The sequence below is a fragment of the Coturnix japonica genome, chromosome 12 (genome assembly GCF_054131305.1).
Source record: "Coturnix japonica strain WE chromosome 12, WE-NBRP24, whole genome shotgun sequence".
Taxonomy (NCBI): domain Eukaryota; kingdom Metazoa; phylum Chordata; class Aves; order Galliformes; family Phasianidae; genus Coturnix; species Coturnix japonica.
The window spans coordinates 11,746,295-11,989,632 of record NC_140674.1 but is presented as its reverse complement, the minus strand read 5'-3'; the positions used below and the strand labels follow the sequence as shown (position 1 = coordinate 11,989,632).

The 243,338-nt window shown below is 37.9% G+C and overlaps 1 protein-coding gene across 2 annotated transcripts; it reads left to right on the top strand.

Moving 5' to 3' along the window:
* Positions 1-9,490: 9,490 nt before the first annotated feature.
* On the top strand, positions 9,491-172,915 carry LOC107318292 (uncharacterized). 2 transcript variants are annotated; one of them, XM_085513561.1, is made up of 21 exons: positions 9,491-10,994; positions 15,848-22,542; positions 27,638-27,783; positions 35,899-36,025; positions 38,653-38,837; positions 39,945-59,153; positions 66,239-66,288; positions 66,949-67,113; positions 72,797-72,978; positions 74,723-74,806; positions 104,290-104,406; positions 108,539-108,692; positions 110,418-110,556; positions 117,115-117,210; positions 124,563-124,733; positions 134,106-134,269; positions 136,044-136,113; positions 138,974-139,101; positions 141,112-141,207; positions 143,468-143,624; positions 168,874-172,915. In XM_085513561.1, the coding sequence occupies exons 10-13, from the start codon at positions 74,752-74,754 to the stop codon at positions 110,536-110,538; spliced, it is 447 nt and encodes a 148-aa protein (XP_085369687.1). In that variant the 5' UTR covers positions 9,491-10,994; positions 15,848-22,542; positions 27,638-27,783; positions 35,899-36,025; positions 38,653-38,837; positions 39,945-59,153; positions 66,239-66,288; positions 66,949-67,113; positions 72,797-72,978; positions 74,723-74,751; the 3' UTR covers positions 110,539-110,556; positions 117,115-117,210; positions 124,563-124,733; positions 134,106-134,269; positions 136,044-136,113; positions 138,974-139,101; positions 141,112-141,207; positions 143,468-143,624; positions 168,874-172,915. The 2 variants fall into 2 exon arrangements, 1 of the variants encoding a protein (XP_085369687.1); XR_014933551.1 differs by lacking the exons at positions 9,491-10,994; positions 15,848-22,542; positions 27,638-27,783; ... (8 more) ...; positions 108,539-108,692; positions 110,418-110,556 and adding an exon at positions 111,166-111,259 and having other exon boundaries at positions 136,044-139,101.
* The last annotated feature ends 70,423 nt before the right edge of the window (positions 172,916-243,338 follow it).

The following is a 243,338-nucleotide window of genomic DNA, read 5'->3' as shown; positions in this document are numbered from 1 at the left end:
GAAGAATTGCAGTGCTAGTTGAGAGGCTGCAATAATACGTACATTGAAAGTCAGTGCTAAATATCTTCTTAAACAACCACGCAGAAAACCAAAACCTAGAGAATGTGTTTAGAGTGAAGGTATATTTAACTTAGCAGTGGCTAACATAAAACCCTAGTGTGCTTTCCATCATCAATTCGTTACATCTTTGAAACACGGTTTGGAATTAGAAGCATGTAATAATTAATGCGTGTGTAACAATGAACTTGTGCTTGTTTAGAAGAGGACTATCTGATCAGTCATCTTATTGAGAGGAAGTACCAAGATGTTTATGAAGGTAGTGAAATAGAGGAATATAACTGGCAAAAAATATGAATGCCTCTGTGTTCTGACAACTTCTAAAAGCAGAACCTAATCTGTAAGGTATTACAGCTGGGTCTGAGGAGCCAACATACATCACGTGGATGTAGGGGAATCTGCTACATCTAACTCTCTTCTGGTCCTATTAGTAGTAGATGATGCACTGTTGATGTGCTGAGAGCTCATTTTCTAGCACAGTTGCATCCAATAGGAATCCATTTTGTGCAGTCTGAGAATTCAGGATAAATGTGGAGAATGGCTATGTCTAGGAAGCAAAACACATTCTTGATTTGAAATGAAATGCTAATGTAGACATACTCTGTGACATTCTTGAACACTGGTAGTGATTTTGAAGTGATATAATGTTTAGGTAAGGTTTACATAGTTGCCATTGAAGTTCATAATGGAGTTTTACTTTTACTAATGCTTCTGAGAAAGGGGATCGGATGTTAGATTTTGTCGACAAAGTAAATTCTGGCTTACATCTGTGTAGACTTACATGTCAGCACATGGCTGTGATTGCCAAAGTGGATTCTGAATGTGCAGCCACCAGAAGTAATTAAAACCATATGAAATAGATCTGTAAAGTAAATAGCCTCCCATGTTCCACCCAGAAATGAGATAAAGCAGTTGTATATGTAGTGTAGGAAGTGCTATAGTTTATAAATCACAATAGTAACATAGGAACAGAATCCAAGTGCTCTTCTCCTGTTTTGAGATGCAGATCTCAGCAAGCAGTTATTGTGGTATTAGTTGCAACCATGGATTCTATTTAGTAAAGGATAATGATGGAGCAGTAATGTGGTCCAGGGAATTTACAGTCAGAGAGATAACCCTGCATGGAGTTGTATCTTACATGAATACCTAACTTCACATGTGAAGCCACTTCATTGGGAGTCTGGGGTATGCTGCAGTTGATGTGGCATACAAGCTATAGTTTCCCAGAATGAAACTTAAATCTTCATGCTGCAAAGGTCAATTTTAATATACCCTGAAAGCCTACATGTGCGGCTTTTTCCTGTTTGCCTTATGGGTGATTAATGCCATTTTTAGTGTAGTGGCAGTTTTGGCAGAACTAGAAGAAGTTTAAGAAGGGGTTTAAAGCCCTGCTCCTGACCCATCTCCTGCCAAAAATATCTACTCCACTACTCAGTTTCTTTAGATTACCCAACTTGTCTTGCTGTGCTTGTGAGAAATTGTGCCCAGCACCAGGCTGTACACCAGGACTTACCTGCAGCAATTCCTTTTCCGGCACTTGCCGCAGCAGCTGCCATCACTGACATACAGCACAGAATGCAGAAGGAATTAAAAAAAAAAAAACCAACAAACCCTTCAGCTTTATCTCAGTGCTCAGTTTCTCAGCACCACAGTTCAGTATATGAATGTGCTGATGTCTTACAGGATGTCTGAGGTAAGCAGAATTGTATTATAAGGTCCAATTAAACTCTACTAATGATTACTTAATCCTTTGGAAGCAAAAAGCCTGATCCTACTTCTGTGAGTCCTGCCACTGAGTAGTTCGATGGTAACAGAATCAGGCCCTAAGTCACTAAATAACATTTTCCATGGTAATAATTAATAACAGCAGTTTTGAAGCTAAGGAAATTCATAATTTTATTTGTAATGCAAGTTTCCGAAATTGCTGGTGGATTTAGGGAGAGAATCATACAATTATCTGAAATACATTCAGGGTTGACAAGCTCTAAAATCAGGACACATCCAGAGCTGCAGGCTGAGTGAGATACTGCAGGATGGATTAAGAACTATCAAGTACTGTAAGAGAAAGGTAAGTATTATTGATTGGGGGTGGGCTAGGAAAATAATATGCTAATAAGGAGCATTGCAGAGATCTTAAATCCTCGCAGATGTGTTTTTCTGGTGGAATGTTTGTTGTGCGAAGGGTTGAAGATATGTCTGAAAGGAGACCCAAGGGGAAGTTTAGTCAATCTCGGATGCTTTCTAAAAATGTTGTCTTGCCTTGTGGTTAAGTAATGAATGCAAATCTCCTTTCATGGATTTAAAGCTCTGATTGCTGACATGGGAAAACCAGAAACTTTTTTTTTTTCTTTTGTAAAAAAACACCAAATGACATGCATATCTCTTTGTTCTCGCACATGAATTTATCTTTGTTTTAGGATAAAAGGAGCACCATATGTGACTGGGTCTGCATTAGCAGAAAAGAGCTGTGCTAAGCGCTGTGGTTTTCGTATGTTAAGGTTGCTGCAACCATTTTCCTGAGTGTCATTCACTGGACAACAGTTTAACTTTGAGTTTAGTGTTGAGGAAAATTGAAAATATAATTAAGCCTTTCAGATCTAGAGACTGAGCTATGCTGGGTACGAAACTGCATCCTGGCTACTACTTGAGTTTCAATAACTTCAGTAGTTCTTCTGCATGCTAGCATATAACACCACATGAAGTCTATCGTATATGAGATAGTTTCATCGTGTTCTGTTGCAAATATTTCACACAGTTCAGAAGTGAATTCCACCTTAATCATATGTGATTCTCTACTCACTTGGTAGTAGTTTTTCTTTTCCCATTCCTAGAATGATGTTTCTGGCCTTCCTGAAGTTCCATAGAGCCAATGTATCTCTAGCAGATTTTGGATAATTTTTTTCCCCAGTACTGTATTCATTTTGAACACACACAGTATAAACTTATAAACAAGAGATGGGGGATGAGCATTTCTGTGCTTACTACCTATTTGGATAGAGTATATCTGAGACAACTTACCCCTCTCATTTCAGGAAATAAATTACATCATAGTATATATTATACCCCACAGAAGGGGTTAGAGGCAGGGAGGCTGCAACTTACCTCCATCAGCTGGCCATTAGTAATTGCTCTGTGTATTCCCAAACCAGTAGTAACTGTGAGGTAATTTAGGTGACAGCCTCCGTTGATGAAGATGACCAAGTAACCTTGGTTTCTGCCAGAGGAAATACTATCTCCCTAAGGAACTTGAAAACGTAGTATAATAATACTTCACCTGATTAAAATAAGTAACTGACTAGGGCATAACTTATATTACATGAGTTAAAGAGTCTGTCTATTAGCTGCTCTGTTATATTTCAGCCCTCATTAGCAAGGTAATTCGTTGTACTAGAATGTGTTCTATAAATTTGTATAATAATATTCTGCACTTGATAGATATTAATTTTAGATCAGTCTGATTTATCATAATATTAAACTATTCCATGTTTGAAGAGACAAACAGAAGTTCATTTTCATGTTGTTCTGAGATACGGTATGTAGAATGTTCCAGGATAATAATTAGATGTTGGATGCTACTATATTTTCTGAGGCAGAGCTAGTGATTGCTTGGAAATGATATTTAAATGACCCTGTTCTGCTTAGAAGCTATATAACCTAAATTGTGCCATCCATTGCTGCTGGATGAAACTCTACAAGAACATTCCTTTCAATGAGAAATGACACTATTTCAGCGCTGACAGTTTCTGTGTAATAATAGTGTTAGGTTTTGCCAATGAGACACAATTGTTGCTAATATGACAGTTTGTTGAATTGTTGAATTTTGAATGGAGAGTAATTGAAAATGTACATTACTGAGGAGTTTGCTGAGTGAGGCGAGGGAGGGTGGAATTCGAGTCAGCTTCTGGCTTTATTCTTGTTTAAAATGTACATGATGCAATTGTGACTGTGTGGACAATTTATTAAACCAGTCTTAGAATGCAGCCATTTACCAGCAGTGAGCAGGAAGATTGTGTTACAAAAGAAATATTTATATTGACTTAAATTGAAATAGATTGCTTTAGCTTATTCCACATGCTATTTTTAATAATATTGAATGTTGGTAATCATTTCCCTCTGCAAAACTTAGAATTCTTTGAATTCTTTTATAAGCACTTAATGAACGTTTGTAAAGCAAAACATGATGTGGTGTTGCAAGTGCAGGAGCAAATAATCAAGTCAGTGTTAGAGATGGAAAGGAGTCTGGGTGTGCTAATTCTTTCAGCTTCTCTGCTGGGACATATTCAGGCTGTGACAGTCAAGTAAAGGTCTGATCTGCAGATATTGGAATATCTATTAAAACAATAACACTTCCAGATGAAATGGCAAAATTAAGTATGAATGTATTATGCGGTAGAAAGAACTGAAGTGATGCAAATGGATTCCTACTGTTAGGGTCTAGAGGCAAATTCGCTACTCAGTTGCACCAGATTTCTCATAGACATACACCTGTTGATTTTAGTGGCCTTGGTCATTATGAACACCCAGAGACAAGAGAAGGGAAGGAAACACTGTGGTTTCTTGCTTGTCTATAGCACAGAAAATACAATTATTTCATAGTCTCTCCTGATTACTGTAGTACTTCACGTACAAGCACTCTTTCCATGTTGTGTAGTGTCTGTGCTTTTTGTTCATGCTATTTCCATTCTGTTTAAAGCTGCTTTCTGCAGCCAACTATGTATTTTGATCAGGTTTGTGCTAAGGACTATAAGAGAGCAGCAGATCAGGATATTATATTTGACATTTATCCGGGGATTTCTTTCTTCCTTTGTTTCAGAATATCACGTCAATTTTGTGAGTTATAGTTTGAAAAATATTTTTCAGGAATTATTTCTGTGACTGCATTGCTAAGTCTTGTCAGCTACATAGGAAGTGGTCTCTCATACTAAGTTCATTCACGGTTCATATCATGTAATCTTTCATTCATTTAAGAATTTGTTTTTAAACATAAATACAGATCGTTTTGTTCTCAGTCGAATTTGGAACAGGGTTTTCTGTCTATGTGTATTGCATTGTTTAAAGGGTAATCACTTGTACACACTGGAAATACATAGTTTTTGATTGTATTTCAGATGATTCTGAGATTAGAGCGAATATAAGAATCTTCATAAACGGTCTGAGCTAGAGCTGTGAGAAGAATGGATTTTCAATTTGCAGAACAAAATGAACTACCAAACCACTTTAGGTCAAGTGAAATGTTTTCCAACCTGAAATGGATTTTTAACATCTTTTCAGTGATTAATTTTTGTCCATTTAAAACATTTTGTATGAAATATTTGTTATGCTTCCAAAAACACTCAACAAAACGTTTCAGAATTGCATGTGTTCTGTATTTTATTTTGTTGAGCAGTGCAGCCTTGTGGGGCGGTCTGAGTTTAGAGATAGTAATGTCAGGCTTCTGACTGCACTTCTATGGGAATAATTTTTCTGAAAACTTTTAGCTTGTTGCACTTCTGGCAGAAACTTTCCTTGGTGGCTGCTTTCTTTCTTTCAATTAGGATCCAGGAGTGAAAGATTGTTTTTTGTGTGGCTTTTTTTCTTCAGTATTTATTGACTGCACGCATTCCCCTCTTCAGCTGGTCTAAATCAGCACAGCTCTGGTGGATTTATACCCGCTGAGGAGATGTCCCTTTCTGTTCATTACTAATTCCTTAAAGTCGTTCTGGCTTGATTTTCACTTAGTTCACCTTGACTTATTGTCCTTCATTATTTTAATATTCATTTATGTTTTTGATCACCTGCTGACTCAATCATTTTTGAGTCCTTGTATTTCATTGCAATAACTAATTTCTATCATTAATAGTCTTGACTTTTCATTGTTTACATTCTCTTTTTTCCCCTTTTTCCTTTGCTGTCCTCATTAATTTTGGCTCACCAAAAATCTTTTTTGACATTTAAACTTTATCATTATTATGATTATCAATTTACATTTTACTTATTTAAACTCATTCCATTTCTCCCCCTTACACAGTGAAAATTGCTGTAGAGTCCATTGAAATCCCTCAGCTAATTCCTGATGGGTTCAGGCAGTCTGTGCAAGTTGTCATTACTAGAGCAGCATTTCTTGAGGATAAACAGTCCTCATCAACTTTCTTTGTTCTAAAACTGGCAGCATCCATCTACCAGTAGAACACAGTTAACATTTTCTTCCAACTGGAATTTAAAATGAAAAAATAGTTTTATTATCCATGTTAATTTTAGTAGTTTGATACTGCTCTATTCCTCCAGAGATATACTTGGCTTCAAACCAGTGATTTCCTGGAGACTGGTAGGGAGATATTGAATCCAAGCTAGTCCTACATGTAGGATGAATCTTTACTGTACAGCTTTACACTGTATTTTTCTGCACATGGATGCTCCGAAGAAGAGGAAAAGCTGTTACTTCGAGTTAACAGTTGACTGAAAAAATTAGAAATGCCATTTTTCTTCTAGTTTTGTGAATATTTTATGATAAACCTTGTGACAAACTGTAACTTCAAGAGTAAGATCAGTGTGACAAATGGCTTCCACTTAGACTTCTCCGTGATTATATACTTATATTTTGTAGATGCAGTCTTAATTATCTCAATCCTGTGATGCAGTCAGTAAGAAATTAAGAACCAGTGTAGTCACTGCAATATAGATTTTGGTAGGAGCACCACTTCCTGAGAGTTAGTAACAGCAGCTTGAATGACATCTTGATAATTTTGGTCAAGTAATTTAACTTCCAGTTATTTTAATTTATCTGTGACAAAGTGGTGTGAGGGAGAAAAACTGAGGTGAAAGCTTTTGTAATTCTTCACCTGAGAAAGTTATTGCATTTAAATGGTGGCACTTGTCTTAAACAGCTCTGCCACAAAGATCAAACTGTTTCCTAAATTATTGATCTCATTTTCCTTTTGCAAGAGCCAGTTGTTGATACTTCAAATGTATCTGCAGCTTATAAATGCTTGAGAACGCAAAACCCAGCGTGCTGAGAATCTGACTTCAGTGTCTTTATTGGCTAATATTTTACTCTGTGTCTAATTTCTCACTGTGGATCTTTCCAATGTAAAGCTGAATCAAATCCCTCACTGTGTGCTGCTTTGGAAATAAAACGGTGCACTGACAGAGGTATGTGAAAAGGTAGCAGTCTCTGGTTGAGCAAACTTGAACTACTGCTGGCATTCACCTGCTTGAATGGTGATACACTGTGCTTTTTTACTAAGGGGTACACTTAGAGAAAAAGCAGCCCCTTCCAAGCATTTGCTGAATGGCTTTTTTTGTTCAGTATATTTCTGTTATGAAATAACTTGAAATGATGAACCTCTCCTTGGAGTGAGAAGGGAAAAATCAGTTCTGGATTGGAATTCAGCAGGGGCCAGAAGTTTCTGCTGGTAGAGGCAGCATCCTGCTTTTGGTGAGAAATGGGATGTGGGGGAGTCCCAGCTTGTGATGTTAGCTTGTCTTACATGTCATTACTGCTTGGGTTGCAGCAGCCCCACTGAAGCTTACAGAGAGGTGATTGCAAGCTGCTATGGGAGACAAGATTTGTTTTCTATGGAGCTTCTGGCCCTAATTGGAAATGAGCTCACATGGGGACATTGGTATCCAGCAGGCTGGATCCTGCGCCACCTCTCTGCTGGCTGCTGGTATCCATTTCCAGCTGGACAGCCTGGCCTCCACACTGGGGAGTTTGGGCTTGTGGCCAGCAGTAGTTTTGTAGGGTCCACAGGGACCAAGATTCCCTTCTTCCCCAAGCAGCTGGTTGATTTGTTTGGATTTGTGAGGGGCGACAGCTCTGGTCAGGCCACTCTGCTTAGCTTTCAGAATCCTGCAGAGAGCAGTTCTCTCCCTAGGGAACTGCGGCTACAGCTTTTTCCACAGGACTGTCAACCTGCCTGTCTTCCAGCTAAGGCAGAGGTAGAACAGCAGTCATGTGCTGTGTGCCACATCCCTCAGAGGATAGCAGTAGTGAAAATATAGCTTTCTAATAAGTTGACTGTCTTTAGCAGTGCTTAGTTTCAAGGTCTGATGTTGTGTAGCAGCTTATGTAGTACTTGAGCTTATTCCAATAACGGTGAAAAGGGAAAACAAATAAAAACAACCTAAAGATATTGGTGTGTGCCCATATGATGTGATGGACTGAAATAAAACTGCAAGGAATATCGAGTGTGCCTTGAGTGTGTAGGTTTGAGTGTTTCTGTTTGTTAGCATTGAAAAATCAATTTACTGTAAGGTTTTTTTTCTTTGGGGGGGGTAGTAATAAATTTGTCCTCGTATGTCAATGCAGAAGCCACTTGGTTGGGACATGCTGCTTTGTAGTTGAAATTGCTACCAACAATATTCAAATATCTTTCTGACAACTACATGAAATCTAAAGGCTTGGTCAGAAGCATCTCCTTGGTCAGGTAAGTAGCTGGGTGTGATTAAATGCTAATAAAGATTCACTAGCTTTCAGCAAAGACTTGCACTGCCTGCCCTGAGAGTGATTGTAACTTTAAGCAATGTTTGAAAGGACCAAAGTGGGAGCACAGGAGTGATTTTTGCTTTGCTGATCCAGTAACAGGAGAAGCTGTTTTAGGGAAGACAAAGCACCACCAATGTCTGAACATAGTGAAGGCCAGATACAGTATCTCTATTTGAGTACCATTTACTCACCTGCAGGAATCCCAATTAACTGGAATTACCACCCCAATTAAGCAGCAGTCCTTGCCATTAAGTATCATTAGGTTTAATTTGGTTCCCTGGGAAATGTCCCGATTAAGAGAATTTCATGATTAAGCACCTGTAATAAATGTTTTAGCTTACATCTAAAATTATTTATTATTTCATATCTGATCTGGTCACTAACCTGAATAACAACAAATACACCAGCTACCACTTTTGTTATTTTATTTTATTAACTGCCTTGCGTACACTAACTTTTGTTCATGGCTTTGCAGTTTTGACAAGGAAATCTTTGTCTTAGCATGGTGATTTTTTTATTTTTAAAGATGCAGATCTATTTCTGTATGTATCAGTGCTGTTTCTGCCTGTCTGACAGCCTGACTAATATTTTGTTAGTACTTCAGCAAACCCCATGTGAACATCAATCACGTTTTGAGGAAACGTCCCATTGGCTGTATTCTAGAGGAAGCTTACTTGGCCAGCCTTAAGTTTCTGCTTGGAGGCTGAATAAAATTGCATGACCTGAAATAGGTACTGAAAACACCTCTAGTGCCAAACTGTATGTGTTGGTGGATCCCAGGATTTATTTATTTAGAAAACATCTCTCCTTCATTGACCTTCCACTGAATATGAATCTTTTTTTCAAAGAGTATCTCAGTGGGGTTTTTTGTCGTTATGATCAAGAGCAGTTCTATGATGACTTCATAGTGATAATTATTGGATGGTCACAAAAGCACCTTGCTTCTCTAAAGGAAGAGCTTAAATTTCCTTTTTTTTTTTTTTTGCTGTTTTTAAATTTACTCACATAAAAGAGAATATGTATGGGGAAAATCCATTAAAGATAGTCAAGGGAAAGAAGTAAGGGAAAGGAAATTATTTCTCTGAGAGATTAAGCTGGAAAGGAATAGAACTGAATAAGGGACTACTTTAATCAGCTCTCTAATGGGACTGTATGACCAAAGAATCCTTTTTCACATATGTGAAAGATCAAGGGTTTTTAATCAGAAAATAATGGTGGGAACATACATTAATTTGTAGGTTTTGAAGATACTGAAAAGAACGGAAGCTAGTACGTGTATTTCATGGCATTATGTACACAAGGCTTAAACATCTTGAACTTGAGCCGTGTACAAGTGGTTCCTTAAGTGAACAGAAAGCAATAACGTCTTTTAGGAAGGCTAACGTACTTGGATATAGTTGTAAATACAAACAAATATGGATTTGGTCCCCAAAATGGTAAGGAAAACATACAAAAAACAAAAGATTATAAATAGCCTTGAAATTGGGGTAGGGAGAGGTATTCCTCTATGCCCCTTCGTCCCCTTTCTCCCCTTCTATTTGTCTCCCACCCCCTTTCATTCTCACTTTTTCTCTTTATTCTATTTCTCCCTCTCTGTATTTTTTTCCCTCAGACATATTAAAAAGCAGAAATAATATGACAAATTTTGGCGCTTTGGCACTTTCTGATAGATAATCCTGCATTTGCATTGGTCAGAGAGATTCAGATTCATAAATTGCTTAAACTAGTTTTTTCTTTTGATGTGTGCATAACTGCCATAAATGTTAATGCTAGGTCTGGGCTTCAAAAGAAGAGTATGCCCCTTGCTGGAGTTGAGACATTAGAAATTTTAGAAACTGAAAAAGCCCATCTAGCTCAGCACTTCTGCTATTTATTTGGTTTTGGAGTTGTGAAGAGAGAATTAGATTCCTCCCATCTCTATTGTTTGGCCTGTGTATTAAAAGGCAAGTAAGTATGTGGACTTATTTTTGTTATCTCCGCTTGTTTTCACTAACTTTGGTATCAGTTTCTCTTTCTTCTCTCATCAATTATGTAAAATAGGTCAATTCTTCTCCAGTTGAATTGTTTTTCTTGCTCTCTTAACAGCCTTTCAGGATAGATTACCTCAATTACCTTTTATCTTCTAGTGCATTGTGTGCTTGTAGTGTGCTGATGTAAAATTAAGAAGAATTAATTGTGAAGTTTGGTAATGGTTTAAGTTTTATGAGCATGTGTATCAATAAATACAGCCTAAATATGAACTTGGAAATTATTAGATCCCAAACCTCTCATGAGTTTTCAGAAAACAAAACCTTTAAACTAAATAATGTGTGACTTCTTCATTTTACTCTGCAGATACACAAGTATTGATTGGGATGATCTGGTTGTGCTGCCAAAGTGCAAAGGAAAATGGGTAGATGGGTGTTTTCTTCTGGTCTTCACCTTTATGAAAAGCGGAGGCTGACAAACATCTGCAGGCTGCACGTTAAAAGAGGTATCACAAAGAGTGCTTTTATAACCATAGGTGGATAGGGATTGCTGAACTAGTTTTGAGAAGCAATGTTAAAACCTCAGCAACTGCAAGCACGTAGGCACCACTCAGTCCCGTGTAAAACAAAATGGAGAAAAAACTCCTCCATTCTCATTGTTACAAATCATAGACTGGTTTTGCATTTGTGTATGTCTCCTACAGGGATGCATGTTTTCTAGACCTGAGACAATTAGGTAATAAGCTGCTTCCAAAGAGTAATTTGCTAGTTGTTTCTAACTGCTTTGAGCTTTCATAGGTTTTATCAGCAGCAACTTCAAGTTATGTAAATGAACTTGTAACACTTTCGCAGAAGACGTTTGTTTTGTCATCTGATATGTACAGATACTTCCTTCTTAGTGAACTCCTTAAGATTTGTTTTCATGATAACAAAAGGTTAAGCATTTGCTAAGTTTAAGTTTTCTTAGCTGGAGCCATTGTCTTCTTCTGATGCAGGAGATGTTCCATCTGCACAAGTAAATGCGAAGACTTGACATTTAAATGGGACGTTTCAGACTTTTAAAGACAATGCTTAACAGATGGGGCTTTGAGTGGAAGATATCCCTGCCTGTATCAGGGGGGCTGGAACTAGATGATCTTAGAGATACTTCCAATGCAAAACATTTTATGATTCTATGCTGTCAAGTTGTATAAGCCCACTGAAAACACGTAAAATATTTTACCTGGTGTTATCTGGTATTTCAGTCTGCAATGTATTCTAACATTTCTCGTGAAAATCACTTATAGGGGGAACTTCATATATCCTTAGGAGATCTATTAAACAGGAGATTTGGCAGAATTCTGCATTCAGATATCAAGTCAGGCTGATTTCTGTGACCTCTGCTTGCACTCCAATTGTGAATTTACACATTTGCCATTAACCAAAAGAGAGAGAGAAGATGATCATTTCACTCGTAAATAGGCTTTGTGATCAAAAGAAACATACCCAGGTTACAAATATTTTTGCTAAATGTTACATATTAATGTACTCTTTGTTCTCTGTTTTATTCTAACTGGTGTAGTTTAATGGTCTGAGCAGCATGATGTTAAAATGCTTGCATGCATCTTTTCCCTCGCTGATGAACTGATCTCAAACAGTCATTTGAATTATGAACAAGAAGTTCCTTTATTATTATTTCTGTTCTTTCACGTGATCAGAAATACTTTTGAGGAGAGAGCTGGTATCTGTGGAAAGCATCTGACTTCTTAACAGATTGTGGGTTAAAGGAGTTGCTTGGACAATACAAATAAGTAGTCATTTATTATATGCAAATATAACAGGTTGACATAAAACCCACGACTTCAGTCAACTAGAAAATAATACTCTAACAGAGATATGTTTTTGAAGTTCCTGTTTAGCTTCCTATAAGGGGAGAAAATCTCCTGTAGCTCAGATGGGCTTATTTGAAACCAAAGCTTTTGATGTTATAATGTGCAGTCTAAATTCATTAATCCCTCTGTTTAAAAAAAAAAAAAAAAGAAAAAAGAAAAAACGTCTCTTAAATGAGTAATAAACATAATAATGAAAATAACTGCCAGGAAGAACATGAGTTACATCACACTTAGTGTTCCAGCTAAAGATGAAAATGAACTTTGGAAACACAGGTTACGCTAAATGAATTTAATTTGTGTTTTGATACAGAATGTTTAAACATGTTGTTATTTCTGGCACCAGGGCTGATAGCTATTAAATGAGAACATCTAAGAACATCAAAGGAACTGGACCTTTTATACTCTTCAGCACCCCCTTGGAGATGTTTATCTGGGCTGTTATCTGGATCCCATACAAGCATCGAACAATGTGCCAGTCTCACCAAGTTACTCTCTTTTCCCAAAAGTTCTGACGCATGCATTTCCTGTGCAAATGTTCCATATTTTAGAGTTCACTACAAGTGCACAAATAAAAGTAGTTTGTACTAACAGGGCTGACTGTAGATACATGAAGATTTTCTTCTATAAAGCATTTGAAATAGAAAAGAAAACTTCCTTCTGTTTGACTCAAACTAAGTTTCCAGATGTCAGGGTCAAAGGTTGGAGATAAAAGTATCAGGTTTTGGCCTACTCTAACTAGACTCAAGGTCCAAATGTGTGAGATCTTCCCTAGAGGGGGTTTCCTTTTGTACTGGTTTGGTTTTCTTCTTTAGCCTCTCCCAGTAAGAGGTCCCATTCCAAGCTGCTGAATTATGATACTTCATCTCAATCGTTAAATAGTAAATACAAGTTTTAAGTGTCTTAGCATTGGCTGTGAGTCAAAGCCTTTTAAAATATCTCTTTTTAAAACTTTTCCATTTTTTAAGGCTGTTAATTCTTTTCTTCCTGGGGTTGTGGTGACTGTGCGTGGGTCCTCTCAGCTGACATTGAGATTCCTGCTCCAACTAATGCCAACAGTGTGTGATAAAATGAGGGGCCTTTTACACAGAGCTTCAGAAGATATAAAATGCTAAAAGGTATTGCCCTTCTCTTCCCTTAGCATTTTTTTTATTGTAGCAGGAAAATCTTTGAATGTCTGAGGAAAAAAAAAAACAAACGACTGGTACACAAATGAACAGAGAATCTTAGAAAGTGGTTGAGTCTGCTACTTATTGATACCAATATTAAGGTTTAAAGAGAAAAAAAAAAAAGGAAGGCTGTGAGGAATAATTGCATGTATTCATGTCTAACTCACCGGTGGTCACAAGGTCGGTTCTTTGACTAAATGCTGAATATCTATGGTTGGGAAGAAAGCATCCCTGTGTTCATGGCGGGACTACGAAGACAAGTGACCATGGAAGCATTCTTACTTTGCTTGTTCTCCATTGTGAAAAAGGTGCTGCTTGATCACGAATCATGACCTCCATAGTTATTCTTCTCTGTGCTTCCCTAGGCATCTGCATTCCCATGTGGTACACAAATGTGTGTGCTCCCCATGCCTTTCCGAGCAGTGCTCTCCTGTTTCTATACCTGGAAACATGCCAGTTCATCTGCATTTTGGCAAAGGCAGAACAGAATTTGAGAAGTGACCAGCATCATGTAGTTTGGAGAGGTCAGGTTCTTAAAGAAATTAAGGCTTGAAGTGGCTGCAGAGCAGTCATTTTGCTCTCATGACCTGTGTTGAATTCCTCCATTATACAAAGCAGGAAACAAAAGCAGATCCTTCCCAGGTATTAAAGGAATAACTAATAAAACCACTAAGGATACCTCAACTGACACTTGCCAATGGGATAACTATGGTAAGGTAATAAAGGCACATGATGAGTTGTTCACATTGGAAGAAATGTGCCTACTTCTTGTGGTAAAGCTCTTCAGAATATCACAAAATGCAGAGACAAAAAACATTATATAAGCTGCTGGGTTTTGTCCCCTGCCAATAATGGGTTTTCACCATGTGTGTTATAAGATACTTATTAAGCAATTCAGACAATAGGACAGTTGCAACTACAAGCAGTCTGAAAGTTGCTTAATTATCTACAACAGCACAATTAGGGATGCCAGTGGCACTATGTTTGTAAATTCCCAGAGGAAAGAGGCATCAGGCTAGTTTGTGTATTATTGCTCTGTAAAAAAATAGGCTTCTTTTTGTAAGCTGTCAAGAAGGACCTTGTATGAGGGCTGTGGGCACAGCAAGGCAAATGAACAATGAAATCAGTGGTGGAAACAGCTGCTGACAGAACGTTTTGGGAATCTTTAGAAATGGTAGATCTGCTTGTAGGCTCAGGGCAGCAATAATTAACAACTTGGTGTACTTGTAGGACTTCCTGAGGATAGGGACTGCCACAGTGGGACTATGATAAAGACAAGCTCAAAGAGGCACGAAAAGGCCAGACATATAGGAATGAGAAAAATCTCCATAGTAAAATCCTGGGGTCAGGATGTGCTGGAGTCTTGCTGGTAGTAAAGCAGCAGTAGTTGTGGGCTGGGGCAGAGAAGAAAGTCTGGGATGGATGAGACACAGACAAAAAAGAAGGCAGGCAGCTTTACAGTGAGGCTTAGCAATACTTGACATCCTGTACTCACATTAAGATCTGTAAACAGTATTATTCTAAGTTATTTTGATACTGTTGGAGCAGAAAGAAGAGAGTTCTTGTCTGTTTTGCTCTGTTGCAAATGTGCTAATCATTCTTGTGTTACATATATAATAATGTTATTATTAGAATGTTAATTTTGATGAAGTAGCACACAATAATTTTTGCAGCTGTTATTTTATATTTTGCTTCTTTACTTTTTATTCAGGTATTTCTTTGCTTTGGATTTCTTTTCTGCTGGTTCATTTTGGTTTGGTTTCAAGTGAGCCCACCATATGATAAATGGTCTCATTTGTGTACCTGTGATGCATTCACTGGATTTTATTTCTCTTCATTTATTTCATTTATTCTGACTTACTTTATCCCTGTTTCTTCTGAAATTAAATAACTTACTACTAATTAATTATGCCTTTCAACTACTGATTGACTAACTCTTTAGGATAAAATGTTGTCTTGACCTTTCAAGCCCCAGAATTTTCCCCCTGGTGGAAAATTTGTGAAGTAAAATAACTTGCAATGGAAAACTATGTGGTTTCCTTCATACGTTCAACATTACACTTACAAGGGTTTAATGCACAAATCAGAGAACTCAGAAGTTTGCGAATTAAGGCACAGTCTTCCTGGATCTCAGTTAAGAGAGCAGTTCAGTGTAGTGCTGCTTGCTGTTCACTCAAGTTAAACCAAACTTTATACCCTTCTAGCTGATGAGGTCTCGATTCCTTCTGAGGTCTATGTGACTTAAATTATTTTAAAAGGCAATGCCTATTTTTCTATTAGTTTTAATAAACTCTGTCCCTTTTCATATTTTTCTGTTCTCAGGTCTGCTTTTAGTCTATTACTAAACACCACAGCTAATATTCTCCTAATGTGATGCTGTTGAGGCAGAGATTTCAAAGCAAGCAGCCTCTGGTAACTACCTGGCAATGCAGAACGAATAGAAGACACTGGGGAAACTCAAAACATCTGAAACCTTTGGGACTCCACAGTGAAAAAGGCAAATTGTGTGTTAGGTAAGAGTGTACTTCCCTTACACATATGGACAGTTGGACAGGACTTGTCTGTAGCTGGGCCAGGGGCAGCAAGGGAACAAGATGAAAGGCCAAAGCATTATGCAGAGAGACACTGCTAATGTTGCTCGGGGACATAGCAAAAGCAGAAAGAGCAAAAAAAGCAAGTGTGAGTTGAGTTGAGTGCTGGTAATGAATAGCTCAATCTGTGAACAAAGAAAACATTTGCTGTTAGACTCCTGTTCTGCTTGCTCTCTGTGTCACGGGCTGGAGGTGATGGGATTTACCTGACAGTCTTAGTTTTGTATTTGGTGTTTGGCACTGCTACATTTTGAATGCTTGAAGTGCAGTATTGTGCTGGTTTTCTTTCTAATGAAATTTACATGTTGCAGAGAAAACGTGGTATTGGTTTTCCTTTTGTCTCTCCCTTATTGCATCCTTTATTTCTAATTGGATTGGTGAAACATTTAAAAAACTGGGTTAGGGTCATATGCTGGCAAAAAGGCAGACTACACTTGGTAACTGATATGACTAAATTAATAGGGGAAAAGAACGATTTAGCTCAGAATGTGCATATATGTATAAAATTGTGCTAGTAACTTGTTATTTTATTTAAGGATTATTTCTGTCCTTTTATTTCCTCTGTCTCACCTTTTGTGTGTAGCTTTAAAGTATGTTAAATGTAATTGAATACGGTGGGTATAAGAGAGCCATTGAATAAAAGAAAGACTACTGTTTGATCATCTCGAATAGAATAAGGGAGAAATACATCTAGCAAAGTCTTTCTGCAGATGTGTTTTTGCCTTTAAAGTCACATATTTCCCTAGTTTGTTTTTAAAAGAAAGGCACTGACTGTTCCAGATTTGGAAATAAATCATCAGGTCACCTGAAACAACAAAAAACGAAAAGCAAAAAACTGTCTCAGCTCTTGCTTCTTTTCACAAACTGGACCAAATTAATTGCACTTGCAGGATCATGACCATTATGACTAAATGTTTTAATAGCACTATGACTGTGCAGGAGTATGTTCAGTTATATTTGAAGAGTCTTCATACAGTCTAACTGGAGATCTGAAGGATATTAATCACAGTAATTTGTCATTTATATCTGAATTCAGGTTGTAGTTTTACTGTTCCAACTTTGAAATCCTGGACAATGAGCTACTTAAGATTTTTACCTTCTTATTGACTTGTAGCAGCTGGGGCTTGTAATGTTTTGGTAACTCACTGTAGTTATGTAAGGACTGTAGTAGTGGCCAGAGAGGTTGTCACTGACAGCAAATGTCATTTGTGATCATCTTGGTGCATGGTACATGCAGGAGCTGTTTACCTCATGCAGTATGTCTACACTGGACCAAGTCTGTTAAAACCTCCAAGAGTTATGGTGTCCAAGTTCTTTTCTGCCAACTTCAATTCTTCCGCACTTGTCAGTATCAAGTATCAATCAAGTGTAATGTCAGTGTCAGGACTGTTCAGGACGTGAGGCAAACAGGGAAAAAATACCGCCAGGAAACTTCTCAGGATTTAAAATTTGACAGTCAGTGAACCACAGTGAATACCTATTTAGGAATTAATTACCAGCATTGAATTCTATATCTTAGAGAAATGACTGAAACAATTTGCTCCAGCATTCTCAAAACCATGGCATAGAATTTGGCCTGCTGTCTCCATTTGAATCACTTTTTCTTTTGTTCTAAATACACAAGCTTAGCAAAGACACCTGAATTTTAATGACAAACTTCTAATGGCAGGGAAATCGTGCAGGTGTATGACAAATAAGGTTTTTGTGGCTTCAGATATGCAATGACTCCTATAAAATAACTTCTCCTACCACTGTCTACAAACTTTTCTTCTTAAGGTCCCACAAATTGTGGGTGAAATCCCGATTCCAGTGAAGATCTGTGAAGACAGACATGGATTTGAGATGTCACCTTGTGATCCCAATTTGTATTAATAATCTCAGCTGTTTCAGTCTCTCACTGGTAGCAGATTTTCAAGCCCCTTCTTAGAGTTTAACCATCTGCCGTCCTCCTTTTAGAGCATGATAACAAAATATTTGCTAGGTTTTATACGTTTTGTTGACAAATATTGCTGATGTTTGAACAGAAAACTTTGTGAATCTGAGGTGGTTGTATTTGCTTTGTAAGTGTACATATGGGGAGTGGATGGATGCCCAGGGAGGTGGTAAAGTCACCCTCCTTGGAGGTTTTCAATAACCATGTAGATATGGCACTGAGGGACACAGGTTAGTGGTATGGTGGTGATTAGGTGACTAGGTAATCGTATTAGTTTTTCAAATCTTTCTGACTCTGATATAAGTGTGCAATATTTGATGGACAGGAGCTCAAATAACCCAGCAGCAATTCAGCCTTTTCTATGTGCTGCTGTCACCCCCTCATGACTCCACTGTGTCCTCAGTTAATCTGTGCTGTAGATACGTGTATAAGAGTATGTATTTCAGAAAATTGAATTAATTCAAAACTATTTATCATGAAAATCAGATGGAGCTAATTCAAGGAAAACAGTAAAAATATATTTGTATCTTTATTTGTGTTTTAGCTGTATTTACAAGTAAATGGAACCAAGTCATTTCACTTAATAATTTTCTATTCGATAATATAGTCTATCAATGCAAATAAACTCAATGGGTGATTTTAGGCTTGTGTAAATGGGTACTTTCCAGAAAGAGCTCTGTAATAATTATTTTCATAATTTATATATATTTTCCCTTGACATTAAGTAATTTTATACATTGCCTTTAACTGAATTTTTAAATTAGTATGGGTTACACTTTAATTTCATTAATGATCCTGATAGTTTCTGAGTGATCCCATTATATTAGTCCTCTATAACATGGAGTTATTTACTCTTTATATCTGTAATTTTCTCTGAATATTATTTATTATTATTCCTTACTCATTCACAGCATCTGATTCTGCCGATACATTAAAGAAACAAAAAGAAAATTAAATTGCTGCCCATTTCAGACAAAGAAAATGCTCTCACAAATGGGTCTGTAGCTAAAAGAGATGTTGAGCAAAAAAAGTTGTGAAAACAAAACCCTTTTTATGCTGAGTAAAATCTACAAGCTATATATGTGAAAATAAAATGCTGTAGTTACAGTTTTACAGCTCCCAAATGCTGAAGTAAATTAACAACCCATTGGCTTAAATCTGAAATGACTTTTTAAACTCTTTATAAAAAGATCTCTGCAGGTTTTAGCAGTGTTTACAATTTACCACCAGCTACTTGAGTGTATAAAATAACAGAGAAAATTTGAAGGAAACATTGTACATGGAGTTTTTACATCTAAATGTGGGCCAGCTTCAATGACTCTGGAAATGTAGCTGTAGTTTAAAACCCTTGTGGTTCATCATGTGTATTCCTCTCCAAAATAATTTATGTGAGATGTTCCTAAATGCTGGATGTTCTTAGAACAGAAAAAAAAAAAAGCTAAATGCACTGAAGACAGCACAAGATTGGATGAATTTACTTTATTTTTCCTAACAGAAAGAATGACCTCCTCAGTGTGTGATGCTGCTTGCAGTAACATGTGTAACTTTATAATATAAAAAATATTTGTAATATATGCCCATAGATTGCTGAGAATAGCAAGCCTTTCTGTGATGGTTAAAAGGGCAGGGAAGATTTACATGGGGAAGATTCATTAAAAACTGGAATGGGAAACGATTGATCCTATGGATGTTTTGGTGTTTGTCTTGCATTGCAAATACAGTCTGGCTCACAGCTTTGCCAACTCAGGCATTAGGTGTCCTTCAAGGACTTGTTTCCCAAGGAGGTGTTTTTTCTCTCCCCTTCAGCAGTGGCCATGTATGTGTTACAGTCCTTTTTCAAACTAGATGTTTGCTCTCTGATTGTCGTCTGCACTCTGCATGGTTTTTACATGGGAAATGAAGTTCCAGAAAGCAGGCAATAACTGCAGTCCAGTGTTGCTGTGGCAAGTATTGGCTTTTTGGTGATAACAGCAAAGTGACTCAAATTAAGTAGGCTGTCTTATCCTTCATAGTCAAATTACTGCAGTCCTACACAAAGTATTGGACCATATTCTTCAAGGTTATGCTATACGTAGAGGTGATACTGTCTTACATGATTGTCTAAAGATAATGTACAGCTCACTGTAAAATCTAGCTGCAAAGCAGCCTCCAGGAGTACACTGCTGGCTTGTTGGCTCTTTTCACTTGCACTGAGTTTTGAAGTTTTTTAATGATAATAAAAGTGAAAATGACTCCATCTGTTAAGAGGAATGTTTACTTTTCTGTACTAGGAAGCTTGCATCTCTCTGCTGCTTATTGTCAGTTTTACTTTGTCAGTTTTACATCAAGCAGCAGGAAAAAGGAAGCATAAAAATCAAAATGAGCTGAAAAATACCTTTCAAGCTGATTTACGGAATACAATATATTACTGAAAAGGATCTGCTTCCTTTGATGTTATCCAACCTTCCATACAGTGCATAGTTTATGGGTATGAGTGGTTGGTGATTCTCAGAAAAATGCATGCTTTCCAAACAATAACAATTTGAATAGATTAATTCTGAATGCTCTAATAGTCCCTCTATATATTGTATTATAATATTGGTAAGGAAATCAAAAAGAAAGTTGAACAGTCTCGGAGGCATCTGATTTTTGTGCTTTGCATTTTAGGCTGATGCTGTCACAAAATTTGAGATAACACAGTTTGCAAAACAACTTAGAAAAATGCCCTTGAAAATCAGACAAGGTCGACGATCTATGCAGTCCAGGCCTTGATTTCTGCAGGAGGGCTCCTGCTAGTTGTTCGGTTTTCCTGCAACATAACAATTCCTGTTGTTTGCAAAGAACCTAGACCATATAGAAGTAAGGACAATCTTCTACTGCCTTGTTTCTTTCCTTTTTTTTCCCTGTAGCTTTTGGACCATGTGGTTTCCCTTTACAAAAAAATAGTGGAGGTGGGACTCTGAGCAGCTGTCCTTTCTTTACGATAAGGTTCACCTCTTCCCCTCCTGTTCTGTGTCCTGCTATCCTTCAAAGTGAAGAAGGATAGACTCTGAAGTCTTTGTCATTTAGCAGCTGTGGGAATTGAATTCATTTTGCCTTGAGTCACAGAGAACCCTTCTCACCCCAGTAGCTAACACAGTCTAATTGTTAGGGTCTGTGCCCACCCCAACATGCCCAAGGAAGGGCAGTTGACACTAACACACAGAATGAGCACAAGAAGCTCTCTGAGCTGCAGGACATCAGTGTGTGCCTGGCTGTGATTTGACTCATGCATGATGTAGGATTCAGGCTTTCATTATGTGATGGCCGCACTCTGATTTTGGAGGGAGCTGTAGCCACATGCCTACAGCACAGAAAGTTGAACATCCTGGTTCCTATGTATCCTGTACCTTTGGTGCCACCTCCATGTGGTGAGATACCCTGGGGACATAGAGCCATCTTTAGCCCTGGAACTGAGCCCTCAGTAACACTGAAGATGCGTGCAAAAATCCGCATATTGGAGACGTGCTTCAAATCTATTCTAGTTTTTATAAAGTCTAGCGTAGCACGTACCTCAACCACTAGTCAGATTGTGTTTTGTCTCTTGTCTAGTTCCTTCTGTGGGTGTGAGGCTTTTATTTGCTGCATTTTCACTACTGAATAAACCAAGTATCCATTTCCTAGGTGTTGCATAGAAAGACCAGGATGTCTTGAAGCTGTGATCTTTAGTCTTACCCTTTCCCTTGGCTTTTGCTTTGAATTAACACAATTTCCTTTCACAAAGGACATTCAGAATGTAACCAACCCAGAAACAGTGAAAGTTTATTTCAGCTGTATTGATTAGCATTTTCTGTTCTGTGTTTACTTCTGTTCTTTTCTTTGTGTTAGGTTTCATGTATCAGGCCAATTTTAGTAAACTATTAGTCAAAAGTAGATTTAGTCTACTTAGATTTAGGTATTGATAAAAATTAGTTTCATAATTAGTGACACATGCATCACTTCTTGCAGGATAAGGCTATTGTATAGTGCACTAGTTGGAGCGGTGGGTTGCCTCCTTTTTACTGTCTGCTGCATGAAGAATGTTAGAGGTCTGACCTTTGCCCTTAGTATTTATTAAAAAAAAAATTAAAAACAAACAAAACCAAAACTTTATGGGAACTGCGTATAAATGTTACCAGACAGAACAGAAGTGAATACAATTCCTGAATCTGTTTTGAAGAAGTTTCAGAGTGCTTGTAGGGTTTTTTGTTTGGTTGATTGTTGTGTTGGGTTTGTTGGTTTGTTTTTATAGGTTTGTGCTGTCAGCTGCTAATACAACATTTGAAGTTATCGTTATGCACAGCACAGTTTGGGAAAGGCTACTTAATGAAGTAAGCAATCTGTTGATGGATATTTGAAAAGAAAGTAAAAGTCTTTTCTTTGTGTGTCTTTGAGCTATATCTAGGATCTGAAAGGCATTTGGGAGCTCGAAAGGTACCTGATATCCAATGGGTATAAGAAGAATTACTGAGTTCTCAGCATTGGTCCTGTCTCAGGTTAGTTTATTATATTTGAAGTTTAGAATTTAAACAATACATTATCATATTTTGATGATTCCCACAGAAGAATGAAAATAAAAAGTGCTTAAAAACAAACATATACTTACATTTTGGCAGGTAAGTCCTTCTTAGTTAACACTTCACAGAAATTACTTGTATGTACTTGACAACAGCATACATTTTTCATAAATCTGTTTCTTGTGTTCTCAGGCAAAATATAAGGAAAGAACAGCAAAAAGGAATATGACAAAGATGACATCTTGGCAAACTCACTGAACTTATTATCATTTACATTCGGGGGGGGGGGGGGGGGGGAGGGGAAGAGTATATCAACTAAATATAACTTTTGGTCATTCTTTTTTCTTCTTTCTCCTAACTCTGAGGCCACGGCTAAATCTGATTTATTTATTTATTTTTCCTTTCAATGCTTGGAAAAGGTATATTGTCCTATCTGCTACCTTACTGTCTCTTTTCTAAGTACCTTACTGTCTCTTTTCTAAGTTCCTTTTATCTCTAAGATAAGTGATAGCAGTCACTCACCTTAATGCCTTTCTATAGCCAGAAATATTTGTAATGTGTATTTCAACCTCCCCATCATAAATCATACTACTGCTTGTGTTTTATTTTATACTTACTATAGGTTCTTTTATGGATATTCATGTAGATCCTTTTTCTTTTTTCTTTTTTTACCATGCTACAAGGATAATCATGTGGGTGTAATTAGTGCATTAACATGAAAATGAAAGTTAATTTTGTTTTACTTTAGTCTCATTTGTAAGTAAAGCATTACCAAAAGTGCTGTGCAATGACTTCTGCTGTTGTCCAAGAAGCGGTGCTACAATTCAAACCCTCAGCATGGAGCTCATCCTCACTTTACTTTGGAGGGGGAAAGCATCTGCTCTTAGAAGTCTAGGATCTAGGCTGTGAGAATGAGCAACAACTACTAAGGGATCTCAGTGACAGGAAAGAAAAAGAGAAAAGACAGATAACAATATGAGCAGATCTTTGCACATAATTTCACATGCTAGAACACGGTGAATGTGGTGTTGCAAAGTATGCAGGATTATCATGCAGCTGCCGTGAGGAAGATCTCCTTGCTTCTCAGTTTGGAAAGGCCTTTACATTTCCAACCTCCTTCTGTAATGATGTCCAGCTGTGAGTTTAAGTTGCATATTTTATGAAAGTATTGACTTTAAACAGACAGTATAAACAGTGCTGTGTACCCAAACTTCAGTTGTTCAAATCTTACCAGTGCATATTATGCAACTAGTGAGCACTGCACTTCAGAAAACAATTTCCACTGTATATACAGTTTTTGTTGAGTTCATCCTGTCTGCAGTCTAAATTTCTGTAGCACCAAATTTACATAGTGTACAGATACTTCAAAAATAACAACTGAATTTGTTTTGATTTTGTTTTATTTAAGAGCTCTTTCAAATTGCCCAGGCATAGATTTGTCCCATATCACCAGCAGGACTCTTAAGCTTAGAATATATTATTGGTTTCTTGATGTGTTATGTGTTATCTGACATCTGCTTTCTTTGTCATGCCAAATCCTCCAAGCAATATCTTGAAAGACCTGGAAGATATTTTAAGTAGTAAACATCTTCTGGCAACAATACTTAATTTCATCACTACTCTTAAAATTTTTGTCTGCATGTTAATTGCCTTCTGAGTTTCCATACGGTCTCTCCATTGGTATTTAGTACTTTTTTTTCTCTTTTTACTAGGCAAATTGTGTAGCTGATGCCATAACTTTTAGAAAGATAGTTATAAAAAGATAATAATCTTTGTGATTTCCTCTCTCTTATTTCCTTCAGGCCAACCTCCTGAATAGAAGAAAAACTAAATTGATGATGCATGAGAAAACAAATACAGTGCTTTTATATGTTCTATAGTTTACATTTTTCTCCATAGCGCTTTCTTAAAACTGTTATTGCATTTAGTTATCCTAATTGCATAGTTGCTGTCTGACCAGCAAAAAAAAAAAAGAAAAAAAAAGAAAAAAGGATCAAAAGAGTTCAACAAAAATAACCTTCAGCAATTCTCTAAAGACTGTGTTGGACTGTGATATTATTTTATCTAGTTCTGACCTTAACCTGAGACTGAAGGTCTCCCTGTCTACCCTGAATTTCCAGCAGCACTAAACTTTGGTATCTCTGCTAAGGTTTTAAGATTTTTCTATAGAGCCTGCCTGAATGTCAGTCCAGGATCTCAGTTTTCCCAGTAATAAACTGTGTTAGTCACTGGATTTGAGATCTGCAGATGCCATGAACCTGTAAAAGTTACCAAGCATCCAGGTCCTTGTGTTCATTTCAGTGCTAAAAGGATCTCTACCACCCTTTGTTTATGAGTACTCAAGTATACAAGCCTGCAGGGAAGCACAAAGATAAAGAAACCATTTTTTCCTTCTCAATAGCACAATTTTTTTCCTGCCTATATGGACTTAAGGCTCACAGGCACAGCTATAGGATATGGCTCTGGAGTCCTTCTCACACCAGGGCAGGAAAGTATAGATGCCTTGAATGGAGGACCTCTTTCAGCCCTCTGTAAGCAGTCCTTCTGCCTGATAGTGGGCCAGCTGTACAAGAAAGACTGAGTTAATGAAAATGAGGTGGCTGATTTGTTTGCTTGCCTTTTGTTTCAGCTTTCTGGAAGGTCCTGGTTTGCATCAGACACCAGCATTTTCCTACAATGGATTTACTTTTAGCATGTCACAGAAAAGGAAAGGGTTAAAAATAAATACGTAGATAGAGCTATGTGATCTTTGAGGAAGAACCAAGAGAACTGGACCTGTGCTTTAGACAGCCAGAGGCTGTGGAGATAGGAAGAATAGGAACAACCACGACATGTTTTTACTCTGTTTACTGGACCCACTACTGAGCTCGATGCCATGCTAAAATGACTGGTTTTCAGCCTGCACTTGGCATAACATGGGCTACTCCAAAAATACCTTACAGTTTGAGAAGAAGCCAAAAATCCATTCCTATGAATTTCACTTTGATATTTTCCCTTTCAAGTTGCCAAAAATTCAAACACCTCCAGAATCCATGTGTAAGTTTCTTCCAGAATATCATTTTTAATTTCTCTGTATTTCTACATTGTTTTATCAGAAAGTAGGGAAAGGGGTAAGTAGGAATTTCGGAAAGGAGTGATACCCACATTGAAAACCATAGAGGAAAAATATTGGTAAATCTGAATACCCAACTTCATAGTGCAAGCTGGTTTCCAAGCTAATGGGCAAAATGAGCCCAGCTGTCCCCTTGGGGGAATTATAAGCTGCAAAGCAAAAGCGGGTTGTGTGCTGATGTTTATGCTGGAATCTGGGGTGGTGAGAAAAGAGAGAGATGCCTTGTTTAATCAACAAATGTTGGAAGTGTGAAACCTGCATTAATGTTGTGTCTTAAGTCCTGCCCACCTCTCCATTTCACAAATTGTCTCTTTCATATGGATATAGAGTTGACCTTGCAGGCTTTTAGGCTTCGGGTGGACAGGGTCACTCAGGGCCCAAGCCACCGCTCAACCTCCCCCACACAGACCCCAGTTATATCTTTTTACTATCTCTGCTGGACACCGCACCTTTCTGTAATTATAAATGTCTGCTTTCTGTCACTTCAAAGGTTTCCCAGCACTGGGAGTCCTTCTTCAAAGACTTTACATCGCTGAAGAACCTCTGTCATTGACAGGAGGTCCGTCTTTGAAGTTTTTCATGCCATTTATTGATTTCCCCTTTTTAGGATGTTCATATTAGAAAATATTTCACTGTGTTTGAAAATCTGTATATTTTTATGTTGTTGAGGGGCTGCTTCTTTGAAGAAACAACACTGTTGCTGCAGTGCTTCCGTATGAAGAAATCTGATAGTGTGTCTGCTGTATGCCTTGTGATCCTTCAAGATCTCATTTTTAGAAAATTCCTCTTTGTTTCTTTTCTACTTGTAGGTGCTGTCTAGGTACTTAGGTATTCGAGCTTGACAGAGATTCGTGTGAATAGACTTAATTTATGTTCTATATATGCACTTCAGAAATTTTGTATGCTTAATAACCTATTGAATTAGCAAAGAAGAAGTGAAAATAATAACTGCAGTTTGAGCAAATGAAAACAGTGTATGCATAATTAAGTGGCATCACTGGAAATGCCTCCAAAAATTAAGCAAGTTTGAACGTTTCAAAGGCGAGACATCCCAAACCAGTCGCAACTTTGTTCATTTCAACCTTTGACACTGTGAATGTTTCCAAGGACTTGTCTTCTGAGCATGTTTACCTTGTGAGGTAGCTTCCTGGGTAAGTTCACATTGCCCATATACTCTTAAGAGGAAACTTTTGACCTTGGTTTACTTCAAAGATCTAATAATTTCTCTTGCTTTCCTTCCACACCCCTTCCCCCATTTTGTCATCTCCCCTTTCTTTGCACTTAAGGTTAATACAGGCCTTTTGTTCTTCAGGCTCGAAAGCTGTGGAGTATTGTCTTATTCTTTGTATACCTTAAAATGTAATTGTCTGTTCTGATCCATTGCAAAACAATGAAAAGTTCTGCTTGGAGTAGGTATGTGACTGTATGGAATGTTCTTGAATAGATATAATGTGTTTTAGAACAGCAAAACATTTTACCCTAGTGATGTATTTGACTTCAGGCACACTTAAATGATGTCTTCTGCTCTGTCACTGGAAACTACTGCAGTTGTCAATTGTATTTGATAAGAGCTTTACTTGAAAAAGCATAATTCATATAACACCTGGGCAAACAGCCAATTTTTATCCCCACAAAGTTTTAACTAATTCATTTAAAACTTGAATAGGGCAAAACCTCTGAGAAAAGTGACTGATATGGCAGGTAGTTTGGTGCCCACATACAGGCATTCCATGAAGATAGTAGAAAATAAAAAAAGAGCCTAAATAAATCCTTGAAGTTAATGTATTTAAACTGTGGCAAATATGAACCTAGGCTACATTCTGCAGCTGTGGAATCCAGTTCTTCTACTGGATACTGCAATCTACAGAGGAAAGTGAATGTCATTATGTTATTAGGATAAGAACATTCTGCTTAAGCTAATGTTGATTACGCTAAAATAAAAAGAATAAATCTCTTTTATAGGTGTCACACCAAAGGAATGACATGACGTTCTGCTCAGGGACAGTGATGTGAAAGACAAATCATGTTCTGGATGGCCACGCACAGCTGTCACACCACACAATGAAGAGCATCTCCATCAGCTTGTCCACACGATTCAGCTACTAATGGTGACTATGTTGAAAAATAGTATTTTTGTAGCTGAGAATTGGGTCTATCAAATAGTGTTATTGTGCTCTTTGTATCTGTTTAATTTCTGTGGAAATAAATAGGAGACATTATTTTGGAGGATCCCACGTATATGATGAGATCTTTGGTCCTTTCATGTCTCCATCTGCAACAAAAGGGACTGTTTCAGCTTGTATTCATTATCTGGGCTTGTATAGAGTATTTGTCTCTGCTGGATGAAAAAGAAACGACCGTTTCTCTGTCATCAGTCTTCTTAAAAAAGCCTTGACACTAGTTTTTAAGAAAGAGATTTATAAAAATGAGATTAATATATTTTGTTCTTTCTGGTGAGTTGTCATTGGTATTCCTATAAAATTAAGGAAAAAGGAAAGTACAAAAGTTTGAGGTATATATTTATCCCATAAGTTTATAGACTGCACAGAATAATTATATAATGGATGGCTGCTTGTAGTGTTTTCCTCTGTGAATCATTAATGTGATACTTCTTTCCTTGTCACTAGATTTAAACTGTAGCATTGTAAGACAAACATCCTCCTTCAGCTACTTCCATTATACTGCATACTATTATGAAATGAAAGGGATGTGTTGTACTTTATCTCTTTATATATTATAAAAATAATGAAGAGGATAATTATCAAGGCTGTAGTGCAATTTCATGGCATTGCTGTCAGTTACAAACTGCTTGAGCTGCATTCCTTTGGTAGAAAATGTCAAGAAAACCCCATGATTGAAATAGTCATCTAATTAATTTCACTCTATTATTAGTTTCATGGGTTGCGTCTGTGCAGAACGCTCACTGATGGTTAATAGAGAATGAAATGTAGACAGTCCAGTTCTAGCTTTTAAGTTCTAAATATCTTTTCATGCCCAACCTTTCATTGTGCCAACAAACGCAAATTAGCAGACTTTCAAAAAGCTGAAACTTTAAGTCTGGTATTCCCTACACAGCCTTTGCTGAGTGTCTGTTTTATCAGATCTCTCTCTCCTAATTCAGTTCAAAGCTGAGCCATTTAGATTTGAAGACTTACTGGTATTGCCAGTTTCTTGGTGTGCATCATTTCTACCACAGTCGTAGGGTACCATGCTCTCTGAACCTCTGCCTTCTTGCACTGCTGGACCTTAACATTTGTTTCCTTCTATAATCCCTGCAGATTATACATTGCATTTTTATACAACAATAGCAATCTTGCTGTTTATAGGATAAGCTTATTTTCAGTTCTGGAAATTGCATTAGTAAAAATGCCAAGAGAGATCTACATCCAAATTTATAGTGTTAAAATTTTATAATGTTAAATTGAAGCCATTTATATGGTATTATATGGTAGTGGGTGGTAGCTAAATTGTCTGAGAGTGGTCAAAGAACTAAGAGCAGGGAAACAGCACATGCAGGGGCTGAAAGAAGGCCCAGACTTATGAGGTGTGGAAAAATCTGGAAGAGAATATAGCCCTGTAACTACCCCACGACTGCCATTTGCAGCCAGTCTCTGAGTTAGAATTCAGATGTGCTGCATGGAGATTTGAAAGATCCCACTGAATCCTGTAAGCAGAGTGACTCACCAAAGCTCACTTCTTTTGGTACTGGTATTCAAATTTACACATCTTCTTTAAGATATGCTAAACTTCACCTTTCCACAAATAATGGAGATTGTTGTAAATTTTAACAAAAAGCTGTAAATCTTTCTTCTTTTTTTTTTTTTTTTTTTTTTTGTTCTCTTCCTCAGTCAAGCTGGGTGCTATGACACAAGAGTTTTCATAGCAAGAGCATTATGTTATCTTGTATTGTCTCAGACTCAAGCATCTTGTGTTATCCTTTGGGAGAGGCGTGTTCATACAGTGGAGATCTGTTTTACCTGATGATATCTGAGCTGCAGAGGAATTAGATTATTATTACTTGCCCAAAACATGGAAGAAGGTTGAGACAAAACAGTGTCCTTAGCTCTTAGATCACAAGACAGAGCTCTAACACTGTCATGGTCCTGTCCGCTGACATATTGGCACTTCAAATCCCAGAACATCTGGAGTGAAATCATGGTCCATTTGGACCTTGTGGTTGTTTCTAGAGAAACTTAGAGGAGGCCAGGATTTCATGATTGGTGATTTGGGTATTTACTGTAACAGTGCTGTTTAATGCAGTGTATTCAACAGGAAAATTGTCTGGCCTCCGGCTTTCACCTTTTGTCTTAACTAATGCTAACAAAATGCTCTAGCAAAACCTTTCTTTTCATAGAGGGGTAAAGGTCCCACTATACTAAGTGGAAATCTTCTGCATAAAAGTTCATGTTTAAATTGTATGGCACCCTTCCTCAGTTTTATCCAGGACCAGAAGTTCTTACTAAACTTCTTGCCGTTCTGCTTTTCTTTTTTTTTCTTTTTAAGGGAAATGATAGTTTTTCAAAATTCTCTGCAAATATTCATTAGTGTTGACAAGTTCTGTTTTCTGCACATGACACTGCCTCCTGCAGGCTAAGATATAAGTGCTCAATATAATTATGGCAGACCATAAATAATGAATATACCTATCAAGGCTTTGCAGGATTGCTTGTGACGTGAACATAAAGCATTCTGAGAATAGGAGAGGCAATTGCTTGGTATCAGCTGTTTAATTCTCTAATATATCAAGAGAGAGTTAAGCTTTGGTTTGGGCCATTGAGGACAGTTGTTAACACTGCAGGTTTGTGCCTTTGTGGGCTTCCCTCCACTTTGGGACAGGCATTTGTGCAAAGAAATCAAATGTTTTTGTTCATCCATAGCTACTGCTGCTGTGCTGTGAATCCTCTGAGTTCTCCTGAAATCACTGGGTTTAGCCGGCTGTGTACCTAGAATGGTTGGCAGCATGGCAGGGAGCTGCTGCCAGGTATTCCTGGTATATTTGGCAGCTCAAATGAGGAATGAGTTAATATCTTTTTCCAGAACTCAGTGTTGCATTTAAGCAGAACCCTGCACTGGAGGGAGCCACATCCCTTCAGTCATATTGCCTTGAGGAATCATGCCTCAAAATTCAAAAGCCCTCCTAGGGGTCCTGGCAGCCCAGAGAAGTCTTCCCTTTGCTGCACCACTTCAGGGGATGAAAAATCTTTCTGTCTGTATAGGCAGCCAGCTCTGGTGGCCAAAAACTTTGGGTAAATTTCAGCCACGGTCCTGCTCACCTCATCTGTCCTTCTGAACTTGTGTGCTGTAGAAGAAGGGCATAGCAAAAAACCTTGTTGCTTCCTTACTCTCTGGTAGTAACAAATCTGTGGGACATCTGGACATAGCTGATCTTCAATTTGGACTGTTCACATAATTATATGCAGTATTAGGTGTCAAAGAGAAGAATGTAATTTTACAAGGTATTTGCTTCTTAGATCTATAATCAAACAAAGTGTGTACAATAATCCATTTTATTTTGCAAGTCCATTTAGTTTGATAACTGGAACCAGAAATAGCTGCTACAACCAACCTCTACAATCACTGGCTACAGAGTATCCAGAGAGAATATTTTTCCTCTAACATTTCAGAGACAAAACCTGGATTCCTCTATGAACCTCTGAAGGCTTATCTCTTTCTCAGACTTCATACTGACACAATCTAGATGTTTCTTTAAGTTGCATCTGTTAATTTCAGTAACCGCTTCAAAACAGATGTGTGTGTGGCTAGGACCACATGATTTTCCAAAGACTGAATATTTTGGTTAAACAAGCGAATGTCTGGAGTCATGCTACTGAAATTGCTGTTTTTCAAAGGCATAGTTTACCTTTGAGTGATGAAAAGGAAAATCCCATTATTACAACAGAGAAGTCTCAAAACCTTCTAAATCTTAGGCAAGAAGCTGGGTTTAAGGAAGAAACCCAAAGAGTAAAGGAGCCTAACTTGTAAGCAGAGGTTGTGTTAGGGTCTGTGCACTTGGAAATTCATTGTGAGTCTACCATAAAACAAATCCGGAATCTGTGAGGTTATATGGAATAGTTCCCTGATTCGAGCATGGTGTGATGTTTGCAAATGACTGTTTTGTGTATTGTGCTTTGCCAAGCTCATTTTGTACAATCTTCAGTGTGTTGCAGGCTGGAAGTGCTTGGTCATTATTTTTATCTCAGGGAGTCTGTTGATTTTATGATCTGCATTCCCCTTATGAACTCTCCAAGTCTAATTTCTTTGCTTACCTTCAACTGAGGCATTTCATAGTTATACAAATATGTGTTTATCTCTTTCTCTGCTTGAGGCTGTTCTAAACTGCCAGGATCTCATGAAGGGCTAATTTCAGTAATGCGTAACACTGTGAATGCATCTGCAAAGGTGGCAAGGGATGGAATGTAGAAAGCTTTCTATAATGCTTTGGAAATGGAGCATCGGTGAAGAACAGTGGCAATAATGTCAAAAACAAACAAACAAATAAATATTGTCATAGCAAAAATATCTCCGACAGATTCAGTATAAATTTTATACACAAAGCTCACTGTTCCCCTGGCATGAAAAGCTGCCTATTTTCAGGACTCGCTCTGCATATGTAATTTATAACAAAATTCACAGCCTAAATTGCTTTCCTGGGCCTTTTTCTTCTGATCTCAGCTTGCACAGTGATCACCTTTGTGGATCCTCTTTGCAGTTGTCCATTTCATTGATTTTGTTTTACTGTTTTCCAGAAGTCAAGGACTTTTAATTTCAGGTGCTGTTAAATGTGTTTGCTTGAGCTCACCATCTGGCAGTTGGTTTGCCTGCCATTGTCTTCATGAAAAAACAGTTTGTCAAGAATGAAAATAAAAAGAGAGAATTTGGTGCGTTCCAGATAGTTTTTCTCCTTGTGAACAACTGGTGAGACAGACAATTTGGTGTTGTTTAGGTTGTTTTGGAACTATCTCCAAGTACCATTTTAGGTGTCTTACTTATTTTTTGCAACCAGTTTTAACCAGTAAATAATCCTCTAACCTCAATCAGGCAATTATAATGAGTGGGTAGTTTTTGACTTCAGGTTACTAGATGGTGGCTTAGATTAAAAAGAAAGTGCTTCCAGCTAGTTTTCTCTCTTCCATGCCTACTTTGTAAGAGTGCTTAACAAATAGCAAAGAATTAAATAGTAGTAATGCTGTAACTTAGCCTTGATGCACCAGAAGGAGCTCTGGACTTATTTATTAAGTAAAACCAAAGTTGGTACCTTTCTTCACCCTAGAACCTTTACTACTTTATATTTTTGTTATATTTTGTTATCTGTGAAGCAGTGGTGAATAGAACTGCTATAGTCTGTAATGTTTGTAATCTAGAATTTTGATGTGCATTTTAAATGGGTATATGCACGTAAATGTGTATGGGAGGGCGGAGAGAGGAGGCAATTTAAAACAAAGTATTCTAAATTTGTGGCACAGTTTGAGCACAGAGATTTGTATGTACATAAGGAAAGAGGTGGGTTGTCACATATCTTTCATTTTAAAATTCTTTGTCTGTCCAAAAAGAAATAAGAATGATCCCATGCTAAAGCAATAGGATAGTAAAATTATGTGAACATTTGAAACTTCAGCATGCTTTCATGCAACAGTAAATGCTCACTAAAATGATTATGAAAGTAAGATCAATAAATTTGATGTGAAGTCTCCTGATAAGAATAACTGTAAGAGCACACCTCTAGCTGTAGGATAGCTGCTGTTGGGGAAGAATGTCTCCCCATGTACAGCTTATGATGGCCTTAATAAATACAGATATAATAAAATTAGGTCCTTTAAAATCAGGGATAAGTGCAAAACTGAAATGTCACTGTGTGGCTTTTAGCCAACCTATTAGAAATGTGAAAGGGACATTTTAAAATTTCATCTTGGCATTTCCACTCTGATTCCAATCAAAAACTTGAAGATAGAAGAATGTTGGTTTTGGTTTTCATCCCAGATGGTTTGAAATATTAAAAAAAAAAACAAAAACAACTACAAGTCGGCAGTCTGGGATTGCTGTAGTCCAGGTAAAACAGCAGGAGCTATTGTAATACAGTGAGAACGTTTCAATAAATCTGAAACTGTTACAGCAGCAGTGGGGTACTTTCAACGTAATTCCTATTTCTTCTGGAACAATTTTGTAATTTGAAGTATTTATTTATAAAGTAATGGGCAGCAAAAGAAGTAAAAGTGGCACTGTTTTCAGTTCTTAACTCATAATTTAGTTCAATTCAGGGTTGAACTGCTACATGAGAAGCACAGGATAATAACAGACTTAGCGAAGAGTACAGAATATCTTGTGTTTCTAATTGCATCCATCTTGTAAATGAACAGAATCTCTAATTGAGAAAAAACTTATTATGGGAATCGGTAGCAACTAAAAGCCATCTTATGAGCATTAAATAGAATAGATGATATTTTTCACAAATCAAATTTGCTCTCTCATTTTGGTAATCCATCAGCAGAGCTTTTTGGAGCTACAGATGTATTGTATTTTCTTCGACTAAGGATCTCTTCTATAACATTTTTTTCTATGCAGAACTCTTGGCATACAGTATGGTAAAAGTCAGTGTAATTTAGTCAGTTTCCAACAGATTGCATAACGGTTTGTTACAATAAATTTGGGACAGGTAATGGCAAAGATTGTATCTTGGAGTAAATACAATTCTAGATCAAACTCTGATGAATGAATTGCAAAATAATACTGTGAGAAGGGTTGAAAGCTTCGAGGTGATGAATCTCTTTTGAGAAATATCAGACAACAGCTTGGAGCTTAGACAGTGTAGAGTTCAGGAAAACCCTAACAGATAACATCTTGTAACTACTGAAAATATGTGCTGAACAATAATGCCATTTATTTTGAAATTCATCCTAAACAGCATTTGTTTTTATTTTGGTGAGACAAAGGTAGGGGATGGATGTTGAGACAATGCAAACTATACAAAACACAGAATCAGAATATTATTTACTGCATGCAAATATCTTGTGTCAAATTTCACCAAGTAGAAAGAGAATTTAAAAGAAAAGGTTGCAAATTTGAATCTGCCTTTGGTTGTACTCTGTGATGTTGAAAGGCTTAGAGGAGAGTAGGCCAAGGCATTGGGATTCTCCTCCCAGTTTAGTAAAACCTAACACCAGCATTTCCTTCCTGTATTTAAAAGTATTTGAAATGCTTTGTGGGGTCACTCTCAGGGCATATTGGTCTTCAATTTAATTGCCTTGTGTCATGAATAATGGCTCTACCAGTGGTGTTTCTTGATAGGTAGACTGGATAAATCTACCCCATCAAGTTAGCTAATTATACAATATGCTTATCCAGTTTCAGCACTTTGCAAAAGAACGGAACTGTCTTATCTGCCCTGTCACCCTTCTGTATGCTACAGCCATTAAATAAATTTGGATTCAAATGTGACTGAAAAGTTTTTATAATGGAAAAGCTTGTGAAAGAGGAGCTCATTGACTGCCATACACAGCTGAATTCTGCTTTCACAACAACCCCATATATTCACTTCCTTCAGCAAATCAGCACGAATTCTGAGAGAGTCAAAACTTGCCTGTAATTTGCTTTGCTCCTACAGTCCAAGGATGCAGTTATTCTGGCAGCACAGAGCACGTCCTTACACATGGAAATGGAGCAGTGAGCACAGCTACTTCACAATAGCTCCCCTTGTGGACAAAGTGTTTTGGAATAAAGGATACTTTAGTCTGGAATAATTAGTGCACTGATTATTCTAGAGCAGAATAAGTGTGCTAATTATTCCTACAGTGTCCACACAGGGACAAACAGAAGGCTATTGAAGAATAGCTTATTCTGCAACAGCTATTTTGGTCCATTTCCTCGTATGGGCAAATCCTACTGCTGTTGTCAGCAGGTAATGAGCATATAGATGGAGAATGTGGATGGATTGCATTAATGATCTCTTCCCATTAGTGCCTCTTTGTGCTTCACTTTTGTTCACTTGTGGAGCTAATTGCTTAAAACCCTCTCTTAAGTCAGACGCATTTCTAATCCTAACTTCCCAGTTCTTAGAGAGACCCTCCAAACTCCTCTGCAGGTGACCCACCCCCAGCCAGCTGAGCAAAGCATTGAACATACCTTACCATATCAGTAAAATAGTTGATTTTCAATTGAACATGTTTGTTTTCTTCTCCTAGGTGTGAAATTTTATACAGCACTAAAACCTTTTTATACATTTTCCTCAGGATAACTTTGGAAAAATAATTTTGTGCTGGCTTGAAAAGTTCCTGGAAAATTCACTTGTGTGATTGTTGTTTTGAGAAGACTGAAGATCCATCTATACAGAGAGATGCAGGAACTACTGGATGAAGGGTAAGAGCAGGTTTTGTTAAGCACTAGGCTATATTTCTTCCTTATAATAAAGTAATTCTTTGATATTCAGGAGGCACTTCGTATTTTTAGTTCTAAGCTCAGTATATTTTCACCAAGATCACAAAACCATCAGTACTGACACTAATATCACCTATTTACTTGGCTCCAGCCTGGTGAAACTTAGTTCTGCATGTGTGCCACAAGTTGATACAACGTGGCAACACAAAGGCTTTAATGTAGCAGCAGTCAAATTTTTTTATGGAGAAAGAGTTTAACTATTTAAAAGTATGGAAGTTGTAGCTCAAGAGATGGTTCAGAAACAGAGAGGGTTGTGCTATAGTGACTGAGGTCTGTTTGTAATCTACCCTAAATGGGGTAATGTTTATTTCATTGCAAAAAGCTGCTAGTTACCTACTGACTACTATTAAGGCCTGTGATAGAATTGTCTAAAAGATAGTGCGCTATCTGTTCCTTTAGACAGTGTGACTTTTAAAAGCAAGTTTTCCTCAGTGAATAAATTTCCTATCTAGCCTGACTACTACATTCCCAATTAAAATCAAGTTTCACTGTGCATAACCTTCATTTCCTAAGAGCACGTCATAGAACTGTAATTTAGGTGATACTGGCTTGCAAACGTGAATTAGAAATGTGCTCAAACTATGATTCCACCAGTGCTTTCTCATCACAAGTGAAGAGCAGCCTCTCAAACAAGATTATATTTAGAAATCTGTTTTCATAAATGAGAGATGGAAATACTAAGAGTATGGGGTTTTGTCTGCTTGTCCTTCTTCTGTTACTGTGCAGTTTCGTTTCTCTTTCCTTTTTGCAGTACCGGTGGAATGGGATACAGATGGGACCATAACTAGAATAATTCTAAAAAATACTATTTTGGTGCCAAATGCTGGAAAAATACCTTGTTTTTCTTCATGTAGAGGCAGAGAAATGAGCTCTTTCATTCAACAGGAATTCAGACAATAGAAAACTATTATTTTCTTACTCTGATCATCTGTATATAACACAGAAATACCACCTCAATATAATGTCTCAAGGATACATTGCCACTTTGTCATTAAAAACCTGATGTATTATACACGTTTGCAGCTGCAGAACTGCTCAAAGTTTGTCCATTGAGTCTCCAGCTGAAATAACATTCTGAAACATAGTGAACCAATGGATTCTCCGGTGAACTGTCTCCTTTGATTTGCAAGGGTAAACAGAGATCCAAACAACTGGGAGTTGGCCTGGATTTTATCCAGGCAACCTAGGAAACTGCCTTGATCTTTTGTACTGTTTCCCTCCAAAGAATGATCACTTTCTATATTTTTGGCCACAACACTCACTGAAAACCACTCTAGTCATGTGTTTAGGTTTAGACTTTCTCTGCAAAACCTGACTGAGTTATGTGAACAAGTTTTGCATTTCCCAATGCAGTCGCTTTTATCAAATTTTAAAGGGTAGGAATCATCCCTGTGTTTAGGGCAGCACAGACAGTAAAGGGAGATAGTTGTACTCTTTCTTTGTTGGTGTTTGCCATGTGATGTTTCATCTCTTAAAGCCTACTAGATGATATATCCAAGTATTTAAATTTGTTTAAAACCACTGCAATTAAAGTGCAGAAATATTTATACTTTTTTCCCCATCTGGAATATTAATTAAGATCACAGAACAGAATATCTGACTATGCAGTATTCATAGATCTGAAGCTACCTTCATACACGCCAAGTAGTGTTGTAACCCTGCCAAGCCATCATGGGAATGTTTCCCTGCCCCACTCTCTTGGTAACATTATTATACTGTCAGGCCTTAGGGTGCCACACTCCTACTCCATTGTGCCACAGAGCTCAGCAGCACTATTTTGTTTTTCATGAGTTTTAACTTGGAGAGAGGAAAGCTGAAGAAAAGAAACAAAAGTGACTTAGAGCATCATTAGCCTTGTGGGAAACATCTTACCAAGGAGCTGTTAATGATTCAAATATCTTTACCTAACTAATGATCTGCTGAGTCTAGACCTACAGATGAGAGAGGGTTTTGGTTAGTATTTTTTTGCAAAACTGATTTTTTTTTGTTTGAAGTGTGAAAGTCCTCAGTCTGCTGCTTTCCTGTGGGCATTCCAGTGGTGTCTTTCTTTCTAATTTATGATTTACATGGAAATATGTTGTTGACAGAGTTAAACAGCTCTTCTTCCTGATGAAGGGAAAATCTATTCTGGATTGAGCAGAGAAAAATGACATTACATGGCTCAGGTAGTATGGACCCGACCTTCTAATCTAGCTTGGGTAACAGTCCCAGAGTTGCTTGGGTCTACAAATGTAAAGCTTAGAAGGGGCAGGCATTCATAAATGATTAGCATCATATCTTCACATAGATTCTCGAGACCTTTGTGAACAAAAGGTCATAAAATGTGTGTGTACATTGGTGACTGTCATCATTCTACTTGAACAAATGCAGACATATTTGAGTTGGCAGTTTTGTTTGTTGGTTTTTCTTTTTCTAAATGGTCTTAGTAGATGTCATTACCTACCTGAGCCCAGAATTTAGACAAATTTTTTCATGACTATAATATTTTGTGTTAAATAATGAGAGTAGATTGAACCCTTCCAGCCTTTGAAATTTGTTGCATCTTTCAGGAAATGGATATGCCCTGTGGAAGCATGAGTGGCATGAGGGTGACTTAGACTCTGTGCAAGTCTGACAGTGCTGTAGGGGGGAGGAACTGGGGCTCCCAGCTCTCCCCCCTGCACCCTACTGGTTGAATTGCAAATGGAGTACAGCCAGGAGGACCACCTGCAAACATAGAGTTCAAAGAGTACAGGTGAGCGAGGGTCACCAACACAAACTCCTCTGGACACAGGCATGGGATTTTACACACTTGGAGAGTGTTTGTGTGGATTCTATTGGAATTTCCCATTAAGCAAGGTGAGGCAGGAAGGCTGAAAAAATCTCATCCCTCACAAAACAGTGTGAATCACTGAGCTGTTCTTAATTTCCCTGGTTTAAAATATCTAAGTTTTGGAGTGAGATTTGGGTTGTTTAAATTCATAGATGTGGATCAGATCTGTGAATGATGCTCTCTGTGTTTAGTCGCTTTTTGCCGGTACTTTTAAGGGTGGCACATTTTGCTTATTATCTGAAGGGCCAAATCCTGCTTCAAATTGCACAGGCTTAGACTTAGAAATATTCTACTGAAGTCAACATACTTCCTTCAGATTTATATGGGTGCAGACAAGCTGAAGTCAGCTTGTAAATAACCTGTGATATATTCTGAGGATTTCAATGGTATCAGTAGTCTACATTTACACTAAGAACCCAGGAGCTTGTCCTTGGCCAGGTCCCAGCTCCTCACTGGAGCAAGACCTTGGCATCCACTGGTCTTTCTCCCCTCCTTTTCCTTGGAAGGGAAAGCTGGGGAATGTGTGCTGGACAGAGCTGAGGCACATTTTGACAGCTGCTTGGTTTGATGAAGGAACAGTGAAGACCTCAGGGCACACAATGGCACATGCTCAGGAGTGCAGTCATAAAATGAAAGTTTGTGATAAAACTGTGTGTAGTATAAGGCCTGTGGAGCACAGAGAAGCTATGTTTTCTTTCAGGCCTCTACAGCACACGCAGTATGGACATCAGGTCCACAAAACTGAAGGTGGAAGGGCTTTAGCCACCCAGACTCTGCCCTTCCCTTCTGAGCTTCACAGGGCAACAACAACTTCATGATGATTGGTTGTTTTCTGCAGAAGATTCCACATCCCTCACCTGCTGTCTCTTTACTTAGAGTATGAGCAGTGCCTTTTGATATAACTGAGTCAGGATGTGTAGCCTGTGTATAATTATGGACAAAAGTTAGTGAATAGACATTTATAAAGTAATGAATTTGTTTAACTCATTGTGGAGTTCTCAGTGTATAAGCATTAAAGTATGTTTCTAGGTTACCTAAATGGCCCTGGAGTGAGCTGACTTATTGTACAGGATCACAAAACTTGCAGGAATGTGAAGAGATCTTGCCAAGTTGTGTAAAGAGAGAAATGGATAAGTAATGATGAAATACACGGAAATAGTTTGGCTGTGATGCCGCATGAGGATGCTCCATCTTGCCTGGAAAATAAAGGTGACACAATGCCCATTTTTTTCTTCGGTGTTTGGAAAATGGCTGTCTGTAATTTCAAGTGATCATCCTAGTGATGTCATGTCTTGATTTCTTTCCCTACCTCTTACATTCTCCCTAAAGTATCATCTGTGTAACTACTTTAATGTGTTTCAGTTGCTCAGTGTTAAATAGCCTTCCAATGATAAGACTTTTAGCATTGTTACTCATGTACATCATTTCCCCTGATTTAAGATGTTCACTGACTCCTCAGTGATGCAGGGCAAGCGGAGATCTGACTGGGCTTCACACTTTCCTAAGTGAAAATTCTTCTCATTGAGTGTGATGTCCGAAATTTTGAGATTGGGATTCTGACATTATATTCTGTAGATGTGATTGAAAATTTCCTGATTTTTTTGGCAAACTATCTGCTAGTTACAATATAGGGCAATTCTGTTTTTGAAAGTGAACACAATGCTGCACTAACTTGGGGAAGTAGCTTGCTCTCTCGCTTTCATGCTCTTTAGGGAACTGGCATGTTTGTAGTGTGACTGTAAATAACCTGTCTTCAGATGACAGGTTCTGGTTCTTATTCTTCTGAAGTTCACGTTTTCTTGTCTCTGAGGGGTCACCTGAAATACCTGGGAGATGTGGTTGCTTCACTGGAAAGGGAGACTTCCATAAATGTTAGAAAAGAGAAGACGTTTATTGTATTTATCTAATAAATAGTTCTCTCTTGTGCGTAAGATAAAGCTTTGTAAATGTAGGGAATGCATAATTCCCATAACAAAATGTCCCAATTATTTTGGCATGGTCAAGGTGTATTTTATGAAGGTGGGTGTTGTTCCAGTTCTTACTCTGTTTGGTTTAATTCCAGGAGACACACAGTCTGTGTCTTTTTGAATTTCAGTGTTACTCTTTCCTTTTCATAGCCAACTTTTTTTCCCTTTCTGAAATGTGTAGCTTGGAAACGAGGTCCTTTTAATGAAGCTTTTGAGTCTCACAAAATATGATTAATCTGATTAGTGGTTCAGACTCTTTTTATGCTTACATTAACTAACACAAAGAGCCCCCCTACAGGTTAAAGTTTAAATGTGGATTACCAGATAAAGCTAGTCCTGACGAGGTTTCTATGGTGCAAGGAAAAATTGAATTTGCCTTTCACCTCATTTCAGCCTTTGTCATCCTGGTTTTTGCCCTTCTCTCTCATTCACCGTGAGGATATTAATTTTGCAGTAAAATCTTTAAGCAATTATGCAGATAGCTTGGAAAAAGCAACACACAAACACAATAAGAAAAGCTTAACTGAAAAATGGACCCCAGATATTCATTAAAACCAGATGGCAACATTCCTAGCAGCATAACTTTAGATGTTTGGACTAAATTTGTATTAGTGTGCCAAAATCAGATGACAAAAATGAACCACTGTCATATGATTGTACGTATATACCATGTGTTATATTTATGAAGTAGTGAAGTATATAGTAACTAGTTCATGACTGTCTTTTTGATACACAGCTAAGAAAGGCTATCCTTTCACACACAAACACATCCATCTTTAGATAGCATTCCTCTGTGGGAGGCTTGCCTTCAATTTAACAGATAATGAACTTCTTCAGATGAATCAGAAAATTGATAGTGAAATGAAGTTTAGTATTTTTCAGCATCTACTCATACAAGGATGTTTACAGTTTTAAAATGTAGTTTATTAAAATTGCTCATTTTTTAATTTCTCATCAGTCTAGAAACTAGCTAATTTTTATCCCTAATCACTTAATTTTTTAGATTATTTTTTGTTACTGCTCTTTTTGAAATGGCTATAGGAAATTGGAGAGAAATAGCACCTGCAAATAGCACTTAATTAAAAGCATGATTGTGTTCAGGGGCTTCCTATATATTTCTCTCTCTGAACAATGAAGATGGAAAAGATTTTTTTATTATTTTTTTTTCATGCTCCATATGATCCAATAAAACACAGCTAGCACAGCACACCAACTAGGGTAGACTACAGTCTCCCCTCAGTGAACACACATAATTCCCATTACTGCTAATGGGAGATGCAGGTCCCTACACAGAGGCAAAAGGGATCTTATGTATATGCCATAAATATGAAAATATCTGTCAAGGAAAGAGATGTTTAGTTGTGACAAATTGCCACAACTAAAGGAGGTATATATATATTTTTTAATTATTTTTTTTCACCTGTTAATTAAGGTAATTATTTATCTCACATTAGAATAGTCCCCTACATTTGCAGGGCACTGTGTGCAACATAAATAACCTATATTGACTGCTGAAAGGAACATACTATGTAAAGATGACAAAGAAGCACAATGTGAGGCACTGGTGCATCAACTGGAGGAATAAGTTGTGATTCAAGGAAGTGAAGGGTGAGAGACCTGGCTGGGGACAGGGGGCAGTGTGAGCCCAGATGAAGAGCCCTGACCTGGTAGAAGTGAGGTGAGGGGCTTGGGGAGAGTCAAGGGGGAACTGAAAGCAGGGGCGGGGGGGTCTGCCTGCCCTGCTGGAGTTACGGTGTGGGCTGTGAATGCCATCACTAATGAGAATTAGCAGAGGGATCAGAATAAGCAATGTGTCTGCAGTGCAGGGAGAAGGTGAGCTCTTTAGCAGCTGAAAGAGAGAAAGCAACAGTACACAAGGTGACAGATGAAAGAGCTTTAGCTAAAGCAGATGGAAAATCAAGCAACTATTATAGAGGGCAGCTTATCTAGGAGCTGGAGGAAAGTCACTTTTCTGTGGCAGACAGGGACACCAGTGTTCACCACCAAGCCATATATATGTGTTCACATACTTTGGCCCTCCCCTTTTGTTGACTTTCACCATACCCAAGAGAACATAATTTTTACCCTATTTTGGAAACGGGCTTTTAATGATCATGCATCTCTGCATGATTTTTATCTGTGTCAGGCTATGCTCTATTGTGGATCCACTGGCCAAGTTGTTCTGTTGAAACTGGTAGCAATGGAAGATGTGCTGCTGTTCTCACTGTAGGAAAGGCTCCTTAGGTACTAGCAGTCTTTTCAGAACAGAGAATATCCCACCTAGGGCATCAGGTTCAGCTGGGGCTTTGTACCTCCTTAGATCCCAGGGAATCTTGACTGCAAGTGCAAAGCCAGAGGAGAGCAGGTATCTTTCATTCTTCTGCTCATGGAAGTGCTCACATTGTAATTGAAATTTAATCTCAGTTCATTAAATGTTTATGAACCTGAAGCAATTGCAGAAAGTTTCAGCCAGTTGCACTGCAATTTCGTTTGCATGGTTATTTTGAGAAAAGAACACTGAATATTGCAAAAAAATACTTTATTATTATTTGTATTTTTTTGAATTTTGAGTTGGTCTCCAGTAGGTTACTGGAGTCTTTTAGGTAATCTCCAGGATTTAAGAGCAACTCTTAGGACTTTGAGAAAACTGTTTTCTGAAAAGGAGTAGCTACAAGCATTCAGCCCTTGTGTTATCGCACACTGTTGATTCACTTGAAAAATAACTGATGGCAATAACCAGTGGCAGACCTCCCAGATTGTCAGCTGAGGGCTTCGTTATGTATTCTTTCCCCCAGAAGAATTACCCAAGAGAAAGCAAGGGGGAGCGCAATTGCCTAAGTGCTGCTCTAGAGGCAGTGGAATGTGTTTAATTCAGCAGAAGCTGAAGGCAGTTAGAAAGCTACATGTTCATTTCCATAAGGGAAAAAAAAACAGCAGACTGAGATATTATCAGGGGACTTCAGGTTATGTGGCTTCATGAGCTATTCCAGAGATGTAGGTAGTTTAGAAAAATCTCTTGACCTTCTTGGGTTTCCTCCACCATGATGGTTCTGTGTAGCCATGTAAAACGATAGGTAGTTTACAGCTGGCCTTCCCTGGGGTGAAGCTGATTTACAACTCGCTTTGTGCATAATTTGGCTACAGAGGTGCAGTTTTACACCCAGCTTTTTCTTTTTGGCTATCATGAGGACTGTAAAAGTGCTGCGGTCCTGGAATGTGCATGTTCTTAATTTGTTCCTTCTTGGAGATGCAGGATTTATGGAGACTGGTGATCAGCTGAGGTAATCCACTGACCTAATACCTAGACTTAGACTGATTAGATAATCTTTCTGAATGAATGTATATTTATTTTCCTGAGTCAATGGAGTTATTGTTTCTGGGCCAGTCTTGACTTCCATTCAGTGGAAAGATTGGGCAGCTGCTTCCCTTCCTCCTTCTCTTTCCTTGAGGTCACTAATGCTTCAGCTAAATCATGCATTGAGAGATCTTGAAGTAGCAGACCTTTTGGCAGAGATTTTAATTATTTTCTGGAAAGTGGACAGGTATGCATCCATACTACCATGTCTCATCTGTGCAGCAAATCTATACATCTTAACTTTCTCTTTTTCTTACAATCAGCACTAAATGGAATTCACTTCTGCAGCAAAGCCCTGAGGCCTAAGTGCCTTGGTCTGGCGGGATTATTCAGGTTTCCTTGAAAGTCCTGAATTGGTCTCTGCTGAGGCTGGGACTCAAAGAAGGAAATGCTCTAAGTTCACACCTTCCAAGATGGGATTTGCCCTTCCCAGCATGAGCTCGAAGCCTGCCCTTTCTGACTGTGGACTCTCCCTTGCTGCACCCACTTGTATGTCAGATGCAACAGCATCAGCCCTGGGCTATCTCTGCTTGGCCTCTGCCAGGCGCTTTTGACCTCTTGCAATGCAGCCCTCAGCTGAAAGTTTTTATGTCTCTGACAGCTGTTTACATCACTATATCAATACTGCCATACTGCTGTAGCTCCTTGCAGCCTCCTGCAATCAATATCTGTTATCCTCTTACATTGGAGGGTACAGTGCTGGTGCTGAGCTGACCACTCATAGTTTGAACGTCTCATCAGTATAGAAAACATAGGAGATAATGTTCCACATCCCATTAGCCCAAGGTAGTAGGTTTTGTACTTGGCACGAGCTGAGTATACAACAGCTTGATTTGTAGGAAGGCTTGAGATGGGATCACTGTCCACTGGGGACCAAGAAGGACATAAAGCAGGTTGAATTGCTTCTCTTTCCCCACATATGCCTTTCCTGAATCAAAACTTCTGAGCTTCTGCCCAGGGTTCTGATGTGATGGATACCTCGTGGGCTATCCCCAAGAATCCCACAAGGCAACTGTAATGACAGCATGTGTTACCATGCTTACGTTTTAATAATCTATTCTAAAATATGAATGAAAAGTCTTATTAACAGGTATGGTCACACAGTTAAAAGGAAATGTGTTGATTTTGAAAAATAGCTCTAGCACAGCAGTGATACCAGTGTGAGTATAGTTAGAAAATCCAATGCCCACTGTCCTAAATATGCCTCAAATTATTGTATCAATTAATAATAGACATTTGAAAAGTGATTTATACTTTTTGAAATAGAACAGAAACTACCACAGCAACTTAGTTTCCTTCCAGCTTATATTTGTGTATTTGTGTGTATGAGGTGTGTGAGTGCATATATATATGTTTATACAGGCACATGCAAATATTTTGAATATAAAAAGACAAAGAAGTGTGTGTATGTATATATACATAAGGAGAGTGTGAGAGTCCACCCACCTGTTCCAGAGGAGAAAACTGTTGGTAGATTCATTCATCCACTTCTGGTCATTAATTTCAAAGAAATGTTAATCTGGCCCTTACAAAAATAATGTGCAATATAATTGTTTTTAGACAGGATTTTTTTAGATGACTTTGAAAGCAAACTGTTAAATCCTGTTTGAATCTATCATATGCTGTCAAGATAATTGATGTTGATTCTTACAATGATTTCAGATACTTACAATGATTTCAGCTACAACTTAGTGCGATGGGCACGTGTTTTTTATTTGTTATAGTTAAAGTAGAGAGCAGGATTTAAACTGTGTGATTGGGTTTTGGTATTAAAAGCGTAAGAAAATATTTGTGTGTGGGAAAGCTTGTCTAAACAAGCTTCATTTAGCCAGCAAGTTAGCAGTGTATCTTTTCTGGCCCTCCCCCAAAAGTGTTGATTGCTTTTTGTGTTGGCTTTTTTTTTTTTTTTTTCCCCTCTTGGTCAGTTTGATATACGTGCTGGTGCCTTGCTTGATGTTTCCTATTAAATTATAGGCACATACTGAATAGCATTGTTAAATCTCACAAGTTGGAGCCCAGTTTTCTTACATAAGGAAAATCTCTTTAGATCCTTCAGGACAAAAAGCATCATATATTTGGGCTCTTGCAAAGCGTTTAATAAACCATGAAAAGATATGACATCAATCCCACTAAAACACAAGGGCAAATGAATGATGTTACTGTAAATCTTTACATCAATCATGCCCTGGACTTTCGAAACAATGTAGTTTTGTTTGCATTTCAGAAGTGACAAACAACTTTTCTGACTGGCTTAACATAGTCCCTTTCCATTAGTCAAGACCAGAAACAAGTCAGAATTAAAATGTGGCCCTTGGTTGCCAGGCAGCCGAGTTGTCTTGACATGGTGGTTAGTTTCCTTTTCATCGAGTGACAACAGTGAAATGAAAGAAGTTTTGAAAAACTTGATAATGGTTTTCAAAGGAGGAGGATAATTGGTGGGGCTAGCTTGTACGGCTCTGTGTGGAAACTTTCGTCTGTGGTAAGGGAAGACTGTCACTAAAAATTTAAACTCTTGTACACAAACTTGACCTGGAATCTTCTCCAGGTTTTCACTGGTTCATTTGTAGAACACTTCTCTCAGCTCAAGGGGTGCTGGGATGAAAGCGTTAGGACAGATGGGTAAAGCCCCAAAGGAAGAAAAGAATCAATAGTTGTGATTTAATCCATCAGTGAAAGGGAGGAATTAAGTAAAAACTTTAAAATGGGGAATTTGTAAAAGATCTTTTGATAGTATCTATGGCTGAAAATAATTTTTTATCTGACCGCTGTTGAAAATTGATGGTGTTTGGACTAAGAAAAGCATATTTTTAACACATTTTGCCAGATACAAGCAATTTTCCTGCTGTTATTTTTGATATTCTCTAGACAATAGATAATTTAATTCAAACAAATTTCCCCGAGATGACAAAAACCTAACACATAACAAGATGATAGCAAGGTAAGCTTTTGCTGCTGAAGTTAATAATGCAAAAACTAATGAGACATTAATATTAATAACGATATATGTTGATATGGAGTAATATTTGCGTTAAACTGTTATAAAAGTCAGATGTATGCAGAGCTGTCCATATCATTCATTTGTTAAAAGGGGGGCGGGGGGGAGGGTTTGAAAGCTCAGCAAAATGTACCCATAATGAAAGAAGGGACCAATTAGGGTTGGATTAACATTCATGGTTATTTACAGTTGTTTTTGTACTTGTTCTTGTGCTCTGACTTCCTAAAATTTCACAACCCAAAGATTTAGAAAAATGGGGTTGTTTAGACGCGAGGTGCAATGAAGTGGCTGCAGCCATTGTGCAGACACCACCTCTCTCATTATACCCTCTCAATCAACACTCGGCACACAGGAAACCGCAATAAAGCCCATCTGCCACGGTTAATCTGCAGGCAAACCCACACCCATGTCTGTGCCCGTTACTCTCCAGCCTTATTATTCTCAGATCCAAAGCTTCATAAGGGATCAGCCAAAGTCCATTAAAGTAAATAATAGCTAGAAATGACAGGCTTAGCAAGGATTGGGAGGAAGTTGAAGACCAATCTGAGCTGTGAGCTCTGATTAATAGAGAAAAGCATTAGGAGAAAAGGGGAGAAAAATGACCTCAGCCTGCTCCAAAGAATTCCTGAACCTTGGTTGTTAGGGCAAGTGCTACCATCTGAGACGTTAGTGATCCTTGAATTTCCTTCACTTTGATGCAGCTCAAATGGGAAAATTTTGAAGGTTCAGCAAGGCCCCAGACCTCAGCTGGGAAGCCGTCTGGAGTCAACCCTGTCAAAATTCTCTTGTGGAAAAGAAAGCCTTTATTAGCTAGATTGCAACAAAAAAACCCACGGCCTCTAATAAGAAGAGAATGCATGCTGTAGATTGAATATACATTAATTATTAGAGGGTATTTAATTGTTCTTGTCTGTATCCAAATGTGCGCTAGAGATCTTTTCAAATAACAGCCTGAGTGTTAATTAAAAAAAAAAAAAGAAAAAAAAAAGCATAAGAAACCAACCCTAACTTCCTACTCTTTGCTTATCATTCTGTTTTCTTTGTCCAGCTTCATTTTTAACAGAGAATTTAGTTCATTGAGAAATGACGGAATGCCCTGCTTGGGAAGGCCAGTGGATAGCATCAGTGTTTGCAGGGATGTTACATCTGATGTTGTCTCTGCTTTTGTTGTACATGAACAGATTGTAAAGAAAACCACTTCGAGCCTACCCTGTGCAAGGATTTCTTTTTCTAGTGTTAAAGAAAATTACTTCCATAAAACCAGAAACATGGGCAGTTTGAAAATATTTTGTTGTTTCTCCGCCCACGGTACACACCGTCTTGTCCAAAGATGTGATTGGAATATGATTTATTTAAATTATCAGCAGCCTGAACAGTCATGATTAATGCTAGTATTTATTTCTTTTTTTAAAAAATCAATTGTACAATTAGATTGATGCGTGTTCCACAGCACCTTTGCAACTTCAGCTGAGCAAAGCCTGACAAGAAGGCTGTAAGTGATTTCAGCCCTAGCTAAGGAATCAGCACCAAACTGGTTCATCTCAGACAGCAACCCAAGCAAAACTATTCACAAACACCTGGTGCAGATGTACAGGCGTTTCTCTGTCTCTGATGATTTAGTGGGGTAGATATTAATGACCGTAGTGAGAACTTTCTGTCAAGGCAGCTCATGTGATGATGCATTCCCGCTAAAAGTTTATGGTGCACTATGTAGTTTTCATACACAAGATGGAGAAGATGGAGGTTAAAATGATGATGCTGCCATGATATTGCTGATAGCTTAGCTGATGCTCTGCTCATGTTCACGTGATGTAATTTTCATATTTTAATCTTAAGTAGAACTAGAAATGACAATTATGAAAAGACAAAATAGATACCACCAACAGCTGTAATTGCTGTCTGCACTGCTCAAGGATGGGCAAAAGACATAGTAAATCAATATTAAGATCTCTGCATATGCAGGTATCACAACAAGGACATCATATAACATCATTATAAGAAAATCCTAATACAATTTGGACAGTTATTCCAAAGAATACAGGATGAACATGGAGTGTGTGTGCAGCTAACTAGTTCACTGTACTTTCAGCTTGTGTCTTACAAGAAAAGAAATGCTTGCCTGTATAAAAGCATAACTGTCTATCCATAGGGGGAAAAAAAATCATAGGAAATAGAATTCTTCTTTTCTTAGGTGAATATGTATTGCTTGCTTTGCTAGTAAAAATTTCAATATATATTTTTGTGGTCATGTAGAAACTATTATACATGAAAAAGCACTAATTTTCTTCTAAAATAAGTAAAATAAAATGCTTCTCTTTGTTCTGAAATGTAGGTGTCAAATTTTATTTGGAACATTTGGCCAAACTGCTTAAACGGTGTGCACCTTCTTGAACAATTCTATATTAACGATTAAAAGTGTTCCTGTGTCCATAAAAATGTACGTGATTTTCAGACAAGCAGAAGCAAATAACATTAAATCGCAGCTTCTACAAGGGGTTTTGTAGTAATGAAAATAGAATGAAACAAGAAAATGTGGAATGTAAACAAGATATGCATGCCACTAAATACTGAAGAAAATTTGAGATAACTGAAAAGAGAAAGACAATTAATATGGACAGAAAAACCAAGCAAGCAAAATATTCTGCTATTAAAATGTATGCTTTTGTTTCCTTCCAATTTTAAGAACAGCACTACATTACTGCAAGATAATATGTAGAAAATCTGCATATAAAGTCTGACGTCAGCTGTAACCTTTTAGTGTGTCTTCATATAAATCTTAACTTTTTTGCTTTACATAAAGGAGAATGCATCTCTTGGCACACACATGAGGTTGCCCAAGGTATGTTTCATTTTGACCATGCTCAGAGCGATCAATCTTCTGTACTCATCTTTCCCAGGCACTTAAAGCACGCAGGCGCATGACAGGTACCTCCACTAGTTTTTTGGGCTTTTAGTCACTGAAAACAATGCATTTTCACATATACTTCTTGTCTTTCTTCCAAGTACAAGGATGCTTAATGCCAATTATGTGTACAGTACGTTCTCCTAAAAGTTCAGCCCCATATGGTGGAGTTTTGGCTTTGAAAGTAGACTGTGCCCAATGAATCAGGTGGAGCCAGAGCGCTTCAATAGTAATTTTTCTCATTTGTTTAATGAAGGTATAAATAATGCTATGAATTTGAATGGATTTGGGAAGCCAATAGTTTGTGCAGAAATAGAAATAATGATCTCTCAGCAATATTCAGTCAAATAGTCAATTAATCAAAAGAGTCCATTGCTGGAATCAAATACTTTTCTGTCTGTGGGAATTTAAAAAGCAAGCAAACAAAACCAGATTGTGATATTGATTCCATATTGCTCTGTTTATTATACAGGAGCTACAGCTTACAATTTCTTCATGTTATTGATAGTCTCCTTTGGATATTTTCTTGCTGGTTATATTCTTAAATATATTTGCAACCTGCAGGTATTCCTATAAATTTTGTTTATTTTTCTCTGAGCTCCTTATTCCTTACCAGAAATAATGTTTTTAATGAAAGATTTAGTGTAGCTCTCTGCTTATAAACATGAATTTGTGCATGCAGAGATGGAGATTTGCCCGATTTCAAAAGGTATACAGGAAATATATGTATAACATCTTGCATTCTTGAACTGTTTTATATGTGGTTCACCAAAAAGCAGTGTGGTTTTTTTTGCCTTGTAAATCACCGGGGGACTGTATTTTCTAGAACACAATCCACAGAATGATGTCAGCTCATGTTTTGTTTAACACCTGGCGTGTTGCAGAATCCCGTATGTGTTACACATAACTGGACAGTTTTAATGAGTGGCTGTTTAGGTCTGTTTCAGTGTGGTGCTAATGTTATTCTTGCTAAAGTTTACTTCTTTTATTGACTTTCTGCAGGAAAGAAAGCAGTCTATGCTGTTGAGAGGATGATGGTGTATATTTTTAATAGAAACTGTTTTCCCCCTTCAGTGAACAGATGCTGCATGAAAATGGAAACCTATCAATTTGGACCGAAAGCTAATGACTGTAAAATTTTCTGTGCAACCCTGAGCATAATTTGGGGAAATTCAGGCCAATTCACTATCCAGAATGCAGCTCTGGCCTTTCATTCCCTAGCATTTTTGACACCCATCACCTTAGAGAGCAGTTCTCACTTTGCCCTATTTACTTGTTGCAAAAACCCTATTTCTCCTTCTATTGTACTGCAAAGTGCCAAGCCAGACTCTTCCTTTTCCCTCCTCTCTCCTCCTTCCTTCCCAGTATTTTTTTCCTAGGACTGTCAGGAACTGTTCCATCTGCTCCCTTCCAGAAATAGAAGAAAAACATAAATATTTGGCCTTGAGATGGTTTTATTTTGTATGGAAACAGAAATTGGTTTTAGAGCATCCTTGTCAAGGAGTCCCTTGAGCCTTTTACGCACCCCAGAATAACCTCCAAGAGAGCAGGGACTTCATTCCTGCTGTAAACATGCCTGCAGTTCACCACCAACATGTCAATAATGGTAACAAATAGCCCCACTACATCTCATACTTTGGGAGCTGAGGGAAGTGTACAAAAGCTATTTTTAGAGAGGAAGCAGGAAGGTTTGTTTTACTTCATGAGTAACACAGGACTAAAAAATGCATACATGAAAATATGTTTCGAATAGGTACACAGAAGTTGGGGGGGGGGTTCAAAAATTTGCAGGAGTAAGGGGAGAGAAAACAAGTACTGTTCATTCTGCCATTATCTTACCAGTCTGTGTTCCTTTGGACAGTAATCATGGGACCCAGATGTTAAGGGTAAGTGATATTTTCCCACAAGCAGTTTCTGGCTCGTTGGCAGCTTTTGTCGGCAGTTGTGTTGGCAGCCCTGGAGCTGCCTCTGGCTCTGTTCTGTGCCTTTGCTCTTGATGGGCTGCTGGGGCTGCCCTGTGCCGGCTGGATGCCATCTCCCTCCGCCAGCCCCTGGGCTTTCTGGAGCTTTACACGGCTCAAATCCCCCGCGAATGGATAAATGGGCTCTTCAAAGGCAGAAAGGGAATCTCTTTCCTGGCTGTTGTAGACATTAGGTGAATTACTGCTCCAGATACCTGGGAAAACTTAGTCCATTTTGCGATTTCTGGTTTCCCTAAGCTTTAATACTGGTCTCAAATGCACAGTGAGGTACCAGGCCAGGTGTAAGTCTTAGCATCTGCTTTTTTTTTTTTTTTCTTTTTTTTTCCCCTCTGTTGTTTTTTCCCCATTGTTACTGTATCCTGCAGTGTTTTGCAAACTCTTTTCTTTTTTTTTTAATTGTACCCAATTTATCCTGAATTGACATCACGCTGTCAGTAAGAAAATCATTATTTCTAATACAACTAAAAAAACGTTCTGCAGAAATAGGGGATTGTTTTTCACTACAACTTATGTGTAACTCAGTAATGCCCTAAAAATTGAGGTATGTACAATAATTGTATAATTCTATAATAAATTTAAGGGACTTAGCATGCTCTGCATTGAAAGTGTGAATACAACTCTTACAGTGTCCTTAAAAAATTGGTTCATACATTAAATGTGGATGTTGCTGTGTCACCAATATACAATATTTCTTTGATATCTTTATTTTATTGAAGAAAGTCAGAAGAGATATGTTTACAAAAGAGATTCATAGATATGGTGCTTAGCCTTTTTGGTAAACCAAGGAATAACAATGTAAATGTTTTTACACTTTCCTCATGTTGTTTTTTTGTTTTTGTTGTTTTTTTTTAACCCACTGTGTTCTTCCTTTATGGCTGAATTGAAAAGATACATTCTTGGAATGGTGATTAGCTTCTCCTTTGTGGCTTTCTAACTTCCAGTTTATTAATTCCGGATTTTTCATTATAACCAGTAAGTTGCGTATTTATCAAACTATTACAGTAAAACAGCAGAAAATTCTATTGTGGCTTCACCTGCAAAAGTGAATCTCAGGGTTTGTTTGATTTTCTTTTCATTCCAAGTGCTCGGTGTGCTTCCCAATGACCACAATTCGAGGAGATCACTTCTTAGATTTCATTGGTATTGTGCATCATTTTGTGTTTACTTTTGTTCACAAAATAATTTCCTGGAAATTCATTTACTTAAAATGTTTGTTAATTGGCTTTTCATACACTGTTTGTTTGGATTTTGAAATAGAAATAATGAACTCACTGGAAACAAGAAAACAAAAACCTTCTCAACCAATTTGTGAGAGATCTTTTGCACTTTGATGTCATCAAATCTGTGTAATTCTATCTCTGCCAGGAAATTACCACATGCCAGAGATTCCTCTAGGAAATGCTGATAGTCCATATTGCTGAAAATGCCTGATTCTTAAAATTTATCTTTACAAGGCCGACATCAAAGCCCCCTGTGTATCTTCTGGCCTTTGTGAACTGCTTGGTACTATTTATATTCACCATTAGTGTTGTAAGAATCTAAAGGAAGAAAGGGCTTTTGCAAAGAGGTGGTCTTGTTTGTTTGTTTGTTTATTTGCATCTCTTTTTATTGTTGTTGGGTTTGTTGTTGTTTGGGGGTTGGGTTGTTTGTTTTTTGTTTGTTGTTTGTTTGTCTTAAATAGAACACACTAAGAATGACCAGTAAAGGCTGTGCTAAGTCTAAGCATATTCAGAGTAATTTTGTCCTCCAGTTCTTTTCCATCAGTTTCCTTTCAGGACATCGTGACTTGCTCTTACACAGCCTGACCCAGTCCTCACTGGGTTCCTGTTGTTCAAAGATATATGCCCATTATGCAGGGCTTGTGAGGCTGCACCTGTAGATTTTGAGCTGTCTGGCCTATTGTTTTTTAACACCCAGTATGAAATGGTGTGTATAGAAATTGTCATGTTAAGTGTATCCAGGGTGTACTACAAAATCATAAGCCAAAAATAAAGGGAAAAAAAAGAAGGCACAGCAGCTCATGTTTGCTGTGAGTGCAGTTTCTGGGCATACTGTTACAGTATTTCTGGAACATCGTTTCCAAAACTGCTTCCCCCCTTTTTTAATGAACTACCTGAAGGTTAACATGAGCGTGTCATATTGCCCGTCCACATGGCTGCCGGCTCCTTGTGCTTTCCTCACTAAACTGATTTAATTAAGCAGAATTGTTCCCTCGCCTCCCCTGCAGCGCTTCAGTCCCACAAAGTTTCTTCAAAGAAACCCCCAGCCTGGAACTGGTGCGGCTCTGCAGAGGGAAACGCCGCACTGTACTTCAAAGCGGAGAAAATCTGCAGCTGCCGGGAGCCCGCCTGCCCCAGGAGGTGTCACTGTTGGGACTGGCAGGGTGAGCTCCGGAGCTGCTGTTTGTTTTCTAAAGCCTGCTTTGACCGTGAGGTAGGAGTTGACCTGTGCTAAACCTCCCCTCCCCACCCCAGCCAGCCTGAGGAAAGGGGATCACAGGTAAAACAAGCTGGTGGCTTCTGTGGAGGTATGGGCATGTATGTAAGCAAGATAAAATACTCAGCATTTAATTTTTTTTTATTTTAAGTGATACCAGTTAGTCTAGGCTGGTTACAATAGTCGCTTTCCGTGTTCTCAAAGTGCTGGTAAATCACACCAAATCACGGAGAATATACCAGGATATAACTTTTAGTTTCTTCCTTTTAATACTCTTTGAGTTGAAATGAATTTGTGATGTGACATTTGCTGAGTAAATGTTTTACTAAATAATGCTCTCTCTCTTTACATATACTAAATCATATGCTCTAGGAAAAAAAAGTGCATTCTTTTAGAGCAACTCAAGGATTGAAAGTCTTCTAACTATTATGCAAAATAATCTGCAATGCAGATATAAATACATATGCACACGCACATCACACACATACAGAACGCAGACATACATATATATATACACACATAGAGTAACTTTAAGATTAGGAATTATGATGATGATTATTCTATTTCATGGCAAAAAGAAAAGCAAAAAATCTTTGAAAGTTAAACTTTTTGGACTAGTCTACAGCAGCCTGAGGTAAGTTGCTTCCATGGTTAGTTATATTCACCATCGATGTTTTGCATTTTATTTCTAGTATCAGTGCCTTTTTTTTTAGCCTTCAGCCTGGGGATTTGATTCACCAGATCTCTCAGTTTGCCCATTTTCTGTGGGTTTATGTGTCAAGAAGTTATGTATCTCCACAGCAGTAAGGGAAGGTCTAGCAAGTTACATCTGCCTGGCACTTATTCTGATGGTCTGTGGTCAATATCTGGACATAAGCTTTCTAGAAATTAAAAAATAAAAAATTAAAAGAAAAATAAAAAGTCAATTTAGTCTTAAATATCTTCAAACTCTCTTCATATTTTTGAGTTAAGCATAAAGCAGAAACTTTTATTTTCTCCCAGCCAAAATGCTGATGTTTTCACAGAGCACACTGACCATTGCTTAAACTATTTTACTTTCAAGAACACAGGGGGAGGGGGGATTTTAAAGTTCTTTGTCTTTGTGTTGTCACTCTGGAAAGCCCAGAGAAGCAGGGTTCCTCTATCACTCAGTAACTTCTTTTTCTTGTGCTCTTGATTTAATTTCTCTGAGCTTTGATGTATGTTTTACTCTAGTTGGGAGAAATGCATGTATAAAATGTCACATACATACAAGAATTTAAAATTTAAATGGCCTTAAATCCTGACTTTAAGGGGAACCCTGTGCACAAAGAAAAATGATTACCCATTAATTTTTAGACCTATAATCTTAAAATGTCTCGAAATGTCATGGAAGCAAATACATCACAGCCGGGATAAATCTTTATAGTCTTCTTACTTTTCTTTAAAAAAAGCAAAGTTACAGTGTACATGGTAGCTTCAAAAAAGCACAATTATCCTATGTTTTGCACAATATATTTATCAGTAATCCGTTCTGTGTGCGACTTTAAGATAAAAGCTTGCAGTTACTTCACTGCTTGCTTTTCCATGTCACTGACAAATGGAAAAGTTGCACATTGAGAGAGTGGCCAGTAGAGGCCTCTCTAGATTTGCCTAATGATTAAGGACTCTCAGACTGGAATCACATGCAGTTAGCAAAAGTACTTGAAAAGATTCTGCTGCGTGGAGCCGGGGGGAAAGATCACTTTTTAATGCCCTTTTAAGTTGCAAGATGTTGATTAATGTTGCCCTTTACATTAATGATGTTTCAAGTAAAAGAAAACAAATTTAAAATGGATAAATTCTATTGAGGATACATTAATTAAACAGAGACTTTACCATATGCTGTGGCTGGAGTGCTTGCTGGCCTTTCTGTTGTTGTTACCTGTGTAAAATCCACCCCATCCTCTACATGAATGCCCAAGCTGAATAGCCATTTGAATGAAGGCTTTAGTTTGATTCGCCATACAAGGGGTACTGTGTCACTGTGTTTTCTTTCTAGGAGTCACTAAGTGATTTCTATATCTGTTGTCATGGTGATATAGCAAAGCAGGGGAAAATGGGGGCAACTCCAGGCTTTCTCTACACCCTCTGCACTAAGAACTAAGATGTTGTTAGCAGGCCTATAAAACATTGGGCTTTATCTGGGCCTTCTTTTTGTTCTCTGATTGTCAATAAAACTCATTTTAAGGGTAACAAGGACATCTAAATGTCATCTGTCACAGTGTTAGAGAGATTAAGTTTGTTTAGGAACTTGTGCTGGACAAAAGGCCACTATTTGTTCGGCAGATACAAAGCAATGTTGGCCATCAGCAATCTTGATTTAGAAGGAGGCCGCATGGAGCATCCAGGAAAGATCAGCTCAGTTGCAGGTGATAGTAAGAGGCTCCTTGACATCACAGCATTTAAAATAGAACCAAAACAAATATGGTTTTGAGTTAGGAGTGGTTTCATCAGGGTTTTGTTCCCTTGTGGGTTTTTTTGTTACTGTCTGCATTGTAGGCAGCATATTACTGGAGAAGCTGCATAGACCTGAGGTAAGCAAACAGCCATTGACAGCAGACGACCTGTTTAAAAACATGACACACACACCTGATAGTCCTTGAATAAATAAATAAATAAAGAAGTGGGAAAGGAGGTTTTTCGTGGAAAATCCAACAATAGTAAGTGCTGCATTAACTCAGCATTTACTCAATAATGAGGCTAAATGGAAAGTACAGATTAATGAAGACATTGGTGTTATTAAAATCAAATCCTGTGGTTCATATGCTTTTCTTAATAATGAACATTGTGGCTATTGGAGAGGAAGAACAGGATTTTTTCTATTAATTTGGCACACATCCCAGATCTCATTCAACCAGAACCTATCCTGTGCAAAATGCAACCCATGGCCTTTATGTTCCAGTCTTTCCGTTTTATATTTGTGTTAATCCTGAAAAAAAGGCTTTTCTTTTTTCAAATTAAAGAAAAGCAAAGGGTGATCTTTGAGCCTAGATATTAATTAAATAACATAGACCAGCTATGTTGAGTTTAGTACAAAGGTTGCTTGAAAAATGTCTTTAGAAGGGACATTTGATGGTGTTTATTGCATTGCCACCATTTTTACTCCTGATGTTTATGTTTGGATAGAAACACGATGTATAATGCTGACTGAAATGTCAAATGGCTTGTTATCTGTTTAATGAGATTTATAGTAGAATATCCAGATCTCATATCTTGTGAGGTAAAAAATAATGTAGTCTCATTTGCAAAGATTGCTATAGTTCCAACACCAAACAGCAGGATTTGAGATGCAGCTGAACAATGGAGTTGGCAAAGCTGAGGTTCGTTTCACAATACACACAAAGAGAGCTGCTGGTTTGACATGTGGAAGGAAACTGCACATCTTACTTGGTTGTAGGTTGTATGCATTGCGGCAGCACCAACTCCTTGCAAAATATTTCCCATTATCATTGACCTAGCTGTTTTCTCCAGAGGTCTGCAGGGTGAACATATGTAGAACATGTGGTGTGGCATGGGAGAGAGATGTGGCCCATAGGAATGGAGTCCTTGTCCTTTTGGGTCACTCAGAAGTGAAAAGCATAAGGGACTGCTGCTTCTTGGTGGATTAGACGTTTACCTGTAACAAGCTCTCCAAAATCAACCTTTCAATTTGGTTCTGCATGTGGATGAAAGCAACCCTGGCTGAGGAAGTAAGAGCTCCTGTAGCATGTTCTGTAAGTTTCCATTCTCCCCATACTGCCAAACTGCACTCATCAGTGGAACTAATAGTATACACTACAGTAAAGCTCTCAGATGGTAGCCTTCTCCAGTACTGGAAGGTGTCTGTTTCATCCCCACTCTGGGATAGTGTCAGAAGAACTTATATATGTGTAACTGTGAGTACAGTAAAGCTCACTGTAACATATTCAGCACTAGGACCCTGCTACAAAAATTTGCTTTCACAGTAACAGAAAAGTTGTGTTGAAGTTGTTGCTCTAAAGGGTAGAAACCATCCTCAAATTTTACTATTTTCAGTGCATCCAGAGGCTGGGGCTCCATCCCTGCCACAGAGGGCAGCCAAAGGGTGCCCGATGGGAGAAGACAGTGTTGCTGTCTTGTCTCTTTCTATATCACTATGTCCAGGGAATGCAAAATTGTGACAGGGAGCCTCTCTACCACCTACTGCTTCCTCCTGTGAAAGCGGCTTTCCCATCCAAGCAATTTACATGGTTTTCTGACCTCTCCGTGACCAGGCTCTTGCAAATTACTTATTACCAGGAGGCCAGAACCCAGGCTTTAGTGTTCAGTATTGGAATCAGTTGGCAGGGGAAAAAAACATACTGCAAAGATGCTGTGAGGGAAAAAAAATATTCTTTGCAGAATTCTTTATGTTTATGGCCTGCCACTCTCCTGTTTTCTATTGTTTTTCAGGTATGTAGTTCAGCCATGCCAAAGACTCCACAGTCTGCACTGAGCTACAAAACCAGGTCCTGATGCAGAAGCTAGTAGGTCTTGCTCATCTTCTTTTTGTGCTGATGGCGCTATGATTCTGCCACAGAATCACAGGTGTTGGATGGGACCTCCAGAGATCATCAAGTTGAGTAGGTATTACCTCAGTTTCTCTGTCTAGAGCAGGAGTTTTAGAATTTATGAAACATTCATGACACTTTTTGGGACTCCTGTGCAAAGGGCAAATTTGGTGATGTGAAATGCTTTCTTTCTGTGGAGGAAGCTTAAATGGAAGAAAGAGTGAGTGATGTTAATATCCAGCCAGTTTTATGTGTAAATTTTATTTTTATGTTTCCTCCTTCTGTCTCTACAGTGGTAATTCTGAGCAAGTTGTCACCTTGACATCACTGGGACAGTTAAGTGCTACTCAATGTGAGAAAGGGATGTAGAATTAGGCCTCGGTTAGGAAATGTTTTAGGGCCATCAAAAGCCTGACCCCTTCTTTGCCTTCAAAGGACATGTTGCTAAGTATTATTAGACTGTTCAAACTGGGACACTCATAATAGTGCTGGGAGCAGAAAGTGCTCAGCTTCAATAGACATTTTGCATTGGTAAGGTCTCCAGGAGCAAGTGAGCATCCTTTGAGCTTCCCACGTGCTGTTGGGAATAAGTGGGCAAAGGTGCCTGCGAGTCTTTAGGTGCACAGAACTGTTCATCAAGGCCTGGATGCCAATACCCTTCCTTGCACTGAGAAGCAGCTGTGTTACATAAGGTGTTTTTTTTTTAATGTGAAGTAAAGCCTGAAAGTGTCAGTCCCGTCAGTTGGTGGGTGCCTTCAGCATCCATTAAAGTGAGTAGGAACAGAGGGCACTTGCCCCTGGTTGGCAAGTGTAGACCTTTAATGTTAAACAGAGAAATTATCTGGTTGTACACCAGAGACTTGAAAGTTGTCTGAAAATTCTACCTGTTATTAGAGCAGCTGCTCAGAAAGGAAAAGAGGAATAATAAAATTACTTCCTCAATTTCTTATCTGCTGCAGATACTAGATGTGGTTATATTTGGTAAGATGATTTCTTTGGTAACACTTGTTTCAATATGATTTCTGATTGTGATTTAAATAATAAAACAGCAATTAAATAGCTATGCTATAAGGAGAAAAGCATTGTCATTTATTTGAATATAATGGAGCTAGAAAATATTTTAGTGTTGGTATTATGATTTATGAATGTCTGGGATACACGACTGTAATACGTTTAATGTTACATTTAAAAAAAAACAGCCCAGTTAAAGAAGTTATTGCTATTATGAAGTTAATTCTTACTAATAATGAGAAAAAATTAGCAAGACAGCAAAAAAGAGTTTTATAATTATTATTTTTTTTTATAACTGTTCAGTTACTGTGAATTGTTAAGATTTGTAAAGATCTTTGAAGATGAAAAGCTCTGTGTAATATTATTATACCGGCTTGGAGAAAGTAAAAGGAAAAACCCAATTCATCCTGCTATAATCCTTTTAGAAATTTTAACAAATTCAATGGCTTTCAAGTAGTGGAAATATTTCAGAAAGTGCCACCACCACTACTGCTGTTGCTTCAGGCTATATTATCATATACCATAGCGTGCATGGCTTAACTAAGGTCATTCTAATGAATTTTGAACAGTTACAACATGGACCTAATTTGACTTTCTGTCCTGTATGAAAGGCAACCTCTTCATCCTGCAGCACCCAACAGAAAACCCTGAGTTATCAACCTTGTCTGCATTTTCATCATCTGAAAGAGCTGTACGTGATGCTCAGTTGTGCACATGGGCTTTTCCCATCTCCACTGTATGAAATAAACAGTGTTCTGGGTGTTTTGTTTTTTTCAGCCTAAAAGAAGCAGAAAATTTGCTATCCCCACTTTCTGGCTTCATTCTTTCTTTTTTGTTACCAGATTTGATTTGCCAGCTATGACAGGATAGCTTTTTTTATCCAAATTCCTTTGATATCCATTCACAGAATCATGGAATCATAGTGGTTGGAAGGCACCTCCAGAGATCAATGAGTTCAACCCCCTTGCCAAAGCAGGTTCCCTACACCAGGTCACACAGGTAGGTGTCCAGGTGGGTCTTGAATTTCTCCAGAGAAGGAGACTCTACAACCCCCCTGGGCAGCCTGTTCCCGTGCTCTGTCACCCTCACCATAAAGAAGTTCTTGCGTACATTCATGCAGAACTTCCTATGCTCCAGTTTCTGTCCATTTCCCCTTGTCCTGTCTTCACACACTGCTGAAAAAAATCTGGCCTTGACACTTTGCCCCCCACACCTTAGATATTTATAGACCTGGATCAGATCCTCTCTCTGTCTTTTCTCAAGACTAAACAGACCCAGTTCACTTAGCCTTTCTTCACAGGGGAGATGCTCCAGGCCCTTCAGCATAGGATGTCATGGGAGACAGTATCAAATGCCTTGATGAAATCAAGGTAGACTACGTCCACATCTCTCCCCCCATTCACCCAGGCAGTGACAACATCATAAAAGGCTACCAGGTTGGTTGAGCATAACCGCCCCTTGGTGAACCCATGCTGACTACTCCTGATAACCTCCTTTTCTTCCAATTGTCTGGAGATGGCATCTAGCACAAGCTGTTCCATCACCTTTCCAGGGACGTAGGTGAGGCTGACTGGCCTGTAATTACCTGGATCTTCCTTCCTGCCCTTTTTGAAGACTGGAGTGACATTGGCTATCCTCCAGTCTTCAGGCACCTCCTCCATTTTCCAAGACTTCTCAAAGACAATAGATGTTGGTTCAGCATTCACCTCTACCAGCTCCCTCAGCACCAGTCAGTACTGATTATAGCAGGATGAATTTTTCCACATTTCTTGGACCTTCTTCTTCCCTTTGAGTTTGTGCATGAGCTCCTTGCTCATCTGCGCAGGTCTCCTGTCACCCTTTTCTGATATCTTGCTCACAGGGGCACACTGATCCTGAGCTTGGAAGAAGAGCTGTTTAAATGCGGACCATCTCTTCTTCATGCCCCCTTACCTTCTAACACCCTAGCCCACGGGATGGCTCCAAGTTGGTCACGGAAGAGATGAAAGCTGTCTTTCCTAACATCCTTTCCAGATACTAATTCTTTCTATTTAATATGAGTATTCTTAACTTAAAGAGAGTTTAATTGTGGCAAATTGTTACTCTCAAAGAAATCCAGCATTGGTGAGCTCCAGTTAGTCAGAAATGAGAACTTCTGTTCTTTATGAAACGAAATATAAAAGTGAAGTTATCATAGAATTATAGATTCCTTAGAGTCAGAAGGGACCTTTGAAGGTCATCTAGTCCAACTCCATTGCAATGAATGGGGATGTTGAAACATTCCTGAGGTTTTTTTGTTTGTTTGTTTTCGTTTTTGTGGAATATGTTAATTCATGATAATTAAAACTCTTTATTTTGATAGTATTTGAGTGTTTCTTATCTAATATCTGATATACACAGCCAAGGAACTTGAATTGACACTAGAAGGTTTAAATTAAGTATTTTCCTTTCTCTGAAAAATTTGTTGGATTTATACATGTGTAAATGTTATAAAAACTTTGTTTCCATTTTGACTGCATGGCATTGTGGTGGAAAACTGAAAATATGCTTTCATCCCTCTACCGTAGTTTAATTATGAAACCAAAATAATAAGTTTCTCTTTATCACTGTTGCATTTGCCATCTTTTCATTTCAGTAAATCCCTTGTTCTTGGTTGAAGCTCCTAACCTTTCCCAGCTATTCAGTTTTCATTCTTGGATCATGCCCTTCTTATGTGTCTCCTTTCTAATGTAAATAACCCTGTGCTTTCAACTTCTCTTCAGGTGAGGATTTTTTTCTAGGTTCTTGGCTACGCTTAATTATCTTTTTTATCAGCTCCCCTTTATCTCTGTATTATCCCTTTCGAAAGGAAGTGATCAGAAATGTTACTGCATTCTTGAAATGATTTTAATGTTGTAAAGTCATTTCATAATTTTATATTCACCATCAAGTTTTTGCATCATATTTGCTGGTTTTTCACTGCAATTCAATGATATTATTATTGATGTCTGTGTCATCTGTCTCCCTGAAGGGACTTGAAGTAAAAACAATCTAAGGTTCACTAGTGGGGGAAAAATATTAGAGCACGAGTAAAGTAAAAAAAAAATACAAAAAACAACCACATCACAGATATATTTGTTATAGTGGTGCATCATCACACATCTAGCTTACATTTCTCCAAAGGTGAGCAATAGCCATCCTTGATTGCTGGAAGTGTTTAGTGGCTTCTGCTATTGTTTTAAATTCCAAAGCTTTTCCCTGTTTTGCAGTCAGGTTTCTAAACCTTTTGACAAACCTATGCCAAGGTTTGCATAACGAATCCAGGTGCACTCTGCATTGCTTTTGATTCTACAGTAAGAACGGCGTGTAGCTGTAATTTTATTCAAGTCCCCAGCACCATTTTGTTTAAATTGCTCTGCATTTGTGTGCTAGCTTTTTGCAGTTCACCTGTCTGCACATTCTTCAGGGCATACTGAATATTGCCAGGCTGCTAGGATGCTTAATGAATTCTTATCAAAATGTGATTGTCTTCCACTGTTTCATAGGAAATTGCAGCAAGACTGAAAGCAGAATGTGTTAAGGCACCTGTATGCGAGACGTGCAAGAGTTTTGCTTAGTTTTAAACATCCATTTCTGTTAGAAGTCTGGGGAGAAAAAAGGCTATGAACAATACACTGCTCTGTCCATTTGGTCCCCACAAATCTTCCTAGGCCTTTGAGATATTTGAGGTGTCTTATGATTTGCACAACAGAACCACCAGCACCTGCCTTTGAATCAATACAGCCAGCCGTTAAAATAACCCTCATTCTACGCATCATAGTATCCCTAAATGAATAGGATAATAGATTCTTCAGTATTGTTTACGATCTGGTACACTGGATCTTTGAGGACATCTGCTGTAGACATGTGACGTACCCTTTGGTAGTAATGATGTATCTGAATTTGGTATTTATTACACCTTTTTGTCTGTTCAGTGCTCAGGTTCACAGACAGCATCCAGTGAAGTTAGTTTGCAGAGAGACAATATTATAAATTCTTGGGAATAAATTTCTCTGTTACAGATATGACCAATCTGAAATTAATCCTCTGGATTCACTTCATTAAGCAGTAACTTCAGCAGACTTTAGCTCAATATGTACAACGAATCATTAAGTTTGGAAATCACCTCTAAGGTCATCTAGTCCAATACTGCCTTCTAACCACATCCCTGAGTACCACATCTCCACAGTTCTTGAACACCTCCAGGGATGGTGACTCCACCACCTCCCTGGGCAGCCTGTGCCACTGCACCACCACTCTTCCTGAGAGTAACTTTTTTCTAGTATAAAACCTGAACTTTCAATGGCAATGTTGCATAGTGTTTTGGCTTCCTTCTGTGGATTGATGAAAGAGAGTTGCAAGACCAACACGGACATTCATCAGTGGACACTTCTCATTTCCAGATACTGAACATAAATAGCTCTAGGTATGGATACTTGGATTATTTTTGTTCTCAGAGCCCTTTGCTACTTTCTGTTTGCATTCAGGTTATTCACTGAGACAGGTTTTTGTTTCTTATCAGCACTGCTAAGGCACAGCCACCCTGATTCTTTCCTAAATATTCTGTGGCTTTTTGAATGACCTCTTTCCTTTAAATACTGAATACTTCCCCCACTCAAGCAGGGACTTGTTTGAGATTAAACACAGTGTCAGACCTGCACCTAAAATGTCTACTGTTAACTATTAAGTCCTCAGAGCTGTCCAAAGAATTACATGGCAGCACATACCCCCCACTTTTAAACAGCAACAAATGTTGAGTAAGAAAGATTTGAGAGAGCTAAATTATCTTGTTAAATTAACTGGAACATTTTAATTTTTACTAGAGTTGAGTGAGCTTGAGTAAATATGACGAATTGGAAGCTCACTTCATTTAGCAGACATCAAACACGCAGAATGTTGCCCAGTTTAATTTAGCCCTGCCAAGCCAGGAAAATGCTTGTGTAACATCAGTGAACAAGAAAAGGGCTAAAATTTACTCTCAGTTGAGAATGCCCGCATAAATTCTCTTGACATAAGCTGGGGTTGTGTATGTACGTATGTATATATATCACAAAGCTTCCCTTAGGGAAAATCCTCCAAACACCTGCAACCAGGGAGAGCTTGTGCTCCTATGAGTTATTCCCAATGAAGTCAATAATAGCATTCCCTATTGTTCTAAATGGAATATGTAAACTCCTGTCTGATGCCCTGAGGTTTATCTCCTTTTCCTCTACTGTCTCTTATCAAATGCATACCAGCACAGTCACTTGTTCAGTCATGCTCAGTGGAGTGGCTGTTTCTTTCTTTTTTTTCTGTCTTTTTTTTTTTTTTTTTTGGCTTTATACCCTGAGCTTAATGGGCACATTTTGTGAAGAGTGAGCCAACCAGGTAAATAGCTGCTACTATGGAGCTTAAAAGCTACAGTTCTCAAATTAGGAGATGCTTTTTGTCAAATAGGCCTCTGTAGCTCTAATATTAGTAACAAAACAAGGGCTTTTCAGACAAGAAAAAAATCTTTAGTCTGACTCTGTATCACACTTAACTCTGTTGCCTTGTCAAATATGTCAATGTTCATATTATACAGCGGCATTCATCTGTGGATGCAAAATTGCTTTACAAATATTACCTCTTGAATAGTTTTAATTTATACTTAACAACCAGTTCTACGAGATACTACTCAAAAAGAATCATGGTGAACTATTTTAAAAGTCTGTATAAATAAATTATAGTGATTTATTTGCTTTCCTGTTGCTCCTTAGAAGGGTGAGCTCCAGAACAATGCTATCAAATCATACTTCGAACAGCTTCTTTTCTGTTCTAATGTCATGTCCACACATATTTACATGCTTGTTCTGTTCCAGTTTCAGCTTCTCTGCTGCTGTACTTGGTAAGTGTCCTCCAGTAGAGCAAGAGGAATGAAGTGTGCAGGAGCTGGATAATGCCCAAGTCAGGGCATTATGGTCTTGTGTGCATACAGTAGGCAAAAAAAAAAGTCATCCCTTTTCTCCGACTTGTTTATGAAGTGTTGTTACTTTTTCTACACTTCAAAAACATTAGCTAAAAACATTACTGAAAGAGTTTCTTGCCTTGGGGCTATGCAACTTCTGCCTGTGTTTTAAGGCACTTTTATTGAATTTTTAAGCAAATTCTTTTATTTTATGTTTTCTCAGGACAATGCTGTAATCCTGCAAGGAGGAGGGAGATGTCACAGACATATATTGTAAGTTTTGAAGTGCTCTGGGATGGCTCATACTGTTACCTGTCTGAAACCAAATAATAGCAAATTCTTTACCTGCTGGCTGATAATAACTACCTTAGTCATTTGTTATCTTAGTTTATCAGGTAGCTTATTAATTATCAACTGTTAGATTTTTGTGAGCATCCCTTTTGCTCACTGTGCTTGTAAGAAAAGTTATTGTGTTAATAGGAGAAAACATTAAGTCAAAGAGAAATGAAGATTAAAGGAAGCTGTCTTTGGTGCTTCTGTTCTTGGGTTCCTGATGGAAGTGTTGTAGGTCTTGAATATTAGAGTGGGCGTGTGCTCACCAAGCTGCTCTGATGTATCTGAAAACTGGTGATACTTTTTCACTTTGAAAAATCTGGATTTTGGAGTCTGAAGCTGGGTTCCCAAACTGAAACATTTAAATCAGAGGCCCTTGTGTTGGTCAGGGAGTTGCACAGAGGCAGCAAATGGGAAGAAATTTGGACTGTTCACCAAGGAGCAGTTGAACAGCATTGTGTTGGAACGCTATTGATCTTGCTGGCGATTTGGTGACAGTGAGTGGTTTAAGAAAGCTCCTACTCGAATACTTAAGCCAGAATAGTCAGATGTGTTTCCAGAGCAATGTTTAAACACTGGGATTCTGTGTTTTGAAAGCAGATGATCCAGACCCACCCCAATACTCGATGTTACGTCCTGTCTCATGGACTCCTACAGAAGCACTAAAACCATGGCACACAAAGGCACCACAGGACTCCCACCATCATCAGAGCTTTCCGCCTGCCTCTGGCTCTAGCTGTCAGAACCGCTTCAGCTGAAATCAAGGTAAGGAATCAGCAGCATTAAATACTACAGGACAAAGGCATAAACTAGCTTAGTAACCCTGGGCAACATGGATGTTTGCTGACTGACAGTGTGAATGACAGCCCAGTTGTCAGTCTAAAATATCATCCTCTAATCATTCCAGATGTCACCCGACAAGATGATGGCTACTAAAAAGGGGAATAATTTGGGAAAACTCATAAAGCCCATTATCTCCTGCTGAAACCATTTCTCTTTGCCATTTCTGAAGTCTCTACAAAATAGATCCAGAATCCCATATGTAGCACGCGACTGCTTTATTAAGAGAGCACTTAGAACTGCACAGTGCTGCATTGCATTCCTGGGGAAACCTGGCTGCGAGATATGTCACTTCTTCACAAGGTGATTGTGGTCTTGACAGGTGATTCCAATCTGCCCATGCAGCAAAGGAGAAATATTTCACCTGTTCCAAAATACAACAGGAAGCAAAAGGCTATTGATGCAGTTGCTCACGCACAGCCTGGGAAATCAGAGAGAGAGGCATCAAAGTGCTGTTTCTGGCTAGGATTCTTATTAATATTTTTTCCCCTTAATAAAGAAAGAAACATCTGAAGGCGTTGTTAAGACATTTCAATTCTTGCTTCATTTATTCAATTGCATTTTAATTTCAAAATGAAAGCTATATTCTAAAGTTCTGTCTGAAGGGAAGGATATACATAAAGGGAAAATAACAAATAAAATGAGAGAATCTCTTTCCAAAAGGGGGGCAAAACATAGCAGAGATGTGGAAGAGGGGAAGGCAGGAAAGAAAGGGAGAAAATTACGTCTGGGTCTCAGTCTGATGTTTTGCAGGGATAGCTTGAAATACTGAAGTCAGAATATGGTTTGTTAAGAGAAAACTGTAATGAACTCTGAACTACTTCATTGTAATTGTCTATATTAATGAAATAAATTAGATCTGACGGACTTTTATTGATCAGTATCTAGAAGGAGATTCCAGCCAGAAAATTTTCTGTCTCATTCATGTCAACTATCTCAAAGAAATGCAATGAAATAGAACTGCCAAAGTCTGGCAAAGAGAGGAAAAGCAATTTTAGAGCAACTGTTAAACATCTATGTTGAGTGGCTGTATTGGGCCCAGTTCTGCCATTTGCACTCATACTGGCTAATAACTGTCTCTGATTAATTGCAATTAATGCAGTGGAATCACTTATATAGTAATAAAAATTGGGAATAATAAAGGCACAAGGATGTAGTAATTTGTTGTAGTAATTTCAGATTGCTTGCTACCTACCTGAGCAGTTCTGACATAGGCATTGTTATTATGTGGAGGCATGGAAGAATTCAACCTAGAAAATGCAGATTTTCTTTTTTTCAGTTGTATTTCTATTAGTATACCCTGAAAATAGTTTGTTTCTGAGCTGATGTACATAAAATCATTTGAAACTCTGAGCATTGTCCAGCTCTATCATGATGAGAAATCTGAAACATCAGGCTGATGAGAAATAAAAATAAACAACAAATGTTGAAAAAAATATCTGCAAGGGACTGAAAAGCCATTTTAGACAGTTGATTATTAAATTTATTGCTAGACACTGCTAAAAAAGATTGTGGAAATAATGCTGTTATATTTCTTCTTGGAAGGTCATGCCCTTAACTATGAGTTTGTTTCTGTTAATCTGTCTCTGTGTGTTGTGCATTGAACAGGTTGATGTGCATACCACTAGGTATATAAATTACATCTGCCTGTGCTTCTGCAGGATCAATGCTCAGCCTTCTACATATGAAGAGATAAGATGTAAATAATAATAATTTTAAAAATCACAACTGAAATAATGATGACTAAAAGTACATTGCAGTTAGTTATGCCTTGGGGCTGTGCAGCTAAACCTATGTAATCTTTAGATCAACCCTTGGTGGCTGAGCAGTCGCATGGGGCTTTGTGGTTCCTTCTCTGGAGTTGGAAACTTCTCTCTGGCCCTAGAGCAAGCACAGTGCAGTGAATGCTACTCTGAAGCATTTCCTCATCCTCTTTCTTCTCACTCATAACCATCTCCATTTTTGTCCCCTGCTATACTGGTGACAGGTTTGTAAGCATAAAGAGAGGGTCATGAGTGATTTACTGGCCTGACAGCAACCTCTGCTGAAGGAAGACTCAAACATGATGCATAGTGGTGTCTGGGAAAGATACAGCCAGGCAAAGAGATCTCCAAGTATAAGCTGGGTTCCTCTGCTTTTCCCATATTCCTGCCCCTGGCCAGTGCTGGAGGCAGTACTCTGCTTGAGAGACCTTTAGTCTCATCCAGCCTGGTTGTTCTTATGCTAAAACTTTCATGTGCTTTGATTTTTCTTCTGTTTTCTCTTGATAAGTTGATTTCTAAAGGATAAAAGGGCCGGAAGAAAGTTTCTGATCTCTTTTTACACTTCTGTAGTTCTTATTCTACAGTCTGTTCACTGCCTAGAAGGAAGAAAGAAAATGTAGATGATGAGAACAAATATTGTGGCATCCCTACTTGCCTGAAGCTGGTAATCTAGCCAGACACCATCTCAGACTTACACCCCAGTTTTCCCAGTAATTTCAGCAGCATTTCCTGTAACTTTGGCTCATGGATGTCAGAACTAATGAAGAGCTGTGAGAAATGAGTTGGCAACCTGCGGTCTGTCTTCATTTTTCCAGAACCTTGGAAATTTTATCCAAGTTTCCCATAAAATGAGGTTTCTGTAGAACAAGTTGGAGAGAAAATGTTTTGCAGGTTCTCTGCTAAAAATCTATTTTAGAGAGTTCCTTTCTGACCCTGAAAAGAAATTTGCCAATGCTTTCTTATGTTGTATTTTTTGTAGGAATTCTCAGATATGCCAGGAAAGAATTATTGCAGCATTGTACATATTCCCCACAGTTGTGTGCTTAGAACTTCCTAGTTTGGGCCCTGTGGAGGCATATTCATTTCTATTCACTTATTGACTCTGTGAAGCTGAAATTAATCTAATCCTTACTATCTATTTGAATAAAATTAAGTTCAGATCTGACAAAATAATTGCATTTATTTTTATGTATCTTAATTTCCACCTATTTGTTTAAGTACAGTGCTCCTCTGTGAAGTTTGGACAGGAACGTACTTAAATGAGTTACTAACTTAAGTCTGAAGCATGGATCAATTTCTATACTCTAAGGGTTATTTTTAAAAGCATTAATTGTTTGTTGTTTTTTTTTTCAGTATTACATCATTGCAATCCTCATTTTAAGAATAAGCAAGTGCTTTGACTACTTGATAGCTCCTTTTGTATTATATTTTATATTTAAAGGTTAAAGTATGTCTTGATGAAAAAGTATTTGCCTTTATCTGTCCATTGCCATACTCTCAATTGCTTCAGATAAGAAAAACCTTTCTTTTTTGGCTGCATTTTTTCATTTCTCAGAACTAAACTTTGCTGTAGTTTGCACCATATGTCACTTTTGAATTACGTATTAAAGTCAGGTTTAAGTTTTGGCCTATCTTTATATTATTTTACAAGGAGAGGGATTTTACGTGCTAAAATTCATTCTGTTAGAACACAGCTTTTAGAAAAAAAAAGACTAAAGTAGCCGAGTCTATACTTTATGTCTCCTTGAAACGTATTCTGTTTTATAAGGGTTTATGTAATTTTACATAATTCTTTTGGCAGGAATGTTTATTACCCAGCTGTGTGAAATTATTAACGTACCTCTCAGGCTGCATTTTCAAAGAACAGTAATATATATATATATATATATATAAATATCCTTGAGGATCTACTGTATATTCTATTTTTATTAGAGACCCTCATTCCACATCAATAAAAGGATGACTCAATATGTTTACTTAAGAAGTCTTTGACATCCTCCTGAGAATGTTTTGATAGAATGGCATACATTTGGTTACAATTAGTAAGCCAAACAATTTGCCATTGTTATCTCACTGTGTTTGTCTAAAGCCTGTAAGGAGCTTTCAAAAAATATCCATCTCCATGTTTCAGTTAATTGACTGCATGTTCAGCAGCATTATTCTGTTTTATGAAACTCCCTGTCCTTTTAGTTTAATCATAGAGATTTGAAACTAAGGCATGTGCTAGAAAGCAAAAGGGAATACTGGCACGGCTGAGCATAAGGATATATTGTACTTCTATAAAGGTTAATATTCCCACGTGTGGGAAAAAAATACTGATGTGTTCCTGCTACTTCTGAGTGCAAGATGTTGTACCCGAGGGCTGAAAATAATAGTTGCTGGTATGAAAGTATTCACCAATATCAACAACAGATGAATGCTCTTGGAGCCCACTGAAAGCTGAGTTAATCATATTTTAGCTTATTATTTGAACTTGACCTCTGTTTGGTATAATAAATAGTAGTGACTTAAGTTTATTCAAACTTTGTTTGCAATGTAATTAAAGGATTCAAATCTCAATCAGATACCTCTGCTATGTTGTAACTTGTTTGTTTTTTGCCATTTTATGTGTAATTTATGATTTCACTTTTTTTTTTTTTTAATGTATATTAGTTAAAATACATCTTTCTCTGCTGAATATTTTACCTGTTAAACAGGTACTGAAAAGTCTTGCCTAAGATAATTATATGGATTTTTTGACAGAAGACATATCTTGATAAGTACATCCCATGTTGCCACCAATTGTTTGGTAGTTACTTGATTAAGGTGGCTGTAATGTGAATTAGTGATCGTGTTGCAGAAGTTCTCTGTGTAATTATCACTCACTGGAATCACTGCAGTGCTGATTTTAGGCCTGATAATAAGACCTGGTGGGTTGTGTTTGTTTTCTTTCACTTTATTGGGCAAACTGCTGATCACAATTCCTGTAACTGTAGCTTAAAGTTTTCTTTGGTGGCAAACAAATGCAAAACTTGTAGTGCAGTTCCACTTGATAAGCCTGTGTCCTTGTGTGCCTCCTGCATCCCTTCCTTGGCAGGCTGGTAGAGTCATGCTACTTTTGGTAGGATTGGTCAGTATTGAACTGAATAGTTGCCTTTTGAATTATATCTTAAATAAAGCAATCCTTGAAAAGGCCTGCTAGGTTTTGGATGGGTGCACAGGAAGAAAAGGGTAAGAAATAAATTCCTCCTGCAGTGTGCATCTGGAGAAGGGGCAGTACATAGAGTGGTCTCCGCAGATGACAACTCCGCTCCCTCAGTAGGGTGGTAACTGGTGGACTTGAACAGAATTGTCCCCTGTTACTTCCCTGCTCCTCTCTGCCCTGCAAAGTGTTGCAGCAGTACAGGAGACACTCAGTGTCATGGGTCTCTCCGCCACTGGCACAACTTACCCCTTAGCCAACTGGGCACATACACTTCTGTGTGATAAAACCACACTGCCCAGTGCCTCCAAAATAGGAACTGAAAGTTTGGTTCCTTCAGTATACGTCAATGACAAATTCACTCCTTTTCATTTCCTTGTCTTCATAGCTGACCTATGTCAGTTTGTATTCTCAAAGTGAAATTTAAATTCAATTTAGCTCACTACTGAGTTACTGTGGAGTGAACTGGAAGCCAGTTGGAATGTTTGTTCAAGGGGTTAACTTAACCTTCTCCAAGGTTGTAACTAACAATGGAAGATCAAAAGCTTTTCCAAACTCTCACAGCTTTTACAGTTTTTAGTCAATGTCTTCCCTCTGTAAAGAAAGCCTGTTTAATGTACTTAAACTCATGGTACAAATGATTCTTTTTTGTCTCTAATCGTAGGCATAATTTGTCTGGTGTTTCAGTTCTTTAGATTTATGCAGTAGCTATGTTTGTCAAAGTATTTGGCACCGGTGACGTCATCTTTGTTGAAATGCTGGATGGCGTGATGAGTCCCAGATGTTAATGCACACTGAGAGATGAGAAAGGATAAAATCCAAAGAGCAACACTAACAGCTATGGAGGTAATGAAAGGTGATTTTATTTTCTTCTAGTGTTCAAATATAATTATTTGTATTTGTTTGATATTTGTTTGTATAAATAATCAGTTAGGGACTGAAAACTCTGCATGTGCAGACTAAGATGAGAATTTGGGTGAATGCTGAATGAAGGATTTGACTTCATGATTGCACTATTTCCTTTGTGTTGTTTTCTCGATCTCTTACATTTTGCATGAGTAGATTATAATATATGCAGAATATGTGTACTGAGAATGAAATGTGCCTCTAACTGAACTGCCAGGATTTAATGTGTCTTTTGGATAATGGTCATGCATGGTTATGTCAGCACATCATGTTTTCTAACGTACTATAACATGACATGCCCACAAAACCAAGAGTTACGTTTCCTAATGACATATCATTTCTGCAAAATGCAAAAAGGATGTGACTTGTGAAGAATCAGGCTCGGAAATGAAAAAAAAAAAAAACAAACAAAACCAAACAACAAAAAAAGTATTTTATAATGCAATTACTCTGTGCGCAATTTTTCTGCCTCCAAAAGTAGTTTTCATGAATGTATGCTTTAGGTGCTTTGAGGCGAAAAACAATCATAACAGTACGTAAGCATTGTTTCCTGTTAACTGCATGTATACCCAAGTGTTTCATGTTGCATGCTTATGGTAAAGTAAGCATTAACAAATAATGTTCACCTTGAACATCCTCAGCAGTGCGTAAGATTCACCCGATCAATATTTTCAAGGAATATCAGGATTTACTTTCATACACACAGTGAATGCTTCCTTATGAGCATTTTGGTTTCTGGGTACTAGTCTGCGTCACAGCAGATTCCCATAGCCACAGTTAAAAATTTGGCTTGGAAAATGATTGTCTGGTTTTAGAAGCTGTTTTCTTAATTTACTGAGTAGTCCTTCAGGTCTCACAGATGTTAAGACAAATGGTATTAAGGCCACAGAGAGAGAAAGAAACATTATAGCTTTCATATTGGAGGACTGTATCCTATGAACATGAACAATCAGTTGGATGTATACAATGCACGCCACTGCCTTCTCTTAAAGGACTTCACATTAAAAAAATAATAATAATAATAATACAGAAATGCATCAAAATATGTGTCATTGTTACAGCTCTTCTTAAGAGACCATTCTTCATTTGTTGAGTTGGGTTGAAATTTTTGAATGTATGACATTAGTGCCGGTATAATTCCATTAAAACAGACTGAGATTTTATCAACTGAAATCAAGGGGAAAAACATTAAACTACAGTTATGTATGCAAAAGTTCCTAGGGCTGTGTGTACACAGTGTAGTGTGAACACATTTCTAAGTCAGGACTATTTGGGCCTCGGAGATGTTTGATCTGATTCCAAAACAAAGCAATGATACAAATCTCTGGCTTGCTTGTGTTTATTACAAGCAGCCATCATGCTTTTACACCATTGGGATTTGCAGAGTAGCTCAAAGAGGGTGTGGGAAGCTGTCCATCTTCCACTGAGGAAGTGGTGGAAAACTCTAAAAGAATGCATGTTTCTAAAACATGAAAGTGAGAGAATTAATAAGTGAGGTTTGTGGTGTTGGTGGTGCAGTTGATGCTGTGCCATTCATCTGCAGTCAGATGGCACTGATGCTACTAAGTACATGGGGTTTATTTTGGAAGTATTTCAGTTTCTCTCGCATTTGCTTTCAGATTGCTTGGTAATTTGGTAATAAATACTAAAAACGATCAATTTACATTTTCTTTTCTGTTTACAGGAGTGCACTCGCTTTACATTCTGGAGCTGATGGATGAATACGTAGTTTTTTTCCAAGGCATCCCTAAGCTGTTAAACCTTCCAGGTAAGTCTTTCAGATACCCTTAACAAAATCAGCCTATCTACAAGATTTTGCTAGATTTCATTTTCGAAATGCTTATGTCATTTCAGACTCTAATTCACAGTTCTGAAAGAAGCTTGGATGCTCAGATATTAGATCTCCCTGACCTTCAAAGGGACATCTAAGCATTTATGGTCAGACACTGAATGTAACAGGAGCCCAGTAGGATTTTTTTTTATTTTTTTTTTTTGTAGTGCTTCATCACCTCAGTCCCTTTGAAATCACTTTAAACATTTTCCTTCAATTTAAAAAATGGGGCATGGAGTTCTAAATCACATGTGTACTTATGAAAATATTACCTGTAATTTATTTATACCTTGTAACTACCCCAGGAAAAATGTGTGTTGTGGATGGAGTGCTTTAGTAGAAAGTGTGTTCTATGAGTTTGGGGACAAATCTTATTTTTTTGTCACTAATGTGCCATTTTAGTCGTTATTTGCTGAGCTGTATCATTAGAAATCTAGGTCACGTAGGCCGTGCTTGAATTACATATCAGATGACCCAAATGTTTAAGGCAAGCTGGTGTAATTCAGCATCATTTTAAGCAATTTATGCCACTGAAGATCAACTCCCTCAAAGTCCTGCATCTTTCTGAGTGGAATTACTTCACCTTCTCAAGTCTTTTCTTACATCTTCTCATATTAGTCAGGACCCCCTGCCATCCCGTCCCTGGCTTATCTGACTGGCTGGAGCTACTGATGCAATTACTGTCTCCACATACAGTCTTTTATTAGTTTTAAAACCTGAAACACAAACATACCTGTTATAGATAACGTGTGGAAATACTGAAGGAGAAAATTGCAGGGGAAAAAAAGCAAAGAAAACTTTGCTGAAGGGCGAGCCAAAGGTACCTGTTTGTTGTATATATTTGGGATAATACAGTGCCTTGTCATGTAATAAAATACCACACAGCATAATACGTTTTTGCATGATTAGTGTTATTTGTTGAACAATTAAAATGCATGCAGAGTAGCCGGCTTTGACAGATGTGCTTTCCATTTTTCTTTTTTATTTTCCATCCAGTGCCTAGAAGACACTCACTTTCCTTTCTATTCTTAATGCCTGAAAGCTGTTCTGGTACAAACCAACAAATGTGTACTAGAGTGATTAAAAGTCATCTTCAGATCTATTGATCACACCCCCAACAAGGTCATGCAGGGCCATTGCATTATGTGCCAAAACCATGTTATCAAACTCTCCACTAGTGCAGCCTTAGTGCAGTGGCTTTTCTTTGGTTTTGTTTAAAGTACATAGAAAATCATTTGCTAGAAGCCCTGCATGTGATGTTGAGCACAGGTTTTGCAGCTGTCTGTGTAATTCTGAGAGAGGTGGAAAAAGTGATGACTTGTGCTCTATACTACCCGAGTCTGATTTATTTATTTATTTATTTTCTGGTCTAAGGTCACCTTACGTTTGTAGATCTTGAAGAACTGTCATGAATATTTATGATGGCATAAAAAAAAAAAAATCAAGCGGCTGCAAATTGTTTACAACATTTTTAAGTATATGAAACCAGCTTCTACTGCAAAGCAAATACATCTGTTAGAATTGGACTAAAACTGACAGCTCTGGTTCTGCCTTTTCTTCAGTGGACCTGAAAATTGGGAAATCACAATTTTTAAATCACTAATGAGTGCCATCAAGATGAAAGGTAAAAGCTCGATAAAGGTACCAAATTAATCATTCTAAAGATTGTACGGGGAGATACTTTAATCACAAATTAATTTGAAATAGACAAAACTTTGTGGATAATTCCCTATTACAGAATTGTAGTCCCATATAAAATGTTATCAGTTTCTGCTTTTCCTTGCCTTTGGAAAAACAAATTCTTCCATAGCACAGCTGCTCAGTTAAGCATATTTGAAAAAGTGTACATTAGAACTCTACTGCACAGTCATGATTTACAGTCTGCCACTGACTTAGTAGCTAGCTGGAAAAGTACACCGAGAGAAATAGCAGTATCTTTAGGCAGAAGTAATCAATTCTAAATTTTGGCACTGGTGGTAATATGGTACTTAGGTTGCATTTATAGCGTAAGGACCCCAAAACATTTGGGTCTGTTCAAACTGGAGGAATAATGTGTGTGCTTCAGATGAGACACTTTGCCTGAAATAAATATCTTGCATGAAAGGGAAAACTGTTCATCTGTTAAGACTATGATGATTTTTGAACTTTCCCTTGCCAAACATTGCAATCAGCAACAGTGGTGACAGCAGCCTCAGCCTGCAGCTCTATGAGGGGTCACAAGTCACATTGCAGACACTTGCGTACCACTTGTGGTATGTGGACTGCAACTCGGGAATGCCTGTGTTGGAGCTCTTAATCCATTTAGATATAACTGCGCTAATAAATAAAGGATCCGATTTAGAGACTACAGTTTCATTTTACCCCTCTTTAGGAGGTTTCATATTTTCTGTATTTGGTTTCTCCAGTTCTTCCTACCAGTTGAATGCTACTTGCACTGTCATTCAGTATTTCATTGAAATCCATTCGACTCAGGAAGCATATAGGATTTCAGGGTATTCCTGAGTTGTGTTTTAAATATAATTCAAAGATCTGTATGGTAAGAAGGCTCACTCTGCTTTGTAGGAGTATCTTTCCCAAATGCCATGTAGTTTACTGTGCTTAATTAGCTGAACAATAAACTCCCTATGTTTTCATTCATCCTTCTCTCTCTCCTTTTTATTTTTTTTTCTTTTTTTCCTTCTTCCCTATTTTTTTTTTAATTTTTCTTGCTTTCTTTCTTTCCTTTTTCTTTTCCTTTATTTCTTTTCTTTTTCTGCTGTCCAGCATTATACACTGTCACAGACTATCAGTCTCTGTACAGCACAGCATTACAATTCAGTGAGGCTCCTACAACCAGCATGCAGGACTTCATCAGAAGGCAAAATGCTATTCTGAGAGGATAATAACGATGAGAAATTCTTTTAATAAGGACCATTTTTAAATGTTAAGGATGACTTGTTTTAATTGAAGGAGAGGAAAGGAGCTCCTACCAAGAGTCAAAGAGATCCCCTAGAGCTCTCTGAAGTCTTCAAATTGTCTAGCATAGAAAAGCCCAAGAATAAGCCATGAACAGTGGCTGTGAACAACATCCAACCATCTTACTATAAATTTCATCTGGCAAGGTTATTCTCATCTGCAGTTGAAAATCAGGCCTTAGCTTAAATAAGATACGTGACTATCCTAGTAACTGCAGACAAATCAGGAGAGACTAATTTGATGGACCCAACTTGTCCTGGATTTGTGTAAGCAGGGATGCAGAACAATTGCCATTCAAACCATTCTTTTCAATCTACTATACAATATCCACCTGTTCTGACAGACAGCAGGAACTTATGCCACAAATACAGGCTACTACCGTGTCAGCAGCAGGTGTATGGCAGCAACAACTAATCAAATCAGCTGAATCGGAGGTGTGAATCACATTGCACTTCTGTGCAATGAAAATGAGCAGAAGTGGAAGAGCTAAATGGCTGAGATTTTTTTGTTTTGTTTTGCTTTTAAGAACTTGTTTTTTAAAAAGGAAAAAAGTAATGAGGAATTCAAATTTAAATGACACATCATCCTTGTTGCAAAAGGGAGAGATAGGTGCAGGAGACTCATTTTTAATCATTTCAAAAAAGCAAAGTACAGGTTTTGATTTTACTAAAGAAGTAAATGCAAAAGAACTCTTGTCTGTACCATATGACTCATGATGCTTCTTTACCAGGCTTAAAGAGAATTGAACTTGAGTAATAGCACCATTAGAGCTCTTTACCAGGAGGCAATTCCTGTGGTTTCACTGGGTCCAGCTGCTGATGACTCACAGAGGAAGTGGTGGAGATTAGGTGCACAGGGAAAAAATCAGAACAGCTCAGAAATAAAGCAAATCAACCAAGCATTACCTTTTGTGCACAACAGAACAATGGCTTAACAACTAAGGTTCAAAATGATCCGTCTTATTCCCCTCATTTGTGCTATTCCTGTTGGAAAGACCACCAGGAAACATGTGATCCACTGTGGAATACACACTGTAATCCATGGAACATCTCAATTAATATTCCCTCTTGACTACAGATAGAACAATACATAGCATCAAGCAGTTTAATCTCCGGCAATAATGCCTTTTGTAAGATCAAGATGTCTTTCCCTTGAATTAAGTTTTAAGCAAGGGTTTTGAAAATTAGTTAGGTATTCTGCATAATGTATAGTGGTGGCTGGAGGTTCCATAAGTGGTAGCTAGGTAAAATTGCATAGAAATGAGCTGCTTGTCATTAATAATGTTGCCATCAGTCATTTCTCCTTTTGCAAACTGACGTTGGGTTCCCTTTAGAAGAGAGTTAATCCTCCAACAGGCTTTGCTACGAGATAAAGTATCTCAGATTGTATGAAATTTAAAATGCTGCCTCTAATATTCACCTCTGCGCTACAGAGAAAATATGTCCCAGCAGCAAAACATTAAAATAGCTAATTTGAAAGGGTAGATGAAGAGGAAGACGTTCTGGATCTTGATTAAATTACTGAAGTACAGTAGTAGTGCTGCTGTTGTCTTACATCACTACAGACTCAGTTGCAGAGCTCAGGGAATGTCTGCTTCAAGGAAATTGCAATTTTGGGGGACTATAAACATTTTGGGGAGGAATCCTATCTGAGTTGCTATAGATCGATTAAGTAACTTACTGCAAAATCCTGAGACTATTTTGATCACATTAGACTATTTCTTTTAAAAATATTTGAAAAGAATGATGTTCAGACAGCACTGTGGGAGAAGATTATTGCAAATTTTGCCAGATCAGCAATTTATCCTTGTTTTTAAGAAGGAATTGGCATAGAATTTAATTTATGTTCCACTTTTTATTTCCTGTAAGAATTGCAGAGGTAAGATCAGCTGGTGATTATATACAGAGATGCATTTTATAAATATTCGCTTTAGTAATTAATGTAAAATGATGCACAATCCTCTCTTCAGAATATTAAGTAATGCACTGTACCTCACATGTTTACCACCAGCTGGCATTTTGAACTGTACAAGGTGACTGCATGGCACTGGTACATGGCCTCTTCAACCACACTGCCCTCAGCCTCACTTGTGCTTCAGTGTTAGAAATAAACACTTAACAATATTGGCAAGGAGAAAGTTGCTCATGCTGGTATTTTCCTGCATGGAAATTCAGTTCATGTCCTGTGAGTTCCCTAGATGGTACAGCTCTGCTACATGCATGAAACAATGAAGATTGCTTAATCACAGAACTGTAGAATTGTTGAGGTTGGAAAAGACTATTAGGATCATCATTTGGTCCAACCATCAACGTATCCCTACAATGCCCACTAAACTATGTCCCTCATTTGAGTCAGGAGCACACTACATACATGCCTGGGGTATAGCTAGTAAGGGGCTCAGGTGTGGCACAGCAGGCAACAACACGATGGGTAGCCAGGATGAGCACAGAGGGCTGCCAAGGCTGTCCCAGGTGGTAAACTAGAGTACTGTGAGCTTTGGAGCGAGGTATCAAATTCCTCATCCCTGCACAGACCCACATGGTCTTCATGCTCACAGAAACACATAGATGGAGCAGGTCCGTTACTTTACTTTCCTCTATTCAAAGTCAGCTATTTTATGATGAAATATTTCCATTCATTTACTCTAGCATAATTCTTTGGCACATATGTGAAGATGAAAAGGATAAGACTTTATTCCTAGCAGTATGTTAATTATGGATTCTGAATGGGGAAAAAAGGGGTAAAATGAAGTTAATATGGATTAGAAATTGTTTATTTGATACCGTTGTACTATCCCTTTAAGATATGTTAATATGAACTGGCTGTCAATACAACATCACTTAGTTGGTTTTCATCTGGACCTTAGAGCACAACAAAATTATTAGTACATAAATCTCTACTAATTTACTCTAGATTATGATTCTTTCATCAACATGCACATATAAATTATACCATTAATCATAATGATTTCTTTCAGTATTCATGTGGATGAAATATGTAATTTCATGGGAATCCCACTGTAATTTAGCGTGAATTAATGTCCACTTATTGAAAAGCACTACCTACATTGATATTTCTAGAAGAAAGAAACAACAGTCATGATGCATTTTAAACTACAGCCTAAATGACCAGCGTGATGGTAAACAACCACCAAAGGAACATCACTGCAGGTAAAAGAAAGTTATCTTAAAGGCAGTTTGTTTCAAAGTTCATTAGAACAGATGGCAGCCTGGCTTCTATGAGCATGGAAAGCACATGTGAGTGAGTGAGGGAACTTCTCTTTCCTCCCTGCCCTAGGGGAAGAATGGTGTGAATATGCAGTGAGGGGAGAACAGAAGCAGAGGTGCATTCCTACAAGCTCAAGAAAGCAGTGCAAAGCCATCTGCTGCTTCTTTTTGATGGAGTGTCTGAATGGACAACACTTTCTAATTGGCCTCAACGGTAACTTTCACTGAGAGAAGCAGCACTGTCTATCCACTTTTCTCTAGGCAGTATTTTAGCAATGGATTGCGTGTTTGGAGATAGTTGACCCAAAGATTCAGCAGGTGGAGAACCTGTGGATGGGATGAGTTGGCCTTAGTTTTCCTGACCTAATAAATGCAGCTTTCTCCTTAAGAAGTGCTGTGCCCTTTCTGGAGGTGAAGTAGGATATCACTTAATCTAGCTATCAAATATATAAATGGAACATACATATATACATATGCATGCTTCATAAGTGAGACAGTGAGGGGGAAAAAAGGAACTTCTGACTATAACAAAAGATTCATTAGGAAAAATGAACTAATCAGTGCTCTCCAAGGAGAAATTCATTCTGTTTAGGAGGCTGTACCCTCTGCTGCTGCACATACTTAATATAATTTATATTATTATTTAAATCACTGTGTAAATTTTAGATACTTTTAAAAATCAAGTTAATGGACCATACTTTACTGCTTAACATCATTTATATCAAGAATTAGTGGCTGTGGAGATAATATATGTGAACACAGTGGAGAAAATACAAACAAGCAAATATCATAAAACTCATGTGTAGCGTGGATTTGAAATACAAGCACAAAACTGAGCCCTTGGGAAAGTTCAGTGTTGTGTGGTACAGACTTGAAGCAGTGTGCACTCTGTGTTTTAATATAAGGTGTTCTTAAAATGGCTTTTAAGGTCAGGGGATTCATCCTCACACTGACCTCCCAGGGCAAAGCATTTCTTCCACTAGGAAGTGTCTCCCTCTCCTTGCTTTGGATACAAAGACAGTCAAGAATACAGCGGAGCCTTCTCATAGCCTTGAGTGAAAGTAAAGAAGGCAAATTAGGGAATTCTTGGGAGAGCACAGGCACCTGTAAGGACTTCTTAGGAGCTGAAGAAAGGAGATGAGGTGCTTTAAACAGGCACAGACTAGAAACAAAGAGAAAAAGAAGCAGAGAAAGATAAGAACCTGAAAGAGTGAGAGAATTCTGGTGGCTGAGATAAATTCAGGGCCTTCTGCTGTGGGCTCATTAAAAGACAGAAAATATTCCCTAAAAATGCCTTACCCGTACCAGGCAATAAAACAGCTGTGCAATATTGCATCCTTCGGGTTAGCTGTGCTGTATTTCATTCCTCTGTGCGCTTGTAGCTGAGAAATGTTGACAGGAAGCTCAGTTTGTGAAGCTTTGACACACAGTCTTTCACAGCCCCAAATTCCTGTCAATGTCACATTGCAGCCTGTGTCACCGGAGGGAGCATGGTGCAGACAGGACAGCATGGTGTCACAGCACAGTGCCACAGCAGCCTCAGGGGAGGTGAGCATCAGGTGGGCAGCATGCAGGACCACAGTTAGCACTCACTTCTAAGTAAGTTATTAACTGTACTTGTCTAAATTATTTTATGACTTTTCTGATAGAGCACAGGCTCAAATCTAAGGAATCTGGGTAGAGTGAGTGCATTATAGCCCATGGAGTATGTTATGGTACAAAAGACTGGGAGGGGAGGAGTGCCCCAATAGCACTGATCACAGATCCCAAAGCTGAGCAGTGAGCCTTGTGAAGAGAAGGTGGGAAGGTTTCTTCAGGTTTGTGCATTACTTTCTGATCAGTTTCTGCATGCTATTCCATAGTGTGGTCTTTAGTGAGAAAAACAGTTTGGAGCTGAGAACTCTTGTTTTGGCATCTGGTGACTCAGGCCTAAACTCATCTGTCTTTCATATTCCCTCATTTGCAGTCTGTTTTCTTTCTGCCTGGCGAGTGAACTTTCTGCTCTGCGAAAGAAGTTGTGAGTTATTTTCCTCTGGTAAATGAAGCTCCAGGCGTGGATCCCTTGCTGCTGCCACAGTGCAAAGGATAAAAAAGTAAGCTTCTATTAGCAAAGACAAACTTGGGCCTCTGACATCTTACAGCAAGCCCTGACAAAGTAGCTACGGTGAAAGCCCAATTTTAAATAAAGCAGAATTCATGGGCCACATATTGCCATCTCCTCTTTGCATTCACTAAACTTATGTTCTGCCAGAGGAAGAAAGCTATTTTACCTGTGTACAGGCCAAATAATTTCCCATCGTTTTCTTTTCTTCTCTTTGGCAAAAGCAAATCATATTTTGTGAGGCAGTTTGTAACCTACAAAGCTACTTCATTCTTGAATATGATGTTGGATAAAACCGTTTTCCTTTCAAAAGAAAAACTAAAAATGATGTTTTGATCTGTTCATTTCAGGTAACAGTAATTATCTAAATGATTACTGTGCCCAAATTATTAGTTGCTGCCTAAATGGCTGCTTGTATTGTTAGGTCACCTGGCACTTCTGTATGAGTATTTTTATATTTTTGTTGCCTAGACATAAATGATTGTCATTCCTGATGAATTCACAAACTGCTGCCTCAGATGCTCTCTATGCATCATCTGTGTATTACTCAGGCTCTGAAGCTAAGCAGGTAGATTGCTCACAGCAACACATTTCATCCATGTCCTTTGGTTTTGGATGCAGCACGTACATCCAGCTGTCCAGGAGCACCTCCATTACCCAGTGTTGTGGTACAGCAAATAGCATTCTGGCCTCGATGTTCAAGCAGTAGATTAGTGACAGCAGTAGGCAGACAACTTTTGTCCCCAGGGAATGTTAGAAATCTAGAGCTAGAAATAGATGGATTAACTGAAATGCAGCCCAACCTCTGATCTGCATTATTGCCTCTCTTCTTTATCTCACAAGGGAAGCAGAGATAAAGAGTGATAGACACTGATAATGATGGAAGTCCGTGATAATACACCGAAGTGATAAACTTCTTTGTGGCCCTCATTGTGCCCAGTTGTCTTCAGCTGGTTATGAGCTCTAGCCTCAAGCTATTTACACCATGATCAGGCTAGTAATTAGCAAAATGTTTAATATAATATAGAAGCAATTAGGAGGTGATAACATGCAATTAAGATGTGTTTTCAGATTAAAGATTTTATAGTGCTCTCTTTCTTGAAAAGATAAAGTGCCTATCTCAAAATGTCAAACTGCAGTGATTTAATCTGAGTTATTTTCAATTAATATGCATGTATTCTTGCGATGTGTTCACCGTTGTTATTGACATTGATAAATTAAGCTCATCCCAGCAGAATTTATCCTTGAGTCGCTCTATATTTCCTGAATGTCAGTTCTTTATTCGTATTTTTTTATGCCTACAAGCTGTGCATGATCTAACTCTAAGTCCCTTGATTCATCCCTGGGATTACAGTAATGTGTCAGTCTGAGTGGAACAATAATCTGAAAGGGCATTGTTATAAATAGTGTGTTAGAATATAATTGTTTGTCATGTCGTTTCTCCCCTTTAAATCCCTCAGAGTCCTGTTTAAGTAATTTAGACAGCTAGAATGACAAGAGTCTTGAGACTTCACTTATAGAGTTGTCCAACCAGTCTTCAGCCTACTCTGTCTTTTGAGACTGTCTCATCTGCGAAGTAGGAAGTGCAAACAACAGATGAGTTCTGACTACACTGTGGATTTGTTATTAGATTTTACTCAGGCCAATTATAGAACAATGTAAAAGCTCCTGATTCTAATTTTGTCCTGGCTAGTCAATAGAAGTGTGTAAACAATAGGTACGAGGGTATTTCCTGTCATTACTGTGGAAGTTACAATCGCCAAGCATTGCAGTTCATATACTGGTGTTCAGCATCTGAAGGAGAGGATGTATTTTTAATTAATTATTTTTTTATATAAATTTTCTAATCATATGGAAAACAGCATCTGAGGCAGGAAAGACAGATAATTCTCTGAATGGAGTCAGCTTTTTACCAGTCATTTCCAAGGAAAAATTACTAGAAATGACATTTTCCCATTAGATCATCCAGTACAGATTCTGGATAATACAAAACTTTAATTTGTGACACGTTTTTCTGGTCATCAGTCTGGCCTTTCAGATCTTTTAAACTGTTCCAAGCAATGAGGTGTCCAGACATCAAAGAAATTGCATACAGCGCGTTTCAGATGGTTTTTTTCAATGTAACTGTACTTTCTTTTTCAGCTAGATATTGTCCCCCATATGATAATGCTAATACTTTTTAAATATTTGTATTTATCTTTTCTTTTGCTCTTTCTTGCACTCATTTAGAGATATTGTTTGTATATGGTTGCAAAAAGGTAAGTTAGCTGACAGTCATTGCTCAGCAAGACAGACTGTATTTGGTTTTGTGCCATCCAACCATGATTAAACTCTGTTGAGACCGTGGTTCTAGTAAAGTAAGATGATACAGCTCTTCACTTCAGCTTATGCTGACTGCTCAATGGCTGTTAGTGTGCAGTCAGCCACCCCAGTTCTTTTCAGGACTGTTAGAGCACAATGAAATATTGTCATTTGACAGTCCATGAGTCATTCTTGGTCAAACTGTGCATACTTGATTCTTGCCTATGAATAAATATAGCGTCTCTCAAGTATGTCACTAATGACAGGATGAAATGATGCTCTTGAATGTTATCTGTAAATGTTTCACTGTCCTGTCTTCCACCTTTATTTAAAAGATGAGCAGGCCATTTAAAAGATGAGCAAGAACAAACAATGTGATTAAAGGGAGCTACCAAAAGCTGTACAAGTGTCACCTGCCACCACTGCTCATTACACAGATTAAGCTGTCAACTTTTAATTTCTGGACAATTTGAGAGGGGGTACGTGAAGACCTGAAAAGAAGGGTTTATTTTGCTAAAAGGAAAAAGAGAATTGTTGTTAAGAACCTCTGCTGAAATGCACTGGTAAGTAGGTAAATATCTCACTGTCACTGTCCCAACAGGAAATCACACTCTAGGAGTGAGATTTGTTTTATTTATATTTATGACTCGACCCATCAGTACTGAGATCAGATAGAAAGCATTATATTGAAGCTGGCAATTCCTAATAGCCTGGCTTGGATCAGTATCAGGGATGTGATGAGTTATGTCCTGTATTTGGAAAAAGTCTTGAATGATAAGCAATTATGATATTTCCTTCTTCTGTCTGATGAGGTAATTCAGTGAGAACAGCTTTGCTTGGTGGAACACAGGTATGGGTGCAGCGCTCAGGGGTATGGTTTTGTCCTCATTGCCCTCAGGCTGGAACTGGCTGTGGAGGATTCTGCAGAGAGGAGAGCAGATGGGATGGATATCCCAGCCTGATACAGCCTAGGTGCTCCAGCCAGCCTCCTGGTGGAGTTGGTCATCTGGACTCTGGCAGGTGAGGCTTTGGGTGGGATTCCTTGTATACTGGGACAGTGGTGGGAATGCCAGAATCTGTTTTTTGGCAAAGAACACTTCATGTCTTGCTGAAGCTCAGAAAAGCCTCTGACTTACTGTTTCCTTTCCCAAATAATTAATGTGGGAGTCCAGAAGTGCTAAAGGAGGTAGTAAGTGAGGGTGGAAAAATACAGGATAGGATTGAAAAATAAAAGCAATATAAAATATAACGAAATACATCAGAAACACAAATGTACTAATGCAACTGGGATATCAACTAAGAGAGGTACTTCTACACTGGATTTGCCTCTAGCTACAATTATAGTACCATTTGTGCTGTATATTTTTGTTTAATATTTTTCTTTTGCAGGCACTCCATCAGTGTCATATACAGAGCTTACTGAATTATGCTACTCACATATTTAATAACAAATAATCCTTCCAGGAACTATTATGGATTTAAGTGTGATTATAGTAAGGATATCCGATAGCTAGTTTAACTTATACAAATACCAATTTTGCAGGGCTGCAGACTTAATTATACTGTAGCATAGATATGTATCAGTTTTAGTTGTGCTTCCAACAACTTAACTTGGTTTAGTGGTTTGTTGTAGCTACAGTAATGGGAGGATGGTTGGACTAGATGATCTTGTAGGCCATTTCCAACCTTGTGATTCTATGATTCTATGAACTTCTTTTACTTTCGACCAGAAATGATGTGCATTACAGAATTTTTTCAAATGCTGTGTGTGATTATTACTACATTACCCCTGCACAACTGAGATAGGAAATAATGTTAAGAGTGTACCAAAGTGAGCTGCTGCTTCTCTGGGTTAACTTCTACCTTAGTGAAATTAGAATCATGTTCAATACTTTATGCAAAGTTTCTTTCTTTTGTGACATAGCAGGAAAATTTTAAATTTCCACTTGATCAGCAGTGTCTGCTGGTAAAAGAAGAGATGGCGTTCTTTTCCTCTTCTGTTTGTTTCTCTGTTTCTGCATTTATGTAATGCACATTTAAGGAAAGAGGAAAACAGATTTTTGCAGTGCTACCTTTGAACCTTAGAGTTGCTTTACAACACTTACTGCATTACTAACAAGCCACAGGTGTACACTACAGGAGCGGGTGAAAATGTAATTGAGGGGTATGATGACAGTTAATTGTCCATAATGTATTTATCCCAAGATGCACTTACGCATCTGTTATATATTTAGGTATTTGTTACTAGTAGCTTTGGTGATACTTAAGCAGAGGGGCATCTATATCTAAAAGACAATAAAAAAGGAAAATGCTATCAAGGGGCTCTAAAGTGGCAAGACAAAGAAAGTTCGTCTCTTTTTCGCTGTCTCTGAAATGAATAGGTCTATTTACTTCAATGGGATTTTTTTTTTCTACATATGCCATATTAAGGTTTGAGTACAAAACACTTGACACTGTTTCTGGGTGTACTATGTGGCTGAATTACATGACTACCTGCAAATATTTCAGTAGAGAGGTATTTTGATATTTGCCCTTCTAGTACGGTTTCTTCTCTGCTTCAGCTAATTGTTGTTCTACAACGGTTATGCACAATAGATTTAAGTAGTGTCTATTCACCCACTGACACACAGAGGATTTCTGTGTGGGAGTAACTCACAGACTTCCCCTCCTCTTTACTGCCTCCCTCCATGCATGCCTTAGGAATAGATGTGATAATTAGTCATCTACTTTTATCTATATTTGTATGCCATCCAGAAATTTAAGAGAAGTGCGTCAAGTCGCTGTGTCAAAGAAGTGTCCTGAATCCAAAGCATGGTGGCACAGCTCAGATGACTTAGGGAGATTAACCATTTTCTGGGCCTGCTTCTACTCTCTGTGAAGGCAACAACAAAATTCCCATGAGGGTCAGCTGGGAGAAGAACCAAGCCTCAAAAAATGAGGTTATTTCTTTTTGAGTTCACTCAGCGGGAGTCACGCAATTGAAACTAAACTGTGTATCTTTAAAATCCAGCATAGATCAGGTTAGTAACAACATAATTTCAGGGCAGCGGTGGGTTCTGAGCAAACACTCGGTGATAGCTCATGCATTCCAAAGCTGATGATGTAGACAGACAGACAAGCTTTATGAGACACCATAGCAGAGACGGGATCCTAGCCTCGTTCTGTAGTGCATTATGTTACTTAAAAATTTAACTTTGCCATCACAGCTCATCTTGCCATGGAACTGGTGCTGCATTCTGATTTGCTCGACTCCCACGAAGCATTACCAGCATCTTGTAAGGGGGACATCAGTCCAACTTTATATAAGATCAGGGCCTCTGTAACCACATTATCTTAAAAGCGCAGAGCTCAGTTCATATCAGAAACTGTTTGCTACATTTGAAACTGGCTAAACATTAGCATCTTAGAAATATTATCTGAAGTTGCTGAACACTGATATTAACCTACTGCATGCTTGGAGTGCTATGATAAAAATTCAGTTGCTGTGGTAATTGTTATATTATGTTCAGAAAAGTGCCAAGAATATAATTGCTTGCAAAATGACTGCAGTTCAGCTTTAATCTACATGGCAAAATTGTTTACTAAAATTAAAAATAAAAAATAATAATCTGAATTTTTGCATAAACAAATATACTTAAAAGTAGACTCTTTATTCAAATTTAAACATCAAAACTATGCCTATACTTTATTAACCAGACACTATTTGTAACACCTACTGCTGGTTAAAAGCAAAAAGCACGTAATACCCAAGAAACCCCAACAAAAAACAAAACCCCAAAACACAACAAACCCAAAACCACCAGAGGATGATTTCCTTAAGAATGTTCTCTCAGGTATGTTCAGAATATTAATGAGGGCCATCTATTTCTGTAGGATAATAACAATGTCCAAGAACTGAATAGAATCTGTGACCTGTGAAAGGGCCATTCACATGCTTTAGTCTGCCTTAGCGCATTCCTTAACAAGTGAACATAGACCTTTTTCATAGTCATCCTAAATGTTTCAACTGTGTGTTTCATGGTTTGGTTCTTGTGTCTCCAAAACACATAGCTTTTTTTTCTTTCTTTTCTTTCTTTCTTCTTTTTTTTTTTTTTCTTTTTTCTTTGGTCTAGTGGGAAGTATTCCATGCTCTCCTCATTTAAATGCTTATGTCTTTATGGTTATTTTTACTGCCATACCTATGGGGCTTCTTACTATATTGCCTGTAGCTGAAAGAGATTTTAAAGGAATGAAATTTATTCTGTTTAAATCTTCAGGGGCATACAACAATATCTTAAACAATTAGCAATAATTAAAAAGCATCCATTCAAACTGTGTGAAAAGCAAATAGATTTAATTTAAATACAGTAGTCAGGAGTAAAGATTTTTTTCATCAAAACCAGGACAGGTCTTCCCCTCTCCCCCCACTGCTTTTATTTTAGGAACTTTTCAGCCAGTACTTTTCTGAAGTGTTCCATCTGTAGTTTGGCAGCTTCCAACATGTGAGATGAGTTTGTTGGTGCAGGGTATTTCCCAGGGAGTTTGTGCCAGGGATTACCAAAGCGTCCACAGAGCTGATGCAGATACATTTACTGGTTGCTGGAGCTGAGGCCAAAGGTGGACAGACTTAGAAAACTAAGAGTCTGATCTGTTAAATGTGACTTAGTCTGTGTTAGGATGGTGGCTGCAGCACAGTAGTTTAATGGATAGACAGTAAAATATATTCCTGTAATAATAATTATTATAACAAGCAGTACAGTGTCCTTAGAAATATTCTAAGGTCTTGCAAACAGTTTTCTTATCAGTCTGTGATTGTTAATGATTGCTGTAGCAATTCTGCTTTGACACAGGGCTGTTTGTGGGCTCAGTGATCCTTGCTCATGATATGTGTCAGGAGCAGTTTCTATGGCTACTGGTCACCAGCAATGGTGGAAAGTACCTTTAGGTGGGATACCAGAAACTTGCTGTGGTCTGGTCTCAGCCAATGTTCCTTCCTGAGGCAGATCTAATCTGTCTCTCATTTGTTCTAATGCGCAATTAGAAATGTGAAGTCACATGTCAGATGTAGTTGGGACCTTTTATTTTGTACTCTTAGGACCGACGTAGGGTATTTGTGCAGTCCTTTGCTTTCCTGCACACTTCCCTTTCTTTCTCTGTTCAAAATCATGTCTAAATTCCTGTGCTGTAATCACCATAACACAGACTTTTAGATACAAACTGCAGAGGTCTTACTTGCATATCATAGCAAGGTTCTTATAAACAGTTGGATTTGGGTATTCTTTGTTTGTTTGTTTTTTAATTCAGCTGAAAATGTCTTTATTTGATTAATGTGGCATTTTTTTTTCCAACTTGGAAGCTGAGAGTATTTTCATAAAAGGATGAAAGGGGAAGGGATGAATTCTAGACAGTTTGTTGTAAGTGCCAAATAAAGTGGCATCTATCTACACGACCAAAATTTCTAACAGTGCCTTGCGTCCACTAGAAAATGCTTAAGAGCCCACAAATAGAAAAAGGTTAAAAACTAGTGACCTAAATAATTGGTTCAGTTTTCAAGAGTGCTGAGCACCCAACTGTTCTCATTGATTATAAACAGATGATGATAACGAGTAACAGCATCCGTAGTTGATGAAAGGCGTCTTTTCTGGGGAACTTGTCCACAGATGCTTAGAAGAAGGATGCATCTAATACAAGTCTTTGATAAGGAGGAACATTTCTCCCTTGGTTGTCTATTTTGTATGCATAGCGTACATAAATATTTTTGCTTTTACACTATCTTATTTTTCCTTAGAACTCACTTCAGAATTGAACTGCAGCAGATATGAGAAAGCATAAGACGAGATCTTAGTTTCATTTGTTGGTTGTATGCTGCTTCATGCTTCAGTCCTTAAACTGCTTTCATATTCACTGTTGCTGTTTGACCACCTCTTTTAAACACAGTAAATTCAACATCCTATGATACAGAGGAGTTAGAAAAATATGTGAGTGATCTGCTAAATTTCATACCAGCTTTAGATCTTTTTTGGTTTCTACATCTAACACTTTGTGTTTTGATTCTGTGTTATTGTGGTAAACATATAAGAATTGTGTAGTTTACTGGGAGAAAAATTGTGCAAAGTGTTACAGAAGAAAATTCAATCCTGCATTTTAATTGGTAATTCTGGGCAGGCTTCTTAAAGTTTTTGTCTTTGATGTTGTCATTCATATACTTTGAATCTCTGAGTTTTTAGAACTTTGTCTTAATTAATCTTTTGACAGTTTCTAGAAGATTGATATTGGCAGTGAATTTTATTGGCCTTGTTATGAAATACTTGTAATTGACAATAATCTAAGCTGAAAATATATGAAAACCTCTAGATTGAAAGGCTCATCATTCTATTCAAAATATTTGTGTTCTACAAAATAATAGCCTTGGTCCATTTTGTCAAATTCAATACTGCTCTGATCTGTGGGTATTCTGGGTAGCCGTATCATACCACTTGTCAACCATCATCCGATCTTCTTCCCAAAGGATGTTTTTCAACACTTTTCATTCTGAGTGAGCGCATTATGCTGTAATAACAACATTAGCTGAGACCAGTTTTGGTCACAGAGAAATGAAACCATCTGATCAGTACCCTACCAGTAGAGGATTTATCCAAGAATTTGATTAAAGCAGTAATCTGCTGTCAGGCGGATTTAAAGGCATTGAACTAAACCCCTTCCTCTGAAATTTGCCAGACCGCAGCTTAAAAACAGATATCCTAGTCTTAATATTTTGGGAGATTTATAGTCATTATACTAGTACTCTACCGGATGCTAAGTGTGTCTACAAGAGCAACGCTGAGCATAGCCCATAGCTCTCTTACTTGCTCTCTACACCCTGTACACAATGACTGGTGAAGGGGAATAGGGTCTTGAAAAAATAGATGCTCAGTTAGTGAGGAGTCCTCGTGTCTATCAAGTGAATGAAGCCATGCTATGGGTGGGGGCAGCAGCCATCATTCAGGTACTGCATTGACTCACCTCACCTTCTGCTCACTCTAATGACACTCACATGCACTTAAAGCTATCAGTTTCACATTGTAACTTCATTGTAAAGAGCAATTGTTTAATAAATACATACGATCATCCTCTCCTCTCAGAAGAGGGAGCCAGAAAGCCAAACTCAGGGAATCCTGAGGGCTATAGAAATAAGAAGGCTGCTGAGAACACACACATGCAAATGGCAAATTTGATTACAACGATGGGCTGTCTGCTTTGCAGCTCCTGGAAGCCCACCCTCAGCCATAAAAATGCAAAAATAGTGCAACAGGCAATGTGGCAGAACAGGGCGCTCTGTATTCATTCACAATTAGGTGTTCTATTCTGTTGTCACCAGATGCTGCCACGCACATTACACAACAGAAATGGGATTAGCAGGAATAACAAAAACCTGTCAAAGCACAAAACCATGGCCTAGTAGTCCTGACAAATTAAACAGTCTACAATGAGTGCGAGAGCATGAAAATCACTCACCCTTCCTCTTCTATCTCTCAGAAGTAGGCAGTAAATGCTTTCTTAAAGGCAGGCCACCATGTAGCCAATGCTAGAAAGAAGGGGGGAAAAAGGCATTTTTCATTTCTCACTGAGTGTAGAATAAGGACAAACCACCTGACTAACACATATCTGAAAGTTAATGTTTCATTCTGTTTATTACAGAATAATTGACATGCTCCTGGTATGTCCCAAGTAACTCTTGTTACAATGCTGTTATACCTAGCTACGTATTTCTGAACTTAGAAGCTTCCATGTAGTGCCATTAGCTTAATTTGTGTCCATGTGATACAAGATAAAATAGGTCCAATAACTCTGTGAAACGCATGTTTTGATCATTATGTTCTTTCTGGTCGGTCATCAACACAGGATTCTGGAAGATTCAGAGGGTGAGAGAAGACTGTTTGTACAGAAACTCGCTCCAAGGCTGGAAACCAGATGAGTTTTTTGTATAGTGCTCTGTGACAGCTGCAGTGTTTCCAAGTTTTTAAGATAACATTAGGATCAAGTCTGCTATGGCCTGTTTTATTTACATTGATTGAGTTTAATAATGATGTCATTAAGCTGGGCAGCCAACTGTGCTTTGCAATTTCTCTAGGGCACTGCGACAAGTTGTTCTTCATAACTCACTTGTCCATTCTGCATCAGACTTATGTCAGATGTTACAGTGACATGTAACAAGCTTTTTCAAGTCCTTTTTTGAAGGTATCTTTTGGTCTCATTAGCTACCTACCGGTGAATTGTCTTATCTTAGCATTCTCTGTAGATGTTGCTCATTGGCCATTCTTCTTGCATCTATTTAGCTCGTTAGCTTGAAAGTTTTTCTCCTGTCCACTTTCATTCATTATTTGCTGGTCCTAAACTTGATGCACTCATATCCTTGCTATAAGTTAAACTGTATGGTTATTCACTTTTGCTGTAGGATTTTTAATAATAGAAGTGAAAGAACATCAACTGTGGGAAAAACAGGATATAAGTAGCCAGAGGAACAAAATCTTTAGGTTTCCAGTCGACTGGGAAACATTCAGAGGGCTCTTTTTTCCCCATATACTTCTGCATTCTCACTTTTCTTCTTGCCTAAGGAGTGGCAGATAAGTCACTGGTGCTACTCTAAGTTTAGATGATCAATTCAGTAAGGGTGACAAATGTTATTTTCTTACCTATTTCCTGACCCCATAAGATTTCCAAGATTTCTTCTGGGAATTACTTACAGAAGATGTATTTCTTCATCTGTGGCACAAAAACCATTTTTCCCTTTTATTTCCACCCTCTGAAAAAGTCCTTGGAGTAATAGATAAAATGTCAGAAATAATTAAGAAAAATACTGATATACACTGTGGCAGAGAATTATACCTTTTGAGATGGTTGTTTTCATCATCTGTAGTCAGTCCCCTGATAGATATAAATACCAACTTTATCACCTTGTTTTAGATGACGATTTCTTGAATTGATGTTGATGAAGACTATATTTTGGAAACTTCAATTAGAGTCTAAGAATGTTTCCAGTCCGAAGCAGAGGATGTGAGATCAAAATAGAGCGAGTAATCATCACAGAATGCAGTCATTCCTGTGTGTGCTACTTACTTGATCCTGTTTGTGAAAATCCTTTTTTCTATTTTTGATTCTTAATTTTTCTTTGACTTATTTTTATCCTAAACACCACTATGTATGGAAAGTAAACATCTCTCTCTACATGCTCTTAGTGCTTAGACTGCAGCTTGTGTTAATATGTTCAGTATATTTAACAGTCAAAACAACGGTAGACAGGTGATGATGGCTAAACTCAAAGTGTGTTTGTGCTGGTTACAATTTAAGGAATTTCCTGTGATGAGGTGGCTTCATAGTATATATACTATGTAGTATATATACTGTAGCATCCATGTGCATATACAAAAAATAAAAAGAAAAAGGAAAAAAAGAAAGCCAATGGGACCAGAGACTTTTCCTGTGGCATATATAAGAGAAGGATGGTTTACCTTGGGGTTTTCTACAGAAGACTACAATCAAATTTGCCTGCAATCAATACAAAAGTAACAGGTAAAGCTTGCATGGCACAGTGAGCTGACAATAGATCAACTCTGTCTCACAGACTTTCCTGCCCAAAAACTTTTATTCTGAAAAGCACGTATCTACTTAGTACGCAATTTTTACTTCTGGGCTAAATGGCTGTTCACATTATAAGGTGTTTATGCGCTAAGAAAGAACTTTTTTGCCCTGGATTTTTTATAAAAAAATTCATATTTGTTTTTAAGGGAAATGGATTGTGACTAGATTTATTGTACCATGTACTCAAAGATCAAATTGCATGACCAAAAGCATTTATATTTTTATTTATAGGAAATAATATAAAGGAACAAGAAGCTTATGTGCAGCTTAAGTGTTGCGCATTTATCTTTTTCAAAATGCATTAGAAAGGCAAATGGACTTGGAATGCCAGTTAAAAAGCAAGGATAACTTGCTATAATTTATTACTTTTTGTATTTAGTTAGATTTGAAGTTCAAGTTATAGTGCCTGCAGATCAACTCGAATTCTCTACTATATTTTATTAGGTACATGGTAGCAATTGGTTGCATAAGGGACTAAAAATTGGTCCTAAATCCTCTTCAACTGTTAAGTGATGCTTCTATATTCTTTGATTTTTAAAAAGCCTCAATAGCTAAATCTACAGAGTATTGGGTTCCTTAACCTGCTTTGGAAAGGAGCTCTGTATAAAAAGCCCCATGTGCACATGCAAACCTCTGAAAGTTGTTCATTATCATTTCTGCAGACTTTCAAATTCTGGGCTATTTGGACAGTGTTGAGGGATAGATTTCTCATGGTCTATATTAGACTTAAACATCGACTGGGCCACAGTCCTCAGCAGGGGAATGTCTCAGGTGTGCTTTGTTCACATGATTTGTCAACAATCCCTCAAGTCAAAACAGTGTAAACTATGCCTCCTATTTTTTTATATGTTGACCCATGACATCAGAAGTGGATACTGGTGGTGTGGCAGTAGAGGCTAAACCTTCCCGCTAATGTCCTTGTACGTGTTGTTGCCATGTGCCAGATGGCAGCAGAACAGTATCTGACAAAGAAGTGTGAATGGACCAAAGGTGCGTTCTTGAATTTCTCCATGTGGGGGAAAAAAAAAAAAAAAAAAAAAGGCATTCATCCATGTGTATGTTTGGTGGCCCTGCCAGGCAGGGGGTTTGGAACTACATGATCCTTGAGGTCCCTTCCAACCCGGGTCATTCTGTGTGATTCTGTGATTCTGTGTGATGTGCTTGCTGAATGTTTATGGAGAACAAACAGTGGTCTGAGCACAGTGAGGTGGTAAGTGGTGCTTTTCAGCAGTGGTGAAAGTGAGTCACCTCCACTGTTATGAGTGCACCATGCAGGCTCTTGTTATCTGCTGGTAAAAATGCATAGCTAATGGTGATGACTACGCTGATAAATAGTGTTTTGTAGCTGAGAATGTATCAAATAGTGTCACTGTGCTCTTTGTAGCTATTGTAGTTTTCATGGAAATAAATAGGAGGCATTACTTTCGGGGCAACCTGTGAGTATATGTGTGAGCGTGTGCATACTGTATCTTCCAATGCTCATAATGCAGGTTTCTGACCATCGGTGTCAACTATATTTCTTTGTAGTATTATGTCTGCTGGTCTGTCCATCAATTAGATTTTTCTGGTTGTGTCAGAAGATGTTCAGTCTCTCTGTGGTTCAGATTCTTAGTGAAGTAGGGAGAACAGAACTTGACCATCTTTATCTAACAGTATGCATCTCAGATGAAAGTCTGAGTAAATCCAAGGCACAGTAATAAATATTGTAACTCTTAATATGGCACTAGATTTCTCATGCAGTTTTTTCTACCATGTGCAGATATTTAAAGGGTCTGAACTGTAAAACAAACAACAGTTAATGGCAGAGCAAATACTGAAATCCTCATAATACATGCTCTGCTTTGTATCCCAAATGACTTCTGCTGCCTGGCAATTGTTTATGGACCAGTTTCCCCTGCAGTGCTGACTATATATGTATATATAAAAAGAAAGGAGAACCACAGTATTGTGCTGTAGCAGACAGCTGCTAAATAAATCTGTACCAAGCAGTGTCACCCTCAATGAGGCATAAATCATAAATCAAATTTGAGAAATAATGATATCAACCAGAGCAGTGTGGCATTGTGAATCTTTTGGAGAGAAGAAAAACTCTTTTTGCTGTGTTTTGTTTCATCAGTTTTAATAACGCTCAGATTTTTTCACTGATGAATTCATGCCATGTGGATTTTTTTCCCCACTGAAATATGAAAGCAATGTACCTACATCCAAGTGAAATTAAATTTAGAGCTTTTCCCCCCCTCTTCTTGAAAAATAAATATAGTTAATACACAACATAAATATTGATTCTGACGCTGGGTTATCAAGACATTTTTGTGGAACTGCATGACAACATTATAAAACACAATTGTTTGCTATTAGTCCTGTTAGCATTGCTTTAAACAGGTGAAAGGGATACTGTCCTTGTTATTCAGATGTATTTTGCTATGTTAATGTATGATAAACACACAATCGCTTCTACATGTCCTTTATAGATATGGTACCTTAATATTTTAAAGTAAAATTTGATCCATCTTGAGTTTCAGCATGAGTTCTCATTGGCAGCACGATGTTAATAAATCATCAGAGCACCATTGATCAACTGGCTTATTTAGCACTGCACAAACAGCAAGAATTTATACCAGGCCACAAACTCCACACCATGCCTTTGCCATTAAGAGAGTTAATAACTTCACACTGATGGGTTATTAGATTCTGTGTAGCCCCGAATGAAAAATATTTAGAAGGAACCTGTGGGCAAAGCACGAGCCAGGTCTATTTAAAATCTCCAAGCTGTTGCAAGTGAGACATTCAATGCTATGCCTGTTATAGCCTCAGCTTCTACTAGAGAGATGATTCTGGTTCTTATAACATGATTATAGATTGACTGGGTCTTGTTCTTTTCAGTCTATTTTCTACTTCTGTTGTAGGATACCAGTTCCCAAGTGCTGTAATCCTTAACCAATTATCTTGGACGTTACTCTGACTAGGCTCATTACATGTTTCTCTGCACTCTGTTCCCCGCTCATCTTTCTTTGATGTTGCATTTTCATTCATTTCATTTCTCACATATACTTGTAGGATTCAGCCTACATTTCCCTTATTAAAACTTCCACTATTTTTGTAATGAACTGGCTCTCATTTTTCTCATTTCGTGTACTGAAAAGAAACTACTGTCAAATTGGAGCCATTAATAGCATAACTTTTTCTCTATTGCTAAACAAAAACACCCCAGTCTTCACCTGATAAATTTAGTAAGATTTGATATAATTCTGTCATCTTTAAAACACCAACCTGGCATCTAAATTAGGTCTTAAAAGAAGAAGAATCATAAAGGCTCACTCTTTTCTCTAGAAGAAAGAAAGAAAGCCACCGGAAATAATCTGAGAATGATTCAACCTGTAGCAGGTGATTCCTTAAATATGAGGTGAAGACGTGTGAACCTCCTCCTCCCATCCCTTCCATGGAAAATCAGCAGGAGAGCAATCCTGGATGTGTGGAGTTCTGATTTCACATCGGTTACACAAAGAATGGCTGCACAGGCCAAAAAGCCAAATTCTTCAGCCTAGGAAATAGGGATTGGAAGATATGCAGCAAAGATACAAGAAACATTTCAAGGACTGTGACTACAATGGAGAGCGTGGAGTGCCTACTGTTTTTTCTGGTATCAAAGGCATGTGTTTAATGAAGGCAGTGTTTGCAGGCTCAGAGTAGACCACAGTGCACCACAAACTCCACACCATGCCCTTACTGTAGGAGAGTTAATAATTTCCCACTGACAGGTTATTACTTTGTGATTTCCTCACATGCTGTGGTGTACTGGCTGTTAATGGGAGAAGTTCATGGAAGAGAAATCTACCAAAAACTGCCAATTGGAAGTCTCTACACTGCAGATCTTTGGAAGACGGAAGAGTTTCCTGGGGAAAAGTCACCAAATGTTTGTTTCTTTCCTGCACTAATACCCAAGCATCCACTATTGGGCACTGTAAGTGGCAAACTGGACATCTTTCATGAACTGGTAAGACTCTTACAGCCTTCATAACCTCAGCAACCTGCCTAAAGATAAGGGGGTGACTCCATGCTTCTGCTTTCAGCATGGGATTTTGGGTTCCACATAGAGGGACCTTATAATGGGCCTGCTTCTCCAAGCCAGCTTGCACATACACATTGGTGTTTGATAAGGGGAAATTGCTAACGCAGCATTAAGTTGAGTTTTAAATGAAAGAACTGATAGAAATACCATCTGAATGATCACATCTGTGTTCAGCGAGACTGGATTTCTTTCTATTTAAGGGAACTGTGATCTAATTTTGTGTCTTCCCAGTGGATTTTTATTTTTCCCTGTTGGCAGGGTAATAGGTTACTTTCTGGTAAAACACACAAATATTTTCTAACTGCAAACCATCATGTTTCAGTGGTTTCAGCTTTTCAGATTGTTATCTACAACTGTTATTACTATGCTATTGTAACCACCACTTTTTTCCAGATTGAATGTACTGCTATTTGAACTCTGATCTTACAGACAGAGCGTGAACAGCACCTTTAGTAGGACAGTGAATCCTAAGTGTTAAACCATGGCCATTTTAATTGATTGTAGTCTCTATGTATATACTGAATTTGTATATACTGAATACTTGGGGGGGTAGGGGGAGTAAACTCTTTTATTAAAGGGTAAATTCTTAAATTGGAATTTTTAACCATACTACTAACCATGTAGTTATGTATATACTGAGTTTGTGGGACTGAATTTCTGATTGTTTTTCTAATTAGAGGCTGAATTTGGGTCCAAATGGGCAGGCAGATCTTAATGACTGTGTAGACCACCAATCACATCACTCATCAAATCTTGATGTGTCTTCAATATTTAATTCAGTCAGAAATCCTTAAATAATTCAGTAATTTTTAATTAACGAAAATAGGGCAGTTAGTTGATTTTACTTATGTTTTTTGGGCAGGGAGTATTTATCAACACTATTCCATGCTTTTACTCTTCTCTAATATATATTTTTATCTATATATATTTTTTCTTTCTTGGTATTTTATGGGTCTTAGATGCTTACTTAGTTATATATTTTTCTAAAAAAACCTGTGACTTTGATTTGTAAATGTGAATGTGATCAATACAATCCTATGGCTTCAAAGTGTTCTTATTTATATTTAAATCCTTCCTTTCACCTGCTGTTTGTTGCTTTTTAGTTATGTCACCAGTCCCACTGGAGCTCAGGAAATCTAGCTGGTCCTTCACTAAGCTGCCAGACATATTCTTTTCCCATGTACTCCCATGTCCCTGCAGCTTCTGATGTAAAACAGATTTAAGTTTGCGTAGAGCAGAGGTCAACATGAAAGCTTAAAACAAAACAAAACAAAAAAAAAAATAGCTGGCATTCAACTTTTAGCTCTGGTTTCTATTATAACTCAAGGCTCTATTTTTGTCATTTAAAAATGGTACTATTGTTTTGCATCCATCCCTTACCTCTCACTTTCATTGATTTTTTTTTAATGACTGTGATGTCCAGTTTAGATAAACTTCTAGTCATGTTGATGATCATTTGGCTGAACTGCAGCTCTTTATGCCACAGTTGTAAAATTGACATGTATTTTGCAAACTGAGCTCTATTAAGTTTTCATTTATTTTGCAACGTACAAAGCTTTGAAGGCATTCCTCTTGTATTCATGTAGTTATTTGCAGCCATGACTTCAAGTCTTTGCTGTGAGTAATGGGAGTAGTGGCTTAATGCAGTCTCTTTAGCAACAGATTTCTGAAAAGTTAATCTCAAAGTAGTTCAATTTATATTTGTTCTGTAGCTTTGTAGCAAAACATCCCATTCTGAATACCTCAGTAAATAAGCATGAGTTGTGTTGAGTGAGGGTTAAAAACTACGTGCTATGGCTCACTGCGCTGGTCCACTTACCAGTGCTGTGTATATGTATTCAGCCTTTTGCATTTTTGGTCCTTTATCAGATGAAAATTACAAGTGGAGGTGTAATTTCAGTGCGTGGCTTAATGTCATTAAGCCCTGTTGCAGTGGCTAAAATCCAGACCCCGTTGTGGTCTTACAAGACAATTTGGCAAAGAAACTTGTGTTGTTTTACTGAGATGATGAGATTTGGACAAGAACTGTGCTCCCATTAAGGAATGAAGCCTTATGAATGAATCTGCTGCATTTTAGCTTACATGGAACATCTCTACATTAACAAGGATGTATGCGGACTGCCTGCTAGCTTGTGAAACATCCAGCCTCTCCTGGTCTTGTAGGGAAAGGTATGTACCCTGAGCAGCCCTGGAGCTGCTCCTTGCTGCAATCCAGGGTATTTGCATTTCTGCTGTTCTGTGCAGCACAAACTGGTCAGTACTCAAGCATGAGTATAAGCTGCTATGGAAAAAGGTGTACTTTTTTCCCCTGGAACTTCATTCAAACTGCAGTAATTAATTACAAACTAGAATTAAGTTCCTTATATTATAAAGACTTAGGCCTTAGTCTGTAGTGGGTTGGGAATTGAACCAAGATCAAATGGATAATAAAAGTATCTTTAACTTCATGGAAGCTCATAAAAGATTGTATTAATTAGGATGAGTAAATAACGAGTAAGGATGAGCCCATTGCAAAGGCTGAGGAAGAACTTTCAACTGTGCATTTGGTGTTAATTTAGCACCTCATTCATTTCTGGATAAATGCGATAACTCTTCCACCATTTGTCATTTATTGCTCTTCTGGTAGTGATGGTTTCTTCATCCACGTGGAAAATGTGATGGAAGGTAGAAAGCAGATAAAAAGGCATGGCTGAAATGGAGCCCTCTGAAAAATTAGGAGTTTTTTTAATGCATGATTTAGCATGTTATGCTAAAAAATTTTCATGGTCCTAGGGCCTTCAAATGGTTTTGATTCCTCTTTTTGAGGAATTTGTGCAGTTTGAGCATTTTGGGGTTGGTTACGTGGTTAATTTTGAAGTTGCTTGCTATAGCTGTGTAAATCTGAGAGGGCACTCTGAGACCTTGTACACTTAGTATAAAATCAGGAAATATGCAATGGACATTATAAGAAGCAGTATTTTATCACAAGAGAAATGTTGCCAGTAAGGAAGAGTCATTTAGTGATAATACTGAGGAAGGAGACAAAGCATCTGACGTGAGACTTGGATCTAGGATGCCATAGAGCATTCAAATAAGAGAATCCACTGGAGATTTTACTCCTCATTCCTTGCACAAAAGCTCTACAAAAGCTTGCCAAAGTAGAGCAAATTTTAGAATTTTCAACAAATGCTGCTTTTAACACAAGTGCTTAAAATCACAACTTTGATTTTGGAAAAAGCTTTAAATAATAAAAACATCAAAGTTCAGTGCTTATATAAAAGCTGGTGTCTGGTTTTCTCAAGCATCGTTTTGATATCAGGGTTTATGAACACTGGCTTTTTGTTGTTAGACTTAATATCCTCTGTATATCCTCTGTTGTTGAAAACAAAAACTAAATAACAGACTTGCAAATAATCTTGAGCTGGCAATATTGTCCAGATGGCACTCTTTCCTCCAAACTGTGGCAATCTATCTTCACCCTTGTTTCCATATTAATTACTCATACACATTATTGTATGCTGATTAAAGCTAAAAAAATAGAATTTCCAGGTCCTGTTCCTAACCCTCTAGCACTACAACTTCGAAACACTCTTGTTTGTAATCTTGACTATTAATTTTTGTGTGCATGATAAAATTGCCACAAAGGTACACTGCACATTCTGGTTAAAATTAACAGTAGGAACATTCTGCACAACTCCAGAAGTTCAGCTTTGTATTTCAATGAACTTGCAGTTCTTCCTCTGATAATACAAATTAGAACCCCAAAACTACTACAGATTTTCATCTACTAGATCAAGTGCCAGTTTAATGAAACACTGTCTGAGAAAGGTTGTCTGGAGGCAAAATTTCCATCAATACCAAGGCATTAGGTAAGAGTTCATGTGCTAGTGAAAGCATTAGAACTAATTTTATTCAGGATGTTATTGCATAGAAGTATTGTGGTGCTGCATCTTGTTTGCCAGTCACTCAGACTCTATCCCCTGTATTGTCCTACCATAACTACTTAGAGTGGTTCATGAAAATAGACTGTTTTTTACAGAGCATTGGTTACTTCCAACAGCATTCAGAACCAGTAAGACCTTATTGTTTACATGAACTTTCTTTTAATGTTTAAAGTTATAATATTATTACTTAAACCTCTTTTTTTCTTGGTACCATCAGAGGTAAGTAGATGAAATTCTGTTTTTGAGTTTCAAAAGAAACATGACTCTCTGGATTTTGGACTGCCTAACTTTCTTTCCCAGTGTGTCAGGTCCTGTATCTCAGGATGAAACACTGATGTGACAGACTGCCATAATGCAATGTGTTCAACCACCTCAATGGTGCATCAACTGGAAGGAGTTCCCAAAGATTCAGTTCACACATGCACACACACAAAAAAAATCATGAGGGAGAAACAGTTTGGGGAAGCGGAACATTAATCTTTTTCACATAGTTTGGCACAAATTTAATTATGAAGTATTTGTAAATGTTCAATCAATTAGACCACTCGATTGTCAAACTTATAACTTTGAAAGCAGATAATCTTTTGCAGAAGAAAAGCTTCTCTTAAGCGAGATCTTTTATGTTAACTGCTCCAGAAAGAAAGTGCTACGTTTTCCATAGAATGTGAAGAAAGTGCAGGAAAAAAGTGCGTAATCTTTGGCCAAATTTCAGGGTTTTCATGTAAATGGACTTGTTAAACCTTTAAAGTCCCAGGTTTGGGGGAAAAAAATCACTTTTCTCTTTCGGTTAATGATTATATTTAATAGAAATAGTCATCTAGTAACTCTAGAATATTTAATTTTTATAAGGGAAACTCAAAACTAATTGGAGGTGGATTCATAAGCTGAAGAAACTGCATGAAAGCTATTAATTTTTCCCTATTTTTTCAAATACTTCTCCAAAGACTCACTTTCATGTCTCTTTTACGTGTAATATTTAAGTTCAAAATTTGGCAGTTCCAGTGTAAGGTAGCACAGTCTTTATCAATTATGAACAATGAAGTCCTGTGAAACTAAATTGACCAAATGGAATCTGTTTCTTTGTACATAACACTGCCACTCTGGAAAAAATTCAAGTTATAAACCTGCAACTAAAGATGTTAACATCCATATTCTGTATCTTTTCTGTCAGGTTCTTTATTTTTCTACCTGGATAACCAGTTTCTTTGCTCCTTGTGTTGTAACTACTGTGTCTCATTTTCTCATAGCACTGTCTTCTTGGGCTTCACTGACTGCAAAAATAGAAGATATTCTCCTGAGTGATGACTGGTTTTCATCCCATCATGTCCTGAGCTTCCACATCCCTCTGCTCAAAGAAATGCCAGGTAAGGCACAGCTCTGCCACAACCAAACCTCATCATAAAACTACGAAAAACTGAAGACCTATCCCTGCACAGAGGAGAATGGAATAATTATATGCCTGTGTGGAGTGTCATAACATTGTATGGTAGCCAAAAAGCTTGCAGACATGTCTTAAGTGTTTAGGGTGATATTTCCGGATTGTCATATTCTGTCACAAATGTCTCAATGGGGTCATGCCGTAAGACATTGAACGACATGACACTGAATTGTTTTGATGTCTGCTGGTCATGGTGGCACAAGCAAGAGGTTTTCCAGCTGATGTTAGGTGGGCAGAAGATAGGTGACACATTTTAGGAAAGTAATTGTATTTATTAAGGTAAATCATGTTGTGAGCTAATGTCACGTGACCCTTCCCAATCACACTGAATTGACAGAAAGCTTCTAGCTCCATGGAGGGTATTTGGAGCAGAAAATCTGTCATATTTAATGGGATGAATGGAGTATGTCTTTATCAGCCACAAAATAGCTTTATGACAGTACGCTTTTCTACGTGATGATAAATTTGTGTTACTTATACATATTGTACACCTTAATGAACGCAGTCAGTACTGTAGTTTAATATGGCATAGACTGAATTCTGATGCAATAAGACTATCCAGTGCTCTGTCAAAGCTTGTGCTGACAAAATCAGTGAAAGAAAGTTCACTGATACACAGTGATGGAGAGGAGGCGAGTATGTGTAAAGGTGAGTGACTCCATGAACACTGAGAACTGAGATGGGTGATCTGGATGGTGTCTGGGTGCCACGGGGGGAAGGTTTGTAAATATAGAGAGAAAAAAAACTGAGGGAAAAGGAATACTGGTGGGATTGGCAGCCCCGTGATGGCACCAGAGACAGCATTGAGCTAGATGGAGCGTCCCCTCTGAGGAAGAGAAACTTGCAGGGCAAAGGCAGTGCATATATTTTATATGGACAATGTGTTTATATTCTGGGAGCAAATCAGAGCAGAATGTGAGTGGCCGTGCTCCACTGATAAAATGACAACCCAAATGTTGTTCAAACAGAAAATTGATTGCAGTTGCTCTCTCTTGTGTTGAGGGCAGTCCCTGTGTTGGCTGCAGAAGGGCTTAGAGTTTGCAGACCAAGACTAAATCATAACCAGAGTCTGTCTGAAACCTTGTCTGCCAGTAAGAACAGCAGAAATACTGTCTGTCCAAGTGCTGCTGCAGCTGAGTTAAGATGTATCACAGCAGTGAGCTGCCTCACTAATGCTGACTGAACAAGGAGTCTTGGCTGCCTGCTTTTGACTTCACGTAACCTTTTCAAAAACAGGCAAATATCTTAGGAGCTTGATTCTCATTGCAAGTTGGATGGCTGAAGGGTGACTAACATAAACAACAGTCTATCTGCAATCAGATAGTCTGAAATAGTTTCATAAATCTCAAAACACTCCTTCTACCCAAGTTTCATCTGTTTGTGCTCTGTGAAAGTTGTATAGTGGCTGGACAAGTGTTAAAGCAGTGTTTTGTTAACCAAATATGACTGACTTTTGGAACTACCAGTGGTTCATTTTTTTTCAATCCCTTTCTCACCCATGCCTGTTGATTTTCTCTGGGACACTGCACTGAGCACTGATGTTGATGTGTAGGTGCTGGGAGCTGGGCATATGTGTCATGCTACCTGAGATAGTAGAGAGTGTGGAGTACTCCCACAAAGCATGCGGCATGCCAGCTCTCTGTATCGCAGTGAGGACTAGAGGGTTGTTTTTCATTTGTTTTTTTCCCTGTGGATCTTTTACATGCAAGTCAGGCTTCGCATCGCCCACAGTCAAAAAAAGAAAAGAAAGAAATCCTCCTCTACAGAGACAAATAGCAACATGTGGCTGAAAGATAACAGAAACGTACATGCAAGTGCAGAAATTAAATATGGAAATATGAAAATGAGGTGGATTTTTTTTTTAAGCAAAATAACTGATTCACTTGTCATTTCTGCAATTAGATGGGAACCTTACTTCCTTAGCATCCCATCTCAGAAGAACAAAATAGAAAACAAAAGGTCTGTAGATAAGAAGCACCATCTCAACACCCAGTTGCATTGGTTGGCTTTGGCAGTGGAAGTCTTTTGCAAAACTTTGCAGACAGCATGAAAAAAGCAACAGGGAAAAAAAAAAAAAAAGACAAAAGCAAAAGAGCACGTTAGAACAATATGTGCAAGATGTAGATGTGTGTTCCTCCTCCCTTCTTAGACTTGTGTCCAGTGTTGCTGCAATGTCACACCTTGACCTATGAGGTGCTTGATTACTTTTCAGTGGCTTTTTCTTCCACTGTCATTTCTTGCATCTCCTCCTTCCCCCCATGTCCCTTCTTCCTGCCCATAGCCAACATCTTTTCCAGATATTTAACGTAAAAGTGATTACCTCTGCTCCCTTCAGGCTTTGCCCCTGCTTCTGTGATGGTTTGAACAAGCTGTAAAAAAATCACTGTGCTCGGCAACAGGGCTGGTTGTTTCTGAGCCACATCCCTTTGGAGTCTGCAGTGAAGAGCTGCCTCAAGGAGCAGTGCAGTGATGGACATACAGACCCTGATGTTAAGGACTGCTGGGATCACTCTGTTCCTTCTCCTGTTAATTTGTCAGTCTGTGTTTACAAAAGGATAGAGTGAAATATCCATGATCCTGTAATTTTCATTCGGCCCCAAGAAATCTAGTTATTGAAGTACTCTTCAGTAGGCAAGAAAATGAGTTATATCTTCCTCTCTTTATACAAAGACTTTGTATGAATCTTGCCCATGTAACATATTAAAGTGGATCAGACTGTCTCTTAACAGGAGCCTTTGCTGCGTCAGGTAAAACTAGAAGCTAAGGCTAACTGCAGCCTATATTCCATCATATGTAGCACAGTCATATGGAAATTAGTATTCATTTTAAGCTAACTTGCCTGGGACAAGCCCAGCCCTATTTTGACACTAATGTGTTAGGGTGTAGAAATGAGCAGTGACTGATCAGATTTACTCTAATATACATCCTGAATTGTACAGGTGCTTCAAGGCAGAGCCTGAGCTGCATCTTTTGTCCATTAGAATGTGCACAAAATGTTTGGGGTTTATTTATTTATTTATTAAACAATCAATAAATAATCTAAAATTGGGATGATTTATCAGTCCTGTGCAGTACAGTGGGAGCCTTGTAGCAGCCCAGGTTTATGAACAGAGGAGGGTTGTGTGGTGCACCAGGAAAGAAATGGGTATGCCATTCATTCTTTAGCCACTGGCAAGAATTCAGAAATCCTGTGTCCTTCCCACCTGACTAGTAACAAGCTGAGTTGCAGAGCTCATTGTTATGAAGATGGAGAAGACGGAACTGCAGTTCAGCCTCATGTATGCTAGTTATGCTCAGGTCTACAGAGCACAAAAAAATGAACCTGTCCCTTCCATGTTTGAGCTGCAATATCCAGACTCCTAGCAAAGCAGCAGATATGGCAGCCTAACATCCTCATTGGGGTCCTCCTGTTGCATTGGCTGTTGTCTCTGTTATTCTCCACTTTTTCTGTTTTGGTGAAATTCTGAACAGTTTCATCTTGAAGGTTTGTGAGGTAGCAACAGGATGCACCCAGAAGAGGCTTGTGTTGAACAGGTCAGCCTGACAAGTATATCCTGGTTAACAGGGTGCTTGTGCACCTCAGCAGTATGAACACAGAAGGGGGTAATCAGAGGCAGAGGATTACTTACTTTTTTATATTTCACATCAGTGTAAAGAAAATAGGTTTTCCTCTCTCTTAATAGAGTAATATCGTTCTCCAAATGAGATGATAGGCATCCTCTTTCTGCACCTTGTTCTCATCAGTGTCACCTATGCACACTGCTCCAAAAACTTTGTGCAAATATTTACTCTTTTCTGTTTTCTCTATTTTGATACCTTATTTTCTCTGCTTCCTTTGTGCTTATTTTTTTCTTATAATGCTTCTCTTATTAAAGCTTTTTTTCCTCCTGGCCAGCTCCTTTCCAATGGCTCCTATTTTCTAGAGAGTGCCTGTAATTGTATTTATTTTATTCACAAACCTCCAAATGACTATTCCTTAGATTTAAAATGTGTCCTTTACTATCTCAGTGATGCAGATGGTCAACACTAATTTATCTTCATTCTATTCCGACACGCAGTTCCTCCAACCACTTGTGTTTTGCTGGATACCTGTCAACTCTTCACATTCAGAGACCTTGGAAAAGTAACCAACTTTGAAGATTTTGTAGCCGGCTTTTTGTCTGAATGGGAAACTGCTGAGTTTCATCTCATCCCTGTTGTGACTAATTCCAGGTATTTATTAAGCATTCAATATTGTATGAGCCAAAGGAGATTATGAGATAGGCTGTTTCTTGTCTTTAAAGAACACACAAAATGTGATTGCTTCTCATTTTGCCCATTCTTGATTGGGTCCAGAGAGGTGGGAAAGTGCAGGCACAGACACCTCCATGACCACCTTCTTGGAAGATTTTGGTGAGAGGATTAGTGTGGTCTGAGCTACACCTTCCCATGATGCTGAGTGCATGAGTCACTGTGAATGCTGGAATAGATTACCCTTACTGGGCTGGCAAAGAGTTGAGGGAGACCTAGGCAATGTAAGTACCATGCACACTATGAAACCAAGGACAAATCAGAATCCTTTAATATGCTGAACATTTATCACCACATTTCAGATCACGTCTGTCTTGGAATGATTGCTTTAAAAAGGCACAGACAGGAAATATAGGAGTCCAGTTCAGGTGCATAATGTACTCTTTGTATAAGGCTCCTCTTGTGGAATATGGGAAAGTTTTAAAAAAAACTGCACAGAATTAATGTGCAATAAGTTCCTACCTCGTGTATTAAATAAGCAGCAGCTCTGATAGAGAAATACATAAACACAGTAAATGTTAATGTTCCAAAAATATACAGATAGGAGGCAGCCTTATGTGCCTGTGAAGACATTATTGTCAGTAGACCTATGGAATGATATCTGCCATTCTAGAAAAGAGAACAAGGATCAAAAATGTTTTCACAGTTGCAAAAGAAAGAAAGAAAAGCCTGCAATCTCTGCCTGATTGCAGTGGTTGCTCCTGGCACCTGCTCTTCCTTTTAATGAAGAGAGATGAGTGTTGCTGGGTGGAGAAGAGTGTTTTAAATCTCCATAATACAGCCTTTGATAACTTATGGGAAGTCTTCAGTATAGAAGTTTTCTGTGGACGCTCTGACTGGAAGAGCTTTACCTGCTTTTATGATAGCAAGTCAGGCTTTGTAATGTTCACTTGTTTTTGGAAGGAAAATTAAAAAAAAAAAACAACTTAGAATTATCCATCATTTAAAACCCAACCAAAAATCCTCCTGTTTTCTTGTGTTTCTTGCAACTTTGATTAAAAAAATAAATAAAGAAAAATAAAGAAGACCTGTGAATCACTGATAATTAAAGGTGAGGGATATTGTGGGAATGCAGCAAAGTATGAATTGTCATACTGTACCAGGCCAGTAATTTAGATATCATAGCACCGTATCTCAGGCAGCAACTAGGATCTGAGGATTCTGCTGAAGACAGGATCTTGTTATACCAGGTGAGGACTTACATCTTAACTGCAGGTCCCTTCTTATTCAGCAGTAATTCAAGTTAACTATAGTGATTTTGGAGATTCTCGTATTATACAAATATCTGATTTCTCTTTGTAATTTGTTGGATTTAATTTGACTTTGGTGAAATATTATGATATTGCCTATCAACAGCCTTATTATCCAAAATGAGGAGGGGAAAAAAAAAAAAAAAAAAAAAAAGGCTTTCCTTTGATTGGTTTTGAATTTGCATCTCTTTGTTATCACTGCTTGTCCTTGCGTTACACAACAAGGAGAACAGAAGCACTAGATCTATATTCCCTAAACCAGACAGGGTTTCACATACTTTTAACGTGTTCCAGAAGAAGCTGTGCTATTGTTTTATATAATGACAGTAGTACCACGGTACTTCAAACAGCTCTCAGAAATGCAGTTCTTTCTGTTCCCGCTGTTATCATTTCCTAGGACACTGGGAAAGACCCCGAGCTCTAAAAGTTGGATTAAGATCTTTACTTCAGCAGCTGAGGTCAGTGGCTCCTGTCGTTTGGTCTGCACTTCTCCTCACTCAGAGACTGGTCCCAAATAGAGACCCTCAGACTAAGAAGTGAGTAGAACTTCCAGGCAACTGTTCTGCTGTTGTGACCCTTAAGAGTAATTTCTTTTCTCTTAATCCGTTATGTAGCATCAAGACCTGAATTCAAAACTTTCTGTGGTTTAAAGGGATCTTCCCCATTGCTAGTTTTGGGTTAGAGGGTTTTTTGAAAACTATGCACCTGATATGGCTCAGACCATAATTACTGTAAGTCGAGCACTTACTGTTTTTGCACAAAGTTCTTTTGCATTATTAAAGTACAGAAACATCTAACTGGCTGACTTCCATATAAAGGGGGAGGGGAAGAGAGGAGTCGCACATAACTTGAGTTACTCGAGCATAAGGTATTTTTATTCAGTTGAGCCCTTTAGTTCAGATTAGGATCATGGCTTCTTTTGAATGTACTAGTTTCTTTGAGTTCTTAGTTCAGTGCTGAAAAACTAACACTTCTAGACATCTCTGACAAGTTCAAATAAAAAGCCATTAGGATCTTCTAAATTTAAATCTCACTGGAAAGTTGAGTTTACAAAAATGCCTGTCTATGGCGTGTATGGATCTATATAGGAAAACAACAGCACAGGTTAAGTTAGCATTGGGAAAGTCTTATTTTTATTTTCTATCTAAATACTGGGAGATGAAGAGTCGTATATGAAAATAAACAACTTTGTAAAGGATTCTGAGGATATAGTAGAGAGACTGTGCTCATGATGATTTGGTAAGGACATTTTTTTTCATATCTGTGTAATAAGAGATAGTTGGACTGGTGGCAGACTCTTGATTGTTTTGAAGATTATATTGATCTGTTAATTTATCTGTACATTTATGACATGAGAAATATAATTATATATCTTTGATTTAATAATTATATAATAATAAATGGCACCATTTTTACACTTTTAGTTCGCTGGCTTTACAAAGAAGGCCTGTGTTTTAACAGATGGATAACTCAGAAGTGACCAGGAAAGAAAAAAGAAAAAAGCCCTTAAAACGAAGGAGGCTGTAATTATTTCCTTCTTTGTGACTTACAGCAACATACTGAAAGTTAATAAAGATAAATGTAACATTTACAGGGTAATAAGAGATTGTGGAAGGAAATAAACAAACCTAGGATATAGTGCATCTAAGTAAACACAAAAGTTGTAAAACCTTCAAACTCAAATATCAAGAGCACTGCAAATTAATGCTGCACACAATAGACCCTTTGGAAGCTAACTTAATCCACCCCCATGTATCTACATGAGGGCCATGCATAACAATGCATGAGCTGGATTTCCATTAGAGTTTCCTCTGCAGGCTGTCAGTTGTTTGAAGAAATAACAATTTCCTAGGCATGAAAGCTTTTTCAGAATGTTCCCACTGATGTGTAATAAAAGTGACTTTACTTTTTTCTCCACCCCCCCCCCCGACGGCCCCCCCTTCCTCAGCCCCTCCCCCTGAGATGTAACTTTGTAGGGGGAAGAGGATGGACTTAGACCCCCGGCCCCCTACCATTTTACCTTGCCTGGATTATCAGTGCAGGTGTTAAAATAATTGAAGGTGTGGTAGGAGATACAACCCCTAATAGCCTTTCCAATATGGAGATTACCTAGGTAGAGAATGCCAGAGTACCTGAAGAATAGGCATGTGAGTACCTTATTAACATAGCACCATTCAGCGGCAGCTGCATATCTGGAAAAAAAAACCTTTAAAGAGCCTATTCATCTATGTTAATGGGCCCATTGCACAGTACATTGTGTGGGAAATTAAGTCTCTGGCTGTGAACTTCCTGTGCTGTGCAAGCTGCCTTGACTCTTTTTTATTGCTTCAGTGTTATTATCTCCTCCTGGAAATAAAAACAATCATGTTCTCACATTTGAGAAGCCAAAACATTCCCAGATAACAAACTGGTTGAAAGTTTCTTTTGTTTCCCTTATTAAGTGAAAAAATATGTTTTGAAATTAAAGTAAACCCTAAATTAACATCAAAGCCCATCAAATTAGCTGAGCTGTCATATGCATGATAATGTTGGGTTTTCTTTATTTTTTTCCTCCCCTGTAAAATACACAATTTAAATTGCTTTCCTATTTATTGTTCCTTCCTTGGAATTAATTTTTTTTGTCACAAAGTATGTTAATTTATTCAAATGAGACATGATTTTTGAATGTTTAACTGGCAAAAGAACTGCTTTCCTGCTGAAAGACTGAGATAGAAAATAACACTTCTTTAAACGTTCCCCTAAAATATAACGCCTCTCCATTTTAGTGCTGAGTGGACAGATTCTTTAAACATAGATCTGGAAAACTGTACCAAAAAGAGCAAACCTTACTTGTTCAAGCTATTTTCAAGCTCTGTGATCAGCTTGTGGGTACTATGTGATATTTTACAGTCTTTCACCAAGAATACAGTTATAGTCAAATATTTAACCAACTTTCATTCTTAATTTGAGGTCTAAATTCTACGTGTAGCATCATCATCAACTTCATTGTGCTGCCAAAAGGAAGGATTAATTATCAATACTATCTGTTTAAAACTCAATTAAAGAGGATCTTTTTTAAAATATTATTATTATTTTTAATCTTGCCTCTTTCAGTCCTTCCTCAGTTTCAACTTAATTTGTTCAAATATTTGACACGTTTAATGAGCATACTGGAATAGAAATAAGATACTCATTGAATCTGTTGTACTCCTTCCATAGTGTACACACAACTTCAATTGGACAACAGTAAGAACAACCAAAAAAAATCCTAACTTCTGCTGTTATTTGATTTATTGATATAAGTTGCAATAGAATTCCATTCTTCAGGTAAAAGAACTATTTAGAAGCACTGTCAAGGCAGCTCACTCCATACCAGTTATCAAGAAGTATCAGTAGAGGAAAGAAGGGAGTAAGGAATGAATCTTGTAATGCAAACCATCACTTTACCCAGTCTATCTGCACAGACCTTCCATGCACTCATACTATAATTTTTCTTCAAAGTTTTAAATGTGATATCTCGGGAGCAGAGCTGGTATGGTATGCACATACCTCGCTGTTTTCTGTGCTTTATAGTTCTTGACAGTATTATCATAATAAAAATCATTATTGCTGCTGGTAGACACAGCACCAAGTGCTCTTTGAGTGTGTACAAGTCTAACAAGTGATGGTACACTAATATCAGGGAGGAAATCAATATTTCATCTGAGTTAATGATTCAATTATGGAAATTCTCCCTTAATGCCATTTGTTAACTTAAGTCTCCATAAACTGTAGTCCATTCAGTTCATCTTTCAGTGGCACTCTGAACTTCCTGACATTTAGATATTGGAATATTAGACAGATTTCTCTTTTCAGTCCAGTCCAGCACTTTGTTCACAGCACAAGCCATTTGGGAACATGTACCCTTTAGTGCTCTGGAAGGCGCTGTTAACAGTTTGTGTATTTTAAAAAGTTGGAGAAAATTAGAGCTGCAGAAAGACGGGACTCTTTTACATCAGTAGATTTGGCTATTACATCATTGTTATAACATTTTTTTCAGTGCTTTCACAGAATCATATTTTTTTCTTTGTCTTATATAATCTATTTAATTTCTAAAATGACTTGCAAGTTTGTTTGTTTGATGACTGGTGTTTTGCAGGTTTTATCATATGTTTTAAGAGTTTAAAAATATACATTGGACTTCCAGACCAGCCATTTCCATTCAGCCCCTTTTCCACAGCAATACCTTTTTTTACCGCACGTGTGCTGATGGCATTTCATGAATAACAGGGAGGCTGGTAATCTGGATGCAAGGAAAATTTTTTCAAACAGTTGCTGTAAAGATAATTCAGATTAATGGGCCATTTACAGTCTTGCTAACTTACTAACTGGCTCTGTGCTCTAGGTAATCAGGGTGACATTACTGCCGGCACAAAAATGACATCTCGTCATCAGAAATTTTCTTCATTGGCACAGAAAATGCCAGGCACATCACCTCTGACTGTGTGGCCACCACATCTATTAACCTTATTGATTTGGAGTCATGCTGTGCCACACTGGAAAACTACTCCCTGCTGAAAGACTCAAGTGGATCAATCCTGAACCATGAACAAAACTCAATAACAAAATGTAGTAGGCACCTTTCTCTATTAAGTATTCCTCAAAGTAAATCACATTAGAGGACGTCACCTTGAGGAGCTTCCCTAAGGATTCTGTGATCTCCCAGAAACTGATAGAGAAAAATGTCAAAATTGAAGGAAAAGATATTTATATTGTCAACTGTATTTCATAGCAGTGTTCACAAATATCTTACTATAACTAATTTTCCCTTTCTAAATGTGAAAAATCTAAACTTGCTGTTTGTTTTTAATGATGATTATCCCTGCTATGTCATCCAGTGATGGATGAGTCTGGAAAACAAACTTTTCTCCTTTTATCAACCTTTCAGCATTTTCATGTATTTATCGCTATTTGAGACCCTGAATGTGATGGGTCTTGAAAATGAAACAAGGCATCTAACTTCTTTCAGCCTCATACATTTAACAAAGAAGGCAACAAAAGGAGTTCCAGAGCTTCATATTTCCTGACAAAAGATAGAGGATTGCAGCAAGCCCCATTCATATTTAAATGTTCATGGCTTTGGAATTAAAAGTCCATCTTTCTTGTTACTATTTCCGTTCCTTACTTTTTTTGTTGCTGTTTGCCAGCAATGAAAATGATGTCCCAAACATTAGTGTGACTCTTCAGACTACAGAACTTCTGTTCTTAGAGAATATTCCGTTACAGCCAACTGAAGCTTTTATTTCTTTGCTTTTTACTTTTTTGCTTTTTTTTCCTAATAGGAGTTGCACTTCGTTCATAGTTTTTAACTGTCTTAGAAAACTTACTTAGGACAAGAAAAGTGTGGATGTAACTGGCCTGTGTGAATGTGAGTAATTATAGCTGAGTAAGTTTTATTAAAGCTAGCAGGACCCCCAACCTCAGGGAAAATTACTCACATGAGTAAGGGGCACAGGACAGGATCATTTCTGTTGCTCTGTACTGTGACAACAGTATTTTTTCCCAAGGGTCTGATCTGAAAAATTGACAGCTAAAACCTAAGGGCATATTGTTGAATTTTGCACTGGTTCTGATGTTGGTGAAAAGAATAAATTTCCTTAAAAATACTCCTTGTATGATGTTAAACCACACTTAACATCTGTATTTTTATCTATATTAAATATTTTGATGTTTTTATTTCAAAGAAATTTCTAGATTATAAAAAGAAAGGAAAAACAAATGAAATGACATTAGAAAATATTATCAGTTGCTTGGAAGAAAAAAAAAATAGTGATTTCTCAAAGCCACATTGAAGTCTGGAAAATATTATTTTATTCCTTAGGAAATAACCCAGGGTTTCTAATTAATGTCATGAAATTAAGGCCATTTATCTGAAAAACTGAAAGAAGATCTACATATGCTCCAAAGTTCAGTGTTTGTCCCTGAGCTCTAACGTGGGATATACTGTTTGAAAGTCTAACATGGGATACGCCATATATCATCTCTATTTAGAGCCCCTAGGCAGGAAGTATGGATAAAAAAAATAATCAAAATTACTGTTTTTCTTTACTGAAAGCCCTCCAAGGAATTCATTGGAATGAGTTCTGTCTGCCCATCTAATTGATAATTATTTAATTAGCAATTTATAATGATAATGGGATTTTACCCCCCACCAGTCCATCTTGTCGGTAAGAAAAATATAAGTAGACAACCTTATGTATTACTTTACCACTTTTGGCAGTTGGCACAAGATACTGTGGGCCAGCGTTGTGATTCCCCACAGTTAAACCATAAAAGCAGTGTATTCATATATTTCCTTTGCCCACAGTGTTTCCTTTTCTCATTACTGTGGGTGACTGGCATTCTCACAATGTGTGTGGGTGCACAGGCTTGTTGTGTCACCATGGACAGTTCTAAGAGCAGCTTCATTAGTTCTTTTTACAACAAAAGCTAGGTTTTTTTTCCTGCCTTCTCTTTCTTTCCCTTAGTTGGCATGCGGGTTGAATTTTTCTTGGACCCCCTGCTTGACTTTTTTTTTAGAGCTCCTTTTGAACAGTGCAGCAGTGTGAACACTAGGAATTGTAACTGATAGACTGTTTGCAGGAGAACTCATGAAAGTTCTCTTTGTTCACTTCACATCAACCAGGTTTATGCGGACCCTCCCCCATCTCAGCCAAACAGGGAAAAGGAAATCCACTTTTAATTATACATTGATGGGAATCACTGTATAGTGAAATTGCATCAAGTGGAGAATGCCCACTTTATACTCCTTTATCTAAGAGTCCAAAAGAAGTACTGGTGTAAAAAAAAAAAAAAAAAAAAAAAAAAAAAGGATATGTAAGCATAGACTCTCCAGTATATAGCCAGGCCTAACTAATTGAAATTGGTTTAACAACTCTGCATCCAGTCCTGGTAAAAAAAAATTTAGAAGTGAAAGAGTGAATTATCCCTTAGTCCTTGATCTTGTAATGTCTTATTTTTGAAACCTTACCAAAAATATTTCCAAAGGATGGGGCAGGGGGAAGGATTTGCAAGTGTAAGCTATTTTCAAAACTTGAACTGATGATACTGATGTCTTTCCTGTTTCCTCCCCTCAGACAGTCACACTCGGGAAACTGGGAAAAAGAGTCCTGAGGGCAGAAAGAAAGGAGATCTACCTGGTGGAGGCAGAACAAAAAGATTATACCACCTGTGTAAGTAAACAAGAGCAGCACTTTGTGTCATTTTATGCTTTTGCCTATTGAAAGGAAAAAAAAGTACTGCAGACACTTCTGAAATTATAAATCATTTGAGTAATATGCTAATAAATACATAATGCTAATTTTCTTGGACTTCTTAAAATCAGTATTAGAAGATATCATTAATAGTGATGACAGTGCAGGATATTCAGTGTTATTATGTACTGTTAAAGTTTACTTCTGTTCTATTTGCCTTTTGAATCTTTTAGTACAGGAAGGAAATTTTAGTGGTTTTCTCAAATATTTGGTCAGGAAATGAATTTATTTTATTTTTTATTATTTTTATTTTATTTTTTAATTTTTCTTAAAGTTCACTTTTTACTTTCATTGGCTTAGTTGTCCCAATATATTATAGGTTGCTCTGAAAGTAATGCCTCTTTTTTTTATTTCCATGGAAACTAAAATGGCTACAAAGGGCACAATAACACTATTTGATAGAGTAAATTCTCAGCTACAAAACACTATTTTTCAACACAGTCAGCACTACTAGCTGTGCATTTCTGCAAGCAATGAAACAGAGCCTGCATGCTGTGCTCATAAAATTCTTCATGGTCATCTGGAACGTAGCTTGTCTTTCACATCTCAGTTGCCAGTCAATGCCAACCATCACACTGCACTCATATCTGCTGTTTGGTCTCCATAAATGTTCAGCAAGTGTTGATGAATATCAGTGAGCACCATTTTTCCCACATGGATGTTGGTGAGAAGGTTCAACCTTTACTGCCATACTGCCAATATCCAACTCTGATGCGGTAGGAATGTAAAATTCATGATAAAAACAATTGTTAGCACCTGTGAAAGAATGGCTGTGAAGGCCAAAGAAAGACCAGTCTACCTGCAAATAGTTTATGATACAACCTGTACAAGTAGTTAACAATATTGCTAACTATTTACATAATTAAGCAAGTGACATCTAAGTGGGATAGGGTCGGAGAAGCATCTCCATAGAATTAAGAGTTATTGTGATATAGGAAATAAAATAAGCTAAATGATGTTGACAAATGCCACTTCAAATACAAAATATCGATTGCATCAAGGTCAAAGGCAACAGTGCAGTTGTGTCTTGCAGAAACAAGGATGTGTTTTGCGCTGTTGATAGGCCTGTTTGTTAGGAACCCCATCCTATGCATTATTCCTATGTAGAACCTGAGAGAACTCAGCCACCTTCTGTTGCCAGTCCTGATATACAGTCCTCTGCTGCACAATCAAGTCAAGAATGTGTGACTGTGTAGACCTTTTACAGATTCAAGTTGTATCCACTTCTAACCCTCTCCTATCTCACTGCTGTCCCAGATTTTATTCCAAGATTCTATTAAAAAAAATAGGTTTATTTCTTCCTAAGCAAAAGAAGGAAAGTATGTGAGTTGCACATCCAGAAAAGATGAGGAGCTGAATGCAGCAAAGATGAAAAATAATGCTGGCTTAAAGTAACTGAAATGAAATGGGTCTGTAGGGAGGATCTAGGGTATGTGGTAAACTACAAAACACCCTCATATCTGTTAAGACATTCACTGAACTTCATTGCTTTCCTCACCTGCAGTTCTACCGAGTTGTTTGCAGAAGTATGTAGCAACAAGTAAAGGTTTCAAAAGACCTGGGATGCTTCTTTTTTCTTTTCACTTATTTATTTACCAGAGCCAAAAGGTTTAGTGAGTTTTCAATTTGAACATCTAGTCCAAATTCAAATGTGTAAACACTGTATAAGTCAGTCCATCAAGGCTTTGTTATACCAGAATGGGAAGGGTGTGACTTCCTGGAGATTCCTTGAAAAAACTAAGGCACCTTGTGATACATTACATGAGGCAATTTGAAAAGATTCATTAGTTCCCATGGAAAGAATATATCTTAAAACACAAGATCCCATTCAGAATTCAGGACTGAATCTGAAATGATTCAGGATAGGCAGCATGTCACCTTCCAACAAAATGAGTTTTCACTGTGGCCAACTACTAAATGTCACAGAAGCATGGAAATTATTAAGGCTAAAGCAACTATGACAGGAATGAATGTTTTTTACATCTGGGTAGGCTAAGCCATGCAAAGGAGCCTCAAGAAATAGCCTACATGGGAGCAACTGATGCACAGCAGGAGTTGCTTGAAAGTGGTACCTCTCTGCCTGCTGTGAAGGAAACATCCAGGGAGAAAAAGACAGGCATAAAACTGGCTTGGGAAGAGGGTGAAGGAGATTGTGAGGAGTGGTCTGGGAATGAGAGGCTAGAATTATGTTTAAAAAGTAAACCTCGGATTTGATTGTTCTGGTCCGTTTCCTTTATACGTCCATAGTAGATGTTATTTAAGAGAGTCCTCAAAGGCCAGTCTAAGGATTGCTGCTGAGAATAAAGTATCTGAGATGGATAATGTTCCTATAACAAAAGAGTTTAAAATAAAAGGTAGGAACATTTTCTTGTAATGACTGCGTTGTCTGGATTCTCTACCTGCTTTCAGTGAAGTTACTCATTCATTTACTCCCAACATTCAGCTTAGAACCAGGACTTTCTTTAAAGTTCAGAAAGATGTAGTTCAGCAAGTTTCCTTCTGTGGAGAACTTAGGAGCACTGTTTGAGAGAAAAGCCCTTGGGGCTTACATGCTTTAGTTGGAGTTCTGCTGAACTGAATTTGCACATTAAATACTGTACCCTGCTCTTGCTTGCTAAAGCAGCCCTTGTTTAAGAATATATGTATCTGTAAATAAGGGAGAGTGAGATACAGCGTCAGGATTTATGGTGTGTCATCTGTGAACAGGCTCTTTGGGCTGCTTATGGATGCCAGGAATTGCTGGGCTGTGGATCTGCAAGCCCTATCACCATTTCTCAGCAGTATGTTCCTGCAGCTGATTGGGAAGGCAGACTCATAATACTAGAAAACTCACCAAGCCACGCTTCCCATGGCTGGATTTTCCTACTTCAAGCTTACTCTGGACCCAGGGCTAATATAAAACAGATTTAACATATGAAAGATATAAACCCACAAGTTCTTCAGTAATCTTAGATCTCCCTTCAAGAGCATTCTATTCCAAATAATGGAATATTATTATTAATAGAGGGGACAGATTTCCACTGATTAGTCAAGTTGATGAAGTATTGCCCAAACGTGTGATCCTCACAAAGGTAAGGATGTGTATTTGGACATTAGACTGATAAATAAAAGTAATGATGAAATGCTTGGTTAATGTCTATAGGAGCTTAAATAGATAGCCTGGGTACAATCACTCCAGTTTTTACTGAAGTGTGTCCAGATTTGTAGACATGTGTAAAGGGGATCAGAATTTGTCCATTCCTGCTTCAGTACTCTGCTTGGTTGCAAACATCTATTAGTGAAAAAGCCTTTGATAATGACGTGTCTGTTTTCTCAGGAATCTGAATATCAGTCACAGATCAGGAACCCTGTTTTGAATCTAACTGTATATTTTTCTTTTCTCCTCAGTTCAGCTGTACTCATTTCATTAGGTTGGGTCTGTTAGGTCAGATAGCTTTATAATTATCTCCTAGGACCAAAGCTCTAGCTGAACTTTTAGTTTAGAACATTGTATCTTTGCCTGGGACCTGGTGGTATTATCATCTATTTCACATCAAAATTATGAGGACCAATTCTTCAGTGCTTATGTGTACTTTGTGTACCTGCCAAGTCCTCTCCTTCCATTCCTTCAGGTAGTCTCAGAAGTGACTGATTATAAATGCTGATCTGACTCTGTGAGCTTTCAGCAGCACACCTGAGGTTCCCGTTTGCTTTCATGGTGAACAGTTTTTCTTTCTTTCTTTGACTTTTTTGAGGAACTGATTCCAAAGATTTTATTCACAGTAGTTAACAGGTGTGAATTGGTGTTTTCTAGCATAAGTGTCATGCTGGGTAGCCTTTGTTCACTTCCTGCTGCTTCCCTGCTCTATTATGGCAAAACTTACTTTAATAGAAGTTTTTTTAATGGTTTGTACAGTGTGTATTTTTAAAGCATATTATGGAATAAAAGTGAATACCTATCAGAACAATGTGTTCCTATGAACCTTTAACAATTGGGCAGATCCCTTGATTTCAATGGACACAGTCCAGAACAAGGGACTTGTACCGCCTGAGCAGGAGTGCTAGAATCTGGCCCTCAACAGATGCAGTTTTGTTTCCACCAGCATGTGCCAATTAAAATGATTCTGCTGTAATAAAATATCAGGAGACAGAAAAAGAACCACCATGAACTGAGGCAATACTGAAGAGTTAGACGCCTTTTCAGCTAACACAGATCCCCTGCTCCATTGGCGATCAATGGCAATAATGTCATCCACTTTCCAAGGTAGTGCTGGGCTGCTGAGGGCTGATTCTGAAGCCAGTGGCTGGTGTGAGTTGTTGAGGGATATTCAAAGACCATGTTGGATGGGCGGCAGGAAGATCTGAAGCCTCCAGAGATGTAGAACAGAAATAATAGGAGGTGGGATAAGAATGGCACCATTTCCAGAATGTCTGAATTAAGAAGGAAGGCAGGAAATGTTGAGCTATGTTTGAAATACTTTGTCTGCTCAGTGCAAAGTAATTGTACAGCATATCAGTTATTAATGCCTCAAAAATGAATATGAAGAGCTCAGAAAGTTAGCTCAGTGGTTCATAATGGGAATTGTTTTAGATGGTGAAAAACAGAGGTCTGACAAACGCTTTCAGATTTCTCTTCGAACAGGAATATATAACTGCTGAGTTAGGCCTCTCAGTCTTTACACCTCTTTCAGGCTTCTTGACATGACCCACCATAGGAATTTCCATAATTAAATGCAGACTGAAACAGTTACTCATACTTTTAAAAAAATTCTTATCTGTGAAAATTTAGGGAGAAGAATGCCTGTGCACTTTGGACACTTTTATCTATTTCTCTTTACTATGGCTAATATTGCTTGTTTAAACAAGAATCACAATGCTTGTATTTGCTGACTCCATTTCTGTGCTGGTTCCTGTGGCACAATTTCAAGCTGCTTTCAGTGTTACAGTATTTTCAAGATTTTACTGCTGTAATTATGACATTTGCTCCTCACTGTTCAGTTTATGTCTCCATTTTCTGCTTGAGAGTTGTCTGGGGTTAGATTTTTCCATACGTGTCCATATAAAAACAGATAGGGATGGAACGAATTCAGGATCAAATAGTACAAGAGAAAAGAAAAAGAAAAAAAGAAAAAAAAGGTTTCGCCAGAGCAAAGAAAAACTACACACAGAAGATGAGAAAGCTCTTTGCTGCATCACCTATGTGCCACAATACAGCACTTCTGTAGTCTTCAACTATCTTCCCTTTTCTCTCCCAAACTTCCACCTCTGTTAGAAGCTCTCAGGCTTATTTTTTCCCATAGACTTTGTAAAAAACTTGGCAAAACACCTGATGCTGGCAGAGGCCGGAATGAGACCCTGGTAAAGAAAGAGAAGATTTCTTCTTTTGAAGTAGAGAGCTCTTGAAAACTGAAGCTCTTTGTGAACCTGCAGAGGTTCACTCCCAATAAAAGAGAATCAAATCTAGAAGTGACTTTCTGTGAAGTTAGGCACTGGAATTTATCTGGTGACCAGTGGGATGGAGAGACTTGTAGAAATAATTTGCAGAAATATTTGTAACAAAAAAAAGCAGTCTTTCTTGAAAGTGAAATATTTTGCAACAAAATCTTTCATTTTTACAGATCGGCTCGTTTATTTCTCTAATTTTCAGTGTGGATGCACTGAGGAAGAATCCAGTCTTGCATCCCCTCCCCACATACAAGCTCAAACATGAATGTGCAGAATCTTTTTGCCTGGAAACAGACACTAAGCATTCTCTTAAAAATAGTCATATGGTTGTTTTCAAATAGAAGAAAAATCAACATTTTGAAAGTTGATGCAAAGTAACTTGTGTCTTCCAGATAGCTCTATTCATGTATTCTTTAGCTGCCACAAGCAGAACTGTAATTCAGCAATTACCTGCGTTACATTCACATCTTCCTTTCTCTGTTAAATCATGCACACACGTTTTCAATTTATTAGCATTGGATAAGTGGCCAACTATGTCTACAAGCCTTGTAATGTGTAAATTACCCTAGCCAGTTCTGAGAAGGGATATGTGTCCATGAAAGTGAATTACTCACAGATCACAAAGGAAACTGCCTTTTCAAAATTATTTCAGAAGGTCTAATTATCTGAAAAATGTAGGATTGGTTTTGTGCTGTTGAAATTTGTTAATATCCCCCAAAATGCTTTTGGCGTTTTCGTATGCACAGCAGGAAAATCAGTATGGAATAGGAACTAGTTTTTAATAAAACTTGAAAAGCACAGCTTAAGGTCTTTGCTGAGCTATAAGTGCTGCTGAACTATAAACGTGAAGTTGTAGGCCTCTCAAGCCTACATACTGACTTAGAGTAAGAATATATGGAAAAGGCACGTGAAAAAGCAATTACAGGGAAAATTGAGTTTAGACTATTGATATTATTAATTAGAAGTGAATAATGCTGATTTAAAAATTTGACGCTTCAAAAATGGCAAAGCAAAGCAATCACTAACATGTCTGGAATTCATATTACCTGTCCAAGCAATTTTCTTTCTTCTGTAAGTGCACAGTATTGTTCATTTCAATGAGATATTACAGACAGACACTAGACATTCAATTCCCCTTTCTTCAGACAACTGGGATTTAAATATCCATTCAGTTCAGTAAATGATACGTCTATCAGAAAACTCCTTTTTGACTCTATGTCTACAGTTGAAAACATATGGCTGATATATAATTAATAGACATTTTACATCCTTCTGAAGAGCAGAAATGTGTACTTATTTTTTTTTAATTTGTGATACAGACGGTGGATGACTGGCACTGAATATATGTAAAAATGATAGCACTACACGAGGAAGGAAAAAAGATCTTTTACAGAGGGTTGGATCAAAGACAGTAAAGTTGGTGACATACTGAATATTATTATCTACTTCTGTCTTATATTAAGACTGAGTAGGTTTCTCCATCAATAAAAAATGTTTCTGTGTTATCCCCATACCTGGTTTGATTTCATTTTTCTTGAACTGTGAACTGTATTCAGTACCAACACTAGGTGTGTGCTGGGAGTAGTTTGTAAAGAAGAAATATCAGTCTGGAGGGTTGTGACTTGCATGTTGTATTGGGCAGGTTTGTTAAACCCAGCTGATGTTTTTGATCATCTCCAGTATCTGTACAAGGGGTTCAGCAGTCTGCTGAATGTCTTGAATGGAATTCCTGAAGTTCAACATTGAAAATATAAATGGAGATTTTAAGTAGCATAAATTCACAGCAGAAAAGTTAGTCTTAAATCAGTATTTAGTATTAACTGTATCAGGATATCCTTTTCTTCCAGGTTCATTCTTGCAAGATGTGAATATAAGGAGCTATTTTCAACTGAAAAGTCTGTAGAAGAGATTTTGGAACAAACAGGAGTAAATCAACAGGATCTAATTGTGAGGAGCAGATGATACTTCTCCAGATGGAACTCAAATGTGAAATTGCAGAAGTTTAACTTTGGTTCCAGGTAAGTAAGTAAACATTAATACAGTTTTGATGAGAGTAAATACAATGTTTTAGGAGCTCAAACAACAATGTGAATTAAGATTGTGTGATCAATGTTTTATATCTGCATTTCCAAAAAGCCATATTGAGCATCCCTCATCTGAAATAGTCTTTAAGTGATTAACTTATAAAGGGTGGAGGATGATTCAGATGGTGTCACTGTTTGCAGATGGTATAAAAGTATTCAAGTTTGATAGATCTATGAGTGGCTGTCAAGGATTTCTATCTGGGTGAGTGACAAAGTAGTACAGGACATTCAGGATATGTTTCTGTTACTTGCAAATAGGTATCTAGAGTCATTAACTTTAATCCTATGAAAAAGACATTATTTTATAATATAAACTTAATTATACATATTATCTCAATATATCTTCTACCAATAGAGAATATACATGGAGTTCTATATATATACATAGCTCTATTTTGAAAAAAAGTCTTTCTGATATTTCTTTCATATATTCTCATATAGAACTTATGTGTTTTTTTTCTTATTTTGCCTGGCCTGAGCAAGGGAAACATGAGTCAAAGACGTAACTGATATCCTTGTGATTGTGTTTGAATCCCCAGAGCAGTAAAGTTTGACATCCCTCCCTAACAGATGCATGCTACTGCATCAACCTTGTCTGCTGACAGTCATTTTTGGCACTCAGGTTTTGGTGTCTTACTGTGTGAAAGCTAGGAGGAAAGAAAGATATAATGGCTAGTAATATGCAACAAGTGTGCAGGTGAGAATGGATGGTTTGGTATCACAAGGATGGCAGAGGAGTCCCTATTAGAAAACTGATAAGGAGCACCAGTGATGCACTTAAGTAGGCAGAGAAGTCTTTACAATGTATGCTAAAATCTAATATCTGTTTCCCTTTCATGAAAGACTTCTTTGCTTATCCTAAATAAGAAAATGAATGCTGCTAACAGGAAGGCCCAGTTATTTCTCACTCAAGTTATATCCTTATCAGGGAACTACTAAACCAACAAGGTGATCTACCTCCAGCCAGGAGGACTAATGTGTGGGACTGTACATCTTAGCAGGTAAATTACTGCCTCATACATTTTACAAGAAATAATAAAAGCTCAATAAGGAATGGCGGTAGGGGGAAGAAGGCCAGCAATAAAAAGGTACACCTTGGTACTTCATAAAGATTAACGATTCAGTAAACTGGAAAAAGTCAAGCACAGTTAGGTACAGCAAACCAAATTAAACTGATAACAGAAGCTTTTTCAGTCATATCAGGAAGGGAATGCACAAGAGAATCACTGTGCACTAAGGGTAGAGTAAAAATTAAAGGTAATGTAGGTGTGACTCAAAAAAAATCAAATGAAGACTTTAAGAATAAAATAAAATAAAAAAAAAGCTCAAAATGGGAAAAATGAGATTGAGTGGAACACAAATTTATTTTTAAAAAATCATAAAGATAAACTTGTTATCTTAATCCTTTGTTTCAGTGACAACTTGATTTTTGAAATAAAGCAAATGCATTAGTTTCAACCTATCTGCGTTTTAGTCAAGTGTTGGGTACATTACTACATGGGGAATTATTAGTTAAATTGGAAAAGATAAGGACAAGTATCAGGACTGTAATATAAGTAAGGAAGTGTCTGGAAAGGAGATGAGAGTGTGTTAAGTTGAAAGGATTTTTTTCTCTCTCTGGAGAAAAGTTACTAGTGGAGTTCCTTTAGGATTGGTCTGGGGATTAATTTTATTTAATATTTTCCTTAATGACCTAGGCAGAAAAAGTAGGAGTGTACTAATTAATTTGCTGATGATACAAAACTGGGAGATGTCACGAATACAGAGGAGGATTGGGTATTACACAGGAAGAACTGAATGACCTTGAAGTCTGGGGTAATAGAAATGGGATGGAATTTAAGGTCATGCTCTGCAAGGTCATGCACTTCAGGACTAATGAAAAGTATCTGCTATGAACTGTAGACTCATCAGTGGGAAATGACAGAGGAAAACCACCTAGTTCTAATAGTCAATCATAGAATTACTATGAACTAACAGCGCACTTAGACCACGGAAAGGGAAAATGCAATTTAAAGATATATCGAGGAAAATGTTTTTAATGGAGCAAATGGAGTATTCAGACCATTGATCAAGATGCTTTTCAGACATAACCTTAAATTCTGAATATCTGTGACTGCAGTACAAATATATATATATTTGTTTTATTTTTTAAAACTGGCGCAAAAAGTGAGTAATGTAGTGATCAGAGGAAAGGCTGACTGTCTGAAAAGAAGCTGGGCCCAGTAAAACAGGGGTTGAGAAGGGACACAATTGCTGTCTATAAATATATGATGAGGTAAACCCATGGGAGAAACAAAGGCTCATGAAATTAAATGATAATTTTGACATGAGAACAAATGGACATAAATTGTCTGTGAATACATTTGGAGAAGAAGTGTACAGGATGTTTCTTGACACCAGAGCCATCAGTACAGGAGTGTAGGAGTAAACACAGAGCTGGAAAGTTTTATTAGCTGGGTTTATGCCATGTAATTCATGTGCTGGCAAGTTCTTGAACTTAACTTCTGGTCAGCCTTGTGCCCTTTTTTTCAGGCAGTTTGCTCCATAGACCTTTCCTTGGTTTATTATAATTTCTAGCACATTTTTCATTGTACTTGTGGATATATTTTATAACATTAACTCCTTAATGCAATACCAATACTACATAATACATTTAGTCTATCTGTTGTCAAACAGCAACAGTAGCCCATGTCTTGCAGTGACCAGAACAATGGGATGAAAAAGAAATAAAACTACCATGTTTCTTTATAACAAATGTGTTATATAACAGCAAAAATTCTTAATTAATCATTAGGTAATATGCAACATCTTCAGTCAGATCCATTCAGAAAACACATCCAGAGGTAAAAACAAGTCCATTGAAAGACAGACTCTGAATTAATCTGCAATAATGACGGGATTATTTATTTTTTTGTTTATTTACTTATTTTGTGTAGATTACAAACTTTGATATTTTATAACACAAAGCTCTTCTTTTTTCCCCCTCCAAATATAAATATTCTCTTGTCTTAAGCAGGCCACAATTGTTAGGTCATAAATCTGCAGTTTTATGGCATTGCTTTCAACAAGAACAATGTGAGGCGGAGGAGGGGGGCAAGAACACAGTTTTCTCTCTGTTGAATGACATGGCTTAATCATAATGAATGGAAATAGTCCCAAGGTTATGTACTGTATTTGTTCCGTAAAATCAAAACAGTCATATTGTGCCTTTAATGCTGTCTCAAATGGATATTCTCATTATTGCGTTCTGAGAAATTCTCTACCCTAGTATGTCTCAAATCTCATTCTAATCATTACAAATTAACAATACAGAGGTTGAAAAGCAGTGGCAGCATACTCTGATACCAAGTAAATAACGACAACCTTGTGTTTCCCAGGAGAGGGGCCTCGCTTTCCAATAAATCAGTAATTTGAGCAGGTTTCTCACTATCTGATTGAGGTGTTACAACTATTAAAAGTTCAAGATTATCTGCATCTAACTACTACTGCATCTAACAGATATTGAATAACAATACTTGCTCTGTATAACCAACAGCTTATTCCTTTTTGTCATGTGCTGCTGTGTTGTGTTTCATCAACTTCAGAGACAATGATGCAAAATAATGCAATGTGACACCATGAAATACAATAAGATGTGACATAACACATTAGAAATTTAAAGAATGAAAAGCTTCAGTCAATTCAGGAAACAGGAACCCTGTCCAAATTTATTGTGACAAGTAAGAACAGTGCAAACACTAAACACTGTTTTCAAACCAGAGGGCACCATTGTTTTCTGACCACCCAAATTGCTCGCAGATACTGCCGTCATCTTTATTTTTAGTTTGATTTAATATGCACGGGGCTGGGAGCTTTCTCAGTTTGGGTTGTGATTTTGTTGTTTTGGGGTTTTCCTCTCCTCTTTGCCCAGCCTGGCATTAGTATTTAAATATCTAAATTGGCATCCAAATGACTTGGAGTGACTGTCGGCAACTTTCCATTCCAAACAAACCCCTTTCTTGACATTTCACAAGGATGCATTGCTAACATGCTTCCAAGGATTTTGTCAAAATCCAATTCTATGAACACAGGTTCTAAATAGGCGAACAAAAAAGCATCTGTGTTAGCAGAAAAGAAGCATTTTCAGTCCATATCTAGGGTATGCTAATTGAAAATGTAGAAACAGGCTGCTTTCCTGTAGAGTACTAAAATGAATCGGAATATGAAACAAGTCTCTTACATCTGACTACTCCAGACTTTTCTTCCTCACATTTTCACTGTCTTCTATTCATATCTGTCGGGTGATATTTAGGTCTGCATTAATGGATAAAAGGCCACATTGATCTCAGTTGGAAAATATGAGTTGCTGTTGCTGATCACCCTATGCTATTGCCAAAGCCTTCTCCTTTGCTAGTAAAGTCGAATTCTATTGAAGTCTATCCCAAATAGTCATCTGTATAAACAATGATATGTGATTCTAAACTTCAAGCACATTTTCTGACCAGCTGTACTAACCGTTTTTATGTATGTTTCATTTAAGGGCAGCAATACCATGCCGTGAAGTCAGACAATGAAGAGATTAAAACTATTTTTGTAAAGCCAATTTAGGGCCTGGATGGCTCATTTGATCGGACACTGGCCTTTCATCACAGGGAAAAGCAGTTCATATCTAGCCTTGGCTGTTGTGTTCATAAGTAATCTTTATGGGATGCTTATAAAATGAGTACAGAGATTCTTGGTTTACTTGTCAGCATATTGAAGAAGAATAGGGTGCTGCCAGCTGGTATATATGCAGGTGAAAATTAAGTCTCCTGAAAATAATTTTAAGAAGGGCAAAGCTAGTACAAGCTCCTAGCTAAATGAATAACAGGCAGGTGACTGCTAAATATCCCACATCTTCCCCAGCAAATCAAACATTAAGTAGTACAGCGAGTCCTTCTAAATAAATAAGCGCAATGAAAATCTCTGTGGAGATTTATTTTTTTGTGCACTAAAGGATAAAATCCAGTGTTCATTGAGATGAATGAAGAAATAAATGAATTAAATGTATGCACTCGTGCTACTGCTGACAATTAAAAAAATAATAATAACAATGATTCTGGGACAGATACTTATATGGATGACACCTCAGGTTAGCTCCGGTAGATGAGTTTTGTGATAAATCAGATAGTAATGTATAGTATTATTTTCCAAAGCTGAAACTGTCATTAACTGAGTTTGTTAACTAATTCATTAATTATCTGTCTGAAAGAAAAGGAAAAAAAAAAAGATTCACCTTCTTTTTAACATGAATTAGGATCTAAATGGGGACGGTTATGACAGGAAAAATGTGTTCTGAAATGAATGTGAGGCTGCTTAGATTTCTCAACTTCAGTGCAAATGAAATTGTGATGTGATTTAAAACCATCTTTTAATGCATTTAGATAACTAGCCTTTCTTTTAAAATGTGGTCTGTAAGTGTTATTGGCTGTTTAATTACTCACAATCATATGGTCACATACCAAATTTTCAGTAAAGCCAGGAAAACGTTTCAGAGGAGAACAGTCTTCCAAGTTTCCATGTTTTATAGCTGTAGTCAAAGAGCAACTTAAATTGTGCTTTCAAAATCTGGTCAGAATGCAGATTTTTTTTTTCTTCCTTATAATTCAATGAATATTACACGCTTAGCATGTTAGAACTGAGTAGCAAAATTTGATAAGCTTTCCATGAGTTAATTGCTAGATGACTCATTAAAAATAATATTTCTTTTAAAAATGCAATAACTTAGTTTGTAGTTTTATGAAGTAGTCAAATTATTGTCAGTGAGATTCTTTATATACCCATAGGGTCATTTCTATACAAACATACAAAAGGAACTCTATATAGGGAACGTGTACAGTGTATACTCAGCTTTAGCTGGTGACCAAAGAAGGCTTCAACAGGTTTCTGGGGCTGTATCTTTTAATCCACCCTTATAGCATGTGTGCAAACACACTACAAAGAAACCTCTGCTGTACCTGTGTGCTGTTTGTTCCATGCTCACCAGAACAGAGGAACAAAGAGCAATTTGCAACTGGCAAGACCTACTGCTTATATATTCTAATTTATGAATTCAACAGTGAGTAAAATGGCTGTGTGTTCCCTATTCTTGTTGATTCCAAGTGCAAGTTCCTTTGTAATACCCTGCCAGTTGAATGAAAATGATGGTTTGGGGGAGGAGGAGATATGCCCATTTATTCCTTGGTTTCTCAGCTACAGCTGCCAAGAAGAGAACAAATTGTAGTGGTGTGTTCTGTGATATGGACATCTGCCCAGTGAATCTGGATAAGCCCACCAGCATGTTCTGTCTAAGTCACCAGTCAGCCATCAGATGGCAATGACTTTCAGTCACCGATAACCTGTCCACATTTGAACCAGAGGAGGAAAGTTTTGTATAACTCAGTGCTGAAAACTGAGCTCACCCGTTCACGCTTTGACAAATGCAGTTAGAAAGGAATAAAAATATTCTCTGGGCAATACTGACTATATGCAGACTCTTGAATCAGTTTTTCCACTGTTTTCTGCAGTTCATAAGTTCAAATACAGCCAGTATTGAAATGATTTACACCAGCTGTTGGTATAAACTTGAAATATAGGCAGGTTGATGGATGGATGGATTGATAGATTGACCTTTTCCATTGAGTACCTTCTAACCATTGGCTTTTGGAAAAAGCTGTCTTGCAATTTGTAAGGCTCATTAGATAACATAAAGTAGGCTGTTGCATGGGATGGCAGAACAGTTTCTTAGTACTTGCCTGTGCAAAAGTTAGAACAAGAGCAAGAAAGGCGTGTGAGTTGTGTGGGATTTTGAAGTGAAAAGTGTTGTTACATATGCACTAAAATAAATATGGATAATTTGTTCTGAAAGCAGTAAAAATGCTGATAAAAAAAGCTGATCTGGTCCATGAAGCTAAACGCTACTTTTATGAGTATTATTTTGGCATATTCTTGTATTTTTGGTATCAGCATCAGATGTTGGGAAACGGAGCTTCTTCTCTCCCAGTCAGAACAGCCAGAAGTTCTGAGAAAGCAACATGCAACCCCTAGTAGCACTTCTCAAAGTATCACTGTAATGTGTATAGCTGTGCAATGTGGGTTGCCCACAAAGGCAAACAACCTCTTGACCTCATACTTTTGTTGACTGCTAAAAGGTTATATGCTGCTGAGGCTGTGATTTGCCATATCACTGATTCATATGTGTAGCATGCAAGGCAAGGTTACTCAACAGGGAGAAAAAAGGAAAAAATAAATAAATTAAATTGGGGAAATATCCACCCTATTTATTAATTCTTTTTGTGTTAAAATGCTCAGTTAGGACTCAGTGTTTGGAACTGAGTGTTTGATCAAAAATACTTTAAATCCACATTGTGTTATTTTGTGTTGACAAGGTGGTTTTTAAGCATTTAAGCTTTTCACATTCTCATGTGTGTGCTCTGTCTTGGTATATACAAATAAAGGCAAAATAAAAATCAGATAATAACTGATCTTTGCCGTAGTGTCCAGATTAAGAACCATGTTCTGTGCAGAAGTGCTGGGCATGTAAGCCTTTCGTATCAGGAGATCTGTCTGGCACTCATCAGGCAGTGTTACTTGATCACAGCTGGATAAAAATGCACACCCAGGGCAAATCTGTAAACACCAGCTTAATCTGCATGGGAAAAGTTACTGTCATCTCCTCCGACAGAAAAAGCCTTCAGGACACATTCCAGCAGTAACAGTCACCAGTTTGTTACAAATGTTGTCAGATTTAGACACTAAACCATTATAGATGTCAAAAAGCTACAGCTGGAAAAATAAATGTATTGCTGTTTGGGTATAGTATTAAAAAAAAACACAATGAGGAAAGTCAGTACTTTTATCAGTGTGACCAAAGGAGCGTGTAGGGAGGGGAGGTGGATATCTGTATCATACGTTCCTTTCTCACAAGCTTTGGGTTAGACTGCATTTCACAGTTCTCTAACAAAGCTTTTTTTCATATATCAAAACATCTTAAAGAGATTTTTCCTTTTAGCAAAGGGCTGTAATTTGGATAACATTTTGCAGAAGTCTTCTGCCAGCACCTACTTTTGGCTTCTTATGCCTCTGTCAATGGTCATGTTTGCAATTGCAAGACTAGAGCCCATTATCCTTATAATCAGCCCTGGAAAACACGCTGAATCACTTAATCATCAGAATAGCTAAAAAATAATGGGGAAAAAAAAGGCTTTAATAAACTCTAGACGGTTTATCTAAAATAATGTAGTTATAGATTCATAACTTGTTTGTCTTTTTCAAGCAGATATTCCCATTTCCTTCATAGAGATTAGGTGCATGTGCAAAAAAAAGGGCAAGGCTTTGGGACCTGATTCTTCTATCCAGGACTGGCAATGGGAAACTTTAATTTGAATTTAATGTGAGCTGGACCAGAGTCCCCAAAGTGAAAATCTTAATGCTACAAATTTCCTTTCCAACCTTGTATCTTCCCTTCTACCCACCCATGCCCACGCTCATGCATAACAGAGATGCAGACTTGCTGTTTTCTGCAATGTGTTAAATAGGAGGAAAGGGAACATTCAGAAGAAAACTAGGTGTTTGGGGCTTTCTTCAACCCAAGATTAATGTCAAGAGATTTTTCTTAGCATTAGTGTCAGTGGTAGTCAGAAAAAATGATCCCATTAAAGGGACCCTCATGAATAATTCATGAGCCCCAATTTAGTGTTAGTACTGAGGGTGAGAAATAAACAGGTGATAAGAGTTTGCAGAGAAACCATTGCACTTGGTATGGCATTTTGGTGTTATTAATACTGGTTTGGTTTTTTTTACATCTGTATGTGTCTTGGGGAGGGGAGGAGGCAAGGAAGCATGACACAATCTTAAAGCTGTTCAGCTTTGAATCAAAGATCTATGTGGTCTGTATTTCCAAATCATTAGTGATGAACTATTCTTCCTAACTGCATTAAAGTAGAAAGCTCCATAGACATGCCAGTAATTTAGGGGCTGTGTTTGGCAACAGGATTCCTCACTCCTTTACTGTTCTCTTCTAAGTCCATGTTGAGTATAAAAGAATAGTTACTGAATGTAGCAATTAAGGGAGTTTTTTCCTCCTCAAATTAAAAGTTACATTTTTGCAATAATTGCTGTAGTTGAATAATTTATGTCCATTTAAATGGAATAGCACTTAGCACTGATGTTTACTGAAAACCTTTTTGTGTTTAATGTAAAAAGGTGACAATGAAAGTGGTATGGGAGGAGGCCTGTTACCATGAGATTATTACTGTGCCTGTGCAAATTGTCAGACTTCAAACTGCAATTGATTTCTTTAAATTATAGCACCAGTAGGTGTATTCCAGACAAATGAGAGTTACTGGAGATGTTGCTGGGGCCGGCTGAGTCACTGTCAGCACAGTCACACGGAATGCTCCTGGTAAGGCTGCAGTAAGGAGACCTCAACTTCAGCCTGCTCAACATGCGTTTGAAAACTAAAAAGAGAAGAGGTGAGCAAAGTTAAAGGTGTGTAGGTGGATGAATGCTCTGTTCTTTCCCTTGTAAGAACAGGTGCAATTAATATATTTGCATGTGTTGTGCCATTTCTCGGTCCCTATTGGCTATCAGCCACTCGGTGGTTTTGTTTTATGCTATATATTTTGCAGTTCTCACTTTTAGTTAGAAACACCAATAGAGAGAGGAACTTTAAATCCCTGACATCTCTGAATGTATAAAATGAGAGACAGCTTACTGTGTATTTGCTGAGCCTGTGAACAAGACTGTTTCCATCTTTCCATACCCATGTTTGCTTCCAGCCATAGGATATTATTCTGAATTGCATCAGTGTAATTCTGTTGCTACTTCCAGGTTGTAAGGAAAGTGAGTGAGTTCAGCATCAGGCCTCCTGGGTTTATTCTGATAAATATTTACTGAAGATTGATTCTACCAAAATGCCACTAGAATTTTACTCTAAATAAAAATTATGTCATTGGACTTGTGGCCTCTATTGCCAAGATCTGTGAGCTGTCAATCCCAGATGCTCATTCCCATGCAGTGGCTACAGTTTGCATGGTTGAGCTGGTTTAATCCAAAACTAGGATGTCTCCACCAGTGAGTGATTGGCCTAGAGGCATGAAGTGACAGGACAGTACTTCAAAATTAATTTACTTAAGTGATGTTGCTGGTCTTTCTAGAATGGTCACCTCTGTGGGACATTGGTTTTATAAGCTAAATGCACATTTCTCAGTGTATAATAATCACTATCCCCTTAAGCCCCATAGGGCGACATAAATCCGCTTTAAAAAAATTCAGTACTGACATATCCATGCATGTGATAGTTTAAGTTCCTATTGTAAATACACCACCAACTCTCCAAATTTCTATTCTCTGAAACAATACCAATATAACCAGTGTGTAGTTAAATAAGTATTTTTATAACTGTGTCATGAATCACTGCAAAAGTTGGACAAATAAATTTTTTCTCTGCTTTGAAATGCCTGTTTTACCCACAAAGGAGATAAAAAATAAGTAAAATGCAATCTTGTGATCCAGATAGTGAGGTGAATAATGGTACAGCGCACCGATAATAGGTTTAAAGCACCAGGCTGAAATATGTTAACCTCGTATTAAAATTCTGTGCCCCAATCAGATGGCACCCAGTTGTAAAAGATACAGCCTCATGCTGATGCTGAGAGATGGTTTTCTTTTTACCTGTGCTCTTCAAGTTGCTTTTGGGATACAGGTCGCTGCTCTGCTGAAATAAAGATAGGGATTCCTCTCTCTTCTATAGGCATTAAGGTTTTCTTCTGCTGCAAGGATCTTGGGGCCTCAAGTTTATGTGGGGATCTATTCTGTGGATTTGCCGAGAAGCTAAAACTGTGAGAAGAACATACAGTTGTCCTTCTGTGCCACGCTATTGTGAGTCCTCACTGGGATCATGACTTTATCCAAGGAAAAAGTTAGGAGTAAGCATGGTCAAAGAGGCTTGTTGCTTCCTTCCTTGCAAGAAGGGAATAGGGATGATAGAGATTTCATCCTGAGAATGGTCTGTCTTCATCCTTCCCTCTAAGACATTTCAGGCTGCTGGGAAAGTATTCTCTTCTTTCTCATCAGTCCAAAGAAGCAGGAATGACATTCAGACAGACTGGCATTTGGGCATACCTTTCACTTCATAGGATGGCTGTATAATCCAGTTGGGCAAACTATGTGCATGTAAATATACATTCATATCTTTACGTAGTTAGTTAATGGTTATGTAGGCTGTATGTTGCATGTATTTTTCAGGTATCATAAACATTCACTTTGGCAAGTTTGGGAGTGTCTGCTTTTTCCGCTGCAGTTTTTGAGATGCAACGTAAGTATTGTTCTGTAAAAATGCTCCTACCTTGGATTATGCTTGGCACCAATTTACATTATAATATTACTGACACTGCCATTTAATTTGCCTACTTGCCTATGGTCTAAGAGTAGGTAATTTACAAACCTTGAACAATGTTCAGCTTTCCTAAATGGTAGAGAGAACTGCAATTACACTTAAAATGCACTGGTGCACTATGTGTCAGCAAAAAAAGGACCTACAAAAGACATAATTACAATGTAATTGCCTACAAGTTCATGAAGTAAACATACATTATTAGGAGGCACTCATCTATTCAATTTAAGTGACATTACAGATAACATATTGCATAAATAGGAAGCCATTTTGTGACTAGTTAGTATAATAATAGGAGTTGAAATTAAAACGTGGTATATGTATTCCTAAGAGCACTTCAAGCTTGGCATCTGCTCTATAGTGGCTTACATTATGCTCAATTTCCAGTTTTAAGCATTTGAATATTCTCTAAAGAGACACCAATAAATAATGACACTATTAGGTAATTCTCTTAACATTAAAAAAAAATAATAATAATAACAAATTCCAATTTTTCCAAAACAATGTTTAGGTTGCCCCAAGACCAATTTTTACCCAATGAAAATTTCAGTAGCAGGAATGGTCAGAGAAGGACAGGGAAATTTTTCAGGAGCTGTTTCTGATGAGTAAAATTGGCCAAAACAATGCAAAAAGCAGTATTTACTACATTTTGGCTTATTTGAACATCACTGAAACAACAGTGGAATTACTGAACTTCACACTCTGTTACATATGTACATTCCAAAGTAAAGCATCCGAAGGCATCTTTTTTTTTACATTCCAAAGCATCTTTTTGCTTCTTCTTGGCAAAGCCTGGGTGCTTTTGGGGGACAGTGGTCATCCCCCACTATGGGTGTCTACAAACTTTGGTTTGGAAGACAAAACTGCACCCTGAACTTCATGATTGCTCTGGGTCAAATTCACTCTTAACTTGTCCCCTTGTATTGGACAATTTCTGGCAAGTAACCAGTTTTTTCTCATGAAATCTCAGGAACACCCATTCTTCACCTGATGACACCATATCCTCCAGCATCTCATGCAAAAATAGACATTTTCTTGTTAATGCTGCTTGGTAAATGAAGGGTGTGGACTTCAGCTCCTGGATGGGCAGTTGGGTATTAGAAAAAACTTCTCAGAAAGAGTAGTGGTGCATTGGCAGAGGCTGCCCAGGGAGTTGCTGGAGTCACCATCCATGGAGGTATTGAAGAACCATTGAGATGCGGTACTGAGGGATGTGGTCAGTGGGCAGTATTGATGGGAGGTAGGCAGTTGGACTAGATGATCTTAGAGTTCTTTTCTAACCTTCATGATTCTGTGATTCTTCATGAAGTGCAGCTGCCTGGGAGAAACATCAGGCTCTGTCTCAGCGAGGAGGTAGAGCCGGAATGGTGGGACTGGGACCTATATCCATACTAAAAGCAAAATTCTCTTTAAATTATACTTGTGCTGTAAAGGGCCTATTAATGTGTGGGTATCCTTTTGCTGTTGTTGTTTTTAAAGCTTTGTTTTTGATGTTTTAATGTTTCTTTTGGATTAGCAATCTCATTGTTCTTCCAGTGAAAAGTACAGTTCACTCTGAAAATCACACAAATATCTGGAGGCTGCTGGTGCCAGCAATGTAGTGTTTTACTTTTCTTGTATTACCGTACAAGCAGTCTCACAGTATAGGTCCAGATTGGATTGTTTACTTATAATTTGCTCGTAGCAGCGCTCCTCGCCAACTTTTACAAACTACATGATGACACAGATTTCTGCTTGGGATTCCAGTCTGCTGAGCATAGCTCAGGGTTCGTTTTTGTTGTGTTTGTTTGTTTGCTTGCTTGTTATTTTTCTTTGTTTTGTTCTTAACCACTTTGTATGGATAAATATAATAGAGGATTACAAGCTTGTTAAGTATTTCCTTTTGGAAGGCATTGTCTGATACTTGATATTGTACCAGGGCTCAAACTAAATTGGTTTAATTCCTTGTACCTGCTGTGTAGTTAGATGAGATCAACTAGACAGACCTTTCCCATTGGTTAAAGGTCAAAAATAGCCTAAAGACACGTTGTTTACAGCACATCATGTTGAGAAATACACTTTTCATAGAAAGCATGACCATATTATCATTAGTGGTGATAAAAAGCTTAAACAGCTCTGTGGATATAATTACAGAGGATTATTTTTAATCACAAATCTATTTCAAGGAATAGTAGAAGAAAAAAAATTCACCAGAGAATAATTTCATTATTAATTTGTAATCATTATTTCTGGATTATAGAAAACATTGTTTTCCTTTCCAGAACTAGGATACATTTTGGAATCTCCAACCAATTCTGAGTAAGCAAGAGTCATATCTTTATAACTAATATAACTAACTATAAATAACTTTACTAGTGTCTGGTCCTATGCAAAGTTATGGTGCAGCACGATGACTGAAATGCTGTTTTGTGTTTAATTATTGTAAGATGCAAGACGGAAACTAATCCCTTTTTTTCAGCATTTCAAATTATTTCTCTTGAAAAATATTTAAATTTTTGCAAAATTTTTAGATTTTTTGTAAATTACTTTTGTAAATATTTTGAAGTCTTTGACTTGTAGAACTGAATAAGAAATTATTAGATGCATCTTTTCAGAGAGTATAAATATAAGGCTTATATCTTACTTGAGAGCGGTTTAAAGGGCCCTACCAAAGCAAATGAGAATCATCTTGACTCATTCAGGCTGGAAAATGGTGTTGGTTTTTACTTAGCTTCAATGATTCATGTTGTCATTTTCAAAACAAGAGAGTAATATTTTTAATTTCAGAACTCCTGTCTGGCAGGTGATTACTTCATCAAGCCGACTTTTCACTGGGATAGAAGAACCAGAAAATGAACCTGGCACTAGAAGTTTGCGTTCCTTCCTCAGCTAGGAAAGTGATGGGTCTCTCCAGATCAAGATTCACCAAAGGTAAGTATTTACAGGATTTTCCTACAGGGAAAAGGGCTGCTAGAGTGGACCATTACTGGTGGAGTGAGTGGTAAATTGATAAGATATAAAAACAGGATACAAAAAAGAAGGTTCTTCAGTGAGGTATGAGTGATATGGTAGATAGCATATTAATGGTAAGTTTGACAGATGATAACGTACTGCATAGTGCAACCTCTGAAGTAAAAATGGGCACACATTTCTCAAAAAAATACAGATATTGTTCTGTGGTGTTGACATCCTCCTAATAGTCATATCTGTTCACAGAAGTCATATCTGAGAAGAGAAAATAACATTTTTGTTTTATATGACTTGACATCTTCAGAAGACTCAACAGGGGAAGATTTGGTAATTCTAAAACTAACAGCATTGTATAATTAAAGCACTAAGGAGGTGGAAAAGCTCAACTATATAATGATGAATGACTTTCAGACATTTGTGATGACACATCTGCCTCTTATATGAATTTCTCCAAGTTTTCTTAAAATATGTGTGCTGCAGCCTTGAAAAACCTGATTTTATTACAGATCGTTATCATTACTTCTGAGCTGCTTTTAGGAGAGCTCTTATCTCCAGTGTTCTCCAGCCAGCTACTTGACAAAGAACCCCTCACATACTGACTTTCAAGGTGCTTTGGCAAATCATAATTGGCTAATTTTGAAGTGTTTTTATCAGTATTTGAAACTACCAATGTTCTGACATATAGAACCAAAATCAATCGTAATTGATTGATTTCATATAATGTTTGAATTAAGTGCTATTGTTCTTAATTATTCTTGGTTAACCATTTTAAATGATCACATAACAAGAAAAAAAAAGAGTTAAATATTTTATAAGAGTTCTTAAACGGGATGAGTGGATCTTAAACATTCAGCAGGTGGAGAGTATCTGACTAATATGGACAGCAGTGTCCATGTTTGTATTTTATATGACAAGAAGCAGCAACTTGTTAATTAAGTAAATATTGTAATAAGTATGGCTCTGACATCCACTTGAAGCTTATAACTCCCCAGGGAACTGATGCTTAATTTGTGGCCGTGATAATAACAACCTAATGAACCTCCCATCTTACTGGATAGCTTAATAAACTTCAAAGAAAACAAAACAAGAATCTATGAGTAAAAGTACATCCTTAGCTTTTCATTAAACAAAATGAGCATGAGTCAAGGCCCAGCATGGCTTCCAAAGTTAAAGCTACCAACTACAAAGCAAATGTATGCAGAAAAATGTACAACAAAAGACATAGCTTTTAAACCTTCAGTTGAGTTTCCATAAATGTTGCTTACAAAAGCTACCATTCTCTATGTTAACAAAAAGTTGTGGATATGTTCTTCACTAAATCCTCTTTTCCCATATAATCCACCTTGTGCACTTTATCTCAAGTGTGTTTTATCTGATCTAATCCCAGGCTCATTCATTCTCAGATAGAAGCAACAGGATTATTTCACACTTAAACTGAGCCCAATCTTTCTGTGTCCATAAGAGGACACCTGGGTAATGAGAAATTATCTATGGAACAAAAGATTAAGCAGGTGCTAGGGAAAAAAAAATAATTATTTCTAATATGGCAATTTTTTAAGGAAAAGATAAAACATTCAGTAGAATGCTCATAGGAGGCACTACATTTTAAAATACATGATCTTATGCCATACTTAGTACCAGTATTACTTGGGATGAGTTTTATCACGAAAAAAAATAATAATAATGTTTCCATCACTCTAAAGCAACTTTGATTTCCCTGGAATTAATTTGAATTTCCATGGCTATAAAGTGTGCAGCATACAGGATATATCAGAGAATTACTCTTAATTGGGTCAAAGAGACCAGTTAATATCCAGACATATTTTATTTTCCTTACTCTACCAGCCCTTAGCTTAAAACACTTTCAGTTTGTGGGGCAGGGTGGGAGAGAGGCTTCAGGACTTTGCCTGTGCAACTTCTTTGGCTCTTAGAGACCTCAAGATTACCTCAAATAATGTCTGTTGTTTCTAGCATATACCAGACTTTTGATGCTGGATGTGAAGGCAGAGAAACAATTTACTGTTGTGAAACAAAGAGCCTCTTCCTCAGGAGACGCAGACTGGTAAAGTATGTCATTATTTTCCAATCATTCCCTCCATCCCTTTTGTCATCAGCCTCCTCCTGGACCAGTGTATAACAGCAGAGAATTTGTCCCTTAATTCTATAGGCACAGTGAGACTGTGGACTGATGATTTGACTTTCTGAGTGGTAGTCCTTTGAGTTTTCTTTTCTCTAAAGAAATACAACAGAAGTACAGTATGTAAATAGTTTCACAGGATTCAAATGAGTGCATTACTGAATTATTACACTAGAGATTGAAAACAGATACATGTTACAGAGGAAAAGAAAAACCCAACAAAATATTCTGATCACAGGACAGATTAATTTGCTACACTGGCTAATGGGGAAGAAAAGTCCAGTGGTTTATAACAAAGTGTAGGTTTGGGAGTTTTCCTCCTTTGTAACATCTGGTACTGGGTGATGTCAATCACAGAATAAAAGACTGAGTAGTCAAGAAATGTAGTTTTTATGGTCTGTAGCTTCTTTGGGTATAAAGATAGATCTGGAGTTTACACTGGGCTTGCATTTGGAAAGGGAAGATCCTAGAGTTCCATTCCTTGGATGTATGCAGAGAAGCGTAAGGGCTGAACACCTTGGAAGTATAAGAATTTATAATCTGATAGTGAGAAGCTAGGCTAACAGGTTCAAAATTGTTACTTCAAAAAGCAATTGGAAAAAGTAATCCAGCTTTAATATTTTCAAGCTATTACCTAACCCACAATGCGTGTTTTGCAGAATCAATAGCATCTTAGGAATAGAAAGCTTCAGTTGGAGCTTCATTATCAAACTGAAATGTTGAGTGTACATATATATAAAGAATATTTCCAGATAAGCTAAAAATATTTAAATAATTAAATGTATCATTGCATTAATGAGAAACATTCACTGTGGTTTGTTTGTCCCAAATAAGAGCTTTGTTCCTTAATGTACTTGAAAATACATGAAATTAAAGAAGTACTTAATTTTTTTTGTGAACATATTGAAGAATTATAATTGGCAAGTATTTTTTTTTCTAAATCTTGTAGAGGTATTTTTCAAAGTAGAACATTTTCACAAATTAATAACAATCCTGGAACTGAGTTTTCTCAATCTAAGTTTGAATTTTTCAAAGGATGAAATACAGTAAAATACAGTAAATAAGTAAACATTAAAATCACAAAGACATATCCTTAACAGTCTTTTAGATATGACTGAATATGGAGCAGCAATTCATTTCTCTTAAATTCATTTCTCGTGTACAATTTCATATATGGTGCAACTATTTAAAGATAATCCTCAACAGTATAGCTGAAAAAAATCCTTTAAAAATGATTTAGAACAATCATCACAAAATGTTGAGACATTTAAATTTTGATTTTTCTGCCAAATGCCTCTCCAGCTACAGAAGCACCTCTTCTTATTGCTTGGAATTGAAGTTTAAGAAATAAAAAATAACCTTCAGGGTGATACATGGATAAATAAGACAAAGATGTGCTCATATAGATGGACAGATAGATAGAAAACATAAATACATATATATATACCTATATGTTATATATTGTTTGTCATTATACTGTGTTGTTTGCTCTTCTGACCAATATAGCAGTAATTATCTGGATATATGTACATATATGAGAAAGGGGAAACAGATGTCCATGATTATGTGAGTTATGGTAATTAACAGTTCATAAATGAAACAAGTTTGTTTTGTTGATGTGTCACTTGCACACGGCTCCTCTTGAGCATTGGGTTACATCCTGTACAAGATCGCCTTATTGTTTACTGTCATAAAAATTCTGGTTTTGTTTCTGAGCAGTCACAGAATGGGACTTGCCAGCTGTCATGGAAAATGTATTCAGTTTCATTTCCACTTAATTTATCTAATCTTAATTCTATTATTATTTTATTATAATTATTTAAATGCTTGGGGCAACAATCTAAAGTAAAAACAAATAAACAGTAGGAGATCCAGATAATTTGTAAGTGATCTGAAAGGTCTAAAGGAAACAACATCATTATTGCAGTTTTATTTTTTGAAAGGTTAATGTTATAGAAGCTTCATCATTGCTGATATAGTTAACAGTCTGTCAGCATTGACAAGTTAAATTCGTGTTTCATTAGATGAATGGCTAAACTATAAAAACTCACTTTGGAAAGGAAAAAAAAAAAGTTGTGAAATAGATGTTCACAACCTTATAACAACAGGTCTGATATCATTGTCATTTTCAGTGCTTTAAATGCAGGTGATCAAGACTGTAATTGTGTCCATTTCTGTTCTGCTCAACAGATTCATGTGAAGGCTCACCCTGACTTCCTTGACTGCAATGCAATCCAAACACAGGCTTGAAGGCCCAACAGTCAGAGTATTGGGTCAAGCTGAGAACTTGTGGGTTGCTGTCCTGGGCTCAGCTGCTGGTCTTGCCTCAACCTCTTCAGCAAAAAATGTGAGTACCTGCATTCAAAGCAGCACAAAGCCATTGTCTGTCTTACATTTGAAGCATGATTTTGCTGAGGTTTAGGTTTAATTGTAACCTTTATCTTCTATTTAATATCTGAACCCATCCCCAGTTGCTCTCACAGATTTAACAGTTGCCTTGCCTACTGAATCTCTGTTACCACAAAGCCTTCATTACTGTTAGCCATTTTACTTCATCACCTTTTTTTGCCTTGCTTTGATTCTCCCCATAACTGATAAGGGCTCATACAGGGTGGCTTTCAGCATAATCTGTGTTCAAGCTTTCTCTTTTCTAATGAAATGAGTTATTTATTTCTGCTGTTTCAATCTTAAGACCATTTTTCTCTATTTCCTTTTGCTTTTCATATTGAGCCTTTAGATAGCATGATACGTTCCAATGCATTGATGTAGTTAAATCACATAATAAAGATATATAACATCAAATTAAAGATTAAGGAATGTCTAATGTACAATTTTAATTCTGTTCTTCAGCTGCCGTGTAAGAATCATGAAACTATTAAATTCATGCATTAAATTCATCACATAGTGTTGTAGGTTTATCCAGTGTGTAATAAGGCATTTGATTAAGTAAAAGATTGCTGTAAGTATCCTGGGCCTGATCCAGCCATCACAGAAGCTGACACACAGCTTTCGATCATTACCACATGAGAGGGACTGATTCCTAATTATCACATACACATAAAAATGAATGACTGAATTTGGTTCAACTAGAATTCAGAAGGATAGTTCTGGCTTATTTATCAGTTTCTAGCTTCAGGGAATTCCAACAGTATTCAAATCATTTAAAGAAATTTGGTTTTTAACTTCTCCTAAATAGCTGCAGATAATTGTACTTCTTTAAGACAGTTACATCTAAGACACACAGTTACAGTGCAGGAGAGGGAGGCAAAATTCCAGAATAGTGACTCCAGAAGTGATTTATTTAGAAATCGTAATTTGACTTTGTTTCCTGGCAGAAATTAAATGTGTTAGTTTGGTTTGGACTCAGTGTATTGACAAAGGGCGGGTTGTTTTTCCTTTTTATCTTATTCTGATGTGGAAATAGAGAAAAATAATCTGTCCTGAGAGCAAACAGTGATCCCAAACTCATTGTTTGCTTGAAGTGGCTGACCTTGCTTGGAAGATATATGCACACAGATGATCATGCCTCCACAAGTAGTTTGGAAACCCAGGCAAGTGTGACAGGGTGCGTGTGAACAGATGCAAGGCCCTTTGCTTGCACTGTGATGCTGGAGCTGTACGCTGGCGGTGTGCTTGGGGAAGTCTGCTATGCAAAGACTGGATCCCCTCTCCTACTGAAGTTCTTTTGAGAACTGACATCCAGTCTTCCCAAAGGCAGTAGGGAAAGGCACAGTGAGACAAGTTCCATACTCCCTGGAGCGGCAGAACCTGCTGTCCCCTGAGTTATAAAGCTTTTGTGTGTATGGGACTCAGCACAGGGACTGGGCAGACCAGAGCCATTGCTGATGGTCACCCTGCTGATGTGGTTGGGGCTTTCATCCCCGACCCCATTTTCTCGCTGCGGATGCTATGTTTCTTCCTCTGGTTGGCATGAGAAAGCTGTGAGGCTGTGACACAGAAATCACCTTGTAACTTGATATTGGGAAAGTTTAGAAAATTGACTGCTGCTAAAATAGGAGCTATGAAAGTGCCATCTGCAGTTCAGTCACACGGGGCAAATCTCACAGGCCTTACGCAGTCAGAACACCCATGGAGCAGGCACGGCAGGAGCTGACCCGCAGGATAATAGAGATGCATACTGTATGAATCGGAAGTAACACCTGGCCTTTGTCTGGAAAATTACCATTTTTTTAGGCCAGTCTTCAAAGCTGAACATTTCTTTAGGACTCTGGAGCCATTGAGGAGGCAGACAAAAGGAAGAGAGTCATGGAGAGACATGTAAAAGCTGTAGACCCAGCAGAAAAGGCGAGAGGGTATGGAAGAGGGCTAAGGAAACAGGAGTAAAAACCTCAGTATAAAAATCTGAGCAGATCAGTTTTTCCAAGGGTGAAAGGAAAATGCATTTCCCAATAGATTTAAGTGATTTCATTACACAATTACGTGCTTGCCTAAACTTAAGCCACATACTGTTACCCATCCTTGCAAGTAATCAGTTTTTGATCTGTTTTACAACACATGCTTAGCTTAACCGTAAAATACATTCATGTCTGTGTGTTCAAAAGGACATAATATCAGATTTTTTACTTTTTTCTTTCCATTTTAAAGGTAGGGAGCGCATAATTTCTGAGTAAATGCACAAACCATAGAAAAAGAAAGCCTGATCTTTAGTAAGACCTGACATACATCTGCTATGTATTTCTAATTAAGGAAATATGCTGCTCTTCTACATTAGCAGTCTGGTTTCCAAACAGATGCACAACTCATACTCAGGTACAAAAGAAACAATTGCATGGCATATGCATGCAGTATTTGGCAGTTGTATTCTCACAGATATCTCTCTCTGGCCCAAGACTGATCTGACACAACACAAGGGTAGGTTGAAGTCAACAGAACTATTCAAATGCTTAAAATTTCACACTTTCTCAAATGGTTCAATTTCTGGATCAGTCTCTCCTGAATAGTCAGACCTTCAGCTTCTTGGACTTTTATTTGTGTGATTGGGTCATAAAAATGAGAATGCCGTCTTTGTACAGAGTTAGCAGACACAAGTGCAAGCTGATCATCAGCCTAATTGTGTGACATCCTTTCCTAAATCAAATTAGTCACAAATGATTATCAGTTGCAGCCCTAAATCCTGACGTAGTTTGGAAATATGTGAGGTTTCATAAAGGTTATTTTGGAGGACCAAACAAAAAAAAGAAAAGCACACTATCCCTGAATATATCTGGTGACACTTCCTAACAGCTACAAGAAAACATTAGAGAGAATTTCTGTATAAAGTTGCACATTTTTCAAGGGCAAGTCAGCTAACTGAGCCACAGTGCTGGAACCTGCTGCCAGCAGCCATCCTGGATATTTTAGCCTTGTCTTATCCAAGCTGGTTCACAGATATTAGTATTTTGAATAAATTATGTGATTTGTATTTGTACAGTCAGGGAAGAAGTTTTCTCATCTGCTGGTGGTACCGAGTCAACAGAGCCTGAGTTTTTCTGTGCAGTCTTTGTGAGCTGTAGAGGTTGCATCAGTGTTCAGGTTGGGCCATTCATCTCAGAAAACCATTTCATGGACAGCAAGTGATACTGTCCCTCGAGAGCACACCTATGCACAGGCATTTACTCAACTATGTACAATATTCTTACATTTAACACAAACAAGGAGCCAAAGCCACATCCCAGTGGCATGCCATGTTAAATCAGCTATTATTTCAGCACTTTCTGTGCAGTGCTGTAACCACAGCTGCATATTATACCTTTGCAGGCAAACTTCTTGAGACACTAGGTATATGCCATGTCCTATTACCCAACAAGTTCAGGTGTATATAACACTGGCTGAACAAATAATTAATGGTTTCCTTTTCTGATCATCTGTTTCTTCTACTCTCATTTGATTTTTCCCCATATTAGTCTCTCAATCCATAATTGAAGCAGATCTCTATTTCTTTTCTGAGCACCTGCTTCCTGTTTTCAAACGTAGGGTAAGTGATAGTGTATATTTTTTTTTCCTGAGGGGAAAATCCTTTACTCCTAGAGCACAAATAAGGTTGTTTATATTTGCCTCAAGTGCCAGAACTTAACATATTCTTATGCTCTAGTTATCCAGCTGACATTTTGTATTTATTAGATCTTTAGTACAGTATGTGGCATTATAATCAATGCATTATTGACAAAAGCACTTGGATCATACACTGTTTATTTAATTTACTGCACTGACTCTTATGCAGTACATTTAATGCATACACTGTGCTTTCCTGGCACATTCAGATATATTATTCAGAAAGGGCACACGGATTGTGCAACAAACCACTATAATGTCTTAGTTATGTCAGAAGCTCTTCTGTAAACTGTTGATAATTAACTCATGCTCTGCTGCAAACCTAGCTTGCAACACATGTTTTGGGCTGTTATTGGTGAAGTTTGCCCATAGTTATACAGCATTTTTGATGTCTACTAAAGTCATAATATAAGAAGCATTTTATTGTAACCTGCAGGCACCATAAATACTAAATCTCAAACATTTTTATAACCAGTTATATCAGAGGCAATCTGATTGTCACTCTTTTAGGATTCTTCCATTAGTAAGCAGCCTTATATTACAGGCATAAAACACCGTTAAGCATTTTAGCTCCGCCAGACTAGCTGCAGCTGTGTCATATTTGTGTTTCCTTATTTTATGTGTGCCAGTTATCTAGATTAAAGTTGGAATAGCATAGCACTCCACTAGATGACAGGCTTGGTTTAAAGCCAGACCACTTAGTGATGCTTATCAAACAATTTTCAGCTACATACAGTAGCATAATTCAAAAAGCCGAGAAGACTCTAAATTATCAGGCATGCCATAAGAGATCGTTTCTGTTTTGGACGGAAGATTAGATCACTCCCCACACAAATACATGAAGCCAACGTAGTCAAAAGCCTCAGTAAAATAATTATTTCATTTTTTTAATGTTGTGAATGTTTATTTATGTCTTTCATCACAATGAATGTACACTGTCTCACCCAATCTGGGACCCAAGATAGAAAATTTGTCAAACTAGAGACCCATGGACTTCAGCAAATCTTTCTTTCAAAAACTCATTTTCCTGTTTCCTTAGTTGTGATCTCAAAAGTATTAATTATTGGCTCAGCTCTAGCTGATGGTTGTTCCAAGACAGCTATGCACTGACCTGCAAGCCCACTAGATGCAAGTTCAAACTGAGCTTCCCATCCATTAAGAAGGAATAACCTGTACTTGTGGATTGCATACATTTGCAGGAAGAGTGTGATTCCTGGTTCTGGCACTCCCTTGCCCTCAGAGATGCATAGCAGGGAGGAGTTTCTGCACTCTGATGACTGTTTGGTCTGGTATTATGGCTGGTCTTTTGTGAAGGCTGTTACAGGGAGAAAAGTTAGCCCACCTGCAGAACAAAAAGGCTGTAACACAGCCCAGTATAGATCCTGGGAACTGCCATCTGTCTGGACTACAAGCCTGGGGACTTTGACCAATGCTCAGCCCACCTCCAGTGCACAGTACTTGCCCAGCTAGGGCATGAAGGGGCTTGGAAACAGGAGGTGTTGCAGAGAACGGAAGATGTTTCAGTAGGGAACTGGTTAAGGCTGCAGTAGACTTAGAATCACAGAGTCATAGAATGGCCTGGTTTGAAAGGGACCTCAGTGATCATAGCTGTATTTTCAACCCCCCTGCTACGTGCAGGGTTGCCAACCACCAGACCAGGCTGCCCAGAGTAACATCCAGAATGGGAAACTTCTCCATGAGAGACCTTGCTTCACTGTTTTTGCTGCGCATTATAAACTACATTATAGTTTATAGAAAACAAGCTATAAACAACAGCAAAAACAGATGCCATTTAGTAAAAGTTTATAAGTGAAAAAGGTTAAGAAATGCCAGGTAACTTGAGGATCTGTAACAGTAACATTACAGCTGAAACCTTCCTTTGATAAAAACAAAGAAACTAAATGCATACTGATGCTCAGGAAGGGTGAAGAGCTCACGGTATACTGTGTGTAAAGTCTGATTGATTCATTTTCTCCCATCAGAAAACTAAGAAACATATTCACAAGAATTTTAGGCTTATGCTGTGTGCATTTGTATTTTAAAGTCCAGGAAAAAAATGTCTTGCACATTTCCCTTAGAAATACCTGCCAGTGTTTTAACGCTACAGGGCCCAATTGTTCACCTGCAGGAGTCAGTGAAATTTTCCCACTGATATCAGAGACAGCAGGATCAGGCCCCTAATTTTGAGAGAATTGAAGCCATCCTTAGAACAGCACATGCTCTGCTCTCCACTTTCTTTGATGACTTCTAACATTCTTTTGATGTGGACTCCAAAAAAGACATTTTCATCTTTGGAAATGTGTTTTTTAAAAGATGAAAAACATTGAATAGCAGAGTGAGAACATTTTGTGTTTCAGGCCACAATCCTATTTAAGCTAAAACTTGCTAGTAACTATTAGATGAAAGAGAAGAAAATGTAGAATAAAAATTGTTGAGCAAACAAAATGAATAGCAACTAAGCAGACACTCTCCAGACTTGTGGAAATACCATACTGTTTGAATCATTGGTGTGGACACACATGATATGTACTGGTATAGCATAAAAATGTCACTTACGCCCTGGTGTCTGTCTGTGATTATGAGCAAAATATTTAAGCACTGGTCTTGTTGTGAGCATCCTTCTTCTGCTTCTCTGCGCTCTGTAGAAAAAAAAATCAAGAAAAAGGGCTAGGAGGGTGTAATGCCACTTATAAATAGAAGCCCATTTCTCTGGCGTGTTGGTGGTGAAGGGAGGGGTAGAGGTATGTCAGGATTAGATTTGCTTAGGGTTTGCTTCTTTAGTATTACGATGAGAAAAAAAAATGTGATGAAGTCTGGATTAAAAAATTAAATCCAGTGGTTAGACTATTGTGGAGAATGCTCTGCACTACTGCCGGGTGTTGAGTTGTTGGAAACAACCAATTGATGGAATGTATTCATATTGCTTAATGCAGTGTGCTGGAAAGATGCTCCAATGTTACAATGATACATGGAGTATAAATAATGGAATATGGAATGGAATAGCATAGTATAGCATACCAGGGAATAGAATAGATAAAACTTCCTTGCAGAGGTTAAGGTTTTGACCTCAGTTCTAAACTGACATGAATTTCTTTTTGATTTTGTTTTCCATCTGAATTATTAATTATTATCAAATATTCTTTAACAGCATCTGTTAAACATAATTACTTTCCCTTCAATGTGTAAATCGGGGTCTTTAAAAAAAAAAAAAAAAAAAAAAAGCAGTTTATGCTTAAATTAACTACTTTTATCTGCAATTTGCAAGTTAAGGTACATGTAAAGCCTGTGGCTATACTCAAGGCTCAGTTGTGCCTCCTAGGCACAGTGTTAATTAAAGGGTGATGTGGATTTGTACCACTCTGAGAGGAACTCTGGAAGGGATTATACCTTAGAGAGACACAATGCCTCCAGTGCACCACAGCATGTAAGTAAAATGCACATGCTGTGCACCACCCGCATTGATGTTGCTCGGTATCTCTGTGGGCCCATCTTCTTTCCACACCTCCTCATCCACTTCTCTGGGATTCATACCTAGGGGGCATCAGGAAGAAGCACTGTTGGCCAGTTCCTTTCTTCATGCCCAGGAATGGGTGATGCTGACATCCTCATTGTTGCTGAGTGCTTTTCAGTCTGGATGCAGCCTGGCCAAGGATAAACAGAAATTGCCAAGTGTCATCCTCTAATTATAGTTTTTCTTTTTATTCATTGACAGGTCTTTTAAAGTCTGACAACGCTTACAATGCTTGACAGCTTCTTACATCTTACCTGTGCTGGTCCTACACAGCTGATTTTGAATAATGCTATATCCAGTGGCTGATTTTGTTCTAGATATTTTTCATCAGGGATCATTTTTCCCTGGAGTAGCTCTCTTGACACCAATGAAGTTACATATGATTTATCCAGCACAAATAAGACGAGCATCAGAGCCTTAGACTTCTGTTTTAAAATACTGACAGTATCCAAAGGACATATTCCAATCTATATGTAAATAATGTCCATGATTAATTTAATGCACATTTAAGTTTTTTTCAAGGCCATATTACTCACTGGATTAAACGTACATTTTTGTAATGTATTATTGTTATTGTACATCCAATATATCTAATTCAGCCCAAGGTGATTTTTTTATGACCAAGTAATAGACCACTGAAAATAGGATTTATTATAGAAATGCCAACACCCTCTTATTTATAATATAACAATACAAATTACTGCTGTAATAAATACTCCTCAGTTATCAAATCATTAGTCTTTTATGGCAACATTGACAAATGACCACATAGGGCAATGATATTACTAATGTAATGAGTTAACTTTCAATTTTAAATTGGTTACTGGATCTGGAACAACTGTACATTACACAGTGCAGTTTAAGTAGAACCCAGGACTTAAATTTTGCCCATCTGTATCACAAGATGTGGTTGTACATAATCCTTTTGAATATCCACAAATGCAACATGAAAATGACATCACGCTCTCAGCCCACAGTCCAACACAGATCAATTGACTGTGTCCACCTAAAGGAAAAGAATAGCAAGGAGTGTTGGAGCAAGGAGTCTTACCATTTTAGTAAGACTTTATTAGTCCCAAGAGAAAGCAGGTCAGTTGTTAAGAGATGATTAAAATCAAACAAAATAGAAACATTTCGAAAATTTGGCTGTTGAGGGTTCTTTCCCTACCAGGTGTTTGCTTCACAAGAATCTGCTCAATGGCAGAATAAAATACACACACACATATATATTATTTTTTTTTTAATATATGTGTGTATATATATATAAAATATACATAATTAATATTATATCTAGAAAAAGAGCAGAACTGAGGTCCTTTGTAGAGATTCTACATTTGTATCCAGTAAAATAACGTAAGCAAATCGGATTAAGAAAATGTTATAAAAGTAAGCTTTGCAAGGAGTATTTATTTGAACAATGAGATTGGCAAGTCTAATAATATAAGAAATATACACTTAGTAACTTTTTATAGCTCAGATCTGTAGTCCTCTGCAGATACATTTTTTTATCCTCACAACAGCCAAATATTTTAGCAGTAGAAATCAAAATAATTTAATAAATCATTATTGGATGCAGAATGAGCAACTGTCCAGTACTACATAGTTTTATCAGTTTTGTGCTTCAACATCAGCAGTGATTAATTCAGAACTTTAACTGCTTCTTGATTACCAATTGATTGGTAATAAATGAAAGTATGCCTTTTGTCTTTCTTGATCAATTAGAGAACATCTATTTAAGAGAAACTTTGCATATATTTTCCAATACCTGGTTAAGTGGTGGTCATTTTTGCTGCCAATACAGTATGCAGATTTTAAAGAAAGCTGAAGAGATTGGATAATCAATTTGGAAAATCAGTAATGGCGATAGGATGTGCTGAAGATTTTTTCTGTCTTATACTATGCCCTCTCCAACAAGATATACTCAGCACAGGAAAACTTTCTCCTTCATGAAGAACCATAGCTTCCTGCTCTTGGCTTACTGTCCCTCCAGCCCAACTTCAAGCCTCACAGTGCAGCTCACTGGCCAATCAATCTTAGGACAGCTGTCTGTCACCCCCAGATGAAATTACAAAGTACAAAAATTCATGCTAGATATCAAGAAACAGTCTCTTCCCTCCGTCTGTCCATTCTCACCTGGCTAATATGATCTCTTAGGAAATCCCTCCACTTGAAGATGCAGCACCATCCTAGGTGGAGATTCCAGTGCTTTGACACTTCTCCACCTGAAAAACATTTAAGTACCAAAATATACTTTTTGCTAAATAGATATTCTTCAGTCTGTTTTACTCACTTTTCTCCAGCAGAAAATATCTGCAATATCATTAACTTGCTTTGACACAATTCTATGCTGGTTATTAAATTTTTTCAGCAAAGCATTATTTGTATGCACTAGTAGACATTAAAATAAGGTGTTTGTGTCTGTATTATCATTTTTTTTTTCCTTAGAAGCATGTGTACTTGACCCAACTACAGTCTCATACATCCATAAGGAGTCACCTAAAATGTAATACCATTGATGAACCTTCAGCCCTCCTGTGCACAGCTCATCTCATCAAACTATAAAACTACAAAATAACATATAGAAGCCAGTTCAGTAGCACATGCCTGAACAACATTATTGCCCAGAAGAGATCTCAGGTGGCTGATAGACTGGCAGATGCTATGATAATTAATAATCTACAGCATCAGTAAAATTCTGAAATGACCCCTAAATCCCAGTCTCTGTTGTCAGTGTTTCAGAACAGAATTTCTCACGTTGTCTACAATTTGAGGTGGAAATTTTCATCTAGGGACAAATTACAATTCATTGGTGATTTTCCACCTGTAGTTACTTTTGGACTTATAATTGCTACCTCAATGCCAGAGGCCAAATCAAAATTCATTCTAGGAATCAGGTTGTAAATAGGTCACAGTGATGCAACAGCTTCAAACAGCTGCCCATGCTCCGTTCACACTTGATTCTAAGCCCATTGAAGTCACTATGAATCTTTCCTTTGACGTCAATGGGCTTCAGATCATGTCCTGAGCATTTCATAAAAACCTCAGACAAATCAAAACCATTTCCTTTGAAATGAGACTGTTCACGCCCTTTGGTGAAGACTATTTCCTTTCCAAAAACAGGGTTCATACCAGAGAGTTTTCAGCTGTAATTCTTTTTTTTTTTTTTTTTTCTTTAAACCAGACTCCATTTTTTTAAAGAAGCAGGAAGCATATTTTTTACTTACATTTCATCTGTTAACAGCTAAACTGTTTGTGTTCAAGCTTTCAAAAAATATCCCCAGCTGAACAGGCCAGATCTACAGCCAAATGTGGGGAACATTTCCAAAAGTTACAAGCATTTAGAAAACTTTATTTGTAATGGAAACCCCTTGCAGACCTAACCGTAACAGTCATCACATTTTACTGGGTGGGGGGGAGCCTTTCCTGCATGCTGCCACCAGTAGACTCCAGTGGATCATTTATTCTCATATAATGTATTACATTATAACAAATGTAACAAATGTAGCTTACTTAACAGAGCCAAAATAATCTCACACAACACAGTGCACTGAAGGCTACCTACACTGACTCAAAAATGCTTCCAAAATAGAAATTAAATGATAAAGATATAGATCTGGAGAGAGGATACATCCACCTGCCAGGCACTGTTTCTGGGTAATGATTTCCTGAGAGGGATTGGAAGACTCTTGAATCATTTTGCTGATTGAAAGCAAATGACTGCAAAATAACTTTACTGAATCCTTGTTTTGACCACAATGCACATGAAGCATGCCACACATTGCCTTCCTTTTGTAGACTAAGTGTTGTGAACACACATTCAATTCCAAGAGCAAAACTGAGAAGATCTCTTCTGAAACACTGTTAATATGCAGGGGAGGCCAGAGTACACCAATTTGAATTTATTTCTCCACCTAAGTGGATCTCCCACAAAGTTTTGAACTAGGATATCACTGACTAGTGGTCTGTAATAACTATTTAGTAGATGTTTCCTTTGTTGAATGCAACATTAGTAGCCGTAGTTGCAAGAAATGGCAAACTTGCTGCCAGACATGCTCCTGCAGGGACACTGTTGTGTGCACTGTACATCCCCCTGGAATGCAGTGCCTGAAACTGTATTTGGGTCCAATTATTCAATGTGCAGTTTTCTGCACTATACCTAACTACTTATCTCACCATTTCTATACTTTTTCATCAACACAGTAACTCTGCTACGGATATCTGTTTAAGGATATCACTCTTTCAAGGGAGAAGTGTGTAAGCTCTCTTTGCTTCTTGATCTAAAATGACCCAATATGGTACCAGAGGGACTATCTGACTAAGATTAGGTGAATTACCACAGAAAAAAATTAATGATACGAGCTATGTTTTCAAGTTGAATGCAACCACAACAACCCTGCCTTAGTGATGGCCATTTCCTATTTAATTTGTGACTACCCTGGGAAACAGCACTCTTTAAATTTTACTTCTTGAAGAATCTCCTAGGAAGACCTCTTGGCACCTTCACTGGTGTGTTTCTGTTGTATTAGTCCTCCATCCCTTGTGAAAACATGTGTGTAAAACAGATGGATTAGGTGATCATCTGCAATCCCCCCCCCCTATCATTTTCTGAGTATTCTGAAAACGGAGAAGACGTACCTCTCAGGGGCCCCAGATCTGTGATTGATTTTGGTGCAGAAGCAAAAGCACATGTTTTGCAGGCGAAGAATGTAGACCCTGTGGGAAAGCTTAGGATGCACAGTAGTCTTGAGTAGAAGCTGAGTAAGTGAGATAAAGCCCAAAGATGGTTCCCTGGAGCCCTCTATTAGAAGAATTGTCCAAGCTATATGGTAGACAATCCTGGGATGAGAGAAAAAGCAAAAGAACTGAGTACAGAAATACAAACTAAGAAAGTGCTCCCAGAATGAAAACAACAGCTAAGAAGCCTGGAAATGTTTGTCAACTACTGCTTCTGGACTGCATTGCTTTCTTCTATGGTAATGAACGATCATCTCAGAGGAAAAATTATTGTCCAGAAGGAACTCTGTCTAGCACTTTAGGAGGGAGAAATAGAAGGGACAGAAATGATTAAGTTGCCATAATATGTAAAACAGCCTCCAAAATACATACCACACCTCACATAAAAAATAAGCAAACTATGAAGTATAAAATGAGCCTTGAAGGCAGTGCAGGGGGTCACAAGTTTTTTTGGTGTGAGGGTCTTAGTGGCCTCAGCTGATGTCAATTTAAAGAGACAAATGAATACACCAGAAGCAGGAAAATAATGTGGTGTTATTCCCTGAGGTATAAATAGCTCATCAGACACTTTTTTTTTTTTTTTAAGGAAAAAAAAAAAAAATCCTTCCCCTCAAAACAACAGAAAAATCTCCAAACAAAAAACACCACAGTTCCTCTGAGTATGAATTTAACCAACCGGTTTCCTGGCTCTATTGAGTGTTTTTAATCCCAGCAGAAAACCTGACTTGCTTATCCAGCTAATTGGGACCTTGCTCGTATTATGTCAGTTCAGGAATCCTAAAGAAAAAGGCTACAAACACACAAAAAGAGAAGGAAAAACAGGCAGCCATCCTGTGGGTTTAAGAATTTCCCTAGCAGATACTGGATTTCCAGTTCTAACTCATTTCTTTAAACTGCACTGGTGAACATCAAAGAGTACAGCATAGAGCATGCTGAGTCCCAATTACACACCTCGAAAGTAAATGTTCCGTCAATGGAAAGTCTTCAGAAATCCCAAACGAAACACAGGCTGAGATGTCCAAACGCTCCTTGAAAATTGCAGTCCCTTTCTTTATTGATAACGATTGCTTCATTAAAATGCATAGTTTCTAAAACACAAAACTACATCACTCCGTGGAAAATTGTTTTAGGAACACTTTAAAGCACATATGGATATTATTACTCTTTGCAAGATACTAGGAAAAGAAGTGTCAAATAATTAATTTCAGTGCATTTCTTTTGCTTTTAACAAGCCATCTTTAGAGACAGGAAATCTTTTCTGAACACAGCTCGTGTTTCAAAGGAGAAATAGAGTTTGTACAAATAATTGGTGCGTGTTGGAGTTGGGGGAGCATGAGTAGCGTTATTAAAAAAAGAAAGAACTCTTTAAAAGCTGTGTAAACTCTCTGTAGCTAAATACAAGTTCAAACACATATCTCTTTCACATCACTTACCAAAAAATCATGGCCACAACAGTCTTTGATTGTTGGGCGGGATTGGGATTTTTTTTTTCCCTCCCCACAGTAATGCACAGATTTTTCTGTAGCGCTTTGATATAATGCAAAGGAAAAAAAAAACATCTTTGTTGCCATAAAATTAATTCAAATAAGTAATGAATTAAAAAATAGGCACAATGAGGGGTCCTTTGTTTCCATTGTGCTTTGTCGCTAACCATCATGCCAGTGCTCACACATGTATTAGTGTGATACATACCTTCTTGCAAATGTAAGTGAACTGAGTATAGCAGGAGGAAAACATGGAAGCATATGTGAGTTACGTTACAATAGTGTAAAAGCATTGAAAAAAAATATATATATATATGCTACGATATAATGCCAGTATACCACTTAGGAGAATATATAAAATTATATGGAAGTGGTTGTATATATGCTTCATTAATCCTCCATACTAAACTGTGTCATGGTTTTATAATTTTGATATCAACATTCCACATCATAACATCACATAAAGCACAGGTAATTAAAGATGTAATACTCCAGTTCCATGGACTGACAACTTACCAGATACCTGGTTCTCAGAAGGGAAGAACAACTACATATCCCAGGGGACTTCACACTCAGAGAAGAAGATAAGACAGGGGGAAGTCATGGGATCTCCCTCCCTGGTTCTCTCTTGCTGGCTTGATTAGATATGGGCAGAAGCAGGTTTAGATGCAGAACCGGTGAACCCTAAAAACTTTTGCATCAAGGTAGTCAGGAAGTAGTACTGAAACTAAAACAGAGAAATCACACAGCAGGGAGGCAATGCACAGTTAAATGTGAGGAGTAACTTCATGTTCTTTTCTTCACCCCCTTTTTATTTTTGTTTGTTTGTTTGGGTTTTTTCTTTGCATACTTTTGATCATTCCTGAAATTGTTCAGAACTGTCAGTAAATGCTGAATCCAGACAAGCAGCAGAAGTTCCTACAAGTCTTAGAACACTGTCTCAGCCTATGTGGGATGATAAGGGTTGCTGTAGGTACAGGCTTTTGTGGATGGGTTTGCTACCATGCAGGCTAATTGTTTTGTTCAGGAAGGCCTTGTATTGCAAACCACAACTCCATCATCCCTTGTGGCCTAGTATCACCTTCAGCACAGTCCAAACCACAAATGTGAGATTAATTAGCATTCTCCTTTTTCACTAGAATGGAACATTTGTATGATTGTTTTCATTTTTAAATTCTGCACTACATGTTCAGGTGCTTAAAAAGGAAAAAATGGTTCTTAATTGATATGTAAACATGAGGCTTTTTTGTGTCTCTAGTTCAATTTTAATAAGGCTACATGATAATGACTCTGGCTGTTTGACAGTAAATCACCAGTCTCAGGACTGCCACACTGGGAAAACTTCTTACTTTTAAAGCTGCACTGAAAAGGATTATTGAGCTTAGAATTAATAGGATGGCCTTATGCCTAGATGATACTAGAATTCTTGCTCTTACCAATGTATAAAAATTTTCCCTTAACACAATGGTACTAGACTAGTACAGCCAACTTTATATTTTGGGTTACTTGATTCAAACTGCAATATATGGAATTTCTGGCAAACTGCAGTGCATTCAGCTCATTTAAAAAAATAATAAATTTAATACATCATTATGGATCACTCATACTAAAAAAAAAAAAACAAAGTGTTAGTCAAAGCATCTTTTAAAGCTCTAATTTCTCATGACAGTTCTAACATTCCTTGCACCAACACTACCACAGCAAACTTGGACACTCCATTGTAGTTAAAATATATTCCATGAACCTACACGGTATTTCTGCATTATAATCCTACAGTTCCCCCAGTTTATCCACATACATGGAGAGCTCTAGATTTGCCATCTTCATTTCCTGTGTACCTAAGCAGAGACTTCACACCAGTACTTTCAAGTTTCTGCCCAGGATTTCCCAGAAGCAAATATGTGTTCATATGCACTTAAAATATTTGAGGTATGCACCATAAATCTATTACTTCCATAGCATATCAGACATACATTTGAATGCACAGAAAAACTGGACACCACATGCTGTGCTGTTTCCAAGAGGCATCATAACTACAGCTGCATTGGGAGCATCAGAACCACCAGGTACTACCTCCTCTTACCCACCTGCAGCTGCACTGTAGTCCTACAGGACAGCAAACCTGAATCATTTTGACTGATCAGAGTAAGACTAGGAGCTGAGCCAGCAACTTCTGTTCTTGAAAGTAGGCTTTGGTCTCTGAAAATGGGTGTTACCATAGATCAACAAATAGACCCAACAAGTGATTGAGCATGCATTAAGATAAGGGTAATAACAAACACATCAAGAAACCTAAGAATGAATTAAGCCAATACAAATAAACAGAACAAAAAATATGTATGTCTCTTCACAGTCAGTCTGGGGAAAGACAATATTTACAACAGATGTTCAGCACCTTCTCTACAATTCCAAGCTTCAGGAAACAAGCAGTGTTTTGGCAATGTCACCTTAGACACTAAAGGTGTTTAGAAAGTATGTATGCTCTTTAAAAGCTGAAATTAATGTCATGATGAGAGAAAAAAAAAATAAAAAAATAACTATGCATAAGAAGGTCTTGGAATTTGCTCTGCCAATGAGACTGCTGCTGGAGTGCTTCTTCATCCTCTCAGCACTATCTGATGTCAGACACAGTGAGCCCGGCAGCAGGCATGGGGAAGCAGCTGAGCCAGGAGGAAACAAGTACAGGGCAGATCTCAGGTTGTCAGAAGACAGTCCTTTTGCACCTTACGAAAGAATTTTTGTTATTTCAGGAGAGCTCTAAGCTATAATCCAGAAATGGGATGCTAGATATACAAGATTTAGTTTTGTCTTAGCCACCCAAAAGCTGAAGTGTGATGCAAAGTTCAGAAAACGGTGTTACTCATTCTTATTGGACAGCTCTGATAAAAGTGTGGATGAAGAACATCATGCATCTTCATTGCTTTAATACACAGTATAGAGAAATAGCTCTAGAGCTCAGGACACAAATGGAGCTTTAGATTAGCTGTCAACAATGTCATATCCATGTTAATAATGCCCTACTCATGCCTGGGGCTGACACTCTTTCTTATTTTTATTCACAAATTCCATTTAATAACAGCAATAAGTCACTCTAGACAGTGCATTTCTAAGGGATTTTTGCACTTCTCAGGTGGTTAAAGTCACTTGACCTTCGGCCTCATGCCTTAAAAACTCCCTGAGAGATGTGCTAAATTGCCCAGAAATACATTGCCTGTCATGTCTTGTTGCTTAATTAAGGGCCAACCTAGATGGCCTATAAGGACTGCCCTTCAGTAATTACTAATTGATCTTCTACTCAAGAAAAATGAATAAATTCCACAGCAGCCACACTGTCACATGGCATTTACTCAAATTCATATTCCTCCAATGGAGAATGAAAAGCACATAGGGAATGGGTGGATTGAGGGCAGAAATTTTTTAGAGCAGCTAACCCCCACTCCAGAGTTTGTCATGAGCTGCAGCTCTCAACCCTTTGCATGCACTGAGACAGAAAATATTTCTTTTAAATCAGAGGCTTTTTAGAAACTACAGAATATCTAAAAATTCTCCATCTGTAGCTGTTTTGAAAGATAGTTCATCTTCATTACAGATATCTAACTGAGGAATCACAGGCAGGATGATAAATCATCACCTGCTTCTTAAAGCACAAAAAGAAAGAAAAATTTACAGTCTACCAAAATAGCCAGAGGAAAACACATTTCAAAGTTGTGTGAAGAAAGAAGGTGGGGTTTAGGTAGGAAAAAGAAAGGTTCTCGCAGCTTTTGTTAAATTTCATTTATCAGAGTACATGAAACAGACTGCCTGGACTAACTTTATTTTGTAACCAAAGCTGAAAATAGCCCAAAAAAAAATACTGGTATCCCCTGGTTTTCTAAAAGAACACAAGTGCTTTGGGCTTTATCACATATGTTGAACATGCACATGAAGTTGTTTTCTAGTATAAGCAATATAAATACTGTGCTTTCAAAATCTGTGTATATAACACCATTTATTGACCTTCCATTACCCTGAGCAGCAGCACACTTAACCTACCAGAATCACCTGAGGAAACTCGCAATGTTCTGCCCTGAGAAGAGCAGGGTGAGGAGAGATAGATAAGCACACTCACTACAGCTCCCTGAAAAAGAGATTATAACCAGGTGGGTGTCGATCTAATTTCTCAGGTGAGAAGTGACACTGTAAGGCATTAGCCCCAGGAAGTTGTGCCAAGGAAAGTTCTGACTGGATGTTAGGAGGAATTTCGTGACAGAAAGGGTGATGAGGTATTGGAACAGGAAGTACAGGGAGGTGATGGAGGCACTGTCCCTGGTGACTGAAGAGACGTGGCTGTTAGGGATATGGTTATGTTAGGCTGATATTTGGACTTAACAGTCTTTTCTAATATAAATGATTCTGTGCTGACTTCTCACAGTTACATCAGTAGTTCACACATCACAAAATTACTCAAAGAATAAGAGACCTCTCTCTGAACCATTTCAGCTCTACCCCGGGTGAGGAACTGGAGTCAAAGACAGTATTTTTCTTTACTTCACAAGGCTGAGATTTTACTTTGGTAAACATGAGTAACATAAAATGCTTAGCTGCTTTATCTTCCTTATCTTCTGGTATGTAAAGTGTTATGGATTTAGTTTCCCAAAAAACTGCAAATGTTATAGGGACCTGTCACATAAATATATCTGCTTCTCATTATGATTATGCAATTGACTGGTATTTCATCTCAACATATTGTACTAATCATTTTACAATATAATCGAAATAAATGCACTCACCAACAGCAATTCCTTAACCCTTATGATTTGAAACAGAGATAAATAGCAAGTTAAGTTATGAGAGGTTGCTTCACCCTACCTGAATAAAACCAAAGATTTGAAATGCAGAGTCAAATCAGATAATTGCCCTTTCCATCCATCCTCTCTGTAATTTAAGTAAAAACTGCACCCTCTCATACTTCTGCAATTAATACAGTTCTGAAGTAATATGAATGATTAACCTAGCTATCAATAAGACATGTAAACATATACAATGTATGATGAAGTTTTCTGTTATAACATATTTACAGATAATTATGGGCAGCAATGAGCTATGCATTTCTAGGGTCTTTCTTTTTCCAGAAACTCAGCTTAGCTAGAGTTATATTGTGCTAACATCACCTTAGCTGAACATCAATGTTAATGCATCATTTTGGTATCTTAGAAAAGCATATTTCCTTTAAAGTAAGGGCATAGCGATGCTGATATTTCTGATGTCTGATTGTGCCTGGTTTCTTGCAGCTGAAAAGACCTTTGCTGTTATCATGTTCTGTGCAATGATTTTTGTGTTTTCTATAACATTTTTTCCTCCCTACACATGTGCATTTTACAGCCTCTTCATGTTGGTATAGCATGAAGACTTATGTGGAATTTAGAGGATCTGAACTAAATGTAGCTAAAAGGAACTTTTGGATGAACTGCCTGGGATTTGTTCAGATCTGTTAAAGTAATGGGGGAAAGCACAAAAGGATAAAGAAAAGAAAGGCCTTAATCTTTGTTCCATGAGTGATAAAGCAGCATCACATGGGTGAAAATTGGCCTGACCTTCACCCACATGATGCTGCTTCTGCCTCAGCCACTCTTTCTTTGCTCTGATTAAGTGAAGATAGCCTCTTTCTCTGCAAGAAAAAGTCAAAGAACAAAAAGAAAAGAAAAAAATCCTGTCTTAACTATAAAAGATTTATTTTTTTAATCACAGTTGGGCTCATACAAGCCAGTTTCTAATCTTATTTTTTTTAAGCTAAAAAAGTGCCTTTTTAGAATTTCTTTGGCTCAGTTTCTTTAGCTCCCCCCCCCCTCAAACCTCAGGGCCTAGATCTTAACTTGCTTCCCTTGGATGTGCTTTGTTGCTCATGTTCACTTTTACATGATAGCTGTTTGACTTAAATGGGTTGTTCGCCAAAGGATTGCCCCTTGGGGAATGGAAAAACTGGAGGGAGGGAGAGAAAAAGCAGTACTCAGCTGGCTTAAATGGCACGTACAGTATATCTATTGGCAGGGTATTGCCAATGCTCCGAGGAGACCTTCAGTGCTCAGCTTTTACCACTGGATGCCATCCACCAATTGAGATTTAGTTTTATGCATCAGGTTATCTACAATCCTACAGGCAAGAAAAATTTAAGTTGTGACACTGCTGTCCAATAACTCTTGTGGATAATATTTTTAATGGCATGATATGTAAATTTGACAAGGATATAAGAAGTCATTCTCCAAATAGTCAACAAACTCTGAGAGCAAGTGATGTTTTCAAAGCCTAAAGAAGGGGCCCACTGAAATCTATCTCCTTTTTATGGGCACTGAATAGCCCATTTTTGCAGCAGGATCAAAATGCATTATTAATCAGACATCTCTCCACTAAAAAAAAAGTAAAATAAATCTGTTAAATTCAAGGTTACATAGGTGTACATATATGTGTATCTGTTTGAATAGAATCTAGCTTCTCAGCTGAATGAAATCCAGTGAATGATTGGTTAAGTCCACAGGCTAGCTTCAATTTCCACTGGTCATTTTTTCCCCTCAGGAGCTAAGACTATATGATGCTGTGCACCATAATGGAATGTCACTGTAATGTGTAATGTCTGTTATTATATTACCTATCTGAGGTAGGGAATGAGGAAAGACCTCCTCAGCTTAACTTCAAAACACGTCAGATAGCTTTTAGCTAGAAACATTCTATATTATACAGCTGCTCTATTAGAGATGGGCAAGTTATTTAGCAAGTTCACCATAGTTTCTAAAAGTGAAATCAGATGTATGGATACTAGCACACACTACGTCCAGTATGTCTTCTCCTGATTAGTTCGAGTTTGAAACAATGTACACAAATTCATTGTGTTTAGAAACTTTGTAAAAGCTACTGCCAAGAACCACAATTTAGAACTTGCATATCAAAGTTAAAGAAGTAGTATCAGTGTATTTGCTTAAAATAATAACAAATATCATCTTACTCTTTGTCAGTGGTTTCAGAAGCATCAAAATGAATGAGTCATATTCTGTCCTAAGCAGGTATTAACCACCCATCTTTGCATGATAATTATAGATAAATTGATTATATATATTAACAAAGCTGACATTCACAGGATATTGATTTTGTGTGCAACAAAAACAAAGATCACACTATCACTCCTTTGTTTTCTTAAGTTCTACCATTGTGCCCACAGAGAGTACCACAGAAAATGTTGTGGTTGTAAAGATGTTCTGCAACAGTTAAAATCTGGACTCTGATTCAAAGCCCATTGAAGGCAATGAAAAAACTCATATTAACTTCAGTGTGCTTTGGCTCTGGCACTTGTTTCTTTATTTAGAACTTGTAATGATTATTTAGTGGAAGAGACAAGTATTCTGAGCTTTGCATGCTTCAGTCCTCCTGCTAAAAATAAAATTAAATACGTACAGAAAAGAACTTTTTTCAGAAAAAAAACATACCAATTTCTAACAAGTTAAAATTATTCTGCTACCTAATACTGCAATGCAATGGAAAGCAGAGCAATAATAGCAGGGGGGTAAAGTCCAAGGGCACAGCAAGTGAGGATAAGCCCAAATGCAGCAGACATAAACATGGAAACAATGAGTGTAAAGGGGAGCAGGGGGGGAAGAAGAAAAGAAAGACAAACAAATAACTGCTTACCTTCAGAAGGCCTCAGGTATGCAAGGATCTCCAGTGAGATGCCCTTACCTCCATTGCCAACTCTTAAATGAGGTCTGAGAAGGGGTGCATCCTGCCTCCACCCCTTTCAGTCACTCAGGTACATTGCATGCACCTGAGCTCCCTGGGTTGGCCTTGCCTTCCCACCAGTGCTCAATCACTGCTTCAAGCTGTGACTCAGCATTTCTGCTGCAAATACATACATCAACATGCATTTATGATCACATATGGAGAATCACAAATGTATACGTTTTCTCACACACATACAAATCATATTAAGAATTTAAGGTACAAACCTTTCAGGTTTGGTTCACTGGCCCAGACAGGAGTGTCCAGTGCTGTCTCGGATGCAGCATAGTGTCTCATACACCCATGTGAGACTGGCAAACATGGCAGAGGGTCTATAAGAGCTCTATTTTCTTCTGGATTGGCATTTGGAGGTCAGGTGGCATCCTTAGCCCTTGTCAGATGGCAACAGGGTCCTGATTTGGGGCAACCCAAGAGAGCCTTTATCGTAAGTAATTGAATAGCCAAGAGTAGATTATAAAGGCTCTGTATATTTTCCCCACAGTCATCTTACAGAATTGTTTTTAAGCTCAGGATTTGACAAACCAACTGGTTTTAATTTTGTGGCTTGAATCACTATTTCATTAACAAGAGGACAACATTCATGATGGCATATAAAATATTGACGCAATTGGCTAAATTTAAAAAGAGGAACATACTGAAAACCACATTAAAAAAAAAAAAAAAGAAAAAGAAAAAAGAATGTGCTTTTATTTAAAGCACTAAAAATACTTTTAAAATACATTTTTGGCTGAGCTGTCTGGTTCTTTCAGAGTTTCTCAGTACTACAGCATTGCTTTCACATGCCCATAAAAGCTCACATTAAGCCAAAAATGGCATCACCCTGGCCAGTAGAGAGGGAAGGCAGTTTGTTGACTTCACCTGTTAGCTAGCTATCGACAGGTCTAATCTGAAGCTTTCCTCACCAGCAGATGATAACAAGGATCAGTACCTCCTTTTATTTAAAATATCTTGTATGTGCCATTACATCTTACTGAAAATGCACATTTCTACATATTAAATTGCTCTGGGTACAGCACATCTTGTATGATTTTTTCAATTCATGGCAGCTGCCTCAAACAAGCTTGAAAGGCTCTATTATGGTCTGTTGGGTCAAAAATTGCTTTTTTTTTTAGCAATGAAGTACTTAGTTACAGTGAATTGGTAACAGAATATCCATGCCATAATATGCATATTGTGCACGGCAAAAGGCGAATAATTTGTAATCTCCATTTAAACTAAAAGCATAAATACCTACTGTATTCAGCAGATCTGAAATGTCCTACCAGTACATATTTGAGATGTCAATGTGTTTGTGTGAAAGACCAAAAAGATCTGTGCTATGATAATGCAACTTATCGACCAAAAGTAGGATTTACAGCTCTTCTGACTTTTTGATTACTCCCACTTCATTATTAGCGTGCAATCCACTCAAATGTAGTTCAGGAAATTCACAACTGAAAATCTATGGCCATTAATGTACATCCCACATGCAGTCCTCAGCAGTGACAGAAGTTCAGGTAAGAAAGATGTGTTGTCATTCTTAGAGACCCCATTTCTTGCTCCATCATTCACATTAGGGAAAACTGAGGAATAACACAAGAATTCACGTGTATCAGAAATCAGGCTAGGATTATTTATTTGCTGTTATCCTTTTGCTGTGCAAATTCAGATCCTCTCACTTTCGATAATATTTCTTCATATAATCCATCCTCATCTGTGATCCTTGTTAACTTTGTGCAACAGAAAGTAAGTCCACCATGCAGAAGAGGGCATTGGAAGGGGGAGAATAATATTCACATAAAGTCATATGTGAGTAATGCTGGTGACTGCATCACCACTGTCCTCTCTGTCCCTCCTGCAGTCCTTATTTGCCTGGAAATCCCTTACTCGGACTGCTTTTTGCTCATATATTTTTGCTGATATTTAATATTCTTTCTCCTCCTTTCTCTTAATTTTTTAGTGATCCACATGTAGTACATATAATAAATACATGGACTCACTTACAAGGCCTACAAGGCCTGAAGATATTGTTCATTATGTTTCATGTGCCACAATAGATCAAAATTATTCCCAGAAGGGTATGTGTTTAAACTGGCAAAGAAAAGTGACTGACATTTACCATAAGTACTTTTGTCAAAGCTTTGGCATGTTATCAGTTTGCAGAACTCTTCTAATGATCAGTGTCCATACCCACCAGATGTGCTATGAAGAATATGCCGGATACTTGTAAAATTCTGCTTCGCTCTTAACAGCAAATGTGTAAAATACAAACAGGTTAGGCTACAGATTCTGCTACGGAAATTTGATTGGTTAAAAAGCTGAGCCTGAAGGGTCGGAGAATGTAAATAATTGGAGGCAGGAGCCTACCCTCTTGGCTAGTTTCAGAAAATGTGGATTATCATCTATATCCTCAAAATCTAAACTGCCTTGTATAAATTTGCAGCTTCCATACTGATGCAGGCAGAAGTAGGAAATACTTAAGTTAAAATAAGATTGTATCTCTGTATCTGAGGGAAGAAAAAAAATAAAAGACAAAGAAAAGAAAAACAAGACAGCATTGCCTATTCCTGTTTGTTTATCCTATTATTCCCAAATGCCCATTCCTAGTTCATAAACATTATTGTTTTCAAAGGGTACAAGAACAAGCGCTGAAATGAAGTCTGTCACGAACACATGGAGGGAGGATTTAATTCTTTCAGGCTCTTAAGGCGCCAAGAGCTTGGCAGAAGTTGCTTGCTATTCCTTTTGCTCCCTGTTTTGAAATAACTAGCCTACAGAGAGCTTGCTAACTATACCAATGCATGGTAGGTGCTTGAGCTGGATTCAAATCTGCTCAGAATATTTGAAGTCAGCAAAGCTTGTAGAAAATATTGAAGGGAATCTTGGGCCAGGTTCCCCTTGTGACTTTTCCAAATATCCAAAGAATCTTTTTCCTGAGCTACTCATCATGGCATGTAGACATTTATTTATGAAGTTCTAAGGCTCTAAATACTGCACATCAAGTAAATTCTTTAAGTATTGAATATCAGATTTTTTATTAAGTTTGAATTATTCCGTTGGGCTATGTTCCTATTGAGACAGACATTAGTAACAGAACATCAGGCTTTTGTTCATCTTCTCTTTAGGAAGATTACAAGTATTTGTGAATTCCAGTAAATGCTTCTATACAAAAAGAGGTTTTCTCTTAGATAAAAACTCAATTTTACCACTTTCTTATCCACCTTCTACCAGTCGTTCAAACACAGATTTTAGATCCTTGACAGATCATCCTGAAAAGTGACTCAACAAAATTAGTGTGTCTACTTAATGGTATTTATTTGCAGTGATTGCTCCCACAGTGGTTTTCACAAAGTAAAGCTAGAGAAGATTATGGTGCACTTTTTGGGGTTGTGCTCTGGTTTGGAGTTTTATTTTGTGGATACTCACCCCTTTTCCAGCAGCCATAACAGTGGTTAAAATACTGCCAATTCCTTCTTTGACCTTGCTTAGGAAAAATCTCAGATGATGCAGAATCATATATGAGCTCTAGTCTTCAGGTGTCCTCATATGCACTCATTGTGTGGAACAGTTATTACTTGGCTGGTTTTGCTCTGCTTCTTATTATGGCCTAGGAGGCTCTGTGACAGCCCTTCCACAAGCTGGCTCTTCCACTAATTTACTGTGCATTCAGAGAGGGTAACATTTCCAGAGTGCAACCAAATGAAAAATAAAAAAACAACATGGGACTTTATTAAGATATATGCCAAAATTACAACCACAGAGGTTTCTATATATGCATGCTAATCATTTCTAGTTATGCATGAAGTTAATTTACAAAAGCAGATTTACATTATTTTAATGGCATTCTCTACAAATAAGATTCAATGATTTCAGTTTGGTTTTGATGCCCTTTTTATGTTTTGCTTGTTTTAAAATATGTTTTAATTTGCTTTGTCAATAATAAGAAAAATTAATGGAGCTCTTATTAAGGTTAAAAGCACCTCAGAGAAGCCATCACTTGTCAGTTTTTGTTTTATTGCTATGATTACAACAAAGTTGTATTGGCAAAATAATAACCTCTTTTTCTCTGGCAGGTTTCAGGTTGCTTCTGGAGAGAAGTGATGTGGAGCTGTCCTATGCAATGACAGGGAAGCACTTGCAGAGCAGCACAGAGGTTAGGGATACCCCTTGGAGGAAGACATTCATGCTCTGTGCCAACTTGTGGGCTCCCATCCACCTCCCACTGCAGCTCCTCTGTCTCCTGCCTTGGGACACCACCAACCCTGGCTGTCCTTGGCTCCATCACTTCCCAAGCTCAGCAGGACTCAGTTCACTGGCCCAAAACAGTGGAATAAATCTCACAGTTTTTCCCTAATCCTTGAGTTTTCATGACGGCAGTTTTCCTGTTGATTTCAGCAGAAGTAGTATCTGAAGATGAATGGCAGGATAATACCCATTTGAAATATAAGTGGACAGCAGCATCAGATCAAATGGGTGGTGAAAAGAGACTGAATGGAAAATGATGACAGGACAAAAATACCCCTTCCTACCTACATCTTCAGTGTTTTCATTTCCAAGCATTTGTTAAGCAAGGAAGGAGTTCTCTCTCTATTTAATGTAATTTAGTGATAATTCACTGGAAAAGGGAAAAGATCCTTTCACAGCTGTATCAACAATATCTTCTCTCTTAAAAGAAAACAGCAGCTGACTTAACATGTCAAGCATCACGTATTTGGCCACAGACGGCAAGTGTAAGCCAGACTGGCCAATAGCACTGACTTGGAACAATGCCACTGAAAAGTTGGTCTGTAAACTGATGCTACCTTATTTCTTGGATTGTAGAAGGGCTTGCTGAGATTTAGCAGCAATGCAGAACTACCACATTCCTCGTAGATATTTCTTTTCTTGTTACACAAGATCCATGCATGAAGTGAAAAAGAACAAATGAACATCAGGTTTACATCACCACTGATATGTGAATGATTGATCACCCATTAAATCACATACAGAGCTGGTAACAGCACACGGGGTAGCGTTAAAGTAAAATGTTTGATATTCTTTACTCTAATTAAACATGGAAATAATACGATGCAGTCTGTATTGTAAATGTTATTGCAGATTATAGACCTAAAGGAGAGGTGTTATGCCACCTTTATAGCCTCCAGTTCCTGGAGACTGTGACTTAGAGCTGCCTCAGGGCTGCCCTAAATTACACCAGTTGGTAATGACTCCCAAAGGGCCGATATGCATCCAGTGGTTGCTGGAGTGTAAAGTACTTTGGCTATGCCAACAGCCCATCATTTCGCAATGGAGGCTGAGAGCAGCTGGCATAGTGCTTGGAGAAAATCCCCAAGTAGTGGTTTAAGACATTTTTCGAACTCTTTTTTTTTGTCATGAGAGTGATATAAAATAAAGGCCAGATTTCACAAACACACAGGGGCTTTTTCTTTATTATTTAAGCATCTGTAGTCGTGAGTTGATAAACTGAGAGATGAGGGTTTCAATAGGATTTCAGAGCAGGTATCAACCCAATATGCTTCAGCTTGGCAGCATTCCAGCTCTCTGCCCTGGCCCAGATTCCCTGCATGGTGCAGTGGAGCACCACTGGCTGTCAAAGGCATACTCCTGGTTTACATCTCTGTTAGTAAAAGTAGAACTGGATTCCCCCTTGTAAGTGCCAGTTTTTTTAATTCAGGATCATATTCCATTCTTCGATGGAAGAATGTCATCGATAAAACTTGACTTTCCACATGTAAAATGTTTTTGTAAATGTATGTGTGACTCATTCAATAGCTCAGACCATCCACACTCAGTGAGTGATGATTTTTCTGTGCAGTGGGTGGGTGGGCCAACCATTCTTAAGCAAATCTCAAATATCAAAAAGTCTTCTTGGAAACTGGGGCATAATATTGGCCATTTGGAGATTTTATTTTGATGTGATGCTCACTTAAACCATCCTGAAGATAACAGCTGACTGCTAGCAGCAGAAACTCATAACTCACAAGCTGAGCTGATGCAGTCCAAAATTCAGATGACTGTGTTTCCAAATCTCTGAGACAACAAGCCACTGCTGATGATCTTACTATCAGAACTTTGAAACATAATCAAAAATAAAGTAATTGACAAAGATATCACAGGTAAGAAACATACAAACCCTATGGGCAGGCACAGGTTGGTGTTTTTCTTAGGTAAATTTACTAGAGAGAAGTATCTTTTCTATTCTAAAGAGAGCTTTTTTAAAAAGTCACTGAATTCCAGTATTACTGAGGAGAAGAACAATTTCACAAAGAAATATTTCTAGATGTGAATTCATAAAGAACTCATTCTCGTATTGTGTGGAGGAAGATGAGTGTTAAGACAGAGGGCTGAGCTGTAACCATTCTAATGGGAGGAAAAAACTAGCATTCCCTTCTCTTTTGCTGAGTTTTTGAGCTAGCCTTGGCTAGCAGATCTGAATAGGGTGGAAAAAAGTCAAAAGAAGGACTGATTAAAGAAGCTAATATTGCATCTTGTCTGCTCCCTGACTGTGCATCCTTCTGTGCACGTGGAAGAGAAATGGTCTGGCATTTCTGTCTCTCCCTGCAAGGCTCAAATGGTAGTTAGAAAACTTCCTTAGTGCTTTGTACATATCTGCTCACACATGGACACATCCCAGTTCCCAGCAAAAAAGGTGAGGAATGTGGATCATCAAATGGTAGAATAAAACATAACAAAATGGTCAGAAAGAGATCATCTGGCCCATCGTTCTGCCTGAAGGCAGGATTGACTTCAGCTAAGTACATTCTGATAGCCATCTGTCACTCTATTTTTTGAATTATTAAATTATTTTTAATAGTTGTAACACCTGTTATTATCCTCTAAGCAATCCATTCCAGTGATTAGCTATTATTTCTGCACCCTGTAGTAACACTGCTAACCTAGAACTAACATGAGCCAAGTATTGGCGGTCCATCACTTGTTATACTCACTTCTTTCACTAGATCCTTTCTGGAGTTTGGAAAGAAGCCTAGATGACTGGAACCTCCCATATCAAAGGACTTGGGCCATGATTTTTGTTTATTTAGTGGTTTAAATTTGACAGAATTCCTTGGATGGCAAAGGATTTATTTTGTATTTTCCCTGGAGCTGGAATATAATACCTGAGGACTGGAAAGTGTTTTGTTAAAACATAAAAGCAACTGATTTTTTCTCCTGTGTACTTTTAAAATTTGTTCTGAAGGCAGAAAGGGATGGAAAACTGTGTAATTAAAGAAATCTAAAGGAGGGACAGTAATGAACAAATACCATTATTTTTGCCACAGTTCTTGAGGAAGCTAAGATAGAGGTGCAGAAAATCTGTTACAGTGATGCACTTTACTTAGCATGGGAGTTCATGCAGTGCAAAGAGCTTAATGTGTGCAGCTGAGCTGGGCCTAATGGGCATCAGTTGTTATCTGTGGAAATGGAGTCTGTTAGAAGGAGGCTGGCTACTATACCCATCTGAGATGGCTAGTGGGATTTTCAACGTACTAGTGACCTTTTCTTACTCATTTTGCTGAATTTTTATCCAATAAAAGCCATCATCTGCCCAATATACCCAAGTCTGTATTGTGCATTCTGAGCCCGTTGGTGAGGGTATTGTGAGAAGCAGATGGAGAGGAGGGGAAGACTGTAGAAATGGAACAGGGGCTGGGGAGTAAGGGGAGCTGCTGAAAGCCGTATACACTCACTCTCACATTTTTATATATACTTTTAAGTAGGCTTCTATACATACAAGTATATGCATATATATACAAAGTGCATTCGACACAACATTTCTCTGCCACAAATGTAGAAACTGCTGTGAATCTGCCAACAGGCTTTGCATACTTCCTTATGCTAGGAAAATTCTCTAGGAAAACAATTATATACCTGTTGTAAATTGATCCAGTTTGATAATAATTTTGCTTGTTAATTATATCCCTTATAAAGCTCCAGGCACATGAAGAAGTTACAGATAATTATGAGTAACTAAGTATGGAAATTTAAATAGCAAAAAAATTATTACCTGTTAATGCTGCTCCCTGTCCATTTTGATGGGTGCATATGGTTATGTTTACACAAAAAGTCAAACTCTCCAATATTGTATTAAATAAATATAAGTTTAACAGAAAGAAATGTTGTTGATGACTTTGATTTCATTGTGCAGCAAATTATTGCCCTGCAAGGTTAAAATATGGCTAGTGAATGCCAGAAAGACTGAGTGGTATTGCTCCATAGGGCTGCTACAGCAGTGTAGTAACCTAATAGCTCCGATTTTCAGAATCCTGACAAGTTACTAAGGCTTTGATCAAACATGAAAGGAAGTACAGTTTTGTTCCAGACCATTTAGAACAAAAGCTTTGTTTACTTTTTTTTCCCTGTTTTTGTTTTTGTTTTCAAATAAGATCAGCTTCAATCTCAGGTCAACATGACATTCCAAAGTCTTTGTGCAAAGATGGGCTACTTTTTCTGTAAAAATCAGCTCTATTTTAGAAGAAAGTGGGTTCTAGAGATTGAAGGTTTACTGACAAAACTCCAACCAATTGCAATTTGAATGACATGTAAACAAGAGGATTATCTACAGTGGGCTGAATGCTAACAGGTAAGTAGGGGTACTGGATGCCTCCTGGAGGCAAATATAGTCTTGAGATTTACAGAGCACTTCCTCAAGAGCATGAGTACACAGGATTCATTGGGCGGGTTGCTTCCTCCAATAGGAAAGTCTATGTTGAAAATACTTAGTCCACTTTCCGAGGTATTTGATAAGCTTTTATGTCTGGGTCTGATCCACAAATAAGCCAGATGCATCCTGGCTCTTCTTCGACCCGGTGAGCCTAGTGAGGTTGGGAATCTGAGCTTGTCCATTTACAAGTAGTGGAGTCTGCATGTATCTCTCCTCATACCAGTGTTTACAGTTGACATTGATGAAGTTTAAGTATCACCCCATAACAGTGGGGGCTGCTGGGAAAGGCAGTTGGAGGGAATGGTGGGAAAAGTTGTTTGCCATTCTGAGCAAAGGAAAGATGCTCTTATTGTCCTGGGAGTCCTGCAAAAGGCTCCCTGGAAAGTGCAGTGTTTTTTTGACAAATTGTCAAAACTGTTTGAGGTGGCTCTGATGCTGTCAGAGCATTTTTTCTCTCACCTCACACAAAGCTTTTCAACTCCTCCTATTTTAACAATTCTAACAATAAAAAATCATCGGATATTCTTTTGCTATTTTAAATGGCTATTGTTCCACTCTATTTAATCGTTAAGGAACCAGAAGGGACACATTTCATTGAAAAATGTTCATTTGACCCTCTATAAACAGCAACTTGAAGCATTTTAACAGGCTCTTCAAACTGTTTGGACAGAAATAAAGCAGCATCTGGTTTGAAGCATGCTTTCATATTGTATTGTTTATGTTGATAGCTTAAGTTCTTTGCTGTGCATTGTTATTTATGACAATTGAATGTAGAACATTTTTGATTCAATGTGCTGAATCCAGAGTGCTTTCATTCTACAGCATGGGAATAAAGCAATCAAAGCTGAGGTGACTTGACTGATTTCATTTAGAAGGTTGATTCCAGCAGCCTATTAGTGTTAGAGCAGAAGGGAGGGGGAAAGGAAAGGATGGGGCAGGTAACTGAGGGGGAAGGAAAGGATGGAGCAGGTAACTAAGGGATACAAATTAAAAAGAGTGAGAAATGTGGAAAAGAATCATGCTGATGGTATTTCCTACATGAAAAATTTCCAGGAGTCACTACAGCTATGGGAAGAAATTGCAGAAATCCACCCACACTAAAGGCAAGAATTCTATACAGACGGCATTTTTTCCTTCTTTTCCTTTTTTTTTTTCCTCTTTCTTTCTTACTCTGTTTTGCTTTCTTGTTTTGGTTTTGTTTAGTTTGTTTTTGTGTGTGCGTGTGTGTGATTTTGTTTTGTTTTGCTTTGTTTTGTTTTACTGGAGAACTTGCAAGAAAACACTAAATTCTCAGTCATCTTGCCCTCTAAGCCAATGAAAAATACAAAACTGCACGTACTTAACATATTTTCAATGAATGTTCTACATCACTTCAATCACAAACAAATCAAATTGGGCTTGTTATAAATCTAAGATAATTCCAATGCCAAAATAACCAGAAACACAATTTCTACCACTGCTAGTTTCTGCAATGCAGCATTACAGTGAAAAATATAAAACCAGGGACAAAACAGCAGTTGTACCAGTGGCACCAGAACTTCCCATGTCTGAGGACATTCTTAAAAGAATAAAACACCATTTCAGACAGACATTATTTAAATATTCAATATATCTGTTTACAGTCAGCTATATATAATTCCGCAACATATATAAACATAGATTTCAAATATATTAACGCATTAACAAATCTCTTAATGTTGCTCTCACGGTATTGTGATTTCTAAATACCGTAAGGAGGATTTAAGGGATGGGAACAGGTTTCTGATCTTTAATAAACATATCCGAAACAGCTGAGGATGGCATTTTTAATTATTGACTTTTCTGTTTAATTTGTTTTGATATTTCTATTTACTTCATAAGGTGCTGACTTTGAAGCAAGACCAGCTAGCTTAGTTTGATTTCAAAGCTATTTCCTCTCTATCATAGTAGGCCAGAGGTCCTGTAACAGCAAGCAGAAGCTTGGCCAGACTTAGTGTTTGCTCCCAGACAGTATCTGGTATTTTCTTAAGGCTTATTAGAATTCCTGGTTACAGCCATGTTCAGCAATTCAATATCAGCAGTGTTCTAATCACAGAACTACGATACAATTAACTACTTCTTCCTGTTGTAATGCTGTTGTATATGGTAGCATCTTCTACTTTTGGTTTGACGGACCTTTTTAGTCAGGGTGAATTAAGCACTGTAACCCTCCTTTGCCTGTTCTCCCCTCAAGACTTTGGCTCTGCTATTTACTTCCTCTCAGGCTGTTTTCCTTTCATTTGCCTTATTAGTAGGTAGGTCAGTAGCTGATACCACCTACTGTGAGCATCTAAAGGCTTTTCTTTTGTTGCTTTTTTTTTTTTCCTAAAGCCTGAGAAGTTGCCACTTTCTTTAGTAGTGCTACACAAAAGATATTAAAAATCATTTAAATCTCATCTGATTAGGAAAAAAATATATACTGCACCATCCTTTACAGGCATGAATACACCTTCCTTTATAAGCTGTAGAAATTCAGCTCCTCATCCAAGTTTCTTTAGCTGACAAAAGTAACCACAAATCTAAATGTGTAACAGAAATATGACATATTAATTAACATCCTTCTGTTTTCAGAGCTCTTTTCATCTATAATCATCTGTTGATTTTTTGTCCTTCCTATACTCAGAAAGCCTTGGAAGCTGGGGGAGGTTAGACCTTGCCTGCATTGTTAAAATATGGGGACAAATTGGCATCCCTATAGCGGATCTGCATTGCCTCCCTTGAGCATTTTTCCAAGACTGAGCAAACACAGAAGAAGATATGGTACTTCTGGGTCATGCTAAGCTATAAAGGAGTGTAAGTCTGTGTGTGGACGTGTATATGTGTATGCATCACAGTAGGAATGAGTAAATCATTGTAAGGAAAACCAGATTAATTTCTACATCATTTTGTACCTTTTTTAAAATGTTTAGCATTGCATTTTATCCTCAAGTACTGGAGTGATCAGGCAGGTCCTGAATGTGCTTTTTTTTACTTTCCCATCTAAGGTAACTAAGAGTTTTCTGATATTCTACCATTCTTGTCTTTAACTCTCAGCTCTCATTACAGCCTTCCCTTTCAGTCAATCAATAGCTTTGAGAATGGTCCCACTAATGCTCTTCTTTTATGTTACATCCTCTTCCCTACCAGCTATCATCTTCTCCTTCTTGTCTGCAAAATCTTCTGTTTATATTTGAACCTTGCCTCACCAGCTGGCTTTCTTCTACTCTTGGGTCCACTATGTAGGTGTTACTCTATGTGCGCATCCTTTGAACACTTATGTTCAGAGTTAATTCCCCTTCTATGCAATACTTTTAGTCACGACATTTGGCTCCTCTTGTACCCACTGTTTTGTCTCTTCTGATATGTAGTTTCTGCTAGCTACCATTCTCCAAGTGCCTGTGTTGATATGAACATATTTTCAGAGTATAATGAATAAGATATTGCAGATTGAACAGTGAGTATTGGGGGATATATATCAAACACTGTCATTCTCTGCTATTTAAAAGGAGGTTATTGGCTCCAAAGGGTTAGTAGTATTCAATACATATTTAGTGTACACTTAATAGTCATATGTTGGTCTCTGAAGTTCATAAAGTTTCTGAACTTAAATCACTGATTTAAAGTCTGTGTTAGGAGGTCTCCAGATGATAATTACAAGACATTTGTTAGTAAATTTGAGTCCGTGAACTGAATTTGCTAGTTCTGGAATCATAAGATGCACCACACATAACTCACTACACAGATTTTGCAGAATGATTTTGGCCATTTCAAGCCTGCACAACTAAATTCTCTTCTCATTCTTGAACCACAAATTCTGGAAAACAGCTGCACCATTCAGTACAGATGCCCAGTGGTGTGTGGCTCCTGGAAGACTTTCACAGTCATTCATGCCTTGGATGTCAAATGTACCTAGCCAAGCAGCTGCTCTGCTATTTGTGCAAACCACCCACAACAAGAGCCTCTGCACCAGGTCCAAGTCTGTAGCACAAAGCAGTGCTCAAACAAAGGTAAGCAATATACTAAGTCAAAATAAGGCTAGTAGGCCAAAACTGCATCTGCACAGAAAATGGAAAGAATTGATGAATACTCTGTAATACAGTACAAATCAATTCCTGTAATGGCTTGTTTACAAGGCATTGGTAGCCCTGCATTCTCTACATTAGTGTTTTAGCTAATATATGCCCACAAATGTGCAAGATACACTTGGTTATATGTTTATGAGTAAACATAATATGAGTAAAAAGATATACATGAACATGCATGCAACTAACTCAGCTGCAATATGTCATAACTGAATTTCCTGCACTGCCTAGTATCTATTTCTCCATGAACATCACAGGTCCTAGGATCCTCCCTTCATTTCTTTCACTGACCCATTATTATCATTTATTTATTTTTTTCATGATGGGACAGTATTTGTGGGCTGTCTTTACTCATACTCCACATTTCACACAAGATTCTCTAAATTTTATAAAATCATTATGTTCCATTTACAAACACAGCAGCCCTATTTTCAAGATCATCTATGCAATAAAAAAAACATTAATGGCTTCATCTAATTCTGAAATTTCTGAGAGGCAGTTATTTTGGCTTCTGGATACTGCCTCCAGCTTCCAGCAAAGTTCTTATGTAACCAAATGATTGCTCATGACTGAAACAGTGGATCCAAAATCTTAGAGAAATTTGCTTGCAAATTCTGAGCACCACTAGCTGCCTTATCATTTCCAGTATGGCACTGATGCCAACAAGATACCAGTCATGCTTGTTTTGAACATGAATAAAGAACTGAACTGAAATGCAGGGAATAGAAAAGTGCATCTGATTCACTGCAAAAAGTTGACTCCCTGAAAAAGAAATTTAACTGGAAATACACGGTTCTCTTCTGGCATACTTGCACAACATTAATGACTACCATCTTTTTTCTACCAGTACAGCAGTAATTTGGACAATAGGTGTTTGCATTTCTTCATTTTGGAATCTTGACAATTGCTATTCCCTGATCCTGCCTTCTTGCATTTGCCTTTCATGCAGGAAAAAATAACAACCAGAGTATGATTAATTTTACTGTCTTATAAGCATAAGGGGCAAAATCACTTAAAATGGCTTCTGGATTTTCATTAATAAGCTTAATAATCTCTTAAGAAGTCTTTGGCAAAGCAACCAATAAGAACGGAGGGATTACAAGCTTCAGATTTTAATGAGAATTGGTTGTTTGTGGTATTTCTCATTGTGCCACAATCCAGTGTCAAAGGAATGTGTATTAAGATTTCTGTGCCTAGAATCACAAAATCAAAGTGTCGTATTCACATTACTCATGTGGGCTTTGAATCGGACTAGTCAGATGAACAGTTTTAAATGTGCACAGTTGATTTTGTTGGCCATTTTTCCCTTTGTTTATAGAGAGCACAGATTTTTAGGAAGGAATTCAGTGGCCAGCTGCCCAAATTAAAGAATAGTGAAAAGATCAAAGTAGTGCATATCACTACTGAGGTAGTTATTAGCATTTGTGATACCTTATTCTCATGATAGAACAGAAAGTGGCATAACATCAATCTTGTTTTGTTATAAAAAATAATAATAAAAAGGGGAATTGGTACAAGTACAGCTGTTTTCATTATAATCTCAAGAAAGTAATGTCAGAGTCCTCTTCAGGGGCCGTAATGAAAGGACCTTTGAAGAGCTAGTGTATTCTTCTGTTAGTCACAAAGGTACTGTACGCAGTAATTCCTTTTCTTAAGAAATGGCTGTTCCGTTAGACCAACAGGAACTGATCACGAGGGTCCCACTATTGCTGAGATGGGGTCATGTAGAGTGGAAATATGAGCTCTATAACCCTTGACCCCTTTCCCTCTTTATTTCGATTCCTTTAACAATGCATGGTTGGCAGACAAAAACAATGGAAAGTTCCAATCTCTTTTGTTTGGCTTGGGAAAAACTCGAGCCAGCTCAGTTTTGTTTTTACCTAAAAGTATGTCTGGGTTTCAATTAAAAGGAGCTACTTTAAGTTTTCTAGTCTGTGAAACTTTGAAAAAAGCCATTGTTGCCCATCCATGATCTAACCAACAATGAGACACAGATTCTCACAGTGTCACCGTAAAACTACATCTTATTTCTAACTGCAGAGGCTAAGAAAGGCTAGATTGCTAGAAGCCTGGGTTTTAGAAAAACAGTGCACCCATCTGTGTACAATTTTTAAACCTTTACTTTTAAAACAGGACATAATATATTATAAATCCAATGTCAGGGAAATACTGGCAAAAGGAAGAACCGCAAATAACACAAGCACTGCTGCAACTCAGGAGCTTAGCACGTGATGCCATCCCCTAGAACCCTTACAGAAACATTACATGTTTTATTATAGTGGGAAGTTTGATTATTTGAATCTTAAAAGTAGTTTATTCAGATCTCCTAAAGAATTACAATTTGAATACATATTATAAGTTAAGATTAATGGCACATATTTCTGATCTGCTTGGATTTTTATGCACAAATCCCCTCAATTTGCAAATCTAGACTCATTTAGAGATAGTGTTTAACTTCATATTTTCTCATATTTAAGGTTTTGTAAAATTTCTGTCTTTTAACATCATTGTACAACAGCTCAGTGCCTCCTTGCTAACAAATCCAGCCAGGTATGTGAAACTGATTTATCTTTCAAACGTCTTTTCATTGTCAACTGGTAAAGAATTGTTCCCTGCTAGCTTGCTTCAAGTCTCTCTGTTTGAAAGAACCTTGCATGACGTAGCAAAATTCAGCTATCAGTAGTTTCCAGTGTAAAATTTATAGTAAAACTAAGTCTTTTATATCACCCACAAAGAACAGTATTAGCTCTTCCCCATCCTATTAAAACAACCACATTTTTATAGGGTCAGCAGTTCATCTTTGCTCCCTCCCCAATAAATGGGCTACATAAGCAGATCCCTTCCTCAATACAGGTCTTCCTAATGGAAGAGATATTAAATGCCCTTTACCTGAGCAGCTGAAGTGTCCTATTTTGGATATAGTACACCCAAATGAACTACCAAGCAGCAGAGAAGAGACGGTTACAGGATGTACAATTACAGCTTTTGGAGTTCTATGGCCAAACATTCTTAAATACTTCTAGTTTTATTTTTATATTTCCAGCAACTGCATTAGTCAGGTACTTCAGTTTCACTCAATAGGAAAAGCTAAACAAAATGGCTCATTTTCAAACTCTAGATTATAATTGGTTGTTTTTCTGTTAATATATTTTAGTTTAATTATGTTCTTTCTGTAAAGTTTATTTTTGGCTTCTATTATCACTTAACACTGAAATAAAATATTCTTATAGATATAAGTAATTCTTAACATTTAGTTTATAATACCACAGCATACTTGTCATAAGGCCTCAGTTACACTGAAAAGTAGTTTAAGAGACAGCTCTGATGAAGAAGCCACACACACACATAAAAAGGTAGCTTTTGAATAAACTACAAAATATTTCTTTTCTTATCACCACCTCTGTTACAACTTTGCTACTGGAGTACAAATAATTAAGAGTACATACAATTAAACAGGAATATTTGCAAGAAAGATTATTAAATTTGGAACTGGTAGGAGTTGTCTCAGCCTCGATACCAGCCTGACATGACTACGATGTTACAGTCAGACCCAGTCTAGATGAAAGGCCTTTCTAGGTTCTTGCTGAATAAAGAAGGCAGAGAAGTTAGAGAAGGCAGAGAAGTGGTTGTTCACTGCCAACCACTTGACTGGCTACAAGAAAAAAATACGTTCTCATTAAAGACAGAGCAAAATGAAAGAGAAGGTGGTATGATCCATCTCTCTGTGGATGCTAGAGGAAACTTTGTTATTTTTTCCCCAGAAAACTGATATCCAGAAGCAAAATATACCACAAATACTCAAATTTCCATGATCCATGTCCAGATTTGTACCATCTAGGAATTGAGTAATTTATAATGTGTAACTTTAAACATTATCCTCCTATTGACATCCAGTAATTTGATCGAAGCAAATATATCCTTCTTCTAATTTCTCTTCCCCCCCCCCCCCACCCCCCCCCCTTTTTTTTTTTATTCTTCTCCTTTCGTCTTATTTATAAACTAAAGAAACTGTGGGCCAAATTTTGCGTGTGTGCATGGTTTCCACTGACTCTCATGAAAACTGTGGGTATGCCTCTCAAGGCAGAATTTAGCCTGGTGTATGGTTTTGATTCATTCTGTCTTCCTTTAATGTTCAAAATCTTTAAGATTATTTGGATATAATACATGAAAGGGAAGACAATATCTGAAAAAGGGCAGAGAACAATTATTCTCTGTTTCAAGGGTGAACTGCCTTAAGTGAGCAGAAATCAGTCACAGGAGGCTACTTGCTTCACTTATTTTTCTAACTGCTCTAGGCAAATAAAGATTAAGCCATTCTTTTATCAGGCAGGCCCTCTCCCCAGTATAAAGACATAATCAATCTAAACCGAACACAACCAGGAAATGTACAGAGGGTTTTTTGACCAGGTTTAGGCTGTATAATGACATAAAAGTGTAGGATTAATTTTGGTTCAGATTTTATTCCAGTATATTCAAAAGAGGTAAAAGATGCTGAAATTAGATTTCAAAGTTTTGTAATAATTTGCTGAACAGTTGATAAAGGAGCGTTGCATAGCATCTGTATAACACTGTCTTCACAAAATAATGTATAGAGAAATTAATTGTTGAAAAACTTCTAAATCTAAAGTGCAAGGTCAGCTTAGTTTCACAATGTGGGATCAAATCAGAGACGATAAAAATAATCTACTTCATTTTACACTGAGCCATTGCAACTCATGAAATTTAATCCTACTTCCCCTCTTTTGGAAATCTCAATGAAGTTATGGTTCAGACAGAAGGCAAAAGGTTCAGGTACCCTGGGATGTCAGGAGGGATTAAAAAGACTAAATCTTTATTTTTGTGCACATCTATAAAAAAGCTCATGATTTTGATAATAATATTTTATCTAACATAATTTTCTGTAAGACCAAAATTTAACTTCTGAGCTACTTCCAAGACTCACTCAAAATCATACTCATCCCAGTTTGCTCATAATAGAAATGACAAAAATAAAACCTTTTTCAGAGCTCAGGAAAAAGTATGATTTTGCTCACCCTCTGATGATCAGAATAAAAGGGAACAAAGACTCAAACTACCCATAGTCTGAGTTTAAAAAGAGAAAGATGTGGCTTTTCTGCCCCTCTCTTAGTACTTTTTGTGGTTAGGAAAGTTTTGCTGAATCTTAGGTATGTTCATTTCTGAAACTGGGACATTGAACCAGGAATGCTCCCTGGTAAAAGATTTTATTTACACTTTAAAAAGCCCTATGAGTTTTGCTTCATCATTACAGGAAGAAGAGCTACTAGCAAGGATGGCACTGAGTACAGCAGACACTGTACTGGATAAATCATCAGGTAAGCCGCAATGCATATATGCACTTGTGGATTTTACACGTGTAAACTCATTTCAATTATGTATTTTACAGCTTCAGTAGGGAGCGTTAGAGTAGACTTTTTGATTAACTTCTAACATGAATGGGAGTTTTAAGAACACCTGATAAAATGGAGGGACAAAATCAGCACTAGGGAAAACTGCTCGCAATTTTTTCAGTTCTGCTAATAAATGTACATGATTTCTTGGACCCTTGAAGTGTTGCTTAGGGCTGCAGAGGGCTTCCATATAGGCCAGGAGAAGCTCCAAGGAGATTTCTTTAAAGCCATCATGCACCTAGGAGCTGAAGCCCTTGTTCCTGTCTTGTCACAGTGGAGAATTTTCTCCTGAAAGTGGGGATGGCCCCCAGAAGCTGTGTCAGCTGCAGAAATTGCACTGATGGATAGGTAGCCCTCCACAGCAGCTGCTTTGTCTGGAGGCTATGAACAAACCTCCCTGGGTCCAGAGATCCTCCTGCTACATCTTGCCTGTGTATTCCCAGATAGCTGCTTTTGTATGAAAATGAATCATTTCACAATAACGATTGAGCTCATTCTAAAATACGAAGCATTGCGAATAAAGCACAGTATTTCAAACACTGACAGATTCCCCCTCACATCCTTCCCTTTTTAACCACACGACCCCATTTCTCTTGACTTGGCTCTGATACTGAGCTTTCAACGTGTTATTAAACTTTTTTAACACTGAACTGCTCCTGCTATGAGTTGATGTTCCTGTTCAGCTCATAGCTGGAGCTTTGCATTTAACTCCTCCTGTGTGTAGCTTTAATTTCGATGTGTGCTGTAAGCCTGCTACTAATGCCAATCCAAGACAGCCAAATGACCTTGCCTCTTCTGCTGTGATTAGAGATCACAGTGCAGATTTTACTTGGTGGAAAGCACTGCAAACTTAAGCATTCTGTAACAAAAAAGCCCAAACAAAAAGAAATCAGTGAACTGAAACACTGCTACGGGTAAGATAATTTTTCATTGAAAAAGATTAGCGTTCAGCAGCCTGCATTTGCCAGCAAGCTGGTGTCTTTTGAAATCAATTACTGTATTTTGTTCATGCAGCAGATGAAAATGGTAAATTAGTTCAATTGCAGATGAGAACTCAGAGTCCACTGGAAGTTGATTTCTTTGTCAGCAGCCAGGATATTGCAGCATGAAGCACATCTGTCCCAGCCGTGCTCTGTCACAGGGAAAGGAGCACAAGGATACCTACTTGTCAGTTTACTAGCCTGAAAAATGCCTCTTCCTTCTGAATGGCTCCCACTTTGCTTGCCTCAATCTTCTACAATTACTTCAGATTTCAAACATTTACAGACAAATTGGCAATACGCAAAGCTGTGACATTCCAAAGAAAATGCTCACTGACAGTGAGAGTCTCACATCTCATATGCTTCAAAACTCAGGGTGAAAAGGAACGAGAGAAAAGATGAGGATGAAGAAAAATGGCAGCCTTATCTTCCTACTTACTTGTCAACTGTATTTCCCCCTGATTGTGGAACATGGGAGACCCCCTTTTTTGAATTATTTCATTAAGTCTGACAGAAGTACGAGCAGCCCAGCACTGTGCTGTAGTGGGAAAGTGCTGTTTATTGCAGACTGTCCAGGTACGCTTCAAGAAAAGAACTGCTGTGGGTAGAAATGGAAAAATAAGGGGCAGCTGGAAAGAAGGGTCTTTGCACCTTAGCTGCACTTTTAGGAATTGAAAAGGTAACTGTAGAAGCACTGAGTGCTGGTAATCTTTGACACACTCATTATTAGGAGGTTTTTAAATTTTATTCATGTGGCTCATATTCAACCTGACAAGTCATGTAGCGATTAAAAATTGGAATGCTGCAACAACAGTGTTAGAATTAGGATCAGTGACTGGTTTAACTCTCCCTGACAAGGAAAGCCTGGCAAATGACTCGGTTCCAGCCAGTAGGGAATCTTCAGGCTCACTGCGCACTACCAATGTGTCCTGACAAGCCTCGTCAAGACAGCCAACGTGGGCTTAGCAGATGCCCTCTGAAAGTTTCCTCTTCTTACCTTTCTTGCTTCTATGTAGTTTGTCCCTGGACTGTGGAGTAAGTGTTAAGATAGGCTTAATGGAAGATAGTTGCATTTTTTGAGACCTTGCATAAAGCCTGGAGGTAAGCAATTGGGGCTCAGGATGTGCTTTTCCCTCCTCAATTTCCAGTAAAAGAGTTTTTGTGATGATTCAAAATCACAGGTGGGACGTTTCAGAGTACAGGATCTTCCGTGATGAAACATTATGAGAAGCTACTAGAAAGAATTACTGTGGTGCAATTACATGATCACCAAGGACTGAAATTTCCATTAAAGCATGTGGGCTCTACTATGGGTCTTACAGCACTCAGACAGCCTTAGATATATTCAGATAATGATTTAGGCTCCCCTGGTATCTCTCCCCCTCTTTCTTTCTAATAACACGCTGCCCTTTCTGCAGTACAGTTGCAGGACAGATGTCTTTGACTGATGTGTTTGAAACATGGGAGGTTCAGTATCTCTGTTCTAATAATGACGGATTTTTGGTATCCTGGGAGAACATCTCTCTTGGCACTTAAGATTTAAAAAACAAGTGACATTTTGAAATAAACAGTGTCTACAGGTGGTAGAATTAGCACTCAATCTGTCATCCTACATGCAAGGCAGAGCCTCAGCAACCAGATATATTAAAAATGTCTTCTGAGGTAAGAAAACTAAAAGTTTAAGTTCATTATGAAGAAACTCACTCACAAACCTTACCGTCCCTTCTTCAAAAGTCATCACAATTTCCACATGTGTACAGCAAGTGACACTTCCCCGGGCAGAAGGACAGGGATGGGAATAAAGATCAGATGGCCACAGTGGAGACCTTTCATCCCCCAGGTGATATGGGGCTGGATTCCTTAGCAGCTGTCATGTGGGCAGTCTGCAGTATCAATTTTAGCAGGTGGGCAGACTACTGACAACTTCTGTTGTCTTTGCCTCATGCAAAGGTGCAAGGGTTTGGTCTAGCTTTCAGGTTAACAGATCCCTAACCCTTCTGTGGTCCCTTGGACAAGGATTCCTTTGATACCACACTAGCATCTCAGATTTAGGCCTGTAAGATTTTAGCCCAGTACAGCACTAGCAATACCAGTGGCTCTGATGGCTAGAATATCTGAGTTAGAGAAAACGCCAGTTTTACAGAAGAAAATAATATACAAAATGTTTGACTCCTACAAATTCTATTTACTCACCTAATAGAATTTTCATATAGAAAAGAAAATCTAAAATTTAGCGGACAACTTCAGAGTCCAGACTCAGTGAAACTTAAGTGCCATTCCAGTACAGATTTTAAATATACAATTGCAGATACAATCTGTCTCTGATAAAATATTATTGTGTGCTGGCAGAAGAGATAGTAATCAGCTCTTGATTAATATTCATTGTATACATATATGTATTCAGGAAATTAAAAGGTATTTTCAGGCAGTCAGAGAGCACACAGCACAAAAGACATTCATAGATAAATTGAACATACAATGGTCAAGGCAATCTCTTGAATTCAGAGTTAGTGAAAGGCCAGCCACTTCATTTTTTCATTCACCCCAGAGGATTAAGAAAAACTGAGCTGATAGAATCTTGTGATTCTACCCACTTTGGGTTCATGTTTTCTAATTAAAATGGAAATTTGATCAATTATCAAAACGCACTGGCTGATAGAGACGTGCCATTCATCTTCTGTGCAATCCTACATCTGCTTTGGAAGCAAGAGGAGTGTTTTCAGGTTCTGCAATAATTTAGACATTAAAAATACCATGATTATTATTATATTCACTTCTAAGGCAGTCATCATTTGTATATGAAATGAGCCAAACCAAGCCACAGTCCTATCCTCCACCAAGATCACTCCAAATTAGCTAACGCATAAATGTATAGAGAGAATTGCATACATGGGGACAGAGATATATATCTGACATTAACAAAGATATCAGTAAGTATCCTGACATTTGCAAAGGCTAATCACTTCATAGAACTATTTGCAGAATTATGTACTTCTCTGTGAAGTCTCAATGACCATTAAAGTGAATGGAAAATTTTCTACAGGCCTTTCATTAGGAAACATGAATTCACATGAATAACGCTGAGTTGTGCACATTCCAGTTGGTTCTTGATACACTCTGGGACCATAAAAGACCCCTTGTACAAACTTAGCAAAGCTGATTGAATAAGAAGCACTGGGCAAATAAAAAAAATACCATTAATGTAAGTAAATGCTTATGCTAGTCTGATAAAGCCACAGCTCTTCTGCCATGTGCACTTCCCCATAATACTCTTTGCCAAAGACTTGGATTTTCCCACTTGCCAGTGAGCGGGCAGTGGGGAGGACCGCAAGGTATTCAGATACAAATTAGGAAGTCAGAGTCCAGACAATGGCGGCTGCTGAAGCAAAGATGAGAAAGTTCAAACCATAAACTGAAGAAAAATGCTTATTGAATCACTTTCAACCAAAACATAAAGTAACAGCTGTGGAGAATGCAGTGTCCACCATTTCTCAAACTGAGAGAATAAGAGCACATGAGGTGGCCAGTTATGGTGCTGTGCTATCCTAATCCTTCTTGGACTGGTTATAAAGCCACATAAAAAAAGTCTCAGCGCTCATATACATCAACAGCTCAAATGGCAAAGGCCAGTCTTAATGCACTAAGAAAGCAGAATGGGGAAAGTCACTGGTAATTTGCTGCCTTCTGTCACAGGAGTCCTCTGGTTCCCACCAGTTAGGCCCTGGCAGCTCAGCAAACTGAAAAAGTCCACTGTCTGGAAAACTGAGGAGAAACAGAGACTGCAATGAAACAAATAGATGCCTCAAATGCTCCACAAATACAGGATTCAGTGTAACAGCAACTGTCTTCCTATTGTGCATTGCCTAAGAATTCCCTTCAAAGTGAAAATGTTATGGAAGATGAAAAGAGAAACATTAGAAGGCTTAAGTACAAACTTCCTGTCCTCTCTCTTACCTGTGCTTACTTATTCATAGACTGTAGCTAAAAACAGGTGCTGTTGCAAGGCATAAGTATGTGCAAATATCCAAGTCAAGACTATGCTACACTAGGCCAAGAAATCTACCAAAAGCAATTAAAATAGGATTATTTGGGCTCAGAAAAAGAAGTTGAATGGCCTGGCTTGCTGGTTTACTGTAAGAAGGCTTTGGTATAGGACATTTTTTTATATTTTGTTAAGCACAACTCTCACTGTTACTTCTGTAAAGTTTGACTTTAGGAATTCACTGCAAATCTTAAAAGTCTTAACAGTGGTTGACCACAAAGGTGGGTTCCTGAAGCTTTTTTTCTGTCACTGTTGCTGATAAAGGTCATTTAAACACTTGGTGTTCAGATCTATAGTGGAAACACTAATACTGCATTTGCATCCTATACAGGACATAGGTGTTCAACGTTAGGGCACTAAATCTGCCTAGGACCATCCTACTGCAAAAGCTCTTATATTATTTAAGGTGACGAGAACAAGAAAATGTGACTGACCAGACTAGACAACCATTCCATTTTTTGTTCCCAAGACTGTGTTGAGATTATAACACTACTTCCCACTGTAAAAGCACCGTTATTTGAGATTGTTTTTGTTTCTTGTCTCTCTGTGGGTGAGCAAGAGATCTAACATAATCTTGTTTGTTTGTGAATTATAGTGAGTTTATTCTGATTTCATACATAGCTGTTTTCCAGAGTTTAACTTCCTTAGGCATCAGTCTGTGTGAGCAGAATAGGAGTGAAAGGATGAGTCATCTCACTCTGCTCTTCCAGCCCCCAATTTCCCCCTGCCATACACACACATTTTGTTAGTGCTCTGTCATCAATGAATTTGGTGGGAAGGAAAAATCTAGATTGGCCACCAAGTCTGGGGGTTGAACTGTGAACAGTAAATCCTGACTTGATCTCAAAGTAGGAGCATAAGTAGCATTTTATATTTTTATCTAGTTTGGAAGACAGGATTATATCATTCCTCTGGCAATAACTTGAGATTTGTTTTTCAAATATCAAATATTGGTTTGAATTTCCAGGATTAACGGGAACATGTCTGAAAGAAACCTTAAATTAGATTACATTGTTTATTTTTTGATAATTCAAAAATTATTTTTCAGTCTGACACTGACCAATAAAGAAAGAGTTAAATATTACTTTGGAAGGTATTTTAGTCATAACAGTAATCTCTTTATATATCAGTGGGTCAATAGTTCAGTAAAAGAGGGAACTATAACTTGAATAGACACTAATTAAAAGAATCAATTCTTATCCTACTACATATGTCCAGTCATATTAACACATTTCTAGATTTCTTACTCAGTGGACTAGTCAAGATTAAAGGATTTGCTAATATGGATGAACTGAGTATGCTTCCAAACTGACTGAGCAGATTTGTGAACAAATTAGTTCATTTAAAATTGACAGTGAAAGATTGATTTTGCACAGAATGAGTTACCTAAAGTATTCATCATTTCCTCTGCTTCCATGCACAAGACAGAGATCTGCTTCTTTTTCTTTCTGATTGTAATAGGACTGCTTACTGAGCACCTTTATTTTACAACCATGATTGCAGCCTGTCATTCTTTTAATTTAGACATATTTTAGCCTCCAAAGACCTTCAGAAATAACTTCCTTAAAAGCCTTAGTCTAATGACTCATTACATGAGTTGCTCAATTCAACCACAGTACTTTAAATTATAATGCAAGGGGAAAAATTGCTAATTACACAGAAAAAGATCCAATTACTCCTGAGACCATTTGATTCATTATTCAGATTGTTTTGGGGGGTGGGGGCGGGAGGGAGGGTGTCTCTAAACATGAGGTTATGTATCAATGTATTGTGAATGGCGCTTAGATGTCAGATTTGACATCAGTTTTCATCATTCAGCAGTATCCAGCATGTCTGTATTTTCCCCTACCAATCAAAGTAGAGCTTCCAAGACTCTGATTCATACATATGTGCCAGTGCCCCATTCTTTTTTTTTTTTTTTTTTTTTTTTTTTTGCTTTTAAATGACATTAGAAGAAAACTATAACTAGTCCCTTCCTAATGCTACTACATGGTTAGTCACTCTGGCATTGCCAGGGGAATATATGTGACGACATATGTGAAAGGAAGTGACCCACAAGTCACAAAACTACAGAGGGAAGATTCTCCAGTGTTTAAATGTGGTTCCTGCTTGATTCCCTGCGAGCCTCAAGCTACGGAGCATCAAGATATTTCGCTTGGGACCTGTCTGTGTCCAGGTTCGTCTCATTGTGTAACATGACGTTTGCAGTTGAGTGGGAGCTGAAATCAATGGAAATGATGTAATGTCATTGTTGGCCTCTCCTGAGCCAAAATTGCTAAGATTTGTGCTGTCTCAGACACAGACATGAAAGCCTTTGGACTCTTTCAAGACAAATCACATCCAATCTAAACTTGGCTTTTCTTCATGGGGCATTCAGTATTCCCTAAACAGGACTAAAGTCTCCTCCAACCTGGCTCACATTTCAGGGTAGAGGGGAATCTGAAATCTGTTTCTAGTCTGACAATTCTAGTAACTAAATAATCAAAAATTTTCCACGTATGTGTGCTTTTAACTCAGTTTGCCCAGATGTGAAATGAGATAAAATTTTGGTTCAAAGAAGAATGTTTTAAAGTCATTGTCTGTGTGCTTTTACGCCAAAATTAACAAGACAAATGAAGGTGACTGTAATGTAGAAAAGCTGATAAAATTCTACTGGCAGACTATTGTTTGCAGTTATACCGATGTGAAATTGAACTATCATAAGAGCAGTTCTTTTGAAACACTGCAGACTGCTCAGTCATGGCTCCATTTTTCCAAGGGCTTTGCTAACTGATTCAGCACCCCACAGTTGTTCCCTGAAACACGTGTTCTTCCATAACCATTACTCTTCTGCAGTATATCCAGTTTAGTCATCATTAAACCCATCTCATCTACAATGTGCGAGCCAACTATTCCTTTTTTCTTTTTTTTCTTCTTTTTTTTTTTTTTTTTTTTTTGCAGACTGTCACTTTCTACTACACACTTTCATTTTATGCTTCACTGTAATCAGTTCATTTTCTCTCTTCCCTTCATGCTTCTTACTTCCTACTTCATTTCCTTTCCTTCATCTAAGTGCCTCAATATTATCTGCTATTTTGGATTGTACTACAGCTCACCTACCTTCCATTTTCTTAAATTTTGTGGAATTTCTCCTGTCAAGGATGCTACATTACTTAGGATGAATTATGCAAAAGCAATAAAATGCAAAATATGTAGACAGCATACGATTGTTATCTTGCTATTAAAGTGAAGCAGTAACAGAATTTGTAATGTACATGAACAACTTGTTCATATTTTTAAAGCAGAAAAGGATAAGATTAAAATAATCTTAGGACTTTTTAAGACATAATGAAGACACTCTCGCCACCTTCAGTGATTTGTCTTTCACAGTTCAATTCTGCCATTTCACAAGTTTTCTGGCTCTAGGGTTATGTGCCCTGGCAAATAGTTGTCTGTCACCTGTTAATGTATTTCCTCACTTATCTGATTGACAAAATCCCTGCCTTGATCATTGATTTGTGCAGATACACATGAATGTCTGATGAATTCAATCAGAGACCTTCAACACTTTTAGCTAGTTTATTCTGTAGGGGTTTATTTTGAGAAGTAATTCATAGCTGTTGCCAAATATTTGTATGTGTCAGGATCAACAGTGAGAAAATAAATATCACAATTAATTTGTACAGTTCTTATTGTGATGACCCTGCCATGATGCCCACCTGGATCACACTGCCTAGATTTTACACACCGCCAGCCAAACCTGAGACAGATAGTTTGCCAAAAAGCAAGTTTGCCAGGACAGCATGCATTTTGTGGATGCAGCAGCACCAACAACAGCTTCCACATGCTGCATACATGTCCATTATTAGATCAATTTAAGCAGATGAGCCTACATACATACCCACCCATGCAGGAATAGAAAAACAACACAGGTTTTATTAGCCCAGGAGGGTTTATATTGCACCTGGATGGGGAGCAGACAGTAGCACACTACTGTGCCTCAGCCATGGAGGCAATTCCCCCCTTGCCTTGCATGACAGACAGCTCAGACAGGCTGAGCAGAACTCACATTCCTTAGGTCTCAGCTCTGAAATGAAGGTCAGTGCTGGAGAGCAGAGCCGCAGGCTGAGAAAGGACAGGAGAAAGGGGAGAATCCCCCAGCGAGCCCTCACGCCTCCCATGCACTGTGCTTCTTTTTAAAATATGCCTATCTTCTATGCTAAGAAAGGAAGCCCAATAAATTAAGCTAACATTTCTGCATCTGCCTGAGACTGATTTTTTGTATTATCTTTCATTCAGATCATCTGTCTGAGAATACAACATGCCAATCTGAGGGACTAGCAACAGCTCAAACCAATTTATACACTAGTCGATGCCATCCCTAAAGTATTGCAGACATCAAATGCTCCCCCTTCTAACTCATTACGTTGCTCAGGAAGCCTCACATCATGCACAGCGATATAAGAGCCTGGTAACTTCTGCCAAAATAGCAATCCTCTTGGCACATCATTTACTTTGAATTATTCTGTCTAGGGAATGATTCATGGATTCCCTTAGGATCCTCTAAGCTCTTGTTTTCCTGGCTGAGCTCAGTCTGGCCCTGCTCTAGCCAGGGTCAGCTCTGCCTCTCGGTCATTAGCCCCAAACTGGGCAGCTTCCATCCAACCACAGCCAAGTCATATGGCGATGAGCTTGAGCAATAGAGCTACACCAGAAAAACTGCACTGTACACCAGACAGGATTTGCCTGTCCAAAATTATTTTAATCAAAACTAAAACCCATGTAACTTCAAAGGAATTACCACTTTTCTGCCTTCAAGCCTGAATTATTTTCTTTTCTTCCTTTTTTCTCCTATCAGCATCATCAAGAGCTTCTTCTGCTCTCTTCAGGTCCTGCAGCTTTTATGTTAAAGAAACTTCCCACCTTAGTAAAAGAGAAGAAACAGGTCCTAGCCTAAGATAACAGATTTGCTAAACCTGGAAGGACACAGAGTAAGGTGCTGGAGTAAAAATCAAGCCAGATTTTATGATACGATCAAACAAGAAGAACAAAACCAGGAACATTAGCTTGTTTGTTTGCTTATCTTCTGTTTAGAGTGTTATTTACTTTTGATTCTTGTGAAGTCAAAGGACTAATAGTGAGAATATATTAACTGAAGCCAAACCTAATGTGAGAGCAGCTGCTTTCCAAGCCTTCCCAGGCAGCAATGCCAACTCTTCACTGAGCAGCTCTGGGTTGCCACACTTCTCTGTTTTGGGCCTCTCTTCATCAGCATGAGCCAGTTAGGAACTGAAAGATGGCTTTGTGATTTATAGGAATAATCAGAAATAGCATGATCAAGGTTATCAAGTCTCCAGTAGCACAGGCAAGAATGAACTGTGCTACAGAACGAACACAGTGAGAAGATGAAAGAAGGATAATTCCAAATTTCACCATTTTTGTCAGAACATCAGAATTTGCTAAAAAGTTCTTTCAGCCCTGAAGTGGGACTTTGGGATTAAATCTTATGGATTTCATGCTACCCACAAAACAGCGATGTCTTAAAGTTATGATCAGGGGATGGGATCTTCTCTAGAATAAAGGCAAGTGATGAGTGTTGTTGTGAGAATGGTGAGTCAATGCCATGAGTCCAGAGAAAGGAGCTAGTGCTTAGCAAGGACTAAGAAGCTGCTATTTTTGTATAGCTAGAAAATGAGTCTGGTTAGAAATATAGTCTCTTAAACTACCATTATTGGGCTTTCCATTTTCCACTACAACAGTAATGGGTTTTTTAAAACACATAGATGTCCTTGATTAAGTTTAATTTATGTCTGGATAAGTACAAAGAGCTTGATTCAGAGATTGCATCTGAAAATGTATAGGAATGGCACTCAAATTTTCTGATTAAGCCAGCCCTTCTGAGGAACCTCCTGCTCTGTTCCAAGAAGAACATTTGCTAAAACCTTACTGAGAGGTAGAAAGCCCAGACTAGCAGAAGTTTGCTGTGCATACCAGACACTTAAAGTGCTTTCTCTAATAACAAATAGGCAAATATTTGAGTTGCTGCTACCTCCAAATACTTCTGGGAAATTCATCTGCTATTTTCAAAACATACAAACTGCTTTTATAGGAAAAAAAGAGCAAGGGCATTTCAGGTATAAATACTCTCCAACTTCCTGACATTTGGAAAAAAGTACTAATCCACAAACCCATCTAGACAGCTATGTGATGTTATATGGTAGTAATTCACCCTAAAAACATGGTCTGTGTTGAATGTTATGAGATTAACCCTTTACATAGTCGGTACAAGAATGGATACCAACAGTTTTTACATAGTCTCTCTTAGTATCATCCACCACTCCTAGTATCGCATGACTGATCCACTTCATTTAATTTTAAGAAAAATCCCATCATTTTACAAACAAAAACTGATAATAGTGTCATCTTTCTTCATATATTGTACTTGACTGACAAAAGGTGGGTTTTGCCAGCTAATGCTTCAACCTTCACTTTTAAATTTGTTACATTAAAGAGTGAAAAAAAACCTCTAAATCTGTTGGATATTGTTGCTCATGAACTGTAAGTTGCAAATGATGCCATGCCATGTAAGCCATACAGCAGGGATAAAACCTCTGATATGGATTTTCGTAAATCTCAGCATCAAATTACTGGACTATAAATATGCAATACACAGATTATTGTGCTCATTTTTTTCCTTCAGTGAGGCTTTTTCAGTGAGGCAATCTCATCTAAAATTTTGGCTCAGTCCTGATCCTTTAAAATTCCACCAGCTTTTATACATTAGCATTTTCATACTTTCTATTTATCACTATGCTTAGAATTGTTGCAGTGTGATAGAAAGAATTATTTTTGAAGACATAAGTAAGCCTGTTATCCACATGAATAAGGAAGATAATACGGTGAATCTCTCTGAAATGCACAGCCTTCGTGTACAATCAGTGTATTTCTTTCATGTTTATTCCTTTGTCACATATTCATTTGAGAGGGTTCCACAACATGCTCAGTACATGCCATGAATTGGTTTGCCACACGTTTATCCTTTCAGCGCATTTTATTTCACTGGTAAGGCAATCATTACATTTTGGCAGATTTTTATGCATTTAATAGCTTCATTCTCTTATCAGATATTCATTTAATTGGATTTCGGACTGGCTTCTCATAGGATTTGGGTAAATGGAAGCACAGGTTACAACCTACGTGTTCTTTAGTGGAAATTCATGTAAGTTACATCAATTGCCATTTTAATACACAATTACTGCTGTGTAATTTATCTGTTTGAGTGCTGCTTTTTACAACAAGACCAGTTTAGGGTATTAGTGTCCCTGTTACTGGAGTATGCAGACAGTAGGCTACAAAGGCACCAGACTACCTACCTCAGCAAAGTTGAGCAAAACAGTTAACAGAATCTTATTAAACTTATTTAATCATCTGTTGGTTCTTGAATCTTCCAAGTGGAAGGTGCTTAGCCCTTGGAGTTTTGGAGTATCTCTCTTTGCAGTGTCAATTGCATCCTTTAACTCCCCTATTACCAGGAATAGAAATACGCCAGATTCTACCTTCAATGACACTCATACAACTCTGCTGTCTTCTGTTAATACTTAGGATGGGAATAGCTTTTTTATGTTCTCTCTCCGCATTTCCCCCTCCCTGCTCCTCACCTCTGGCAGAATATATGTGCAGAGATTTTTAGAACTGATTTGATTTTGTTTGGGTTATTTGCTGCTGCTTTTTATTTATTTTTTAATGAAGTTTTTATGAAATCTTATATTGCACATTTTTCTGCTCGTTGCAATTCTAAGCGCATTTATTATTAAAGTTGAGTAAGTTACTAATGAAAAAAGACAAGCAAGAGACCTTTTTTTAAGATATTCAACTTGCATGGCTGCCCTTAAGTATAACACATGTTCATGCACACGTCAACGAAGACAATACCAACAGACTGCATGTAGTAGAACACAACTTTAAGATTTTTCATTTCAGAATAAGTCTAACTATATCTCTGTGATCCAAGTAGATACTTTGTAAGTCAAGTTTCAGCTGTATGAAAAGGTGATTTGCTACAACTAAAACCCTGTGAAAACTGTGGTTTTTTCTCCTTCTTTGGTGTTACACAAATGTAACTGAGGAAGACAGAATTTGACCTCCTGTGTCAAAGAAGGATTAGGCCCTCCGTGGTTTTGGCATTGATTAAAATCATCATTGTTTAGCTGTACATTATATTTAAGAAGAAAAGAAGAAAAAAAAAAACATGAAAGAAAAGAATATATTTTCAACATTAGGAAATCGAGGCAAATAAAAAGGTTAAAGAAAACTATTTCATAAAACGGCATGTAAGCATGTGGAATACGTTACCAAAGACAAGAGAGGTAACTTAGAACATATGTTTATGAATCAGTATGTTCAAAAGAGAACAAGACGAGTTTCTAGACAAAGAGAGAATAGAGTGTGAGGAATGCAGGAAATTAGAGATGGGAAAGAAAAAAAAAAAGGAAAAAAAAGGAAAAGAAAAAGAAAAAAAAAAAAAAAGAAGCAGAAAGGTCAGTTTTATGAGGATTAGTATCTTTTAACAGAGCAAGGCTGGGAACAGGTGGAGCTCCCATCCAGCACGGGACAGCAAACTCACAGCCAGTTTGTACTTCTAACTCTCATATTCTTTTCTGGAAGGGCCAAGAGGGTAGTAAAGATCCAGCAAGAGTTGAAAATATAATAGCAAAATACAAACTCCATGTCAAGAGAACTGTATTTCTAGAGTTTTGCTGTCTGCTTTTCTATCTAACAGAGCATTTTTCCTCCTGTTGCAAAGGGTGCTTCTACTCTTACAGCTCAGTAAAATTTAGGAGTTGCAATCACACAGAAGAACTTACTTTACAGCTTCACAGGAAATAATCACCTGGTAATTGAAGACCTTGGCTTCCTACTATGCCCTTTCTGCGAGAAAACCAAACATAAGCCAGTCACTTCGGGTGTTTTCTTTTCTGTCCAATACTTCAGACCCCTAGCCCAGCACTTGTACTGTGCATCCAGTGGAACCTATGTGGCAATTCTAATGGCATGTCAAGCCTTGGGATTATGTCAGCATTATTCTCAGAAGAAAGATGGAAATTTATGTTAGAAGAAAGTCATAAAGATAAAGCAGAGCTCCAGAATACCCAAAAACTAGTTCTGAAAAGCCCCTGATAGCCTAGACCTCCTGATTAAGTTTGCCACTCAGAAAAACTTACTTCTAGATGATCCCCCCACTCATATCACCCCGATAGACCAGCCTGCTTCCTGAATGTATCAAGTACTCTGCCCATCCTCTAAAAAGATTCATTTTTCTAGGTGAACACTGATGCCATCAGGCACTATGGGTAAAAAACACAGCTCTATGTGCTCCCATGTTCACGGTTTACAACCTTTTACCTCATCTTTGTAAGTTCTAAATACCTTAATTTTTAACAATAAAGTCTTTGTTTTTTCTTTGTGATTGTCACGTCAAAAGGCAATAAATGAGCATGACCATACTGCTGGCAACTTCATATCCAGATATTTCTTTGCTAGCCATATATCCTATATCAATTTTGATCAGTTCAACATTTTTAACATTTCTTCAAATCAGAAAGGTCATGTTAAAATAGCTGTTATACATTTTTATTCTCTTCAGATATTGTACAAGGGAAAAAAAAAAATGTTTTTCCCATAGCCTCGATTCAAAATAAAGATTTCATATTTCCTTGTGAACCAAAAAGCAAGAAAAGTGCAGAAAACAAGTTCACGGTGTGTAGGTATGAAATCACACAAATCTCTGGATGAGTGAAGTTCACAGTATGTGTTCACTATTCCTTATTCAGGCAGCAATGCAGTATGGCATGTGAACTTGCATGTGGACTGACAGAAACACCAAAATACCACGCACAGTGCACAGAGGATCACCAGGAAATTCTGCACTGTTGAGGAGTGACATTGTTGAAAGGCATCACCCTGCCTGCTCCTACCCCAGGCTTCGTCTCTCTCAACATCAAATCTAAAGACAGCAAATGGGTTTCTATGCAGATAGGGGAGGCCACACTCCCTCCCTTCATCCTTCCACCAGCCTCACTGCTGCTTGCTCCCCTTCATTTGCTGGGCTGTATTAGCCTCAGAACAATTGTCCTTGTATCTGTTGATGGCATCCAAGGAAAACCTACCCAATAAGCTTACTTACAGTATTTGCTGCACACCCTTCATTGTAAATGATATTTGCTGTAGTAGCATTTCCCTTAACCCTCCATCTTGTTGCAGGAGGTTGGATGCTGTAGGAGGGGATGCTTTTGTTCGGTGGTGGTTTCCTGTGCTGTTAAGTGGCAGCAGATGGTTGCCCTGCAGTGAGATGAGCCCTGGCCATGGTCCTACTGGCAGGGGCAAGAGCACTCAGCTGTCCCTTGAATCCAAACTGGTTTTATCAGGAAAAGCTGAAGAGTAAGATAAAGAATCATATTTCCCTAAAGCAACTCCCCCGTCCCCCCACAGCATCTGTCAGGATCTGCCAGCTGAAGCATCGCCGCCCTAGCAGGGCTCCAAATACCAGGGAGAGGGTTTGTTGGGCCATGAGATGCCTACGACTGCCCAGAACAATATGGGTTTTTTTTGCCTTATGTTGCACTGCTATAGATGCACAGTTTCCATGAAAGGATTTTATTTTTTCACAGCCACCTGTCCTCTGCAGGTCTCCTGTATGCAAGCTACTCTTTGCTGTGCATGAAGTGGGATTTGAGAGCTGTGAATGCCTAATGTCATTTTGCTTCAAAGTTTCTGCAATTCACATTTTTCGTTCTCCTATTCTCATGCTAGATTTAGTCTATGCTGAAAGTTCTCTAACATTTTAACAATAGCTGAGTTCAAGTTTGCTCTGTGCTCCTCTCCTGAGTAAATATTTTTATTCCCTGGCTTGTGTTCATTCTTATATAACACTCAGTGCTGAAAGTTTTTTATCTTTGTTTCCCATTTGCTTTCTGACAGCCTTATCCTGGGTACTGTGTTGGCACAACAAATTCCTTCCACTGGCAGCCATTAGATAACATTAGATCTAAAGCTTGCCATCTGACACTGTGAGCTCAGCTCTTCCTGCTACACAATGCATTCCAGTAGTACGTTGTGTAATACAAAACACAGTTTTCATGGCATTTTCCCAAGATGTGTTACTTGTTCTCCAATTTGCTCATAAGATAACCCCTACAGCAGGTTCTCCTACCAGAAATATTGCTGAATTGATCACAACTAAATCACTGTCACAAAGTGATCAGTTAGGATGACAGATGGTTAATTGGAAAGTACAAGTGGTGTCTCTAACTGTCCTGTTTAGAACCCCTCTCAAACACCAGCAAGTTTGGATCACAGAGCTAGGAGTGACTGCAAATTTAGATGGGATGCACAATCAAATAAATGATAGTATGGTTTTCTTTGTTATGGCTTGGTCATTAATATTTTGAGTTAACTGTAGAGATGAATGGTTAATGAAGATACCTGGCATTGCTCTCTCCTTGCACCAAGTGAGCCTTCATACCATTCATCTATGCTGCCTCCCACACCAGTGTGCACTAGGAGCACAGGCAAGTCAACACACCCTCGCTGCAAATTGAGACCTGACATTTTTGATGACAGCTTTTAGCACAGCCCTTTGAATTTCATTTCCTGAGAAGGTTTCAGTCAGTGAAGCTGAGTTATTTGTGCAAAACATATGCAAAAGTGAGGCAAGCCCAGCAGATGTAGTCACTTCTCAGAACACAGGCAAACTTTGGTGGAAAAATTTTGCCACAAAGCTTAGCAGTTGGTACATGGACAGTTAGTGCTTCTGAACATCAACAAGAATTTCTCAAGTTGAATTTGAAGTTACTGCTTTTTTTTCTTTCTTTCTTTTTTTATATTAAAAAAAAAAAATCTCTTATTTTTTTTCAAGCACCTCAAGCACCATTTTTACCTGGGTTTGTTATTAAGCTTTTATTTTGGCAACTGAAGATGAATAGCTGCTCTTGAAACTGAGTTGTTAAAGGTTTCTCTCAAAACTGCACCTGGACTAATTACAGTATAAAGAAAGACCTATTACTTCAATAGCCAGTGCAGGAAAAAAATGGTACAGCAAAGTTGTGGTCTATTAAAATATTTGTTCTGGGATGTGTAACAAATACTGTGCTAGAATGATTGCGTCTTCCCCAAATGCTGTTCTGATTTAAGGAGGAAGGAGTGACATAAATCCAGAGGAACTTGTTTGTCTGTACTGTAATTAGTTTAGATTTACATAAGGTTACTGAGATCAGAAGTTGGCCTGTTCTCTTCATGCGTTTTTTCTTTCCAGACTCACCAGTGTTGCCTTTTTTTATTGTTTTCCTTTCAGATATATAGAGAAACAGCTGAAATTCTCCAGTAAAGTTTCAGTGTTGCAAACAAGTATGACATTTATCATCTCACAGAGAGTTTCACTAATCACAGATGATCAGAGTCTATTACTTCCTCACTGCCACAGAAACCTATGTTTTATGGTAAAAATAATGTTTTGTAGGGAGCGGAATAAATGCATAAATAATAAATAAAATAAATATAACAAATCATGCATTTCCTCTTGAAAATGGAAAAAAATATGTACAGCAAAATACCAATTTATTTTTGCAATCAAACCTGAAGAACAAGGATTCATATAGGAGGCAGCTGAGATCTTGGCTGTGTACTTGTAATTCATTTTAGCTAATCTACAGCCTCCAAATCTTTAGTGTCCACGGTGTCTAATTTTTGTTTATGTTGTTGTTATTATTTATTGGGAAAAAAATATTTCCTTTTTTAAAATAGAAGAAAGTATTGCGGAGGTCAGCTTTTGTCAAGCTGAGACATGGGACAAAGATGTATCACAGAGAAACAAAGGTTCTGCTGGGTTCTCATCCTTGTCTGTAATTTTAACTGAAAGATCAATTCCAAGTCACTAAGAGGAAGATAAATGTGGTATGTTATATTCAGCTCACAAAGACTCAGTAAACCAACCCAAGTCTTCCCATTCTCCTTTACCTCCTTATTTCAGTTTCCAGTCAATTCTAACTCAAAAAGTTGCCTGTCCCTTGAGATGTCAGTGGTTAGTCTGAGTCACATCATTTTAATATGAGCCTACTCTTCAAGGCTATCCAGCAATTGTAGTGTTGGCCACCTGGAGAAGTCAGCTCCAGTACAAGTGGTTATCACACTGACAGGAAGGAGTTGGCCATTCCTGAATGGGAGGCCTGAATTTGGTGGAGCTCAGATACCATTTTGATCTGAACTTAAGCTCAAGGTCATACATACTAGACATCCATCATCAGCTCTGAAGATTAAACGTGTAGAATCAGAATGCTTAGATAAGCGTGGATAGGAATGGAGGAAATTTTACCTCAGTATCAGAAGGATGGAAATAGTATTCCTTATGCTGTCAATATTTTAAAATATTATATTTTTACTAGTTCACAGAATTTCCTCAGAGGCAGAAAATTATCTTGAGGAAAAAGGAAAGGAAGAAAGAACTCTTTTCCTCAAAGCCAAAATTACCTGTAGACTTTTAAGATTTAAAGGAGGTCTCAGTAAAACTGTTATCCTGGTCCCCAAAAAAGAGTCTACCATAAAAGTAGAAAGCAGGAATATCAGTGACATTCATTCTTTCAAAGGGCTTTCAAAAGTTTTATAGATACACAGATAGATAGACCTCTCTATACATCTCTACTTAATTCAGATCTGTGCTATTTACAGGATATAGATGTGCCTTAACTCAGAAGAAATATCTGAGGCTATTAACCATTGTTTAATTTTTTTTTAATTAAAAAAATAATAATTAAAAAACAAACAAAAAAAGAAGCAGAAAAGACACCAGTGAGTCCTTGATTTTAAAAAGCAGGCAATTTAGCTATATTCACTAGTATCCACTAGCTTATTGGAAGTATGTAAACCATAAAGTGACTTGGGAAACTGATACTTCTCCACCCCAAGGAAAATACACTGTGGTAATTACAGCTCTAGTTTCCCACCAGCCATAAGCTTTCTTAGATTAATTGATTCAGTGCAGTGAAGGCTGTGACCTTTAACAAGGGTGTGGAGACACTTGAGCACCCTGAGCACTAAACAACTTGCTCGCCACTGCCTTACCCAGAGCACTGCAACAACAGAAAGCTTCCTGCTGCTGCCCTTTGCAGGCACTTCTACGTCCATGAAAAAGAAGGTGCTCATCAGGAAAATGGAAACCCACTCATTCTGTCCACTTATATCAATTAGTCATTCACTAATAAATTCTTTTCCTCTCTTGGGTGTGCTGCTGGGAAGGTTGTCTCATACTATGACATGAAGGAAGCTGTGAACAATACTAACATTTGGCAATACTGTGGCTTACATGACTGTGGTCTAGATGAGGTTCTGATAAACTCTCGATGAAATGCCTCATTGTAGTGTCAGATTATTGTGGTATGTCCACATTATTTCTGTTCTAGGACATCTGTGTTAAAACCTGCAGTGAGTCTCTTGACACTTCAGTCTTGCTTTTGGAGTGTTGCTGAATTAATTTCAAGTACAGTCATTGTTGTATGGGAGGAAAGCACATCTCTTTAATCAATATAAAGATTGAACTGTTTTACTCAGCAGTTTGTCTTTTGCATTTGGGCAGAAAAATGTGGACATGCTCCTCCTAAACAATACCTACGCATGCCATGCTGGGGTGCTGACAGATGGACATTCTGTATTTACCAACTCCCCCCCGTGGTTTCTTTGCTGTTGGATGTGACATTCTTCAGATGTCTGTTTTATGAATGTCAAAGACCACATGGCTATTTTGCAAAGAGTGGAATTGTTAAAACAAAATGTTGGCCAGAGTCCCTATTTTAGTTTTCATTTCCTAAGTCCTGTTACTGAGACCAGAGCAGGTCTTTCCAAAAATGAACATTCCCTGTCAACATGACACCTTTTAATTCCAATAATGAATAAACCCGGTAGTCGCTCTGTTCTATACTTAATGTTTTCACCTGATCTAGTTTCTAAGCAGCGCTGCCGCAACAGGAGCACTATAGGATTTTACTTGATTTATCAAACTAATGAGTTAGTTTTATTGTAAGTGATTAAATGTGTTTTACTTTTTAAAGCACAGGAACTGAAAAGAAATGCATTGTTACAATCTGAAAATAACTAGAAAGATAAGTTCATTAACTTGCCTACACTTGTGCATCATAAAAATCTTGTTAAAAATTACTCCCTAGCCTGCTGTATTAGCTTCTTTATGAGGTAATTTCTCCATACAGTAATAAGATTTTTCTTTTACTCTCCAGTGCATATTAAACCCACTAATCTTCTTTTATAAACTATAGTTTCAGTCACTTTCTCAATTTACTCACTTTAAAGATATTCTCCTATTAATATTAAAGGTAGCAAACACAGATACAAACTTTGCAAAACAGTCTTTCAGATTTATGGCACAATCTTATAACTGCATTGCAATAGCACAAAAGGGACAAAACAGTAATTGTCAAGTATGTCTCATGACAAACTAAACAATGTTTGTTCCCATAGAATTATTTTCCCATCACATTTATTATGCGAATGAACTACGGGCATATTTTCCCCTCTCTGAGCATAAATACAAAGTCTGAATGCTCCGTGCACTGAGGCCTATACAGTGTGCACGGATGCAGGGGATTAAGGACCTGTTTCACTCCAGAGTTACTGCAGCTTTACACCAGCACCCATACAACTGGTTTCGAATGAATACAGACTAATACCAGGGAGGAACAGGTTCTAGGTCACCAATTCCGTTTCCATTACAGTAGCAGCAAAATTTCCCTGGAGTCTCAGTGAAGCAGTACAATTGGTTGAGCATGGGCAGGAGCAGGAAAAATATCAATGAGTTATAAATTAACCTTTGCTTTGTTTCAGCTGTGAAATAAGACAAGTCTCAAACTTCCAATAAATAGTCTCTGCACAGAATACTGGTAATTTATTATTGTCCTGATTATCATTATCATTTTTATTCTCATTTGAAGTGTGGCCATCCCTTCCCATGGCTCAGAAAGCCCTGGGGTTAGAAGCTGTGCAATCATCAAACAACAAATCAGCCCTTGCCTTGCAGTACTTAAGAACCATATTTAAATTCACCACTACATTTTGCAAAGTGCAAGAGCCAGATTTCCCAATAGCTCTTTTTCTTGTTTTTAAAGTCATCCTGTTTTCTTCATTTTTCTTACAAGAAGCTCATGAGACAACAGCATTGTTTTTGGCTAAGACACGAGACCATTCAGAATAAGCGGTGTGCTAGGCCAGCAGCTGCTGGGTGACACCGTAGGGAAGAACCTGCAAGCACAGGTCTTTCAGACAGGTGTAATTATTGTAATTAAAATATATTTAACAATTAAACGGTATGCCACTATAGTTATCAAAAGATGTGACCAAACCAATGGTCCCAAACAAATGTTCTTCCTCCCTTCAGTGCCCTTCAGCTCAGCCCACCACCCCTCTGGAACACTGTGCTCTCCTGAAGCAAGGAGCCATACCATGAGCTTTGGGGCTTACCTACTGTCTATGGAGTCAGTAGCAGTGATGACAAAGTGGGAGAGAAACCTGCAGCCCTCTCTTTTTCTCTGGGGATTGGTGCTGTCAGCACTGCATGCATTTACAGGAAGAGTCTAAGGCTATTCTGTGGTGAAACTGGTGGGGAAATAAAGGATATACAGATTTGTGCATCCATTACAGGAAAGAAGGACATATTTTTTGTGCAACATGAATACCCATATTTTGCTTACTATCATTTTTGAGGTAAGGTACTTTTTCTTAACCAGACATCTTCACTGTGTCACTCCATTTCTATAAGCCTGAAGTCAAAACGTGACAGAAATGCAGTCCTCTTGTGTATCAAATAGATGCTTTAACTTATTTCAATCATCATGCCCCTAATGTAATCACTGCTCTGAAGAGTTAAACTATGACAAGATTAAGACAACAGCCTCATGTTAGTGAACTGTTTGTGTAACACCTCCAGTGTGATAGGAGGGGAGAATGGCTGGGTAAAGTTCTGCCCTTTCCCAAAAACACTTACATGGATAATCTTACATACTGAAAAAGTCACTGGTCTAATCTACAACATATTTGTTCAAAGTTCTTCTCTGGCAAAATTCACATAAATGACATCATCACACCAGAGTTTCTCTGAAAACAAAAGTGCATTGAGTATTTTAGAGTCATTAATATAAGCGTCCTGATCACCATTGGAGAATTTTTCATTGTGAGGTTTTATTTCTATCCCTTATTTTCTAAACATGCAGCCTGGCAATCTGTTCATGTGTTCGGTGTTGACTTGTTATATGAAAACACACATGCAATCGGACTGCTGCAATTTGATACCTTACAGCTGAAAAACTGACAAAAGTGACTTGTTGAAAACCATTGTTTAAAGATGTTCTCAGGAAAAGGGGGGGCAGGGAAAGAAACAACTCAAGCTTATGAAATGAACATTCAAGAGTTTCCAAAAAAAAACCCAGCACATGTATTTGTTATTTGATATTTTGTGGAAAAATACTGCTTACATTTAATCTCCATCATTGTGTCATTTTGGATTACACACATCCACATACTGACACATGCCTTGTTACAGGAGCTGCACTTTACGGGGGAGAGGGGAAATATACTTTCCAAAAGAAAAGGACTTTTTTTGTAGCACTTGTTAGTTCCACAGCCCAGGGTGTGCTCAGACTCGAAAGCACCCTTAGTTTTAAAAGTTATTGGATATCTTCTGACTATGCATATGTTCTGATGTGAACATAAACAAATGACATAGCACTGGGAAACGCAACCTGTCACAAATATAATTTAAAATGTTTGTTTTTCCTACTACTTCTCAGAATATCATTTTTCTTTTGCAGTACTTCTTGAGTGACAACAGAAGCATAATCCTTAGCAATATCCCATACTACACTGCAAATGTCTGGTAATAAAAAGGAAGTTAGTTAAAACTTTCTCATTTGGTAGAATAACTGTGCCCATTTATTTCAAATCTGAGAAGATGCCTTAAGAAGGAACTCAATTAATTTGAGTCCCCGAAAGCAAAACAATTTACAAATAATTCTCTTAACTCTCTGAATATTTAGCATGACATGCACAAGGAATTTTTTTATTTTTTTTTTTAATATGTTTGGAATAGACTATCATTAGCATTCCTTAAGATTTTGCCAACGTACCAATTTTCAAGTGCCCAGGTAAAATATGAACATTAATTCTTACATTACTTTGGACAAAAATGGCTTTGAATTAACACTAAAACTTGGTGCAGTTTCCCACAAGAATACTATTTAAAAAAGGAAAAGCCTCATGCTGCTTCAGAGAGTTTTCACTTGCACCTTTTCCATTCCACACAAAGAACTGAAGCAGTTCTGAAGCAAGTAACGGCTAATTTGCTGTATTTGTGTCACATTGATATGATACTGACAGTATTCACACAATGGAGCCATTATCCATTAAGACATATGTCTTCCTGGTGTCTGGGTATGCACAAGGGTAAGAAGAGAATCTGGGCTTTTACAGACAGCTTGAGAAGTTCAGCATCATAGGAAAATGGAGAGGTATAATAGGTAGCATTATCTCTGCCCACTCAGCGGTCATTAAAATTATTTTCAGATATTTAGACTCATTTACACACACCAAAAAAAAAAAAAAAAAAAAGAAAAAGAAAAAAAAGCATAAATGCTCAATTTTATATCCATGTATAGGAGAATCATTAGATGTCTGTCGATTCAGGCAACAGTGAACAAACTTTGCTTTGGTCTCTTACATTGAAACGGGTATAAATGACAGCAAAACCTGTATTCCTAACAGGCACCCAAGCCAACAGCCAGGTTTAGGACAAAAGCAAAAAGTCAGACACAGAGATGCATATGCCACGTAGCCAGCAGCACAAATGAACCCTTGCCATGTGGAGAGGAACTGCACAGCAGAGTCTGAATTGCTATTCCCCCCATAACCCTTTGTTTCCATATTCAAGTTGCCCTTCTTTGCTGACATGGAATTCTCACAAAGTAGTCTACCAGACTAGCACTATGTCTCAGTGACCTGTAAGAAGTTAGCTGAGTTACATTAATGGGTGATGAGCCTTCTTGACCTAAAGCACAGATGTTACTCGCTTTCATACATTTAATGTCCTATATGGACGTCTCTTTAAAGGACCAAACAGTTCCCAACAGAATATTTGTACCAAACCTTTTAAGGTTCATTCACATTTATTTTCTTTTATATTTTTTTCACCCTTAAAGGTCATTTCACAAAAGAGATCAAAAGGAAGCTCTTCCATTCCTCCTCTGCAGGTGGCCAGCAGCAGATTAACTACTCACAGAGACTTCAATGTATAAATCTGGATGACTTGTTTTACAGAGCATAGCAAAGCAATGTCATTGTCATATGTTGTGTTTGCTTCCCACAATTCTTTCTCCAAAGTAGTTACTTGGAAGAAATCTTCTGTTTTGTGTTTAAAACAAAGTACCTTGAGAAGCTGAATGAGTAACTTATTTTAGCCAAGAAACAGAATCTGTGCTAATAATGTTCCATAAGAACAAGATGTACATCCAGAGCTGGCTTTGTCCCAGACAGGAGTTATCCCCTTTAATACTTCAGGACTCCACCTAAGCCAAAATTGAGCCTGAGGTGGTAATAAGAACGCATTCCCTGAGTTCTTGAAGCAAGACTGTTCAAAACAAAAACCTATTCAACTACCAAACAGTAAATTTAACTTGCAAGCAGAAAATGTGTCCACACTTAGTGGAAAGTTCAGATTTATTTTTTTATTCAATTATTCTGCTAGTAAAAAAAACTTATTTTTAAAAAAGCATTTTTAACCACTTGGACCATCATTTAAACAATATCAGCAGCTTCTAGCATGGCTGAATTCCACTGACTACTGTGCCCTTCAGCAGGTAAAACTGTGAATCTTTTTAGCTGTGTTGCCCTATTTCTTTTAAGGTAAAGACTGGGGAAATGGTGAGGGCTCCTCTTAGGAAAAAAAAAAATAATAATAAAAGAATGTCTGAGAAGTATTCTGTGAAGAAATCAGCTGCTTATAGCCATTTGGCTTCAAAGCTGCAAAAATAGGATGTTCGCTTTCTGACCCAAGTATGTAGGGCAGAGAATAGAAATGGGAGACTTTTCCACACTACAAAGAACAGTTAAGAAATGGGTTGGCAGTCTCAGAAGGTAAAGTACTTATCAAAACTTGGAGATAACTTTCCAAGTTGTTATATACCTAAAGAGGGTCTATCAAATGATATACTCCTGCCCTAGACATTTCAAATTGATCTTTCTCATCACACTTCCATGCCACAGGGAGTGTGCCTTCAATTCATCACTTGGAGCACATATTATCCCTAGACTTCTGAGTATTTAGGTAGTCCACATTGAAGGCATTCAAGTGAGAACTTTTCACCACTGCTGTTTCAATTAAGAGTGCACCCCCCATTGCAGGGTCTGCAAGCGAGTCTCCTGATTTATTGTACAGCTTTGATGCTCTCTACAAAAGAAAAAAAAAATAAATAAATAAAATAAAAAAATCCCATTTTCTGTCATGTAGCAAATGTTTCCTGTGATATAAGCCATGCAAGTCCTTCCCTTGAAGAGTCAGCATGTAACATGGACCAGGGACACAATCGCTTCTATTCATTAAGGATGGGCTTCAGGGTCACAGCATGGCCAAACATGACTTCAGCTTGCACAAAAGAAAATAAAAGGTTCTCTGAACGATTTTTATATATAAACTGTGGTTTTAAGAGAACTATTCTAGGCTGGATTCAGTCTTGGGGAAAGGGCAAAGGGAAAGAAAAGATGAAGAATAAATGGGCCGCTCTCTCCACTCCCTACCATGAAATAATACCTAAGATGCTTTTGGTTAGGCTTGGGAGAAAGCAGTCTCAGAGTTGTCCCACTGAGAATCTGTGGGGAGTAAGGCTACAGTATGGTTACACCACAGCAAAATGCAGGTAGTGCACTTACAAAAGGAGAGAAAAGGAGTTGGGAGAGCCAACACTGGCAGCTAGATGGAGGAGCAGGCTTAGTTATTCTTCTTGCAACAGGCCAAAATAACCATGCTAAATTAAATGTCCACTTGAGTTAGGAAAGGTTAGATGTTTTCCAGCTGGACAGGAAAGCCCAGCTTTTACCCATGCTCTAGAGGCAGGATTTGGGCTAACAACGTAGTGAACAAGAAACTGTACAGCTGAGGAAAAATCGTGGAATGAGGTTCCCTTAAAAGTGGTATTTTGCCTTGCTGTGCTGTAAGTGATGTTCAAAACCAAGCTGCCTGTCACATGAAGCTAAATTGCAGCACACCTGTATTGCATCAGAGCTTTTTGGCTTGTTGCTTGACTCCCATCTGCAGCTCTTGCTACTCTCTGCTACCAAAGCGACATACAAAACTTTGCACTCCAATATTGCTGGTTCTGGATTTCTTACATTTCATGTGATGTGGTTTAACTTGATCTATTAAAATTAATAGAAATATGAATACCCCTTTCTGTTAGTTGTTCTCTGGGATTTTAGTCCAAAGCAGTCCCATTGAGCTGCAGGTATCTCCAGCCCCACTGCAGCAGTAGTAATCTGAGAAAATGAGTGGTTTTGACTTTCAGTGAATGTAGGCCACTAGGAAATCTGGAAATTTTTGACACAAGCTGCAGAGTATATTGTCTGTGTTGTAAGTTATGGAGACTTCAGGAGTCACGCACATGCTGGTGCTTTGTCACAACATTATAACACAGCTTCAGCTAATCTAGAAAGTCCATCAAGCCAACGCATGAATGCTTCTTCATCAGAATATTGCAGTCAGACTGCAGTGCCCATAGAAACACTTCCTGCTGGCTGTGATAGACAAAGGTCATGGTTAAAGTAGGCCCTGAAGCAGTTTCTGCCAGTGAAGGTGCTGAGAAGCCTTGAACAAGAGTTAATTTCTTCTTATTTTTGTCGCACGTACTTTGTGAAGGATCACACCAATTAAATACATTTCCTTTCATAGCTAGACTGCACCTGAGACATCATCTGGTATTGAACTACGGAGCTACAAATCTCAATGGAAAAGAATAGACAGCATTTGGACAGAAAATACCTGACCTTATCAAACTGGCAATAGGACTGGATTTTCAGCATTTTTTGGGCTTATATATACAAAATGACATTACTAAGAGATCTGGTGCTTCTACTGTAAATAATATTTGGATTAAACTACCATTAATAGCTGCTAAAAATACATCATTGAGGCAGTGGGAAAACGAGACAAATCCCTCTGTTGCAGAATGGACAATATTCTTATCCAATTCAGCAGAAGAGGAGGAGATACTGGAGAAGAACTATTTTTAGGAAGCATGGTCCCCTTGGGAAGGGATAAAGCACAGGTATAAGTGTAAGAGGTTTAAGCTTATTAAGAAAGAGTATTTAAGATGACAAACATGAAATTAATGTGGGTTTTTTTTATTATTATTTTACTATTTGAAGACTAATGCTCTCACATGGAATACTGTGTACAAGTTAAACATGCTCCCACTAAAATGCACACAAGCATTCTTGAAAGTATGCAGACATGCCAGCAAAGCCAACACACATGAATTATTCCAACATAAACGGTACTGTTTCATTTAGACCTTACTCTGGGACTACTGGGAGATGGAGTTACATTATGACCACCCATCCCACAGACAAGATTCTGTAATCTGGTTCTCCAGCAGCCAGTTGCACATCTTACTCTCAGTGAGAAGATCTGGTGCATCCAGATGACGACTATATAATCAGTGTCTACCCAGTTACACAGATCTCTACTAATCTGAGACAGTACTGACTGCATCTGTCATGATGCCTTAAAGAAATGCTTTGAGAAACTGATTTTTCACTGATCGTCTCAATAAAGAACTGATTCAAATTTCAGAGACCAAACATCAGACAGGGGGTGCTATAGAGGGAATAGATCAAAAAGTTGGAATTGTATTCTTAGCAGTTAGTTGCACTGATAAAAAAAACTTCAGCTATATTAGTATTTTTGTATCAGACAGCAATGTTGCTGTTTAGAACTGTCAACCCCAACAGATATTGAAACTTTTAAGAAAAACAATTTTAAAGCAAAGATAAAACTTTGATTTTTTAATTTACCTTCTCAAGTTGGATCATAGGATAGAGGCTTTGAAGCTTTTTTCTTCAATCCAGTAGTTATTTTATACATACATAGTTTCAGGTATTGAGGATTTAAGGAAAACACTGAATATTCTTAATTTGCAATAGTCTACATGAACAATGGTTTCTAAATCCATCTCCAATTCAGAAAGCCTAGTGCTAATTTTGTTCAAGTTAGAAGTCACATTACAGAGGGTGTGTAGTACAGAACATGACCCTGTACTTGTTGCCAATTGTTGTTTGTTCTGTAGCCTTTTCTAATTAGCAGAGTTCCTTCAATTAGGAGCTGGAATTGGTTTGCATACATTCTCCAAATTGCTGTAATCAAGCCTTAAACTAGGAGCCTGAAAAATAGAGGGTAGCAGATTGATAGTAGAGTGATTGCTGGTGCCTGGCTGCACATCCAGCAATAACCAGACATGAACCTGCACAAAGCACCTTTTGCATCTTGGGTATGTTCTGTTGTATTTCTTCACAATAGTGCTAAAAGACAGTAAAAAGCACCTTTTGCATCTTAGCCATGTGCATATGTCCCGTTATGTTTTTTCAGATGATGCTAAAAGACAGCACTAGGTCTACAGCATTAGAACAAGTCATCTTTTCCAAGTAGTAATTCACAAAACGAATATTCAGTTCCTTTAAGGAACTGTAGTAGATGTGCTAGTAATGATTCACCTTCCTCAGCCCATTTCCAGGATTCCAAACACAGTGCCACACTTGGTTTTCAAACATGCAGCTAGGGCAGAGCTAGGAACTCAGTTCCTTTTCACTCAAAAGTCCGTTTGATAATAATTGAACTGTTAGCTAATTGATATAAACTTTGTCTGCAATGATCAAAAACTTCAAATGTTCAAATGTAAATACAAGCAAAGGCAGATTGATTTTTTTGTTTTTTGTTTTTGTAGGAAAGAGCAAATTCTCAACCTATAGAACAAACTGCTTGACAGGCCCTTTCCATTACATCAATTCAAATTGGACACACTGCAGTTTTCTGCGAACAATTTCTTGTCCAGCAGTACAATACGTTATATTTGTTAGACCATTACAGATGTCACATCAATTGGTTTTAATATTCTCTCATAGCCATGTTTCTCCTATTCAGTCTGTTCATGACTGACAGCCAGATAGCAGTTTTGTAACAGTTTGCACCAAACAGTTCAGAATAACTTTCCCCAATGGCTAGTTGGACTGCTTTTAAATCCAGGAACTGGCAATCATGAACATAGTCAAGAAGAGCTCAGTTATCATTCAGGCCTATGAGGACTTTGCAAAAAAAAAGCTCAGGAATCATCAGGTCCAATAAAAAACACCAGCAACTTAGTATCACCCAGACCTTAGCAGTGCCAGTCATTACACAAAGAGAAATGTATGCAAAAGCACAAATAAGACAATCCTGCTTGGATGATTAAGCTTTTGAAAATGACAGGAGTATCAGTTGGGAAATAAAACAGGGTTAGCTTCTGCTATCAAAAGAATAAGCTGTCATGGTCTCTAAAATTCATAATTGTTCATCATTGTGAATATTTGTCTCCTCCATAGCAGACCTGGGAACAGCCATGAACCATGACAAACTAAATTCAGCATGGAAATTGTACTGAAGCAAGGTTTTGCTATTTGACTTTGTTCCTTTCCCATTGTTATATACCAAATCAAGAGCAACTGAGCAAGCAGACAGAACCAGGACAGAAAAGGAGAAATTCAAAATATCTGAAGAACTAAGTGTACTGTAGATCTTCAGCTGTTCTAAATTAACCTAGCTGCATTGGTTCAGTTGTTCAGTATTAAATATAACAACATTTCCACAGACACTGTAGCAGGTGAGGCTGCCTACATTCCTCTAAAAGGGCACTTTCCAAACGCAGTGTTTGATTTAGAGCACTTAGACAGTTTCTGCTCTCCTTCCAAGGAGCTTGCTGCTCTGACGAACAAACACTGCTTGCACACGGCTGGCTGCCCCAGTTCCACAAAGCCATCCATGTTCTCACTTGGTCTAATTCCAACAAGGTAAATGGAGTTGGAGCAATTTAGTAGCAGCAATGATATGTGATCACATACCGCAGCCCACAAAAATGTTCATACTGTATCCGCATTGATAAAGCATGCACTACTTTATAATATTGAATGCTTGCAAACAGTAATCACTCTGACACCATAAGGAGGCTCCTCCTTAGAGATCTGCTACAGATTTTGCTCTTCGGTGTTGAAATGCCATGAGCCCACAAGGAGAAAAAGAACAGTGGGAGTAAAGTGTGTTGGACATGCCAATAAATTAATGATAAATTATTAAAGCATGATTGGAAATATTGCCATTTTTCACAGCTGTCAGTTTAAGTATAAAAGCATCAGCACATTAAACTAGTTACTGCTTTTTCATAATTGAGACTTTAGCTTCTAGCTGTGCCCTGCAGCTTTTCATTAATCACTGGGACTGAAGTTCAAGCACAATGACAGCTTAGAAGGCATTAAATGGGCAAAGTATTTTCCAGGTACAGCTAGTGAAGGCCTTTTAGTCCTATAATCCTCAGCTAATTGTTTTTCAAAGTCACTAAATAAAATCTGCTCATGGCGTCTCCTAGTGACAGAATTAACAGCAGACTGGCTCTTTTTATCTTCGCACTCTTTCTCTCACTAAAATCTATTGAGTGTGTCTATATGCTAGCTGCATATAACAGGTGCAAATGGGTTGCGATATGTAAAACTGTAACTGATACTCAACCAAGGAAACATTGATTAGATTGCCTGGGAAAAAGTGCTTCCTGAATGCTTGCTCTAATCATACCATTTAATTTGTCATAAAAGAATCAAGATGGCATGGAAGATTCCTGCACACAGTTAGCTTCCCTTTAAACACAGGAGAAGAAAACATGAGAATTTTAAAGTCCAGTGGAATTTGCATACTCGGTGCCCTGGAATAGCATAATGGAATGGCCTATGTTGGAAGGGGTCTTAAGGACCATCTAATTCCAATTCCCCTGCCAGGGGCAGGGAATAAACAGACATTTCCTTATCCACAGCTGAGGGTATAGGTTCCTGTCCAGTATTCCTCCCCTTGCAAAGATTTGTACATCATGACATAATAGATGTGCCAAAACATTCTTTCCTTTGTGTAACAAATTATCAACTGCATTGAGATTCATTAATTATGTCATCTAATTGGATTGAGGCAGGTGCAAAATATCTCAGATGAAGTGGTCACTGGCAAGAAGGCCTAAGCACAAGTTTTTCTATTAGAAACCAGCATGTCTCCAGACTCCTGGAATTACTTTGTACTTATTGATTAATGGCCATAATTTATTACAGTGCAGAAGATCTTGCATTGAGTTAAATGTGCGATTAATCAATTTTCCATCAAATTATGAACAGCAGAACAGTTGCAAGAAAGAAAATACCAAGTGAATTTTTCCCATGGCATAGGAATAGGAGGTATGAGGACTTCTTCTCGAGGAGAACTAATAACTGTCTAGCACTTGTTTAATATTTCCTGCCACTCTGATGAATGCCTGCCACATAAATAGGCCACAGGTAGCAGTGATTGAAAGACCACCAAATAGGTTTCACAGCCGCCTCTGTTATATAATGAAATATTCTTTAAGCCCATCTCAAAACAATTTATTAATGCAAAATGCATTTCTGCCTTCAGCCTGAAATACATCATTGTTAAGTCAACAATATTATATTAAACTGATAACTGATATTGCAGGAGAAAAAATCCCTGGGCAATGGAGAGATGAATTTGAGATCTTTGTGTACAGAAGCTCATTTTTATTTCCATCAGAAACACAGAAATGTGACTAATTGATGTCACTTCTAATCAGCTAGTAATGCCCATTACAAGTATAGCATGAGAACGTTTGGGGCCCAATTGGAGGGGAAAGAAATCCCATGGTAATTCTTTGTTTTTATTGAGAAAAGTGGTAAGCTTCCTTTCTCCAGTATATGCTGTAACACTTTATATTACCCTGTGTCTTGTATAGGCCTTTTTACTCTGTTTTACAATGAAATATGTACTGATGTACCTCCCTCACCTGGAAGTGGACAATGTAAAATTCAAGAAGACAGAACTTGCTGAGAAAAAAGTAAATAAATAAAATAGCATAAAATAACTGACAAGGAATTGTGGAGCATTTGTAAATTAAAAGCACAAAATAATTCATTTAAATCTCTCTGTGACTGCCCAAATTCTTATTTTCAAATCACAGTGCTGAGTCACTTACAGTGAAATACAGAAGGGAGCCTGGCAACAGTGCCACTTACTTTCAAAGGAAGGCAGGAGCAGTTCGTGCTGTCTTTGCTGCCTTGTCCTAGTAGCTCCCTAGTTGACAGGTTATAAAATAGGATCAGGCTCATCCCTCTTGCTACTGGCTACAGGAGATGCTTCCTTGAGACTGGTACTCGCTCCTTCAGATACATACATTTCCTTTTCACTGCACACAACTTCCTAACTAGAGAGAGAGAGACCTTACTTCTCTGTTAGCTGCTGATAGTGGTACTACTTCTAAGGCAAGAACTTTCTTCAGGTTTTAAAATCATGACTTCCAAGACGACCTACTAAACCCTGCAGATGGTGCAAGGAGGCCATTTAAGAGTTTTTGTTTTTTGGGTTTTTTTTTGGATGGCCAAATGTGTCAGGGTCAACTTTTTGGAAAACACTTCATTTGAGCTGGGTTATTTTATAATGTCTCCAGTTGAAACTGTCTGTACTGCTCAGAGAAATGGGGTACCCCAGGGAAGGGGCTGGATGCTGGATGGGAATACATGCTCTGTGAGGCACCATGTGTTTGGTTACCAAGAAAGCTTTGAACATGTTACAAAAAGTAAAGAATGAACATTACTGGTGCCCAGGGAAAGTTCAAAATTACACTGCCACCTAGATGAGTGAAAAATTGCTGAAATATACAGAAGAGCAGTGTAAGGAATACAGCAGTTTAGCTGTGCAATGCCATTTACAGTCCCACCATAAACAAACACGTCTCTTCTGGGTGAGAGCTTGCATGTGTGTGGTCACACACATACTCCAAGAAGCAAAAGATGAAATGTAATAACTAAATATTTGTTTTAAATATTACAAATACCTCCCAGCCCTACTGATTCCAATGCAGTCCCTTCTCATATGCTTTCAGGAATGTGAGAAGAAATTATTCTTATATGCATCCTAAGGCCACTGCTAGGACACCAGTCCTCCATGGCATGTCTGGGAGCTCATACAAGGACCAGTAGCTCCCTAAAAAATCTTCCTTCTCTTTCTTCCCAAACATGAGGTTGGCGAGAACCTTTTCCTCTCAGGTGGTTGGATGCAGTCTATCCATGTTCCCAGGCACAGAGTAATGGGCATAATCAAGTGGTCTGTTACTGCACCCTAACTCCATTCTGACTAGTACTATCACATACTACTTCAGATAATTACCAGCGCACAGTCCTAAATACCTGTCTGTTTTAACTAATTTTTCTTCTAATTGGAAGACTTCTCTCAGTAAATTAAGTACCACAAACAAATCCCTGCAAGAAAAGTCTTTAAGATAGGAGCTTCAGTATGCAACTATTAAAATATGAAGATGTGGATATCCCAAAGTGCATTACTAGAACAAACACCTAAAGGAGAAACAGGAGAAGAATAGTGAAAAAGTTCAATTGCTTCTCTAACAAAATTAAAGGTGATACACTTATATTACCAATAAATAATTTAACATTCATGATTATGAGCACTGAGTTGAAATTCAGTTTGACAGCTTCGGGCATTAATCTGTAACATGTTCTGAACACATGTCAGAGTTTGCCTTTGGTCACTCAAAGGAACAAACAGATGTTTCTCTTGGAGAGATTAACTCCAAACGTATTTATTTTGTTACTTTCCTCTTAAACTCTTTTATAGTTCTTCTGAAAAGCTCTCTTTAAAGATCATTTAGATAATGTGGCTACAAATGTAGGAAGGTGTTGAGGACAGGGCTGGTGCTCAGATGTTCCTCATGGCTTTCACTGGCCACATAGGAAAATCTGTGGGGAATGCTTCAGGGTGGTGAAAGCAAGAGCAAAATGACCATGGAAAAAAAACTTGGATAGAGAGTAACCAGGGGGAATAACGCAGGGAAGAGAATTACGCCTAAACTGGGAATGGCTTTTCTTAAAGGCGGAAAGCAAAATCTGGTCTGGAGATGGAACATGTAAGAGGATGGGATAGGTTTCTGAGTGACTGAAGCTATTGCTGTAAATGTCTGAGAGGGTTACTTCAACCACATGAGTCTATGTCCTTTTTGGAAGCAACAGTTGCAGAAATAGACACCATGGGTACATAGCCAGATGGGGGAAGCAAAACATTTTACATCAGGAAAAAGAAAAAGAAAACAACAAAACACAAACCTATTCATTAAGTAGAATAATTCCATCACAACTTCATGAAATGAAAACTTCGAGTACTTTAAGTCATAAAAAAGCAAACTGCATGTGGTATCCCAGCAGAGTTATATGAGCACATTTCCAGTAATGTATATAGAAGCATCTTGACTCACATAATCTAAGACTCCTAAATAAAGTCAGTGCAACACCTGGAGTACATGAAATTAATGCACAGATATCATTATCCAGGTTAAACCAGAATTAAGTCTCTTAAAAGACTTCAGCTTCAAAGAGCAAAATACATTTTACATATAACTTCTTATACAGCTTTCCAGATCTTAAACTAAAATTATCTTTACTTTAAGAAACTTTATTCTTTAAAGAAAGTAATGCATGTTTCTCTCGTGGTCCAACAGACAATATTTTAAAACTCTAAGAATTCTGAAGAATGGTCCCTCAGGAAATTTCTTCTGAACTTGGTATTGCATGCTATTTACCTAGTAATGTAGTTCTAAATGTCCATTACCACTTCAGATCAAATAATGAAAACTTTGCATCTATATTGATGAAAACAACGTATAGTGATAGGACAGATGTCTGATCTGTAGCTTCTTCTAAGCTAATCTATGCTTGTTACAGCAAGTTTATTTGTCTTTGCGCCAGAGTACAAAGCTCATTTCTCTCCTTTGCCCCTTGCCTAACAAGCTCTTGGAAACCCTGCAGAAACAACTCCTGTTTGAGACCACAACACTGTCCCCAAAACACAGAGGAAGAGGGCACACAGCCCTCAGCTCTGCTGATGGCCACCTCTTGGAAGCAACTTTCTTACCATTGTGCAACATCACAGCTGGTAGAGACAACTAGTAACTCCATCATCTGTAGCTTCTTGGAGAATCTTGTCTAAGGTTTGCTTCAATCACTTAAGAACTTAAGCCTGCACTTAGGGCAGGTCAGATTAACTTACTGCCCCTAGGCCTGGGAGCAAGAAAGCTTACTTGTGCTATAAAGCTGCAGCCCTTACACCCTCAGGCTCTTCAAGGAGCCCAATGAAGAAAACACAGCTCTGCAGACCTGACCATGGTTCCCAGGACGGCTGCCAGTAGAGGCTGTCCAGGGGTAGGGCTGTGGCAGGCTCTGCCCCTCTCCCTCCCTTCCTGCCCAGCTCTCTTCTGGCACAAGCCAGCCTGGCTGCTGGCCCCTGGCACAGGGCGATGGGCAGGTGGTTGTTGCTGCTGTGACCTTGCTCCAAGCAGACTTCCTAGCACCAGGGGTCGGCAGCCCAAGGAGCAGAGCCAGTGCTTGAAACGTAACCTCTGACATTTAAGGGAGGATCATGCCAACTGCCACGGATCAGAGCAGTCTGTCTTTGGGCGTCACACTCACCCCGGGATGCACACAAAAGGTGCTTGCCAATTTTACAGCCGGCAGCTCCACCTAACCACTCAGCCAAATTAAACTACCATTTCTAAATAACTGGCACACAGATACTGATGCATCCTGCAAAAAATGGAGAAAGAAACTATCTGCAGAGCTCTCAAAAGAGTACTTTCAGAGAGCGTGACTGAAGGAGATAGGCCAAAAGATGGCACCTATAATTGCAACAAACCACAGCCATGACAATATGGGAGGCAATCATCCCTCTGTATTCAGCACTGGTGAAGCCACACCTCAAATATTGTTTTCAGTTTTGAGCCCCCCACTACAAGAAACACACTGAGGTACCATGCATATCCATAGAAGAGCAAGGGAGTTGCAAAGGGTCTGGAGCACCAGTCCTATGGAGAGTGACCGAGAAAATGGGGATTGTTCAATCTGGTTAAGAGGAGACTTGGGGGAGACCTTACTGCTCTCTACTGCTGCCTGAAAGGAGGTAGTAGTGAGGTGTGGGCTGGCCTCTTCTCCCAGGTAACAGTGACAGGACAAGAGGGAATGACCTCAGGTTGCACCATGGGAGGTTCAGGCTGAACATTAAGAAAAAATTATTCTCCAGACAAGCAGTAAGGCACTGGAGAAGTCTGCCCAGGGACGTGGTAGAGTCACCATCCCCGGGGATGTTCAAGATACACGAGATATGGTACTTAGGTACATGATTTAGTGGGCATTATTAGTGGTAGACAGGCAGTTGGACTAGATTATCATAGAGGTCTTTACCAACCTTAGTGATTCAGTGATTCTAATATGCAAGACAATCACTTGAAAGGATAATTAAACTGTGTCAGTAAATGCTTGTTCTATTACTCACTACATTTACAGAAGACAATATAAGACAATTAACCAGGCAAAGTACAAGTACACTGTGCTGTCAAGGGCTGTACTATGCACTGTTCCCTGTTTCAAAAGGCTTTGCCAGACAGTAGGACCTGGACCAACAGTTTGGGCAGAAACCCAAGTGAAGCCGAGAGGAGCCTTGTCAGTGACAAGGGTTGCTCTTTGCTCCCTAGTGCTTGCAGAAACATTCTCAGCTTTGTGCCATCCTGAGTCTCCTGGAGTGTGCTACCAGAAAACAGGGAATGAAGGCCTGGAGGCTTCCCTGAAATACATCTTTCTGCATCTGCAGGGGGAAAAAAAATGCAGCCCTAGTACAGAGGATATCTTGTTATAAAATTATTTTTCACTTTTCCTTTGGCTAGCTGTAGCATTTAGGGAAAGCTGATTTTTTTTTCCCTGCAATCCATGAGGTGTTCATTATTCCAAACAGTGGGAACTCAGTCTCCAAAAATATATTTGGATCTTAAGAAGAATAACATAAGAACTTTAAAACTTTGGACATCCATTTTTAGAGAAAAAATATTAGTAGGTTTAACTGTACTTCTTATGTGAGGTTTATAAGTCTCATACATTTTTTTATATGGTTAACATCAGTCAAGCATAGCTGATATCCTAGTAAGGCAGTTTCTTGTTATTTTTATTCAAAATACCCTCCTGAAGGTAAGTTAAATGCTCCATAGTCCCACATCTAAAATTAAATTTTAGAAAAAGGTCTTTTAAAAATGGTCTATTGTGTTAAGTCATACCTGCTAAATGTTATTCCTGGCATGCTGCATCACCACAAGTAACAGAATTAATTTTTCTTTTACAGAAATTAGTAATTAAATAAACGTAATATAAATACTTGCAACTAACTTCTCCCCGCAGTAGCAGAATTTGGACAGGGCTAAAAAGTCTGGGAAAAATTGTTATCATAAAGGAGTTTTGTTTTCAATTGCACCGAAGCTTAGCTTGAGCCAGTTCGCCCTCCTTAGGAAAACCCAAAAAGCTGGAATGATGGTGGTGTTTCTTGTGCAAGGAATCCATTACAACATTGTACTAGACAGGAAATGGGAGAACAGCTTCCTTACGGCAAAGGAAAGTAGGCTAGCCCAAATGACTGCAAGCAATCCAGAAAAGCCCTGTCCTTCTCTCACACCCAGACTTGCTCCAAGATTAGTCTCAAGATTCTTGGAAATGAGGCTGAGCCAGTAGCCTCTGCACTAATGGGCAACTTGTTCATAAAAATACTTTCTGCACATGTACCTAGGGAGAATTATCCACCACCAACCAAGATCAATTAGAAGATAAGTTTGAGTAACCTCTGGACAAAAGGGTACTGGTACTGTGCTTATAGGACCTTGTGGTCCTGTACCTTGCATTTTTAAGATTGCCATTCAGTTGTTTCATGCCCCTTCAACTTTCAATTGCCTGTGAACCATATTTTGTCCTTCCTTTATCAAATACTTCGTGGTTACATTTCAGGTCAGATCTAAGAAAAGATATTAATCATCTGTCAAATAAAATTGTCATTGTACTACATCCTTATTCTTTTCCAATAAAGATCAATTGAAACAGTGTAAAAATGTCAACAAAGTCAAATCTTTTAGAAAGAAAGGAAAATGAAAGAACTATAAGTTGTGGTCCATCACACTTTAAAGTAACTTTTAGCTGTGGTTTTGAATTTGAACATATCTAAGCCAATAGGGGTGGTAGTTGTCATTATTTATTGCTTAAATGTGAATCTTTGTTTTTTGCCTAGTGTGCCTTATGGAAGGAAAAGAGACATCTGTGCTAAAGTAACCAATATTTCTGGGTGGGGATGAAACCATCTGGGTTAAAGTAACCAGCCCATGTATCACTAACACTAAGCCAAAGTATAACTACATGGGAAAAAAAATACATGTAGATTTTTAAATTGTCGTCTCAAATTACTATATTTTAAAATTCACATTCTAATTTTTGGTACTACATTATCTTCATTCACAAATATGTCTTTGTACCAATATTATATAAAGTAATGCAAGGCTGATGTGTTCTTATTACACAAATGCTAAAGTTCTGGACATGTAAAAAACAACAAGAGTGGCTATTACAATTAGAGTGCTGAAACCACTTACACTTTACTTCCTACTGAAGGTTGATAGCATTTGTTCACTGAAGTTTAATAAATTCAGTATTTTTTAAAAAGTTCTGTTGGAAAAGTTGCCTTTCAATTGTTGTTGCCTAATTGCAAGTATCTTGTTCCCATCTCCTTAGATTTAAGTGAGTAATTGTCTCATTGGGTTACCTACTTGCTATCCACTCCAGCAGTAATTCCCTAATCCCACTGTCAATGCTTCATTCATTCTCCAATAACCAACACAAACATAACTGCACTTCATGATCTACCAGGAAGTCAGCAACCCTTTCTGTAGCACATCCCTTCCAACAGACTTTCTCCAACAGTGTCTAGGGTGGCTTATATTCAGGTTGAGGAACGCTGGAGGAGAAAAGCTCTTAGAACATTTAACCACATTTCTCAGCCCAGACTGAGTCTTCTTGTAGCACTATTATCCACAAAGGGCACTTTAGTTTGCCTCCAAGAAGTATTTTCTTCTGTCTCAAAGGTGTTTAAGTCTCATAGATTAGTGTCTGTCCCATGATGTTGTTAAAATAGCAGCTGCTATCCAGTACTTCCTACTTCTGTGACCATCTCCTCTCATTCCCCTCTCATCTCATTATTTTATGATGTAGTTTGCAGAGTAGGGAATTAGCCATTCATTCATGAAAATAAGTGCCAGCAATCTACCCCATGGCTGCTTTACAAATGAAGAGTAACAGCAAAGAAATGCTCTGAAGAGGTCTAAACAAGGATGACACGTTGCCTTGTCTGTGCTGTGAGAAGTCTCTAGAATACCATAGAAACTGAATGGCATGAAAACACCTGTGTACTTTAAAAGGCCTGACTGAGGACCTGAGGACCTTTTCTCAGCTCCGAAGATACTCTGTGATAGTGGCAGGGGATCTAATTAGCTGCCAGATAAATCTAAGCTAGTGAGCAATTTTTCTGCCTTTTGATGACCCAAGCTATATCTTGAGTTCTTTCTTCTCCTGAAATTGGAACCAAAATATTTTGTACAAGTACGAACCTCAGTGAATTTCTGCTTGTTGCAACTGAGTCCCTCATCTAAGAAGTCAAAGTCAGAATTTAGATCTGATACTTATTTCAATTTGTGCTGCAAGATTTTTAGAAGGGATAGGCAAGGCAAGAGGAGTAGGGGGGTTTCCCTGTGCATAAAGAATGGGATGGATTATGCCTCTAAGAAACAGCCATAAACAGGTTGAGAGCTTGTGGATTAAAATTAGGGAACAGACCAATAAAGGATATTTGGTGATGGGTCTACTACAGGCCATCTGATCAAGGGGTGACTGTTGATAAGGCCTTGCTTCAGCTACAAGAGGCATCATGCTTGCAGGCTCTCATCCTGATGTGCAATTTCAGCCACCTGGATACCTGCTGTTAAAGCAACATGGCAGCCTGAAAGTCATTCAGGAGATTCCAAGAGTCTAATGATGACAACTTCCTGATCCAGGAATTTGACAGACCAACAAGAAGTGAAGCATTCCTGGACCTGGTGTTCATCAACACAAAGGTCATTTAGAGGCTAAGACTGGAGGTAGCCTGGCTATGGCGACCATATTTTGGTTGACTTTGTGATCTCAAGGAGTATGGACCTGAGGAAGATCAGAGTCAGAATTCTGACCTTGAAGAGAGTGAACCTCCAACTGTTTTACGAATTATTGAGTAAGATCCCCTGGGAAGCTGTCCTTAGGGACCACTGGAACAGAACAGAGCTGGCAGCACTTCAAGGTTGTGGATGCCCACTCCTGGAGGCATTCAAGGCCAGGCTGGATGGGGCCCCAGGCAATCTGATCTAATGCCTGATTCAGTGGGTGGCAACCCTACCGGCTGTAGGAAGGCTGGAACTAGATGATCTTTAAGGTCCCTTCCAACCTAAGACATTCTATGACTTTATAATTTACTACTCAAAATTCTTCAAGCACCAAAGAGCTTTTCCATCATGCTTCTTGAGGCAAAAAAAAAAAAATACCATGAAATGGTATTTATTATAATGGCTTAGATCCAGAACTAGGTGCAAAATAAATATTCATATCATCATTATTGCTTGGTTTTGACTGCTGTTCTCAGGAGGCCATAACAGCCTAACTGTGAGGAACCTGGCACAGACCTTTCATTGACAGAACTGTATGTTTGTTCTGTTTTATATTGTCAGTGATGTATAATCACTGCTGCTGCTTGATTTGTACTGCCTATGGCACCAGGGAAAATTAAAATTAGCATAAATTATAACATTTAACCTTTCAGTACTAGCACAAAATGATATATAGGCAAATGACAGGGTAAAAGAATCATTTCCACACTGTACCTTCTGATGAACAAAAATGGATGCAACTGAAATGAAAGAGCTTGTGGCAGCATTAATTAACATTACAGCATCTTAACAGACACTTCTCAATTTAAAATTTTAAGAATTGAAAATAAGGTTACTGGTCAGGTAACATCCAACAGAAAAAAGTGTTATCTGTCTGTCTTCTGCCACATGGTGCTATTGCCAGGAATCCTCTGTCCGTGTGGTGTTACCCTCCCTTTAGCTACATATCAGGAGGCAGTAGCTTCAAAGGGATGAAGAAATAATTTTCTTCTGTCTGAAAAGGACAGAAGAAAGACTGTCCTTTTCTGATGCTCTTTGGTCCTCATATTTAAAGCAAATGTTGGGCCAGAGTTGGCCTTAATTAAAAATAAATGTGTTTCACTGATGCTTCCTGAGCCATGCTGCAAAGTTTGGCTAACATGGTTGCACTCTGTTGTCAGGAAAACACCTAGCTTTTGAATGAACGCTGTTACTGTTTATATAGTTCACATTATTGCTCTCTTTTCTTTTTAAATTCAACCTATACCACTGAGAAAACGTTTTCTTATACCAACTTCTTAAATAAAGAAGAGGAAGAATAATGCAATTTAACCCCCTCAGTTTGTAACAAGTGAAAACGTGACTGAAACATGAATATAAATAAACAAAATATGCATCTAGATCTCCACACAGATTTTTTCTTTTCGTGAACATATACAGCAGTTAAAATATACAGCAAGCTATCTAATCCCATTTACTTCTGGAACCTATAAAGGATAGCCATAAACCTAGAGGGAGACAGACAGATATATGGATACACAGACAGGATAACATTTTCAAGGTTTCTGGTGAGAGAATCCTTGCAACAGATGTATTTTTTAATTTAGGATTTTCACTACAAGCTTAGATCATTCATAATTATACCCTCAGACAAGGAGGGGGTATAAATAAACTTTAATGGAAAGGAAACAGTCTGTAGAATAAGTATTTTCTTTGAATCTTAACGACCCTTTGAATTTATTTTAAAAAAAAAAAAAAAAAGGCTTTCCGTGAGGGATTGGTGAAAATCATTCAAAACACAGCAATCTTTCCTACTTTTTTCTGTGTCTGAGCAGATGGCTGCTGGTCAGCAAAGGCTGAATTTGAAAAATACTAATTTGTCAGGCTGATTTTGGCCCTCGAAACTAAAACAAGCAACCAGAGCAGAAATTGCAAGAGCAGAAAAGAGGCAGAAAATCAGGCTGCTCTCTGAGATCTGGTGCTCCTGCTGAAGAGCTGAAAAATTACACAGAAACTTAAAAAAACGGAGCACAAGAAAAATAACTCAAAGACTGCAATCATAAGACCTTTCTGTTCCAGACTCTGGTCATATACAGGCACTATGACTTCCTTTGAGTTGTAAGGATAACAGCTTTAAGCCTCAACAGAGGGAAAAGGGGTGCCTGGATTCAGGCCCTTTTTGCTTGGGGCTCTGATAATCCAGAGACAAAAGTCGATAGTGAATTCCAGAGCAGCAGCTGTGATGTTTCCATCTGGGGACCAGAAAACATCTGAATGAATGAGAGAAATGATCTAACAATCAATAACTTTTTTCAAGGCATCACAAGAAGCCTTTGAACAATATCACAAGGAGAAGGGGGAGAAAAAAAAAAAAAAAAAAAGAAAAAAAAAAGAAAAAAAAGAAGAAGAAAAAAAGGAGAAAAGCTGTTCTAATGGAGGGGAAAATGAACCCACAAACAAGACCAAATTGACATACTGTATCGCACCACTTTCGCGAGAGTAAAAAGAACAGTCTGAGAACTGAGAGTTTCAGTCCAGAAAAAAACATAATTTAAACTGTTCTTAGCCAGCTTGCCAGTGGAGAAATTCCACCAATTGTGGAGAAGAAGAAGGGTTAGTTCAATTAATAGAAATTATTAGTTCTTCCAAAGTTGAGCCTCACAGTTCATTAGATCAAAAATTCATTCTATCATGCAGGAGACTGCACCTTGATTGAGGATAAAGGTAAGATGAAAGATCACCTGTCTATCTGAGGGGAGACAGGAAAGAGGTAAGAAATAAAATGCCAGTAATAAACCCTAGGTCCTGATGCTATTTCCCGGTAGTCTTCACTGGGAAAGTAGTTTCCAGATTAACCTGGTGAAGTTTTATGTACAACACCTCCAAACGCAGTGCTTAGAAAGCAGGCATTGGTGAGCTCAGAGACCCATTCTTGTCATCTGAGACCTTTGCTCATAGAGAAGGTGTGAGCTGAAAAAGCAAAGAGAAAAAGAAAAAAGAAGAAGAAGCTATTTGAGACCAAAGAAGGCTCAACAGCATAGCAGCCAGTGATAGGAACAAAAATCAGCTCAAGGTTGAACAGAGTTCTTTTATAACTTACAAATGGCTGGAATGATTTGTAGGATTTAAGAATTTGCTGGTCCTGGTTAGAGTCCAGAAAGTCAGGAAACAATAAGGGAAAATAGTTTTTAGATGTACTCCTGGGTAAAATAGTTTCCAGGGAGCTTTTTTATATGTTGCCTAGAGAAAATCCAGCACAGAAGAGCGATGCAATTGCTAAGTATGCATCTCACTGCTAAGGTGATGTGTATTAAACAAAGGTGTTGCAGTGGAGTAAATAGGACCCGTAGCATTTCTATTCAGTGTTACCACCTCACTGCTTCATGAGGACATCACAAAATAGCTGCCAAGCCTTCCAATTGGGAAGATTACTGCTAAAGGAGCCATGGTGTCATGGAGCAAAAACCAGCAGGAATTAAAAAACCTCAACAGAAAATTATTCAGTTTATCTCAAGAATTCTTGCTATGTCTACAAATTGTATGGTAGAATTAGTAATAAATTATCTTGGATGTTTATAGAGCATATATATATATTATATATGTGTGTGTGTATATATATATGTGTGTGTATGTATATGTATATGTATGTGTATATATATCTATATATATATGTGTGTGTGTGTGTGTGTGTGTGCCATGCTTCTGTAAGGAGAAATGCATTCCATGATTATTTTTATGCCATGTATTTCATTTAAAAGCAGAACATACATAATGCCTGGTCTTAGCATGACACAGAAAAATCTCAAAAGCAAGTGAAATTGTGAGTTCTGCCAGAGTTTCCAGAGAATGTGAGGAATGGCTTCCTCATTTTATTCATCTGGAGTCCAGGGAGCCCTACTCTTCCTTCACTGGGAAAGTGCATATCCCCAGGGCACTCCAGATTTGCTGCAGCCCTCAGTCTCCAACACACTGGCCAGAATTCATTGTATCCAGTGAAGCGATAATTACATTATGGTGTATAATGACCTCTTTATTATTTTGCAGAAGTGTAAAAAATAGGAACAAGGACTCGGAGAAGTGAGAAAGTCAGCTCGCAGCAGGTGGGTGCTGGCAGAAGGGACAGGCTGATGTGCCAAGCCCTGGGCAAGCATGGGTCCATGGGGTGATGGCATGCTGGGAGCTCGGCTTCTGCACGAGGTAATGGGAGTTACAGCCCAAAGACCAGAACTGTTCTGCCTACTAAGTACACCGGAAAACACTTCCTTGAAACACAGCTGAAAATAACAGTCCTCATGTTTTATGTCAATTGGTAATTTCAAAGATAAGCAACAGCTCTGTGTGTATTTTTATGAGGGTAGGAAGCAGAGGATGAAACATTTCAGAGCACCAGAAGATGAGTACTACTGCAGGATGCAAAAGTGCTACTGTAAGGTTTAAACACCGCTACAGTGAAGTTTGGTCTCTATGCTGTGAAGTACGTACCACTAATTATTTCATGACATTTCTCATACAAGCACAACCCCACAACCCCACAATACTTTATCACAATAATTTAAAAAGGCAGGGAATACAAAACATCATCAAGTCAACAAAGCTTAAATAGATATCCTTATGAATCACCTGAACTTGAAACCTCACAAGACCTCCCTGCTGTAAAATGAGAATTTAAAGTTATTATACTCTGTTTTTAAAGGTAGGCAATTAAGAAATGCTGAATTTTATGACATGGGATTCTGCGACCTTTGTAGAGTGGATCCAATATTGGATTTACAAATTATGTCTCACAACTAAAGATATAATTCACATGTTTAAAGCTCCTTAGATGTTTAATCAATAACATTCTGAGTAAATGCGTTTTTAGAATCTATGAGCCATTAACTCTCAGAAGCTGTAAGTTTGTAGCAGGAATGTTTCTGTCTTCAAGTGGAAGCTCATCAATGCCTATTGACATCTCTCTGTTTAATTGCAATTTAAAACATGGTGTATTTCATTAGATCTCAAAATGGATTACAATGCTTCATTAATTTTGTAGTTATGTATGGGAAAGACCTAGTAGTGACTCTATGGGTCATATATGGGCCTCAGTTTGTGAAGGGAGCTCCTACTGACGTCAGTGTGAGACCTGCACATGGACTGAAGGCATGACATGGCCCATTATTCTCAATTTTCCATAGCACAGTCTCTGAGAGAATACATCACAATAGAAACTACTTATCTGGGATGCATCAATAAGTGTATTCCAGGTTTATTTCAAGACTGCAGAAATTCAAACGTTCTCTGTACTCACACAGTGACAATTTTCCTAAACGTCATTGTCTCCTTTTTCATTCTTTTCACATATACTGTATACAATCAACCTCTCCAAAAAGAGCTGATGAAAAGATATGTCATTTGTATTACCAGAAGATGAAATCAACAAAAGATCTTAGCTAACTTCAGCTGGGAGTTCTGTCATTGCTTCCAGATACAGACAAATTATTTGACAGATATTTACTGGTATTCTATTTCCCAATGCTGAGGAAAAGAAAAAAATAAAAAAGAGAAAAAAAAAAACATCTTAAAAGTCATAGTTAGTGCAAATGTTAAGGAGAAGTAGAGCACAAGGGTATGGAAAGAAGCAAAGTACAACTAGGAACAACAGTGTAAGATGTAGTAAACAAAAATACAGACAGAGTATCAAGAGGAAAAACATAATACTGTGACCTTGAATGGTAAAAGTAAGGAATAATAGTTGTGATTCTGTCCTCTGTACTGTACATGTGGAGCAACTTCAGAAGCAACTGATGTTCAGTCCCCTTTGCATCACATTATGCATCCAGAAACAACTCCAAGTGCTTTGGGCTCATCTAGACCTCAAAGACACTACATAAACAGGCTACATAAACACTCCTCCCTGAGCTATACTGCGTGCAAGAAGTGAAGAGGTGACAATAATGTTCATTGCTGTACTCTTCCTTGACCCCACTGCCTAATTCTTGCCCAGAAAGATTCAAAGCAGACTACACAGAATCTTAATCTTAATGATTTGGGGCTCTCCCTTCCTCAAAGCTCCCCACATTATAGGCATCTCATGCTCTGGCATCATGGCTCTTACTTCCCTGCAGCACTGCCCAACACAGCTGCTTCTTTGCCTATTCCTGGGACCACTCCCAAGCTCAATTTTTTCTGTGGAAGTCCAAAGACTCTTAAAATGCACAAATCAAGGTACTTGGCATGACAAGTGCTGATCCTGTGCTTGTTTGATTGCACTGTGGGAAAACCAAGAGTGGAATAAAGACATACAAAACTGAGGAGCCATGAAAGTGTCTTTAGAAGCATCCGGGAAAATCACTAAAATTGTTCATATTTTAGTCAGCACATTCAACAGTATCAAAGACGTCTTTGTCCTTCCTATTCTCTTTAGAAAAGCATTTACACTATGCCCTTCTGGTAGACATTCTTCAGGTAGGAAAAGGTGCTCCCCTGATTTCAGTATGGATCTGAGAATAGCAATGCAAATCCCTGCACCACTTCTACACAGCACAGCGAGTCCTCTTGGACATCACTGCCTACACCACTCTGAGCCTCATTTTCTCTGATTACAGAAAATCATTACACTGATATTCATCACCCTGAAGGCTAATGAAACCTGAAAGTAAAGCTGAAATGACTGACTCCCAAAAAACTTTTGAAAGTTCCACTATAGTTTTCTCTTAAGCTTGAAGATCCCATCAGGAATTGGGAAAGACCTTTCTTCAGTAAAATGTACATATGTTAAGAACTACATGGAAAGAAAGTAAAATAGGCCACAACAGTTCCAAGCTTTTGCCCATCCATCCAATTTGTGTCTTTCAAGCTCTATACAGAGCTTAAACTTCATTGTTTATAGATCACATTGTGCATGCTAGTCATGTTGTTTGGATCAAAGAAATTGCCTAGCCCTATTTTTGTCTCAGCAAGTTGCTGTAAAGGTTTTTATGAGTACACTTGGAGGTGTTCTTGTGCTGTAATATTGTTCCCATATCTTGAATATTACAAGAAAAAAAAACTACTAGAAATAAACAACCAACACCAGAAACAGATATCTTCAAATAGCATTCTGACTCATGCAAGGATTTTCTTCAGTAACTAACTTAACTGTCATCATTAACTCCATCTGTAAAACGGAGATTTTGAAGATAAGCTCAAGAAGATCATATCAAAGGTTGAAAACGTTGCTTCACCTATTTAAATCCATATAGTCTCATGCAATCCACTTTTACAGAGCACATGCTGAGTACTGAATATGAACCAACAGATACAAAGTGATGAGTAAGACAGGAAATGCAGAGAAACCTGATATTGGAATAAAGGGAAAACCGACGCTATCAATTTACTCTCCTTGTGTAGCAAGAGTGAGGACAATGCTGAAAATTAAATGCTTAATACACTTCCTTATTAAGGATTGGACTTCAAAACCAACAAATCTCCACTGAAACCTCAGCCCTGTTTCTCGTATTGCAGAGGAGGCAGGGAATACTGAAAGATGATTCTCGTTAGTGCCAAGGGCCCCCTCTCACCCTCACCTTCCTCCAAGCCCCATCATCCCTGCTTGTTCTCTGTGCTGGAGCCTGGGAATGGTGCTCCCTTCTCAGCACACATTGCTGGCAGAGCTGGCTGGGAGGAGCGCGCTGCTGAGCTGTAGGACTCGCAGATGAGTGGAGCCTCTGAAGAAGACCTCAGTTCTCTTTCTGCTCAGGTTAGTGGCAAATTTCTCTAAAACTGATAGCTGGCAGCAAGAATGCCCTGTATCTTTCAGTTGTTTTAGTATGGCATGCTGGCTGTCTTTCAGCTTTTGTACTGATAGTTGTAAGGTAAAAGTCCTTTCTTTTCTAGAGTGCCTTTACTTAAAGTGCAGATACTGCCTTTATATTAAACCAACATCATTTCAGTGTGCACAAAACACCTGGGAGCACCAGAGTCCACCTCTAATTTAAGGCAGAGGTGAGCTTTATAGATAGTCCAGTCAAATGGACTAGTAGGCAGAAAAGGGCCACAAGAGAGTGCGCCAAGTCTGCAGTAAATCTGTTGGTTCACACAACCCCAGGCTTCCTCCTCCCCTAGTAAAGGGACCAATCCAGGAAACTCCAGCAAAGAAGGGTCCTGATTCTGGAGATGTTCTGCGTATTTGGAGTGAGAACTGGGGAATTAAGTGGGAAAAGGAAACTGTTTGCCAAATCTCCACTTTTACACTAATATTAGCATTTCATATGATGTAGCTGTGGCACATGAGATAGCATAATCATAGAGAAACAAATTGTCAGGTCAATTTCAGTTTGTTTCTTCGCAGCCCATGCAAACATACATGAGCATAAATTGCATAGTGGATGGAATCAGAAGAGCAGAACCTTTCAGGTGATAAAAGCTTACACAGACTAAGTTTGGGAGGTAACATTTACATTTTGCCTTGTATTTTTTTAATTACGTGGAATTATTTATAGTTTCTTTTTCAGGAAGAAAGTTTCTTCTGATTTTTTCCTTTAATGCTGTTTTCAAAAGACTGTCAATAAATACCCTTTATTGGCTGCAAAACAATAGGGTAATTAGTACTTCTGATACACACAATTAACATGAAAGGACAATCTGTGAAATGTACAAAGTAAATGCATCATGAGTGAGCATTGTCATCAGTAGTCTGGCTTTTCAATAAGGAAAAAATTGTTTCAGGAAGTTGGTCAAACAGCTATTGCTATTGCATACACACACTGCTGATTTTTAGTGTTTTTTACAAAGATCAGTAATGATATTCTATTAGAGTGATGAGACCAGAATTAATTTAAATAACTTTGTGCCTGATTCATGAAAAACAACAAAAAAAAAAAATGCCCCCACAGTCAGGGGCCATTATTTCTGTAATTTTTCTATGGAAAAGTCATGGTCTGCATTCAACTTCCAGTTCAAAAAGAAAAGTTTCCAATTTATACAGATGGGGTTTTATCGTTGCAATCAGTTCCAGAGGAATGACTTAACTACTAAAAGGAAAACCTCCTCCATTGTCTAGCTCAGAAATACACCGACCCCTCACCAAAATCCAAACAGACTTTCCTTCCAGAAGTTATTTAACTATCCCCCAACTGCAACTGCGGGCAGTAACAAGAGTAAAATGGACAAACAAAAGAAAACTTTCTTGTAGGGCGTATTAAATGGCCCTTTGTTTTTCAGACATCAGCGTCGTTTCCATTCTTGATTAAACACAAATGCTAAAAAGCTTTTGAAAACATGAATCTAACTAAAGGTAGGAATGGATATAAGACCCAGATACACCCTGTGCTCCTGCAATATTCAAAAGTGATTTCTGCTCAACAGCCCATGTTTACATGCTTCCTTGCAGCGGGTTTCTAAGCAAACTCTACCCATGCTGTAAATAATGCTTTCATTCTACTCTTTTGCTCACGCATATTTTTCTCCTGTCGTGAAAAAACGTTGTGTACCTTGGAGAGATATCCCAGGAAGCTGAGACAAATCGCGTCCCTGCACAACTTTATGAAAGAGCATCGGTTAAAGGAGGTACATGAGACTCTGCCCTCACAAAATCAGATGAGTATTGCCAGCTGCTTAGGCTATTTCTGTGAAGGCCACATCATATATTTCAAATCAGGCAAAATATTTACCGTATTATTTTTACATTTTCAATTAATAATTTTTATTAAGGTGTGTGCTTGTTCAGCACAGAATCAACTCAAAGCACCTACCACAGGGACGGTACCCACGTTTTTGATGGAGCATGGTTTGTTTTCTATGCTCAAAAGGAATATTTTAAACTGATGGAAGAAAAACGACAGGAAAAAAAAATATCTTCCCAATTTGTTTGTCGTGTGCTTTTGACAGCACGTTCCGTGTGGCCAGCATTAGCATTTCCTTTGCTGTTTCCCTTGCTTGGCACATATATATTTCACAGTCCCATAGTCTTTTAAATATAGAGGTATTTAACAAAATAAATGAATAAAATAAGAACAATCAAACAAACAAACCACGAAACCTGGCCAAAAGTTGCAGCACTGGGGCACCTCACTGAACTGCTTTTAAGCCCCCCTATAAAAGCAAGTGCACCGCAGATTGGCAGGGTTGACAAACTTTTAGTGGATTAAGTAACAATCTACAAACCATTCTTTTCCACCTTTTTTGAGCTAATTTCTTCCTACTCCACAAATGAAACTCCCAAGGGGAAAGTGCTTCTCTCAGAGAAGGCTCCAGGTGTAAACCGCTGCCTGAAAACAGAACCTCCTCCCTGTCTTACTATTCCATAGCTCACGAAAGTAACAGTGATCCCAGCTGGCAGGGAGGCAACAGCTCAAAAAATCCCTCACACACTATTAATTTTTTTAAATGGATTTTCATTTCTTATTGCTTTTTTTTTTTTTTTTTTTTCCCCCAGAAAATAAATTCCTCCCTAAACACTGCACTCATACAAGACAAATGAAAAAGAAAATATCCTTATTAGGATATGGGTAGCAGGATCAGGCTCACTGATAAGGCTTTGCTTATTTTCTGCTAAGCTTGCACTATAGTAAAAAATTATTTCAAACTCCCAGGACCTATTTTCTGGTATATATACACTACCGTTTGCTACAGCTATAAATCCTTTTATTTTAAAGAATTTAATCCCAAGTGTCCATCAGAGCATCCAGGCCCAAGGTGAATTCTTTCTTTTTCATTTGTAATTTTAATACCATCTTTGCTTCCTAAATTATTTCTTTAAGATCTTCAGGCAGTTTTATTGTTCACTACTCATTTTTAATGTGTTTTCTGATTTTTAGGTTTCCATCTAATACTTGTTTCTGCTTTCCTCAATAACTTTAAAACATAACCTCAAAAATAAAATAATGTACTTTCTGCTAAGAAACCCTTTGCCTCAATACAAATACGGTGATTTAAGCACTCTTCTGGGGGTTTTGTAGCTGTTAATGTTCCTGGTCTCAAATTTTAGCATCATTCTTTAAAATGAAGGAAAAAATCAACTTGCAATTTAGACAGTTACCAAATTACCAAAACTAGTGCAGCAACTCTTAATGAGTGAAACCATTAACAATTTTCTGACTGCAGCCCCTGTTCAAATACCTTGGACACCTTGTTAGCACAGAATGAGGTGTTCAATCAAGAGACTGGGAATTGGAAGTACCAGGGCACAGTTTTGAGTGGTGATTACAAGGGCATGAGTGTGAGTGCCAAAGTAACAGTCTTCTACACTGCAGGAAGCTGAGAAACCTTCAAGTCTACATTTGTAAATCAGCCTGGATGATTACAGCAGTCACAAGCAAAGAACATATGAAACAATTATTTGCACCATTCTTTCACTCTTTTAATTTGCTCTTAAAATGAACACAGTGATACTGAGAGCCATTGCACTTCATTGTTGAAAATGTTGTGTGATTTTGTAGCTTTCTAAGCAGCACCCTAAATTGTGTAAAACTATAAATATGATAAAGAAATATTGTTTTTGGATTGTTCACCTCCTTTCACGTCAATAATCTAAGCTTACATTCACATTTGGATGCGTCTGTGAATTAACTTTAAAAGTATTTGGTTGATGTGCTGTATTTTGACTTTCTACCTCTCCTAAACTGCTTTCAAATGTCAGTTTGCCTTTTGAAAGTGAGTAAACTGTGAGAATATTTTTGTTACTTTAAAATTGCATTGTAAACCTTAGGTCTAAATTCCTTATATTAAAGCAAGATAATACCATTCCTTGATGCTAATTTTAACTCTTTAATTTTATGAAACAAGTCCTTCTTAATAGTTTCCATATATTTTACTCATTTTTTTCCTGAATTCATAAACTCCATTCCATATTGAAATAACCCTGATCATTTCTAAAACTCTTATTTCAGACCAAAAAAAAACCAACAACAAAACCTTGTTATTAGAAGCTAATTTCATATTAACGATAAGGAATTATTGACTAAAGAAGTTATAAGAAATGGCAAAAAGAATTATTAGTATTAAAGGACTGAAAAAAAGATAATCTGTTTCATGAAATTCAGAGTATTCCGCCCCTTTCCTGTACTGATTGGATATGTAACGTATATATAGCTCTAATATTTCATGGCTTCTGATTTGAATAAATAAATTATCAGTGTAAAATTTTATAAATCACTGAATTAAATTTAAGAGAAATATAATGTTTATAGAGTAGGCTTTTTTGGACAGCTCATTTTATGCTTTTTATAGGAATAAGCTAAGAGTATTACAAGGTTAATTATCATCTCAGCTGTACTAATTGCTAATATAAATAGCAAATACAAATTATTTTTCCTTCTTTTTGATCATCAAGAAATATAATGCAAGAACTTTTCACACAGGACCATTTTCTTCCATCTGTTATTGTAGAATCACAAAGCACTTATTTAAAATTAATCTGTTTCCTTAACAATTATCTGCTTGCAGAATTCTGTGTGAGTTCTGCAAAAAGTAGTTGGCTGCTCAAGTGAGAATGCAGCGCTTTGCCTTACAGGTCCTGAAATATCGTCATGCATCACTCCTTGGCTTTACTACTGCTTTCTGGAAACTCCCCAGAATATGCCTCCAATCACTAAAAGAAAAAGATAGTTCTGGTTCTGTGTCTTATACTTAAATAGTAAAAAGAAAAAAAGAAAAAAAAAAAAGCAAATCTCCGGGCTGTGATATGCTTTGCTGTTAACAACATACTATGGATCTAAATGATCCTGAAGGGAATTCCAAAGCACAACATCCTCGCTTTGTTTTGTGCATGTTTGTACAAGGTAACTTTAAAACAGATATTATTCCAGTTCTTTTACCTAAGGGTGCCGGAGCTATCAGGTAGACAGTAAAGTTACATATCGCTTAGAAATACACCAGAATATTCCCCCTTCCCCAGCTCCCTGCCTCAGATATACCTGCAGCAGCTGAGAACAACCGCGACTGAAATTACCAGGCTCCCTCTGCGAGTTGTTGTCTGGTTTCAATAACAGGAGGCTTCTCAGATGCAGAGGGCGCTGTTGCTCATCTATTTTGCAAGCGTTTCCTGATGCGGGCTAAAAACATTGATCTAATAGTTTAATGTTTATATTTTTAAGCTTTCCATGAAACGCCAGTGGAATTGCTGACATATAGATGCTACCTTCCCGTGCTATGTGATGAGTTTCCTGAAATAAATCCTTTTTGTGACAGACTGGAAGGGAGATGCCAGCTATCGTCACCCAAGTGAAATGTTTTTCACTGTTTCCACTTTACAGTCCATTTACCAAGATTTTATATCCCAGCCACAAGGTTCCTTCCATCACACATCTTCATATAAGGATATTTTAGTTGTTTTTATTTTAAAAGCACACCAGATGTATTTAAGTGTAACTTGCAATGAAAAAATGTGAAAACAATTTGAAACCCAGCGCTGCAGTTCTATTTTGTAACATCTCTCTGTCTCTCTCAAATACTCCCTTTAGTTTAGAACAAATTATTTCAGGTGTTCTGTCCATTAAAATATATAAACTACATACACAAGAAAAAAACAGACGAGAGAAATATACCATTTACATCTTAAAATGATCTTTCGTGCAATAAATTCTCTTCACAGCTTTACACATGCATGTAGTAGCATTGTACCTCCACAAGCATAAGTAACAGCTTTAAAGACTATCCACTCTTTCAACTACATTGTTTCCTAAATTCCCCAGTAACGTGCTACATTTTCTCATACATTCATATTTTTAATAATTTTCTTTTTTCCCTCGTTGTTGGAAAAAGATCTATTAAGCCTCAACATGGAGAAGAAAAGAAAAAAAAAAAAAGAAAAAAAAAAAAAAAGTGGGTAAAACAGAAACAAACTTACAGTTACAGCTGAAATTTTATGTGCAACTTGCATAATTATACCTAAGCAGTTTAGTTGTGTGGGAAAGAAAGGGCATCCTGCAATCGTTGTCTGAAGTCATGGGAGTTCTGCCCTGCAAGAACTGCAGGATCAGGCCTGAGACATCTCAAAGCAGTTCCAGCCCAGAGCTTCCTGTGCTACCTAAGCCCAATAGGGTGCATTAAAGCCAAAGCAACAGGCTTTGTGTAGCTTTAAATCAGACTCTAACCTCCACCAACTTTGTAAATGTTAACATTTGTTTACCCATAAAAACAAACTAACTTTACCCCAAAAAATTATTACTTCAAATACAAAACATGAAGAAAAATATTTCAAGATGCATGTTATTTTTTTTTCCGCTAATTAATTTTATTTATTTCTGGTTTATGCTACAGTCAAATGCATCTGCAGCTTAAATTGTCTGCAAAGCATCAATATGACAAACTTGAGCCTGAAAAGGGAAGCTACTGGTTTAAAATATACATATTGGGATAAATACGTTTCTCATATGTCAGTCTTGGCGTGTGGCTCTCCAGCTTTCATAAAACAGCTTAAAACCAACTCAATTCTTCAGAGTGGCAAACAAGCCACAGCACTACGTGGCTGACCAAAATTACCCCTAACGTGGTGCTTGGAATTCATCTTAACCAAAACTTTGCCTAGTTAAAGCAGCATCCACGCTCTCATGAAAGTGCCCATTGTTAGTGTCTCTCCTAGAACCAACGCTCATTGAAAAGTTTGCCACCTGATAAAGGCTTTAACACCACTGAGAGAAAGTTGTGGGTTATGATTGGCAAGTTCTTTGCGCCCCAGCTACCCCCCAGCCTGGTGGAGAGGGGCTCTGGGTTGCATTTTGGCCCTGTCTTTATGTCAAATCACTGCCATCAAAACAATGGCTCATATTACATGAAAATCTTGTGCAAATGAGCCATAATGGGAGTGAACAACAATCTTGTAAGACCGTGCAGCAGGATTCTCCTTTGATCTGAAATATTGTTAATCTTTCTCAAATATAACACTAAGTATACTTGGCAAATCCTGTATGAGAAAGTCCCAACAGCGCGGCTCTGCGGACAGGCCGCCAGAAGCAAAGTACACGCCGCCCCAAAAAGAGGCACAGCCAGAACTGAAGTACACACCAGCACTATGCTGCAAGCTCTGCCTTTGCTAGAAAATTATTTACAATTAAAAGACCTCTCTGCCTGTTTCTTCTTCCTGAAAACAACCCCAACAGTATGTTTATTTATTCTTAATAATGGATATTTTCTGCTGGATCACAGCTTCGTTTAATTAAGAAGCTGCAGTATTTAAGATATTAAAATCTGTGTTTCAAAAAAGGTTTTGCTTTTTCAAAACGCAAGCCTTATTTATTCATGGCTTAAGAATCAGCCTCACTCTAAATTATAGTTTTAATATGATTTTGCAGGGAGTAAAAAAAAAAAATCTAGCAATGTTAAGGCATGATTTTTCACTGGTAACAGAAGTGTGATATAGAAGTTTATACTTTCCTAATGATGCTTAAAGCAAGGATCTGGAACGGTACGTCTCAGACAAGGTCGTATATCAACTTCAGGATAGTAAAAACCTCTCCTTAGACTATATTACAGCCAACTCACACCTTTTTGTTGTGCAGCCAAATATGCAAGGCGTATGTACATGAACGCAAACAGAGTAAATCATGTTGATTCAGTGCTAGTAGGAAATATGCCTCTTCAGTTGTGTGCTGCTTTTGAAGTACTGCCTAAAAATCAGTCTTGGGCTTCAAAGAGAGGGGATTATAGCCTTTATCCAGCAATTAATATGGCTGAAACTCAGAATGTCAGCACCTGACGACTATACGGGCTGGACAGTAGCCTAGTAGGGGTCCAGTCCCCCTGAAGAATTGGAATTTATAATAGAAATTAGTGCATAAATAGACCTAAATATTTGGGAAAGGAGCATAAAATTTTAAACTTCTAACAACCTGTCTATATTTTGACGTGTTGGGGAGAGGGGGAGTTGTGGTGTCCCTTGACCTTTAACCTGCCTTATCCACCTAGATCATTTTAATCTCCCACCAACTGTTAAGCAGAAAAGAGTGCTATTAAAGAGAAAGCTACTCCTTTTGCCTCCTTACATAGATCAGATGACAACCTCTCCAAGTCCCTCCTCTCTGTCAGAGTTCAAGGGTTCAAAAATGGTCAGAATATCAAGCAACAGAAAGCCAGCAGGGCTGCTGCAAAAGGAGTTTAAGCACTTTGCATAATATAAAGTGGCTTAAAAAAAAAGGGGGAGGATTTTGTTATTTTGAAGTTTCACTCCCCAGTTTATTATTTCAAATAGAGACTCATATCAGAAGATCATAGAGCTCCTAATTTGAAGGGGGGGGGGGGGAGCAGGAGGGGGAAATTTTTCTGGTTTGCCCCCCAAACTTACAGTCACCCAACAACATTTTCCACATTAACTCCTCATATGGAATTCTATGGTTTAGGTCACACACACATGCATCTATCAGAAGTGTACTGTAAATAAAACACACATTTCGCAGTCTAATTCTAGTCAGTATTTCATGGAAAATAAAGTCAAATAAGATGAAAATGAAATAAAACAAAATGCAACATCCACACTTCTTGATCCAAAACCAACCTCAGATGGCATTTTCACAATGCCACATACAGCACCCTATTCTTCAGAGAACATCCAACTCTTTTACTATTTCTCATTTTTAACCATAGACAGTTGTTATAACACGTTTCTTCCCAGAATTTCCACTTGCTTTGAAGAAAATATCCCCTGAGTATCCATGCTTAATGTACTTATGGAAAAGCAACTCTATATCATGACAAGCTAAACAATATGTTTCTTTAATAAAGAATGTATGATATTAAATGCAGAGTTCTTATTTCAAAATGGTAAGAAATCAGTTTGAGGGAAGGAATATAATTGCTCAACATAATATAAATGGAATGAGTGCAAGCTGAATGTAATTTTTAACAGAGCCTCATTTTCTAAATATACATATAATGTGTTTGTATGTCTGTGTACAGAGACATGATAAACAATAGAATTTAGAAGGCTGCATTAGATTTTGGCTTTTGCATTAGGCCCTTTGCATCCTGTGTAGCCTAAAATGCTTGACAGTGTTTCCATTGGAGTTAACTGAACACAGTGATGGTGGAGCAGTAATACAATGGCTCATGCTCTGTCTTGGCCTGTTGAGTTTGCCATCGTGTGACAGGGAGTTCTGGCCAGGATGTAGACTCAGACAGCCTCTTTTCACAGAAATGCCACAGTGATATTGCCTAGAAAGGCAGCAGGGATAGGCAAAAGGGATTTTGGATTAACATCTCATCCCATGAAGGACGGCACCTCAAACAATTCGGTGCCTCGCAAGCATTGCACTGCCATGTCAGCATTAAGAATCAGCCCAAGTCCTGGTGGGAGACTTAAACTTACGACCTGCTAGCCAAGAGGTAAGAACCCTGCTGGCTGAGGTGTACTGTCATTACTGATACGTGCTTGCGTGGGCTGACATCTATGTTGACTACAGTTTGACCTCAAAGCAGAAAATCGATGCCCCCACAGATTTTTATAGTAACCCATATCTTGTAAAAAGCTTCAGGTTTTTTTTCCCCCCCCTCTTAGAAGTTACCTCCTCTACAAGACAACTGCAGCTTCCAGCAGAAGCCTAATCTCTAAATACCGATACCATAAACACCTTGAAAGAATCTGAATGCCTTTCAGATCTATCTGGATTCACAGTATTTAATAGGAAAAATCTAAGGAAATCCTTAGTTTAGCTTATAATAACTAAGCCAGAGTGGATTTCTAAAGTAAATATAGGGGGGGAGGGAAGGTTGGAAGATATGTATAGTGTTTGCGATTATGAAATATACAATTGCATTTACAAGGAAGTAAAACAAACAAACAAACAAAAAACAACCAAAAAAAAAACAAAACAGAAAACCTGGCATCTATGTAAGGAAGGACATTTCCCAATGACCGTGTAACATCAGCATATAAAACACATGAGGGGATAAGAAAAGCATTCAACTGGTATTGTGCGCTATACACAGCAATAAATTTCCTTGGGGAATATTTTCATTACATTATAATGTACATAAATTTGATATTGGAGAAATTATCAGTCTTGATTCAGTTCCTACTGCAGTTATTATTACCAGATTAGACAGTTGATGACTTGGACCCAAACACTGAAGAATCATTTCAATTTGACAGTGATGCTAACCATTCTAAACAGCTGTTGAAGTCTAAATATCTGAGGACCATCCAGCTTTACAAAGTAATGGTGTAAAAGGTGTTGTCTAATTCAGGGCTGAGGAACACTGTAGATGTAGATGAACTTTGGGATAAATCTTTAACTGGTAGCCCAGACTGTAGTTCAAATTTCTAATTTATTTTTTATTTGAACTTATAAATGGTGCTCATCCCAAGCTGCTAGCACCATTCCAAATTTAATTTAGAAACACAAATCATAGCTGAAAGTGAAACTTAGCCAGACACTAGCAACAACTGTGCCAGCTAATCCTTAGACATAAAAGACTATATCTCTCTCAGCAGATATCTCTGGGCAATCAGATGTTCCTAAAGGTATACTGAAAAGATGTACTGGTGATTTGACAGTAGGTAATATCCAGCAATCTTGTTTAATCAGATTTTCGCCCCCAAATCTTGCACAGTCAGCTTAGCTTCACGAGCTTCTGATTACTTCAAAATCAGAGGAGTGAAACAGTAAATTAAAGCTGATCTTCCACAGTTCTAATTCAGGACCAAACACAAGGAGAAAAAACTCCAAAATGAGAACATGCGTACAATCTTCAACCTCATTTCTACAACATAGATATGAGGTGCTGAACTACATCTTTCTGTCTGTTCTTTTTTTCCATAAAATGTCTTTGCTTGTTTATTAAAATGTTCGCTGCTGTGATCCTGTTTTGGTTTTTTTTTTAAACCCAGAGAGTTGAGTAGATTTAAAGATGACACATAGCTGTATAAATCTTATGTTTATTACGCTTTCTAGGAAGAACTGCCTGGCTGACCAAAAATAACTTTTATAAGCAAACAAAAAGTACTGGAAAGGCAGAGTGAAGGAGACTAAGGGCTTTATGCATCCTGCACAATGTGATAAGTTTACAGGCTGTGCTGTGGGAGCTGAGCCTCCTTGGGAAGCCAGCTCAGCCCTGTGCTACAACACTGTAACCATGGACTTTTGCTGCTGGATTCCTATCACTGTGCTTTTACCCGAGAGTAATTCCAGTTGCTCAAAAGAATTTTCCCCTAATCAGATAGGTTTAGATCACAGTCACACAGAAGGCATTCATCCAGTCAAAATTCAACTAGACTGCCAAAAATATGAAAGCAGCAACGACTTGAATGGGTGGAAGTCTTTGGAAGTTCAGTTCTTGCATATTTATTTTTTTTAAATGAACTCATAGATTCACTTGGGATAGATACAAATTGCATATAGATATAAATTACAAATCTACAGAACTGACCTGTATTTGGTAGCTTACTATGGATTTTGTGGTTTTTGGTTTATGGTTGTCTTACAGCACAATTTAGTTATTATTATTAAAAATTAATTCACAACTATGATTCCAGGGATTACTATGTAAAAGCCTCAGTTGTTGGAACTGGTTCCCGTTTTCATCCATAACGAGTAGTAAGAGGTAATATTTCTTGCAAACATACAAAAGTTATCTTTGAAAGCGGAGACCAAGCAAAATATTTAAGTACATGTCCCAGATATTTTATTTATACCAGTGCACACAACTGGAGGCACTTGATTTTAAGAATAGTCTCCTCCCTATCTCTCACCAATGGATTTTCTTCTGGGGATTTTCCTACTACATTCCGGAACTGTATGCCTGCACCTGGCACCTTTGGCTTTGGCACATGAACATCTAAGTCAAGAATCACTCTGTGACTCTTTTCCAAGACATAACAAGTTGTGGAGGCTGTCTCAATACACATGAGGATCCCTGAAATCCAGCCACCTTCGTTTCCATTCCTGAAAAAACACTGCATCCCCTCCAGGAGGCTAACAGCAAAACCTCATGTTTCTCTTCAGCCTTCCTTCTCTCCAGCTCACCTCACCAGCCCAAACCTTCTCATCAAACTCACACATCTGCCTGAATCCATCCAGGGCCTCGTCTTCACTTATT

Bases quoted from the DNA above. Each gene is read 5' to 3' on its own strand.
- LOC107318292 (XM_085513561.1), top strand. From the start codon at position 74,752: ATGGATGAATACGTAGTTTTTTTCCAAGGCATCCCTAAGCTGTTAAAC. The intron at 74,807-104,289 runs GTAAGTCTTTCA...ATTTTCTCATAG, and splicing joins TAAGCTGTTAAACCTTCCAG to CACTGTCTTCTTGGGCTTCA. The intron at 104,407-108,538 runs GTAAGGCACAGC...TCCGACACGCAG, and splicing joins TCTGCTCAAAGAAATGCCAG to TTCCTCCAACCACTTGTGTT.